General features: G+C 45.5%; 10 protein-coding genes and 3 long non-coding RNA genes across 23 annotated transcripts; 8 read left to right on the plus strand and 5 right to left on the minus strand.

Moving 5' to 3' along the window:
* Positions 1-10093: 10093 nt before the first annotated feature.
* Positions 10094-13714, plus strand: LOC310834306. 2 transcript variants are annotated; one of them, XR_014559171.1, is made up of 2 exons: positions 10094-11059; positions 12692-13714. It is a non-coding gene; the product is annotated as an uncharacterized lncRNA (long non-coding RNA). The 2 variants fall into 2 exon arrangements; XR_014559172.1 differs by having other exon boundaries at positions 12695-13714.
* On the minus strand, positions 13239-62346 carry IQGAP3 (IQ motif containing GTPase activating protein 3). 4 transcript variants are annotated; one of them, XM_083716823.1, is made up of 38 exons: positions 61895-62346; positions 58242-58329; positions 57730-57886; positions 51683-51760; positions 49985-50061; positions 49690-49757; positions 49388-49501; positions 48050-48228; positions 47564-47651; positions 46300-46463; positions 45505-45592; positions 41840-42003; positions 40344-40504; positions 38826-38950; positions 37707-37870; positions 36708-36798; positions 35616-35783; positions 35317-35459; positions 34578-34748; positions 32619-32702; positions 32299-32370; positions 31630-31699; positions 29867-30075; positions 27636-27788; positions 26421-26584; positions 25453-25677; positions 24655-24795; positions 24152-24236; positions 23394-23626; positions 22474-22606; positions 20775-20877; positions 19887-20037; positions 19419-19506; positions 18834-19046; positions 17595-17761; positions 16452-16544; positions 15931-16039; positions 13239-15542 (listed from the first exon to the last, which is right to left on the minus strand). In XM_083716823.1, the coding sequence occupies exons 1-38, from the start codon at positions 61944-61946 to the stop codon at positions 15429-15431; spliced, it is 4947 nt and encodes a 1648-aa protein (XP_083572949.1). In that variant the 5' UTR covers positions 61947-62346; the 3' UTR covers positions 13239-15428. The 4 variants fall into 4 exon arrangements, with proteins under 4 accessions (XP_083572949.1, XP_083572948.1, XP_083572950.1 ...); XM_083716822.1 differs by lacking the exon at positions 61895-62346 and adding an exon at positions 60599-61318; XM_083716824.1 differs by lacking the exons at positions 51683-51760; positions 57730-57886; positions 58242-58329; positions 61895-62346 and adding an exon at positions 51171-51228.
* On the plus strand, positions 59492-79749 carry TTC24 (tetratricopeptide repeat domain 24). 3 transcript variants are annotated; one of them, XM_083717233.1, is made up of 13 exons: positions 63241-63922; positions 64010-65143; positions 66063-66278; positions 67329-67457; positions 68910-69031; positions 70539-70658; positions 71393-71496; positions 72729-72877; positions 73974-74115; positions 74632-74711; positions 75654-75705; positions 76911-77019; positions 79275-79749. In XM_083717233.1, the coding sequence occupies exons 2-12, from the start codon at positions 64372-64374 to the stop codon at positions 77014-77016; spliced, it is 1992 nt and encodes a 663-aa protein (XP_083573359.1). In that variant the 5' UTR covers positions 63241-63922; positions 64010-64371; the 3' UTR covers positions 77017-77019; positions 79275-79749. The 3 variants fall into 3 exon arrangements, with proteins under 3 accessions (XP_083573358.1, XP_083573359.1, XP_083573357.1); XM_083717232.1 differs by lacking the exons at positions 63241-63922; positions 79275-79749 and adding an exon at positions 59492-59585 and having other exon boundaries at positions 64338-65143; positions 76911-77994; XM_083717231.1 differs by lacking the exon at positions 79275-79749 and having other exon boundaries at positions 64338-65143; positions 76911-77994.
* On the minus strand, positions 63975-145054 carry LOC310834302. Its single transcript, XR_014559167.1, has 3 exons — positions 144936-145054; positions 127456-127724; positions 63975-64034 (listed from the first exon to the last, which is right to left on the minus strand). It is a non-coding gene; the product is annotated as an uncharacterized lncRNA (long non-coding RNA).
* Positions 94860-103673, plus strand: LOC310834124 (arylacetamide deacetylase-like 4). Its single transcript, XM_083717561.1, has 3 exons — positions 94860-95130; positions 96348-96411; positions 102872-103673. The coding sequence occupies exons 1-3, from the start codon at positions 94896-94898 to the stop codon at positions 103644-103646; spliced, it is 1074 nt and encodes a 357-aa protein (XP_083573687.1). The 5' UTR covers positions 94860-94895; the 3' UTR covers positions 103647-103673.
* Positions 107604-124169, plus strand: LOC310834076 (arylacetamide deacetylase-like 3). 2 transcript variants are annotated; one of them, XM_083717430.1, is made up of 4 exons: positions 107604-108830; positions 112110-112326; positions 113105-113168; positions 122903-124169. In XM_083717430.1, exons 1-4 carry the CDS (start codon positions 108543-108545, stop codon positions 123681-123683), a joined length of 1350 nt encoding a protein of 449 aa, XP_083573556.1. In that variant the 5' UTR covers positions 107604-108542; the 3' UTR covers positions 123684-124169. The 2 variants fall into 2 exon arrangements, with proteins under 2 accessions (XP_083573556.1, XP_083573557.1); XM_083717431.1 differs by lacking the exon at positions 107604-108830 and having other exon boundaries at positions 112077-112326.
* Positions 135325-141397, plus strand: LOC310834091 (arylacetamide deacetylase-like 4). The gene is made up of 4 exons (XM_083717461.1): positions 135325-136279; positions 137359-137575; positions 138261-138324; positions 140601-141397. Exons 1-4 carry the CDS (start codon positions 136103-136105, stop codon positions 141373-141375), a joined length of 1233 nt encoding a protein of 410 aa, XP_083573587.1. The 5' UTR covers positions 135325-136102; the 3' UTR covers positions 141376-141397.
* On the plus strand, positions 145017-155156 carry LOC310834122 (arylacetamide deacetylase-like 4). Its single transcript, XM_083717555.1, has 4 exons — positions 145017-146119; positions 146825-147041; positions 147715-147778; positions 153455-155156. The coding sequence occupies exons 1-4, from the start codon at positions 145943-145945 to the stop codon at positions 154233-154235; spliced, it is 1239 nt and encodes a 412-aa protein (XP_083573681.1). The 5' UTR covers positions 145017-145942; the 3' UTR covers positions 154236-155156.
* A 137-nt stretch (positions 155157-155293) lies between these two features.
* On the plus strand, positions 155294-160583 carry GPATCH4 (G-patch domain containing 4). Of its 2 annotated transcripts, none has more exons than XM_083717629.1 (8): positions 155294-155503; positions 156082-156201; positions 156646-156719; positions 157195-157287; positions 157699-157806; positions 158496-158602; positions 158786-158836; positions 159574-160583. In XM_083717629.1, exons 2-8 carry the CDS (start codon positions 156120-156122, stop codon positions 159959-159961), a joined length of 903 nt encoding a protein of 300 aa, XP_083573755.1. In that variant the 5' UTR covers positions 155294-155503; positions 156082-156119; the 3' UTR covers positions 159962-160583. The 2 variants fall into 2 exon arrangements, with proteins under 2 accessions (XP_083573755.1, XP_083573754.1); XM_083717628.1 differs by having other exon boundaries at positions 155302-155503; positions 156112-156201.
* A 751-nt stretch (positions 160584-161334) lies between these two features.
* Positions 161335-170905, minus strand: NAXE (NAD(P)HX epimerase). The gene is made up of 6 exons (XM_083717640.1): positions 170672-170905; positions 168774-168882; positions 167213-167320; positions 165834-165947; positions 164808-164955; positions 161335-162046 (listed from the first exon to the last, which is right to left on the minus strand). The coding sequence occupies exons 1-6, from the start codon at positions 170830-170832 to the stop codon at positions 161844-161846; spliced, it is 843 nt and encodes a 280-aa protein (XP_083573766.1). The 5' UTR covers positions 170833-170905; the 3' UTR covers positions 161335-161843.
* LOC310834311 lies at positions 170381-176617 on the plus strand. Its single transcript, XR_014559176.1, has 3 exons — positions 170381-170454; positions 172981-174391; positions 174809-176617. It is a non-coding gene; the product is annotated as an uncharacterized lncRNA (long non-coding RNA).
* An 11846-nt stretch (positions 176618-188463) lies between these two features.
* On the minus strand, positions 188464-213853 carry LOC310834088 (arylacetamide deacetylase-like 4). 3 transcript variants are annotated; one of them, XM_083717450.1, is made up of 4 exons: positions 213423-213783; positions 212092-212305; positions 193235-193298; positions 188464-189276 (listed from the first exon to the last, which is right to left on the minus strand). In XM_083717450.1, the coding sequence occupies exons 1-4, from the start codon at positions 213597-213599 to the stop codon at positions 188499-188501; spliced, it is 1233 nt and encodes a 410-aa protein (XP_083573576.1). In that variant the 5' UTR covers positions 213600-213783; the 3' UTR covers positions 188464-188498. The 3 variants fall into 3 exon arrangements, with proteins under 3 accessions (XP_083573576.1, XP_083573575.1, XP_083573577.1); XM_083717449.1 differs by lacking the exons at positions 212092-212305; positions 213423-213783 and adding exons at positions 194567-194783; positions 196442-196678; XM_083717451.1 differs by lacking the exons at positions 188464-189276; positions 193235-193298 and adding exons at positions 207376-208979; positions 210409-210472 and having other exon boundaries at positions 213423-213853.
* An 8758-nt stretch (positions 213854-222611) lies between these two features.
* On the minus strand, positions 222612-230241 carry LOC310834094 (arylacetamide deacetylase-like 4). The gene is made up of 4 exons (XM_083717466.1): positions 230018-230241; positions 225949-226165; positions 224867-224930; positions 222612-223413 (listed from the first exon to the last, which is right to left on the minus strand). The coding sequence occupies exons 1-4, from the start codon at positions 230192-230194 to the stop codon at positions 222639-222641; spliced, it is 1233 nt and encodes a 410-aa protein (XP_083573592.1). The 5' UTR covers positions 230195-230241; the 3' UTR covers positions 222612-222638.
* Positions 230242-236102: the final 5861 nt, after the last annotated feature.

Raw genomic sequence — 236102 nt, forward strand, 5'->3', positions numbered from 1 at the left:
TGCTCATTTGGCAATATGTGATTTTTCCTTCAGGCTACTCAAATTCTCCCCCAAGCATCTTTTGCAGAAATTTAATGCCAAACATGGGCTAGTGGCCAGTCTAGTCTTCATTAGGTTACGTAAAATTGCATTTAAGCTCTTTAACATTTGTGTTTTGGGGGGAGATAGTGGGCGGGGGGGGGGGCAGGTTCAGGCTCAGATAAGGGAGGGAACCCTCTCTTCCGATCAGTACTCTGTGGTATGGCCTATACATGAATCCACATCTCTCTGGTATTTGATGTGGCATTGTGGGCAAGGGATGTAGGATTAGCATGTCAACAGGAGGGTTTATGATATGCAGGTTCAAATCCCACCTCACCCATGAGGCCAGTTACCATCTCTCCGCTTTGCCTACCTCACAGGGTTGCTGTGAGGCTGAAGAACCATTTATGCCCCCCTGAAAATAAAACTGCTGACATCATAATGCCGTTGTACAAATATATGGTGTGACCACATTTGGAATATTGTGTACAGTTCCAATGGCCTGATCTCAAAAAGGATATTGCAGAGTTGGAAAAGGTTGGGAAAGGGCAAGCAAAATGGTCAAGAGGGTGGAACAACTCCCACTTAGGAGGAAAGGTTGCAGCGTTTGGGACATTTTACTTTAGGGAAAAGGCAAGTAAGAGGCAACATGATAGAAGTTTATAAAATTATGCCTGGCGTGGAGAAAGCAGATAGAGAAGTTTCCCTCCCTCTCTGATAATGCTAGAACCAGAGGACATCGAATGAAGCTGAATGTTGGAAGATTCGGGACAGATAAAAAGACTTCTTCATGCAGCACGTAGTTAAACGATGAAACTCGCTCCCACAGGATGCAGTAATGACCACCAACCTGGATAAATTCATGGAGGGTATAAGACTACTAGCCATGATGGCTGTGCTCTGCCTCCAAGGTTGGATGGAGGCAGCAATGCTTCTGAAAAACCGTTGCTTGGAGCCACAGGACGGAAGAGTGCTGCTGTGCTCAGGACGCCCTTCCCTCAGGCACCTGGTTGGCCACTGGGAGAAGGAGAGACGCTAGACTAAATGGGCCTGGCTTTGGCCTGATACAACAGGGTTCTTCCTATGTTCTTCAGTCTGTGGAGGAATGGCTGGATTTTAATTCATTCTTATTTATTTGTTAAATTTATACTCCGCCTCAGGGTGGCTGATAACCACAATACAAACAAAATAAAGCACAATAAACAACAACCAGGTATGTAAAGCATCAGTCAAATTTGTTAAAATAACCACTGAAAACCAATTACCAAATATTTACAACTCTGTTTAATAGGGAAGGGTGTCTCTGGGTGATCTAAGCCTGAGCAAGCTAACAAGACTTAGGCGCAAAAAAAAGTGGGCAAGTTGAAGTCAGGGAGGACCTAAACTTGCTTTGCAGCATAGGCAAAATAATAAAAAAAAATCAGAGAGGTATTTGCCTGTTCCAAAGAAGCTTTCAAGTATAATAAACCTCCAGAAGATCACATCTCCTTAGAGCCGGAATGTGTTGTAAGCTCCTTTGAACTGAAGGAGAGAGGTGAGGCGTGTGAATGTTTTAAATAAATGCAGCCTACATTTTGAGAGGGAGAGAGAAAATATCTGAATTGAGTGCTATTGCAAAGATTTCTGAATGGTTGGAAGGGCAATGTGAGGCGGGACAGGGTGAGGCGTGGGGAGACCTTCCAGAGGGGAGGCTAGGCCCAGGATAAAGTATTAGAACAGGCAAAGGCCTGAGAAAACACCACAAATGTTTAAAGTAAATGCTGTTACGTGCTCCCCGCTTCCCTGTCGTGAGTTCCTAGGGCAGCACCAAAGAGCCCAAGAACAGAAGAAGAGGCTGGCTGGATTAGGCCAAAGTCCTGTCTGGTCCAGCACCCAGATTTTCACAAGGACATCCTCTCTCTCTCTCTCTCTCTCTCTCTCTCTCTCTCTCTCTCTCTCACACACACACACACACACACACACACACTTCTCCAAGCACTTTAATGGGTATCTCACTCATGTTTTAATATCTCGGAAACGTTGAATTACGCACATTATGTTGCTGTATATTTCTGAGGCCAGAGATCTAAGAGTTCCCATGGCCTAGCCCTACAGCAGTCTGTTTTGAATTCCAGTATGGTGATACTGGATGTGGTTGGCACCGTGGTCTAAACCACAGAGCCTAGGGCTTGCCGATCAGAAGGTTGGCGGTTCGAATCCCTGCAACGGGGTGAGCTCCTGTTGCTCGGTCCCAGCTCCTGCCCACCTAGCAGTTCGAAAGCACATCAAAGTGCAAGTAGATAAATAGGTACCGCTCCAGTGGGAAGGTAAACGGCATTTCCGTGTGTTGCTCCGGTTCGCCAGAAGCGGCTTAGTCATGCTGGCCACATGACACGGAAGCTGTCTGCGGACAAACGCCGTCTCTCTCGGCCAGTAAAGCAAGATGAGCGCCGCAACCCCAGTCGTCTGTGACTGGACCTAACAGTCAGGGGTCTCTTTACCTTTATGGTGATGCTGACGTAGGCTGAGGAACTTTAGTCCAGACCAGCTGTGTTGGCGGGAGCTGATGGGAACTGTAGTCCCGCATCAGGATGGGGGAGGCTGGTCCATGGCATAGCAATGATGTGTAAGTCCTTTCAGCTGAAAGATGGTTCTGACTCATTAGTAGTAGGGAGTAAACAGACAAGGATGCTGCTCCCCAGAGAATGCTTCTTTCCCCTTAAATATCCTGCCCACATTTCATAGCTCTCTGTGTTATTTTTGGCTTCCTGTCTGCTTAATTATAGTGAAAGATCTGTCAGCAGCACCCAGGAGTGCTCCATCAGGACATCTGCCTTGACAACCTTCCCCTTCCACCAGAACAAGCTGCATGAGAGGCAGCTTATAGGCTTACAAGCTAACCGATCAGCAGCCATTGGTAGAGTAGCTGTGATGTCACAGAAGTTCAACAGACTGATCTTAAAAGTCATTGGCCATTATGCTTGAAAGTCTCTCTCTCTCTGACACACACACACACACACACACACTCACTCACTCACTCACTCCCTGCACCATTTTAATTGGGAAACTTTAGGTGAAGCCATTACAGAGGCATTCACCTTTCAAATGTTGCCATTGTGTGTTGTTTAGTTGTACCTGCTTTGTGTGGATGTTTTACTAAAAAGCAGGATAATCAAGTGGTATATCAATTATTAATTATTATTATTATTGAAATAAAATTATTACAGTTTACAGGCAAAATGGGGTCCACATATTTAGCATGCTGGAAAAAATGAATGGTCCCAGGGTAGGGCCTGAAGACATTCAAGGCCACCCACCCCATGTCCCATGCTGCCTTTGGTTCCATGATGGAAGGAAGATGGAATTATTAGAGTAAGGAAATAATGCCAGACAGACACTAGAGAAACATACTCTGAATAGGGTTTAAATAATCCTAAACCGATGCCTGCAGTTAGTATATTCTGAATCTTACTTCTTCTTTTTTTTAATGTGTAACATGCATTGTAACAAACAGTATTGATCTTTTTGTTTGTTCTTTTTTCCTTCCTTTTATTTTTTGGCGACGGGGGCTCAGTTGTTTGTGTGAAGGTTAAAAATTATAAAAAATCTTCACAGGCAAAAACATCTAAGTGTGATTTTCAAAACAACCTGTTTATGATAAGCAATCGTACACTTTGTACAACCCAAGCTGCCTGATAAGGGGTGAGGAACCCAGAATGGGTGGGGCCAAACATGCCCATGGGCAGGGCCATATTCTCTCACACCCTTTCCCCACTCCAGCTGTGACCCCCCAAAAAAGAAAATACACCCCCGCAGCTAGAGTTAGGCTTGGGGGAAAAGCCTTTTATTGATGTCAATACACAGGACTGTGCAGATGCAAAGTAATATTGAGCACTCAAATGAGGGGGGTGCTGCAGTTGTTTAGATAGACAGACTCCCCCAATATATACATGCACACCTTCCTCAGCTCACCTGCAAAGATACATAAGCACCACATTCACCAACCTGGTGTTCTCCAGATGTTTGGACTACAACGGAACTATAAATGGCCATAACCCTGCCAAAGGATCTGGCTGGTGAAGGGTGGGCAATAAATTTAATTAATGAATACATAACAATAATCAGTAATGATATGGCTGTGCTGGCTGTGGCTGATGGGAGTTTTAGCCCAAAACATCTGGGCACCAGGTTGGACAAGGCTACCTCTACCCACTGGTTGGCCCCAGAGGGAAGCTTGAATGTGGAGCAAGTCCCCCTGCTTAGTGCTTTCCCTGTGTCCTCCCCCAACTTCCCACCCTCACTGTGGCCAGAGGGCCAGCTTAAACGTAGGAGGCCACTGGAGAGTTACAGGCCTTGGGCCGGCTGCCGCTATCCCGTGGGTGAGGGCTGACTCCTTCTCTCCACGGCCTCCTCTTTCGTCCCCCCCTTTCAAAAAAATATTCTCGCTTCTCCCCGTGTTTGCTAACGTGACCCTTTATTAAACTCCGCCAGCTCTGCATCGCCGCGGTTGCCAAGGCGACATGTCGTCACCTTGGCAACCATGACAACCTTATGTTCATTAATTTTAAGAAGGTTCGCCATCTAACAAATGAAATTGTTCTAGGCACTGGTGTTGAGGGGCTGAAGGAGAAGCCAGACAGCCCCCGGTAATTATTGTGGGAGGGGAAGGGGTCTCACATGGCAGACACAACTTCTTCTTGCAGTCAGAATGATGCTCACCAAGTTCTTTTTCTTTCAGGCAATACAGAACTTGCATTGGTATCTATACATGCCAGGGATGTGGAACCTGTGGCCTTCCAGATGTTGTTAGGACTCCCATCAGCCCCGGCCAACATGGCCAATGGTCAGGCCCCAGCCATTGGCCGTGGAGGAAGAGGCTGATGGGAGTTGCAGTTCAGCAACATCTGCAGGGCCACAGGCATTGCAGCGTAAGAAGCTACCTTATTAAACCAAGTCAGACCATTGGCCCATCTGGTTCAGTATCGTCCACAGTGATTGGCTGCAGCTTTCTGGGGTTTTCAGCCAGGGGTGTGTGTGTGTCTCTCCCAGCCTTACCTGGAGAGGCCATTGGAGATCAAAGCAACATGCAACTGCAGCCTTACCCTCAGAGGACCTTGCTCTCCTTTGGGTCTAAATATGGGGAATGTCAACCCCATTTCACATTCATTTTAATATGAGTACTGATACTTAAGCTTGTTTTGAACCAGATTTAAAAACAATAGAGTAGAAGCTAAGAACAGAATTCTTGGGTCCTTCACAAAATAACGATCCCAAGATTTGGGAAGTCGGTTCTTTGGGGAAAGCTGTGACAGGTAAACAGGTATCGCTGAGGGATGGAGGAGATTTTCCTTTGGCTCACATTTTAAAGCCAACTCACCTGATCCACATCTCCTGGACTAACTGATGGGTCAGATCATAATAATCCTTCAGATTTTGCAATTCTCCAAATTTTGCAGTGCAGTTCCAGGTTCAAAAAACATACCAAAGCACATTAAAAGATATATATTATCCTAAAAATACATATTTAGAAATGCATGTCTTGAGATAAAATATGTATTTAAGTATATAATTTAAAGAGTATGTAAGGCCTGGTGGGAGCATAACGGCTCACTCAGCCCTCGGCTGATTTCTGGACAGCCAGGAAAGTAGTTGAATGCAGAGTCCAGTTTTAGCAAGACAGCAACATGGGGGGGTTACATACCACCCAAAATAGGACAAAAGATGTGAGTCCTGAGGGCTAGATAGAGAGGCCTTGGACCTGCGTTTCCCCTCCCTTGTTTATATTTTATATATAAATATCAATTTTAATATAAATATCAATAATCTTCCCTGCCCCAAAGCAGCTGACAGGGGCCCCAAAGGGTGTGGGAAGACTCATTCTTTCTCAGTTGACTCAACAAGACGGTGCTGCGTTAGTCTGGATTTAAAGCAATGCAAATGTGCTTTGAATCAGCTCATGCCCCAATTGCAACAGCGAAGCCAGAGAAAAAGGAAGGAAAAACTAGGCCAAGCTTAACATCTAACTGCTGGAGAAGAGAAGTTGGGGCGGGTGTGTATGTGTGTGCGGGTGGAAAGAGAGGATGGGAATCTGCAGCGCAGACTCAGACTGATCAGAGGACACATCTCCAAGGACTAGAGATCCGTGAAGGAGAAATGAAGGGCGAGGAGGCAGGAGGAGGGTATGAAGGGCAAAGAGGAAAGGCAGCCACCCTGGGCCCTGCCAGGCAGAGAAACAGCTCCCACGTTTGCCTCTGGCCAAGGAGTGCCTGAAACCATTTTAGACACCTCAAGGGAGGAAAATACCCCAGGAGGACTGTGGCCGAGACCTGGCTTCTGCCCTCTGCACGTTGATGGACGCTAAGTGTTTGGGCAGGACGGAGATCCTCTGTGCCCTTCAGGGTTCTGGTGACCTAAGCTAGAACGGCTCCATGGAGTCACAGAGGTGGAAGGTTTCTCCAAGGCCGTTAGTGCAACCCTTTGCTGATGCAGGAAGGCGCCTCCTACACCATCCCCAATAGGTGGCTATGAAGGCTTCAAGCTTAACAAAGGAGAGAGCAGCCTGCTTCTCTGTCCCAACTGCTCATATCATCAGGAGGTCCAGCCTAACATTTAGTGCAGAAACAGGCAGCCATTTTGAGCCTGAGGAGCACATTTCCTTTCAGGTGGCCTTCTGGGTTACATGGCCAAAGAGGCCAGAGGCAAAAGCGGGAGCAGCAGCAAATTTTTGACCTTGGTGCGATAAGCTAGTTTCCACACACACACACACACAACCCTCTCTGTCCGCCATCCAGGTAATCATGGGGCATCATCCGAATTCAGGGCACATTCTGGCCAGGCCAGCACATTCAAGGAGGTCAGGAAGTAGAGTTGGCATGGGATACGGCCTGTGCAGAGGGGCTGTGATGGAGGAGGAGGAGCTACCCATGGAGAATTCTGGGGGCCAGATTGAGAAGCCTGAAGGGCCACATTTACCACTCCCCCGGGCATGAGGTTCCTCATCCCTGGTGTATTTCCTACAAAGGGAGGCCCCTTGCTATAAGGGGGTGAAATCTATGTAATAAAGGCCTCCACATTGCTGTCCTATTTATTTTTCTATTTAGGTCCCCTTAATGACACATAATATGTTTTACCCCTCATGTCTTCCAAGGAGCACAGCGAGACAGCAATGATGTCCTCCTTTTGTCTCACAACAAGCATGTGAGGTAGGCTAGGCTGAATGGCGCATCCCCTTCATGGATGGACGGGGGATTTTATGTTAGGTAGTCCTGGTCTGACACCCCACCCACCATCTCTCATGAGAAACTTTCTCTCACACATGCGCATATGGATTTAAAAGCAGGGGTAGCCAACGTGTGGCCCCTTTGGCTATTATTGCTGGACTCCAGCTACCTTCATCCCTGACCATTGAACATGCTGGCTGGGGCTGATGGGAGTTGGAGTCCAATGACATCTGGAGGGCACTGCATTGTCTAGCCTTGGTTTAAAGCACAGTTACATATCCTTAATTCAAAACATCTATTTTAATCATCAGCTCCCTTTCCACCCATTACCTCTCCTCCCCCCTGCCTGCCTGCCCACCCGCCTGATCTCCTGGCTTGTCTCCCTTAGAATTTCCATAGCAACAGGAGAAAACACACAAACGCAACAGCAACAACACAGTGCAGACAGTTGGCAAAACATTCGATTCCCTGCTTTCATGCGAATCCGCTTCCCAAAAGGAGGCTGCCCCCGCCACCACAATCACCACCATCATGAGGAAACAGCATCACAAAGAAAACATCCCCATTGGATGTGATGATGGCCACCAACTTGGATGGCCTTAAAAGAGGGTTAGAGAAATTCACAGAGAAGGAGAAGGCTATCAATGGCTACTTGCCAGGTTGGGTGCCTTCAGTGGATTTCCCACCTGCATCCAGTTGGCCACTGTGGGAGGCTAGACAGGCCTAGCTTGTTCAGATACAACCAAAAATGATGTGGGGAAAGTGGATAGGCAAAAGATTCCACCCCTTGGACATCCAAGGAAGCAGAGTGTTGGAAGACTCAGGACAGATAAAAGGAAGGACTTCTTCACCCAGTGCATAGATGGAACTCCTTTCCACAGGAGGCAGTGATAGCCGCCAACATGGATGGCTTTAAAAGAGTATTGGACAAATTCATGGAGGACAGGGCTATCAGTGTTTACGGAGCCATGATGGCTATGCTTTGCCTCCATGGTCGGAAGCAGAATTATCATTGTTGTTGTAATTAAATGTGTTTATATACCGTTTTTCATTAGGAGTGACCCTCAAAGCAGATTACATTAAAAATATATACATTTTTTTACCAATGACAGAACATAATTACAATAGTAAACTTTCCATATTATCCATGAAATAATAAAAGCACAAAAACCAGCACTATAGGAAGACAGGGAGTTGCCATATACCAAGTCAAACCATCTAGCTCTGTATTGTATGGCTCTCTAGGATTTAAGGTAGAAGTTTCTCTCGGGCAAAAAGCCCCGAATAAAGTTTAAAATATTAACTGATGCGAAAGAAAGAGGGGGATTTGCCCTGCCAGACTTGAGGTTATATTATGAATCTGCAGCCTTCTGCTGGTTGAAAGATTGGATCTTACTGGAAAACACTGATGTCCTAGATCTGGAAGGGTTTGACAATGCTTTTGGGTGGCATGCATATTTGTGGTATGACAAGGTTAAAGTGCACAAATTGTTTAAAAACCACATTGTTAGGAGAGCAATTTTAATGGTCTGGACAAAATATAAAGACTTATTGGAGAGTAAGACTCCGAGGTGGCTCTCACCGGTGGAGGCCAAGGCACGTAAGAGACCTAACATGGAGGCCAATTGGCCTAAATATGGGGAAATTATTGAAAAGATTGGAGACAATTGGAGGTTGCAGAGCTTGGAAAAATTAAAAAACAAGGTGCGAGATTGGTTGCATTATGCACAAATTCAAGAGGTCTTTAAAGTAGACAAGAAGGTTGGATTCCAGGTGGAAAAATCGAAACTAGAGACAGAACTGTTAGAACCAAAAAGTAAACTACTTTCGAGAATGTATAACCTGCTGCTTAAATGGAATACTCAGGATGAGACAGTCAAATCCGCCATGATAAAGTGGGCGCAGGACTTGGGGCATAACATTATGTTTGAAGACTGGGAAAGGTTATGGAACACCGGAATGAAATTTACGGCATGTAGTGCCTTGAAGGAAAACATTATGAAAATGATATACCGGTGGTACATGACCCCAGTCAAGCTTGCTAAGATATATCACCTGTCTGATAATAAATGTTGGAAATGTAAAGAGGCGGAAGGGACATTCTTCCACCTCTGGTGGACCTGCCCGAAAGTGAAGGCCTTTTGGGAAATGATTCATAATGAACTAAAAAAGGTACTTAGATTTACCTTACCTAAGAAACCAGAGGCCTTCCTCCTGGGCATGGTGGACCAGAGAGTGCTTAAGAAGGACAGAACTTTTTTTATGTACGCCACTACAGCAGCAAGGATCCTGATTGCAAAATATTGGAAGACACAAGATTTACCCACACTGGAGGAATGGCACACGCAGTTGATGGACTACATGGAACTGGCCGAAATGACTGGCAGAATCCGAGACTTGGGAGAAGAAACAATCGAGGAGGACTGGAAAAAATTTAAGGACTATCTGGAAAAACACTATAAGTTGTATGAATGTTAAAAAAATGCACCTTTTAGGAAACTCTAGCTTCAGTAATATTAAACTAAAGAAATGGAAATTAAGGCACAGGAAGTCTGAGATAGAATAAGGAAATAACTTTATTGTGTTTAAATGAAAATGTACATGATTCGGGTTATAATACATTTGAAATTGGGTAACATGATAAAACGAAGGATACAATAAGTAATGAAATAAGTCAACAAATTGCTGATGTTATGTTCACAGAGAATGCAGGGTTGGGAGGATGTGGGGAAGTCCAGTAGATTTGGAAAAAAGAACAAGAAAATTTGTAATCTTCTTATTCTACTTTTATAACATGCTCTTTATTCTTTTTTCTGTACTTTACAAACTTAATAAAAAATATTATAAAAAAAAAAATAAGGTAGAAGTTTCTCTCAACCCTTCCCGGAGATGTCAGGGATTGAATGTGGAACGTTCACCACTGAGCTATGGCTCTTTCCCAAACAAAACCGTAAACCAAAACAGGTTCAAGGCTCCAAAACAGACTTTGAATGCCAGTCACTGAGAATCGCAAGTGAGGATAGTTGTTGTTGAGCTACAATTCCTATGAAGTTCCCCATGAAGAGAGATTGGACTGTTAAGCCACTCTGGGAATTGTAGTTCTGTGAGGGGAATAGGGGCCTCCTCTCAGTACCCTTAACAAATTACTGCTCCCCAAATTTTTTGGGGGGAGCCATGACTGTTTAAAATAGCATCATGGCACTTTATTGGTGGCCTTAGCCACGAAGAAACACCCGCCCTCTGGCACACCTTGAACTTTTGACAGCATTTCAAGGGGTCCCCAAATAACACAATATTGGTGGAACACAGTTTTCATTATTTATTTTAAATTAAAACTGCACTATTTCACTTGAAAATATGGATGGATTTAAACAATAAGCTCACACAAACTCGTTTCAAAACACCTCTTCATTCACCTGGCCATGTGGGTTGTCTCTCTCCTCCCCAACCCCATACTCCCCCCCCCCCCCCGCATATCCTATATTTCTGATTCCATTCCATCCCCAATCTGTCAGTTCACTTAACATACTTTATGCTCACACAGACAATTATGTTAAATAATGAGACAAGATGGGGGGGAGGGAGTCAGGCAGGGCAACCATGGAAGAGGAACACGGTTGCTAAGGGGTTGCATGGCAACTGGGGAAGTGTATGTCTCTCTTGTTTGGTGAGATATCTCTGGATGGGATGACTGGGAGGGTGGCGAAAGGGCCAGCTCAGGAGGGCAGGAAGCTGAGTTAGCAATCCAATCCAATTGGTGGTTTCTAAACATGGGACCACACCACTAATTTCAGACGTTTCCAAAAGTGCAAACTGGGGAGTGGACAGTGGTCAGGAAGGTAAGAAGTGGATCACAGCAGGAGCCATGGAAAACAACCACGGCATGTAGGAAGGAGCGTGACAGGGTACATGGTAGGGATAAAGCAGAGCTTAGCGCAGGAGGCACATCCAATCTGCCATCTTGCAAAATCCACAGGTGGGCAACACCTTTGTTTCAGGGATGGAGAACCTGGTGTCCTCCAGCTGTTGCTGGACTGCTGCTCCCATAACTCCTGACCACTTGCCATGCTAGCAGGAAACTGGAGTCCAAGAACATCTGGAGAACACGAGTGTGGCAAAAAACAGCACAAAATGCCAGCAGCAGAAGATTCAGCACTGTCTCTCCTCAGACCAGGAAGGGAGCCCTGATGTTGCTAGACTACAGCTCCCATAATTCCTGGCTGTTGGCCATTCTGGCTGAGGCTTATGGGAGCTGGAGTCCAACGAGGGCATCAGGTTTCCCCAACCCTGTAGCTGGGGAAGAAACTGCTTCCTAAGGATAATAAGTATGATTATTTACATTCGTATACTGCCCTTCTCTTCTGAAGATCACAAGACGGTTCACAACATAAAAATACAAAATGAAATAACAAAATACATAATAAAACAAAAGTGTAAGAAACCAATGACCTCCCTCATTTAAAAGGCCACAGAAGATTAATCAGCCACAGAACATTAATCAGCCCAACACCTGGTTGAAGAGGAACGTTTTCACCAGGTGCCTAAAGATATGTAATGAAGGCGCCAGGTGAGCCCCATCAGCACAGCTTCAATGCATCTTTTATCATGTGCAAACAAAAGCGTTATTCATACATACACACACACACACACACACACACCAAATGTTGTTTTGAAATAGTTTGGGAACAACATATACTAGTGTGGGAATCTGCAAGGCTTTAAAAGGTAAAGGTAAAGGTACCCCTGCCCGTACAGGCCAGTCTTGACAGACTCTGGGGTTGTGCGCCCATCTCACTTAAGAGGCCAGGGGCCAGCGCTGTCCGGAGACACTTCCGGGTCACGTGGCCAGCGTGACATCGCTGCTCTGGCGAGCCAGAGCCGCACACGGAAACGCCGTTTACCTTCCCGCTGGTAAGCGGTCCCTATTTATCTACTTGCACCCGGAGGTGCTTTCGAACTGCTAGGTTGGCAGGCGCTGGGACCGAGCAGCGGGAGCGCACCCCGCCGCTGCAAGGCTTTAGGTTACACCAAACTCTTCCTTTTGCCCAGCACAAAGTTCTGGGTACTTGCACTGTTGTATCCCAAGAGAGCTGATGGGAGCTGTGCTCCAAAACATTTGGAAGGTGCCAGGTTGATGAAGATTGCATTAAGACATCTTACCCAGTTTTGTTGGCTCTTGCTGCCTGCAGCTTTCTGGGGTCTCAGGGGAGAGTAGTTCCCAGCCCTGGCTGTTCATAACCTGGGAAATTCACTATGGACAACCGCTAAGTTACAGGCAAAACCAGCCTCCCCCCAGTGGGGTGCTGGCTGGGGCTGATGGGACCTGTCATCCAGAACATCTGGAAGGCACTCAGCTGGGGGAAGGCTGGACACAGGCTGTGCCTTGAAGCTGCCTTGCGATGCAAACTTTTTTCTAAAATAGGGGTTGAAAAATCCATCACTCACCATCCTCGCCTCTTTCCCGTTTGAAGCAGGGTGCCCTTTTGACCTCCAACATTAGCTGCCGACTGGGAGAAAACGGATGCCAACCCTGCCAGCGATTACCGGTCCCCTTTGCCTCTGGTTCCCTGGATAATGATGCCACCTAGTGGAGCAACCTTCTCTGCAACTCTTATTTGGAACGGGTGTTTTCCCATCTATCTCCTATATTTGTAATAGAGGCCACTTTTCTAAATTAGAGGTGAAACAGAACCAATATTCTGTTTTGGCATCGATGTGTTTCAACAAAACTGTGTAATTGCTCATAGGAAACACAGGAGTCAGACTTACACAGAGTCAGACTACTGGGTTCATCTAGCTCAGCATTGTCTGCACTGACTGGCAGCAGCTCTCCAGGGTTTCAAGCAGGGGACATCACCAGTAGGGATTGAGCCTGGGCCCTTCTGCACACAGAGCAGATGCTCTGACACTGAGCTATGGGCTAGGCAGGTCAGGTGGCCCACAAATGGTTACAGATGCTGCTTGTTTCTCTCCCTTTAAAAGGATTCAATCATTTTCTACACCAAATGACACTTTATCCCAAAGCAAATGCATTTATTTATTTAAGGCATTTATGTACCAGAACGATTAGCATATCTAAGTGGTGAATTTAGCATTAGGGGAGAAGTTAAGTGAGTTTTTAAAATGCAAATCTGCATTTCAATCACAGTTAACGAAAGTGGCGTTTGTTTGGGTCCCGTCCCCCCCATCTAACATCACAGGAATACAGAAGCAGTTGGAAAGCATGGGATAGAGGTGGGAGGAAAAAATGTTAATTGTCTTTAGATGGATATGAAGCAGTTAAGTCTTTGGTCTAAATTTATCTAGCTCAGTGGTTTCTCTGGGCCACATTTTCAGAATAAAAACTTGCTCATGCCACACCTATTTTTTTTATTCATAAGAACAACACTGGAAAACATAACTAGGATTGTCCTCAATATCACTTGATGCTCTTGCTCTCATTTTGAAGAGATGTCTATCCAGATTCTGCAAATTAAAAAATAAATAATTTTTTTTACACTATACTATACCGTATTGCACTGAAATGTCTTCATGTTTCTTTGGTTGTCCCTGAATCTTCACACCACACATGCCATCCTCTCCTGCTACACTGTTGTATTATGGTATTTTAATATTTTGTTGGAAGCCGCCCAGAGTGGCTGGGGAAGCCTAGCCAGATGGGCGGGGTATAAATAATAAATTATTATTAATGTTATTATTAACCACTGATCTAGCTCCATCACTGACTATAATTCTCATCAGCCCCAGCCAGCACAGCTGTAGCTTCTGATGGGCTTTGTAGTCTAAAGCACCTGGAATGAAGACACTTGGTGAAGGCTGAACTAAGTAACACTCAAGAGGCAGACTAAACCCTTCATATTCAGAAGGAACCTTTTCACTCTCTGGGGTAAATGCTACTATTAATAATTGTGGTCCAAAATGGCCATGCCAGCTGGGGTCAATGGGAGTTGTCGTCAGAAGCATCTGGAGGGAACCAGGTTGACAAAGGCTGTCCCAAGCACTCATCTTTGAAACTCTATTAAGAGTGAATTATGACCCACAAATTAAATACAATTCTATTTATTTATTATCAAATCCCTTGAATATATATATATTTTTAAAAGCCCACTAGACTTCCACTAGTTCAGCAATTACATAAACCAAATCTAAATGCTGCTGAATGGTGGAATATATCTTAAAGCAGCAATAATGATATAACCCAGCAGCTGACAGCATTAATGCAAACTAGATATCATAATTAAACATTTGCCGGTCAATACTTGGATTTCCAGAGATCAGGCAGGGGCCCTTAATTTTCAGTATTTTTGCAATAGCATTCCAAGCATTATTTTTAAAAATGCACTGATATAAATAACTTTTTTAAAAAAGCACACTGGAATTTAAAAAAACAACAGTTGAGGGTCTTTGGTATCTCTAATGTCAAGTCTATTGGAACTTATTTTCTGTTGTAGTTGCATCAAAGAAGGAAGTAACACAGACACATATGGAATCAGTAAAAATCAGAGACACAGAAAAACAAAGCAGAATAGGAGTGAAATTTTCCTGGTGTGTAAAATTTCCATCCATCACTAATTGGGGAGTGTATGGTTGACTCTTCATCAGAGACTGGCTGATGAAGGATTGAAGAGCATGGTTTTCTCCAATCTGGTACACTCCAGAAGTTTTGGACTATTGATCCCAGCATGCACTGGCTAGGGCCAATGGAAGTTGTAGACCAAAACATCTGGAGGGCATCAGGTTGAGGAAGGCTGGCACAGGGCCAGCATAAATATCCCCCTCTCCTCTCTGATAAATCCAGCCTTTGTGACTTTAAAAATACTTGCATCTAGTGACTCTACATGGGGGCCCACATTATTATGGAAGACCCCACTGTACAAGTAAATTCCCAGCACATTGTAAACGATCCCAGAGAGAACAGTTCTACCTTAGACTTCTCCCTGAGATGCAAGCATTCTACATGCCAGGATTTAAAAGAAAACAAAAATCTGTGCAGAGAAGCATCCAGTCCTGTCTTTCTGAAGTGGTCCAGCCTGGATGCAGGTTGACCACCACCCCAGTGAGAATTAAGCCAGAATCAGGAATTTTGAGTTGATTATCGTGGGCTTGCTTGCGGTTCAACACAAAAGCACTGTGAGCACCACTGTCTCTTTGGTACCACCGAGCTACGCCTAGAAGACATTGGTGCCCATTTGACCTTCAGGCCTTCAGTTATTTCTTGAAAAACTTCTTATTGAGGAGGAAGATCAGGAGGTTGACGTTGATTCTGGCTTTGTCAAACATTTTCATGATGGCGACACCCTCATACTGGAGCTGGAGGAGGTCCTGAGAAAGAGCAGGTATGGAGAGAGGAAAGTCAGCCGCATTTAAGTGTGGTAGCGTCTGCCCTATGGAACTCCCTGCCTATTGATACAAGGCAGGCTCCTTCACTGTACTCTTTGGCTCCTGCTAAAAAAAATGTTTGTTTCAACAAGCCTACCCAGATGTTGTTGTGTATTTTAGTCTGCTTTTTTGCTGATTTCAGTCTTTTAAAATGTTTTAAATTGCCTTCAGATTTAGAAGGCGATTAATAAATAAATTATAATAGCAATAAAGCACACTACCTTGAGCTCCTTGGAAATAAACATAAGAATGGAACTGTCCTCGTGAACCTAGAATTGCACACTGGCAATGTTATAATTTGAGCAAAAGGACAGCTCTGCCAGCTCCTTACCTGGTAGTGGAGCTGAAACTTCTCCATGTCAACTCCCATAAATTTTGCCTTCACCTGGAACTTGCCAGCTTCACCGCAAGGGATTATTTCAAATATCACATTCCTGAGTCTGGGAAAAGAGGGGGGAGGGGGAGGAAATGATGGCAATTTTAAAACCATAGAGGAGAAAGAGGGCAACTGGAGGTCAGGATCCTGGGATAATTCTTGGTACCAAGTGACAGCATGGAATAGTGGCTAGTGGTTTGGCTTTCAGCAGTGAACAAATCGAACTCAGCCACCAAATGCATGCTCCGCCACTGAGCTAAAGCCCTTCCTTATGGAACAGAAAGTCTGATTTCATGCAAGCTTGCTGGTTCGACCTTAGACGGCTCACACAAGCAGACCACGCAAACGAGCTGGCAGCCAAGTTCAAGAACCAACACTCTGGGGAGAGGCTGGTTACAAAAGCCTGAGAGCATGGAGAGAGGAGCTGTAGTTTCCATTGGATGGAACTGGAGAGGCCAGGAGGCGCCTGGACTTACTGGCTGGCTGGCAGGTCTTCAATCTCCAGCAAAACACCTTTCTCAAAGAGGCGGGCTGCTGTGTAATGTAAGGTTGCCTGTTTCTTGCTGGGCCTGTAAAAGAAAGGGATATGCATGGTGTTTGTAGACAGGGCCTTTTTAACAACCCTAATAGTCCCTTCCGACTCTGCCCATCTACTTGCCGCCTTTACTGAACACAAGCCCAGCCAGAGGATGCCTCAACTGCTGATGTAGCCCAGGGCTGGCTAGTCCTTTTAGGCCAGATGGCCACCCACACCCTTGGCCAACCCCTGGGGGGGAGGCTCATGCAGGCCATCCCCCCACCCTCACACACACTCTTTCTCACATACACAGGATTATAAAATTATAAAAACCATACAATAAAAGCAGTAGTAACAACATACAAAGAAAACTCTTTGGCAAGGATATACAGTCGGACCTTGGATTTCAAACACCTTGGCTCCCGAACAAATTGGCTGCTGAACGATTGAAATATGGAAGTGAGTGTTCTGGTTTTTGAACAATTTTTGGAAGCCACACCTTGGTTTTTGAATGGTTTCGGGGGTTGAACGGACTCCCAAAACGCATTTAGAGAACCAAGGTACGACTGTATACAGCAGGGGGAGGGGAAAAATAACTTCAGGCCCAAGTACCACAATTGGCCCTCCAAACAGCTCTATCCAGCCCTAAGGATTCTCTCCAGCCACTCCCCCACGCCAAACTCGCCCTGCTTTGTGCTCTCCCCTCAAGTGCTTTGGCCTGGCCAGAATGTATGAGTGTAGGTAGCATGAGCAACTGAATTCAGATGGAAGTGAGATTTATTCATTTCATTTTATTGATTAAATTTATATCGTGCCCTTCATCAGAAGATCTCGGGGACTTTCACAGAATTAAAAAAATAGATGATAGAAAATGAAGGTGCCAAGGACAGAGTGGCAATTACCTGAAAGCAAAATCCTTAAGGAAGCCCCATTGCAGTAATCCAACATGAAGGTTACCAGGGCATAGATACCCTTGGCCACATTACATTTTGCCAGGGACCTGATGCAAGCGGAGAACAAGCCCTGAGCTACAGCCTGCACACACACACAATTTCTGGCTCAGGTGCATCAGTTACAAGCCTGAGATTAATACCAGGCTTACTTGTTTCTAGCTGCCAGGTTGTCTAGGCACGTCCGGATGTACTGGTTGTAGTAGTCGACCTGCTCCTCAAAAAACATCCTCTTGGTGCTGAGGCTGTGCAGAGTCTGGCGCAGCTTGGCCAGCTCCGTCTTGCGCTGTTGTCGGTACTTCCTCTGGTTCCGGATGTCCTATGGGCGAGAAGGGCAGGGTATGTGCAAAGGAGATTTGGCCCAGCATAAGCTGAGACCGTTGGAAGCATACAAAGCAATTATTTCTCTCCTCCTTGTTACGCTGCATTCATTTTCCTCCCAGTTCTGTTCCTTAACCTTCTTTGCTATCCTCACTGGGGTTATTGTTATTTTATAGCTGCCTTTGATGTAGTCAGCCCATTGGCCCTTCTAGCTCAGTACTGTCTACACTGGCTGGCAGCAGCTCTCCAGGGTTTCAGGCAGGGAGTATTTCCAAGCAGTGTTAGAAACTGAGATATGAAATCTAGGAGCTAAGTGGCACCTTAAGCCTAGGTTATGGGCGCTGCAATGGAGTGCTTAGGTGCGCTTTTTTAAAAACAAGAATGCAAAGCTGAAAATGAACGAACTGCAGCTGAAATCTTATGTTCACTTTTCACATGGTCTATCTGAAGACTACAAAAAACAAAGCCATACTTCCCCTGCCTGCCCCCTAATATTCTTATGAAGGGCCCTCCTCTAGTCTTCAGAGAGTGGCTGGAAGTGGGAAGGCAGAAAAAGGTCCTCCTTTTCTTCCAGCAGTGACAAGTTTTAATCTGAAATCTTAGGCTCAGTACTGTGCCCAGAGCTCAGAAATGGCTTGTGCTAATAAAATTCCCTGTCACAAAACGTGCCTAGAACAATGGGAATTTCGAACACTGTTTCCAAGTCTCACTTGAAGATGCTGCCGGAAATTGAACCTGTCAGCAAGAAAAGTAAATGTTTGCCCACCAAGCCAAAGCCCTTCCCCAAAGTGGACTGTCCTGCTTTGTTGGCTAGAAAGAGATCTTATGAGCACCCTCCAGATGGTTTGGACTACAACTCCCATCAGCCACAGCATTATACAGCTGTGTCGACAGGGGCTGATGGGACTTGCAGTCCCAAACAACTTGAGGGTACCATGTAGGTGAAGGCAGATAGATAGCTACAGATCCATCCCAGCAATAAAAAATATTTTGCCCTTTGTAATGCATGGTACATCTTCTCCATTCGCTGTTCTTCCCTTGAGATTTCTCAGGCACAGAGCCCTGCATACCTTGGCCATCTCATTGATGATGTCCTGGTACTGGTCGGCAGAGTCCACCATGCCCAGGCTCTCAAGACGCCGCAGATTCTTGAGGACGATCCGCTGCTTCTCTGCTATTGAGAGGTGGCTGTTACTGACCAGAGTGTGGTTGCATCTCAACTTGTCTGGGGCTTGGGTGTTGCATAAGGCCCTTCTCTTCATAAGGTGGTGGTGGAGGGCTTCCTGGAGAGAAAGAGAAGACTGGCTCATGCTTTTCTATTTACGCTATATGAAAATATTTCACAGTAGGTGGGGAGGGAGAGTGGTGCCTTGCCGATGTCCTGCATGATGGGTTTTATTAGCTTTAAAGCTGCATCGATGGCCAATCATTACATGCTGAATTTCACTTACTAAGAGTGAGAAATGGTCTCATGATCATTCAGATAGCCTGGTACAAAAACAGTTTTTTCTCCCCAACTGCATACACTCAGGATTTACTTGCAAGTATTTATCCATCCAGAAATTGACTTTGTTTTTAACAACTTAAAAACCTTTCGGCTGTGCCTTCCATTTTCTGCAATACACACAGGCACCTATGTTGCAGAATGGACTTACCTGATCCTCTGATGCCTTCGTCTGCAGTATCTCCACAAGAGAATCGCCTGGTTGGAACTGGATGACATCGACCAGCATCTGCTTAGTGCTTTAAAAGATAGAAGAAGATAGTGATCCAGTTTGCTTGTAATTTTCTGCCAGTTACAGAAACGATAGTGATGCACTCTGCCCTGTCTCTGACATTATTTAATATTCGAAAGGTTTCAGGTCTTGAAATGTGGGAGTGTCCATTGTTTACTCGTGTCACTTTCTTCGTGGTTATTATTCATTGCAATTCTAACTATTCGTCCTGTATGAGCCCAGAATGGTTATGCACCATCATACTTTTCAAAAAGGCTTTTGCTATAATTGATACACCTAAAACTACATCTTTAAGATATAGAAACATCCTCATGTTGCTGAGTCCTCAGATAGCATTCGTATCCCAAAAGCCAGGGTAGGCCTGTTATGATGCAGTCATCCACCCACCTCAGCAACAAGCTTTCTGTATCCTTTCCCCCCTCAATATTGGCCTCCGCCACATCAAATTTGTTGCCAAGGATGAGTGAAATTTCCGTCTTGGCGAGCTGAGTCAGAGTTTGCTCCGAAGTCCCACTGGCTCCATTTCCCACACTGTCGCCTGCAGATAATAAAACAAACATCAATAATATAAAATAAGAAAAATTAGAAGCACCACCAGCTATCTCAGCTTCAGATTAAACCTCGGCATCTCCAAAACAATTCATAGCAATATAATCTAACTCTTTCCTTCTCATCTTTTTTTGCTGCCAGTGCAAAAAAGAGCCACTTTTTGTATCACGAAGCCACTCGTGTCACTCAAAAGAAATTTGATTTTTTCTACCAAGGCATTCCTGCTTCAGTTTGTCAGCAAAGGTTTCAGAAATCTCTCTTGGATTCCCATATAAAGGACAGATCAACAGACAGTGAATAGCATATTCACCTGATATTTGCCACAAATACTGCGAAAAAGAAATATTTTTACAAAAGAATAGACAGGGGCCTCAATGTTCAGCAAGGGTTGTGGGTAAGCCTGCAGAGGATTGAACTATACTTTATTCTGTTACTTCTCTACCCAGTCCTTATCAGTGATCTCTCCCCCTCCTATCACACGGACTGTGCAAGTAGCACTTCTATTGCCAATACCCCCACATTCTTAGGAGTGTTAACTGGGTTATCATTCTGGCAACATGCATCTGATGAAGTGGTCTATGATTCATGGAAGTTTATGCCACAATAAATGTGTTAGTCTTCAAGGTCCCACAAGTCACTCTCGTCGCTTTTCCTGCAAGAGAGACTAGCACAACTATCCCTCTGGAAAATGAAATTTGTCAAGTTGAAATTTGTGCTGTGCTTTACCCATTAGAGACTGGATGGTGGGCAAGCCTCCAAGGTCTTCTAGAAGTTCGTGTAGAGGGTCTCGAGGATCAGGAGCCACGGAACGCTGGTGCTCCAGCAGCAACTATCAAAATACCAAAGGCAGAAAGATGGGCAGAGAAAAAAGGCCATAAATGCATTGTTTGTTTATTTATGTGCATAAATATCTTAGGCTGCTTTTCTGCCAAAAAGGCATTCAAAGAAACATACAAGGACACCAGAATAAAATAAATGCATCAGAATACTGAAAGCACCAATCAACCAATATAAATATAAAATGCTATTTTAAAAACAGATGTAAAAATCCATTTTAAAAAGGGAACAGGAGTTTGAGCAAAAATGGAACAGGGGAAGTGAAAGAAAAATTAATCAAGAATAAGGTAGCCAACTGAACTCATTGCCACAAGAGGGTGCTATGACAGCAAATACAAAAGCATCAGTGGCACAGTTAATTACTAATATCCACAGAAAATGATAGCTTAGTGTGAAAAGTAAACCTGAAGTATCCCAGAGTGAAGACCACAGCCACATCATTCTTCCCCCAGTGCTGTTGCTACTGGGCTACCGGGCACTAAACCATGGTTTGGTTTAAGGTAACATCTGAACCCAGGATCATGGTTTATGAATGGCAAATCAAGAACAATAAAATTGTGGCTCAGTCGGGTAGCACAGTAGCATCAGAACCAGACAGGAGCACTGCTGCTGCGATCTTTACTCCAGAAACCCACAGGTTTGAATGTTCCTTCTAAAGTTCCAGCCCTTCTCAACCTTGGGTCCCCAGATGTTTTTGGCCTACAACTCTCATCATCCCTGACCACTGGTCCTGTCAGCTAGGAATCATGGGAGTTGTAGGCCAAAAACATCTGGGGACCCAAGGTTGATAACCACTGTTTGGCTTAGTGTTTTCTGTGAAGCATTTGTTAATAACTACATTGTGCATAGTTTGGATCAGTGGTTCCCAAAGTAGATAGACAGATAGATAGAGTGGTGAATGGCACTATTTAGCAGGAAGAAACTCCAATAAAAATCCTTGTTATTACCTATTTTTACATGGCTGTTTATTTGTATATCTTTTAAAGTTTTATATATATGGATGCTTTATGATGGCCTATATTTGTAATGCCTAATAAAGGTTTGGCTAAGTAAGTAAGTACCGTATTTTTCGCCCTATAAGACGCACTTTTTCCCCTCCAAAAATGAAGGGGAAATGTGTGTGCGTCTTATGGGGCGAATACAGGCTCCTTGGCTTCAGTGATAGCAGCGCTTCCCCCATTGCCAGCCCCAGAGGATGGGGGGCAGCGGGAAGGTGTGCGACGCCTTCCTGCTACTCTCCAACCCGGTTTGGAGGCTGGCGGTGGGGGAAAGCATGCTTTTCCGCAAGGAGGGAGAAGGGACGGACTGGCGGAGTCCGTCCCTTCTCCCTCCTGTGGGCTTTTTCGGGAGATGGGGGAATTCCCCCACCTCCCGCAAAAGCAGGAAGAAGGTCTTGGAGTAGCGCACAGGCTGCATGCAGCCTGTCCGCTGCTCCCAGAGCTGCGGGGGAAATCATATTTTTTTCCTTGATTCCCCCCCCCCCCCGAAACCTAGGTGCATCCTATGGGCCGGTGCGTCCTATAGGGAGAAAAATATGGTAAGTAAGTAAGAAGTAAGTAAGTAAGTAAGTATAATTTCACCCCCTCACCTTATGTGTGTTAATTAGCTCCCCAACTGTTATGTAGACAACTGGCTTTGTGATGGCCACCATCTCTGAATACTTGTCAATATTAAACCTCTCTTCTGGTTCAGGGACAGAACAGGCAGCACTGATGAATCTTCTAGAAGGTGCAGAATGAAAAACCAAATCAAACCATGAAGGGTGCCCCCCTCCCCACACACTCATGCTCAAGTCGGGTCGTTTACTTCAAGGCTAGGATATTTGGAGGCCTGACACTCTCCATGATGCCTTTAATTCAATGCAGTCATGCATAAAAGCCCATACATTTGATTCTTTACTAGTCTGACGTAACATATTAGTGGCTTAAGGTAAAGGTGGGAAGACTTCAGACTTGCAGGATCTAATCTTTTTCTCATCAATCAACCAACAAAACAAAAAGATCAAGCAGCAGAGCAGCACAGGGATCAGGTGCAATGTAACTGGCTGATACTCCCATTTTACAGATAGAAACATAAAGGCCAAGAGAAAAAAAATTAGTACAAAGCTAGCCAGTGAAGCTTTTGTATGTTCAATTTTAACTTCCAAATATCTTTAGGAAATTGATTAATAAGAACGCAGGAAGCTGCCTTACATTGAGTCAGACCATTGGGTCCATCTAGCAGAGTATTGTCTGAACTGACTGGCAGCAGCTCTCCAAGGTTTCAGGCAGGACTCTCTCTCAGGCCGACCACTGGGGGGCTGAATATGGGACCCCACTCCACACCCCTACAACTCTCTATCCTCCTTCCAGCCAAGCAAGAGATAGGATCACAGTTCAAGAGCACATTCTAGTCAGGCAAAAGCACCCAAGGAGGGTGTGGAACAAGGCCTGTGAGAGCCCCAAGGCCAAGCAGAGAGGCGCCCATTGTTTCCAGGCCTCATTCCACTCAGCAGTTCTTCAAACCAACCTGAATTTAAGGTGGGTTTCCTCTAGGTACTGGTTCACTACCCGCAAGTGGCTGTTTTCCCCTTCAAAGAGTTGGTTGGCAGCGGCGTGCTGCAAGACCTTTGCAATGGAGCCCAGGTTGCGCCTGTGGTCAGGGTGGAGCGCTACCCCAGCCGAGATGTCAACAGTATCAAAGCCATCAGGGGCCACCACAGCCGGGTTCATGAAACGATAGTAGAGCAGGTTCCCAACAACCTAGGGGAGGGGTTGGCCGACTGTGTTAAACATTTACAACTGAGCAGGGTCGCCTTCATTAGAGCCTAACATTTTAAAGCTTCCATCCCAAGAAGAATTGAATAACTGATAATATTTGTTTAACGTATTATACTATGGTGTGGGGAGGCCATTTTTTTTCTGCCAAAATGCCAGGACTACATCGATACATCTTCTTTCTCTCAGCCTCGTTGTCAAGTCCCCGATTCCCGCCATTTCTCCTTGCCCTTTTCAATTTCCCTCTGATTATTTTTAAAGGAATGATTAAAAACACAACAACAGGCAGTACTCATAATGTAGTACTATAAATCTTAGACTCAAGTCCTGCCTTCGAGAAGCCGAGGGTCAGAATACAAAATGGCTAGTGTGGCAGCCATCTTAAAAGTCACTTCCCGGCGCGGCTGCAGCAAGCATTTGGCCCACGCTAACGCACCCCAGGAACCGCAACTCGAACTCTTGTCCTGCTGATTACGGCCATCCGTCCCTCAAGGCCATAAATACACCCACCTTGTAGATCTCGTCCTCTGTAGAATTTGGAAACTTCTCTCGTAAGGACGTCTTCAAGACTTTGGCAATGTAGCGCATCCCATAACTAGAGGGGAGGGCAGAGGGAGAACAAAGTGCCCATTATAGTGAAAACTGTAGCTCATATTCATATTCGTCATTTTCATAGGGATACAAGACCCTGATTTATCTCCTCAGTACTTCTTCTGCACCTGGGGAGCTCAGATAAATTCTATGCTTTAAAGACAAATTCTAGCACTAGGTTTACAGAAAGCATAGGCATGGGATGTGGGGGGTTGTGAGGAGCGGAGAAGGGACAATCCCTGCAAGGTGAGGGGTGTAAGGCTGGTGGCTGGTATGATGCAGAAACTCAAGGAAGGGAAGCAGCGTAAGGCGGCTGGATTTCTAAGATGGAATGGAAAGCTGGGCGGCCCTCTTGTTTTCCCCTGTGATGACCGAGCAAAGTGAATCATAAAAACACACACAAAACAACAAGAAATTCATACGGAATTTGGTCCACAGAAGATGTAATGGCCGAGAGGAACTTGTCTGTCACCGCCAGGAGATTGCGGATGGAAATGTCCAACCTCCTCTGCACCTCAGGGTGACCCAGGGCTTGCTCAGGGCTGACATCGTACGGGAGATTGCTGTGGAAACACACAAATGCATTCCAGGCCTCATCCAAAACCAACCAAACAACAAGAAAGACATGAGTTGAAATGCCCCCCTTTTCAGGGTAGCAGATTAGACCTGGGAGCTCAAATCCCGCACTAGGCCACAAAGCTCACAGGGGACCTTGTAATTGTTGTAACCCATCCTCAATTCAACCACTTCCTTCCTCTGACCTCCCCCTCAGCCCAGGGAGGAGGAGAAGGAGAGAACCCCTCAACCCCTCCTTCCCAAAACATCATTTGACTTTCACAGGAAGATTTCCTTTATTTATTTAGAAAAGTTCATACACCTTTTAATCCAGGAGCTTTCTAAAGTGACGTAAACCATAAAATTATGGATAAAAATGAAGTTAAAATCCACAAAACCTACTGAAAAGCAAATATACATAAAGGATAACACAGATAAGAATCAGTCAAACTTCAAAACAAATTATATGCCTAGGCAGGCTTCTGAAATAAAACAGTTTTCGGCCTGCGAAACGCCTATGTTTGAAGAAATTTTAAGTTAGATCACGCCATATTACGCTTCTGTCAATATTTACCTGTTTGTGAAGAGTCACATAGCTCAATATTTTCTTTTTTAATGAAGCCGAATTAAAAGATACAAAAATACATACAGACGTTCCTCCTGACCTTTTCTGCCCACTCTGAGACTCCATCTGGTTGATCCACCCTCTGTAGATTTCCACAGGGCTGGTACGGATGCTCAGGGTCTTGTTCTGCAGGACCTCTTGCACGGGGCCCTCCAAGATCTGGCGCAAGGCATTCTGCCCACGGGCATTGCGGTAGAAGCTCACCACCAGGCGGATAACCGTCGGATTCCCCGTGAGGATGTCACGGATTTGATCGACTTTCGACCTGCAAGAATGCAGCATGACAGGAGCAGTTGAGCTGCAATGCAACATGAGCACAGTACTCAAAGCACAAGCTTTTTCTGTGGTGGCTCCCTGTTTGTGGAATGCTCTCCCCAGGGAGTTTGGGCTGGCACCTTCATTGTACACCTTTAGGCACCAGGAAAAAACATTCCTCTTTGGCCGATTGACGTCCAATGCCCTTTTTACACCTGGGAAAAAAGTCTACTTTTGGAGCTAGCAAGAGAAACAAATTAGTCCCCCTCTCTATATTCCTGCATACCAGTGATCTGGGTGGGTTCCCAGGTTCCACCAGAGCAATGACTCACTCGGAGACACACCAGGGAGCCTCCACAAAGGACATGTCATTCTACTGCATATTTAGAGCAACAATAAACTAAATCAGGCCACTGTGAATGATGTGGCGATGCGGCAGTGTGACAAGCCACTCGAAAATAACCAGTTAGAAGACAAAACCAGCACCTCATACAGAGTCCTCTTCATCATTGCTAGTTAAAAAGGGATGAGGTGATAGGATAGGACCCTTCTCTGCCTGGGATGCCAGACAGCCGCTGCCAGTGAGGGCAGGGAATACTAGGACTAGATGGATCTGTGGTCTGACTCAGTTCCTAGGAAAGGGAGGCTGACATCTTTACTAAGGCGAGAATGCTGTCAGCAACCAGGACAAGGAAGGCAGAAGCCTTAAGGGGAGAAGGGAGAAAATGTAGGATCAAGAAACAGGATACTCACTCAATCTCCTCTTGCAAGGCGCTCCTGAAGAGCTGGAGCAGGAGGTAGGCCTCTCTGGCATTGGAGGCATAATTGTACAGGGTGAAGACCACAGACTCCATGAACTTTGTGGACTTGTTCTGCGGCATCTGCATGATCAGCCGGGCCAAATAAACCGGGTGGGTCTGGAAGGAGAGACATTTTCATATGCAGAAATCTGTTTTAGCCTTATTCCCTCTGACTGTGGAAGCTGATTGTGGCTAGCAGCCATAGAGAGCCTTCCCCTGCATAAATTTGCTCAGTCCTCTTTGAAAGACTTCTAGGCTGCTGGCTATTGGTGCCTCCTGTGGGAGGGAGTTCCATAGTTCAACTATGAAGAAGTGTTTGGTGTAAGGTAATGTAATGGAGAAGGGCTTTTCTCTACCCCTTATTTTGGCAGTAGGGACCAAAATGTTGTCCCATGCAGGGCAAACATGTACAGAATAAGAGAGCTAAAGCTTAAAATAATGTCCAAGGAAAACCAACCCTGCTGGGTAGTGCTGCCGCCACCCCCTGCAGTCATTCAAATCCTGAGTCAGTGGCACGATGGCTCTTGTGTTTGTGAATCCCAACGATGCCCAGAAACAAGCCTAACAGTTCACTTCTTGTTGTTGGAGCCCCAAGCCCACAAATGGCTCAGTAGCAGATAACCAAGCAATGAGGTACCTGATTCAGGGCCAAAGCTCCCTTTTAATAGGCTGCACAAGGAAATAAATACAAATATTTTATTAAGGAGGCTGCAAAACAAAAACAAGAGCCTTTTTAACATAAAAATACAGTGAAGAAAGGCTAACAGTTTAAAGATAGCTTTGGGAATTTGAGTACAGTATAATCGCATCTTACGCAGGGTTTCAGTTCCAAGGGTTCTGTGTATATGCAAAAACATGAATATTCAGAGCCTTGGCACCACCCCCATGTGAGCATCCCAGGGCTTCTGGAGCTGGTGTGCAAGCAAGGCAGAGAGTGTAAAAGCTCTCTTTGCCCCTGGTTGAACTTCCACAAGTTAAATGGGCATATGATGCGATCGCCCTGTGCAGACCTAAAGCTAGCTTGCCTCACCCTATTAGTCACAGACCCCAATTGCTTTTGAGGTTGCTGGCTTTTTTATTATCACATGGTACATAAATTTTATGAAATAAAAAGAACAGACAATACTAATTTTTGCCTTGGGTATTGCTTAGGAAGTCGCCAGCTGACCTGCAGTTGGTAGAAGAGGTGCTGATATGCCTCCAGGATCTTCCGCTTCTCCCTGCTGAGGGACTTCAGCCCTTGCTCTTTGCTCCGGCCCATCAGATCAGAGAGTTGCTCCTTGTTCTTCTTTGTCAGCTTCTTGCAGTGAGAGACCACCTCCTGCCAAGGGGAAGAGTTGATGACTGATAGACACACAAAGCATTCTCCCCTTGTTTGCAGAGCACCAACAACAAGCGAACTCGCCCTTTTTTTGAACTCAAAGCTACATCCCCCTGGATGGCAGAGAGATCAGGCTGCAAACAGGTTGGTCAGCAAAATCATGGATTAAATGGCAACAGCTTCTTTGAGAGAGAAAAAGAACCAGAAGAGGCTGTACTATTAGCAGAACCTTAACTGGTCCACAGCACAAATTATCTGCCTGGAAACTAAACTGGCCACAGCAGAAGTGATATGTGGTTTCTCTAACATGGACTTTGCCAACCTGGTGCCCTCCAAAACACCTGGAGGGCAGCAGATTGGCAAAGGCTACTCTAGAGCATGTCCTTGGAGGTCACAAAAGCCACCCCCCAACAGAAAAGCAAGGGGCAGAAGGACTGAGCAAAGGAGGAAGCCCGGCTTTGGAGGAGCCCAGATGGCCCTTTAAGAGGTGGGCGGGTAGTGATGCTGCTTCTAGATGGGTGCCTAGCTTGGTTCCCATCCTTGATGGCCACTTGTTGGGAATCTGAATACTTGGCCGACAACCAAGGCAATGTGAAGGCGTAAGTCTGCCTGGTGATACAGAGGGATGGAGACAGCTCCATGATTGGTCAAGCTCTCTCACGGGAATGATGATTTATGGCCTACTAACTGTAATGTATGAGTTTGAGTTTGAGTTCAGAGTTGAGAGTTGTGAGTCGTGTAAGAGAGAGCTAATCAAAGATCTGTGTTCTGTTCTGTTCCTGTAAATAGTCCACTGTATATAATAAACACCTATAACTACAAGTTACTAGTTCCTGCTTCATCCATCCTGTTTGCAGCCAGTTGCCAATTGCTTTTGTGAACTCTGCGTTTACTCTGCTAGGTCTGGTTAAGGTCCTGCAACTAGTCAGAAAGTTGCGAAACACCAATAGGTTATGGCGATACCACTTGCCACTTTAAGTAAAGGTAAAGGTACCCCTGCCGGTACGGGCCACTCTTGCCAGACTCTAGGGTTGTGTGCTCATCTCACTCTATAGGCCGGGAGTCAGCGCTGTCCGCAGACACCTCCGGGTCACGTGGCCAGCGTGACAAGCTGCATCTGGCGAGCCAGAGCAGCACACGGAACACCGTTTACCTTCCCGCTGGTAAGCGGTCCCTATTTACCATATTTTTCGCCCTATAGGACGCACTTTTCCCCCTCCAAAAATGAAGGGGAAATCTGGGTGCGTCCTATGGGGTGAATGCAGGCTTTCGCTGAAGCTTGGAGAGCGAGAGGGGTCAGTGCGCACCGACCGCTCTCGCTCTCCAGGCTTCAGGAACACATCCGCAGCCTAGGCAGCCCTGCGGGAGTTTCCGCAGGGCTGTCTAGGCTGCGGATAATAGCCTGCTTCCCGGAGCGCAGGGCGCACTGAAAGCAGAGTGCCCGGCGCTTCGGGAACACATCCGCAGCCTAGGCAGCTCTGCGGCGTGTTAGATGCCCTGAGGCAGAGCGCCCGGCGTGTTAGATGCCCTGAGGCAGAGCGCCCCTCGCGCCGGGCAGACATCGGCCAGCCCCACAAGCTTGGGGGACAGCAGGGAGGCGCAGCGACGCCATCCCGCTGTTCCTCGACCTGGTTCGGTTTCCCCGAAAAGCTTTGGGGGGGGGGGAAATAAAGGGGAAAAAATTCCTTTATTTCCCCCCCAAAAAACTAGGTGCGTCCTATGGGACGAAAAATATGGTCTCTACTTGCACCCGGGGGTGCTTTCGAACTGCTAGGTTGGCAGGCGCTGGGACCGAACGATGGGAGCGCACCCCACCGCGGGGATTCGAACCGCCGACCATGCAATCGGCAAGTCCTAGGCACTGAGGTTTTACCCACAGCGCCACCCGCGTCCCTACTTGCCACTTTAGTTCACCATAAATAAAATGTCCCACTGGATCTAAAATGCCCCAGCGAGGAGGGGGATAAATGGTGTGGCTGCCACTCTCTGGCAGTAGTGGCTGCATGAAAAAAGGAAGGGGCAGCCCCATTGGGGTGGGGGCCCACTGGGGGCCCCGTGCCAAGGTGCTCCCTTCTGACCTGGAGGGTGATCCTGTTCTTGACCAGCAATCCAATCTTGATATCCATGAGGTTGAGGTCGCTCTCCAGCTGCTGGTTGAAGCGGATTCCCCTCACCACAGTCTCCTGGAGATCCAGCAGCTCCAGTTCCTCCCAGTAGTCCCGCTGGCTGCGTTCTAGCAGGTGGGCAAAACGCCGGACGATGCTGAGGGGTGGCTTCCCACTGTGTACTAGCAGGAGAGAGAGAGAAAGAGGCTTGTTGGTTTCAGAGTAAGACCTCTTGTCCAAGTACATCACATGAAAGCAGGTTCCCCACATCCTTGGTAAGACTCTTAGCTTAACAACAAAAATATTGAAATGTGAAGCTTCCTTAGATCCAGTACTGAAGCCGCTGAACTACACACATTGTTAATCTGCCGAGTTAAACCAACATCAACACACACCAAATCCTGGCCAATTGAATAATATTTATTGGACCTTAGTCAAGGCTCAGTATGGACATCCAAGGTTGTTTAGGAGCCAGGGAGAGGTTTGCTTGAAAATAACAACAACAACAACAACAACAACAACAACAACAACAACAACAACAACAACAACAGTAATAAATAACAAGATTGATATCCTATTTATAAGAAACCTCAAGCAGTTTTCACAAAGCTGTATGAAATAGTCATTGAAATATAGCAATAAAAATAATAAGTTATGAAGGTAAATATTTAAAAGTATCAATAGATTTTAAAAACATATGCCAAGAATAATATCACACGTCTGGGTAAGTAGAGAGTTTTGAAGCCATATATAAAGACTCCACCCTTTGGAGCAGAATCCTGTCAATTTCGAATTTTAAAGTTATTACCTAATTGCAGACACACTGGTCAAGCCTGTGCTAAGTTAGGATTTGTTAAATTATGGTTTATTTGATCACCCAAAACAGGAGTGGGGAACAGGATCCAGCCAGCAGGCCTGATCCTGCGCTTTACTACCTCCTCCATTTTGTCAAGCGGCTGAGTCCACCAATCTGCCAAAGGCTTGGTGTCACCATGAAGTCAGGGGACCCAACAAGCCCTGCTTTGTGCCAGGGTCAGATGTACTATGCAGTTCCCAGTGGGTTAACTCTGTAGTTCAACCAGTCTCAACGGAGCTTGCTGTAAGCTGACTGGTGGCCCCTGCAGAATCTTTTGAATAGCATAGGAGCATTTTTCCTTTGAATTTCTTAAATTCAAGCTGAAGGTTCAAAGGAAGAAATCATTTGCATCAAAAAGTTGATGCTTTTTTAATTCAAAAAAGGAATTAGGAGCAAACTACTTCTGCTTTCCCATGCCTGACATGTACCATCCGATATGGGACAGGTGGGCACAATTGGCCCCAAACAGCCTGATGGAGCTTACTAGGGCTTTGAGTCCAAAGTTCACCCCCCTGCTCAGTGGTTTTGCTATTGTTTGTTTGCTGCCAATAAACCATTACCTGAAGCCATAGTTTCTTGCTCTCTTACAAACCTTGATTTGCTTTAACTATGGCTTGGTATTACATGTGTACTCAGCACAGCTATGGTTTTGTTTGGCTGCCCCACCTCAGATGTTCACCAAGCTACAAAGGCACAAGGCAAGAGCAGCTGCTGAATAAGCCAAACCTTGGGGAAGAGGGAAAATCAAGCCATGGTACGTTCAATGGTCTGTTTGACAACTTGTGGCTAACTCATGGTTTGTTAAACAAACCTTGGCTTAGTGTTACATGCCAATCAGGCCAGTCTGCAAACTCAGGTTGCATGAAACCCAGGTACTTACCCAACATCCTGTAATCTTCTCGTGCCTTGTTAGCTCGTACAAATGCCTGGATTTTGATTACGGCCTTGACCTGTCGAGGGATGTCAAAAGAGGGAAAGTGGTTGGAATGCGGGAGCAGGGAAGGGATACAAAAACATCCTGGTGGCAAACAGCAGTTGCAAAATCACAGTGGGTATATTTATTATTTATTTAATGCATTTAGATCCCAACTTTTTCTCAAGTGGGGATTCAAGGCAGCTTTCAGCATTTAAAAACATTATTATAAAATACTCATCTAGCATCTTCGTTATGCACTTGTGGTGCCGGGTGAAAACATTCTTCTTCAACCAGGCCTTGGGCTGATGAATATTCCATGGCCTTTTAAATGTGTTTGTGGGAGGAGGGATTATTGGTTTGTTCTTGTTTTTAATGATGTATTTTGTGGCTTTATTCTGTATTTTTATGCTGTGAACCGCCCTGAAATCTTTGGATGAAGGGCAGTATACAAGATTTTAATAAAAATAAAACAACAACAACAACAACAACAACTATAATAACCACTATACCACCACTGACTATCTTGGAGCACCTGGCTGACTATGGCTAAAAATGGGTTTGGTGTGACCCAGCAAGGCAATTTTACAGTGCTGTTGTGCACAGATGTGTGTGTGGGAAACACAACCTACTCACATTCTTCCTGAAGTAGGCCAACCTCTGTCGATATCGTCTGCGTATTCGCCACATCCGTACCCAGGCTTGAATCTGAACACAACAGCAGGAACAGCACAGGTGTAAGAAGACCATTTCTGGATGACGAGTCAAAGAAAAAGAAAGGCAACACCCTCCCTCTCCAAAGTATCTCTCCCCTTAACCTAATTTATTTTGTTAACAAATAAACATGGACAGGCATGCAACTGATCTGGTGGTTTATCATTTGTTTCATGGCCCATAAAATACTGGTGCTGGTGACAGCGAAAGGTGGGCTTTAAAGATAGGAATAAAATAAATACCTTGATGACAGCACCTGTGTTCTTCTGGAAATGCCGGAGCCTTTCCAGGTAACGCCTCCGTTGCTGGTACCCCCGCCAGTAAGCCTGTGAGGAGACAGCATGGGAACTGGTTTAGGGCTGAAAAAGGCCCTGGATACAAACCTGGTCCCAGCCACTGCATGATGGCCTTAAGTCAAATTTGCTGCTCTAGCCCAATGCTACCTCCTTTAAGGGGCAGCAGGCTCTGGGGGCTTCCCCTAGCCCAGGAACCCAAACCCAGGATCCAAACTGGATATTGGAGCATCTAACCTAAGGACCCCACTCCACAAAGAGCAGATTCCTCCACCTCTGGGCTGGCAGCCTCCCCCATAATACCCAGGATTTATGCACCTGTTAAGAATGCTCAAAGGTGCTTCACGTAAATGTCACAACAAGACACTGTACAGTGGCAAACTTTTTCTGGTCTGAATGCCACCTGCAACCTGGTGGCTGCAGGTCATCTGCAGGTGTGGCCAACAGCAGGTGTGGCCACCCCACACTCTCCTCATACCCATAGGACAGTCTCACCCCCCCCCCCCGTTGATCTGTGCAGATCCACTGAGGAGGGGGGCGGCGGTTCCAAGATGGCGACAGCTTAGCAAGGAGGCTTCGGAGCACCGCAGATTGCAGGACTGTAATTAGCGTCAATTGCTACCCAGGGAAGTAAATTTTCCTTTTTTCCCCACTTTTCTACTTTTAAACTTACCAACCTACTGAGATTCTATCAGCACCTTCTTATCTATGCTACGAGAAACACCTTGGGCAAGTTCTGCGAAATATCCTGGGCAGGCCGCCAGCCGCTAGCTATTAACCGCCAGCTCCCTTTTATACTTTGCTCCTGGAATTCCTGGCAGTCACCACACAGAGAAACTCTTAAATTAAACCAACTGAACACTGAGGAGAGGACATGATCGCCCCCCTCCCCAAGCAACAGATGAATGCCCACTTCCCCGGTCGTCAGACCAATCTTGCATCACTTTGCCCTCGTCTAATTTTCATTTTGGCCCACCCAAACTAGTGGGGTATCGAGGCAGCAAATTTTGCTCAGAGATCCAGAGCAGGCCCCCAGACTGAAGGTCAGCCACCCTTGCACCTGTCAGTTAATTCCCATGTTCCTGAGTCAGACTTCTTGTCCATAGAGCCCAGTAATTGGCTGTGCTGACTGACAAAGACTCTCCAGTGCAGAGGAGGGCCTTCACAACCCCTCCGACCTGAACCTTTAAATAGTAACAATATTGATAAGCACTAGAAGTCGAGCCCAGGGCATTCTGCATGCCAAGCAGGTGCTCTGCTCCTGAGCCGTATCATTGCCCCCACAGCACAGGTGTGAACTCAAGGCAGAGATGAGATTCAAAGGTGGGGTTGCTAATTATTTGCTACACCCACATCAGCTGCCTCATAACAGGGGAAGAACAACTTTAAAGTATGATGTATGCCTGCAGCAAGAATTTCTTTGGTCAGGGAATGGAAGACATGATGGGGCTTCAACCTCCCGTTGGGGTGCAAGAATATGTGGGCTCTGGCTACTGCAGAGAAAATAATTTACAAATCATGCCTTTCTATGGGCAAGGAAAACCTGGAACATTTCTAGGCCATTTGGTGGGATTTCATTTCTTCTGTGTCAAATTCAGATACACAAAAACTCTTTTCTCCCACCAAATTGTGAAATTTGGCTTTTGTTGTATTTTGCTTCTTTTATTTTTCTGCATTATTTGCTCTCTGGGTTTTTTTGGAAATGCAAACTTCTGTACTGCTCCTATGCCTTGTGCATGGCTTTGATTATGCTTTTTTGTACTTTCGATTTAATATAAATTAAAATCTTAGCTGAAAAATATGCAACATAAAGCCATCAAAATTACAGATTTAAATTTTTTTGGGGGGAATCACAATGAAAAGGACAATTCTTAAAAGTCTAGGCTCAGGGCAGCGGCATCCTCCTACCTGGATCTTGAGAGCAGCTGGCACCTGCTTGCACCACAAGCTCCGCCGGGTTGCAAATTCCTGCCGGGCCAGGAAGCCCCTCATCCGGGCCTGCAGCTTCACAACCAGCGAGGTGCTCAATTCCCACAGACGCTCCCTATCGTGGGCAGCTGTGACCCGGGCAACAGTGGACTGTAGGCACAGAGAGATGCATGGGGTCAGAAGATCATTATAAGAGCTTGGTTGCTGGATCAGGCCAAAGGGGCCCCATCTGGTCGAGCCCTCTGCTCTGAATCAGATGCGCCCCAATGAGAAGCCTGCTCTCACCGAACTTGGTATTCAGAGCTAGACTGCCCCTGGACATGGAGGTTCTGCTATCCCTGTAGAGGCCAACTGGATTGGACCAAAGGCTCCTGCAGTTTATTTAGCATTTTACACACACACACTCTCTCTCTCTCTCTCTCACACACACAGCTTACTAGTAGGTCAAATCAGAACAGTCATTAAGCAACTCCCTTCAGAAGGTTGCTATGGGGCTGGAGGGTGGGGCAAGGCAGCTGAAACCAGCACCTCCTGATGGCAAACCCAGACACCCCCAAAACAGCTCTCATCCCTCACAGTTGTCCTTCTGGCAGCAGCTCCCTTTTGAGTTCGAGGGTGGGGTATGGAAGGTGGGAAAAGCTGCCCCACCCGAGTGGCCAATACAGAGCTTCTCATTCTTCCATTCTGCTTCCTAGCTCACAGGTACAAAGAGAGAGACCTGGATTTCCTCCCGGCTGAGATGCTCCGCATTGAGGGCACAGGGGCGAGGCTGGTCCCAGGAGCCTTCAAAGGTCTGAAGGCTGAAGTAATATTCTGTCCCATCCTTCAGCTTGTGCCGGACCCAAGGTAGTTTGGAGTTCCCTGCAGGTTACGTTTTTAAAAAATGAAAAGAAAGTTAGAATTAAACACTCCACAGACACACTGTTGTAAGAAAGTGCAAGCTTTCAAATCCTTGAATTTGAGCGTTAATGGTAAAAAAATGAGGGTGGGGGGAGTGACACACATATCTCGCTTTACCTGGGGCTTTTTTGGAAGCCATGAGAGCACTCAGCTGGGCCTGGTAGGAGGCAGCACACTCCATCGCCACACCACAGATAGAGACGTCTGGATTGCGCAGGACCCTGACTGTCTGTGCCGCGTTCCCTTCCTTGATGGCTTGATTGATGGCAGCGGTGCCAAGAGCCACTGTGAGACAGATGGCAAAGGCAAAAGATTTTAAAGCATTGGTCCAGATTCACCCCACAGGGACTAGAAACCTGACTACTTCAATGTACTTATTTAAAACATTTCTCAAAAATCACCCTTCATAAAAAGATCCAGGGTAATGTACAAGCAGGACCCAACTCTCCCCACCGGTGATTGCAAGAAACTGGTATTCTGAGGCGTCCAGCAGGTGTAGGGAACATTTTTTGCTCCAAGCGCCAGATCCTTTTCAGGATTGGCACCACAGGCCGAAAATGAAAGATGGGTGGGAGGTGCTAACCTGCCAGTCAGATGTTATTATAATGATATCGCACGACTGACACGTAAGCAAGGTTGTCCACCTGTCAAAATCATACCCACAGCTTTGCGAGCCTTCCCATTTAAACAAGTGTTTAAAAGAGGAGCCTGGGAAGACTTGCAAAAGCACCCATTGAAGCAGCCTCCACCTCCTCCTTCAAAGGGCACTTTTGCAAAGTCCTTGAAGCTGCCTTTGCTTGCAAAACACACCTCTTTTTCTCTCTTCCCCTTCACACGATCAAGTGGATGTGGTATGGGGAAAAACTTGTGGCAGACAGATTTAACCCACTGGCAGGCCAAGATTAGCTTGCAGACTGAAGGTTCCTCACCCCTGGGCATATGGCCCCTGACAAAGGAGGCTGAGCCTCGCCATCATGGCTAGTGGCTGCTTGAATGTGTCTTATCTTCTTTCAAGGCCATCCAACTTGGTGGCTGTCGTAACACCTTGTGGGAGCAAAATGCGAGTTTGCCCAGGCTTTCTTGTTCCTGAGCCTTCTCCCACCCCCTTTGCTCAGGCCTCCTCATGGCACCCTAAATGGTAGCAGACAGGACCATCCTTTAGGTCCTGCAGATCCAATTGAGCCAGGAAGACCCAGACGGCGCACATACTTCTCTTTGCAGCTTCAGTGTCATGGTTAGCTTTGGAGACGCCCTCCTGGATTTCTTCCCACCACAGCATAGCTCCGGTGTCCCCTGCCATCTAAGATAGGAAAGATAAAAATGATCACAGAATTGTCTCTCGGGGGAAACACGGATCAAATATGCACTTGACTCTGAAGTTCACTGGGTGTCTTTGAGTTACCCACTACTCTCTCTCAACCTAGTGTACCTCACAGGACTGTTGCAAGAATAAAATAGGAGAGGGAAGAACACAAGCACACACACACACTTCAGGAAGCCAAGCTCACTCCACCATGTCTGCTGTGACAGGCAGACCTCATCAGGCCTCCTCTCCCTTGACTGTTACCTGGAAGCAGTCATTCCATCAGTGGAAGAGATAGAAAACAGAGCTCATTCCATCACCTTTACTGAAAGCCCAGCCCAGCTGTATCAACCACCTCTCTGCCCCTGAACTATGCCAGCTGGTCATTATAAGATCAACTCTTTAAGAACTGGTGCCTGAGTTTGATTCCCCCCCCTTCCCTCTCTGTCATTTTCCATTGTGCATTGCTTTTTTTAGATTGTAAGCCTGCAGGGGCAGGGACCGTCTACTTTCAATTGATTGTTAAGTCAGCCATTCTGGAAGCCTTCTTGGTTGAAGAGAAGGATTACAGCCGCTCTAAATAAATAATAATTCAGAGATGCAAGTAGCAAGGCAAGACTTAGAGATGGAATTGCAAACATGCACAGCACCAGTCAAAACATACTGGAATAGAACAAAAAACTTCCTAACCCCCACCTCATGCCAGTTTATTCAGTCTAGTTTATGTGAATTCATAAACACACATTCTGAAGCCATAATAGTCTCCATCAGGCTTCCGGAAATGAACTTCTGCAATGAAGTCTCACAGTTCTGGAGAGCCAGAGAATTCTGTAAGAAGTTAGTGTGGTTGCCTACCCCACCACCCTGGAACCTGAACTTCATTCTCCTCTTCCTTCCTCTCCTACCTGGGCCTTCTGCTTCCGCATGCGGGTCAAAACATCATGGTAACGCTTAGCAATGGGGAGCGTCACATCGCAGAGGCCGGAAGAAGGAAGCAGCAGGGCTCTGAGGGTTTTCTCTGGGCTGCTCTGCTCCAGAGCCTCGTTGATCAGTCGAACAGCAAGGATTTCTGGGGACGAAAAGATTTCAGGAGAACCAGGAAAACGTCTTGACCAAGCTCAGTTCAAAGATGGAGTAGTCTATAGGCCTACATTTGACGTATTAAGCTCTGATCTTTGGGCTTTCAATGTGCTTTTTCCAAGCCCTTTAAACTTGTCCCAGAGGACTTCCACCAGCACCACCTATGGAATCTCTGGCTCTCCAGATGTTGCTAGACTGCAATCCTTTGGCTGTGTCTGAGTTGAGAGAAAGCAGCCAGTGTACATAATTTGGAGGTGGTGGCAGTGGGGAAACTGGGGTTAAGCTGGGTGCTGTATGGAAAGCCTCTGAGGGTCGGGTTTAGGAACACAGGAAGCTGCCTAATGCTTAGGCAGACCATCAGTTGTCCATACTGGGCTCACCTGCATGCCACTCTAAACCACTGGAACTATGGTTTGAATGTGAACACACAACATGCTGGTGTACACCGCTGAAATCATGGGTGCTGTGCTCTAAGCCTGCTCTTGCTGAGAAACAAGCCATGATTTGGTTTCGCATTACATCCAAAAGAGGGCTTGTGATTCAGAGAGAAACCATGGGGCCAGGTTCAGATGCTGTGCTAAGTCAGACCATGGCTTCGCTTTCGCTAGCAGCAGAGTGGTCGGGGTTTCAGCAGCGTGTACTACTTTGCTGTGCATTCTCATTTAAACCATAGGTTAGCTTGGCTACATTTTAGTCTAACTACGGTTTAGAGTGTCATGCAAAGCTGGTCACTGACTGTCAATGTCTTTCCATGGATTCAGGCAGGAGTCTTTTTCCAGCTAAACCTGAAGATACTGGGGACTGAACCTGGGACCGTCTGTACGCAAAGCAGATGCTTTACCACTGAGCTGCAGACCTTCCCTAAAGGGCCTCCAGTGCCTGTTTCACATTCACATCACTAAAATCAGAACTGAAAATGTTTTGAAAAGTGAAAGGTGACTTACTATTATTTTCTTCTTGGGCTGAGGCATTCACACTATTCACTGAAGCCTGGATGTCGTTCCAGCTCAGGAAGTCAAACTTTGTGTCCCGAGATCGGTGCTTCCATTGTGACAAGTCGTCAAAATAACTGAGAAATTAAAAACAAAAAAGCAAGACGTCGTCTTTGCATCACCCCTTTTAGAAAAAAAAGCAGCTATTCCCCAGGTTTGTGCACATGGCAGGTAGTTTATAGGATGCGATTCTTTGAAGGTGCCGAAAGGAATATTGGGCATATCACTTTCAAGCTGCCTTGTTGTTTTTAAGGACAAGTTTCTGGTTGTAAAATTACAGCTTACATAATTATAATGATGATATATATTAATACCCCAAGTCTCATGGCAACTTACAGATAAAATAACAACTAAATAACATGTACATTAAAGCCAGCATAAAACAGAGAAAAATCTATAACACATTCATATTTTTCAAAAGGCAGGATTAAAACATCCCACCCGCTCAAGGAGGCCACAGATAATTAAAAGCCAAAGGCCTGAGGGAAAGTAAATGTTTCTGCCTGCTGCATAAAGGTAAGTAAGTAATGATGGCACCAGGTAAGCCTCCCTGGGGAGAACATTCCACAAAAGGGGAGCCACCACTGAAAAGATCTGCTCTTGTTTTTCCACTCTCCTGACCTCCCATGGAGAGGGCACATGGAGAAGGGCCCCAGTTGATAGTGCTTGAGAGCAGAAGAATCAATTTATACGAATCAGAGTCACTGATTTAAACTCACCAAGATGAAAAAGCCAATTGAAATCAGTGACTTAAATAAGAATTTCCACATTCTGAAATTCAGAAAACATATGACACAAGCATTCGGACTAATATAGCAACTAGACAAAGTAGCAACAAGATGCAGCAGCGGGCAGCCAAACAGAATGTTTATAGACAAAACGTAGAAACTGAAACCCATATGCCTTCTGTTGCCTCTTACTGACCCGTTTCATATGCAGTACTAACCCACACCATGGTTTAGCATGAACACACAAGTTTCCAGAGAGGAGACTGAAGCCGTGTGCTACCTGGGGCTAAACCACGGTTTGGCTCAGTGTGTTCTCTGAACTGGGGCTCGTGGTTTGTTTCACTTCAGTCAAACCATGAGCTCAGTAAAGATGTGTTCTGATTTGGATAGTGGTTGATAGATCTATGCTAACCATGGCAGCTAAGAATAAAACCTCTATGCTCTAAGTAACTTTGAGTATCAGAGTCTTAGTGACAGATTGTGCTGGCTAAGATATTTAAAAGCCTGCAGATCTTCAGACCAGCCTGTGCCTCAAGACCTCCAGAGCTACAATTTCCAGAGTGGTTTAACAGTCAATCCCTCTTCCCAGGGAATTATGGGAATTGAAGCTCTGTGAGGGGAACTCTCAGCACCCTTAACAGACTAAGGCTCCCAGAATTCTTTGGGGGAAGCCAAGGCTGTTTATAGTGGTATCAGAGTACTAGGCATGACAGAGAAGAGATTTGGGGGGAAGTGGGTTTACCGCTGCGCATTGCTCTCTTCTATCTCTGACAGGCCCAAAGCAGGGCTGACCAAGCTCCTCCAGAAGCTGGAGGCGTCTCCGTCCTTCAGGGCCTGGTTGACCAGTGCCACTGCCGAAAGCATCTCCACAGCGACAAACAGCTCCTCTTGAACCAGCTCTCCCTGCAGAAAAAAAGGAGATTCACAAAGAATTAAATGCAATAGCTGTTGTGGGTGGTTTTTTTTAATGCTGTGTGTTTCCTGAAATTGTTTGGCGGGGGGATCCTTCAGAAAAGGGAGCTGCCTGGGAAACTCAGGGTCCGATGGTCTCAGGGCTCCTGGGCTTTAGGAAGTTAAGAGGGGTCCACCAGGGAAATGAGCAAGCTGCTTTGATCTTGGGTGGCAGAAGGCTAATGGAAGCTAGCCCTGCTTTACCCAGCAATTTGTGAGCAGGCTGGACTGCACAGTGAACTGGCTCAGCCTTTTAAAAAAAGTACCATATTTTCCCATACTCAGAAATCACGTCAAAAAACTGGGGTCGTCCAATACACGGATAGTAGCATTGGGGGGGGGGGGGGGGAGAGAAGCACCGCACCAGTCATTCAGTTGGTGGGAGCGTGGCTTCTCCAGATGCCGCAGTGAGTGATCTGGGGGGTGTTTCCTGCCCGCAGCTGCATGGGTGGGGTGGGGAAGCTGCGCACCGCCAGCCAGCTCTTTGGTGGGAGCGCAAATTCACCCGATGTCGCTGCATGCGGGAAATGATCTAGGGAGTGTTTCCTGCTTGCAGCTGCATGGGGTGAGAGGCTCAACAACTTTGGGCCATCTCCCCTCCTTTTCTTTAAATGTAGTCCCCGAATATGGGGTGCGTGTCTTATACAAGGGGGTGTCTTATAGACGGAAAAGTACAGTAATCACTTTGACACATGCCAGGGCTCTTTCCCATTTGGGCTGCAAGCATGAGTGGGAGGGTGGTAGCAGCCATTACTGGACAGCAAAACTCAACAGCAACAATAGCAGCAATAATAATAACAATGATAATAATAATACCTTTATTGTCATTGTACAACCTGTGTACAATGAAATTAAACGAGCCTCCCCCGCAAACACTCAATCTCTTATCGAACAACACACCACCTCGCAAGTCAATTTTGCTATCTAATTTTCCGTTCAACAGCCTAACAGCCCACGGACAGAAGCTATTTTTTAGCCTGTTGGTACAGCTGATTATACTTCTATATCTCCTGCCCAAGGGTAGAAGATTAAAGAGGTGATGGCCAGGGTGTGAGTCATCCCTGAGAAATTTTCTCGCTCTCCTAAGGCAACAATCCCTTGCAATGTCATCAAGGGACAGCCCATGATGTCATGTGCTGTATTCACCACCCTCAGTAGAGACTTTCTGTCAGTGGCTGTCAGGCCAGCATACCACGCTGTGATACAATATGAAAGGACACTTTCTATTGTAGACTAGCAGCACTGCAGGGCTGTTGCGCAAGGAAAGGCCCCTGGCATTGCACTCACCTGCGGGTGCTGCCGCTGAAGGGCAGACAGCTCTCGCTGATAGAGCCCCGCGGCAAAGAGGAAGACATCCGGCAGCTGAGCCTCGGGATCTGCCAGGGAGCGCACCGTCTCCTCCGCTACCCCTTTCCGAATGGAGGCGTTGATACGGCTCACGGCCTGTGTCACTGTGTGTTAGTAGGGTGAGATAAGAACATAAGAATGCCAGGACTGTTAAAACAGAAAGGGGTCAAACCATTGCAAGCCGTGTTGAAATTTTGGAAGGTTGGATAGTTGCAATGGAATGGTCTTGGGGATGGGATGCACATTTTTATTCTTATTTAAAGGTAAAGGGACCCCCAACCATTAGGTCCAGTCGTGGCCGATTCTGGGGTTGCGACGCTCATCTCACTTTATTGGCTGAGGGAGCCGGTGTATAGCTTCCGGGTCATGTGGCCAGCATGACCAAGCCGCTTCTGGCAAACCAGAGCAGCGCATGCAAGCGCTATTTACCTTCCCGCCGGAGCGGTACCTATATATCTACTTGCACTATGATGTGCTTTTGAACTGCTAGGTTGGCAGGAGCAGGAACCGAGCAACGGGAACTCACCCCGTCACGGGGATTCGAACTGACGACCTTCTGATCAGCAAGTCCTAGGCTCTGTGGTTTAACCCACAGCACCACCCGCATCCCTTTTTATGATTATTACTTTGTCATAATTAAAAAAACTTTTAAAACACAACTTAAATTGGGTACAACTGTATGAGTCTTGAAATGATCCTCGCTGAAATCTAAACATTGAAAATATATGGAGCAAATTTCTCTCTCTCTCTCTTTTTTTTTAAAGAACACAACAAATACATAGATTTTACTTTCTTAACCTCATTTTCATAAGCCTCTTTTCTCAGACTTCCCCATACCTTCCCTTTTTGCATCCTAATTTTACAAATTTTCCAGCAATCCTTTTAGTCAATTAAAATTTAACTTGTTCTCATTTCAAATTCGCTTTAAATCAAAAAAGAAAAAGATAAGCATAGCTGTAATTATACATCTTCCTTTCCCTTGACACTTTAACACTCCTCCAGTTTATAGCCATTTTTAAGATATACTTTAAATTTCTTCCAATCTTCCTCCACAGTCTCTTTCTCTTGGTCGCGAATTCTGCCAGTCAATTCTGCCAGTCCCATGTAGTCAATCACTTTAGCCTGCCACTCTTCCAGCGTGGGTAGCTCTTGTGTCTTCCAATATTTTGCTAGAAGAATCCTTGCTGCCGTTGTGGCGTACATAAAAAAGATCTTATCCCTCCTTGGCACCAATTGGCCGACCATGCCCAAAAGGAAAGCGTCCGGTTTCTTATGAAAAGTGCACTTAAGTACTTTCGTAATTTCGTTATAGATCATTTCCCAAAAGGCTTTAATCTTTGGGCAGTTCCACCAAAGGTGGAAGAAGGTACCTTCGGTCTCATTACATTTCCAAAATTTGTTATTGGGCAGATGGTAAATCTTCGCAAGCTTGACTGGGGTCATGTACCACCTGTAAATCATTTTCATAATATTTTCTCTTAAGGCATTACATGCCGTAAATTTAATACCTGTGGTCCGCAACTGTTCCCAGTCAGCAAACATAATATCATGACCTAAGTCCTGCGCCCATCTAACCATAGCTGACTTAACTGTCTCATCAATTGTATTCCACTTCAACAACAAGTTATACATTCTTGATAGGTTTTTAGTATTTGGTTCTAACAATTCAGTTCCTAATTTCGACTTTTCCACCTGGAATCCGAGTTTCCTGTCTTGTTTAAAGGCCTCCATTATTTGAAAATAATGGAGCCAATCTCGTACCTTGGACTTGATTTTCTCAAAACTCTGTAATTTAAATTCACCACTTTCGAATTCTAAAATCTCAGCGTATTTCGGCCAGTTAGTTCTCATATTGAGTTTCTTCACCTCTTTAGCCTCCATTGGTGATAGCCACCTGGGAGTTTTATTTTCCAGCAAATCCTTGTACCGAGTCCAAACATTATACAGTGCTTTCCTAACAATATGGTTTTTAAAGCCCTTGTGAACCTTAACCTTGTCATACCAAATATATGCATGCCAACCAAACATATTATTAAAACCTTCCAAATCCAAAATGTCTACATTTTCAAGTAGTAGCCAGTCTTTCAACCAGCAGAAGGCTGCCGATTCATAATACAGTCTTAAGTCCGGCAGGGCAAAACCCCCTCTTTCTTTTGAGTCAGCAAGTATCTTAAAGTTTATTCTGGGCTTTTTGCCCTGCCAGACAAATTTAGATATATCTTTCTGCCACTTCTTGAAACAGTTAAGTTTATCCACAATTTGTAATGTCTGAAACAGAAATAACATTCTAGGCAATACATTCATTTTAATCACAGCAATTCGGCCTAGCAAGGAAAGCTTCAAGTTCAACCATATTTCTAAATCTTTCCTTATCTCCGCCCAGCACTTATCATAATTGTCTTTAAATAAGTTCACATTTTTAGATGTCATATTAATTCCCAGATACTTCACTTTTTTTGCCATAATTAGACCAGTTACCTCTTGGAATCTTTCTCTTTCCACATTTGTTAATTTTTTTTCCACAACCTTAGTTTTTTGTTTATTCAATTTAAAACCTGCAACCTGACCAAAGGCTCGAATCAATTCTAAAGCTCTTTTTGTACTAGTGACTGGCTCTTGAAAAGTCAAAACTAGGTCATCTGCAAAGGCCTTCAATTTATATTCTCTGGCTCCGACCTGAAGCAAATTTCTCCCCCCTCTTCATATTCTTTCAGTAGAACTTTGCATCTTTTCTAACTGCAATTTCTAACATATTTTTCTGCCACTAACCTGGCACAGGTAAAGTAATGCCTTTGCAGGTCCTCTGTTAATGCACCCCTTGTGATCAAAAGTGCTTTGTGAAGAGACAGTTTCAAGCAGTTGTCAAAGGAGCCAAACAGATGGTATGGATAACCAAGAATTGCAATGATAGCAGAGAGATTATTCAAGCTGCACAGCCAATAATTCTGTCCACTTCCTGACATAATGAGTACAGTACTGGTCAGCTCCTGGGGGTATGTTGCAACTCTCTAGCACGCGTTCATGGTTACTTGTATTCTGGCAAATCTCTGCAGTACCCAATAAACTTTTAAGTAATTTTTAAAAAAGACCACCAGGAGAACCTACTCAATCAGGCCAGGGGCCCATCCTGCTCAGTACGTGACTCACAAAGGTGAGTTCAGATCTCTGGTAATGCATCTCAACCTGGTGCTTGAAGACAAAATCTGCTCCTAAGTGGGTAGCAAAACCAGGAGGGCTGATGAGCGCACAGCATCCCACAACTAGGCTGCCACCCATGGTATACACAGGGTATATTGGGTTCTTGAGCCATCCAGCAGCCACAGCTCAGCCACAGAGTATCCCCCTTCCATGCATAACAACCCCACAGGCCTAAGGTTCATCACCACCCCATCCCTAAACAAATGAATGCACTAATAATTATTCTGCATGTTACAAATAAAGTATAGGCCAGACAGCAAGTTCCCCCAGGAATGAATGGTTTCTGGCAATTTCCCAAGTGACACATATCAATCATTTGAGGCACAACACACCGAATAATTCTGAAATGCCTAAACCCCCAGGGTTCACTCACTAGCCCTCAGTCCTAAGGGCAGATCTTCACTCACCAGCACGTTCTTGATCTCCTCTCTCGTTGGCCACGTAAAGCCCAGCTTGGATTTCCTCTTGCTCAAGCAAGTCCGCATAGCCCAGCTCCTGAGAAAACAGGCAAAAGGATGGCTTAAATGCAAGCTAATAGGGAGCGTGATTGGCTGGAAAGAACAAGGTTGGCTGGGGAATCTCACTGCAACTGGGTAGTTTAAGGCATTGCACGGAAGCCCAACGGTAGCCTGGCCTCTGCAGCGGAGCCAGAATTGTAATGAGAAAAGGCTCTTCCAACAGCCTTTGCCAACCTGGTGCCCTCCAGAGGTTTCACACTACAACTCCCATCAGCCCCAGGTAGCCCAAAACCTCTGGAGGCCACCAGGTTGGCAAAGGCTACCTTAGCACAACATTTGAGCTAAAGTCCCCAGTTGTTTGTACTCCAGAAAGGGCTTTTTGCTTCAGTGTGGAGAAGGAGCCTGCAAGCATCTTTAGAGATGTGTCCAGAACAAGATTGCTTCTGTCCTTGGGAACTGTCAGTCAACTTCTTTGTACATAGCCAGAGGCCTTTACAAAATATCAGATACAGAATTTCCAAAGCGTTACATGAATTAAAGGAGAAACTTGTTATGGAAGGTCACAGGACCACTGTTAATAATCATGTATACCAGGGATAACAAAACACTGAATTAGAATCGATAATACTTTATAAATCCTGCCTTGGGAATTGTGGCCAATCAGCTGGGGGGGGGGGCAAATAGTTCCGATTCACAACTGCCCTTCTTCTCCTCCTCCTTTCCACCAAACCAAATGAGCCTTACCAGAGCCTTCTGCTCCCGGTCAGTGCTCAGCTGATCCAAGTACCAGTCCGCATTCTCTCGCCGCAGGTTCCTCAAAGCCAGGGCAGGATCCTGCAAAGCGCAGTACAACCCCTGGGGATCCTGTTCCTCAAGGGCATCGTCCACCAGCTCTAGAGCGCCTTTCGCTATATGTTTTCAGAAAATAAAAAGTAATCGTGAAGAGTGCTTATGTATCGAAAAGCAAATCGCTTCTCCCTCTTCTCAGGGCCATAGCGCAGTGGTACAGCACCTACCCTGCACTGATGCTTAATCCCCCCCCGGGGGGGCGGGGATCTCCTCTTTATAGGATCTTTGCAGTGCTAAAAAAAAAGACCCCTACAAGTGGCTGCCTCTCAGAATACAGGCAGTGGGTTACGTTCCAGGTCATCACACATGGAAGGCCATTTCCCCCTCTTCCGGTACTGAATATGGCTCATGTGTGTGGTCATGCGGGCATCAACTGCATGCAAATTGAGCTGCCTGTACAGGCCTTTGAGTACAATAAAACTTCACCTGTCATTACACAGATATGGGTCCAAATATGGGACATGGCAGAAGCTGGCAGAGAAAGTGGATAGAGAAAAAGGTTTTCTCCCTCTGTCATAACACTAGAACTCATGCACATCCAACAAAGCTGAATGCTGGAAGATTCAGGACAGACAAAGTTTTTCTTTTCTTCCCACGGTGCAGTTAATCTATGGAACTCACTCCTAGTGAGGCAGCGATGGTCACTAGCTTGGACAGCTTTAAAAGTGGATTAGTCAAATTCATGGAGAAGAAGGGTATCAATTGTGACTAGCCACAATGGCTCGGCCTCCATGATTTGGGCTCTCAACAATAGTTGGGGAAGGATGGGGAACCTGCAACCGCCCCAAGGTCAAGGCTGCTGGGGAATTGTGGTCCAAAAACACCCCAAAGGCAAGATATCAGAATCTTATCTTTAATTTCACTCCTTTATTGTGAATAGCATTTTATAGAGGTATAAATAACTGTAAATATGAAAAGAGGAAAAGTATTCTCTAATTTTTTCCCTTGGTTATATGTATTTTCTTTTGTTGTAAATATGTATGTTTTCTAATTTGTACTTAATAAAAAATTTAAAAAATTAAAAACAAAAACACCCCAAAGGCCACAGGTGAGCCAATGCTGCTTTAGGGCAAATCATGTAAGCGCCATATCTAGACTGAACTGCTGAACTCCAAAGAGGTCGCCCTGAGTAGGGCAGAGAGGCTGCCGTTCTGCTTACCATTTGCGTTGTTGATGCTGCTTTGTATCTCGGCCTGGGTCAGGCACCGATCATAAATATCTTCGCCATCGGGGATTTCTTGTAGACGCTGAGTGTGCGGAAGAAAAAGGCAACACTTTTGGTTTCAATCTGTTGCCCTCCAGACTGTGCTGGCTGGGGCTGATGGGAGTTGTAGTCCCAAACATCTGGAGAGCCCTAGATTGGCAAAGTCTGTTTTAAGAGCATCTCTTCTAGCCAAGCATTCTGTGGGGCTCTAAATTGTGGACGTTGATTGGAGATATATATATATATATATATATATATATATATATATAGTATATAGTATATAGAGATATTTTTATGATATTGTAAACAGCTCAGAGATTTCTTCAAAATATGGTGGGGTATACAAATGACCTAAATAAAACCACCACCACCACTTTCACCACTACATTTATCCGAAGTGCATCAGTGTGACCACCTCCACTTCAGACAACCTTTGCTTACCTGGTTCTTCCCATTCTTGGCTTTCTCTGCCTTGGCCAGGTAGAGAACTTCCTGGTAGATGGCCCCGAAGCCCTCCCGAAGGCTGGAGAGCATGGCACTGGGGTTGTGCAAGGCCAGGACGGTCTCCTCCACAACCCCCTTCTCCACTGCTTTGTTGATGGCCAGGACTGCGGCGTGGACTAGGGGGTGGGAATAAGAAAGGCAAAGTCCAGTGTTAGGCAGCAAAGACACAAACGCCAAACGCCCTCCGCCCCACAGTGACATAGCACAGTTTCCATCTTGGAACCTGCTTTAAAAACAACGAAGAACAAAGAAACAAAGTACAACGGCTGTGTGGAGCTCATTATTGCAGTTGGAATAGAACAATCAGGAGGTTCGGTGCACTTTTGCAGACACTCCCACAGGATGGGGGAAGCCATGTACCTTAAATGTGTGGTGTAGATGTGGCCTAATATGGTGACATGAGAGAGCCAGCAGTAAATCATACTGAGCAAGCTGGGGTTAACTCTTTATTGGCAAAACAGGATTTGCACAGGAGTGTCGGGTCTAATGAGCACAGCAACTCAGGTCTTGCTCCCATGAAGCAGTTGCCTAGGCCAAAGCTCCCCATCTCCCCACAGTTGGCTAATTCTTGTCTCCAGGGTGTTTCCCAAGCAACTGGGAGACTTTGTCTACATTCTTGCCTTTGCTTCTCCCACCGCATACCTCTCCTGGTTCTGGGAGATCAGAGGGAGGGGAGCTTGTTGCAGCAGGAGGGGGAGACACCCGTGCCTCTTCACCAGCCTGACCCACCTCTGCCTCTTAGCCTCTCTCCTCTCCAGCCTCCACTTTTGCCTCCAATTCTGGACTCCTCTCTGCCACAGCCTCTTCCTGCTCACTAAACCCTGTCACCTCTTCAGCTTCCGACACCTCCTTCCAGTCTTCTCCCTCTGATCACTTATCGCCGTCCCATCACCAATCCCTGAGCTCGGAGCCTTTTTCTTTTGGGGGTTCCCCAGCTGGTTCCTCCCACTATTCCTCTGCATCCAACCAGTCCATTATATCTGTCTATCCTTCTGTCCCACCTGTTCTTTTCTTGATTTCTCCCCTGCTGGTTCAGAGGAACAATTTGTTCCTTGCATTTTCTGGCACAGGGCAACAGGAACTCAGCTGGGTCAGACCAAAGGTTCACCTTGCCCAGTATCCTGTTTCCAACAGCGCTTGGCTGCTTGAATCTGAGAAGCCTGCAAGTAGGGCTTGAAGGCAGGAGCTCTTCCTGGCACTTGGTACAGTGCCTGAACATGGCGATTCCATTGGGTTCTCAAAAATGGCCTCTTCTCCTCCACAAATGTTATCTACCTGCAGCCTCGTCCACTGAGAGCTCGTTAGCAAGGATCCCACCAATCTTGCTGAAGGATGGAAGCTGCAGACCATATTTTTCTAGCTCACGTTTCATGTGGTTTATTTCCTCCTCTAGGACAGGGAAAGAGAAAAGGTTCAATACGTTGCACTCAATTAGCAGCAGCCACAAAGAGCACAATGCTTGGAATGGGATTTCCAGTTGAACAGAAAAGAAACACAGGGTCAGCAGCTGTCCTCCATCTGCTCCATAACACACAAACTAAGTGTCAACAAGGAAAACACCCAACTCTCCTCCTTACCTGTGAATTTGACTTTTCCATACAAATCCTGGATCTGGGGAGCCAGCCCAAGTTTAAAGAGGTATAAACTAGGAGGGAAGACACACAAAAAATCTGGATTTGCTTGTGAACACACAAAGGACCCAAGAGACTCCAAAACATGCTCACATCAAAAAAAGAAGGGGGGGAGAAGGGGGGGAGGAGAACCAACTTCCACTACTCTTGAGGAGCCACAAAAGACTTGCACTGCAATCCATGGTGTGGGAGGGAGAACAGTCAGAATTCCAGCCCTCGTACGAAGGTTGTCCCTCCTTACCTCAAAGCATGAATACAATATACCACACGAGGCATGTTCTTTTTGTCATAGATGTCTGTTGTTTCAGGGTGAAAGATCTGTTGAAAAACAGAAGTGGAATTTCAAAAGATTAACTTCAGAACACCCATCAAGGAAATGCCTTTTTTATTAGGGCAACCAATTCGCATACCGTGGAAGCTTGATTAAGAGCTCTGAAGGACTCAAGAGGCTGCACTTTATTTTTGCTAATATTTAGGTTGGCATTAATTGAAAAAAACACGGCGCTAGTATAAATTCTGGAATTATTTCATAGGGCCCAACACAGCTGCATTTACTATTCTCATGAGTAAGATGGGGGTGATGAACTGGTTCCAGCCAGCGAACCAAATCCTTATCTCTGCCAACCTCCCATGAGTCAAGTTTGACAGATGGGCTGGGTGCATCTTGACCTGCCCAACACCTGATGTCATATGTGTACAACAGGTGTAGCACAGGCAGGCATGACTTGGCCAAAATTGCCCACCTCTTGGGCCAAATGCGGAGACTAACCAGAATGTAAGAATTGGCTGAATTGGGCCAATGGCCCATTTAGTCCAGCATCCTATTCTCAAAGTGGCCAACCAGATGCCCCAATGGGACACCCATGCAAACGAACCCTCTCCCTTACAGTGGTTTCCTGAAACTGGTATTTGGAAGCATTTACAGCATCCAACTGCAAAGGCAGAGCATAGCCATCCTGGCTAGTAGCCATTGGGAGCTTTTCCTCCATGTACAGTGGTACCTCGGGTTACATATGCTTCAGGTTACATACGCTTTAGGTTATACACTCTGCTAGCCCAGAAATAGTGCTTCAGGTTAAGAACTTTGCTTCAGGATAAGAACAGAAATCGGGCTCCGGCAGCGTGGCAGCAGCAGGAGGCCCCATTAGCTAAAGTGGTGCTTCAGGTTAAGAACAGTTTCAGGTTAAGAACAGACCTCCGGAACGAATAAAGTACTTAACCCGAGGTACCACTGTATTTGTCTAATCCTCTTTTAAAGACATCTATGTTGATGGCCATCACTGTTGCACAACAGTAATCTTTATAAACAGAATAAAACTTTACTGAAGAAAATAAACTTGTTCAGAAACAGCATAGTTAAAGAGCATACACAGAGTGCTCATAGCAGCTATCTGACTCTTCACAAGGGCACAGTCTTAGTGATTTACTAGAGTCCTGGAGCCACTCTGTCTGCATTAGGTTTTCATAGCAACAACAGCACTATTCCACAGACCACTCTATACAGCTCTCTAGATTGCTCTCTGACTGAGGCCCATAGAGAGACTGGCTACTTTTATAGGGAGAATGAGTCATCACCCGAGTTACAGTGACTTGGCATTTTGCTGTTAGCAGGCTTAGGCTTGAATGACTGTGTAGGCCTTGTAGGCCTTACTGCTTCTTCTGCTCTCCACAACCTTTGTCTCATGACAATCCCTGCCTCCTGTGGGAGCGAGTTTCATAGAAGGAGGACTTTTACCTGCCTCGCATCTTCCAACATTCAGAGTCATTGGATGCCCATGAGGCCTAGTGTTACACGACAGAGGGACAAAACTTATCTCTATCCATGGCATGCGTAATTTTATTAACTTCTGTCATGTCGGGCTTGCGGGCTGGAGCTTCCCAGCTGCTGGATTAACGCAATATTTCTAGGTACCAAGAGACTAGAAGGTCAATCCATTACCGTGGGCAATCCTATGTGGCTCATGGCATCCCGCCAGCGGTTGATGTTGTCCGTGTGTCGGAAGTGCAGCCCGCAGGCCTAGAATGAAGGAAAGAAGAAGCACTTCATTCGGGGCAGCCTGAGAACCAAAACCCAGGGCCATCTCTCTGCACTTTACTGTGTGCAGTGTTAGATACTCAGCTATATAATCTAATTGCCAAATGGCGCCTTAAACCTAGGCTGTGGTCGCCACAATGGAATACCTAAGGACCATTCCCCTCCCCCTGACTTGTTATTATTAACATTCTTTATTATTATTTCAATTTCTATACCGCTTTATATTTTAAAGAACAAATCTCAAAGCTGTTTATAACACATTAAAGCATCAAATAAAACAATCCAGAATAAAACTAATTCAAGCTTCAAGGAAAATGTTCCAAATCTTTCTGTAAGTGGCATTTTGCTTTCCCCAGTTGCCAGCCTGGCATCCAGAGATCTCCACATGGTCGCAATTGGACCCGTGCGAGTCACGAAACACACCTGGCACCTGGCTAATTTTGATCACTGACTCTGTGGTATCTGATAGGACTGAAGACAGGATATTTACTGTGAGTTTGCTATTACTCACAGTTGCTGTGCGTTGCTCTGCCTCTGAAAGTTTGCCCACTATAAGGAAAAGTGAACTGTAGTAGAACCATCAGTCCCTATCAATGTATTTTACATGGAATGAGAGGTAAATAGCTACTTCCATGCCAAGTTCTTCCCTTATTATTTTGGTTACTGCAGCTTTTTGATGTTCAATTTTGATGCCTCTTCTTTGAAAGTATTTCAGATTTTATGCCTCTGAAATAGATCAGATTTGTATGTTTGCGGACCCACCTTGTATGCTGAATTTTTATTCTGTTCCATTAATAATGATTTTGTGTCTTTTGTAGCTGTAACTTTTAAAATAATTTTCTATCGTTGTAGCCTGCCCTGAGACCTTATGATGAAGGGTTGGGCAAAAGAAGAAGAAGAAGAAGAAGAAGAAGAAGAAGAAGAAGAAGAAGAAGAAGAAGAAGCAGCAACAGTAGCTTATAAAATAGAAATAAATAAAAAGAGGGTCTACATTTTCGCTCTCTGGGGCAAGGGGCACACTGCCCTCCATTAAGTATGACTGAGCCCAGCTTCGGTCTCAATCTTGGAGCTGCAGATGGGAGTGGAAGTCACAACCCCACCATTGCACACAGATAATTCCCTTCTTTGGGGGGGCGTGCGTGTGTGGTGTTGCAAAACCAAGGCAGCTGGAGAGCCTTGGACTGTGGAGCGGGGGTGGGGGGCAACAATAACCCAACAAGCCCCCTACCTTTTCCATCTCCAACTTTGGAGATGGGTGGTGGAGGAGGAACTGAAGATACTGGCAACTTCATGACCCAACAGAGCCAGTGAAAAAACTGCAGACTCCGGTCAGGTGGCAGGATTTAAACTGAATAAATTAAAAACAAAGGTATTGGAGAAAAATTTAACATCTTTTGAAAAAGAAAGGTTTCAGAATGAGACAGGGTTAATTGTGGTCAAGAAAGTGAAGTATCTGGGAATAAATATGACAACTAAAAATGTGAATTTATTCAAAGACAATTATGAGAAAATCTGGACAGAAGTGAAAAAAGATTTAGAAACTTGGTCAAATTTGAAGCTTTCCTTGTTGGGTCGAATTGCGGTTATAAAGATGAATGTATTGCCAAGAGTGCTGTTTTTGTTTCAAACACTGCAAATTATAGACAAGATGGACTGTTTCAAGAAGTGTCAGAAATATATATCTAAATTTGTCTGGCAGGGCAAAAAGCCCAGAATAAAATTTAAGATTTTAACTGATGCAAAGGAAAGGGGGGGATTTGCCCTGCCAGACTTTAAACTTTACTATGAAGCGGCAGCATTCTGCTGGCTGAAGGACTGGCTACTTCTTGAGAATACAGACATTTTGGATCTAGAAGGTTTCAATAATACTTTTGGATGGCATGCATATTTGTGGTACGACAAGGTTAAAGCTCATAAGGGTTTCAAAAATCATATTGTCAGGAAAGCACTATTTAATGTCTGGACTAGATATAAAGACTTGTTGGAAAATAAAACTCCAAGGTGGTTGTCGCCAATGGAAGCTAGAGCTGTTAAGAAGCTTAAAATGGAGTCTAAATGGCCGAGATATTGGGAAATTCTAGAATATGAAGGGGACAGACTGAAATTGCAGAGTTTTGATAAATTAAAAGGGAAAGTGAGAGATTGGCTTCATTATTATCAAATAATGGAGGTCTTTAAGATAGACAGGAAAATCGGCTTCCAGGTGGAAAAATCAAAATTGGAGAGTGAGTTGTTAGAAGCCAGTACTAAAAATTTGTCAAAAATGTATAACTTGCTGCTGAAATGGAATACACAGGATGAAACGGTTAAATCTGCAATGATTAAGTGGGCTCAGGACATTGGTCATAACATCATGTTTGCTGACTGGGAAAAATTGTGGACCACCGGGATGAAATTTACGGCATGTAATGCCTTAAGAGAAAATGTTATGAAAATGATTTACAGGTGGTACATGACCCCAGTCAAGCTTGCAAAAATCTATCATTTGCCGGACAATAAGTGTTGGAAATGTAAAGAAAACGAAGGCACTTTTTTTCACCTTTGGTGGACATGCCCAAAGATTAAGGCTTTCTGGGAAATGATATATAATGAATTGAAAAAGGTATTTAAATATACCTTCCTGAAGAAACCAGAGGCCTTTCTCTTGGGTATTGTGATGGGATAATGAGCTGCTTGTGCGTAAAAGCTTGATCCCTCTGGGGTTGGGCTGGTCACCCAAACCTAGGCACTAACAGAGCCCCCAAAGCATGACTCCGTCAGTCGCTGGTAGAATCTGACAGTGGGCGTCTACGGAACTTACTCCAACATAAAAGCTGTTTGACGGACATGCGCCTTCGTGACTCTCTGCGTGACAGTTTCCGGCGAAGGGTGGGAGTTCCTAACGGGGGTCTTGTTACCTCTTCACTATTCTCACTAGAAGTATCCCAGAGCCTCTCCCCCGACTCCCCTTCCGCTGGAACTCCTGCTCTCCCCCTACTGGTTCCTTCTTCTGCTGTAGAGTCTCTCCTATTCTCCTGGAGCCTCTCCACCACCTGTCCCTCCGATGGCAGTTCCCTGACATCCACCTCCCCCCCAGGGCCCCCTTCACCCCCCCGCCTCCTCTCCCACTGGCGGTGATGGCGGAAAGCCCCTGAAGGAACTCTCCTCGTCGTCCGAGGATTCAAACACTTCTAACCACGGCGTACCGTCTCTCTCCTCGTCTTCCTCTTCTTCGTCGGGAGTCGGCTTCCTCACCCACCCCTGACTCTGGGAACCCTTCAAACTCCCCTTCCTCATCGGTGGTCCCAAAGTGTTCCCTTCTAAATCATGCCACGGGTTGCGGTTTTTTTGGGAAACGCTGATGAAATGTTTCTATTAAAACCTCGTCCTTGACTAACTCTGCTGGTATCCAAGTGTTTTCCGACTGAACTTCCCCCTCCCATTCTACCAGATATTCCACCTGATTCCCCTTCCACCTGGAATCAATGATTCCTGCCACGTTCATGTCGCGTTCTCTCTCTTCTATCACGGGCGTTTGGGTGACCTCTCTCTCACGCTCCCCCCACTCACGTCCCTCTCGGTACGGCGACAGTAATGACCTGTGAAATACTGGGTGCAATTTCATGTGACTGGGCAGTCTGAGTTTGAATATTACTGGGTTGACCTGCTGTATGACCTCAAAGGGTCCCAATCTTTTGGGTCTCAATTTCTTACTCCCTCCCTTGAACGGTAGTCCTTGGGTGGATAGCCACACCCGGTTTCCCACCCTTATAGTTTCACCTTCCCTCCTATTTCTGTCTGCTTGTTTCTTATATTCTTCCTTGGCTTTTACTTGCTCCTTGATTTCTTCTTCCTCCTTTCCCCCAACAGTTCCCGCCATCCCTTGCCATTCCTTCCTTTGCGGACAGACTCTGGCAAAGTGACCTGGCTGTTGGCAGAGATAACATCTCTTGGCGCTCTTTCCCTCCTTCTTCCGCCCCTCACTGGTGTTTGAAACTGTGCGCGCGCTGTTCCAAGTTCCATCGGCTCTGCTGGCGGGAAAGGCTGCTCCGGAATCTCCGGAATGCGGAAGTCCTTCCAACGTTCCCCCTTTCCTTCCCGCTTTTCCAAAGCTCTGGCTTCCTGGCGCGCTCCTATGGACAGCGCAGATTTAGTCAGCTGGTCCATAGACTCCGCCCTAGGCGCCCAGGAAAGTTCATCTTTCACTGCCGGAGAGAGCCCTTCTTCAAACAGCATTTGAATAGGTTCACTCGCAAGGTCCCACCCCAGTCTATGAATCAGCATGGTGAACTCAGTCCGGTACTCACGTACAGATCGGCTCCCCTGTTTACACGCCATTAACTGCCTGCGCACCACCCCTTGCTCAATCTCGCTGGAAAACATCAAGTCCATGGCGCGAAAAAAAATCATTGTGTCCTTTAGGATTTCATTATTGGCTGCCATCAGGGGCCTAATCCAGTCCCTCGCCCCTCCCTCTAGATGGCCAATCACGTACGCCCCTCTAGAGTTCTCATCGGGGAAGTCATCAAACAGTAGATTGAGAGCATATTGCATCTCTGTCCTAAAGGCTTGATAGTTCCTGGGATCCCCCCCAAATTTCTGCACCAATCCAGGCACCTTTCTGGCAAGTGGGGTGGTTTTTCCCTTATCCGCATCTTGAGCCCTCCTCTCCTCGAGCCTCGCCGTTTGCAGCGCGAGCTGGACCTCCAACGCCCTGTACCTTTCTTCCAGGCTTGGACCTGCTCCAGCTCCAGCTCCTCCGGTTCCGGCTGGTTCGCTCATGATGCCCTCTGCTTGCACAAGCTGCTTTCAAAGACTGTCAGATTGCTGTGATGGGATAATGAGCTGCTTGTGCGTAAAAGCTTGATCCCTCTGGGGTTGGGCTGGTCACCCAAACCTAGGCACTAACAGAGCCCCCAAAGCATGACTCCGTCAGTCGCTGGTAGAATCTGACAGTGGGCGTCTACGGAACTTACTCCAACATAAAAGCTGTTTGACGGACATGCGCCTTCGTGACTCTCTGCGTGACAGTTTCCGGCGAAGGGTGGGAGTTCCTAACGGGGGTCTTGTTACCTCTTCACTATTCTCACTAGAAGTATCCCAGAGCCTCTCCCCCGACTCCCCTTCCGCTGGAACTCCTGCTCTCCCCCTACTGGTTCCTTCTTCTGCTGTAGAGTCTCTCCTATTCTCCTGGAGCCTCTCCACCACCTGTCCCTCCGATGGCAGTTCCCTGACAGGTATTGTCGACCAGGGGGTGTTAAATAAGGAAATAACTTTTTTTATGTATGCTACAACAGCAGCAAGAATACTCATCGCAAAGTACTGGAAGACACAAGATCTACCCACCTTGGAAGAATGGCAGATGAAGGTGATTTACTACATGGGACTGGCAGAAATGACAAGCAGAATCCAAAACCAGGGAAGAGAAACAGCGGAAGAAGATTGGAAAAAATTTAAGGACTATTTAAAGAACTACTGCAAAATTAATGAGTGTTAAAATGATGTTGGATTAGAAAATAAGCAGTTATTAGCTGTAAAGGATAAGTTAAAGAGAATAAGTAAGTTTAAACTTAAGATTAAAATAAGGGAAGGATTTGCTGAATAATTGATTAGAAATTGGAATACAGAAAGGGGAAGTATGAGGAAGTCGGGGAAGTAAACTATAAGAAAATAAGATTTTGAAATTGTACTTGTTTTTTCTTTGTTGTGTCTAATGTATTGTTTTGTTTTGTTTTTGTTGTTATAAAAATTATGGAAACTTTAATAAAAAATTTATTAAAAAAAAAGAAAAAACTGCAGACTCCTGATCAAAATCAAAGCTAAAGCTGCCTGACGCAGAGTTCCACCATGACTCAATCTAGCCCAGTCTTCACCAATTTAGTGCCCTGCAGATGTTTTGGACTACAGTTCCCACCAGCCCCAGTGAGGCAAAATGGTCGTGAGCTGAGCTTCAGCAAGGGGAAGACACTCACCTTGAAACGGGCCTGGTCAAGGTCATAAATCTTCCTCAAGGGACACACGTCAGGTGCAAAGAAATGACCCAGCTTGGCCAGAGTGACCCCATTCCGCAAACTCTCCTCCAGTTCAGTTGGTGAGGCCAGATCCTCCTTCAAGCAGCCCTCCATCCAGCTGAAATATGCAGAGAGCAATGCAAAGGATGCCTTTTGTTTCCTCGGCACACATGCCCAGAGGTGGCCAGATTTATTCAATGGCTGTCCCCTTGTGCCTTCAAAAGCCATTCCCGGGTCCTTCCAGACCCCACCCCATGCCCCCCAAGCAATAGTGGCAGAAGAACATAAGAAAGGCTCTTCTGGATTAGACCAATGCAGGCCCATCCAGTCTAGTGAGCCTTGTCCTACAGGGTACAGCAGTGTAGTAGTTAGAGACCTCAGACCTGGGTTCAAAACCCCACTTGACCACAAAGCTCCCTCAAGGACCTGATCTAGGCCCTCTTAGACCCTCACCCGACCACAAGCACCCTCACCGTTTGGCTTCTTCTAGATGACAGAGATACTGGTAGGCGATGTTCTGGTGCCTCTTCTCATCCATTTCATCCGCTGTAAGGCGCTCATCTGGGGAAAGCAAGCAAAACTGCTATTTGCACACTCAGTTCAAACTGAGGTTTTCAGAGATCTGACTGGCGTTGATTGGTGACGTATGATCAATCTCATAGCAGCCTCTGGTTGCTACTTTGCTCCTGGAATCAATTCAAGGAGCTGGTCTTGGCCATTTAAAGCTCTAAAGGGCCTAGAATATATCTCTATATATATGAATGAGATTCTTACATTTCATAACATCATACATGCATAAAGTAGAATATTCCACGCTGAATGTTTGTATAGGAGGCAATAAACAGTGTATGCTGCTAATCGCAAAGTTGTATACTGTGAAGGGACCTCTGTTTTCATTTTTAGCCATGTGAATAACGGAGCTGCACCAATCAGTTGTAAAACAGTTTTTTATGCTTCAAACCTTATGCCAATTTTATTTTAATAGTTTCAACAAGTGCTATTTGCCAGATTTTATTGTATTGTACCTATTTTTTTCAAAGAAGCACCCTTCAGGCTTTTCCAGCACCGTACCTCGTTATTACCAGCCAGACAGGGTAAAAGATAACTTACCAGGGGTTAGTATTATCTCCCATGAAAAGATTTGAGCCTAACCAGCTCTGGACATTTAGAGTTGTTTAGAGAATGTCTCAAGAAACAACTTCCTGCCCACCAACTTTGAGCCTAGCTGTGCTCTAACAGCAAGGCTATATACAGCCTCTGTCTTGTTGGCATTCAAAGCAAATGCAGTTCTGGAGAAGTAGGAAATCATTCCTCCAGAATGGAAAGGAGCCCATTTAAAGAAATAAAAAGAAAACAGAAGCATAGGTCAAACAGCTCCAGTCAATGTTATGACTCACTCACTTCAAACTCTATCCTTGCTGCCAAACTGGCAAGGCATTTCACAGGCACTCACTTCATTCCTAACGGTTCTTTTGAAAGCATGTAAACAGATATTTTGCATGGTAGGAGGGGTATGTGTGGTGTGTCTGTGTGCTTACGCTCTCTTTCACACACACACTGCTGCTTTAAGAGGAAAGTTAACAAAACATTGCTTCATAGGCAGTTGGGTGAGAGTGGATAAATATCAATGGAAGAATTGCCTGATAGGATCACATCCAACATCCATTTCGTACAGCATCCTTTCCTACAGTGGCCAAACCATGCACTGTATCTCCCCCACTCCCACAAAAAGAAAAGAGAGAGACCCCTGCCTGAACTGCTGCCAGTCAGGGTAGACAATACTAGCTAGATGGACCATTGGTCTGACTCAGTATAAGGTAGCTTCATATTATTTATTATGATAATTATGCTTGTCAATCCAATTAAGGTAAGCAACTAATTCCTCTGAGTACACAGCAAAGTTATTTGCTTTTCTGCTGGTCCACAGACAGAGATTTTGTGGTGGGGGTACCAAGGAGTCCATGGGTCAAAATCAACAGCCCAAAATTTCAATATGGGAAGCTAAACAGATTTTAACAGCTGCTTAATTTTATTAAGGGCTGATTTTACAATAAAAATAAACTTCCATTCTCATTCACCTTTTGTAAGTTACGATACATACCAAGAGAAATGAAGAAAAATCTGCAAATGGTAGAATGCAAAGTATTTTGAGATGCAGATGGCTGCACACACTAAACTGGCAGTAAGTCCCATTGAAAAAACAGAGCTTACTTCCAAGTAGATATGCCAGGATAGAATTACATGGTAAGTGAATATGTTGCACCTGGAACAGGGGCATATCCCTGTGGCTCCCCCAGGCACATTTACCGGTACTCAGAAGTAAAGCCTTACTAACTTCAACTGCACCGCCACCCTGTCACAGGGAGACTTTGAAGGAGACCTTTTTTAATTAGAGTGTTGCAGCCATGAGGTCAAACTTAGGGGCTCAGGTCCAAGATAGAGATTTCAGGTTAAATAATTCCCCCCGCCCTTGCTCTCCCCATTTTATATAATATTTCATCCGATAAATAGCTCTGGGCAGATTGAAAGCTCGCCACGTTTCGGTCGATCCCACCCACAAAGGTGTGGTCGAACTGTGGATCTCGTTTGCTTGTCTTCAGTTCATAGAATCATAGTTATTATTTCATAATGACTTCAAAGAGTGTATAGGATTGCACCTAAATCACTCACCAGGGATGCAAAAGAAAAAAGCGACATAATTTGAAATGCAGTCAGATAAACAGATAACTGTGCTACATTTCCCTCCCCGGGTCCCCCACCTTCGACTCTCTGGGCTTGTACGCCCGACCCCCACTAGCCCAGCCCAGCCCAACCCCGACGGGCAACTCACAGGTGGGTCGGGCCTGCCCGCCCCCCGCGCGCTGGTGGGTCTGCTCCATCTCCGGCGGCTCCGCTTCCTCTGGGGGAGCCAAGCAAGCTCCGCGCTGGAAGTTTGAATCTCCCGCCGCCTCCCTTCGTCCTCTTTCCAGCTGAGGCCGCCGCGGAGGATCCTGGGACCTGTAGTTTCCTTGGTGAGCCCAGCCAAAGCAGTTGCATTGCGGGATGCTTTGTACGCCTTCCCGGGCGGGGTTTGCAGGGAGAGCTCGGGAAGCGAGGAGGAGCAAAACGTGTTCGAGCTCCCCAGTTTCCAGAAACCAGGGACGGGGAAATCCGCTACGGGGCTGCAACAGCTGCTGGACTGCAACTCCCATCATCCCTAACCATTGGGCATGCTGGCTGGGGCTGATGGGAGCTGCAGTCCTCAAACTATCCGGAGGGCCACCTAAGGCGCAGCAAGACTCTTGTTGCTTGTTTGTCAGAGACAAACGGATTTATGAGCGTCCTTTTGCTACAGTCACGAGTATTTCTTCCAGTATTTTCAGTTCCTTTTTGCGCGCATAATCGTGCTTGGTGTCATTTTCCTTTTCAAATGGGCTGATTAAAAGAGAGAGGTTCTCCAACTAGTCAGGCCTGCTTGAGAAGAAGTAAAAACGGGAAAGAAGATCAGGCTAGTAAATTTATTGTCGAATAAGCTTTCGTGGTCTGAAGTCCCCATTTTCAGTCCTCGCTATCTTTATGTTGTTGTTGTTGTTTAGTCGTTTAGTCGTGTCCGACTCTTCGTGACCCCATGGACCAGAGAACGCCAGGCACCTCTGTCCTCCACTGCCTTCCGCAGTTTGGTCAAACTCATGCTGGTAACCTCGAAAACACTATCCAGCCATCTCGTCCTCTGCCGTCCCCTTCTCCTTGTGCCCTCCATCTTTCCCAACATCAGGGTCTTCTCCAGGGAGTCTTCTCTTCTCATGAGGTGGCCAAAGTATTGGAGCCTCAGCTTCACAATCTGTCCTTCCAGTGAGCACTCAGGGTTGATTTCCTTCAGTATGGAGAGGTTTGATCTTCTTGCAGTCCATGGGACTCTCAAGAGTCTCCTATCTTTATATGCATCTGTAAAGAAGAAAGCAAAGGAGGGACTGCTTGCTAAAATTCCAACACGAGGGGAAAAAAGGAAAAGGTGTCAATTACCAATCTAATCCCTACGTTCACCCCACAACTTTTTTTAAAAATAAGAACAACTCTGCATAACACTTGTGAAAACAGGAAACTCACTCACCTGTTTTTAAACCAAAATTAAGAAATGGCACTGTACCTGGAAACACTGCAATTCCCGGTTCAGCGCGTGGAGCAAGCCACAAATCCATCTCCTAGTTTCAAAAATATCTTTAATATCTGGTATATTCTCCAGGTGTGAACAAAATGTTAAACTGTAAAAAAAACAAAAACAACCCAGATACTTCACTTTGATCTCAGCCACGAGATCGAGAAGCGACACCCTCCTTAGAACAAATGCCCAGTGCATTCTAGCCTAGGTTTCTGAGGGCACGGCTGCAGGTTCAGGCGCTCGCCGCCACAGCCGGGACTGCCCTCTTTGCTATCCCTGCGCAAACGCAGCTCTTCCGTCCCCTCCGCATGAACAACCTTATGCTGGGTCATTTTAATCAAAAATTTAGGGACCCTCTGCGGCTCGTTCATTTCACAGAATCATAGAATTGTAGCGTTGGGAGGGACTTCGCAGATTGGTCTGTGGTTTGCACAAATCACATTTGCATAAACCTTACATGAATCACTTTTGACCAAACTGCGGGAGGCAGTGGAAGACAGGAGTGCCTGGCGTTCTCTGGTCCATGGGGTCACGAAGAGTCGGACACGACTAAACGACTAAACAACAACAACATACATGAATCACACAAAAACCCCTTTCCTAGAATACCGTGTCAAATCTTTTGAGCATCGCTGGTATGGGCGCTGGTATTGCGGGGGTGGGGGGAGGACTTTTGTTAGCGGGAGGGCAGAGCTATCTGCCACTCAATTGGTCAGTTAGTTGAGTATTTTTATTTAGTTACTTGATTTAGAGGGGGGCAACTGCTCCCCCTGGCTACACCCATGATTGCTGGTAGTTTTTGTTAGGAGGTGCTTTGCAAAAAGTTTACCTTCTAAGTCTAGATGGGAGCAAATGTGGGCACATTGCTATCCAGTTCCTCCTCCTGGGACTCCAAAATACAAACACCTGACCTCAGTCCCACGCCTGGGGGTACCAAGGCAGAGCACCACACACACACACACAGAGGGGGGGGAGCGGATGCTGTCAATAAAAGCCAGTAATAGGCTGCCACCACCACTGCTCTCTGCTTACGCAACCTGAGGCAGGAGAGCTCAGGCTGCACCCTGGATGTCCCCAAGATCCCAAATGTAAGAGCTAAAGTAGCATTCCCTGCATTTGGGTCCTCAGACAGAAGAAGCCAAATCATACAGCAGGAGATGTGACCAAAGAGGTATTATTATTATTATTATTATTATTATTATTATTATTATTATTATTATTATTTATTTGTACCCCACCCATCTGACCAGGTTGCCCCAGCCACTCTGGGTGAATTCCAACATATATAAAAACATAATGTTACACATTAAAAAGCTTCCCTATACAGTGCTGCCTTCAGATGTCTTCTTAAGGTCTAAGACACTGGTTTAAGAACCAAGGCTTAATCCAAATAAACACGCCAAAATGAATAGCTAGATTTCCACCCACCCCACCCCGGGTCTGGCTAATTCTCTGTTTACACTTGCATGCTTCTGCCAGGCACATAAGTCTGTGCATCTCATAAGAATGTACCTGTGTCTTTAAAAAGCAACAGGAGACTGGCTGCATGCAAATACCATCACAGGTAACCTTGGGAAGAGAGAGAGAGATGTGGGTCCTCAGTTGTTAGAGCTGGTTGTCATGGAGAGAGTCAGCATGTCTCAGGCATACTGAAAAGAAACTTGAATCCTCGCAAGCCATCATGGGAAGGAGGGAGGGAGGCCAGAGTTTGCTCTGCAGGGACTGGGAGATTGGCATGGTGACAATTTCTTACATTTTCCTACAAAAGGCCTCCATCAAATTGCACATCTGAAAGATATATATGTACATGATCTTGAAAAATGTTTGTTGTACTCTACGAAGAAAGCCTGCACATAAAAAAATCTTTTAAATAAGAAACCCTCGAAAATTTCACCAAATGAACTTTCCTGCGTGATGCTGACATTTGACAGCATTTGCAAAAGTGATCTGTAGCTCCACAAATCCTATCCCAGATCATCAGCGTTCACTAGAAAAATATTACTGACTTTCATCTCGGTGAGTCATAGACCTTTATTATTATTGTAGGCATGTGTTTAAGTAAATTAGTTACCAACTTTTCTTCTTCTTCTTCTTCTTGCACAGGGGCTCCTGTTTCTTTCTTTCACGGCTGCAAAACAGGAATAAATTCAACAGCTGAAGCCAACACTCACTCAATTTCCTGTTGTTATCTCTCCTCTCCCTTCTTCCCCATTGCTTTCTCACATCACGTTTTCCCTACACTTTGTTTTTGCATCCGTCCAGGTCTCCGGAAGACACTTTGCACCCTCTCTCTCTTTTTTTAAACCTCCTGAGCTGATTTTGAAACATGTGGTGTATTGCAAGTGCTGTTAACGACATGAAACGATGACAAGGTTTCTGCTTTATTGGATGTCCTCCCCAAGACGCTCTCTCTTGCTCCTGTTTCCCCTAGAAATGGACCCCCACCAGCTCAGCAGCAACCACTGATGGCTCTGGAGGAATCCTCTGTACTGGAGGCACAGCTCAGCCCAGAAGAAGGCGGACGGCAGGGCTCTAAGGTGCCCAACAAGAAAAAGAAAAAATGGAAAGAAAAGGCAGAGGCAGAGGCACCCAGGGAACCTGAGAAGGAAGGCGAGGTGCCCTTGAGGAAAGAAGCCAAGATTGAAGATCTCACCAAAGCTGGCCACCAGGCTCTGCAGCTTGGTGCCGTTGGAGAGGCCTTATCATGCTTCAAGAAGGCCTTTGCCCTCTCCTTGGAAACCTCAAGTGCTCAGGCCCGGAAGGTGTGCGCTTTCAACCTGGGCGCAGCCTACGTGGAGGCCGGGAAGCCGGAGAAGGGCCTGGAGTTCCTCCTCAAATCCCACTCTGAGGAAGGGGAAGCCGGGGAGCATCTCGGGGACCTTTTCTTCAACGTTGGGGCAGCCCACGAAGGCCTGCGGGATTTCCCCAAGGCCTTGGAGTCTTTCCGCAAGGCCCAGGATCACTACCACTCGGTCCAGGCTGGGAGCGAGGCCAGCACCTACATGAAGATGGGCTACTGCTACCTGGGCATGGAAGACCCTTCGCGGGCCGCCCAGTGCTTCCAGGAAGCCGGCCGGGCTTACGTGGAAGTCGAGAGCCTAGAAGCCGCTGCAGTGGCCCTCAGCAAAGCCGGCAACTATATGCTTCAGAGCGGAGAGTATGGCGCCAGTGACATCGTCAAGGTGTTGAATGAGTGTCGCTTGCTGTGTGAGCGTCTCTCAAACAAAGCTCTGCTGGGTATGTCTTAAGGGACCCTGAAAGGAAGAGTTTGGGTCAGCCACATGAAGCCTGTGTACCATAGGCAAAAACGTTCCTCTTTTAACCAAGCTTGTGGCCGATTGACATCCAATGCCCTTTTAAAATTTGTTGGGGAGCGGGGGATTATTGGGTTGTTGTTGTTGTTGTTTTTATTATGTATTTTATGTTTTTATATTGTGATTTGCGCTTGTATTGTAACTGCACTGGGACCTGCTGCTAAAGGCTGGTATACAAATTTAATAATAATAATAATAATAATAATAATAATAATAATAATAGGATTGTGTTTGCCTGGCCTCTTCCAGGTGGTGAGTCAAGGTTTTGAATCTGCAAGTGGTCAAGAGTGCCATACACTCTTGTGTGTGTGTAATGACTATGCATGCAGATTGCAAGCTCCAGAACGGCAGGAGCTGGCAGCAAATTATAGTATAGACCTTCTGAGTGGTCTGCCTTCCTCCACTCCCTCTCTACCAATTAACCTGCATCTCCAAGGTTAGCCTCTGTGACCTCACCAGGAACCTCCCCTAGGTCTCAGGTTTGGGCCCTGAAATATCTGGGGCTGAGATGCTCCTGACATGGCAACCTTAATGTATTACCTAGGAATCAGGTGAGGTGGGAAGAGGCCCACCCATTTGTCTCTATGACAACATGTCTTTGGACATGTAAATCATGACACTTAACTGACCAGCGAGGGCCATTACCTTAACAAAGGAATTAGTTGGACCTGTTCACCAGGTCTGCCCTCACAGATACAGGATCACTTTTTGAAAGGGACCCACTGGCATCATTCAGACGGAACCCCCCAAACCTATAAAACTATTTTAATATTGAATTGATTCATATATTTATCAATGTATACTGTTTTTCCTCTCTCTCCCTCCCTCTCTCCCCACCCCAGGAAAACTCTATAATGACATTGGGCTCTGCTTCTCCCAGCTCAAGATCTTCTCCTTGGCAGCGGAAAGCTTTGAGAGAGCTCTTCCACTCTGCCAAACTGATGCTGACGGCCGTTGTGAAGAAGCAGTCGTCCTTCAGAACCTTGGGGCTGCCCATAACACCCTTGGGAACTTCCGGAAGGCTCTGGGGTTTCACCGGAGGGCCGCCTCACTACACAGTAAGTTGCTGTAGAGGACACCAAACTGGCCCAGGTCGCTTGTCTGACAAGAAGCACACAAAGTGATGTAGAAAACAAGAGACAAAAAGGGGTATAGTGGTGAAATCTGAGATAAAGTAACACTTAATGTTTTTTAAAGAGCCTTGTAATCAGTAAAGATTTATTGCACCATGAACTTTGGGCATCAAATGCATGGAATGCTATCCTCAGTGGGGAGATCTGTTTACTGAAAGCAACAAAACAGCACTACAAAAACAAGGAGGCTCTGAATTCTAGAAGGACGTGAGCCAACTTTTAATCTCTTGGGCAAGTAGGGAGTGAATAAAAGATAGCATAAGTAAAAAGAAGAGAAATATATCTGTTCACCAGCCTTTGCCAACCTGGTGCCCACCAGATGTTTCTGTCTACAACTCCTATCAGCCCTAGCCAGCATGGGCATTTTGGACTACAACTCCCATTAGCCCAGTCAGCATGACTTTGCTGACTGCAGCTTATGGGAGTTGTAGTCCAAAACATATGGAGAGCACCAGGTTGGTGAGCGCTGTCCCCTCATATTTGCAGCATTATTATTTTTCAAGTAGATATCCTTCTCACTACTGCTGCTGTTTTCCCAGTTGTCTGTTTTAGATCGTAAGCTCCTTTGAAGCAGGGATTCGTTGATTTTTGCCAACAAATCTCTTTAAGGCCCTATGTACACTGGTGGAACTTAATATGATGGTGATGTCAGAAAACACGGCAGTTCTTTTGAAAACAAAAATGGCTTTACCTCAGAATTCAGTCCCTGTTCAGCAATCCTTTTATTAGCTGCCTAACTACACATCTTGCATTGAACATTACCACCTCCTGTGCATTTTACAACAGATTGACAGGCAAAAACCTACCAGGTAAAGCTTTTTCCTGGCCCAGATGTCAAGTGAAAGGGAACACTTGCTCCCCCTCCCCAATCTCCCTGTGTGAGGCTCAAGAGTGGCGCCTGTGAAAACAAAAAAATTGTTCAGCAACAGGTGGAACGCTTCATGGAACCCACAGTTTGTGGATATTTTTGTGCAGGTGCCCTGGGAAACAGGAGAGCTCAGGGACAGTGTTTTGGCAACTTGGCCTATGCGCTGAGCCAACTGGATGACCACGAAGCTGCTGGGGAACATTACCTTCATGCGCTCCAAGCCTTCAAGGACTCAGGTGAGAAACGAGGTGTGGAGACAGGAAGAGAGATCCAGGGAAAGTGTTTTCCCACCCTGCATCACCAAGGCCAAAGGGGGTTGTAACTGCTTTGTAGAAAGCAGTGAAGGCAGGTCCAAACTCATGTATTATTATTAGATTTATCACCACCCTTCAGCAGCAAATCCCAGGGCAGGTTACAACAATTTAAAATTCAGAATTAAAAACAATTGAAACATAATATATTCAGAAAAATAGGGAGCATCCTGAAGACACACATCTCAGGTGTCAAAGGCCAGCATAAAGAGGCCGGATAGTGAAGAGGCCAGACGCAACTGTGGAGAGTTCCACAATTTACAGGCTGCCGCAGAGAAGGCCTCTTCAGGGGCCACCCCCTAAACTTATCAGGGTGATGGAACTACTAAGAGGACCCTCTCTGTTGCTCTTAATACCTGGGAGGGTCTGTAGGGAAGGAGGCGGTCCTTCAGATATTTGGTGCCTAAGTCATTTAGGACTTTGATTAGTAATGTGAGCACCCTGAATTGGGCCCACCAATGAACTGGCAGCCAATAACAAGTGCCTCTGTCCATGGGGCACTTCCTTTCACTTTTGTGTTTCTGTTTACCTTACCTAAGGCCAACCTAAAGGGCCAAAGCCCCTAGGCTGCATTCTTCTTGGAAGTAGCTGGGGGAGCTGTTGACAGGGAATCTGGCTTCTGATAGTTTCTTAAACTTAAGATACATGTCGTGACTGGCAGCAGAACTCTGGTTAGGAACACAATACATAAGAGGAGTAACAATATCTATTACACTTTTGCCCTCCCACTGTGGCATTTGATAACCATGTGTTCACTTACTCTCATTCAAGTTTGAAAATCAGGCTACAAGGGATAGAAGGATCCACCAATTTCATTTCTTTGTTTCTCATTTGTCAAGTCTTAAATTCAGTCCTTCACATTGTTCAGCAATTTGCAATGGATATATATATATATATATATATATATATATCTCCTCATGAAAATTCACCAGCATTTTGGTGCAAATTTCTCTTAATAAACACCTATGTGCAGTTTTGACATGTACTCATTTTTGTGCGCAATCTTGCATTTGTGCGTAGTATTGTCACAAATATCCCAATTTTTATGCTTTCCCTTAAAACGTGGATTTTTTTTGGAACCACTTGTTTAGCAGGAGAGCTGCATCACAAAATTCAGATAAGGAAGAATTTCAAAGGCTAGCTGTGTTTCGGTTTGCATATTGTTTTGGGAAATGATAATTTGCTTTAAATGTGAACTGACTCACATTTCTCCCCCAACCCTACAGACAAAGAGCAGTATCAAAATATTACAAAGAGCAGTATCAAAATATTTTTTATAAGTAAAACAAAATAAATAATAGGGGGCTCATTTGTCTGTTCTTCAGACTGAACCCTGCTCTGTTTCCCTCCAACCCCATCTCCTCCTTTTCTGCACAGGTGACCTTCCAGGCCAATGGCAAGCTTACGAAGGGCTTGGGGCATCACACGCTCACCTGAGAGACCCTGGCAAAGCCATTTTGTATTACAAAGAGGCACTTACCTTGCTCTCTAAATGCCAGGTAAGGCTTGTTGCAGTAGCTGGTTTTGTGTTTAAAATTCAGCCTGTATTTTGATTATACAAAATGAACCTGTTGCTGACATGCTGTTTAGTGGACTTGATCAATGTGGATTCAGAATTTAGGAATTTGGACTAACTGATGGCATTTCCAGACTATTGCTCTTTTTTTGGGTGGGATTCAGTCACATACTGGTAAATTCAGGTTGTGCAATTATGGTTGACTTTTTGTTGTTGTTTAGTCGTGTCCGACTCTTTGTGACCCCATGGACCAGAGCACGCCAGGCACTCCTGTCTTCCACTGCCTCTCGCAGTTTGATCAGACTCATGTTTGTAGCTTCGAGAACACTGTCCAACCATCTCGTCCTCTGTCACCCCCTTCTCCTTGTGCCCTCAATCTTTCCCAACATCAGGGTCTTTTCCAGGGAGTCTTCTCTTCTCATAAGGTGGCCAAAGTATTGGAGCCTCAGCTTCAGGATCTGTCCTTCCAGTGAGCATGCAGGGCTGATTTCCTTAAGAATGGATAGGTTTGATCTTCTTGCAGTCCATGGGACTCTCAAGTGTCTCCTCCAACACCATAATTCAAAAGCATAAATTATTTGGCGATTAGTTCTCTTTATGGTCCAGCTCTCACTTCCATACATCACTACTGGGAAAACCATAGCTTTAACTATACGGACCTTTGTTGGCAAGGTGATGTCTCTGCTTTACAAGAAGCTGTCTAGGTTTGCCAACACCTTTCTCCCAAGGAGCAGGCGTCTTTTAATTTTGTGACTGCTGTCACGATCTGCATTGATCATGGAGCCCAAGCAAGTAAAATCTCTCACTGCCTCCATTTCTTCCCCTTCTATTTGCCAGGAGGTGATGGGCCCAGTGGCCATGATCTTGGTTTTTTTGATGTTGAGCTTCAGACCATATTTTCACTTTCCTCTTTCACCCTCATTAAAAGGTTCTTTAATTCCTCCTCACTTTCTGCCCTCAAGGTTGTGTCATCTGCATATCTGAGGTTGTTGATATTTCTTCTGGCAATCTTAATTCTGGCTTGGGATTCATCCAGTGATGAGGAAAGTGTTGGGGAAATTGGCTGGAAAGTGCGTAATATCACTTGCGTTGATGCAATTTCTTGTAACCTCTACACAAAGAAAATCAGGATAAATGATACACAGATCATCTGGGAGTGTCCTATGTCTGATGCAAATTTGCCTGAGGTGAACAATGGTTGTTGCCTGTTATTGACTTCGTTTCAAAGATCAGTAGACATGAGAACCAGATGGAAATCCTTGAGGTGGTATTTGCTTCTAATAACAAGCAGTTATAAACTTGTAAGCTTTCACCCCTTTTAGAGAAAACCGTGCCTTTTCATCTTAAAAACCTGGAAAGAACCACCGGTGAACCTACACCAAGGCTCCAAAACTCTAATACACTGGCTAGTTAGTTGATGAACTAAAGAAAATTGTGAATCCGCACTAACTTCACTGAACCTATTACATATATCTTTTCTTTAATGCCAGGATGTCTCAGGAACAGCCCAGGAGCGAATTGTGAACAAACTTACAGATGCCCTCCAGAACAAACTGTCTATGAACAGCAATTTCTTCCATGGTGGGGGGATTCTTCCATCTGCTTCCATGGTGAGGGCCCTGCCTGCCACCTTGTGCCATTTTGTTGGCATTAAACATGTGAGCCCCTGCCCTACCCACCATTGGTCAAGCATTTGCAAAGTCACGGAATGTTCACAAACATTATTAATTACTGGTGAGGAAAGGTGGTGGTGGTGGTGGTGGTGGTGGTGGTTGTTGTTGTTGTTGTTGTTATTATTATTATTTTATACCCCATCCCTCTGGCTGGGTTTCCCCAGCCACTCTGGGCGGCTTACAGCATGTCCAGAAACATAATATAAACATCAAGCATGATGAGCAAACCATGTCGGTTCTCTGAGGCAAGTTAATTTTTTTTTTGGGGGGGGGAAATCACATGGGACCCAGATACAGGCCAAAGTCTCCCACATGTTTATAGCAGTCCACATCTGTTTTAACAGCTGTGCTAGAATCTTCTAACATGTTACACAGAGGGAGAACAGCCAGGTAAGAAGGAAATAACAGCGCAAAACTATACTTCGGCTGTTTCACTTCCTCCTAGTGAGAAAAATAATTGAAACTTGTAGAAGTATTTTTTTAAGCCAGGGGGTTGGGCTAAATCAGCTTCCTCCCAACCTGGTGCCCTCCAAAGATGTTGGACTCTGACTACCATCTGGGTTAACCAGCATGGGATGATGTCTAAAACATCTGGTGGGTATGAAGTTAGGGAAGCCTGGGCTAGACTATCCATTAGGACTCTAGCTATGACCTTTTCTCTCTCTGCTCAGAAACAGCTTCCTACATCACAGACCTCAAGCCAGGTTCGATTTGCTATGTTGCCGCATCGTAAGAATGAGAGCCTTCCTCCCATGCTGTGCCACGCCAGCGAATCGTAAGTAAGGGAAATGTGCATGTTATGGTGTCTCTATCCAAGTTCTCGTCTCCTTACTGTTTCTCTCTCCCTAGACTGATTTCCAGAGATGAGAGAGAATATAAATCACTGAAATAATAAGTGGACTGAATAACTTGGCAAAATTTACAAGATAATAGGATCAGATTTATGATTTATAAATGTATGGAGAACAGCCCACGAGGTAGCAGTACTGAAGAGGGGAAAGAAACAGACACTTTCTATGCCACTAGGTGGCCATTTTTACACATATTAACATGTCCAGAATGGAGAACGCCATGGGTTTATTCACACATCCATTTGCCCCACCAGTACTGCCCTGGGAACGCCATGGTTTAGCACTGAATTGAGTTTTCCGCAGACTGCCATTGGTTCCAATTTAGCGCCAAAGAGCAGGTTGTCCGAGGGGAAGTGATGGGGCAAAGTCTGTCTGAGTTGAGGGGGGAGTGGCACTGCTTTGCAGTGGTTCCAGTACTCCTTGGAGAGAGATTTCCAGAGGATGCTTCTTGGGGACTGTTCTTTGGCCCCATGGAGCCTTTGGTGTGGTGTTCCTCAAGGTTCGCTTTTATTCCCTATGTTCTTGTTTCCATTATGTTTTTTGTGTTTTCCTCTGGTATTTTTATGTTGTAAACCACCCTGAGATCTGCGGGTGAAGGGCTGTATACAAATTTAATAAATTAAAATTAATTAATTAAAAAGTGCTTGATCCATGCCTAGAAAGCACAGGACAAGTGGGAGTGTGGTCGAGTCTCATGCCAATTGCTTCAGCACTTCCTGATAGCTTTCCCTTTGTTAAAACTACGTTCCTTTATGTGACATAGACTAGGGTGATATGATGTTCAAGCTCCCTGTAGAAGGGAAAACAATAATAGGCAAGTAAATGAGCATGACTGAAGATCTTCAAATAGAGTATGGACAAGAATACTTTCCTGGTTTCTGGCGAGAGAAGGGAGGATGTTTAACATTTTCTCATTATGTGGTGTTTATCTTTTTCATTTAATGTATATTATCTCAAAGTCAATCAAAAATACATTCCAAATATTATTATTAGAAATAACACATGAACACTGTTTGGTCACAGCTGATCTTTAGGAAATCCTGAGCTTACAACCCCCAGATTAAAAGAACATGGCCACACACAGGCACCATCAAAGGCTCAAAATAAACATTTGTATTGTCTGAATATCACACCTCTGTTTCATGACTCTTTGCAGCTCTGTCACACAACAATGCCACCAGGCGCAGCCCATAGAAGAGCAGTCTGCACTGGCCCCATGGAACCAGAGATCTTCTCAGTGGGGGGAAATGGTAGTCCCTCATAGCAGCCATCTGAAACCACAGCAGGCTGCCCATGGAGCATCAGGTAACCCCCTCTCTACTTCTGGTCCTGCAGTCTTCTCTGCATGGTGCCATTTTCCCCCTAGTACAGAGATGGAGGCTCAAGTCAGACATCAGGCCAAACCATGGTTATGAATAAGAAACCATGACTTGCTATGTGAGTCTTGCCAACCAAGGTTTGTGCCAACCGTGGTTTGGTGTGATGCAGATCCACACCACACAATCTAAAGCACATCAGATGCACATTTAAAGCACACAACCTCCCTCAAATAATCATGGGAAATGTACTTTGTTGAGGGTGCTGGGAGCCGTAGCTCTGTGAAGGGCAAACTACAGTTCCCAGGGTTCTTTGGGGGACATCACGTGCTTTAAATGTGCATTGGATGTGCTTTAAATGTATAGTGTAGATCTGTCTGGGACTGACAAACTTATAGTTTTGGGTCTTCCTCAACCTGCAGAGGTAACTGCAGCTCGAGATGGTTATGCTGAGGAGCTCTTAACCATGGTTGACCTGTGGTGAAGATGGAAGCTCAAACTGTGGTTAGCGCAAACCTTGACTTAGTGTGATGTGTGAAGACAAGAGCCAAATTTGGTGGTGAAATGGTGAACTTGCAGTTGAGGTGAAATAGGTAGATTGCAGGTCGTCAACCTTTTGAGGACAGTGGAATTTTGAGCAAGTGCTGTCACAAAATGTCTGCAGTGGTGGTGTGGCAAAACGCAAAATTACTGTCACATCTAAAAGAGCAGAAAGAGAGACAGCATCAAAAAATAGTGTGGGTATGTCCCCCCCATCAGCCTCCCCATCAATGGGAAAAGGCACCCGCATTAGCCATGCTACATGTGCTCACAGAGAGCAGCTCTTTGCACATACCCTCTGTTCAGATCAAATGGGAGGTCCTGGCTTCCAATGAAATGAGGGTATGTTTAAAGGGAGCTTGTTCAACATGGGATAGTCTGAGTCAACGCAAACAGGAACTGAGCAGGAAGAGAAAACAGTCCTACATGCATTGTGTTTTGAGGGGGTATTTACTGAGACCTTTCATGGGCACCATAACATTGGTGATGCATCGGCAGCTTTGCCTCTCAACCACTTTGCCTCTCAACGCTTTATCTTCCTGTAGTGTTGGTTGCTGCAACACATGGAGACAGGATCTCCACTCCTGGAATTCCGAACGGACGTGCCATGTTTGTCAGCAGTAGCACTGAAGACACCAAGCAGCCCATGGGGACTTCTGCCTGTCGCAATCAGACACAGGCTAACAGGTCAGCTCAGAAGCAATAGCTGCTCCCCAAAAGGTGCTGACACTGGGTATATCTGCACGTGCCCTTAATTTCGAAAAAGGAAGGTGTTCAAAACATCTTTTCCTTTAATAGTTTAGAACATTTGTTTACCTTTTTTGCAATAAATAAATAAATAGCAACCAATTCCCTTACTCTTCATCTGATCCGCCATCACCCTGACTCTGCACCAAACCATGGCTGAGTGTTAAGTCATACTCAGAGTAGACCTATTGAGCTCAATGGACAAGTTAGTTGGACCCATCAATTTTCATTGAGTCTGCTCTGAGTAAGTGGAGTCAACCCAAGGTAAGAATGATTTGGGGAAGGAGAAGGCCTGTTTTTCCATGAGCATTTCCACCCACAGTCTCCCTTCCAAATGTTGTGCGTTTGCAAAATTAAAAAAAAAACAGAGGAGGAAACAGAAAAAAGACATAGTTTAGACTTTAAGTTGTGAATCTGGAAATCAGATCTCAGTGACATCCTTTATTCTTTTTCTAGCAATCTCAATGCTTTTCTGCACCTGGATCCCTCCTGCCACAGCTGCTTACAGAACAGGAAGTCCCACAATTCACAACTAAGTAAGTACAGTGGTGTCTACAGGGCTCTTGATAAGAAGGGGCAAAACCAGGGCTTTTTTCAGCCGGAACTCGCCGGAACTCAGTTCTGGCACCTCTCAGGTGGGTGCCATTGTCATTATCAGAGAACAAAGGGAGGTGTTCATGGTGAGATCTGGCACCTCTTTTGCTAGAAAAAATAGCCCTGAGCCAAACCTTAACCAAGAGGGGTAAATTTTGAAGGAAAGCCTTTCTTTCATCTGTCCTGAAGCTCAATCCAGATAAGACCGAGCTACTGTTAGTAGGTGGTTCTGTAGACGGGATGGCTGGGAGATGGCTTGCTTGGGTCAGAAACTGAGGAGGCCTGTTGCAGAAAAATCTTGCCTTTCCAAAATGAATATTTCTAAGTAGGACAAACAGCATGGCCACTCATGGCTTTCCCCCAATTCAAAGGTTCTGAGACCTTCTGTCCCCAGGGCTCACTTGAGAGAGGGCTGGGAATTACTGTAGACCACGAGTCACAAAATGGTGGTGGAGGTAGAGTTTGGCATAACCAGCTTGCAATGTACTACCATAGGCCATATCACACCATACCTTTAAAGCACTAGGATGCCACTTTAAACAGCCATGGCTTCCCCTCAAATAATCCTGGGAGCTGTAGTTTGCTAAGGGTGGAGTTACCACCCATACCTGATATTCTCAGGGAACTCTGGGAATTGTAGCTCTGTGAGGGGGAATGTTGGCCTCTTAATAACTCTCAGCACCCTTAACAAAGTACAGCTCCCAGAATTCTTTGCAGGAAGCCACAGCTGTTGAAATTGGCATCATAGCGCTTTAAACATATGGTTTGGAAATTGCTGGAATATTTGCCACAGTACTTTGGTTGTGGCAAGGCCATTCCGCAGTCCATTTGAGAAACACTGCCCTAAACTCTGGTTTATTCTGCTGTTTTTATGTCACACCCAGCAGGCCCCCACGAGTGCGAGTCTGGTCAACTGAGAGCAAGGGTCTTAGAGAGGTAGGTCAGTTCACAGAATGTATAATAAGGATAATAATTTATTTATTTATATGCTGCCCATCTGGCCGGGTTGCCCCAGAAACGCTTGGCGGCTTCCAACAAATTATAAAATCACAGTAAAAAACTTCCCTGTGCAGGGCTGCTTCAGATGTCTTTTAAAAGTCAGATAGTTGTTTATTTCCTTGACATCTCATAGGAGGGCATTCCACAGGGTGGGCGCCACTACCAATAAGTCCCTCTGCTTGTTTCCTATAATCTCACTTCTCACAATGAGGGAACCGCCAGAAGGCCCTCAGAGCTGGGCCTGAGTGTCTGGGCTGAACGACTGGGATGGAGACGCTTCTTCTCATGTACAGGGCTGAAGCCCAAGGCACTGTCCACCCAGTGACCCACCTTACCAGCCAAACACATTTTGGCACCTAAGGCGAACTACAAAATGGTGCCTCCCCCCTCCCTCCCTCCGCCAGCCATGGAAGAAGGGGTGAGTGAAGCTCTACATCAGGAACAAAGGGGGAATAAAGATCTCCACTGGAAGCAAGGGTGGGAGGAGACCAGCAGTGGCTCCTATTTGCCATGATGCCACTGTGGCATAGCATGGGGGGGGGGGTTGCCAAGGAGAAGGCAGATCCAGCCTCCAAGGAGTGCATTGCAGCAGTTGCTGCCACTGTGGCAGCAGCAGCGGGTGATGCATTCCTTGGAGGTCGGATCTGCTGCCTCTGTGGATCCTGTCCACAGAGGCGGCCACCTCACCTCAGTGGTGGACTTACATTTTCTGGGCCTCTTCGCAATCAGCAACGACGTCTGCATAATCGCTCTTGTCTATTTCAATGGGGTTGTTTACAACCACCTTTACAATATTTGGGTTACTGGCTCTCAAACTTTGGGATTGGTGAAATACATACCAATTTATTTATTTATGAATCAATTTGAGTCATGTGGCAAAAATTGGCTCTACCAAACCCATTTTTTAAAAAAGCAGCATGGATTGAAGTTGCACTAACTGGCAGCAGTGGCTGTCCAGGGTTTCAGGCAAGAGCCTCTCCTATCCTAGTTTTCCTGGAGATGACAAGGATTGAACCTGTTACCTTCTGTATGCAAGGCAGAGACTCTACCACTGAGCTATGGCCCTTCCCTTCCCTTGAGGACCCCTGCTGTGGTGGTCCACAGAGAAGTTTTGGAACTCGCTTCTTCTCTTTTCTTTCCAGGGCTGCACCAACTCCTGCCAGACCCTTTGCCAGCCAAAGTTTGGAGCCTCGCCGCCAGCAAGGATGGGGGAATAGGTTCAAGTCCATAATATGTGCTCTGATGTGACAGGTGTGTCTTGCTGCTGAATTGACTGTCCGATGGGAGCTTTAGAAGGGTCTTGATGCTCTTCAGGTCCAAACCACCATTCGTAAACTGTGGCACACCGCTTTTCTGAGGAACATAAGTGCTCTTCCGGGCCCAGGCAAAGTGGAACCACCTAGTCCAGCATCCTGTTCTCAGCGCTGGCTGGCCGAGTGCTTGTGGGAAGTTCACGCACAAGGCATGAAGGCCACCCCAGGATTAATTGGGTCCCTCAAAATCATTGGTGCTCTGATAACACCAGTTTAGTCGCATTGGAAAGTGCCTTGTTAGACCACAGATCCAACTGGCTCACGGCTCACTACTAGATATGTGCACAAAATTTCTTATAAAGTATTGTGTGTTTAATGAGATGATCAAAATTACATATCAACACATCACAAACCCTCCAGAACTTGCATTACTGAATCTGTAATGCAACTGTGCTTCATGGATAAACCACTAATTGGATTTCTTTAAGGGGCCGCATCTATGGCTCTAGATAGACACATGATGGAAGGACTTGAAAGGCACAAGTGTGAAGGCTTGCTACAAGAGAGGATGGCATATTGCCCATACAGAAAAAAACTGACTCACCAGTTTAGACCAGCAAGGGGAACAAAACACAAAGTGTGATTGCTATTGTGTGCCTTCATAGAAGCAAGTGCACATTGGGTGAGATTCTGCGGGCGTTTGTGGAATTATGATGCCCTGGACCATATCATTTTCAAATCTTCTTTTTTTTTGTAATAATACATCCTGCTACACTAGTGTCACTTCACACAAGTAATCTCCTTTCCATATACATGTATCTCATGTGCCCATAAAAAAATTGCATAAGCCCAAATTTGTTACCAAACACCTGGCTGGAATGCATGTTACGAAACACACATCAAAGATGTCTGAAACAATGGGGTTGCTACTAATATTACCCAAGTATGGGCTATGGAGTAAATTAAATCTCTTGCAGATGCCTCCATCTCTGTCTAAATATGTGGCTTTGCAAAAGAGCAAAGAGCTCTGGTTGCTCTGTTTTGAAGAGTTGGGAAAACTGAAGTAAAGGAATAATGTTCAAACCAACCGGGGGGCTAGCACAATTTAAGGGCTTCAAATCCTCCACTAAGCTATGAAGCTCACTGGTCGTGATCTTTCAGGCCAGTCACTGCCTCTCAGCCTGGCCTACCTCACAGGGTGGTTGTGCAAATAGAGGTGGAGGGGAAAGAACCACGTAACCACCTTGAGCTCCCTGTAGAAAAGATGGGATATCATTGTGATAACATACAATAGCACTCAATCAGAGCTTTCCAAACCGCGTGTCATGACATGTTAGTGTGTTGGCTACAGTATGTAGGTATGTCACGTGAATGCCCCCCTTGCTTCTCCCAGGGCCGGAAAGGGATGAGTTTAACCTCTGGTTTGCTAGTAAAACTGAATTACAGTACCTGGGCATGAAATGATGCATCCCTAAAAAGTGTGTCGCCAACATGAAAAGTTTGGAAAGCTCTGCACTAAACACACAAGGCACAACAAAGCAGGAAGTTCTCCTGCAGAAGCCGCTTTCAATCCAGTGGGAACTCAAGCAACACCACTGCCCTGTGGGGCAAAGCTGACACACTCAACAAGACAGCCCCAGCCTGCCTTTCCCGAAATTAGAGTTCACACTGGGGTGAAGAGGGCAAAACAAGATTAAGAACAGAAGCAGAAATATTTTGCTATTGGGGGGTGGGAAAGAAAGCATGAAGCGCACAGCACAGGACACACCTGCAGACATTCTCCCTTCCCCATAAAGCTGGGTGACTGTTAAGGAGAAGGGGGATTGGTGCGGGGGGGGGGGTAGCAAAGAAGAGGAGGGAGGGATGTTAGGGTGGAAGAAAAGAAAAACACAGAAGACACTTTGCGATTTCAGGGTTTTTTTACATCCCTCCTTATAGAATTAGGAGACTCTCAAAAAAGAGGGAGGTTATTGATGCTGATGGGGATTTTTTTTGGGGAGGGGTGTTACAAAAAAAAGCAAAAACAGCAACACAGGAGAGGGCACACGCTTCTAGGCACACACACCTTCCAGCTATTTTGCTATTTTCTTGCATTTCTCAATCCCTCTCTGTAAAACAAAGGAGCTGTTAGACAGGGAGTATTATTGAAGGTGGGGAGTATTTTATATCCCCACCCTTGAGTTTCACTATAATCCCGTCTAATGTTGGTGTAATTAACTGAGTTCTTATTACCCGTTTTATCTTATTGCACAGGAGATCCTGCCCTATTGCTAAATAATTAATATTAATAATACATTGTGGAGCGGCAGTTGGAAGGAGCTAACTTGATGACCCAGTTCCCAGTTGGATGGTTTTAGAAGAGGATTAGGCAAATTCCTGGAGGAGGCTGTTCTCTCGCAACTATTGCAAGCTGTATGCCTCTGAACACCGGTTGCTAGCAATAACAAGTGGGAAGAGTTTTATTGCATCCAGGTACTGCTTACAGGCATTTCAAGAGGCCTCTCCTTGGTCACTGTGAGAATAGGATGCTGGATGAGGTGGGCCAATAGCCTGTTCCAGCAGGGCTTTGCTTATGTACTAACAAATGTTTTTAGTAAATTATATTAGGTCAGATTTTGGATCCATGTTTTTATTTTTACTGTATGGCTGAAGAGCAGGGACCAAAGGGGAAGACTGTTGTTGGAAGACAAAGATTGTCATTCATTTCTATAAATCTTATAAGAACTGTGTTACATGCTGCAAACATTTATTTGTGCTCGGAAATTCAATTGCCCACCAACCAGCCATGGCCATTATTCCATGGACACCATCTTGAACATGATACCATGTCACTCCATTGACCTCTAGCCACTTCTTGAACAACAGCCCATCGTCCTGGAGAAAATAATACTTGCAGCTTAAAATGAAAGTATCAGGGAGATAGATGTCCATCTGTCATTGATACGTTCCATGTGGGGAGGGGGATGCACTGGGACAACCAATCTCAGTGATCACTGTTAGGAGGAATTACGCTAAGACCAGATCATGTCATTACCGAGGAGGCAGGTTTAGTCGTTATTTGAGGACTATCCCTGCCTCCGGGTCTGGTCTTGTCCGGATGAATACTGGAATCAGCAAGGGATACCCACATGACCTGAAGGTGCTGCTGTGCAATGCCAGGTCAATGATTCATAAGACCACTGCCATCCACGACATGATTGTGGATGGAGGATTTGACCTGGCATGTGTGACAGAGACCTGGTTGGAGGAAGCAGATGGGCCTGTCCTTGCTGCTGCTTGCCCACCAGGTTTCTCTTACGCACAGCAACCCAGGTCATGTGGGCGGGGAGGGGGGGTTGCAGTGATTTTTAGGAAGTCATTAGCTTGCATCAGGCATCCTACTGGGAAGACCCAGTTTTCTGAGTGCATGTTCTGGAAGCTGGGCAATAGGGGCAGTACAGAATTCCTTTTGGTGTACTGACCACCCCGCTGCACCAAGGATTCCCTGTCCGAGCTGCTTCAGGTCGTGGCGGATGTTCTTCTGGAGACACCTAGTTTGGTTGTCTTAGGGGATTTTAACATCCACGCTGACACGACCTTACAAGGGGCCGCTCGGGTCTTCGTGGAAAGCATGGCCTCCATGGGGCTGTCCCTGAATAAGTCTGGCCCAACTCATAGCTGCAGACATGCCTTAGACCTGGTGTTCACCTCTATGGAAGTTGGTGATCTGACACTAAGTAAAAGTGAAACTAAAGAAGTGTCATGGTCAGATCACTTCCTTGTGCAACTGGACTTCTCCGCGACCCTTCCCCTCAGCAGGGAGGTGGGACCGATTCAGATGGTCCTCCCCCGCCACTTAATGGATCCAAATGGTTTCCAAAGACTGGTAGGGGATGCTTTGTCCCACGTTGATGGCCTTTCAGCTGATTCCCTGGTGGCCCGCTGGAATGTGGAGTTAACCAGGGCTATTGACTGTTTGGCTCTGAAGCATGGAGCCCGGACAGCCCTGTGGTTTTCCATGGATCTGAGGGCAATGAAACAATCGCTGAGATGGCTAGCGTGCTGGTGGCGGATAATTCATTCTGAAGCTGACCGGACACGGGTTAGAGCTCAATGTTGAGCCTACCAAGTGGCGATAGTGACGGCAAAGAAGACTTTATTCACCACCTCTATTGCATGGAGAAAGAAAACAGCAGCAGGATACTCTTTCAGGTGGTTCGCAATTTAGCAGAACCACCTGCTCCATCAGGGCCCATTACAGGCCACATGATCTCCTGCAATGCTTTTGCAAAGTTTTTTGCAGATAAAGTCGCTCAGATTCAGGAAGAGGTAGACTCCACCATGGGAGCAGGGCTGGGGCGGGAGAGTGCTAGTGTCCTGTCTAGTCAAGTTGCATGGGATCAATTCCAATCTGTTACCTCCGAAGATGTGAACAGGCTGTTTGGACGAGAGAAGAAACCAACCACCTGTCTCCTTGATCCTTGCCCATCCTGGCTTATAAAAGCTAGCCGGGAAGGGCTGGGTGATAGGCTTTGCGGGGTGTGTGTGTGTGTGTGTGTGTGTGTATGCTTCTCTCTGTGAAGGAGCCTTCCCAGATCTGCTGAAAGAGGGGGTCATTAAACTGCTTCTTAAAAAAAACATCTCTAGACCCAGCCAATATGGCCAACTATCGCCCAGTTTCAAATCTTCCATTCTTGGGCAAGGTGATTGAGTGAGTGGTTGCTGAACAACTCCAGGCACGCCAGCAAGAAGTGGAACATTTTGGATCCCTTCCAGTCAGGATTCAGGCCTCATCATGGGACTGAAACTGCCTTGGTCACGCTGGTCGATGATCTCTGGCAGGCTAGGAACAAAGGTGAGAGCTGTTTCCTAGTTCTGCTGGATCTCTCAGCGGCTTTTGATACCATCGACCATAAAATCTTTCTGGACAGTCTAGAGGGGCTGGGAGCTGGGGGCACTGTCATACAGTGGTTCTGCTCCTTCCTCCTGGGCCGTGTTCAGAAAGTGGTTGCGGCAGATGAGTGTTCAGACCCCTGGGCTCTCACTTGTGGGGTGCCTTAGGGTTCTGTCCTCTCCCCCATGCTTTTCCACATCTACATGCAGCCGCTGGGAGAGAACATCAGGGGGTTTGGGTTGGGTGTTCATCAATATGCGGATGATATCCAGCTCTACCTCTCTTTTAAATCAGAACCAGTGAAGGTGGTGAAGGTCCTGTGTGAGTGTCTGGAGGTGGTTGGAGGATGGATGGCAGCTAACAGATTGAGGCTGAATCCTGACAAGACAGAAGTACTGTTTTGGGGGGACAGGAGGCGGGCAGGTGTGGAGGATGCCCTGGTCCTGAATGGGGTAATTGTTCCCCTGAAGGACTAGGTGAGCAGCCTGGGAGTCATTTTGGACTCACAGCTGCCCATGGAGGTGAAGGTCAATTCTGTGTCCAGGGCAGCTGTTTACCAGCTCCATCTGGTACACAGGCTGAGACCCTATCTGCACCAGAGTGGTGCATGCTCTAGTTATATCTCGCTTGGATTACTGCAGTGCTCTCTATGTGGGGCTATATTTGAAGGTGACCCGGAAACTACAACTAATCCAGAATGCAGCAGCTAGACTGGTGACTGGGAGCGGCCGCCGAGACCACATAACACCGGTCTTGAAAGATCTATATTGGCTCCCAGTACGTTTCCGAGCACAATTCAAAGCGTTGGTGCTGACCTTTAAAGCCCTAAATGGCCTCGATCCAGAATACTTGAAGGAGCATCTCCAACCCCATCGTTCTGCCCGGACACTGAGGTCCAGCACCAAGGGCCTTCTGGCAATACCCTCACTGCGAAAAGCTAAGTCACAGGGAACCAGGCAGATGGCCTTCTCAGTAGTGGTACCCGCCCTGTGGAACACCCTCCCATCACATGTCAAAGAGAAGAACAACTACCAGACTTACAAGACATCTGAAGGCAGCCCTGTTTAGGGAAGCTTTTAATGTTTAACAGACCACTGTATTTTAATACTTTGTTGGAAGCCACCCAGAGTAGCTGGGGAAACCCAGCCAGATGGCCGGGGTATAAATAATAAATTATTATTATTATTATTATTATTATTATTATTATTATTATTATTTTATTACTATTTATTACCTCTTTTGTCACCACAATGTCCTGGCAAGTGCAGTGATACTGCTGTTGGCAGGAAATCAACACTGGCATGAATGTGCCATCCATGAGAACCTGGGCTCTCTGAATCATGAGGGATGTGGAGTTAACCAGGGCTATTGACTGTTTGGCTCCGAAGCGCCCTCTCCGATTGCATGGAGCCCGGAGAGCCCCGTGGTTTTCCACGGATCTGAGGGCAATGAAACAATCGTTGAGACGGCTAGAGCGCCAGTGGCGGATAACTCATTCCGAATCTGACCGGACACAGGTTAGAGCTCAACGTCGAGCCTACCAAGTGGCGATAGCGACGGCGAAGAAGACTTTCTTCACCGCCTCTATTGCATCTGCAGAAAACAGCAGCAGGAGACTCTTTCAGGTGGTTCACAATTTAGCGGAACCACCTGTAACATCGGGGCCCCGTACGGGCCACATGTTCTCCTGCAATGATTTTGCAAATTTTTTTGCAGATAAAATCGCTCAGATTCGGGAAGAAGTAGACTCCACCGTGGGAGCAGGGCCGGGGCGGGAGAGTGCTAGAGTCCTGTCTGGTCAAGTTGTGTGGGATCAATTCCAATCTGTTACCTCCGAGGATGTGGACAGGCTGCTTGGACGAGTGAAGCCAACCACCTGTCTCCTGGATCCTTGCCCATCCTGGCTTATAAAAGCTAGCCGGGAAGGACTGGGCGATGGGCTTCGTGGGGTGGTGAATGCTTCCCTCCGTGAGGGAGCCTTCCCAGACCCGCTGAAAGAGGCGGTCATTGAACCGCTTCTTAAAAAAACATCTTTAGATGCGGCCACGATGGCCAATTATTGCCCAGTCTCAAACCTTCCATTCTTGGGCAAGGTGATTGAGCGAGTGGTTGCTGAACAACTCCAGGCACGCCTGGAAGAAGCGGACCATTTGGATCCCTTCCAGTCGGGATTCAGGCCTCATCATGGGACTGAAACTGCCTTGGTCGCACTGGTTGATGATCTCCGGCGGGCTAGGGACAAAGGTGAGAGCTGTTTCCTAGTTCTGCTGGATCTCTCAGCGGCGTTTGATACCATCGACCATGACATCCTTCTGGACCGTCTTGAGGGGCTGGGAGCCGGGGGCACTGTCATACAGTGGTTCCGCTCCTTCCTCCTGGGCCGTGTTCAGAAAGTGGTGGTGGGGGATGAGTGTTCAGACCCCTGGGCTCTCACTTGTGGGGTGCCCCAGGGTTCTGTCCTCTCCCCCATGCTTTTCAACATTTACATGCAGCCGCTGGGAGAGATCATCAGGAGGTTTGGGCTGGGTGTTCATCAGTATGCAGATGATACCCAGCTCTACCTCTCTTTTAAATCAGAACCAGTGAAGGCGGTGAAGGTCCTGTGTGAGTGTCTGGAAGCGGTTGGAGGATGGATGGTGGCTAACAGATTGAGGTTGAATCCTGACAAGACAGAAGTACTGTTTTTGGGGGACAGGAGGTGGGCAGGTGTGGAGGATTCCCTGGTCCTGAATGGGGTAACTGTGCCCCTGAAGGACCAGGTGCGCAGCCTGGGAGTCATTTTGGACTCACAGCTGTCCATGGAGGCACAGGTCAAATCTGTATCCAGGGCAGCTGTTTACCAGCTCCATCTGGTACGTAGGCTGAGACCCTATCTGCCTGCAGACTGTCTCGCCAGAGTAGTACATGCTCTGGTTATCTCCCGCTTGGACTACTGCAATGCGCTCTACGTGGGGCTACCTTTGAAGGTGACCCGGAAACTACAACTAATCCAGAATGCGGCAGCTAGACTGGTGACTGGGAGCGGCCGCCGAGACCATATAACACCGGTCTTGAAAGACCTACATTGGCTCCCAGTACGTTTCCGAGCACAATTCAAAGTGTTGGTGCTGACCTTTAAAGCCCTAAACGGCCTCGGTCCAGTATACCTGAAGGAGCGTCTCCTCCCCCATCGTTCTGCCCGGACACTGAGGTCCAGCTCCGAGGGCCTTCTGGCAGTTCCCTCACTGCGAGAGGCCAAGTTACAGGGAACCAGGCAGAGGGCCTTCTCGGTAGTGGCGCCCGCCCTGTGGAATGCCCTCCCATCAGATGTCAAAGCGATAAACAACTACCTGACATTCAGAAGACATCTGAAGGCAGCCCTGCTCAGGGAAGTTTTTAATATGTGACATTTTAGTATATTTTTCATCTCTGTTGGAAGCCGCCCAGAGTGGCTGGGGAAACCCAGCCAGATGGGCGGGGTACAAATAATAAATTATTATTATTATTATTATTATTATTATTATTATTATTATTATTGAGGCCAAAGTATGAGAACGCTTTGTGAAGATGTGTTGAAGAACGTTTTAATGAGAACAATTTGTGAAGAACAATTTGTGAAGGCGTGTTGCAGGAAAAATATTTTAGATAAAAGAAGGATGCATGCCCTGATCTGATTGGCCTTCAGAGTATAGAAATCCCATGCACCTCTTCTTGGCCGAGGATGTTCTCTTGCATATGCTGGAGACTTGTATAAAAGCCACTTGGCATCGGTCAAAGGGGAGGTGCCTACCTCTGTGCTTCTGAGCTGCAGGGAAATGGCGTTTGGTGGAACTCTGTGGATGCTGCTATTCTATATGATCATTTTCATTCACTCTTTGCTGTTTGCACGGGCAGTTTATTATCATTTTACAAGGACCCACATTCCTCCAGGAATCACCCGCGGCAGAAAATTATATTTTTTATTTTTTGCATTGGAATATCTCCTTGAACTGGTAAGTTTGTTTTACATATATCACAATCAAGGGGTTGGGGTGATACTCCCCCCCCCATTAAAAAAGGCTGCAGTGTTTGGGATTTTTTAGTTTAGAGAAAGGCAAGCTGCAGGTGACATGATAGCAGTCTATAAAATTTGTGCATGTCATGGAGAAAGTGGATAGAGAAAAATGTTTCTCCCTGTCTCATGACACTAGAACTAAATGTTGGAAGATTCAGGAAAGCTATAAGAGGGGACCTGTTCGCACTGGACATTTTCAAACTATGGAAGTCTCTTTCACAGGGGGCAGTGATGCCCAGTGCTTTTTTCTATAAGAAAAAAAAATGTATAGACAACTCTCATTTTGACTCAAGAAAATCACCATGTAATAGTTCAAATCAGGAAAAATAAATACAGTAAATGGACAAAAGTACAATGATTCAGAAAATGTTTAGGGGTATGTGTACCCCTGTGTCCCCCGCCAGAAAAAAGCACTGTGAATCCAAAGGTAAATTAACGAAAGAGAGGGCTATGGATGGCTGCTAGCCAGCATGGCTATGCTCTGCCTCTACAGCTCAAGGCAGCAAAGCTTCTGTACACCAGATAGGGGAAGGGGAGAGGGCTCCTGTGCTCAGATCCTGCTGGAAGGTTTCCCACAGGCACTGTGAGAATAATCTGCTGGACGAGATGGGCCATTGGCCGGGACCAGCAGGCTCTTTTTACATTCTTATGGAGAGAGGGAGAGAAAGAGAGGGAGAGAGAGAGAGAGAGAGAGAGAGAGAGAGAGAGATTCATGCCAGCCCAAACTCCAAGAGGTGAGTGGTGAATGAAAGGATATGCAGTGGTATCTTGGTTTGCATACATATTGGTTTGCATATATTTTGGATTACAAACAAGTCAAACCTGGAAGTGCGTGTCCCGGTTTGCAACCTTTTTTTGGATTACAACCCACTTTTTTGGATTATGAAATTTTTTTTCAGGGAGGCCCCTGTGGCGAAAGCGCGCCTTGAATTACAACCTGTTTTGGTTTACAAACGGACCTTCAGAATGGATTTGGTTGTAAAGCAAGGTACCACTGTACAATGTAGTTGCCCCGCATATGAGAGGTTCATTCTACAGGCAGTGCATATATGCAAAATATGTTTTTTGAATGCAAAACTATCTAAGGCTGATCATAAATGCTGAATGTTTTGGTTTAAACAGGGAGCGTTTCTGGAAAAACTGGGCATTTGCCATAGATATGTCATCTGCAGGGCTGCGTACGATGCCATACCAACAAGGAAGGACTTAAACTTGATCAGAAAGGACCTGGTTTTTGATGGGGTGCCAGTGAGGGTGTACTGGCCCAAGACACCAGCTGCTGGGAACAGGAGAGGAATCATCTATCTTCATGGAGGCACTGGAATCCTTGGAAGCATCCGTAAGTTCTTTGAAAGAGTCTCAAAATGGTTCACTGTATTGTTTGAGGAGAATTTGGGCTGGCACATTAGTATAAAAGTCCAGAAATGCCAGCCCAAACTCCAAGAGGTGAGTGGTGAATGAAAGGATATACAGTGGTACCTTGCTTTGCATACATATTGGTTTGCATACATTTTGGATTACAAACAAGTCAAACCTGGAAGTGTGTGTCCCGGTTTGCAACCTTTTTTTGGATTACAACCCACTTTTTTAGATTATGAAAAAAAAATTGGGGAGGCCCCTGTGGTGAAAGCGCGCCTTGGTTACAACCCAAGGGACCGATTCGGATGGTCTGATTCGGATGGACCGATTCGGATGGTCCACCCCGCCACTTAATGGATCCAATTGGCTTCCAGAGAGTGGTAGGGGATGTTTTATCCCAAGTTGATGGCCTTTCAGCTGATTCCCTGGTGGCCCGCTGGAATGCGGAGTTAACCAGGGCAATTGACTGTCTGGCTCCGAAGTGCCCTCTCCGATTGCATGGAGCCCGGACAGCCCCGTGGTTTTTCCCGGAGCTGAGGGTGATGAAACAATCGTTGAGACGGCTAGAGCGCCGGTGGTGGAAAACTCATTCTGAATCAGACCGGACATGGGCTAGAGCTCAACGTCGAGCCTACCAAGTGGCAATGGCGACGGGGAAGAGGGCCTTCTTCGCTGCCTCCATTGCATCTGCAGAAAACAGCAGCAGCAGACTTTTTCAGGTGGTTCGCAATCTATCAGAACCACCTGTACCACCGGGGCCTGGTAGGGACCCCAAGATCTCCTGCAATGCTTTTGCAAAGTTTTTTGCAGTTAAAGTCGCTCAGATTCAGAGGGAGGTAGACTCCACCGTGGGAGCAGGGCCAGGGCAGAAGAGTGCTAAAGTTCTGTTTAGTCCTGTTACATGGAATCAATTCCAATCTGTTACCTCCGAGGATGTGGACAGGCTGCTTAGACAAGTGAAACCGACACCTGTCTCCCTGATCCTTGCCCATCCTGGCTGATAAAAGCGAGCCAGGAAGGGCTGGGCGATGGGCTCTGCGGGGTAGTGAATGCTTCCCTCTGTGAGGGAGCCTTCCCAGACCCGCTGAAAGAGGCGGTCATTAAACCGCTTCTTAAAAAAACATCTTTGGACCCAGCCAATATGGCCAATTATCGCCCGGTCTCAAATTTACCATTCTTGGGCAAGGTGATTGAGCGGGTGGTTGCCAAACAACTCCAAGCACGCCTGCAGGATGCGGACCATTTAGATCCCTTCCAATCAGGATTCAGGCCTCACCATGGGACTGAAACTGCCTTGGTCGCGCTTGCTGATGATCTCCAGCAGGCTAGGGACAAAGGTGAGAGCTGTTTCCTAGTTCTGCTGGATCTCTCAGCGGCCTTTGACACCATCGACCATAACATCCTTCTGGACCGTCTAGACGGGCTGGGAGCTGGGGGCACTGTTATACGGTGGTTCCACTCCTTTCCCCTGGGCTGTGTCAAGAAAGTGGTGGTGGGGGATGAATGTTCAGACCCCTAGGCTCTCACTTGTGGGATGCCTCAGGGTTCCGTCCTCTCCCCCATGCTTTTTAATATCTATATGAAGCCGCTGGGAGAGATCATCAGGGAGTTTGGCCTGGGTGTTCATCAGTATGCAGATGACACCCAGCTCTACCTCTCCTTTAAATCAGAACCAGTGAAGGCGGTGAAGGTCCTGTGTGAGTGCCTGGAGGCGGTTGGAGGATGGATGGCGGCTAACAGATTGAGGTTGAATCCTGACAAGACAGAAGTGCTGTTTTTGGGGGACAGGGGGCAGGCGGGTGTGGGGGATTCCCTGGTTCTTAATGGGGTAACTGTGCCCCTGAAGGACCAGGTGCGCAGCCTGGGAGTCATTTTGGACTCACAGCTGTCCATGGAGGCACAGGTTAATTCTGTGTCCAGGGCAGCTGTCTACCAGCTCCACCTGGTACGCAGGCTAAGACCCCACCTGCCCGCGGACTGTCTTGCCAGAGTGGTGCATGCTCTGGTTATCTCCCGCTTGGACTACTGCAACACACTCTACGTGGGGCTACCTTTGAAGGTGACCCGGAAACTGCAGTTAATCCAGAATGCGGCAGCTAGACTGGTGACTGGGAGTGGCCGCCGGGACCACATAACAGCGGTTCTGAGAGATCTGCATTGGCTCCCAGTACTTTCCAAGCACAATTCAAAGTGGTGGTGCTGACTTTAGAGCCCTAAACGGCCTCGGTCCTGTATACCTGAAGGAGCATCTCCACCCCCATCGTTCAGCCCGGACACTGAGATCCAGCGCCGAGGGCCTTCTGGCAGTTCTTTCATTACGAGAAGTAAGGTTACAGGGAACCAGGCAGAGGGCCTTCTCGGTAGTGTCGCCTGCTCTGTGGAACGCCCTCCCAGCAGATGTCAAAGCAATAAACAGCTATTTTACTTTTAAAAGACAACTGAAGGCAGCTCTCTTAAAGGGAGTTTTTAATGTCTGATGCTGTACTGTTTTTAATATTCAGTTGGACGCCGCCCAGAGTGGCTGGGGAAACCCAGCCAGATCGGCGGGGTATAAATAATAAATTATTATTATTATTATTATTATTATTATTATTATTATTATTATTATCAACCTGTTTTGGTTTACAAACGGATCTCCGGAATGGATTTGGTTGTAAAGCAAGGTACCACTGTACAATGTAGTTGCCCCACATATGAGAGGTTCATTCTGTTGGAGATAAGCAGTGTCCAGTGCACAGCGGAATGATGAAAAGTACGTGCCAACATGCTCTATATTACTTTATTTACACTTCAAAGCTGGTAATTTACAGAAAAACATTTTCCCTCTGCCGGAGCAGAGAAAGGCATCCTCTCTCCTCTAAAGCACGGAGAGAATCACACTGAACTGCAAAGAACAGTGAAAAACAGGAAACCAGTGTACGTCACATCCAGTCTCCTTTCCCGTGAGAAAACCCAACAGCACTTGACTGCGGAATGTAAACATTGTCTTGTGACAAGCACTTCGCTGCTCAGTGAAGGAAGCAGAAACCAACATCCTCCCCCTTTCTGTGAACATCACTGGGCAGCGTGTTCGTACAATATCAGTACAAACCCAACTTCTGCACATAGGTACAGTGTTGATCCCTTGATACAATCTTGGACAATACATCAGCAGGAATTTCATTACCTGGCATATAGGACACCGTTACGAGTCCCTTTTGAATACGTTCTCCAGCATGTTGCAACTTCAATTGCAAGTGCTTCGTGCTTTGCTTACAACCTTCAGAATTCAGCAAAGCCAAACATGCTTTGTTGTCCTGGTAAACCTGGATTGGACATTTGACAGGAATTTTCATGTCTTTGCACAATCGTAACAACCATTCACAATCCTTAAGTGAATAAGACAGTGCATTCAGTTCAGCTTCACAAGTACTTAAGCTAACTGTTGTTTGCTTCTTGCATGACCAATCAAATAGACCCTGATTGTACTTATAGCAAACTCCAGACGTACTTTTCCTGTCTGTAGTGTCACTTCCAAAACTTGCATCTGCAAATATCTCAAGACCACCAGACTTTTGATTGTTAAATCTCAGTCTGTAATGCATAGTGCCTTTCAAATACCGCGCTATGCGTTTCAGAGCTTTCCAATCCTTAACAGTAGGATTGTTGACTTGTCTGCTTAGCAAATTACAGCTAACAGCAATGTCTGGTCTTGAACATCTGGCAATGAAGTTTAGCTTGCCTAGCACACTTCTGTACAGTGTAGTATCAGAAAATGCTTCTCCAGTGTCATCTACCTGATAACCTGTTGTCATCGGTGTGTCCACAGGGTTAGCATCCATCAGGTTTAGTTTGCTTAACACATCAGCAATTTTACGTGACTGGTGTATTAGAATGTTACCATCTTGATCTCTCTCTATTTCCAGAGATAGGTAGTTGTTTACCTCACCAAGATCTTTCATGTCAAAGTGCTCTTTCAATTGAGCTAGGGCATTATTGTACATTGTGACATCCTTCCAAAAGAATAAAAGATCATCAACATAAAACAAACAATACAGTTTCTTTTGCCCCTCCTCTTTGACAAATACACATGGATCAGCTTTCCCTTGCTTAAAACCTAGAGAAAACAATACTTCAGTGAGTTTTGTGTGCCAACACCGTGCACTTTGTTTGAGACCATAAAGGGACTTCTTCAGAGCACAAACAAATCCCTGTTTTACCTGTACGCCATCAGGTGGAAGCATATAAAGTGATTCATCTAGAGATCCGTACAGAAAAGCTGTATTCACATCATGGTGACTAATGTGTAGATTCTCTTCTGCAGCTAGCTTGAGCATAAGCCTAATGCTCTCATACCTCACGGTGGGTGAGTAGGTCTCGTGATAGTCTTCACCTGGTACCTGTGCAAAACCTCTGGCTACCAATCTGGCTTTGTGTCTGACTATCTTGCCATTTTGATCTGTCTTCGCTTTGAAGACCCATTTGCTTCCAAGCAGTTTCATTCCTGGAACTACTGGAACAAGGTCCCATGTTTTGTTCCTTTCCAAGGAATCAAGCTCAGCCTTCATGGCATTTAACCATGGCTCAGCTTCCTTTGAATCCAAATCCTGGATTTCTTGGAAACTTGAAGGTTCAAATACCTTCTTGGAGCTTTTAACAGCTGTTACTGCTATCTTAGCAAACTCATCAGCAAATCTCTTTGGAGGTCTGCCTTTTGTTGCTCTCTGTGACCTGCGAATTAGCCTTAAGTCTTCAACACTCTCCTCTTCCTTCTTAGGAGAAAAGTGACCTATTGTGAACAACGGTTCCTCTAATTCTTGATCAGAGCTTTCAGAGGGTCGCATAGAGGCTTTCGCACTCTTGAAATCCTCTGAATCACCCGATTCAGTTTCAGACTCAGAATCAGAACCTTCATCAGTGGGTGTGGGTTGTTGTGGTTGCTTTTGATTATCCTCAGTCTCATCACTGTCATCAGGATAACATTGGAAAATTCCCACATTCTCCCCCCACTTGGCATTGTACTCAACACTTCTTGTGAGCTTAATTGCCTTAGAGTCAGTCATCATTATTCTGTAAGACCCTTTCTGATAACCTAGAAAGATACCATGCAATCCACGCTTGTCTAACTTGGAGCTTTGTGGTGAGTGAACCCACATGTCAGAACCAAAAATTTTCATGTGTTTGATGTATGGCTTCTTGCCAAACATCTTCTCATAGGGGGTACAACCAATCGCTGAAGATAACCTGCGATTATAACTGTAAGTGAAACATGAGAGAGCTTCGGCCCAATAACTCTCTGGAAGATTGGCATCATGCAGCAAGGTTTTTTAACCCTTGAAGCAATGTCTGATTTGCTCGTTCCGCAAGTCCATTCTGCCATGGCGAGCGAGGACTAGACAAATCGTGTTGAATTCCTTTCTCAGTCAGAAAAGCTTCAAACTGCTGAGAAGTGAATTCTCCCCCGCGATCACTGAAAAGAGTCTTTACCTTCTTACCATGCACATTTCCCAACCAAGCACAGAATTCCTTGAACCTAGGAAAAGCCTCTGATTTCTGCTTGAGATTGTACACATAAATATACCTGGAAAATGCATCAATGAGAACCATGAAGTACCTGTTTCCACCCAAAGAGGGCGCTAGTGGTCCAACCAAATCAGCATGAACAACCTGGTATGGTTCTGTAGCTTGCCTACTAGACACCTTACCTTTCGCAGCCATTTTTACCTTGTTTGCTGCGCATGCCTTGCACTTCATGTGGTACCTGCAGGGTTTAATAGTCATACCTTCAACCAAGGCAGGCATTTTAGATACTGCCTCAAAATGCAAATGACCAAATTTTCTATGAAAATCGTGAATACATTCTGCATGCAAACTTTTGTTAGAACCTGCAATGCAACAAGTGTCATCCTGCACAACATCATCAAAATACAAAACATACAAACGATCAACATATTCAGCATGCAATACATAATCATTTTTCTTTGTGATGATGCACCTTTTGTTCTTAAAGGAAACGTCAATTTTCCGCTCATTCAGCTGTCCAACGCTGAGCAGATTATGCTTGGCATCTGGCACATAAAGCACATCCTGTATCGATAAGTCCAAACTGTGAAGAACAACAGTTCCGTAGCCTTTACTGGGGATTGTGTGGTCATCCGCCTGGTGAATCGCACCTTCCTGCGGTGTAAAAGACACGAACAGTCGCTTATCGTTGCACATGTGATGCGTTGCAGCCGAATCAACAACGAAGAAAGATCTAGACGTCTTCTGGACCTCTGCAACCTTTGGAGTGAAGCGTGAGACCATTGCCTTGTGCTGCGTTGTCCTGGACACCGGACCTTTGCCTTTGCCTCGGCCTTTTCCACGCGATGAGCTTTCGCTGCGCTGCTCTGTCTTGGCCCTGGGATATCTGCATTCCCTCTTCATATGGCCTAGACGTCCACACGTGTAGCATTTCACTGCCTTCAAAGCTTTGGCGCCATCTGGTGGTTCCACTGCACTCTGGGATGACGTCTGTGAAGACTCCCCCTTGCCCATGCAGCTATCACCCTGGCGGTCTGCTTCATTCTGAATCATGGCAGTATCACAGGCTACTGTGAGTTGAGCATTTGGCTGATTGGCATCAAATTCCCCACTTGCATCAGCCAGCCTTCTGCAGCTAGCCATCATGACTTTGGCATTAGCCTTTAGCGTCATCTCTGCTGCTTTAAATCAGGCTGCTTCATACAAGCTGTGTCTGTGTACAGCTGCTTCAATCCATAAGCAAATTCAAAAACAGCCTCTGCTTTGTGAACCTGTGCCTTTCTGCTTAACTGCTTTGCTTATCTGCAGCTGCTTCAAACCGCATTCCAAAGGCAAGTTCAAAAGTGAAAGTTCTCTCTGCTGTCTTAAATTCATGCTGCGACACTGCTGCAGCTGCTTTACTTTCGATTTCCCCCAGCATAGGAAAAATTTATCCTTCTAGCCTTTTGCCTGTGCCACGGCAAAACCGGCTATAAAAGTTCAAAGTCCAGCCATAAAGCCATTAATTAGAAGCTGGCAGGCTGCCCGGAGCTGTAGCACATACCTCATCAAATCATCTTGACGCGCAGAGATATTGTCCGATCCGGCCCTCTGCATTCCGACCCTTTGCCGGCACTCCAATTCTTTGCTCCTTTGTTCCTTTGCCAGGAGCCCGACTTTTGGAGTCCATTCTCAAAACACTGCGTTTTCCTGGGCCCATAACCAAATGTTGGAGATAAGCAGTGTCCAGTGCACAGCGGAATGATGAAAAGTACGTGCCAACATGCTCTATATTACTTTATTTACACTTCAAAGCTGGTAATTTACAGAAAAACATTTTCCCTCTGCCGGAGCAGAGAAAGGCATCCTCTCTCCTCTAAAGCACGGAGAGAATCACACTGAACTGCAAAGAACAGTGAAAAACAGGAAACCAGTGTACGTCACATCCAGTCTCCTTTCCCGTGAGAAAACCCAACAGCACTTGACTGCGGAATGTAAACATTGTCTTGTGACAAGCACTTCGCTGCTCAGTGAAGGAAGCAGAAACCAACACATTCTACAGGCAATGCATATATGCAAAATATGATTTTTATATGCAAAGCTATCTGAGGCTGATCATAAATGCTGAATGTTTTGGTTTAAACAGGGAGTGTTTCTGGAAAAACTGGGCATTTGCCATAGATATGTCATCTGTAGGGCTGTGTACAATGCCATACCTACAAAGAAGGACTTAAACTTGATCAGAAAGGACCTGGTTTTTGATGGGGTGCCAGTGAGGGTGTACTGGCCCAAGACACCAGCTGCTGGGAACAGGAGAGGAATCATCTATCTTCATGGAGGCACTGGAATCCTTGGAAGCATCCGTAAGTTCTTTGAAAGAGTCTCAAAATGGTTCACGATATTGTTTGAGGAGAATTTGGGCTGGCACATTAGTATAAAAGTCCAGAAATGTTTGCTATGGAGGGCTTCGGGTGGTTTCTACTGCCCCCGTAGGTTGTTGAAGTTTAATGCAAGATGGGACCATGAGGCAAGAAAACGGGTCTGAGGCCCCCTGTTAAAAAGGTGTCCAGTTCTGTAGTAATTCCGTGAACGGCCTTGAAATTTTTTGAACCGCCCTGAGACCTCGGGGTATAGGGCGGTAGATAAATTAAATAAATAAGTAGAAATATATAAATTAAAATTAAAATTCCTAGTGTCACAGTCAATGAAAATAACAACAACAACAACAACAACAACAACAACAACAACAACAATAATAATAATTTATTTATTATTTGTACCCCGCCCATCTGGCTGCATTTCTCCAGCCACTCTGGGCGGCTTCCATAAAAACCAAAAGTACACTAAAATATCACACATTAAAAACTTCCCTGAACAGGGCTGCCTTAAGATGTCTTCTGAATGTCAGGTAGTTGTTTATCGCTTTGACATCTGATGGGAGGGCGTTCCACAGGGCGGGCGCCACTACTGAGAAGGCCCTCTGCCTGGTTCCCTGTAGCTTTGCTTCTCGAAATGAGGGAACCGCCAGAAGGCCCTCGGCGCTGGACCTCAGCGTCCGGGCAGAAGGATGGGGGTGGAGACGCTCCTTCAGGTATACTGGGCTGCAAAATCCTAAAAATGTCAAAGAAGGTGTTTCTGCTTCATGTACCAAGGGACTTTTATGAAAGGGCTTTAAGAGGTGATCAGAAATAACTGGAAAGAAGCCAAGAAATGTGGGTGGAATTTTGTTTTTGTTTTTTACCCACTGATACTGCTTGATCTCTGTTACAGATCAGGAGAGGGTAAAACCACAGAATGGTTTTTAGCTAGTGACGCCCCATTTACAAAGAGTTCAGTGCAACTGAGTTTTTCCCAGAGGAACTTCATTAAAAGTTGTTGTTTTCTACAGTCAAGTGGCACACAGTATACAATTTATGACATAAAAATAAATAAATAAGCTCATCTAAATTAGCTATATCTCTTGATTTCAACAGATTTACTTTTAGGAGGACTAAGCCCTGTGTCAGCTCACAATGATTTCAGTGTGAATGAGCAGGGGAAATTGTAATGGAGGGGCTGTGGGGCTTGTGTTTTCTTCCAGGAGCCTGTGAAAACGTCTGCTGTTCCATTGTCCACGAAAGTGATTCAGTGGTTGTGAATGTTGGGTAAGTGGTTTCACTCTCTTGGTATCCGAAACAATGCTTAATGCCTCTTAGCTTCCAACCTTTCCTGTGCCCAGAGGAATGCTGCTGCTGCTGGATAATAATAATAATAATAATAATAATAATAATAATAATAATTCTTTTTATGATGCCAATCTGACTGGGTTGCCCCAGCCACTCTGCGTGGCACCCAGTGAAAAAAATAGTAAAACACAATACACCAAACACTAAAAGCTTCCCTGGACAGGGCAGTCTTCAGATGTCTTTTAAAAACCACATAGATGTTTAACTCCTTGAAATCTGCTGGGGGGGCATTCCACAGGGCAGGTGCAACTACCAAAAAGGCCCTCTGCCTGGTTCCCTGTTACCTCACCTTTCACAATGAGGGAACCACAAGAAGACCCTCGGAGCTGGGTTGGACAGTGGAGATGGAAATGCTCCTTCAGGTATACAGGGTCATAGCTGTTTAGGGCTTTAAAGGTTAGCACCAACATTTTGAATTGTGCTCGGAAACCTACTGGAATCTGTGGTAAGAATTCAATTCAACACCACCTTGTTCGTTACCCAGGTGAGAAACCACCTTTTAAATCTATTTTCAGGTCCAGCATATTGGTTAGGCACCTGGTGTTTTTATTTCTCTATTGCAATAGAACAGAGTTCAATTCAATGTGCCCGTTAAGAAGGTCTGTCCGAGGCACATCAGATCAAAAGCTTATATAGTAACACAGCACACAAAGAGTCATAAAACTTCCCCTTTACATGCGTCAAGAAAGATCATAGGTCATTGGATAGAAAACAAGTATGGCGTCTTCCTGCTATCAACTCCCCCCCCTAACTTGGGACCTGTGCTCTTTAGGGGCACAGTTTCCCCATTCAGTTTCCCGCACACCTCCCCCCGCCTCCGTTCACCAGAAACAGTTGTTGTTGTTTAGTCATTTAGTCGTGTCCGACTCTTCGTGACTCCATGTACCAGAGCACGCCAGACACTTCTGTCTTCCACTGCCTCCCGCAGTTTGGTCAAACTCATGCTGGTAGCTTCGAAGACACTATCCAACCATCTCGTCCTCTGTTGTCCCCTTCTCCTTGTGCCCTCCATCTTTCCCAGCATCAGGGTCTTTTCCAGGGAGTCTTCTCTTCTTATGAGATGGCCAAAGTATTGGAGCCTCAGCTTCAGGATCTGTCCTTCCAGTGAGCACTTAGGGCTGATTTCCTTAAGAATGGATCGGTTTGATCTTCTTGCAGTCCATGGGAATCTCAAGAGTCTCCTCCAGCACCATAATTCAAAAGCATCAATTCTTCAGCGATCAGCCTTCTTTATGGTCCAGCTCTCACTTCCATACATCACTACTGGGAAAACCATAGCTTTTACTATACGGACCTTTGTTGGCAAGGTGATGTCTCTACTTTTTAAGATGCTGTCTAGGTTTGTCATTGCCTTTCTCCCAAGAAGTAGGCATCTCTTAATTTCGTGGCTGCTGTTGCCATCTGCAGTGATCATGGAGCCCAAGAAAGTAAAATCTCTCACTGCCTCCATTTCTTCTCCTTCTATTTGCCCGGAGGTGATGGGACCAGTGGGCATTATCTCCTTTTTTTTTCAAAACAAAAAGAATTCCTTCCAGTAGCACCTTAAAGACCAACTAAGTCAGTTCTTGGTATGAGCTTTCGTGTGCATGCACACTTCTTCAGATACACTGAAACAGAAGTTTCCAGACCCTTCTATATAGTGAGAAGGTGGGGAGGGGTATTACTCAGAAGGGTGGTGGGAATGGGTGATTGGCAGATAGCTGTGATGAGCCTGTTGACGACTCTTAACGACTGCAATAGGTCTTACAGGAAGAAGCAAGGGGTGAAAAGGTGAAAAATGGCTTTGTCATGTATAATGAGATAAGAATCCAAGGTCTTTGTTCAGGCCAGGTTTCTCCATGGTTTTAAGTTTGGTGATAAGTTGTAATTCAGCAGCTTCTCTTTCCAGTCTATTTCTGAAATTCCTTTGTAGTAAAACAGCTACTTTGAGATCTTGTATAGAATGTCCTGGGAGATTGAAGTGTTCTCCTACTGGTTTCTCTGTCTTGTGATTCCTGATGTCCGATTTATGTCCGTTTATTCTTTGGCGTAAGGTCTGGCCTGTTTGTCCAATATAGAGAGCTGAAGGACACTGTTGGCATTTGATGGCATACACAATGTTAGACGATGAGCAATTAAATAGTCCCAAGATGGTATGTGTGATGTTGTTGGGGCCAGTAATGGTGTTGTCCGGGTGTATGTGGCAGCAAAGTTGGCATCTGGGTTTATTGCAGGCTCTGGTGCCAGTGTCCGTGTTAGGTCTGGTTGTAGTATTATTGTGGGTTAGGAGTTGTTTAAGACTGGGTGGCTGTCTGTAGGCAATGAAAGGTCTTCCTCCCAGAGCTTGAGAAAGAGAACTGTCATTGTCCAGGAGAGGTTGTAGATCTCTGATGATGCGTTGTACTGTTTTAACTTGGGAGCTGTATGTGATGACTAGAGGTGTTCTGTTATTTTCTTTTTTGGGTCTGTCTTGCAGCAAGTTCTCTCTGGGTATCAGTCTGGCTCTGTTGATCTGTTGTCTAACTTCATGCACACGAAAGCTCATACCAAGAACTGACTTAGTTGGTCTTTAAGGTGCTACTGGAAGGAATTTTTTTTGTTTTGACTATGGCAGACCAACACGGCTACCTATCTGTAACTCCTTTTTTTTTATGTTGAGCTTCAGACCATATTTTGCGCTCTCCTCTTTCACCCTCAATAAAAGGTTCTTTAATTCCTCCTCACTTTCTGCCATCAAGTTTGTGTCATCTGCATATCTGAGGTTGTTGATATTTCTTCCGGCAATCTTAATTCCGGCTAGGGATCCATCCAGCCCAGCCTTTCACATGATGAATTCTGCATATAAGTTAAATAAGCAGGGAGACCATATACAGCCTTGTCATACTCCTTTCCCAATTTTGAACCAATCAGTTGTTCCATATCCAGTTCTAACTGTAGCTTCTTGTCCCACATAGAGATTTCTCAGGATGAGGTGATCAGGCACTCCCATTTCTTTAAGAACTTGCCATAGTTTGCTGTGGTTGACACAGTCAAAGCCTTTGCATAATCAATGAAGCAGAAGTAGATGTCTTTCTGGAACTCTCTAGCTTTGTCCATAATCCAGTGCATGTTTGCAATTTGGTCTCTGGTTCCTCTGCCTCTTCGAAATCCAGCTTGCACTTCTGGGAGTTCTTGGTCCACATACTGCTTGAGCCTTCCTTGTAGAATTTTAAGCATAACCTTACTAGTGTGTGAAATGAGTGCAATTGTGCGGTAGTTGGAGCATTCTTTGGCACTCCCCTTCTTTGGGATTGGGATGTAGACTGATCTTCTCCAATCCTCTGGCCACTTCTGAGTTTTCCAAACTTGCTGGCTTATTGAGTGTAGGGACATCATTGACCAAGACGTGGAAGGGAAATTTTGGTCAATGATGTCCCTCTCCTCATCAAGAAAAAGAGTGAGGAGAGTTACACAGTCCTCAGCTGTGCCGCGCTTGACCAGCTGTCCACAGAGAAAACTGAAAAGCTGGATGCTGCCTCTTTTTATAAAGAAATGAAATAAAGAAATGAAAAGTGGAATTGCATGTGCAGCAATCAAATCTGTGCAAGAGCAGGATTGGCTCCCATTGTGTGCATGGACAGTGCCAACCTCTTTGCTCACCACACTGTCCTGACAGGGGCAGTGATACTGCTGTTGGCAGGATATTAACGCTGACATTGATGGGCCGTCCCTGATAATGTGCGGTCTCTGAATTACGAGGGATGAAAGACGCCACAGTATTTTGTGTGGGAGGGCAGGTACCACAAAAATTAAGATGTGTTGAGAGAGCAGTCAGTGTCTCTTGTAAGGAAGGATGTTTGTCGTGACCTGCTTGGCTTTCAGAGGCTATGGAAATCACATGCACTTCTTCCCTCTGGAGGAGGGGTTGGGGAAATTTACACACCTCCACATACACTCCACCCTGTTTGAAGAACAACCACAGCAACCAGGAATGCAAGATAGCCTGCAATCTCTTAACAGATTACGAAATTGCTTTTTCCCCTTCTCAATTGAAAGCAATGTGGGTTGGCCGAGGATGTTCTCTTGCATCACTTCCACTGGCCTTGTTATTTCTTTCTAAGGCCCATTTGACTTCATTCTCCAGGATGTCTGGCTCAAGGTCAGCAACCACACTACCTGGGGCATACGAGACATTCATATCTTTCTGGTATAATTCCTCTGTGTATTCGTGCCACCTCTTCTTGATGTCTTCTGCTTCTGTTAGGTCCTTACCACTTTTGTCCTTTATTATGGTAATCTTTGAACGAAATGTTCCTTTCATATCTCCAGTTTTCTTGAACAGATCTCTGGTTCATCCCATCCTGTTGTTTTCCTCTATTTCTTTGCATTGCTCGTTTAAGAAGGCCTTCTTGTCTCTCCTTGCTATTTTTTGGAAATCTGCATTCAATTTCCTGTATCTTTCTCCATCTCCCTTGCATTTTGCTTGCCTTCTCTCCCCCGCTATTTGTAAGGCCTCATTGGACAGCCACTTTGCTTTCTTGCATTTCCTTTCCATTGGGATGGTTTTCGTTGCTGCCTCCTGTATAATGTTGCGAGCCTCCATCCATAGTTCTTCAGGCACTCTGTCCACCAAATCTAAACCCTTAAACCTGTTCTTCACTTCCACTGTGTATTCATAAGGAATTTGATTTAGATTGTATCTTACCGGCCCAGTGGTTTTTCCTACTTTCTTCAGTTTAAGCTTGAATTTTGCTATAAGAAGCTGATGATCTGAGCCACAGTCAGCTCCAGGTCTTGTTTTTGCTGACTGTATAGAGCTTCTCCATCTTTGGCTGCAGAGAATAATCAATCTGATTTCGATACTGCCCATCTGGTGATGTCCATGTGTAGAGTCGTCTCTTGTGTTGTTGGAAAAGCGTGTTTGTGATGACCAGCTTGTTCTCTTGACAGAACTCTATTAGCCTTTGCCCTGCTTCGTTTTGATCTCCAAGGCCAAACTTGCCAGTTGTTCCTTTTATCTCTTGATTCCCTACTTTAGCATTCCAATCCCCTATAATGAGAAGAACATCCTTCTTTGGTGTCACTTCTATAAGGTGTTGTAAGTCTTCATAGAATTGGTCAATTTCAGTTTCTTCAGCACCAGTAGTTGGTGCATAAACTTGGATTACAGTGATATTAAAAGGTCTGCCTTAGATTCGTATCGAGATCATTCTATCATTTTTGAGATTGCATCCCAGTACAGCTTTCACCAATCTTTTGTTGACTATGAGGGCCACTCCATTTCTTTTGCGGGTTTCTTGCCCACAGTAGTAGATATGATGGTCATCCAAGCTGAATTTGCCCATTCCTGTCCATTTTAGTTCACTGATGCCCAGGATGTCAATATTTATTCTTGCCATCTCATTTTTGACCACATCCAACTTACCCAGGTTCATGGTTATTACATTCCAGGTTCCTATGCAATATTTTTCTTTACAGCATTGGACTTTCCTTTCGCTTCCAAGCATATTCGCAGCTGAGCGTCCTTTTGGCTTTAGCCCAGCCGCTTCATCAGCTCTGGATCTACTTGTACTTGTCCTCCACTCTTACCCACTAGCATGTGGGGCTCATCTTCCAGCATCATAACTTTTATATGCCTGTTGTCTTTGTCCATGGAGTTTTCTTGGCAGGGATACTGGAGTGGCTTGCCAGTTCCTCCTCCAGGTGGATCACGTTTGGTCAAAACTCTCCACTATGACCTGTTCATCTTGGGTGCCCTGCTTGGCATAGTTCATAGCTTCTTTGAGTTATTCAAGCCCCTCACCACAGCAAGGCAGTGATCCATGAAGGGGACCAGAAACAGTACTTCAGTCTTATTGGGATTCAACTTCAATCCTTTAACTGCCATTCAGCCAGATAAAGTTTTAAATATAATGATTTTTACAGCAATTAGAATAGGTGTTTATTTTATTTTATTTTATATACATTTTTTATGTTTGGGGCGCATCTCCCTTTTACTTTGAGCATAGTAAGAACTCTGCTGGATCTGACCATCGTGTTCTCAGTGGCGGTAGCACATCCTGCTTGTGACTAGTACCCATTGGTATGAGTGATTGCTAGGAGTCCTGCCAACCAGATCAGGAGAGCTGCAGTAGAACCTGCTAATGGACAAGGGAAAGCAAGAAGGAAGGAGCTGGAGGGTGGAGAAAGGTGTGTTGTAATGAAACAGCTATTTGTCCAAAGGGAGAGTTTGCATTTGCTTTCTATTTTTGCCTCAGGTCCCCCTGTGGCTGCCAAGTGGCCCCCAGAAGGTTGCACAGAAAGGAATGCGGCCCTGGGGTGAAAGAGATTCCCAGCACTTGCAATATGTAATGCAGGAAAACAGTCCTTTTCTGTGAAGTGTATGATGTTGAGTGTGGGTGATATCTTGTTTTCTCTTTAGATTTCGTTTAGCACCTGAGCATCCCTATCCGGTCCCTGTGCTGGACAGTTTAACTGCTACAATACACTTTCTGAAGAATGCAGAGGAATACGGAGTGGACCCCAACTGCATTGCCATTGCTGGGGAGAGTAGCGGAGGCACATTTGCAACAGCTATTTGTCAAGAACTGGTGACCAGAGAGGACCTCCCAAGACTGCGAGCTCAGGTCCTCATCAACCCATTCCTACAACCAGGGGACTTTGATTTGCCATCCTATCAGCAAAACCAATCAGTTCCTCCCTTGTTCAGGAAACGAGTTATCAAATTTGGTTTGACATATCTCACTGGGAAGACAATGAATGTAGATGGAGTTCTGAAAGGCGCTCATGTCCCTCCAGATTTGAGAGCGAAATACCAAAAATTGATCAATGCTGATAACATTCCAGAAGAATTTAAAGCTAGGGGCTATGTTCCTGTAGAACCTGCTCCATTTTCAGAAGAACTTTATGAACAAGTTAAAAGAGGTTCTGAGACAATGTTTGCCCCCCTTCTAGCAGAGGATGACATAATCCGCCAGCTCCCAGAGACTTTCATTCTAACCTGTGAATATGATGGATTCCGGGATGATGGGCTGTTGTACAAGAAGCGGTTAGAGAACAATGGTGTGCCAGTGACATGGTATCATGCTCAAGATGGATTGCACGGAATAATGGCCTTTGCTGGTTGGGGGCCACTTGAATTCCCGAGCACACAGAAATGTTTGCAGAGTGTAATACAGTTCTTAAAAGGTTTATAGAAATGAATGACCTTCTTTGTCTTCCAATGGCAGCCTTCCCTTTCTGTGGGGGGAACAATCCCCCTTTCCTATTGTCCCAGTCTTAAAGTAAGAAGAAAAGGTCATGTCCACAATTCTACCCAGTCGGATTTATTAAAATCACCATGACATCTGTAAGTACATAAGCAGCATTCATTGCCATACAACCTATCATAATGCAAACGTACCTATAGCCTCCTCCATGAATTGGCCTGATCCTCTTTTAAAGCTACCCAACCAGGTCACCAAGTTAGCTCATTCCATTGATTAGCTGTCGCTCCATAATACCATATTGGTCCGAATATAAGCCACACCTTTAAAATTCAACAGGGGGGAAAAAAGACAATACCCGAACATAAGCCGCTCCCTTAAAATTCCACAGGCACTCACATACGTTCTGTTTTACCATGTCTGTTTGAGCAGCAATATCGTAAAAAAGCAAATTTTTGTAAGGTCGTGAATTTAAGCCGCACTTTAACTTTTCATGGTTGGAATTTGGGGGAAAAACTGTGGCTTATATTCAGACCAATACAGAATTTGGAAGATATTTAGCAATAAGAAAGGAGCTCCTGGGCAAGAAGCTAAATGGAGCTAAACCCTTGTGAATGATATGAACTCATTTAATTACACCAACATTAGACAGGATTAAAGTGAAACTGAAGGGTGGGAATATATTTACCCTTCAAAATTAGGGCCATGATACCTGAAGTATCTTTCTATATGTACCTCTTTCGACCAGATGTGTACACATGAAAGCAGACTGGGATCTACGAAAGAGGGTGAGGGACTGATGAGATATGGTTCTGCTGCACAGCCCCAAGCTATGTCCCCACAGCTATTGTCAGCACTAACCAAAGTTTCCAGAACATTTTGAAGGTCACCTTCATGTGGAACCCATTGCAGTAATCCAAATGGGAGGTCACTAGTGCTGATCTTGACAGGAAGATAATGCCACAGGGAGATGGTGGGGGTAAGGAGGAAAAGGACACAGAATAAGAGCTCCCTCGTAACTTGCAGACCTCATTTGAATCAGAGGGAATTATCAAACCCACTCTCTCCAATTTCAGTGTTTGGTGGAAGGAGAACCATACCTCTATGCAGAAGGAGGACACCAGGATGAGGTGGGTGCTAGAAGGTGGAGTGCAACTCAGCTTGCAGAAGAGGCATGGGGTTAAGGCAGAGTGAGGGGCCCCCAGACTCCCAGACTATCCCTGTGCCTTTAACCTCTCAGCTGACTTCTCCATCTCTTCCTTGATTAGTCTGCTTCATCTGAGGTTACAGCCTGTTTTCCTTTTCCTCCTCCTATTTCTCTCTTGGAGTCTAAGATGAGGGAGCACCTTCAAACTATCCCGAGACAACAAAAGAGCAGGCAGGGCTGCCTTTTTCTTCTCAAGTCTAGTTCATAAGACTAGAACCTGATATCTTTTCCTTCCAAATATTTCCTACAATCACCAGCTTTACTGTTTTCTTACGTACAAGCATCTGTCTGTGTGTGATTGTGACAGGTAAAGTCTGCTCTCTAAAGTCTATTCACAAGATCTATGCTGTTTACTGACTCAAGAGCTTCAGAAGGTAAAGGGGGTGAATAAAAGCAAGCTTTATTTCAACAAATTATTGGCCCATTTATCCCAATAGCGTGGGAGAAAGGAGATCTACCTTATAACTAGAGTGAATGATTTCAGCAAGAAAGCAAATACTTTTTCATTCCCTTCCCAACAAAAAAGGACAACTTTAAAGATTCTAAGCTGAAAAGCCCCCTGTGTCAGACATCAGAGTCAGACCCCAATCTGGTGATGCAGTTACTTAGAATTCCATGAGAATTTTCACCAGGGAAATGTTAGAGGGTATAAAAAAGGTAAAGGGACCCCTGACCATTAGGTCCAGTCGTGACCGACTCTTGGGTTGCGGCGCTCATCTCGCTTTATTGGCCGAGGGAGCCGGCGTACATCTTCCGGGTCATGTGGCCAGCATGACTAAGCCGCTTCTGGTAAACCAGAGCAGTGCACAGAAATGCCGTTTACCTTCCCATCGGAGCGGTACCTATTTATCTACTTGCATTTTGACGTGCTTTCGAACTGCTAGGTTGGCAGGAGCAGGGACTGAACAACGGGAGCTCACCCTGTTGCGGGGATTCGAACTGCCGACCTTCTGATCAGCAAGTCCTAGGCTCTGTAGTTTAACCCACAGCGGCACCCGCGTCCCGTTAGAGGGTATAGAGTTATGCAAAGCCCAAGCCAAGGAGTAACTACCGGTATATAGCCTTTAAAAGACATCTGAAGCCAGCAATGTATTGGTAAGTTTTGTAATGTTTTATGTTTTGTTATGTTTTTATATATGTTGGAAGCCACCTAGAGTGAATGAAGCCACCTGCCCCATGATATTCTTGTAAAGAAGCTGGTAAAATGCGGTCTTGACTATGCTACCACTCAGTGGATTTGTAACTGGCTGACTGACCGAACCCAAAGGGTGCTCATCAATGGTTCCTCTTCATCCTGGAGAAGAGTGACTAGTGGGGTGCCCCGGGGTCTTTCTTGGGCCCGGTCTTATTCAACATCTTTATCAACGACTTGGATGATGGACTCAAGGGCATCCTGATCAAATTTGCAGATGACACCAAACTGGGAGGGGTGGCTAACACCCCAGAGGACAGGATCACACTTCAAAACGACCTTGACAGATTAGAGAACTGGGCCAAAACAAACAAGATGAATTTTAACAGGGAGAAATGTAAAGTATTGCACTTGGGCAAAAAAAATGAGAGGCACAAATACAAGATGGGTGACACCTGGCTTGAGAGCAGTACATGTGAAAAGGATCTAGGAGTCTTGGTTGACGACAAACTTGACATGAGCCAACAGTGTGACGTGGCAGCTAAAAAAGCCAATGCAATTCTGGGCTGCATCAATAGGAGTATAGCATCTAGATCAAGGGAAGTAATAGTGCCACTGTATTCTGCTCTGGTCAGACCTCACCTGGAGTACTGTGTCCAGTTCTGGGCACCACAGTTCAAGAAGGATACTGACAAACTGGAATGTGTCCAGAGGAGGGCAACCAAAATGGTCAAAGGCCTGGAAACAATGCCTTATGAGGAACGGCTAAGGGAGCTGGGCATGTTTAGCCTGGAGAAGAGGAGGGTAAGGGGTGATATGATAGCCATGTTCAAATATATAAAAGGATGTCACATAGAGGAGGGAGAAAGGTTGTTTTCTGCTGCTCCAGAGAAACGGACACGGAGCAATGGATCCAAACTACAAGAAAGAAGATTCCACCTAAACATTAGGAAGAACTTCCTGACAGTAAGAGCTGTTCGACAGTGGAATATGCTGCCAAGGAGTGTGGTGGAGTCTCCTTCTTTGGAGGTCTTTAAGCAGAGGCTTGACAGCCATATGTCAGGAGTGCTCTGATGGTGTTTCCTGCTTGGCAGGGGGTTGGACTCGATGGCCCTTGTGGTCTCTTCCAACTCTATGATTCTATGATTCTATGATCAGGCACTCCCATTTCTTTAAGAACTTGCCATAGTTTGCTGTGGTTGACACAGTCAAAGCCTTTGCATAGTCAATGAAGCAGAAGTAGATGTCTTTCTGGAACTCTCTAGCTTTGTCCATAATCCAGCGCATGTTTGCAATTTGGTCTCTGGTTCCTCTGCCTCTTCTAAATCCAGCTTGCACTTCTGGGAGTTCTCGGTCCACATACTGCTTGAGCCTTCCTTGTAGAATTTTAAGCATAACCTTACTAGCATGTGAAATGAGTGCAATTGTGCGGTAGTTGGAGCATTCTTTGGCACTGCCCTTCTTTGGGATTGGGATGTAGACTGATCTTCTCCAATCCTCTGGCCACTTCTGAGTTTTCCAAACTTGCTGGCGTATTGAGTGTAGCACCTTAACAGCATCATCTTTTAAATTTTTAAATAGTTCAGCTGGAATACCATCACTTCCACTGGCTTGTTATTTCTTTCTAAGGCCCATTTGACTTCACTCTCCAGGATGTCTGGCTCAAGGTCAGCAACCACACTACCTGGGGTGTACGAGCCATCCATATCTTTCTGATATAATTCCTCTGTGTATTCTTGCCACCTCAAAAATAAAAGTGCCCATTTCTGAAGCAGGTGGCTTTCAGAAAAATCAAGAACGTCCTGCTGATTTCTACTTCTGGTGGCTGCTGGGAGGGCCCCTCCCTGCCCTTGGCAGAAGAGGGAGATTTCTTTGGAAATGTCTTACAGTGTGAGAACACCTAATCCTTCCTATTCAATGATGTCCCTCTCCTCATGAAGAAAAAGAGTGAGGAGAGTTACACAGTCCTCAGCTGTGCCGTGCTTGACCAGCTGTCCACGGAGAAAACTGAAAAGCTGGATGCTGCCTCCTTTTATAAAGAAATGAAATAAAGAAATGAAAAGTGGAATTGCATGTGCAGCAATCAAATCTGTGCAAGAGCAGGATTGGCTCCCATTCTGTGCATGGACAGTGCCAACCTCTTTGCTCACCACACTGTCCTGACAGGGGCAGTGATACTGCTGTTGGCAGGATATTAACGCTGACATTGATGTGCCGTCCCTGATAATGTGCGGTCTCTGAATTGCGAGGGATTAAAGATGCCACAGTATTTTGTGTGGGAGGGCAGGTACCACAAAAATGAAGATGTGTTGCGAGAGCAGTCAGTGTCTCTTGTAAGGAAGGATGCTTGTCGTGACCTGCTTGGCCTTCAGAGGCTATGGAAATCACATGCACCTCTTCCCTCTGGAGGAGGGGTTGGGGAAATTGACACATCTCCACATACACTCCACCCTGTTTGAAGAACAACCACAGCAACCAGGAATGCAAGAAAGCCTGCAATCTCTGAACAGATTACAAAATTACTTTTTTTACTTCTCAATTGAAAGCAATGTGGGTTGGCCGAGGATGTTCTCTTGCATATGCTGGAGACTTGTACAAAAGCCACTTGGCATCAGTCAAAGGGGAGGTGCCTACCTCTGTGCTTCTGAGCTGCAGGGAAATGGCATTTGGTGGAACTCTGTGGATGCTGCTATTATATATGATCATTTTCATTCACTCCTTGCTGTTTGCACGGGGAGTTTATTATCATTTTACAAGGACCCACATTCCTCCAGGAATCACCCACGGCAGAAAATTATATATTTTTTCTTTTGCATTGGGATATCTCCTTGAACTGGTAAGTTTGTTTTACATATATCACAATCAAGGGGTTGGGGTGATACTCCCCCCCCCCATTAAAAAAGGCTGCAGTGTTTGGGATTTTTTAGTTTAGAGAAAAGGCAAGCTGCAGGTGACATGATAGCAGTCTATAAAATTTGTGCATGTCATGGAGAAAGTGGATAGAGAAAAATGTTTCTCCCTGTCTCATGACACTAGAACTAAATGTTGGAAGATTCAGGAAAGATATAAGAAATGACTTCTTCACAATGGATATATTCAAACTATGGAAGTCTATTTCACAGGGGGCAGTGATGGCTGCCAAATTCACAAAGGAGAAGGCTATGGATGGCTGCTAGCCAGCATGGCTATGCTCTGCCTCTACAGCTCAAGGCAGCAAAGCTTCTGTACACCAGATAGGGGAAGGGGACAGGGCTCCTGTGCTCAGATCCTGCTGGAAGGTTTCCCACAGGCACCGTGAGAATAATCTGCTGGACTAGATGGGCCATTGGCCGGGACCAGCAGGCTCTTTTTACATTCTTATGGGGGGGGGCGCTTCATGCCAGCCCAAACTCCAAGAGGTGAGTGGTGAATGAAAGGATATACAGTGGTACCTTGCTTTGCATACATATTGGTTTGCATACATTTTGGATTACAAACAAGTCAAACCTGGAAGTGCGTGTCCCGGTTTGCAACCTTTTTTTGGATTACAACCCACTTTTTTAGATTATGAAAAAAAAATTGGGGAGGCCCCTGTGGTGAAAGCGCGCCTTGGTTACAACCCAAGGGACCGATTCGGATGGTCTGATTCGGATGGACCGATTCGGATGGTCCACCCCGCCACTTAATGGATCCAATTGGCTTCCAGAGAGTGGTAGGGGATGTTTTATCCCAAGTTGATGGCCTTTCAGCTGATTCCCTGGTGGCCCGCTGGAATGCGGAGTTAACCAGGGCAATTGACTGTCTGGCTCCGAAGTGCCCTCTCCGATTGCATGGAGCCCGGACAGCCCCGTGGTTTTTCCCGGAGCTGAGGGTGATGAAACAATCGTTGAGACGGCTAGAGCGCCAGTGGTGGAAAACTCATTCTGAATCAGACCGGACATGGGCTAGAGCTCAACGTCGAGCCTACCAAGTGGCAATGGCGACGGGGAAGAGGGCCTTCTTCGCTGCCTCCATTGCATCTGCAGAAAACAGCAGCAGCAGACTTTTTCAGGTGGTTCGCAATCTATCAGAACCACCTGTACCACCGGGGCCTGGTAAGGACCCCAAGATCTCCTGCAATGCTTTTGCAAAGTTTTTTGCAGTTAAAGTCGCTCAGATTCAGAGGGAGGTAGACTCCACCGTGGGAGCAGGGCCAGGGCAGAAGAGTGCTAAAGTTCTGTCTAGTCCTGTTACATGGAATCAATTCCAATCTGTTACCTCCGAGGATGTGGACAGGCTGCTTAGACAAGTGAAACCGACCACCTGTCTCCCTGATCCTTGCCCATCCTGGCTGATAAAAGCGAGCCAGGAAGGGCTGGGCGATGGGCTCTGCGGGGTAGTGAATGCTTCCCTCTGTGAGGGAGCCTTCCCAGATCCGCTGAAAGAGGCGGTCATTAAACCGCTTCTTAAAAAAACATCTTTGGACCCAGCCAATATGGCCAATTATCGCCCGGTCTCAAATTTACCATTCTTGGGCAAGGTGATTGAGCGGGTGGTTGCCAAACAACTCCAAGCACGCCTGCAGGATGCGGACCATTTAGATCCCTTCCAATCAGGATTCAGGCCTCACCATGGGACTGAAACTGCCTTGGTCGCGCTGGCTGATGATCTCCAGCAGGCTAGGGACAAAGGTGAGAGCTGTTTCCTAGTTCTGCTGGATCTCTCAGCGGCCTTTGACACCATCGACCATAACATCCTTCTGGACCGTCTAGACGGGCTGGGAGCTGGGGGCACTGTTATACGGTGGTTCCACTCCTTTCCCCTGGGCTGTGTCAAGAAAGTGGTGGTGGGGGATGAGTGTTCAGACCCCTAGGCTCTCACTTGTGGGATGCCTCAGGGTTCCGTCCTCTCCCCCATGCTTTTTAATATCTATATGAAGCCGCTGGGAGAGATCATCAGGGAGTTTGGCCTGGGTGTTCATCAGTATGCAGATGACACCCAGCTCTACCTCTCCTTTAAATCAGAACCAGTGAAGGCGGTGAAGGTCCTGTGTGAGTGCCTGGAGGCGGTTGGAGGATGGATGGCGGCTAACAGATTGAGGTTGAATCCTGACAAGACAGAAGTGCTGTTTTTGGGGGACAGGGGGCAGGCGGGTGTGGGGGATTCCCTGGTTCTTAATGGGGTAACTGTGCCCCTGAAGGACCAGGTGCGCAGCCTGGGAGTCATTTTGGACTCACAGCTGTCCATGGAGGCACAGGTTAATTCTGTGTCCAGGGCAGCTGTCTACCAGCTCCACCTGGTACGCAGGCTAAGACCCCACCTGCCCGCGGACTGTCTTGCCAGAGTGGTGCATGCTCTGGTTATCTCCCGCTTGGACTACTGCAACACACTCTACGTGGGGCTACCTTTGAAGGTGACCCGGAAACTGCAGTTAATCCAGAATGCGGCAGCTAGACTGGTGACTGGGAGTGGCCGCCGGGACCACATAACAGCGGTTCTGAGAGATCTGCATTGGCTCCCAGTACTTTCCAAGCACAGTTCAAAGTGGTGGTGCTGACTTTAGAGCCCTAAACGGCCTCGGTCCTGTATACCTGAAGGAGCATCTCCACCCCCATCGTTCAGCCCGGACACTGAGATCCAGCGCCGAGGGCCTTCTGGCAGTTCTTTCATTACGAGAAGTAAGGTTACAGGGAACCAGGCAGAGGGCCTTCTCGGTAGTGTCGCCTGCTCTGTGGAACGCCCTCCCAGCAGATGTCAAAGCAATAAACAGCTATTTTACTTTTAAAAGACAACTGAAGGCAGCTCTCTTAAAGGGAGTTTTTAATGTCTGATGCTGTGCTGTTTTTAATATTCAGTTGGACGCCGCCCAGAGTGGCTGGGGAAACCCAGCCAGATCGGCGGGGTATAAATAATAAATTATTATTATTATTATTATTATTATTATTATTATTATTATTATTATTATTATCAACCTGTTTTGGTTTACAAACGGATCTCCGGAATGGATTTGGTTGTAAAGCAAGGTACCACTGTACAATGTAGTTGCCCCACATATGAGAGGTTCATTCTACAGGCAATGCATATATGCAAAATATGATTTTTATATGCAAAGCTATCTGAGGCTGATCATAAATGCTGAATGTTTTGGTTTAAACAGGGAGTGTTTCTGGAAAAACTGGGCATTTGCCATAGATATGTCATCTGCAGGGCTGTGTACAATGCCATACCTACAAAGAAGGACTTAAACTTGATCAGAAAGGACCTGGTTTTTGATGGGGTGCCAGTGAGGGTGTACTGGCCCAAGACACCAGCTGCTGGGAACAGGAGAGGAATCATCTATCTTCATGGAGGCACTGGAATCCTTGGAAGCATCCGTAAGTTCTTTGAAAGAGTCTCAAAATGGTTCACGATATTGTTTGAGGAGAATTTGGGCTGGCACATTAGTATAAAAGTCCAGGAAATGTTTGCTATGGAGGGCTTCGGGTGGTTTCTACTGCCCCCGTAGGTTGTTGAAGTTTAATGCAAGATGGGACCATGAGGCAAGAAAACGGGTCTGAGGCCCCCTGTTAAAAAGGTGTCCAGTTCTGTAGTAATTTTGTGAATGGCCCTGAGACCTCCGGGTATAGGGCGGTAGATAAATTCAATGAATAAGTAGAAATGTATAAATTAAAATTCCTAGTGTCACAGTCAATGAAAAAGCCTAAAAATGTCAAAGAAGGTGTTTCTGCTTCATGTACCAAGGGACTTTTATGAAAGGGCTTTAAGAGGTGATCAGAAATAACTGGAAAGAAGCCAAGAAATGTGGGTGGAAGTTTGTTTTTGTTTTTTACCCACTGATACTGCTTGATCTCTGTTACAGATCAGGAGAGGGTAAAACCACAGAATGCCCCATTTACAAAGAGTTCAGTGCAACTGAGTTTTTCCCAGAGGAACTTCATTAAAAGTTGTTGTTTTCTACAATCAAGTGGCATACAGTATGCAATTTATGACATAAAAATAAATAAATAAGCTCATCTAAATCAGCTATATCTCTTGATTTCGACAGATTTACTTTTAGGAGGACTAAGCCCTGTGTCAACTCACAATGATTTCAGTGTGAATGAGCAGGGAAAATTGTAATGGAGGGGTTGTGGGGCTTGTGTTTTCTTCCAGGAGCCTGTGAAAACGTCTGCTGTTCCATTGTCCACGAAAGTGATTCAGTGGTTGTGAATGTTGGGTAAGTGGTTTCACTCTCTTGGTATCCGAAACAATGCTTAATGCCTCTCAGCTTCCAACCTTTCCTGAGTCCAGAGGAATGATGATGATGATAATAATAATTCTTTTTATGATGCCCATCTGACTGGGTTGCCATGCACACAATGAAAAAAATAGTAAAAAGACAATACAGCAAACACTAAAAACTTACCTGGACAGGGCCGTCTTCAGATGTCTTTTAAAAACCACATAGATGTTTAACTCCTTGAAATCTGCTGGGGGGGGGGCATTCCACAGAGCGGGTGCAGCTACCAAAAAGGCCCTCTGCCTGGTTCCCTGTTACCTCACCTTTCACAATGAGGGAACCACAAGAAGACCCTCAGAGCTGGGTTGGATGATGGGGATGGAAATGCTCCTTCAGGTATACAGGTCCACAGCTGTTTAGGGCTTTATAGGTTAGCACCAACATTTTGAATTGTGCTGGGAAACCTACTGGAATCTGTGGAAATCTGGAATCTGTGGAATCTGGAAACTATTTTCAGGTCCAGCATCTTGGTTAGGCACCTGGTGTTTTTATTTATCTATTGCAATAGGACAGAGCTCAATTCAATGTGCCCGTTAAGAAGGTCTGTCCGAGGCACATCAGCTCAAAAGCTTATATCAGTGGTCCGCAACGTGCAGCCCATGGGTCAGATGCGGCCCACAAAGACCATTTTACAGGCCCATGAGCCACCCCGGAACCGGGCCGCCCGCTGGTCAAGTCCCCCGCGTGCTGTGCTAAACCGACGCAGCGCAGTGCGGGGACTCACGAGCGGTGCTGGAAATCGCTTCTGCGCATGCCCAGACGCCGAAAACCGCTTTTGTGCAGGCACAATTTTCAGCATCTGGGCATGCGCAGACTCGTTTCTGGCACCATGGACTTGCGCAGACGTGATTTCCAGTGTCGCGCTGTGCCGGTCTGTCCCACGGACAATCTCCGTGGGAGTAGTTCAGCCCACGGCTGGTAAGCGTTGCCGACCCCTGGTTTATATAGTAACACAGCACACAAAACTTCCCCTTCACATGTGTCAAGAAAGGTCACAGTCTTCCTGCTATCAATCTCTCCCCCCCGCACTAGTACCTTGGGATGCCCACAAGTGACTAGGTCGTTGGACCATTCTAGGTATCGGATGTCCCATGTTGCCCTGGCAAGCTAGCCCATTATCACTCTTTATTGACATTCTTCCATCTATCTTTCAGGAAGCTTCCAAGGATTTCTGATAAACACCACTTTCAGAGTTAGATAAGGAAAGATGGAATGCAATGTAGGATGCAGAGACTCATAACTGCAGAACACACAAAGTCTTGCTCATTTTTAAAGGTTAAATGGAATAAGAAGTGAAACATTGAACATTATTAAAATAAAAATACAAGGCATGACCAGAAAGTTTGGTGAATGGTCAAAGAAATCGGACAGCGACAAATATTTGAACATACATACCTTGTTGTTGTTTAGTCGTGTCTGACTCTTCGTGACCCCATGGATCAGAGCATGCCAGGCACTTCTGTCTTCCACTGCCTCCCGCAGTTTGGTCAAACTCATGCTGGTAGCTTCGAGAACACTATCCAACCATCTCGTCCTCTGTTGTCCCCTAGGCATTGGCTCCTTTGTTTTCTGGCTAGAATGTGTCCTTGAACTTCAATAAATGCCTCTTGTTTGCTAGGAAAAGAGAAGGGCTTGTATCAAAACTCCATCACTATTTAGAAGACAAAATGTTGTTGTATTGTTGTTTAGTCGTGTCCGATTCTTCGTGACCCCACGGACCAGAGCATGCCAGGCACTCCTGTCTTCCACTGCCTCCCGCAGTTTGGTCAAACTCATGCTGGTAGCTTCGAAGACACTATCCAACCATCTCGTCCTCTGTCGTCCCCTTCTCCTTGTGCCCTCCATCTTTCCCAGCATCAGGGTCTTTTCCAGGGAGTCTTCTCTTCTCATGAGGTGACCAAAGTATTGGAGCCTCAGCTTCACGATCTGTCCTTCCAGTGAGCACTCAGGGCTGATTTCCTTTAGAATGGATAGGTTTGATCTTCTTGCAGTCCATGGGACTCTCAAGAGTCTCCTCCAGCACCATAATTCAAAAGCATCAATTCTTCGGCGATCAGCCTTCTTTATGGTCCATCTTTCACTTCCATACATCACTACTGGGAAAACCATAGCTTTTACTATACGGACCTTTGTTGGCAAGGTGATGTCTCTACTTTTTAAGATGCTGTCTAGGTTTTTCATTGCTTTTCTCCCAAGAAGTAGGCATCTCTTAATTTTGTGGCTGCTGTCGCCATCTGCAGTGATCATGGAGCCCAAGAAAGTAAAATCTCTCACTGCCTCCATTTCTTCCCCTTCTATTTGCCAGGAGGTGATGGGACCAGTGGGCATGATCTTCGTTTTTTTGATGTTGAGCTTCAGACCATATTTTGCGCTCTCCTCTTTCACCCTCAATAAAAGGTTCTTTAATTTCTCCTCACTTTCTGCCTTCAAGGTTGTGTCATCTGCATATCTGAGGTTGTTGATATTTCTTCCGGCAATCTTAATTCCGGCTAGGGATTCATCCATACCTTACAGGCCTTCAAAGTAGGCCCCCTCTGATACAATGCACCATTGACAACAGCTTTCCTCGTCACAGCAGCTTGGACGTGTGAAATGTTGGAAAATCCGTGCCCTTTCAGAGCAGATTTCAGTTTTGGAAAAAGAAAAAAATCAACTGGGGCTAGATTGGGAGAATATGGAGGGTGGGACAACCCAGTAATGATTTCATGCGGAATACACAATTCTTCTGCCATCATTCAGATGGACAAACGCCGATCCCGCATCAGTAATTCACAAACTCTGTTGACATTTGCCGCCATTCTGCTCATCGATGGTCTTCCAGACCGAGGGTCATTTTCAGTGGTTTGCCGCCTGTCAGGGAACTGCCATCGGAGCCAGAGGCGGAGGGAAGGCTCCGGAGGGATGCCGGAGAGGGTCCCAGTAGGGAGAGAGACAGCCCATCTGCTGGGGAAGGAAATCAGCATAACACCAGTGGAGAAGGGGGGCAGATGGGGGAATCGGAGAGGAGGCTCCAGGACTCCTCGCCGGAGACCAGCGGGGAGAGCACAGGTACTCCGCTGCCCACACCCTCCCTGCACAGAAGACTTCCGCACAGGGAGAGTAGGAGGAGACTTGGCGTCAAAGAACTTCTTTGCTGGAAGAAGTTCAAGAAATGCCCACTGACGGATTCTGCCAGCGATTGAGACAGCCACGGGTGAAAGGCTGTTCAGACAGAAAGGGTTCAACCAGGCAACCTAGCCAGGAGTGGCGGCTACTTACGCACAAGCAACCCCTAGAACCATTACAGCAATCCGTCAGTCACCGACGTTGCTTGTGCGCAGCCCCAGAGAGGCAGCACGATGAGCCAAACCAGGGCAGCCAGAGAGACGGAGCAAGCAGCTGCAGTGCAAAGTCTGGTAGAGAGGAACCGAGACTTGGAACAGCATGTAGCTCTCCTGACGGCGCGGCTGGACGAAAGACGGACTCAGGATGCACAGGTCATACCCACCCCCATCGCAAAGAAGGTACCAGGGCTGGTACACAAGTTTAGGGGGAAACTCCAGGGCTACAATGCGTTCCGAACGGAAATAGAGTACGCTTTGGAACTGCAGCATAATGACTTTGCTGATGACGGGGAGAGGGTAGCCTACATTGTGGGGCATCTGGAGGATGGGGCACGCGAATGGATCAGGCCCCTAATGGCGACGCAAAATGATGCCTTGAAGGACCTTAAGAAATTCTTCCAGGCAATGAACGTGATGTATTCCAGTGAAGTGGAGCAAAGTGTGACTCAGCGAGAACTGATGGGGTCGGATTTGGACTCTGAACCAATTCAAATGTTGTTTGAGGACGGGTTGTCCCCAACTGTAAAGGACGAGCTGTCCCGCACGCCCCGCCCACAGTCTATGGATCAGCTGACCAAGGCTGTGCTTGCGATTGGAGTGCGGCAGGAAGCGCGGGCTCAGGAGAAACACGAAGTGAGAGGGGAACGTTGCCATGACTACCGCATTCCTGAAATACCGAGACAGCTTTCCCAGGCGCGCGCGAGAGAGAGGTTTCAAACTCCAGTGAAGGTCGCAAGAGGGAGGGGAAGGATTGGAAAACCACCAAGAAGTGTTTCCTCTGCCAAGGGATAAGGCCTGGCAAGGGATGGTGGGGGCTGCTGGCTGCGAGGAGAAGGGGGAGGAAGGGCAGGCGCAGGGAAATGACAACGCCTGGCTGCCAACCAGCGGGGGCAGCAGCCAGGCCAACAACCAATAGAAGTGCCCAAGCCTGACCCTCCCAGGGCAGCTATAGCCATAGAAGTGGTGCTAGAACTCCCGAATGGACACCCAGTCAAAGTTGAGGGACTGCTGGATTTGGGCAGCTCCTGCAATTTCTTCAGCAGGGACTTTGCTCTGGAGCACCAACTCCACCTGCTGCCCCTGGATTTTCCCTTGCAAGTGACCACCATCGATGGCAGGGAACTTCTGGGAGGGGAAGTGACCCACCAGACCCCGCCAATGCGAATGAGGGTTTCCAGGCACACAGAGACCATTGCCTTTCACGTGGCCACACTGGCAGGACCCTCAATAATACTGGGGATGAGCTGGCTGGCACTGCATGATCCAGTAGTGTCATGGAATCAGCGGTCAGTCACCTTTGGGTCAGCTTACTGCTTGGAACACTGTCGGGGGGGGGAGAACCCAAGAATGACAGTGGCCAGGGTGGCTGGGCTGGCGGTGGAAACAAAAGGGGAGGTGCCACCACAATATGCTGACCTGAAGGAAGTCTTCAGCGAGAAGGAGGCAGATAGACTACCCCCCATAGGCCCTTTGACTGCCAAATCAACTTACTCCCAGGGGCTCAGCTGCCGGTGGGTAAGCTGTATGCCATGTCTGACCGGGAGATGCAGGAGTTGTGGCAGTTTATTGACAAGAATCTGAAGAGGGGGTTCATAAGGGAATCAAAGGCGGTGGGGGACAGTCCAGTGTTCTTTGTGGACAAAAAGGAGACTAATCAGCCCAGATTAGTCGTAGACTACCGGGCCTTGAACCTGGTATCAGAACCCGTGACCTTCCCAATGCCCAGGATTGACAACATTTTAACGTGGCTGAGGCAGGGGAAAAAATTTACCAAGCTGGACCTCAGGGGAGCGTACAATTTGATTAGGATAAGGGAGGGGGATGAATGGAAAACCACCATGTGCACCCCCCCGGGGGCTTTTGAGTACTTAGTCATGCCATTTGGATTACAATCGGGCTCTGCCTGCTTTCAAGCATTCATGCACCACGTGTTGGGGTCCCTGCTGTACAAGAACTGCGTAGCCTTTTTGGATGACGTCTTAATCTATTCAGACAATGAGAAGCAACACATCAGAGACGTCAGGGAAGTGCTAAAGAGACTGCAGAAGCACCAGTTGTGGGTCAAGCTGGAAAAATGCCAATTTCACACCAGAGAGGTCGAGTTTCTGGGGTACAAGTTGTCAGACAAGGGCCTAGCTATGGACCAAAGCAAGGTGCAGGCAGTGCTGGAATGGAAGGCCCCCAAAACCCGGAAGGATGTGCAGAGGTTCCTAGGGTTCAGCAACTTCTACAGGAAGTTCATCAAGAACTTTGCCCACTAGACAGCGCCCATCACAGATTGTCTCAGTAGCAAAAAGAAGTTTGCCTGGACAGAAAGTGCCCAGCAATCCTTTGAAAGACTGAAGAAGGCGTTCGCTTCGGAAGAGCAGCTCCTGCACGTTGATCTGGAGAAGCCCATGAGGCTGGAGACCGACGTGTCCGACCGAGCCATTGGAGCGGTACTTTTGCAGCCAGGGGCCCAGAAGGGCTAGAGGCCATGTGCCTTTTTCTCGAGGAAGCTGAGCAAGTCGGAGCAAAATTATACGGTGTATGACCGCGAACTGCTTGTGATCTATGCGGCGTTTCGCCAGTGGAGACATCTGTTAATAGGGGCGCAGCACAAGATCCAGGTTTGTACTGACCACAAGAACTTGGAATACTGGAGGACTGCACGAGTACTCAACCAGAGACAGATTCGATGGGCACAGGAGTTCTCCAAGTTTTCCTTCGAGATCCGATACATGCCGGGAGAGGAAAACGTAAGAGCAGATGCTCTCTCACGGAAGCCAGAGTACATGGAAGGAGAGGGACCGCCGGAGATCTGACACGTGTTCCCCGAGAACCGATGGGTGTGTGTGGGAGCATTGGTTGGGAAACGAGAACTGGCTGGGCTAACAAGAAACGACGAGTTCGCTCAAACGAAAATCAGGGAACTCCGGGACGGAAGGGAAATCCATGGAGGGTTTGAGGAAAAGGAAGAGCTACTGTACTATAAGGGGGCGCTGTATGTACCGGGGGAGACCTTGAGGGGGAACGTACTCAAACAACTCCACGACAACCCAACAGCTGGGCACTTTGGACAGCACAAAACCATGCTGCTTGTCACCAGGCAGTTCTGGTGGCCAAGGGTGAGGGAAGATGTACGGGAATATGTACGGGGGTGCGACCGCTGCCAGAGGGCAAAGGGGGAGAGGGCTGCCCCCGCAGGGTTACTGGAACCCTTACCCACGCCGGGAAGACCCTGGGAGGTGGTGTCCATTGATTTTATGACAGATTTGCCCAAGTCAAGGGGGAAGACAGCAGTCATGGTAGTAGTCGATCTATTGATGAAGATGTGCCATTTCATAGCTTGCTCACATGCAGTGATGGCAGAGGAGACAGCCAGGTTGTTTGTGGATCACATCTTCAGGCTGCATGGGGTTCCCTCGAGGGTAATCTCAGATCACGGGAAACAATTTACTTCCCGGTTCTGGAGGAAGCTCATGAGCTTGCTGCAGGTCAAAGTGGGCTTCTCGACGGCGAGACACCCGGAAACCAACGGGCAAGCAGAAAGAGCGAACAGTATATTCCATCAATACCTATGCTGCTACGTCAGCGAGAGACAGAACGATTGGGTAGAGAAACTAGCGCTGGCTGAATTTGCGTACAATAACGCTGAACATGTGTCCACGGGAATGAGCCCATTCATGGCCAATTATGGGTGTCACCCCAGGGCCTTCCTGGGGAGGGGGGAGGAAGGATGGAGTGTACCTGCCGCAGAGCAGTTTGTGGAAGAAATGGAGGCCTTGCACCAGCAACTCAAGATGAACTTGGAGCGGGCCAAGGAAGTTTACAAGAGGCAGGCAGACAAGCACCGTTGGGAGGGGGAGGCCATACGGGTGGGAGACCGGGTGTGGTTGTCAACCCAAGGGTTACCACTGAAGGGAGGGTGCAAGAAGTTGCAGCCAAGGCGGCTGGGACCTTTTGAGGTAACACAGCAGGTGAACCCTGTGGCATTCAAGCTCAAGTTGCCTGACAGCATGAAGATACATCCGGTGTTCCATAGGTCCCTACTCTCACCGTACAGGGAGGGGCGGGAAGTTACGGGGTGGGAGGGAGGAGTCACCACCCACCCGCAGGTAGAGGAGAGAGAACACCACAACCAAGCCACGGAAATACTCGATTCAAGGTGGTGAGGGCACCAGGTGGAGTACTTGGTAGCTTGGGAGGGAGAACCCAGGTCAGAAAACACGTGGGTCCCCGCTGAGGCGATCAATGACGGGTATCTGGTGGAAGAATTCCACAGCCTGTTCCCAGATAAACCAAAACCACTAGCTAGATTCTGGGAGGAAGAATTTGGAACCACAGACGACAAAGAGGACTTTGTGGGTTTTCCTGCCTCCGAAGAGGAGGGAGGGGAGGTGTCAGAGGGAGAAGAATCAGACTGGGAGGCCCACCCCGCGGGAAGAGATTGGAGTGGGTGGGAAGCGGGTTTTGAATCCTCTGTGCTCGTCCCGGGGGGAAGGTACTGTTACCGTAGTCAGAGTTCACAAGATGTGAGGCGAGGTCCGAAACAGGGAGCCGGGCAGGGAACAGGTACACTGGAAGGTCCGAAGCTGGGAGCCGGGCGGGAACAGGAACACTGGAAGGTCAGAAGCAGGAAGCCGGGCGAGGAACAGGAACACTGGCAGTTCAGGTCTAGGTCCGGGTAAGAGCAGATACTCCACAACGACGTTGCTCCCGCAACCTGGGACCGGGCTGACTGACCTTTATCTTCTCTAAGGCCAGGGGCGGTCCCGGCCCCCAGGAGCCCCGCCTCCCCTGGCCTTAAGGCGAGCACTCCTCCTGGGAGCAACCAGTTCCCTTCGCCTCTCTGCCCTAAGCCTCTGCAGTTCAGGAGAGGCCGAAGGGTTACTGGGCCCCGGGGGAGGCTCACCTGTAGACACTGAGTCCTCAAGCACCTCTGGGGCCAGAATGGTTTCACCTGGTGCCTGCTCCTGAGGATCTGACACAGGTGCAGGCTCCTCAGAATCTAGGCCTTGCCCCAGTTCAGCCGGCCCTGGAGGCGGGGACTCCTGTGCAGGCTGGGATTCCTCTGGTTCAGCCTCTGAATCGGAATCCCAGGCTATCACATCCTCAGAGGATGGCGACAGCTCCTTCAGGGGATTCCCCGCATCATCGGCCGAGGAATGGACGAGGTTGGATCAGAAGGTCGGGCCGGGGGTGGAGGGGATCCTGGGGGGGGGGGAGGTGGATGTCAGGGAACTGCCATCGAAGCCAGAGGCAGAGGGAAGGCTCCGGAGGGATGCCGGAGAGGGTCCCAGTAGGGAGAGAGGCAGCCCATCTGCTGGGGAAGGAAATCAGCGTAACACCAGTGGAGAAGGGGGGCAGATGGGGGAATCGGAGAGGAGGCTCCAGGACTCCTCGCCGGAGACCAGCGGGGAAAACACGGGTACTCCGCTGCCCACACCCTCCCTGCGCAGAAGACTTCCATGCAGAGAGAGTAGGAGGAGACTTGGCGTCAAAGAACTTCTTTGCTGGAAGAAGTTCCAAGAAACGCCCACTTATGGATTCTGCCAGCGATTGAGACAGCCACGGGTGAAAGGCTGTCCAGACAGAAAGGGTTCAACCAGGCAACCTAGCCAGGAGTGGCGGCTACTTACGCACGAGCAACCCCTAGAACCATTACACCGCCCTTCACGGAAACACTTAAACCACACATACAGTGTCTTTCGAGTTACAGCTTCATCTCCGTACACAATTATGAGTATTTCATGGGTTTCCAATGCCAATTGTATGCTTGAATATTTCTCACTGTCCCATTTTTGTGACCATTCACCAAACTTTCCAGTCACACCTTGTATATACAACTTGGATCTCTAATTTTTATATCAGATCCAATATATTTATTTTAAGACTGGTGTCATAAAGCAGGACCTGAGCAGAAGAGCTTTCTCCCCAGCTGCAATTTCCAGCAGCTGGTATTCAGAAGCATTACTGCCTCTGATAGTGGTGGCAGCACACCATCCTTGTGACTAGTACCGATTGGTATGAGTGATTGCTAGGAGTCTTGCTAACTTGATCAGGAGAGCTGCAGTGGAGCCTGCTAATGGACAAGGGAAAGCAAGAAGGAAGCTGCTGGAGGGTGGAGAAAGGTGTGTTGTAATGAAACTGCCTATTTGTCCAAAGGGAAGATTTGCATTTGCTTTCCATTTTTGTCTCAGGTCCCACCCACAGCTGCCATGTGGCCCCCACAAGGTTGCACAGAAACGAATGTGGCCCTATGGGTGAAAAATATTCCCAGCACTTGCAATATGTAATGCAGGCAAACGGTCCTTTTCTGTGAAGTGTATGATGTTGAGTGTGGGTGATATCTTGTTTTCTCTTTAGATTTCGTTTAGCACCTGAGCATCCCTATCCAGTCCCTGTGCTGGACTGTTTAACTGCTACAATACACTTTCTGAAGAATGCAAAGGAATACGGAGTGGACCCCAACTGCATTGCCATTGCTGGGGAGAGTAGCGGAGGCACATTTGCAACAGCTATTTGTCAAGAACTGGTGACCAGAGAGGACCTCCCAAGGCTGCGAGCTCAGGTCCTCATCAACCCATTCCTACAACCAGGGGACTTTAATTTGCCATCCTATCAGCAAAACCAATCAGTTCCTCCCTTGTTCAGGAAACGAGTTATCAAATTTGGTTTAAGATATCTCACTGGGAAGGACATGAACGTGGACCCATTTATAAAAGGTGCCCATCTCCCTCCTGATTTGCAGGAGAAATTCAAAAAATGGATAAGTGCTGATAACATTCCAGAAGAATTTAAAGCTAGGGGCTATGTTCCTGTAGAACCTGCTCCACTTTCAAAAGAACTTTATGAACAAGTTAAAAGAGGTTCTGAGACAATGTTTGCCCCCCTTTTAGCAGAGGATGACATAATCCGCCAGCTCCCGGAGACTTTCCTTCTAACTTGCGAGTATGATGTTCTCCGGGATGATGGGCTGTTGTACAAGAAGCGGTTATTGGACAACGGTGTGCCAGTGACACATCATCATCTTACAGATGCATGCCATTCAACAATTTGCTATTTGGGTTGGGGGCCACTTGAATTTCCGAGCTCAAAGAAATGTTTGCAGCATGTGGTACAGTTCTTGAAAGGTTTATATAGATGAATGACCTTCTTTGTCTTCCAATGGCAGCCTTCCATTTCTGCGGGGGGACAATCCCCCTTTCCTAGTGTCCCAATCCTAAAGAAAGAAGAAAAGGTCAGATACAAAATTCTATCCAGTCAGATTTATTAAAATCACCATGACATCTGTAAGTACCTAAGCAAAGCCCTGCTGGATTGGCCCACTTCATCCAGCATCCTGTTCTCACAGTGACCAAGCAGAGGCCTCTTGAGATGCCTGCAAGCAGTACCTGGGTGCAAGAAAATTATTCCTACTTGTGATTCCTAGCAAGCAGCATGCAGTGGCTTACAGCCTACAATTGTGCAAACGTACCTATAGCCTCCTCCATGAATTGGCCTGATCCTCTTTTAAAGCTATCCAACTGGGTCACCAAGTTAGCTCATTCCATTGACTAACTGTTGCTTCAAAATATTTGAAAGATTTAGCAGTAACAGAGGAGCTCCTGTGCAATAAACTAGACCGATCTAAGCCCTTGTGAATGATATGAACTCATTTAATTACACCAACATTAGACAGGATTATAGCGAAACTGAAGGGTGGGAATATATTTACCCTTCAAAATTAGGGCCATGATACCTGAAGTATCTTTCTATATGTACCTCTTCCGACCAGATATGTACACCTGAAAGCAGACTGGGATCTACGAAAGAGGGTGAGGGACTGATGAGATATGGTTCTGCTGCACAGCCCCAAGCTATGTCCCCACAGCTATTGTCAGCACTAACCAAAGTTTCCAGAACATTTTGAAGGTCACCTTCATGTGGAACCCATTGCAGTAATCCAAATGGGAGGTCACTAGTGCTGATCTTGACAGGAAGATAATGCCACAGGCCAGCATGGGGAGATGATAGGTAAGGAGGAATAGGACGCAGACTTCCGGTCCACTGCAAAGGGAAATGGTGGCGAGCTCCGTGTTGTCCTATTAAGGAAGGACACGGTCCAGGCTGTCAGGGCTTTGAGGGTGAGCACCAGGGCTAGGTGCCCCCTGAAAAATCCCCACGGAAGCGTGGGGACTTCAGGGGTCCAGCGGAGCATTGGTAACTCGTCATAGTCCGACCCCCCGGCTGCTGGCGCTGCATCAGGGAAGAAGGAGGCTTGAGTCCGCTCCTGCAGCCAAAGCCACACACCGCCACCATAAGCAGTGGATTTTCCAATTTTCGTATTTTTCGCTGTATAAGACATACCAGACCACAAGACGCACCTAGTTTTTGGAGGAGGAAAGCAAGAAAACAAATATTCTGAATCTCAGAAGCCAGAACAGCAAGAGGGATTGCTGGGCAGTGAAAGCAGCAATCCCTCTTGCTTTTCTGGCTTCTGGGATAGCTGCACAGCCTGCATTCGCTCCATAAGATGCACACACAATTCCCCCTACTTTTTAGGAGGGAAAAAGTGAGTCTTATAGAGCAAAAAATACGGTACAAACCAAATAAAGCTTTTAGAGAAGAAATTAGGTTTAAATTGACTGATTTGGTTAAAAAGGAAGTAAAAAAGGAAGACAGCTTCCAATTTCTGCAGGTAAGCTCTGCAAGGGGACTTTTTGTGAATGGGAGCAGAGAGTAATTGCAGCTAATGGAGACTTTGTAGTATTCTGACTTTTGAGGGGCTCTCTTTCTATTAGACACATATTAGTTCCAGTTGTGTCAAGTTGTCTTTTGGATACTCGTGGGATACAATTTGACAGCTGGACAGAGTTTGACAGATTGGTACTTTGGCAGAGTAGAAAGCAAAAAGACTTGTATAAAAGAGTTGTGGAAATACAAGCTTTAATTTTAAGCCCTGGAACTTGGTGGTACAAAACCGAGGCTAAGCAGCAGAACTCTATTATATTGGGGAAGAAATTCCCCAAGAAGGGAAGAGAACCTGGAATAGCTGGAGTTATATTCAGTACCTACTGTAGACCAGGGGAATTTATGCAATACTACCTGCCAACAATTTTGGATATTCTTGGACGCATATCTCTCAAACCTTAAAATTGGAAGACTTGGATTACAATATATTGGAGAACAATACATTTGGATTTATATTTTAGATTACAATTATAAATTTGGATCACCTCTTATTTGCCGCCACCTCTTTGAAAAGGACAAGAACTACTGAAGAGAAGTACACAACTCTATATTAATAGTTTCTGTTGGTTTTTGTTTAATTCTAGGCTTTGGTCTGGGTAAGAAATGTCCTATTTGATATAGGGTATATAATTTTGAACATAGAAAGATTTGGCTGGGGTGCAAGGGGTCTGAGAGCAACAACAGTCATTTTCTGTTTTTTATGGGTTTATTGGACTTTTTAAAATTTATTTTTATTAATTTTCATTAACCAAACAAAAACAAAAACAAAAAAACAGAACAAAAAAAACCCACAGACAAACAAAAACAACACTAAATACTAACATAATGATAATTGACTTCCCTCCATCTTGATTTTGGACTATATAACATAATAATTCCTTTCTGCAGTTTTCATTTTACAACATCTACACATCGCAAGAATTATGTTAAGCCCACTGTGGTTTTTAGGTCTCTTGAATCTGCTTCAATGTATGTTATAAATTTGGTCCAATCATTAATAAACTTTGTACCTTTTTGTTGTCTGATGTTCTGCGTCATTTTTGCCAATTCTATATATTCAAATAGTTTAATTTGCCAATCTTTCTTTTTTGTTTTTCTTTTTTCTTTTTAGTATTGTATCTTCTTTATAGTTTTGAAGTATTGTAATTCCCCCCCCCCCTTATTATAATTTGCCAATCTTTAATGGTTGGGATATTTGGGGTCTTCCAGTTTTGTGCTATCAGGATCCTGGCAGCTACAGTTGCATATTGGAACATTGTCTGATCTTCTTTCTTGATCTCTTCTCCAATCATTCCCAAAAGGAAGACTTCGGGTTTTTTTTAGCAAAAGTGTATTTAAATATTTTTTTCAGTTCATTATATATAAGTTCCCCAAAAAATTTTAATCTGGAAATGTAAGATCAAGGAGGGAAATTTCTACCATATGTGGTGGACATGCGATAAAAAAATAAATTGGTTTATTGGACTTTTTACTCTCTCCCATCTTTTTGTTTTTTTCATTGTATGGCAGGGACTGGTCGGGAGGGGGAAAACGTTTAAAGGGTAAAGGAAAACTTTATGGTTTAGCCTCTGCTTAAAGACCTCCAAAGAAGGAGACTCTCTGGGTTATTTGTGGGACATAGGAATTACTTCACCCCCCCAAAAAAAATATAGTCCGGCCCACCACATGGTCTGAGGGACAGTGGACTGGCCCACGGCTTTAAAAGGTTGCTGACCCCTGGTGTGGAGTGTCCTGTGAGATTATTAAGGCAGGAGTTAGTTGGAGGGCTGAGTTTGAGCCAGGAGAAGTAGAAGTAGAAGGAGAAGGAGAAGGAGAAGGAGAAGGAGAAGGAGAAGGAGAAGGAGAAGTAGAAGGTAACAGTCTACTGAAGTCTCATTCCAGTCAGGAGGGGAGAGATCTTCTAGAAAGAGAAGACTCCCAAACCATTTAAGAGGGGTGTTCTGATCCCCTGTGTCTGTTGTCCATTTGGAGTACCTCAGGAATGGGATGGTCAAAAGGTTGGGGAACTGACAGAAACAACCACCTTGTTTGAAAACCAATGTATTAAGCTGTGACAACAACTGTGTTAAGAAACTGAAGTAACTGAAAATAAGCTGAGCATTTACCATCGAGTCTATAAACCTGTAACATCAAACTGACAATAAGCAACTGAAGTTTAAAAGAAGCTGGTGGGAGGTTTTGTTTACCTGATGCTTAAAGTCTTTATCCAAGCAGTCTGGTAAGTCAGTGGTTTGAAAGCTTGTTATTCTGGAATGAGACGAGAGACACTGTTCACAGTGCCACCCCCAAAGGGGAAGTCCAGAGGTTCCATTATTGGGCATCATGACTACCAGTAATTGTCAGTGACTGGCTGGACACTGAGGAGGGGTGGCTAGATTTTGATGAGTGAGCACCAGGAGAAGGGGGGTGGCAGGTTGGAGACTGACTTGGAAGAGAATCAGTAAACTGCAGGGACCTGTAACAGCCAGGAAATGAGGAAAGAATGTATATAATAATAATAATTTAATTAATTTAATTTAATTTAATTTAATTTAATTTAATTATTATATACTTATATTATTTATACCCCGCCCATCTGGCTGAGTCGCCCCAGCCACTCTGGGCGGCTCCCAATCAAATGTTAAAAACAATACAGCATTAGATATTAAAAACTTCCCTAAACAGGAGGGAAGGGAGAGATAAGTCATGCTGGTGTAGTCAAGGGCTTCCACACCTCTTCCTCCTGCCCCCGCCTGGTTATGTTTTCTCTTCACTATTGCAGGCTGTATGCTTCTGAATGCCACTTGCTAGGAATCACAAGTGGGAACGCACCATGTCATTAGCACACCACCATCCTCTGGCCGCTTCTTGAACAATAGCCCGTCGTCTCGGGGAACATCATACTCACAGGTTAAAATGAAAATCTCAGGGAGCTGGTGGATAGGATAATGGTATCCTCCACTAACAGGGGGGCAAACATTGCTTCCCCAGCTGATTTACAAATTTCATAAAGTATTTATGAAAATGTAGCAGGTGCTGTAGAGTCAAAGCCCCTAGCTTTAAATCATTTTGGAATGTTATTGGCTGATCCATTTTCTGGTATTTCCCTTTTCTGGGAAAAGGGTGCTTTTCATAATTCCATCCAGATTGACCATCTGTTCAGTGAGACATCTTACGCCAAGTTTGACAGTGTCAGATGGCAAGGGTGGTTGCTCACGAGTAACCAGGCAGGACGCCAACCTGTCTTTTTCCAGTTTTATTTTGGTGCAAAACTATTTACAGTGCAGAACCCCAAAGTTCATGTCTGCCTCAATCACTAGCAGAATCCGGGAGTGCTTGTTTCCTGGACCTCCCCCAACATAAAAGTCTCGTTACTCCCAGCCTTTTCCTTCCCTCTTTGTGCTTTAGACTTCTGCGCAGGGTGGGCAACGGATGGGGTGTGCTTCCCTCCTATCCAGCTTGGCCAGGAGCGGTGCTGAGGCTCCCACCAGCATCCTCTGGTCCTTTTCCTGCTTCCCCACTGGAGGTGGGGCTTTCCTCATCGCCGGAAGAGGAACTGCTTCACAAGATTTTCGGAGGCTCCCTGTAACACAACTGCCCCTCTGTTTCCCACCCCTGTTTCAATGGCAGTTTCCTGACAGACAGCTTGTTTCTTCAACAAGGGAGGAACTGAATGGTTTTGCTGACAGGTTGGCAAACTGAAGTCCAGTACTTGTAGGAATGGGTAGATGAGGATCAGTCTTGGGAGGTCCTGCCTGGCCAGTAGTTCTTGACAATTAGTCATCTCTAGTCACTTAAATGGGCCTACTTTGAGTAGAACAAACATTGGATGCAGTTCTATAGGGGTTTGTTCTTTCATCTTGAAGAATACTCAGATCAATGTGAAATCAGATCTGTCCCTTGCCTCTCCCTCCGGTCTGCACACCCTTTCACCTGGCCACAAGGGCCATACTTCAAATCCTTGTTGAATACTTTTTCCTGGCAGGGGCACCAGCTTGAATAAAATATTGTGGGGCAAGTAAGCTCCAACCCACATAATCGGGCACATGATGAAGTGGATGCACACAATCAGACCCTCCAAGCACACCTATTTTACAGGGACAGTCCTGCATTTATAAAAGCTGTCCTGGTTTCTGATTTGATTCTGGAATGTCCCACTTTTCCTTAGGAAGTTCCTATTTTCACCAGGGAAATGTTGGAGGGTATAGAGTTATGCAAACCCCAAGCCCAAGGAGTAACTACCGGTATATAGCCTTTAAAAGACATCTGAAGCAAGCAATGTATTGGGAAGTTTTGTAATGTTTTATGTTTTGTTATGTTTTTATTTATGTTGGAAGCCACCTAGATTGGCTGAGGCACCCCAGTCAGATGGCTGGCGTATAAATAAAATAATAATAATAATAATAATATAATAATAATAATAATAATAATAATAAAAAAAAAAAATTGGACACCCCAATTTTCATCAGAGAAATGTTTGAAGATATACACCATTTGAATGGCAATGCCTGTTGACTTTGGGGGAGGGAGGCCCCCTCAAATATTTTTCCAATGGGGGAACACCCCTTGGCCCCTAGGAGTTGGCTCCTTTGTTTCTGGCTAAAATGTTTCCTTGAACTTCATAACACCTCTTGTCTGCCAGGAAAGAGAAGGACTTGTATCAAAACCCCCAAACTATTTAGAAGACAGTATAAAGGTGCCCATTTCTGATGCAGGTGGATTTCAGAAAAATAAAAAAAGTCTTCTATGCTCCAAGGACTGTCCTGGCAAGGGCAGTGACACCGCTGTTGGCAGGATGCCAACGCTGGCATTGATGTCGCAACCTTGATAACTTGGGCTCTCTGAATCACGAGGGATTAAAGACGCCAAAGTATTTTGTGTGGGAGGGCGAGCACCACAAAAATGAAGACTTGTCTGTTATAAAATTGTTGTTGTTGATGATGATGAACAGGACATCCCAATTTTCATCAGAGAAATGTTTGAAGATATACACCATTTGAATGGCAATGCCTGTCAAGTTTGAGGGAGGGAGGCCACCTCAAATATTTTCCCGGTGGGGGAACACCCCTTGGCCCCTAGGCATTGGCTCCTTTGTTTGTAAAATGCAAAAAAAAAAAAAAAGAAGAAGGAGGAGGAGGAGGAGGAGGAGGAGGAGGAGGAAAGGGTTCTGACCTCCCTTTGTCTCTTCAGTCTGGTCCTCGGACCCTTGTCTCCATAAAAGAGTCCACGAGAATATCCTTGCAGAGTTTTATTCTTAAAAGTCTTTGTGCAAAAGCGATTGACACACAACAACACTACCAGCATTCACTAACTAACCAACCAACCTCAGCCTCAGCACAAACTAACATTTCTCACTTTATATATACAACCTGCTGCAGGCTGCCGACTCATGCTGACCCAGCTTTATTCGCATTAAAGAAACAGCGGCCATTTTAGCCCATTCTGTACACAATCTCTCACATTCGCATGATGGATAGCAATATGTTTTGATGCGGATTTCATTATTTCCGAGCCCGCTAATGCAATACACGATTGGCTATCTTCATACACTTGGATAGGCAAATCTACTTTACAATCTAGATCTTTTAGTATCTGTATAAACCACATGATTTCACTGCATGCTAGCAACAGGCTCCCATATTCTGCCTCACAGGATGAGGTCGCAACAAATCCTTGTTTCTTTGACCTCCATCTAATTATGGAATTGGCAAACATCATAACCATTCCACTTGTAGATTTTCTAGTAGCTACACAGCTTCCCCAGTCCGCATCAACAAATACTTCTAGCTTTTCATCTTGTGTACTAGATATCTTTAAACATACACTTAATGTCCCCTTTAGATATCTGATAAGCCTTTTCAAAGCACACCAATTGGCAGTACTGGGTTTAGATACACGTTGGCTCAGAACATTTGTAGCACATTCAATGTCTGGCCTTGACCACTGGCTTAAATACAACAGTGATCCTATTTTTGAGTGATACAACTCAGGCTGATCAATTCATCATCACATACTGTCTTTGGGAAATCTGGTGTCATGGGAGTCTGAACTGGCTTGCAGTTTTCCATGCCAAACTGCTCTATCAAATGAAGAATTTTCTCTTTCTGGCTCAATAGGAAGCTTCCATCTGCTTCCTGCCTTACTTCTACTCCCAAGTAATTGCTTACAGGCCCTAAGGCTTTAAGCTTAAACCTCTTTTCTAGTTGACCTGTGAGCTTCTGGATCTCATCTGTGGAACTCCCTGCTACAAGCAAATCATCAACGAAGTCTAAGAGCATTAGATATTTGTTGCCTGTCTCCTTGGTGTACAGGCATGGATCAGCCACACTCCTTTTAAAACCAGGTTTTACAAGGGCTTCATTTAAACACTGGTTCCAACACCTTCCACTTTGTTTGAGACCATAAACTGCCTTTTTCAAACGCCAGACTGCACCATTCTCCTCTTCAAACCCAGGGGGTTGTCTCATTAATACTTCATGGTCTAAATTTGCATACAGATATGCAGCATCAACATCAAAATGGTGCACTGCTAGTTGTCTTACAGCAGCAATCGAAAGCATTAAACGAAAAGTTTCACTCTTTACAGTGGGAGAAAACACTTCATCATAACTCTCCCCTTTAATCTGAGTGAACCCTCTGGCTACTAATCTGGCTCGAAAACGTGGTTCCCCAGATGCAAGGGTTTTCCTTTTGTAAACCCACTTGCATGACACCACTCTGCCACCAGGTGGCGGCATTATGACCTCAAACACTTTGTTACATTTAAAAGAGTCCATTTCTTCTTTCATGGCTTGTTCCCACAAAGCACGTTCCCCAGGGGGTAAGTCTAAGACTTCATTATAACTTTGTGGTTCCACACAACTCACATTGCATACTCTCACTCCTCCTAGGGTCAAACGCTGAGGAGGTACACCCTTGTTTGAACGCTGAGAGCGTCTAGGCACAACTACTTCTTCTTCCCCCTTTATCTCTGGCTCTTCTTCCTCTTTCTCTAGAGAAGTAGTATCTATTGCCATGTCTTTTGGGGAAATATGTGCCTCCTCCTCCTCCTGTGTTGCCAATGGCTGAGAAGAAGCCTCTTCTCTTACTTGCAGGGGCAGTAGGCAATCTGGGTTGGCATGGATCGCAGTCCATCTGTCCTGGTCAGCAAAGTCTGCGCTTCGTGACAGAACCATGTGTCCTGGGCATAAATTGAAACGCCACCCTTTGCCATAAGATTGATATCCCACAAACCACAGTTTCTGCACTCTAGTGCCCCCTTTCTGGCGCTGAGCTTTGGGGATATTTACATGTGCCCAAGAACCCCAATTATGGAGCATTGTCCACTCTGGTTCTTTCCCAAACAATACACGATAAGGAATATCTTTTATAGAGCTAGACCAGGTTCTATTAATCAAAAAGCTCGCTGTAAGGAGAGCCTCGCCCCACAGCCTATGGTTGTGGCCCAATCCTGCATCCACAAGCAGGCAGTCCTTTACTGACTGTATTACAGCCCCACGTCTTTCACACAGACCATTTTCAGCAGGGCTATAAGGGTTAGTCAAGCGGTGAGTGATCCCCTTACGTCGCAACCATGCCCCAAATTGTTTGTTCAGAAATTCTCTGCCCCATCTGTTTGCAACTGCACAAGAGGGCGAGCGAAGAGCTTTTCAGCTTGGGCAACCCATTCTCTGAATGTGGGAAAACACTCAGATTTCTGCTTTAACAAAAACAACCAACTAAAACATGATTTATCATCTATTACCAGAAAAGCATATCTGGTGCCCCCTTCAGTCCTCTGTGGAAAAGGGCCTATCACATCACAATGGACAAGTTCTAAAACCTCTGTAGATACTCTGTCACTCTTAGAAGCCACAGGCTTCCTCTTAGATGTGGCCATTTTACATACATTGCAATCTAGGAAACAGTTACAGCTATTTACTTTTAGGTTCTTGCACACCTTTTGCATTTCTGAAAGCACGTGGAAATTGCCGTGACCCAGTTTTCTGTGCAGTTCATGTACACACCCCTTATGAACTGGCAAATTATCCTGAACCACCTGGGCTGCTTTAACAGGCTTGTCCTGCATTACATATAACCCATTTTCCAACTTTGCATGGCCACATACCTGAGTTCCATTCTTTATCAGACAACCATCCTGCATGAACTTAACACTATACCCTGCATTAATCAAACAGCTTACAGACAGTAAACAATAGTCCAAACTGCTGACAAACAGTCTCTGGTAGAGTAGTGTTCAAGCACTGCAGGAAACATGTTCCCTGGCCATCAATCTTGCTTCTACGACCATCAGCAAGATAGATTGAGTCTTTTCCATCAGCTGGCTTCCCCAGGGTCTTAAAGTCCTCCCGACTGTTGCAGATAATCCTGCTGCTCCCAGAGTCCAGCAACCATGTTCCTCGAGGTATCTTCCTCTCCTCCCGAGAAAATGCAGACACAAACTGAGCAGAACGCGTGTTCTTCTTCCCTGAAGAGAACCCCTTCTGCTTATGTTTCTGCGTCAATTGCTGTCTCTGTTCCACGTCGTCTCCTGGAAGTCTAGCCCTGCATTGACATTGGAGAAGCCCGGGTTGGTTGCATCTGTAGCACCTCCTCACCACCATGGCCAAGTCCAAACCTTGGCGTTGCTCCATTGGCAGATTCTGCTGTTGGCCCCCTCAGCTGTAACTCCTCCGTTCTTGGAGTTCAGCCTGTCTATCTGACCTTCTTTCTGCTTCTTAGGTCAATCTGCCAACCACATACTCAAGGGTCAGATCTCGGGGATGCATACTCTCCATGCTGTTAATCACAGGCAACCAGCTTTCAGGCAAACTTGAAAGGATAATGTAGGTTTGGTCAGTCTCATCATAACGCTTACCCCTCTGCTGTAGTTGAAGAAACAGAGATTTCAGCATTTGAAGATGAGTTGCCAAACTCTCACCTTCTTTCATAACAGTCCTGAACAGCCTTCTGGTCAGAGAAATTATAGTTCCAGCAGTTTCTCTGACATGCATTGCCCTTAATAAATTCCAGCACTCAAACGCTGTGCTAGCATTTGCTACATGCAATAACTGAGAGTTGCTCAAACACAGCATAATTTGGGCACGAGCCCTTTCATCCAGCAGTTTTTTCTCAGCAGAGTCCCATCTCAAAACCTCAGTTTCAACACAGTCCCATAGTCCATCTCTCCTTAGCAACTGCTGCATTTTATTGACCAACTCAGCCAGTTGCTTTCTGAGAGAAGTTCAAAAGGGATGCCTCCCCCAATATTTACAACTTGGGAAGACTGGAAATCTACCATCTCTGCTGGTGCTTGCTGAGCCCCTTCTGTGGGGCCTGCAGCAATCTCTCCTGACTCTCTCTTTAGAGTCCAACTGGACAGTCCTGGCTGGCACTCACCGGCTTCTAGCTGCTGCCTCTGTTGACCCTCAGGTCCCGCCTGGCTCTGCAACTGGTGTAGCCACTATGTGAGTCGCCTACTGTGGTCCTCTAGCAGTTCAAACTGTTCCAGTAGCTGACGCTGAGTGCTTTCCTGATCCTCAGATCCTAGCCGCTCCAGCGTCGCTGCAGACAGTTACAGCTTGCCACCAACTGCTCCAATGCACAGCCACTGGCTCCATACACCACCAGGACTCACCAGCTCCCTGCTGAGATGCTGTCAGTCGTTTTGCACTCTGCACATGCTCAGAAACACTGGGCCAATAACCTGTCAGTGTTTGTAAAAAGCAAAAAAAGAAGGAAAGGGTTCTGATCTCCCTTTGTCTCTTCAGCCTGGTCCTCAGACCCTTGTCTGCATAAAAGAGTCCACGAGAATATCCTTGCAGAGTTTTATTCTTAAAAGTCTTTGTGCAAAAGTGAGTGACACACAACAGCACTACCAGCATTCATGCATGCATTCATGCATGCATTCATTCATTCATTCATTCACTCACTCACTCACTCACTCACTCACCAACCAACCTCAGCCTCAGCACAAACTAACATTTCTCACTTTATATATACAACCTGCTGCAGGCCACTGACTCATGCTGACCCAGCTTTATTCACATTAAAGAAACAGCGGCCATTTTAGCCATGACAATTTAGAAGACAAAATAAATGTGCCCATTTCTGAAGCAGGTGGCTTTCAGAAAAATCAAGAATGTCCTGCTAATTTCTACTTCTGGTGGCTGCTGGGAGGGAGATTTCTTTGGAAATGTCTTACAGTGTGAGAACACCTAATCCTTCCCATTCAACGATTTCCTGCTCCTCATCAAGAGAAAGAGTGAGGAGAGTTACAGAGTCCTCAGCTGTGCCGTGCCTGACCAGCTGTCCACAGAGAAAACTGAAAAGCTGGATGCTACCTCTTTTTATAAATAAATGAAATAAATAAATGAAAGTGGAGTTGCATGTGCAGCAATCAAATCTGTGCAAGAGCAGGATTGGCTCCCATTGTGTGCATGCACAGTGCCAACCTCTTTGATCACCACACTGTCCTGACAGGGGCAGTGATACTGCTGTTGGCAGGAGGTTAACGCTGACATTGATGTGCCATCCCTGATAACGTGCGCTCTCTCAATTACAAGGGATTAAAGACTCCAAAGTATTTAGTGTGGGAGGGCAAGCACCACAAAAATGAAGATGTGTTGCATAGGCAACACCTGACTTAAGAGAAGGGTGCTTGCCCATCTGATTATCCTTCAGAGTCTATGAAAATTCAGAGGCTATGGATAGCCTGCAAATTCTGAACTGATTAGTAAACTGTTTGTTTTCTTCCCAACTGTGTGGGTTGGCCACAAGATGTTCTCTTGCATGCTGTAGACTGTTCTTGTACAAAAGCCACTTAGCAATTGCTAAGACGAAGTCTCTACCTCTGTGCTTCTAAGTTGAAGGGAAATGGCATTTGGTGGAACCCTGTGGATGCTGATATTATATATGACCATTTTCATTCACTTCATGCTGCTTGCATGGGGAGTTTATTATCGTCTTACCAGGCCCTACCTGCCTCAAGGAATAAGCGGTCGTGCAAATTTAATATTTGTTGATTTCGTAGTGGAATATGGATTTGTACTGGTAAGTTTATTTTATATATGTCGCAGGAATGAGGTGGCCCCTCTACTAGAAGGGCTATAACCTTTCAAATATTTTAGTTTAGAGAAAAGGCGAGTAATATGCGACATGATAGAAGTTTATAAAATTTAGCATAACATGGAAAGTGGATAGAGAAAGTTTTTCTCCCTCTCTCATGAATTTGTGGACAATTGAATGAAGCTCAGTGTTGGAAGATTCAGGACAGATGGAAGAAAGTACTTCTTCACACCGAACATATTCAAATTATGGAAGTCACTCCCACAAGGGGCAGTGATGGCTGCCAAATTGAATACCTATCCAAAGGTACGGTAAATTCACAAAGGAGAAGGCTATGGGTTGCTACTAGCCTCCATGCCTATGCTCTTCCTCTAGAGCTGGAGGCAGCAATGCTTCTGAACACCAGATATGGAAAGGGGAAAGGGCTCCTGTGTTCAGATCTTGCTTGAAGGTTTCCCACAGGCGCTGGGAACAGGCTTCTGGACTAGATGTGCCATTGGCCAGGTCCAACAGACTCTTTTTACGTTCTTATGTGTATATATTTTATATATGTGTACAGTGGTGCCTCGCAAGATGAAATTAATTCGTTCCGCAAGTCTCTTCGTCTTGCGGTTTTTTCGTCTTGCGAAGCACCCCTATTAGCGGCTTAGTGGATTAGCGCTATTAGCGGCTTAGCGGCTATTAAAGGCTTAGTGGTTTAGCGGCTTAGAAAAAGGGGGAAAACTCGCAAGACTCGCAAGACGTTTTCGTCTTGCGAAGCAAGCCCATAGGGAAATTCGTCTTGCGAAGTGCCTCGAAAAACGGAAAACCCTTTCGTCTAGCGAGTTTTTTGTCTTGCGAGGCATTTGTCTTGCGGGGCACCACTGTACATATATCTATATCTATAGATAGATACCTTCACAACATCCCAATCTCTAAGTGGAGAGTGGTGAGTGAAAGGATATACAGTGTAGGTACCTCACAAGTGAGGGGTTTGTTCCATAGGCAGTGCATGTATGCACTTTTTTTTAAATGCAAAATTATCTAAGACTGATCATAAACGCTGAATGTTTTTGTTTCAACAGGGAGCGTTTCTGGAAAAACTGGGCATTTGCCGTAAGCATATCTTCCTCAGGGTTATGTACGATGCCATACCAACAAGGAAGGACTCAAAGTTGATCAGAAAGGACCTGGTTTTTGATGGGGTGCCTGTGAGGGTGTACTGGCCCAAGACACCAGCTGCTGGGAACAGGAGAGGAATCATCTATCTTCATGGAGGCGCTGGACTCATCGGAAGCATCCGTAAGCTCTTTGGAATGTTTTTGAAAAGGATAATTTGAGGAGGTACTTTAATGTAAAGGTCTTGAAATGCTTGCTATGTGAGGTGTGGAAGTGGTTACTACTACTCCTGTAGGCAGCTTAAGTTTTGTGTAGGATTGGATTGTGTGGTCAGAAAACAGGCGGAGACCTCTTGTTACAAAGGTGACCAGTTCTGTATTAATTCCTAGTATCACAGTCAATGAAAAATCCTTAAAATGTCAAAGAAGGTGTTTCTGCTTCAAGCCCGAAAGGACTTTTTTGTAAGTGCTTCCAGAAGTGATCAGAAATAACTGGAAAGAAGCCAAGAAATGCGGGAGGAAGCTTGTTTTTGTTTTTTATCCTTTGAAACTGCTTGATCTCTGTTACAGATCAGGAGAGGGTAAAACTCACAGAATGGTTTTTAGCTAGCGATGCCCCATTTACAAAGAGTTCAATGCAACTGAGTTTTTCCCAGAGGAAATTCATTAAAAGTTGTTGTTTTATACAGTCAAGAAGCGGATCCAATTTATAACATATAAATAAATAAGCAGATATATCCATCTATCTTTATATTTCAACAGTTTTACCATCAATAGAACTAACATTGGATTCAACTCGCAATGATATCAGTGTTCTTGACCAGGAAAAATTTTAATGGAGGGGTTGTGGGGCTTGTGCTTTCTTCCAGAAGTCTATGAAAAGGTCTGCCGTTTCATTGCACACCAAAGTGATTCAGTGGTTATGAGTGTTGGGTAAGTGGCTTCACTCTCATTGTATCAAAAAGGACATGGAATGCCTCTCAGTTTCTAACCTTTCCTAGGGAATATTAATTATATATATATAACAATTTATATGGTACGCATCTGGCAAGCCCCGGCTCCTGACAAAAAAATAGTAAAAACACAATAAATCATCAAAGACTAAAAACTTCCCTGATCAGGGGTGTCTTTTAAATTTACATGGGTGCTTATCTCCTTGACATCTGCTGGGAGGACATTCTACAGGGTGGGTGCAACTACGGAAAAGGTCCTCTGCCTGGTTCCCTGTAACCTCACCTCTGGCAGTGAGGGAACCACTAGAAGTCCATTGGAGATGGATCTCAGAGTCTGGGTTGGACAATGGGGGTGGTGACACTCCTTCAGGTATACTGGGCCCAAGTCGTTTAGGGATTCAAAGGTCAGCACTAACATTTTGAAACTGTGCACAGAAACATATTGAGAACCAATCAGTGGCATAGCTAGACAGAAGTGTGCGGGAAGCACTTACCTTTGGGGGGTGGTACACCAGCGTCCCAAGAGCCCAGCGCACCTCTAGGAAAGTCAGTGCGGCCAGGGGCTTGGCCCACAGCACACCAGAGCTGCTGAACCCCCCCCCCCAGTCACCCTCTGGTGGCTGAGAAAGAAACAATGGGGACGTGTTGGCCACACAAGGAGGGCCCCTGGAAGGGACACGTCTTCGGTGCCCAGCAGGCCCAGTGGTGCCCCAAAAAGCAGCATGGGGGCAGCACACTCCCACCATGTCCCCCTCAGCCGGTGGGTGCCCAGGAGGGATGCGCCACCTTGGGCACCCTGCAGGCCCGGCACTTCCCGAAAAAGTGCAACCTGTATGCCCCATGAAGCTCACTATGGCGTTGGAGCCAATGTAGTTCTCTTAGGACTAGTGTTATGTGGTCCTGGCTGCTTCTCCCATTCACCAGTCTAGCTGCTACCTTTCTGGATTAGTTGTACTTTCCAAGTCACCTTCAAAAGTAGCTCCACATCGAATGCATTGCAATAGTCAAAGCCAGAGATGACCAGAGCATGTACCACCCTGGTGAGACAATGTGCAGGCAGGTAGGTTCTCAGCCAGGATACTAGATGGAGTTGGTAGGCAGCTTCCCTGGACACAGACCTGACCTGTGCTCCCATGGACACCTGTTAGTCCAGAATGACTCCCAGGCTGAGCACCTGGTCCTTTAGGGGCACAGTTGCCCCACTCAGGACCAGGGAGTCCCCACATCCACCCAGCCCCTGTTCCCCAGAAACAGTACTTCTGTCTTGTTGGGACTCAAGTTCAATCGGTGAAATGCCATCCAGCCTTATAAAGTTGTAAACATAGTGATTTTGCCAACATTTAGAATGGGTGTTCATTTTTGTATTTAGATTTCTAGCTCAAATCCCTTTGACTTTGAACATAGTAAGAAATCTGCTGGATCAGGCCAAAGGGGACTCATCTAGTCCAGCATCCTGTTCTCACAGTGGCAAACCAGATGCCCGAATGGGAAACGGACAAGCAGGACCTGAGCAAAAGAGCTCTCTCCCCAGTTCGTTTCCAGCAACTGGTATTCAGAAGCATTACTGCCTCTCATAGTGGCACATCATCCTTGTGACTAGTATCCATTGCTATTAGCAATTGCTAGGAGTCTTGCCAACCTGATCAGGTGAGCTGTGGATGGAGGACAGGTAGATACCAAGTAGTGGGATTATAACTTCACTGATGCACAGGATGTTGGACAGTGCTACAGGAACCTGCTAATGGACTCATTTACAGTTGTGGTTTTTAACACTCAAAATGAGTTTTAAACGGGTTAGGCTATCCAGTTGAAGAACTTAAACAATGTGCCATTGAAACATGACACCAGAGGACAGTGCAGAGTCATCCCTGTCAAATAACTGGGTATATGTTGTAGAAAAGGATGCGGAGAAACCAAATGCCTTTACATTTTAGAATGATATTAAAATATCTTTCTAAGAACATTTAAAAAGTGAGTGTAGATCCAGATATGGAGAGGGGAAAACAAGAAGGAAGCAGCAGCTGGAGGGGAGAGAATGGTGTGTGGCTATGTGTAGGAAGAAGTGTAGATTTCCAAAGGGAAAGTTTGCATTTGCTTTCTATTTTTGTCTCAGGCCCCCATAGGGTTGCAGAGAAAGGAATGTGGGCCTAGGAGTGAAAAAGATTCCCAACACTTGCAATATGTAATGCAGGCAAACAGTCCTTTTCTGTGAAGTGTATGATGTTGAGTGTGGGTGATATCTTGTTTTCTTTTTAGATTTCGTTTAGCTCCTGAGCATCTCTATCCGGTCCCTGTGCTGGACTGTTTAACTGCTGCAATACACTTTCTGAAGAATGCAGAGGAATACGGAGTGGACCCCAACTGCATTGCCATTGCTGGGGACAGTAGTGGAGGCACATATGCTGCAGCTATTTGTCAAGAACTGGTGACCAGAGAGGACCTCCCAAGACTGCGAGCTCAGGTCCTGATCTACCCATTTCTACAAGCAGTGGACTTTGATTTGCCATCCTATCAGCAAAACCAATCAGTTCCTCCCTTGTTCAGGAAACGGGTTGTTAAATTTGGTTCGACATATATTACTGGGAAGGAGATCAATGTGGACCCAGTTATAAAAGGTGCCCACATCCCTCCTGATTTGAGGGAGAAATACCGAAAATGGATCAGTGCTGATAACATTCCAGAAGAATTTAAGGCCAGGGGCTATGTCCCTAATGCTCCTGCCCCATTTTCAGAAGAAATTTATGAACAACATAAAAGAGGTTTTGAGGCAATGTTTGCCCCCCTTCTAGCAGAGGATGACATAATCCGCCAGCTCCCAAAGACTTTCCTTCTAACCTGTGAATATGATGTTCTCCGGGATGATGGGCTGTTGTACAAGAAGCGGTTAGAGGACAACGGTGTGCTAGTGACACATCATCATCTTCCAGATGCAGGCCATGCAGGACTTAGCATTTTTGGTTGGGGGCCATTTGAATTTCCGAGCTCAAAGAAATGTTTGCAGCATATGGTACAGTTCTTAAAAGTTTTATAGAAATAAATGACTGTCTTTGTCATTTCCTGGATCAGATCATTGGCCCACTTCATCCGGCATCCTGTTCTCACAGTGACCAAACAGAGGCCTCTTGAGATGCCAGCAAACAGTACCTGGGTGCAAGAAAAGTCTTCCTATTTTGTGAGTCCTAGCAAGCAGTATTCAGCGGCATACAACCCACAATAGTGCAAACATACCTATAGCCTCCTCCATGAATTGGCCTAATCTATGATTAGATGGGCTCAAGATCTTGGCCATAATACAGAGATGTCCCAGTGGGAAAACTTTTGGAGAGTTGAGGCATTCACAAACTAAAGGAAGGATTGAACTCTGATTAATAAGAATACACACAGAGGCTTGAACCAGCAAGACTCTGGGAAGGGTGCGTATAATAATCTCTGTCTCTCTGTGTCTCCAGCCCCCTCGGCCCCAGGTCGTTTTATTCACAAAAGAGATTTTTACAGAGTGTTTGTAAGAACCAATCAGATTTCTTCTGAGCATTTCAACAAACCCACATGGGGACAAGTTAAACTACCAAAACTAATTAACAGAACTACAAAGGAGGACATTTGGCAACCCCCCCCCCCCCGGAACAATCAATACATAGGATAAGAAGGATGGCCAGGAGGACAATGATCATTATCACCTTCATGTGAGATCTGTTTCCTGGCCCTAAGATTAACATTCTACATCAAAGAAACTTGCCCTCTGTCTTTGATGACCCAGAAGCCTGCCTGTCTAAGCAACTGGGCTGTGTCCGTGACTTGTGAAGAAAGAGAAATGGGCAGTAGAGAAAATGGCCAGAGATGCAGAGGGTTGTGGGATTTGATCAGAAATTATTGTCAATGAATCAAACCCAGTCAACACAATGCATTCATCGTGGACACAATGGCTTGATGCATATTTTATAACTCCTCATAGTAATCCCACGTGACCCCACACTCTGGATATTTGCACTCCTGCAGAGGGTTAATTGGAAGTTTACTATAAGGGTTGCACTATAAGGGAAAACCTCCAAAAAGTTTTCTATCGCTGGCACTTGACACCCTGTAAACTTGCTAAGATGTATAGAAACCTCTATAAGAATTGTTGGAGATGCGGAGAACCTGGTGAGACTACATTACATATGTGGTGGGCATGCAAAGGGATTAAACCATTTTGGAATGACATCTCTCTCAAACTTAATTTTTTTAAAAAAGTAAATATTTTGAAAAAACCAGAATCATTCTTATTGGGCATTACCGGTCTGGATATCCCTAAAAAAACAAGGAAAATCTTTTTGTATGCCACCACAGCTGTGAGGGTTATAATAGCTACACATTAAAAAAGTGAATATATACCTACTAGATCGGGCTGGATACTAAAACTGGCAGAATATGTGGAGCTAGACTATTTATCAGAAAGAATTAAAGATAAATCCAAACAGGAGTTTATCTCAAATTAGAATTGTTTTAAGGAATATTTAAAAAGTAATTGTTGCAATCTGAAAACGGTAACAGCCTTTGAGTAATTTCTGTAGACACTGAATATAAAAGGAAAATTGATAGAAAAGACAATACTGTTAATAAAAAGACAATAGACAATATAGGCAACAAGTTTATTAGTACAAAATGGAAGAGATGGCCATTTATTTATGAAAAATATTATGATTTTAAAATTACATCTTCTTTTCTTTTTCTATTTGTGTTTAGTAATAGGTTGACTTAAGAATGATGACAATAATAGTCACCAAATACATTTTGAAAACAAAAACATGTTTAATGGTAAGATGTAAAGTTATGATTTAAAGATTTTCTGGTTTACTTAACATTGTGAGCATAAGCACTTAAAACATTTCCCCCCTAAATTTGTTCTCTGCAAATTTTGAATTACATCATCAAAATCAATTCCTTTTGCTTTCGGTGGAAAGAAACACCCACTCCCCTTCCTTATTCATACGCTCTCCACTACATCGAGTTCAGCCGCGTTTCGGTGCGTTTGTTGACTGATCTAAAAGGTTTCAATGACTTGTTGAGGTTAATTAATTGTCAGACAAAGTTATTAAACTCATTTTAAATAAAATTACTTTTTCAAAAAACGTTGTGAGCCCAAATTTTTAAATTTTATTTTAAAAACACATATTTTTGGCATTTTGTCACCCCCCCAGTGATGACACCTGAGGAGACCCGCACCCCCCTTCCTGCGCCGCTGGCGAGAGTATGACTTCATTACTAAAAGGTCTTTTTTCTAGGTGCTTTTGGAAGAAACTGATTTTCTGGATCCATTTCTATTGGGGTTTAGGGCTGGTTTTGGCGCAGAAACTGCTTTGGTCGCCCTGTATGATGACCTCTGTTGAGAAAGAGACAAGGGAAACATGTCTGGGAGGGGTGGATGAGGCGTCCTGAAACAGATTGACTTCCTTAAAATTAGTTTTTCAGCTAGTTCATTGCTTTTTTTCTGTATTCTCTACAAAAGTCATCAGAATAAATCCAATCAGGCTTTATTTATAACAGCTAGTGTCTGTCTTTAGATCTGTCTGCATGTGGACGATTCCATAAGAAGGGAATCCGGTAGTGCATTGGCACCCCTGAACCCCAGATCATAAACAAACAAGTCTTTTCCAACTTAACACAGGTAATGCTCTACACTTACGCACAGTTACTAATGCGTGTAAATCCATTAAAATATAGGGACTCCTAAATAAATATGAATAGGCCCAGGCTGCCCCCAAACTGGTATTTAGTACTTCTTCAGCCCACATCTCAGAATAAGAAAGGCACCATACTGAGAAGCTTTTAATGTTTGATGTTTCATTGGTTTTTTAAAAATATTCTGTGGGGAGTTGCCCAAGTTGTTGTTAAATTATTATTACACTTCATTGAATAGCAGTTGCCAGGAGCCGCTGGAGGGGAGATGCCTTTGGGCTCCAATCCTCCTTGCAGGCTTGGCCACCGCGAGGAGACGATACAGTAGAGATTCCTGCATTGCAGTGGGTTGGACTAGATGACTCTCAGGGTGCGGGACTAGATGGGCCGTTGGCCTGATCAAACTACAGGGCTCTTCACGTGATCTGTGTGTTCACGCAGACGCGCACACGTGTGTGTGTGTGAGAGAGAGAGAGAGAGTGTGAGAGTGTGTGTGTGTGTGAGAGAGAGAGAGAGAGAGAGAGAGCGTACCTTCAGAGAGAAGCCCGTCTCTTCTTTGCAACGAGGATGAATAATAATAATAATAATGATAATAATTTATTATTTGTACCCAGCCCATCTGGCTGGGCTTCCCCAGCCACTCTGGGCGGCTTCCAAAAAAATAATAAAAATTAAAATACTCTAATACATCAAGCATTAAAAGCTTCCCTAAACAGGGCTGCCTTCAGAGGTCTTCGAAAAGTCTGATAGTTGTTGTTCTCTTTGACATCAGCTGCAACCCCCCTCCCCACCTGACCCACAGCTTCCCTGCCTGCTCTCTCTCCACCCCTAACCCCAATTCCACGGGCATTGCATTGCATTGCATTGCATTGCACAAAGACCGAAACACACCCACACACCCAAAGCTTGCTGCAACCCAAGGTGCTTTGCACTCACCCGACTCGTTGCAGTACCCGACGGCAGACGGGACGGGTCAGCTGTTCTTCTGAGGCCGCGCCCCCTTTCCCAAGTCAGTATCCAGCATCTCTCTCTAGCAGCTCGCACTCTCTAGCTTTAACCCTTAAAGCAACGAGGCCGGCAACTTCGCCCCCGAGGGAGGGTGTGTGGATGTATGGAAAGTCCCCCGAGGTTGGCAGAAAGCTCCTCTCTCCGTTTGCAAGGCTAGTCTGCGGCCCGCCACCTGCCTGTCTATAAAAGGAAACAAGATGGAAGGCCTGCGCTGCTTTCCCTTTCATGCGCGCGGATGCACGGTGAAAGCAAAAGCAGGGGAGTCGGGTAGGAACTGCGTGCTGGGCGGGCGCAGGAGGGAGAGGAAGGACTAGGCAAGGCGGGAGCGGTGGGCGGGCGAGCGGGAAGGCGGGGGAAAGAGCCACGGCGGAATACTTTTTGTGCCGTTTTGTCACCCCCCTCAGTCTTGACACCCGGGCGGTCTGCCCCCGCCGCAGCCCCTTCCTCCGCATCTGCGCCCATGGCCACACCTGCATAGATGTGTCATCCCTGATCACCTGAGCTGCCCAATTCATGGGGGATGAAAGATGCTGAAGTATTTTGTGTGGGAGAGGAAGCATCAAAATGAAGATGTGTTGCAAGGGTGGTGCCCGTCATAAGAGAAGGGTGCCTGGCCTGATCTGCTTGGCCTTCAGAGTCTATGGAAATCCCATGCACCTCTTCTCTCTGGAGGAGGAATGGGAAGATACAGCCACACCTGTGTGATGAACAATGTGTGAGGAACAATCGCAGCAGTCAGTAATCCAGGCTAGACTGGAATCTGAACAGATTAATAAAATATTTTCTCAATTGAAAACTATGTGGGTTGGCAGAGGATGTTCTCTTGCACATGGAGAAGACTAGTCTCATACAATTAGCATTGTCCCAGACAAAGTCCTTAGAAAAGCATCGGCTCAGGCGAAGTCCCTACCTCTGCACTTCTGAGTTTAAGGGAAATGGCATTTGGTGGAACTCTGTGGATGCTGATATTATATACATTTTCATTCATTCATTCCTTGCTGCTTGCATGGGGAGTCTATTATCATTTTAAAAGGACCCACATTCCTCCAGGAATCAGCCAGGGCATAAAATTACGAGCTTTCAGTTTTGCAATGGAATATACACTTGGACTGGTAAGTTTGTTTTGAATATATCACAATCGAAGGGATGGAGTGACCCACCCTCCTTATCAATAAGGCTACAATGTTCAGGATTTTTTAGTTCAGAGAATAGGCAAGCAACTGGCGACATGATGGAGGTCTGTAAAATTATGGATGACGTGGAGAAAGTGGATAGAGAAAAGCTTTTCTCCTTCTCTCATGACACTAGATCCAATGAAGCTGAATGTTGGAAGATTCAGGACAGATAGAAGAAAGGACTTCTTGACACCAAACATATTCAAACTATGGAAGTCTCTTTCACAGGGGGCAGTGATGGCTACCAAGTTAATAATAATATTAATAATTTATTATTTATACCCTGCCCATCTGGCTGGGCTCCCCCAGCCACTCTGGGTGGCTTCCAAAAATATTAAAATACTGTAATACATCAAACAAAGTTGAATAGCTTCCAAAGAGGAATAGATAAATTCAGTGAGGAGGAGGTTTGGGGTGGCTGCTAGTCTCCATGCCTATGCTCTGCTTCTAAAGCTAGAGGCAGCAAAGCTTCTGAATACCTTTTGCTGGGAGAGGGTTCCTGTGCACAGATCCTGCTTGAAGGTTTCCCACAGGTACTGTGAGAAGATGCTGCTGGACTAGATGGGCCATTGGCCAGGTCCAAGAGGCTCTTTTTACATTCTTATGTACATATATGTATGCTGAATGTTTTGATTTAAACAGGGATTGTTTCTGGAAAAACTGGGCATTTGCCATAGATACATCATCTGGAGGATTGCGTTCAATGCCATACTAACAGGGAAGGACTCAAAGTTGATCAGTAAGGACCTGGTTTTTGATGGGGTGCCGGTGAGGGTGTACTGGCCCAAGACACCAGCTGCTGGGAACAGGAGAGGAATCATCTATCTTCATGGAGGTGCTGCACTCACTGGAAGCTTCCGTAAGTTCTTTGAAAGAGTCTCACAAAGGTTTACCAAATGGTTTGTGGAGAATTCGGGGTGATACTTTAATGTAAAGTTCCCGAAATGTTTGCTACATAGAGTTGGGGTGCTTTGTACTGCTGCTGTTGACAGTTTAAGATTAATGTAGGATGTCATCGTGTGGTAAGAAATTGGGGCTGAGAGGCCCCTGTTACAAAGGTGACCAGTTCTGTATCACACTCAATGAAATATCCTTACAGTGTCAAAGAAGATGTTTCTTCTTCATGCCCCAAAGTACTTCTATGAAATGGCTTCCAGAGATGATCAGAAATAACTGGAAAGAAGCCCAGAAATGTGGGTGGAAGTTTTGTTTTGTTTTCTACCCATTGACACTGCTTGTTCTGTTACTGATCAGGACAGAGTAAAACCCACAGAATGGTTTTTAGCTAGTGATTTACAAAGAGTTCAACTGAGTTTTTCCCAACTGAGCTCTATTAAAGGTTGTTGTTGTTTTCTGTAATCAAGTGGCATCTACATTTTATGACATAAAAATGAATAAATAAGCAGATCTCTTGATTTCAACAGATTTACTTTTAGTAGGATTGACACAGACTTCAGCTCACAATGATATCAGTGTTCTTGACCAGGAAAAATTGTAATGGAGGTTTTTGGGGGGCTTTTGCTTTCTTCCAGGAGCCTCTGAAAAGATCTGCCGTTTCATGGCCAACCAAAGTGATTCAGTGGTTGTGAGTGTTGGGTAAGTGGTTTCACTCTCTTGGTAGCCGTGTAATGCCCATCAGCTTCTAACCTTTCCTAAGACCTGATCCCAGAGGAATTATTTTATTATTTTATTTTATTATGTTATTTTATTTATTTGTACCCCACCCAGCCACTCTGGGTGGCTTCCAACATATATAAAAACGTAATAAAACATTGCACATTAAAAAGCTTTCCTTAACAGGTCTGCCTTCAAATATCTTCTAAAGGTTACATAGTTACTCATCTCATTGACATCTGACATTGTTGTTGTTGTTGTTTAGTCGTTTAGTCGTGTCCGACTCTTCGTGACCCCATGGACCAGAGAACGCCAGGCACCTCTGTCCTCCACTGCCTCCCGCAGTTTGCTCAAACTCATGCTGGTAACCTCGAAAACACTATCCAACCATCTCGTCCTCTGCCGTCCCCTTCTCCTTGTGCCCTCCATCTTTCCCAACATCAGGGTCTTCTCCAGGGAGTCTTCTCTTCTCATGAGGTGGCCAAAGTACTGGAGCCTCAGCTTCACAATCTGTCCTTCCAGTGAGCACTCAGGGTTGATTTCCTTCAGTATGGAGAGGTTTGATCTTCTTGCAGTCCATGGGACTCTCAAGAGTCTCCTCCAGCACCATAATTCAAAAGCATCAATTCTTCGGCGATCAGCCTTCTTTATGGTCCAGCTCTCACTTCCATACATCACTACTGGGAAAACCATAGCTTTAACTATACGAACCTTTGTTGGCAAGGTGATGTCTCTACTTCTCAAGATGCTGTCTAGGCCTGTCATTGCCCTTCTCCCAAGAAGCAGGCGTCTTTTAATTTCGTGGCTGCTGTCACCATCTGCAGTGATCATTGAGCCCAAGAAAGTAAAATCTCTCACTACCTCCATTTTTTCCCCTTCTATTTGCCAGGAGGTGATGGGACCAGTGGCCATGATCTTCGTTTTTTTGATGTTGAGCTTCAGGCCATATTTTGCGCTCTCCTCTTTCACCCTCATTAAAAGGTTCTTTAATTCCTCCTCACTTTCTGCCATCAAGGTTGTGTCATCTGCATATCTGAGGTTGTTGATATTTCTTCCGGCAATCTTAATTCCGGCTAGGGATTCATCCAGCCCAGCCTTTCGCATGATGAATTCTGCATATAAGTTAAATAAGCAGGGAGACAAAATACAGCCTTGTCGTACTCCTTTCCCAATTTTGAACCAATCAGTTGTTCCATATCCAGTTCTAACTGTAGCTTCTTGTCCCACATAGAGATTTCTCAGGAGACAGATGAGGTGATCTGGCACTCCCATTTCTTTAAGAACTTGCCATAGTTTGCCGTGGTCGACACAGTCAAAAGCTTTTGCATAGTCAATGAAGCAGAAGTAGATGTCTTTCTGGAACTCTCTAGCTTTCTCCATAATCCAGCGCATGTTTGCAATTTGGTCTCTGGTTCCTCTGCCTCTTCTAAATCCAGCTTGCACTTCTGGGAGTTCTCGGTCCACATACTGCTTGAGCCTTCCTTGTAGAATTTTAAGCATAACCTTGCTAGCGTGTGAAATGAGTGCAATTGTGCGGTAGTTGGAGCATTCTTTGGCACTGCCCTTCTTTGGGATTGGGATGTAGACTGATCTTCTCCAATCCTCTGGCCACTGCTGAGTTTTCCAAACTTGCTGGCATATTGAGTGTAGCACCTTAACAGCATCATCTTTTAAAATTTTAAATAGTTCAGCTGGAATGCCATCACTTCCACTGGCCTTGTTATTTGCAGTGCTTTCTAAGGCCCATTTGACTTCACTTTCCAGGATGTCTGGCTCAAGGTCAGCAACCACACTACCTGGGGTATACGAGACATCCATTTCTTTCTGGTATAATTCCTCTGTGTATTCTTGCCACCTCTTCTTGATGTCTTCTGCTTCTGTTAGGTCCTTTCCACTTTTGTCCTTTATTGTGGAAATCTTTGCACGAAATGTTCCTTTCATATCTCCAATTTTCTTGAACAGATCTCTGGTTCTTCCCATTCTATTGCTTTCCTCTATTTCTTTGCATTGCTCGTTTAAGAAGGTCTTCTTGTCTCTCCTTGCTATTCTTTGGAAATCTGCATTCAATTTCCTGTATCTTTCACCATCTCCCTCGCATTTTGCTTGCCTTCTCTCCCCCGCTATTTGTAAGGCCTCATTGGACAGCCACTTTGCTTTCTTGCATTTCCTTTTCATTGGGATGGTTTTCGTTGCTGCCTCCTGTATAATGTTACGAGCCTCCATCCATAGTTCTTCAGGCATTCTGTCCACCAAATCTAAATCCTTAAACCTGTTCCTCACTTCCACTGTGTATTCATAAGGGATTTGACTTAGATTGTATCTTACCGGCCCAGTGGTTTTTCCTACTTTCTTCAGTTTAAGCTTGAATTTTGCTATAAGAAGCTGATGATCTGAGCCACAGTCAGCTCCAGGTCTTGTTTTTGCTGACTGTATAGAGCTTCTCCATCTTTGGCTGCAGAGAATATAATCAATCTGATTTCGATGCTGCCCATCTGGTGATGTCCATGTGTAGAGTCGTCTCTTGTGTTGCTGGAAAAGCGTGTTTGTGATGACCAGCTTGTTCTCTTGACAGAACTCTATTAGCCTTTGCCCTGCTTCGTTTTGATCTCCAAGGCCAAACTTGCCAGTTGTTCCTTTTATCTCTTGACTCCCTACTTTAGCATTCCAATCCCCTATAATGAGAAGAACATCCTTCTTTGGTGTCACTTCTATAAGGTCTTGTAAGTCTTCATAGAATTGGTCAATTTCAGTTTCTTCAGCACAAGTAGTTGGTGCATAAACTTGGATTACTGTGATGTTAAAAGGTCTGCCTTGGATTCGTATCGAGATCATTCTATCATTTTTGAGATTGCATCCCAGTACAGCTTTCACCACTCTTTTGTTGACTATGAGGGCCACTCCATTTCTTTTATGGGTTTCTTGCCCACAGTAGTAGATATGATGGTCATCCGAACTGAATTCACCCATTCCCGTCCATTTTAGTTCACTGATGCCCAGGATGTCAATATTTATTCTTGCCATCTCATTTTTGACCACCTCCAACTTACCCAGGTTCATGGTTCTTACATTCCAGGTTCCTATGCAATATTTTTCTTTACAGCATTGGACTTTCCTTTCGCTTCCAGGCATATCCGCAACTGAGCGTCCTTTCGGCTTTGGCCCAGCCGCTTCATCAGCTCTGGATCTACTTGTACTTGCCCTCCGCTCTTCCCCAGTAGCATGTTGGACGCCTTCCGACCTGAGGGGCTCATCTTCCAGCGTCATATCTTTTATATGCCTGTTGTCTTTGTCCATGGAGTTTTCTTGGCAGGGATACTGGAGTGGCTTGCCGGTTCCTCCTCCAGGTGGATCACGTTTGGTCAAAACTCTCCACTATGACCTGTTCATCTTGGGTGCCCTGCTCGGCATAGTTCATAGCTTCTCTGAGTTCTTCAAGCCCCTTCGCCACGGCAAGGCAGTGATCCATGAAGGGGGACATCTGACATACCCAGCAACAATTCTCCGATGAAAATAGGGATCTCCTACCATAGCATCCAATGTTTCTCCGATGAAAATACTGATGTCTTACCATACTCTTCAACATTTATCGGATTAAAATAGGGACATCATAAGGAAAAGTGGGCCATTCCAGGATCAAATCAGAAACTGGGACATCTTCTGTAAATCCGGGACTGTCCCTAGAAAATAGACTCACTTGGAGGGTCTGAGGAGGGTGTTCCATGGGGCGGACACCACTAACCAAGCCATCTGTTTGGTTCCCCGTAGCTTTACTTCTAGCAGTAAGAGAACATCCAGAAGGCCCTCAAAGCTGGATCTCTTATGTCCTGGCTTGGATGATGGGGGTTGAGATGCTCCTTCAGGTATACAGAGCTGAAGCCATTTAGGGCTTTAAAGGTCAGCACTAACACTTTGATTTGTACTCTGAAATGTACTGGGAGCCAATGTAGTTCTTTTAGGCTCAGAGTTATATGGTCCCGACAGCTGCTCCAAGTCACCAGTCTAGCTGCTACATTCTGGATTAGTTGTACTTTCCAACTCACCTTCAAAAGTAGCCCCACATCGAGCGCATTGCAATAGTCAAAGCCAGAGATGACCAGAGCATGTACCACCCTGGTGAGACAATGTGCAGGCAGGCAGGGTCTCAGCCAGTCTACTAGATGGAGTTGGTAGACAGACAGCTTCCCTGGATACAGACCTGACCTGTGCCCCCATGGACACCTGTTAGTCCAGAATGACTCCCAGGCTGCACACCTGGTCCTTTAGGGGCACAGTTGCCCCACTCAGGACCAGGGGGTCCCCCACACCCACCCAGCCTTTACCCCCCAGAAACAGTACTTCTCTTGTTGGGACTCAAGTTCAATCGGTGAAATGCCATCCAGCTTTATAAAGTTGTAAACATAGTGATTTTGCCAACATTTAGAATGGGTGTTCATTTTTGTATTTAGATTTCTAGCTCAAATCCCTTTGACTTTGAACATAGTAAGAAATCTGCTGGATCAGGCCAAAGGGGACTCATCTAGTCCAGCATCCTGTTCTCACAGTGGCAAACCAGATGCCCGAATCGGAAATGCACAAGCAGGACCTGAGCAGAAGAGCTCTCTTCCCAGGTCCAGTTTCCTGCAACTGGTATTCAGAAGCATTACTGCCTCTCATAGTGGCACATCATCCTTGTGACTAGTATCCATTGCTATTAGTAATTGCTAGGAGTCTTGCCAACCTGATCAGGTGAGCTGTGGATGGAGGACAGGACCTAGTAGTGGGATTATAACTTCACTGATGCACAGGATGCTACAGGAACCTGCTAACGGACAGAGGAAAACAAGAATAGACCCTCCAGGTGCCCCTATTTGCAGTGACTGTCCCAGATTTTCAGAAGCCATCCCGGTTTCTGATTTGATCCCAGAATGTCCCACTTTTCCTTAGGACATCCCTATTTTCATTTAGAAATGTTGGGAGTGTTTGGAATTATGCAACCCCTGAGCCAAAGAAATAAGTAACTATATGACATCTGAAGGCAGCCCTATATAGGGAAGTGTTTTAATGTTTAATGCTTTATTACGTTGTTATATATGTTAGAAGCTGCCCAGAGGGTCAGCAGTTCGAATCCCCGCGACGGGGTGAGCTTCCGTTGCTCGGTCCCAGCTCCTGCCAACCTAGCAGTTCGAAAGCACGTCAGAGTGCAAGTAGATAAATAGGTACCGCTGCGGCGGGAAGGTAAACGACGTTTCCGTGTGCTGCTCTGGTTTGCCAGAAGTGGCTTAGTCATGCAGGCCACATGACCCAGAAGCTGTACGCCAGCTCCCTCGGCCAATAAAGCAAGATGAGCGCTGCAACTCCAGAGTCGGTCACGACTGGACCTAATGGTCAGGGGTCCCTTTACCTTTACCTTTACGCAAGAAGGAAGGAGCTGGAGGGTAGAGAAAGGTGTGTTGTAATGAAACAGCCTATTCGTCCAAAGGGAAAGTTTGCATTTGCTTTCCATTTTTGCCTCAGGTCCACTTGTAGCTGGCATGAGGCCCCCACAAGGTTGCATGGAAAGGAATGTGGCCCTAGGGGTGGAAAAGATTCTCAGCACTTGCAGTATGCCATTACAGAAAATGGTCCTTTTCCATGAAGTGTATGGTGTTGAATGTGGGCGATATCTTGTTTTCTCTTTAGGTTTCGTTTAGCTCCTGAGCATCCCTATCCAGTCCCTGTGCTGGACTGTTTAACTGCTACAATACACTTTCTGAAGAATGCAGAGGAATACGGAGTGGACCCCAACTGCATTGCCATTGTTGGGGACAGTAATGGAGGCACATTTGCAACAGCTATTTGTCAAGAACTGGTGACCAGAGAGGACCTCCCAAGACTGCGAGCTCAGGTCCTGATCTACCCATTTCTACAATCAGGGGACTTTGATTTGCCATCCTATCAGCAAAACCAATCAATTCCTCTCTTGTACAGAAAACGAGCTATCAAACTTGGTTTGACACATCTCACTGGGAAGGAGATCAATGTGGACCCTGTTATAAAAGGTGCCCACATCCCTCCTGATTTGAGGGAGAAATACCGAAAATGGATCAGTGCTGATAACATTCCAGAAGAATTTAAGGCCAGGGGCTATGTCCCTAATGCTCCTGCCCCATTTTCAAAAGAACTTTATGAACAAGTTAAAAGAGCTGGTGAGACAATGTTTGCCCCCATTTTAGCGGAGGATGACATAATCCGCCAGCTCCCGGAGACTTTCCTTCTAACTTGCGAGTATGATATTCTCCGGGATGATGGGCTGTTGTACAAGAAGCGGTTAGAGGACAATGGTGTGCTAGTGACACATCATCATCTTCCAGATGGATTCCATGCAACAATTAGCTTTTTTGGTTTATGGCCACTTGAATTTCCGAGCTCAAGGAAATGTATGGAGCATGTGGTACAGTTCTTAAAAAGTTTATATAAATGAATGACCTTCTTTGTCTTCCATTGGCAGCCTTCCCCTGTTGTGGCTGAACATTCCCCTCTCCCTGTTGTCCCAATCCTAAAGACGAGAAACTCATATCCAAAATTCTACTTAGTCTGATTGATTAAAATCACCATGACATTTGTAAGTTCATAAGCAAAGCGCTGCTGGATCAGGCCATTGGTCCACCTCATCCAGCATCCTGTTCTCAGAGTGGCCAAGCAGAGGCCTCTTGTGATGCCAGCAAGCAGTACCTGGGTGCAAGAAATCTTTTGCAGCATTCAGCAGCATACAGCTTGCAATAGTGGAGGAAGAACATAGCTATTGCCTCCTCCATGAATTGGGCCTAATCCTCTTAAAGCCATCCTACCGAGTCACCAGGTTAGCCTATTCCATTAACTGTTGCTCCATAATATTTGAATATATTTAGCAATAAAGAAGGCGCTTCTGTGTATTAAGCCAAACTGAGCTAAGCTTGTGGGAGTGATATAAACACATTTAATTACACACATTTAATTAGACAGGATTATAGCAAAACACTCATTTCCTAACACTCATTCCGCATTCGTAAGAAATTGAACTTTTAGTGTGGCAGGACACACATTTTGGAAGTCCCTGCCTATTGATAGCAAACAGGGCCCCTCACCACACTATTTTTGGTGCCTGATAAAATTGTTGTTAATGCCAGTCTATCCAGACATAAAATTGTTGTTAATGCCAGCCTATCCAGATATGAATAATGTTGATATATGTTTTAAACTCGTTGTTGATTTCATTACTCTTTTCTGAATCTTTTAAACAGCTGTTGTTACTGATAATTTTGTTGTTTTGTTCCTCTTGCAAATTGTTTTGAGGGCCCCCCCTTACAATCAAGGTGTATATAGATTTCATGAAACAATAAAAAATAAAGGTGTTAAAAAGCAACGCTTGTGTTTGCAACTGTCACCGAACAGGTGTATATTTGCAGAGGTTGGGCTGCTGAAAAGCCAGTAGCAAAAATCATTTATTTAAAAAACCTTTTAAACGCGCAGCAATCCAGCGCTAAATACAACACGGCACCTAAACAAGCAGCTTTAACCCTCCGCGCTGGTCCCTTTGGTCCCCTCCCTTCAATTCACCCACAATCCTTTGCAGCCAGGGCGTGGGTGGGGAAGGATCTTAGTTCCGCTCAAGATGGCCGCGCCCGTGTTGATCACGTGTCTGCGTCAAAAGTGAAGCGCCGCAATTCCGAGTGATCGGAAATTGGAGCTTTTTCGTTTTCTGGAGGACTGGTGAGCTGGGTGCTTTTTATTGTGGGCGGGGGTTTCTGGAGAGATGCGGAAATGCCGTCCGAGGCTATTCCGCCTTTGGGCAGAGTGGAGGGTCGCTGGTGAGAGCGTTTGAGTTTCCTTCTGCAGGATTAAGGTCGTTGAGAGCTAAGTAATCCTTCTTGTGTAGGGCTATGGTAGAGCAACTGGTTTGCGTGCAGAAGGTCCCAAGTTGGCTGCTCCAGGCAGGACTGGGGGGGGGGGGAATTCCCTGCCTGAAATCCTGGAGAGCAGCTGCCAGTCAGTGTAGGTAATACTGAGATAGGGGGGCCAAGAGTATAAGGCAGCTTCCTCGGCTTCTATTTAAGTCAGTCCTTTATTCAGAACCGTGAGGGCTGTAATTTTTCTTTTTCTTCTGGGGAAAGGCTCAGTAGCACAGTATCTGCCTTGCATGCAGAAGGCTCAATCCCTGGCATGCCCAGTAGGCCTGGGGTAGGACTCCCTGCCCAAAATCCTGGAGAGGGACAGCCAGTCAGGCCTCATTCAGACTTCCTTTTGTGCCGTGTTTCTCGGCACAGGTCTGCCACTCTTTTATTTTGCAGCCTCTTTATGTTCCATATGTGTCTATCCAGCTTCTATCATGAATGACAGTGCTCAGGAGAATAAAAGCAAAGGGCTGAAATTTGCAGAGAAGCAACTGAAGAAGCATGGCTGGAAGAAAGGTAAGTGGGTGGGGCTTGTTCATGGGGATCTTTTGGATACATTCAGCCCCCCCCCCCCATTAATGTATATGTATAGAACTGGAGCAACATTAGATTCATCACAGCATGGGGCAAAAGGATGGAGTGGGATGCGGAGAAATACTAGTCAAAATCTGTGTTTCAACTTCACACACACTAGCAGGGTGAGAAGCAGGAAAGTGTTTATCTAAAGACCTTAAAGCTTTTGTCGGTCCAGTGTCATATTCTTTTTCTGTGTGTGTAGTGTTATGGCATGTACTCAGCTCTCATTATGGTCAGACCACATGTGCCAGTTAAATACTAACCACTGTTCTAGCTGCTTGCTTTTTTGGAATGATAATTGGAACTCATTGGCTGCAAAGAACTCTGCCTCCTGTTTGTTCTTTCTCCTAACCGTGACTCCACTTTTTGCAAACTTTATTTTAGGCAAAGGACTTGGGAAGCGAGAAAATGGGATCTCTGAAGCCATAAAGGTCAAAGTCAAGTGTGACTCAGCTGGGGTAAGGAAGGTTATGATCTTGAGCCTGTGGGTTTAGAAAAGATTAGGGAGGCTGAATCTTTGATCAGCAAGTTCAGTGGAGAAGGAAGGAGCTGGAAAAAGGGTCTTTAAAAGTGCTCCCTGTTGATTAACATATTATGGGTGTGAAGTACTCTTCATGAGAGGCAACAGACACTTTAATGATATTAGGAGCTTGATCATAGAATAGATTTCGTTTTAGCTAAAATCGGTTGAGAAGCGTCTATAGTTGTAGAATTCCTGGCCAAAACAAGAATAAAATTTTAAAAAATACAGATAGCTTCAAAATGCAGGAGAGGGAGTCATAAGAGGGAGGCAGTGGGCTACCGTGTAATCGTCTCTTTGGTTTGGGATATGGTATTGGCAGCCTTTGGAGCCCTTCAAACTTGTGGGCAAAAGTGACTATCACTACTTTGGGAGAGTCTACAGCCCATAACTTCTGTTTCATTCCAACACAGGTGGGCCACAACCCAGCTGAGCAATTCACTTTCCATTGGTGGGACCACCTCTTCAATTCATCTGCTGCTAACATTGCTGTGGAGACTGGGCAGGTAAAAAGGACATACAACTTTGGGCTTTGGCATTGGTGGAAGGCCCAGGGTTTTGTCATGGTGTGGAAACTTATACAGTAGGCCAGAGGTTTTCATCTTTTTTGAATACACTGCTCCCTTGTCCAACTACATTCTTTCTGCATCACCCCTGTGGGGCTCAGGAGCCCAGTTATGCCACCCCTTTCCTGCAGAGCTGGCAGCCTCTCACCCTTTTTCGATCAGCCTCCTCTCCCCTCTCCCCTGGCCAGCCACTGCTGCCGCCCCTGGTTTCTGAGTTGCCCCCCTGCCCCAAAGAGAGGTGCCTCCTTACACTGCCTATTCCCAACAGCAAGGGCTTGCCATGTGGTGATTGTTCTTTTTCAGGCTTTGAGTTCTGAATGCAGCTGCCCCTCTCTTCTTCCTCCCCTCTAGGATGGTGTCAAAGTGAAAAAGGTATCTGAGCAAGATGGAGTGATAACGAATAAAAAGCCCCGTAAAGCGCATGGGGAGAAGAACTTGGTCTATGGGCGCTTTGTGAAGGTAGTGAGATGTTAAAGATTCAAACTTGTAGTGTTGATGGTGGGGCTTGGCGTGTTTGGAATGGTTTGTAGCTCACTGGAAGAGCCCCTGCACTGCATGCAGGAAGTTTTGGGCTCAGACACCCCCAGTTTAAAGGGATCTCCTATGGAAGGGCCATTTCCAGTCAGAATGTGGCTTAACAGTGAGTAAAGATACATTTTTGCCCACCTTATACCCATCTCCCAATATGCCCCACAGAGAGCCTCAAGGTCCATAAATAGCAACACCCTAGTGGTCCCGGGCCCTAAGGAAGTTAGATTAGCTTCAGCCAGAGCCAGGGCCTTTTCAACACTGGCTCTGGCCTGGTGGAAAGCTCTGCCTCATGAGACCATGGCCCTGCAGGATCTGATTTCTTTCCGCAGGGCCTGTAAGACAGAGTTGTTCCACCTGGCCTTTGGCTTGGAGCCAGTTTGATTCCCTACCCCTCTTTCTTTTTTCTTTTTCCTCCTGTGATGAGGCTGCATTTTAATATTTTAATGTTTCAATATTTTAATGTTGTATTTTAATCTTGTTTTTAAGTTGTATTCATTCAACTTGTTTTTATTATTGCTTGTTAGCTGCCCTGAGCCCGGCCTTGGCTGGGGAGGGCGGGGTATAAATAAAAATTATTATTATTATCATCATCATCATCATCTATGCCCCACTTCCAGGCAGCTACATTGACATCTGGTGGAGAAGAGCCTGCATATGTCGTCTCCTCTTCAGATAGCGACAAAGAGGATGAAGATGAGCAACTGGACCTATCTACAGCCAGGAGGTAACCAGGGGTGGGGTTGGCCTAGATCCACTTGGTTGGCAAAGAGGTCTAACCACACTTCCCCCTTTTTTTTGCCTCGAGGGGCTGAATTGGGAGCAAGAAAATGGTGTGTGTGTGTGTGTATATATATTCTCCTTAGCTGCAGGCTGGTCACTCCTTAACACAAGCTTTTCTCTTTCCCAGGCTGACTGATGAAGAGCTGGTCCAGGCCTGTGGAGGAAGAACAGCCCATAAGTGAGTATGGTATGAGAGTTGGCTGATACACCCCCAATTTTATGGGGAGGGTTGAGTTTTAATAACTTGGGCCAGTTTACCTGTAAGATCGCCATACCTCATATATGCCCACTTGACCACCACTTTGATCTGCGGAACTGGCAGAGTTACAGGTTTCACGTTAATGCCCATTCTGCATTTGTAAGAAATCAATTTTTTTAGTGTGGCAGCACCTACACTTTGGTTTTACCTACACCGCTGGTTTTAATTATTTGCATGTTTTAAATGGCTGGCTCTACTCATAATTTTATTGTTTTATTCTGTTTGTAAATCACTTTGAGGTTTTGTTTTTACTGTCAAGTGGTATACAAATATTATGAAATAAATAACGTGTTTAGAACAGCCTTCGCCAACCCCGTGGCCTTCAGATATTTTCTACTACACCCTCTTCTTCCCCCCTCCCTTTGTTGATGGGAGTTGTAGTTCAGATTATCTGTGTGGCACCAGGTTGATGAAGGCCTCTCTGCAGCTAGATGTGCAGTGGGTGGTATTAAGTGCATGGGGGTAGATGAAGCTCTTCTATTTTCTTACACTGGCCACTGGTGGATTAAGTGACCCTTTTCCGCAAGCCAGATTTGGCCCAGGTCTACCAGTTGGAGAACCTGGAGAAGTCCTGAGCAAAGTTCAGAAGCTTAAGAAAGTTTTGGTGGCTGGAGTTGCTACTGCCATTCCCAATGTCTGTTCTGTGCTCTCTCCAGAGGGGCTCGGCATGGCTTAACCATGACAGCAAAGCTGGCACGGCTGGAGGAACAGGAAAAAGCTTTCTTGGCTCGCTACGTCCAGCAAAAGGGAGGAAAGCAGGAGGCAACTGAGGCTGCCTTGAATGGCAGCAGCCCACAGCAAAAGAAAGCCAAGAAACGCAAAGAACGAGAAGGCGAGGCTGCGATTCATGAGAGCTTGGAAGTGACAGTAGATGAGGATCCCCGGGAAGAGCAAGAGGAGGAGAAACGCAACAAGAAGAATAAGAAGAAGAAAAGGAAGCACCGGGAGGATGGAGAAAGCAAGAAAGGACCGTTGGTAGAAATGGCAGAGAAATGGACAGAAATGGACAGTCACAGAGGGAAGCCAAAAAGGAAATCAAAATGAAAGTGGGATGATAGCAAAGGGAATTGTGGTGGTGGTCTTCTGCTCGCTGAAATTCTTAGAGCCCAGTTCCTGCTGGATCCCATCGCTGCTGTCCCACATTAGAAACTTGCTGTGTCAACAGCACCCTCTGGCCCAGGGCTAGGCAACCTAAGGCCCATGGGCCGGATGTGGCTCATTTGCCTTCTCAATCCGGCCCTCGGATGGTCCGGGAATCAGCATGTTTTTACATGCGTAGAATGTGTGCTTTTACTTAAAATGCATCTCTGGGTTATTTCTGGGACAAAGGAATTCATTCATTCCCCCCCCCCCCCCCAAAATATAGTCTGGCCCACCACATGGTCTGAGGGACGGTGGACTGGCCCATGACTGAAAAAGGTTGCTGAACCCTGCTCTAGCCTAAGCTCATTTGCACACTTTGTGTCGTGGAGGCTGGCTGCTTAATTTTTTTTCTTGTAAAGAATCGGCAGCTGGAACAGTAAGGTGGCAAAAACACAGAGAGAAGCAGGGGGTTGTATCCAGTGAATCCCTTTTGCAAAGGGAACAGACTCCCCTGGGTCTGGTCAAAACCTGTTCTAGGAGGTTAGGTAAATGGGTATTAAAAATGTAACAGTGCATGGCTCAATTTTGCTTGAAGGTGAAGAAACAGCACTGCTACATCACACCAAAAGTCCCAACATGGGTCCCATTCACACCATACAGTTAAAAGCCCCACAATACCATTATAAACAGTCCTGCTGGCTCCCCACAAATAATCATGGACCTTGTAGTTTTTTTTATGGGTGCTGGGTGTTGTTAGGAGACACCAATTCCCTTCCCTGAGCTACAGTTCCCAGAGCAGTTTAACAATCAATCCCTCTTCCATGGGAACTCTGGTAGGGGAATGGTGGTTTCTTAACAATGCGCAGTACCTTTGACAACCTACTACTCCCAGAATTCTTTGAGGGAAGCCATGACTGTTTAAAGTGCTTTAAACGTGTGAATACGGGTTCCATCCAGCGTTAATCCTAGTGAGATGAACAGACACAACAGTCTACTAATTTAATTGAATCTGCTCCGAATGGGACAAATGTTGGCTACAACCCCCATTTTTCATAATGACCATCTATTGGCTGCTAAGAAGCCCAGAAGTAGGTTATCAGGGCATTAGCCCAACAGGGACATTTGGTGTAGCCAATATCCAGCAGAGGCACTTTCCTCCACATACAAGTCCAGTGTTTCTGCTCTCCCATTTCTTGTGTGCAGCAAGTGTAGAATTCTGCCATGGAGCTGCCCCAACCTAAGGAGCTGGGCTGGATTGGTCCATGCACGGTTGGCTGCCCAGCTCTGCCCTAAAGGATGTCCACAAGTACAACAACAACAGTTGGTGGTGTGTGTTTTTAAGCAAAGTTATTTTTAAATCACACCATTTTTATTGAAGGAAAATGAAAGTTCTCTCAGTTCGTTACAGTCTATAAAACAGTCTCTTCCTTGCACAAAGGAAAAGAATGAGATTCTCCTAAGGGGCCTTCCAGATGTTGCTGAACTACAACTCCCATCAGCCACAGCCAGCATGGCCGACGGCCAGGGAAGGTGGTAGTGGTAGTTCTAGTTCAGCAACATCTGGAAGGCCAAAGGCTCCCCACATCTGCACTGTTGTTCCTTTTCCCAGACACTAATCATACTTTACAATGTGATGGAAGGCAGCCTTTTTTGGTTTGTTTGGTCGCAAAAGTCTTCTGATCTCTTCCCATATTGCTCTCAATTGCTGTGTGTCCACTTACGATCCAAGGCTACTTCTTAAGGCCTAACTTGTAACTCCAAATAATGAACCACCCAACCTTAACCCAACCTAATTTCAATTCCTCCTCTGATCCAGATGTCTCCCCAGCTTGGGGTGCAGTGGCTAGGAGAGCCGTAGGACGCAGTCTGTCTCTGGGTACTCCGGGAGGTTAAGGGAGTACTTCTTCTGCAGCGCTGCAGGCACGAATCTGCCGCCTAGGAAGTGGTAGCGTCCAGTGAACTGCTTTGCGGCCTTCTTGGGCGCAGTGAGAGAGATCAGCATGTCTGGCTGCAGCCCATCGGGGTTCCCTTTCTCCACGTCCCAGCCTGAAATCAAAGAAGGACAAGTGCTTGAGAAATAAGTTCACAGCCACTTTCCCTAACCTGCCGTGCCCTCCAGCTGCTTTGGACTACAACTCCCATCAGCCCCCACTCCAGGGGTGTGCTGGCTGGAACCGATGGAAGTTGCAGTCCAAAACGTCTAGGAAGAATCAGGTTAAGGAAGGTTGGTTTTCATAGAGACATGTGGTTTATCAATGTGCTACAACGCAGCAGCCAATATCAAACTTCTTTGTAACTCCCTTGGTGTGCAAGTAGTCCTTTATTCCGTAGAAGAGGCATGGCCAAACTTGGCCCTCCAGATGTTTTGGGACTGCAACTCCCATCATCCCTAGCTAACAGGACCAGTGGTCAGGGATGATGGGAATTGTAGTCCCAAAACACATGGAGGGCAAAGTTTGGCCATGCCTGCCGTAGAAGGAAGATGCTTACCACCTGTCAGGTTGCCAGAATAGCCTTGCCGACCAGGCTGCAAATCAGGAAGAGGCACGTGGCTTGAAGGCAAAGAACTTTATTGCTTCGCAACCAGAGATACCCTACACCGAGGCTATCAAGGTATGAAAGTTGCAGAAGCTGGAAACCCCTCCCGTCCTTTAAGTGTTTCTCTGTACATTCTTCTGGCATCGTTCAGCTTTTCTTATCTGCCTTTTCTGCTTTTTAGCTCTCCTTTCTTGAGCTGGGGGGGGGGGGAGAAAAGGGGCCGGAAGAGGACTGTCCTACAACACGGAAGATGTATCTTCTGTTCTCTCCCTATCAGGGTCTGTGCCCACACTGTGCCTCTCCCCTTCGCCCCTACTCTCTGGCTCCAAGACTTTCCTGATGGTTCCCTCTGTGGACCAGTCTGAGTCAAACTCAAAATCTCCCTCCTCCCCAGTGGTACTTCCTGGACAAATGGTAGCCACCACTCCTCTTGTCTAGCCAGTCTCTGACACCACCTCAGCATTCATAGAGTGGCTTTTTGAATGTTTTAAGGTGCTCCCATGTACATTCTCTTACAACAACCTTGTAAGGTAGGTCAGAATTATCTCCGTATTGTAGGGAGGGAAAGGATGTGCTTGGCTGAGTGAGTGGGATCTCAACAGAAGGGTAAAAAATGTTCTTTAACAAGAACTGAAACTGAAACAACAAATAATGGGGCTGGAGTCGTCAAATGTTTAAAATGAGGATCTAATGCAGGCATAGGCGAACTCCGGCCCTCCGGATGTTTGGGACTACAATTCCCATCATCCCTAACAACTGGTCCTGTTAGCTAGGGATGATGGGAATTGTAGTCCCAAACATCTGGAGGGCCGGAGTTTGCCTATGCCTGATCTAATGCGTAGGGAGTTTTGATACAAAGTCACAATGTCTAAATGAAAACCCTGGTTAATTCAGTATGTTCCAAATTACAAATCCAACAGCTGACTGTTAAGTGGCTGCCAAATTGATCCACGGCTGGCTGGGCCCATTTCTGCAAAACCAGTATCATGAGGCAGAATTCAAAATTCTGGTCTCTAAAAGATTCCTGCATTACAGGGGGTTGGACTAGATGATCCTCGTGGTCCTTTCCAACTCTATATGAATCTATGATTACTGACTGCACAGCAACATACAAACATTTTAATAAAGCCCCAAAGCCTGATTTTACTCTGAAGTTGCAGCTGGTGCTTCCATGAGCCAGCCTAATGGCAGTAGCATGTTCTCCAAATTTTGCAGAAACATTTATTCCTTACTACCTCTTAGCACCCTGAAATCAGCAATACAAGAACTATCTCTCTGAGGTTCTCCACCCCAGTTTTGGAATGTGAAATGGAAGGGCAGATAACTAGGTCCCACCCAGGAAGCTGGGGAACAACATTCAGATGGGGGGGGGGCTCAAACCAAGGTTCCATGTGGGTGTGTCATGAAATTGCACACCGTTCTGCAATTGCTGTATTGAATTAAAATATTCATACTCTAAAATGCCCTAAGGCATCTAAACAAAACAAATCTGGAATAAAACCAAAAAGTCCCCAAGCCGTACTATTCAGATTCGATATACAATCAAAGAATACAGCTACCTAAAATAAAAGTACTAACTTAGATCCATTAATTGTCAACAACCCTCAAGCAACAAACGGCCATCCTCCAAATTGGAGACCCCAAACAAAATTGGTTTCATTTGCCATCAAACCCAGAGCAGACTGGAAGCTTTAATTCCCTCCCCCCTAATTTATTTTGTAAATAAATGTTTCCAAATGGTGGCAGGGGGATGAAAGTGCTGCAGCCCGAGGGCTAAGGAAACCTTCTCTGATGACTGAGAATTCAAAACATGGTTGCATAATCTTTATAAAAGCCAGGTAACTCATCCACAAAGAGTGGTGCAAAGTGCCATAAGCAGCCCTGAATATATGCACAAGGCACAGAATATGGGACTGGGAGAGAGTTAAGAACTGTTTTTAAAAAAAGTAAAACAAAACTTGCTGGTGGCTTCTAGTCCCCAAGGCTGCGAATTACTCCTTGCTTCTATCTGTGTAACTAGATATACATTATGCAAAGTATCATTATTATTTCTATTTACAAAATGAGTTACTGCAAAACACAAAGCTCAAATCTTCCTAAACTTGTGCAGGTTAAGAATTCAGCTTCCTTTGGGCTCAGTCTTGGCTACAGAGTTTGAAGGGGGGGCTGGAGATGGAGCATGCAAAAAAGAAATCCATGTGCTACATTACACGGAAGCTGAAATAATATTTGGGTACCCAGCTGAGAGAGCATCCTTGGCCCAACATACCAGAAGGGATATCAATGCTCACAATGGGGACAGTGACCTTCTCCAGAGTGCTCAGGATGCTGCCGAAGGGCTCTCGCACAGCCCCTTGGAAGCTGAACCCAAAAATGGCATCCACCACCAGGCCGTAGAGCTCGTCAATGAATGCAGCCTGCCAACAAAACAAGAGGCAACAGGTTAGTGTAACACATGGGCTGTGACCGATGGCCTCAAAGGCCAATTCTCATTCAGATAACAGGGAGGGTGTGTGTGTGTGTGTGTGTGTGACGAGACAAAACACAAAAGTGGGCCAAAAAGTCAATGCAAATTTAGCTTTTGGAGAGTAGTCTAGTTTCTGTGCAACTCCCCCAAACCTCTCTATCCTCCAGAATACCAGGTGGCACTAACAAGAGTTCACGGAAACATTCCAGACAGAGAAAAAAATCACAGGAACATGGGAAGTAGGGCTGCAAAGGAGCCGATAGGTGTGTGAAATGTGGCTAGAATCAAGGAGGTTATACAGGTGCCTTAATGCAGATTTTGCCAAATCGTAAATATTTCAACTCGACCGTCACGTTCTGTGACACCCACCCCAGGCGCAGATCAGAGCCAGCCCCTCCTGCCAAACCCAACCAATTTTGACAGTAGCAGGAAAAAAGGAATGAAAAGTTAAGACACACATTGGTGTAGGCAGACCTTCTTCCCCACCTGTGAGGTTGAAAACCTAGTCACTCCTCAGCTGACCTGCACAGAGTCACAAATTACCAACAGCACACAGAAATCATTTCTTGCATGTATCTGGCACTATTAGTTGAGCCAGCAGTATATCATACCAAACAAGTTGAAGTTTCATTCCCCGTAATTTCCGTATGGGCCCACAAAGGTAGTCTTGGGGTTCCCCACCTCAAGTTTACATTGCAATCCAATTTATTTCCCCTGTTTGCTGACCTTAATATTTTTGCTACTGCCCATAAAGATGTGGGTTCATAGTGTTTCTTAACCTGATCCAACACCCATTCTTCTGGGTTTTAGAGGTGGTGGTCTACCTACTTCTGATGGGAACTCCGAAAGGAACGGGATGTCCATTTTCTTGCACTGCGTGGTTAAACCTTCAAAAAGTGGCTTGTTGGGGCGTTTAGGGTAAAACAGCGTTGGCTCATAGCCCTGCAAGAGAGACATGCTATTCATTTATTTATCTGGAACACTTATACAGTGGTACCTCGGGTTACAGACGCTTCATGTTACAGACTCCGCTAACCCAGAAATAGTACCTCAGGTTAAGAACTTTGCTTCAGGATGAGAACAGAAATTGCGCGGCAGTGGCAGCGGGAGGCACCATTAGCTAAAGTGTTACCTCAGGTTAAGAACAGTTTCAGGTTAAGAACGGACCTCCAGAACAAAGTAAGTTCTTAACCCGAGGTACCATTGTATCCTGGGTTATAACCTGAAGAGGGCCTCAATGCAAATTACGAAGATTTGCACAACTGTATTGATTTACAAAGCCCCAAACAACTTAGGTCCAAGCTACCTCAGGAGCCATCTGACACCTGGTATTGCAGCTTGATCACTGAGAGCATCTGCAGGAACATCGCTGGTCACTTCCCCAAGGTGGTGATGCTTAATGCACAACAAACCATTGGATTTGAACAGGCCATACTTTGGCCACATCCACACAATGCATATTAAGCACTATGATACTTTACATAGTCATGGCTTCCCCAAAAGAATTCTGGGATGTGTAGTTCATTAAGGGAAATGAGTTGTTAGGAGACCCCTTTCCACCCTCAGAGAGCAACAGTTCTTAAGAGTTCCTGTGAAGATGGATTGAGAATTGTAGCTCTCTGTGGGGAATAGCAATCTCCTAATTCTCACTCTCTTAACAAACTACAGCTCCCAGAATTCTCTGGGGGAAGGATTAGTGTTACAGTCAACTGGCTTGATTCTTGACCTCCACTTCATGGCTGCCTGTAGAACACTGGTACCATGGCAAGAAAATGTGATTTGTAGGGCTGTAGAAGGTTGACTGACTTATCACTAGATCATCTAAGAGAGCTATGTTTCTAAAGCACTGACATGTCCTTTAAGGTTATCAATGGCTACTAGCCACGAAGGCTACGCTCTGTTTCCATGGTCAGAAGCATGAATACCAGTTGCTGGAAACCACAGAAAGGGAGAGTGCTCTTGTGCTTGGGTCCTGCTTGTGGGTTTCCTACAGGCCACTGTGAGAACAGGATACTGCAGCAGGTGGCCATTTTCCTGATCTAGCAAGGTTTTCTTATCTCCATTGAAAACAGTCAGTTCCTACATTACATGCCACATTAACCACATCCACAAGCTCAACCCCCAACCCAATTCTACGCAAGAATGAAGCACCGTTTGCAAACGTGCTCCTAGATTTCTACTGAAGGATAAAGGAGAAGGACACTCACAAACATTTTCAGGTGCCGGGCACAAACCAGGCCATCTCCTCCGTTGTTTCCAGGGCCACACACAATCAGGACGGTTGGCTGGTTAATGGTAGAGCCGACTGGGTAGGCCTTGTGGGAAAAGAAGACAAACATAAGTGTTTTCTGTGAATAGATGAATTCTGTGATGATGCAAATAACCCGTGGATTGAAGTATCAATTGAAGTATTATTCTCATTTGACTTTTTCATTGTTGCTTTGTTTAATAACAACAACAGGCCACCCATCTGGCTAGGTTTTCCCCATCACTCTGGGCGGCTTCCAACATAACACAGCTTTAACATCAAGCATCAAAAACTTCCCAATACAGTTACAGATAGGTAGCCGTGTTGGTCTGCCATACTCAAAACAAAAAAAAATTCCTTCCATTAGCACCTTAAAGACCAACTAAGTTAGTTCTTGGTATGAGCTTTCGTGTGCATGCACACTTCTTCAGATACCTTCTTCAGATACCTATCTGAAGAAGTGTGCATGCACACGAAAGCTCATACCAAGAACTAACTTAGTTGGTCTTTAAGGTGCTACTGGAAGGATTTTTTTTTGTTTTCCCAATACAGGTCTGCCTTCAGATGTCTTTGGAAAGTCATGTAATTGGTTATCTCTTTGACATCTGATGGGAGTGCATTCTACAGGGTGGGTGCCACTAGCCCCTCTGGCTGGTCCCCTGTAACCTCACTTCTTGCAGTGAAGGAACTGCGAGAAGGCCCTCAGACCAGGACCTCAGTATCCAGGCTGAATGATGGGGGTGGAGACGCTCCTTCAGGTATACAGGGCAAAGGCCGTTTAGGACTTTAAAGGTTAGCACAAATTTAATTTGTATTTTTGTTGGAAGCTACCCAGAGTGACTGGGGCGCCCCAGTCAGATGGGTGTGATGTAAGAAATCAATTATTATTATTATCATCATCTGATGGAGAATTCAGTATCTCAAGCACCTCACTTTTATTTTTTAAGTGCATTCTTTTCTAGTCCTTATGAGTTCACAAAGATGCATCAGGAATCTCTGTGGAGGAAGTGTGGGATAAACTGGGAAGGGCAATGGGGCTGGTGGGGTGGAAGCCAAGGAACCCAACAGCAGTCAGAACCAGAGCCAAAGGCGCATGGAGCCAGCTGATTCCACTTCCGTCTCCATCCACCTCACAGTTGAATTCTACAAAAGCAGCACTGGGACACAGAGGAGAAAGGTGACAGCCACGGCTTCCCCTGGGACCACTGTAACTAAGAAGGCAGGCAAATGGGGGCTGGCAGAGCGCAGGCTGAGGTTGGTGGTGCTGTGACCCTTTCACCCTAATGTGGCCCTCCACAGGTTTTTTGAGTCCAACTCCCATCAGCTCCATCCTGAAAGCCCAATGGCCAGGGATTGTGGGAGTTGTAGGCTGAGAACACGCAGAGGATCATAGGTTTCCCCATCCCTGCTCTGCAGCATCCTGCAGCAAGTAGTTCCACAGGTCATTCTCAGGCACGGCCATCACTTCAGCCCCAGCTTTCGGCACCATTTGACTTGTTCTTTATGCATGCAACCCCTACCTTTGCAATGGCTGTGGCGCAGCTCAACCCAGCCAGCTCCATCAGCTGATCGACGCTGAATTTGTACTCATCAAACAGTTCTTGGTCTATGGCTTGAGCTTCCTTCTGGCTGGCCAGGAGAAGACAGAATCTCTTAGCACAACATTATCCTTGTATTTTCATTGCCTGAGATACGTTTAAGTCTTGTAGCCCCACTTTCATCCTTTATCCACACACCTTTCCTGTACACAACAGCTTTACGAGGAAGGTCAGGCAGAGGCAGAGGGAAGGGGTAGGTCCCATCTGCACTATACATTTAAAGCAGAATCGTACCACTTTAAACAGTCATGGCCTCCCGCTAAGAAACCTGGGAAGTGTAGTTTGTTATGGGTGCTGAGAGTTGCTGGCAGACCCCCTGTTCCCCTCACAGAACAGGTCTGTTTAACCTCCCATTTCTCTTCCCAGGGAAGTCTGGGAACAGCAGAGCTCGGAAGGGAATAACTGTATCCTAACAACTCCCAAGGTTCTTTGGGGAAAGCCATGACGGTTTAAAGTGGGATCCTAAACCCCCTTGGCGACACATCACACATCACAACTTTTAGGCAGGTGCTGGCGACATGGCATCTATGGGCACAACAGTGCCTCTAGTTCTTGCCCACTCTCTGCCCCCTGGGCCATGAGGGAGGGAGGGTGGTTATTTCCCCACCTGCTTGAAAAGCAAATAGAGCCAAAGGAGGAAGTTGGAAGAGTGACCGCCTTTCCCGTGTCCTTTTTCAGCTCTCTCTGTGTTTTCAAAGGCTCAGATCTCATGGACTGGAGTTTTACCCAGATTGCTTGGGAAAGTGAAGTTTGTGTGACTGTGCTTTCTTGATGTGGGGAGCAGAATTGACTAGAGTGTGTGGCACCCACAGCAGGGAACAGGCACTCTCTGGCCCTCCAGATGTTGCTGGACTACAAATCCCATCAAAACCAGGCCACTGGCCAGGAGTCAAGAGTCCAACAGCAACATCTGCAGTACTAAAGGTCCCCCCACCCCGATGGATCAATATCTATCTATACAAACATATAAAGCCCTACCCTATTCTGCTTGCTAACATATGCTTGCTTATTTATTTTTTGTGGCATTTGTACCCCACTCTTCTTTTTAAATATTGATTTTTTATAGATTTTCAAAGGTTTTAACAAATTTAATTCACATACAATATATCATTCACCCCTCCCTCCCTGATGTTTTTATTCTTATCCTTACTTGCTGCATTATATTGGTTGCTAACCTCCCCCCCCAACTCCGCCTTATCTCCCCCCCCCCAATATCTCGAATCCTGCTCGCGATTTCATATCGCTACAATACTTTGCAAGATCTTACCCCACTCTTCAGCCAACCCCCCCCCAAAAAAACACACACGTTTTAACCGATTTTAATCTTGTGTTTTCATGTCGTTGTAACCCACTCACCCTGGGAAAGCAGAATAAGAAATCAATTATTTAGTCTAAATATACAACAACAACAACGCAGGACGCCTTGATGTCACAGTCTCGCTAATGGGATGAGCGAGGCTGCAGCCAAGAATTGCAATCTGTGCATGCTCGAGGGCACTGCCAGTCCTTTACAAGTTGCACACCGGAATCCTGAAGCTGAGCACAGGTGGCGGCGGCGGCGGGTGGGGCTCAACCTGGGCCTCCTTCCGTGTCCACTGACCAGGTCTCTGCAAATCACCCCCAGGCCTTCATCCCCGCTGGAGGTTGCAAGAGCAGCGCGTGCTGCTGCTTCTCCTGCTAGCTCTCCCTTCCCTCCCCGGGCTTTTTTCCAGGACGGTCCTCCCAACCAGTCCGAGAGGTACGCGGGGCCGCGGCTCGGACCCGGCCCTCCAGGAAAAAGCGGCAGGGCGCCGGCTCTCCTCTCCTCCCTCCAGTCTCACCCGAGGTACTTGAGTCCCTGCGCGGCTCCAGACGCCGCCGCGCTCTGCATGGCTGCGGGCGAAGGCGGCCAACGCGGGGCCGGGCAGCGCCCCGCTCGAGCCGCTCTGCAGAGGAGCAGGCCGAATCCCAGCAGGGCCGCCCGCCGCAGCCCGGAGGACATTCGCCCCGACAGAGAGGGAAGCCTAACCGCGCTCGCTGGGCCGCTCCGGCTTGCCGCTGCCAAGCGCCGCCCTCTCTCGGGCCCTGTTGCTGCTGCTGCTCCTCCTGCTGGATTGAATAAGTCTCGGTCCCCCAGCAGAGTCCGAGCCGGAATGGGCCAATTCAGTCTAGCTTCTTTTTTTATTTATTTATCTCTCCACCTTTTTCTCCAAAAAGCTCATGTTGGTGTATATACAAGGCCAGAGTGAGAACTTCGTTTGATAAAATTTAAACACCGCTTCATTGGTGTTTTCTTTAACCCTCAAAGTGGTTTACAGATAAAGATGGGACAATGAAATTATCAATAATAAAAATACTGCTACTAATAATTTTAAGACTTTGGAGAAGCTGAAATAGCCACAGGTTGAATCTCACACCAAATTTCTTAACACCTAGGCAGTCTTGCCTAAACAAAACTCTTTTCTAGCAGGCGCCAAAAAGAGTACTGTACAGGGAAGTGAAGGTGATGTCAATAGGCAGGGAGCTTACAAAGAAAGGCGGAATGGGTATTGGGTGGTATCTGCAACAGCGCCATTTTCGCCAATCCAAGTGGTTAAGTGGGTGCATATGGAGTAAGACCCTAATCACAGAAAAGATTAGGGTGACCCCCAGTATACTAGGTTTGCAACCCTACCATGTACTAAATGGTAAAATAATAATAATCCCAAAAATATTTTTTCTACCTATATCAGTAGCATGCCCCTTTCTTTAGGTGGGTATAAGTAACTAAAAGAACAGGAAATGGGGAAAGAGTGTGCAGCAGAGGATAAGGAAATCTAACAAAGTTCTGGTTTTCCACATAATGGCTGATTTGATACTTTAAAAAAAATGTACTCATTTTTGGAGGGTGGCCTTAACTTTTCTGATGCCCTAAGCACTTCATTGGTCTGCCTATTGAGTCATTCAGCACTGAGTAGACATGGTCCGTCCCCCCTCAATTTTTTAATTTTTTTTGTAAATAATTTTTATTACATTTTCCTTCCCCCCAAATTACATTATAACATATATCATAAATTCACCAATCCCAAATTGTCCCTCCCCTCCCCTCCTCCCCCAGACTTCCCTCAACCTCCTTTTCTTGTTTATTTTAACACAGTATCAAATCCTGCTTATTTCCTTTCGATTCTTTTTTTATATTTAATCTTATAATTTATATAAATTTTCTTATTTGTAAATGTTTACTCAAAACCTGCTAATGAGTCCAATTCATTGGTCTCCCCCCCCCCACCCGCCCTCAGTTAATCCCCTCAACAACCCTGTAAGGTAGGTTGTACTGAGAGGCAATGACTGGCCCAAGGTCACCCAGGGAGCTCTATGGCCAAGTGAGGATTTGAACACTTGTTTCCCAGGTCCTAGTCCGACATTCTAACTGAGGGGTCAGCAAACTTTTTCAGCAGGGGCCCGGTCCACTGTCCCTCAGACCTTGTGGGGAGACGGACTATATTTTGGAGGGGGAAATTGAACAAATTCCTATGCCCCACAAATACAGTGGTACCTCAGGTTAAAAACTTAATTCGTTCTGGAGGTCCGTTCTTAACCTGAAACTGTTCTTAACCTGAAGACCACTTTAGCTAATGGGGCCTTCCGCTGCCGCTGTTACACAATTTCTGTTCTCATCCTGAAGCAAAGTTCTTAACCCGAGGTACTATTTCTGGGCTAGTGGAGTCTGTAGCCTGAAGCGTCTGTAACCTGAGGTACCACTGTAACCCAGAGATGCATTTTAAATAAAAGCACACATTCTACTCATGTAAAAACACCAAGCAAGCCCCACAAATAACCCAGAGAGGCATTTTAAATAACACATTCTACTTATGTAAAAACACACTGATTCCCGGACCATCCACGGGCCAGATTTAGAAGCCGATTGGGCCAGATCCAGCCCCCGGGCCTTAGTTTGCCTACCTATGCCTTGCCACTGCTTGAAATGGGATGCTGGATAAAACAGGCCTTTGCTCTAGACCCATGACCCCGCCCCCCTCAGCGGGGTAGTTCTCCCATGCTGCTGTATTTGCGCATGTCCCCACCCCACCCCTCCTCCTCCCTGCATTTGCTCTCTCTTGGCTGACCATATTTTTACTTCCCTAATCAATCGGTTCTTTTGCCCAAGTAGGCACACCACAGAGGGAGATGCAGAACCATCTCAAGGAGAAAAAGGAACTGCGGAGAGCAGCCCAGCCAGTGCCTTCTTTCCCTCCAGTGAGGCAGCCGTCTGGATACAGCAGCGCCTCTTTCTATGACTACACAAGTCTCTCACCTTCCACGGAATCAGCCAGTTCTCCTGGCTTTCAGTACAACAGTTCTTCAGAATCAGAATCCACCACCACCTCAGACAGCACCAGTCCATCGCGCTCTGGACACGGGAGCACCTCCTCAGCTTCTCTGGTGGCGAAAGGTTCATTGGAGCACCCTGAGCCCTCAGCCTTTAGGCACATCAGCTCCTTAAGCGAATGCTCCTTAGGTTTTGAAAGTGGTCCCTCAAGATTGGAGAGGGATGCCGCCAGTTCCCCTGACGACAGCTCAGCACTTGAAGGATGGGTTGGTGGCTCTGGTTCTTCAAGTCTTGCTGGGAATGGGGACTCTCCTGAGATCAGGCCTTCTGGTCCTCCTGCAAGCCCAGAAGAGTGGTCCGGCCCCACAACGAGCTCTCCTGAATGTGGGCCTTCAAAGCCTCCAACCAGAGAGGGCCACCAAGGGAATACATGCGGTGAAGCCTCGGAGAGTGAAAGTGACCCCGAAGGCCCCATCAGGCTCGCAGCATTTTCTCCTCATAAAATGCTCAAGCACCTGAGAGGGAATTGCAGCTGCTGGCAAAAGAGACAAACCTGCAAGAAAGACTATTGAGGCAGCAACAACGCACTCACTGATGGCAAAAAAGACCCTTCAGCTCACTAAGGACCACTCCTGCTGGGGCTAGTGGCTTGGGGAGGGCACTTGCCCAGGCCTAACTAGGTCCTCCAGGCCTCCGATTTGCCTATGGCCCCAGGCTGTTTTGGCCGAGCCATGACCAACTGCCCTACATCTGATGACATAGAAGCCATCGGGTGTGAAGTAGGTAAAGGTGGGGCTTGGATGAAAAGGGGCTTTGCAGGCACTGATGACCTGCTGATAAATAGATTCAGGTATGTAGCCATGTTGGTCTGACGTGGTCAAAATAAAAAATAAAATAAAAAAATTAATTGTCCAGTAGCACCTTATAGACTAACTAAGTTTGTTCTCCCCTTCATGGATCACTGCCTTGTCGTGGCGAAGGGGCTTGAATAACTCAGAGAAGCTATGAGCTATGCCATGCAGGGCCACCCAAGATGGACAGGTCATAGCTGAGAGTTTAGACTAAATGTGATCCACCTGGAGAAGGAACTTGCAAACCACTTCAGTATTCTGCCAAGAAAACTCCATGGACATAAAAAAGGAAAAGCTTTGAAAGGAAAGTGAGTTTCTCCAAGGCATGCTCTGGTTCATGGGGTCACTGAGAGTCGAACACGACTAAGACGACTAAACAACAACAAAGTTTGTTCTGGTATGTCAGGGATCTGACATCAGAGCGAGAGGCGGAGGCAGGGCTCCAGAGCGATGCCGGAGAGGGGACCAGCAGGGCGGAAGGAATTCAGCGTAACACCAGTAGAGAAGAGAGGGAGATGGAGGAATTGGAGACAGGTCTCCAAGACCCTTCACCAGAGACTAGTGGAGAGAGCGCTGATACGCCTCTGCCGTCCCCTTACTTGTGCAGACGAGTTCCGCGCAGGGAAAGTAGGAGGACACTTGGCGTCAAACAGCTCTTATGCTGGAAGAGGTTCAAGAAACCCCCACTGACGGATTCTGCAAGTGACTGACCGGTCACGGAGTGTGAGCTGTCAGCCAAAGTATGGTTGGCCAGGCAATATAACTAAAACTGAAGGCAACTTACGCACAAGTAACCCCCTTACAACCATTACAGGTAGAAGCTTTTGTGTGCATGCACACTTTTTCAGATAAGCAGTATCTGTATTTATGTGCTGATAAACAGTGCCTGCAAAGCCCCTTTTTGGAAGTGTTGCAGGCGAGGCTTCCCAGGCACTGAAAATCAGCCAACCCAAATCATGTTTTGTAAACCTTAGTCTGCCAATCTCGGTGTGCCACACTATAGTCAGCATGGACCATGGTTTAGAAATGTGCTTCACACCATGGTTTCTGAATTGCCAACTGATTATAGAGCATGGCACCAATTCCTGCTTTTGCTGCCCAGACTTTGTGCCAAACCACAGTTAAGTTTCCTCGTTTGAATATTAAAAACGCAGTTGACTTTCATGTCCTCATAAGTATATTTGTGGACAGGGATTAATATCACTATATGCTGTTTTCACGCATAGAACCTATGAGAGTTTTATTACAAGCGAAGACTGCTAATAAATCTCTGTGCCCACACGCTTCCTCAGCATGAGCCTAGCAGAGTGCGCAAATCGTGGAAGCCGTTTGAAGACTGGACATTGTCTTCTGGACAATGAAGGAAAACAACATGAATACTACAACTTGTGTTTATTATAATAAGCAGTAATAAACACATAGAACTGTACACTCTCTTTACAAAGCCATTAATCAAATCTCTCTCACTATTCCTACAGAGCCTGCCAGCAAGTAACAGAGACACAGACAAGTAAATACTATAGTATGTAGTAGAGCTCGGCCAATCCACATACAACTTGCTGAAATGTGTGTATTTTCCTAGGTTACCCCATTGCTGGAGACTTAGATACTAAGTCTGTTGCTGTTATAAACAGCAGGTGCACTGAGGTGAGTTCCACTGATACAGTGGAGGAGATACGCCAGATGCACAGATCAGGAGGAGCTACGAAGGGTGAGAAGCCCACCAGGTATGCTCAGGAGTTTGCTAACACAGCTGTTGCAGATTTAGCTGTGGTTAGTGGTTCGACACAGGTCTTGAAACCCGGAGTCTTGAAAGGGGTACAGAGTTTGTCCTCGAGGGACGGAAAACCACGCCCAAAGGCTATAAGGTTAGACACTGTTTCCTTGGAGAAGGAAGCTGGACCACGTCCAGAGGCTGTGTGTGCCAACACTGATTCCTCAGAGAGGAACGAGGCTAGGGTTTGAATCCCAACAAAGCCAGGCTTCCTGATAGTCAGAAGGGCAATGACACCAAGACTAATCAGCAGTGCAAGATGGTAAGACCCAAAGCCAATCCAGTTGCAGGTAGTTCCAAGGGTGGAACGGGTGATACAGGGGTATACTGTGTGTATGACATCTGTATGGTTGTTGCAGTTACATTGATGACTGCAACACAGTGCATGAAATGGGGGAGGATGTTAGAATTCCTGCTCCATGATTGCAGTCATGGGATTTTTGTCTATCACATGACGGTGTATGTTTTGACTCCACAGAGTGGGAAGTGACGGAGACAGGATGTTTGTGTTACTGTGTTCCGTGAAGTGGAACTATTGTCCTTTGTTCTTTCTCTTTGCTGTCTGATGCTAGGGAGAGAGGGAGCCATGTTGCAGTGCTCTGCGTATGTTTATATGTAAATAAACGTAGATTAGCAAAAATGCTGAGTTCTGTTAAGCAAGCTGCGAAGACTCTGCAGATCCCTAAGTGTGCCAATGTCTGTTGGCATCGGTCGCTGTGATGTTCGGGCAGAAGAAAGCTTTTGAAGCTTCCGAACAAATGACCAGGAGGGAGAGCATGTGTCTCTGCCAGGGTCCTACTCAAGTGTAGGACCAGCTCCTGACAATCAGTACATGGTTTTGGGCTGGGGTATTTTAACTGCTCTTATATCCCCCCCTTTTTTATTTTTACATACAGAGAATATCCCCCAAATGAATAATACACATGCAGTGGAAGAGAGAGATCGCTAAGAATGGCTTGGAGTTGAAATAAATGTGAACTGATAAATTCATTTCCCCACATCGAGTGTTTTTTTTTAATGGAGGCACTCAAGAGTATGCAGTACTGGCACCTCCCCCAGTATTAAAAGTTTGGCATTTACTGTAAGAACTTCATGGTGAGTGCCAGCACCATTTTTCCCTTTAAAAAAAGCACTCCCCACATCCACTTTCGGTTATGCATAACACCCATATGATTAAGTGCACTCTTGAGGAGTTAAGCTATTGCTTTGTGGAGAAAGATGACTGAGTAAAACTTTGGATCAGGGTTTTACCTTTAACCAGGATTGGCACAATTGGGGGGGGGGATTCCCCCACATAAGGGGAACACTGCCATAAGAAGACAAAAAAAGTAATCCATTTCTATAAACACTTTAAGAACTATATTACAATCTGCAAACATTTCTGTGTGTTCATAAATTCAAGTGGCCAACAACAAACAATGCCCATTATTCCATGGAATCCATCTTGAACATGAAACCATGTCACTGGCACACCATTGTCCTCTAGCTGCTTCTTGTACAACAGCCCATTGTCCCAGAGACCATCATATTCACAGGTTAGAATGAAAGTCTCCGGGAGCTGGCAGCATATGTCATCCTCTGCTAGAAGGGGGGCAAACATTGCCCCAGTACCTCTTTTAACTTGTTCATAAAGGTCTTTTGAAAATGGAGCAGGAGCTATAGGAACCCAATCGGTCATGTCTGAGTTGGACTAACATTGGATACATCTCAACGGATGTGGAACACATTCTCTGATTCTCTCTCTCAATGTGAATTACAATAATAGTTGCAGCGTAACTCCAGGCAGACGTTGTTGCATGATATCTGCTTGAGTTCGAATATTTAGCAATGAGGAGCATGTGTGCAAAAAGCTAAACCAAGCCCTTTGGATTTCCATAAACAATTACATTTGACAGAATGGGATCTACTGAAGAGGTTGGGAGATGGATTAGATATTGTTATGTTGTCAAGTGCCAATCTATGTCCCAACAGTCATTGCTGGTACTAATTGACCTTTCCAGACATTTCCAAATTCAACTCCATGCATAACATGTTGCAGTAATCCAAATAAAAGGTTGCAAGTGTTGATTTGTCCTCAAGATAATGCTGCAGGCCACCACCTAATGCCATGACACCATAGGGTGGAGGTGATGAGGGCAAGGAAGGAAAGCCAACATTGCTGTGGGGGAAAGGGCACAGAAGAAGAGCTCACTTGTGATGGGCCTTGCTTGAATCAGAGAGGATTGTTTTACTAGCACTCTTCAATTTCAGTGTTTGGGGGAAGGAGAACTTTTGGCCCCTCGGTGTTCTTTGGGTCTCAACCTTGGGTACCTAGATGTTCTTGAACTACAACTCCCATCATCCTTGAGCACTGGTCATTCTGGGTAGTCATGATCTTCTCATATGCCTTCTGGATGATGCCAACTCTTTCCCATATGAAGAGGACATCCCCCTTTTGTCTTTACTATGGGAGTGAGTCCTTTACCTCTTTGTAAATGCTGGCTTTACCCATGAGAAGAAAAAACAACTCAGTTGACACAGAAAGAAGCATTCCTTATTCACGTGTAGCATAAGTGGGTGAATGAGAAGTCCTTGGCTCAAAACCCTGGGCCCTGTCAGAGAAGAAGCCATTGGGGTCTGACCTGTCCCCTCCTGGGCGGCCATCTTGTCCTGAGGTGGCAGAAGTAGCACCTTAGGCCCAATAAACATGCCAGTTTACTGCCATCATAGGCAGGGGATCTCCTTGGTCAGCAAACTTTTTCAGCAGGGGGCAGGTCCCCTGTCCCTCAGACCTTGTGAGGGGCTGGACTATATTATGAAGGGGGGGAAATGAATGAATTCCTATGCCTCACAAATGAATGAATTCCCATGCCTCACAAATCACCCTGCATTTTAAATAAAAGCACACATTCTACTCATGTAAAAACATGCTGATTCCCGGACCGTCCGTGGGCCGGATTTAGAAGGCGATTGGGCCAGATCTGGCCCCCAGGGCTTAGTTTGCCTACCCATGCCTTGGCAGCTCTGACTAGGTCCTTCAGCACCTGTGAATAGTCTGCTAAAGTTACTGTACACAGGTTTCAATAACAAGCAGATGCTGCAATAAAAAGAAATCCCAGTTTGAGTAGGCAGGAACTGATATTGTACAATTATAGGTTTCCTTGTTGTGACCTGCCCGATAATCTTATGAAGGGCAGCTAAGAAATCTAATAAATGTTTTGCTGAGAGCTGCTCCTTCTGAGTTTATTTTATTGTTGAGCTTTTTTAAAAAAACAAAAACTTGCCTAGGATACAAGACAAAGCAGCACATTTCAGACCCCCCCCCCGACATCATTTCTGCCTTTGAAATCCCAGTAATGTCGGGAAATTCAGACGTATGGCAGCCCTCATAAACTGCCTCACATGGAGCATGACACATCCCCACCAGAGGTACTAACCCTCCCCTAACACCACATACACCCAATCTTTAGTACTTTATACATATTTCAAATGAATAAATAAATGACAACTGTTATTGTCCTACCAAGGGCCAAAGGGGGGGGGGATCCTCTGGGAACCCCCACCCCCACTCCGTGTTTGAGGTTTCTGCTTTTTCAATTGGTTTTATTTATTTTTTTGCAAGAAAAATAAGATAGGTAGCTCTGTTGTTGATTGGATTATACTATGACTTGGAATTCCATCAAATTTGCAGAATTATTTCATCTTGACTGCAGAGCTACTGTGGGTGTTTCTGGCACCCAGTTGCCATGGAAAGAATATGGCGTGTTTGCCTGTAGAGATGGAATGCAAAATGGGAAGAGGTCCCAGATTCATCCTGCAAAATGCTGTAGACAGTTTCTCACGCCTCCAGTTACAGGTCTCCTCACTATCCCCTACGTCACATAATGAAACTCCTTGGGTGAAGCATTTCCAGTGATTTTGCAACTATACCTCTTTTTGGCAACATATGCTGTAAATTAATTGTTTGACAAATTTGCCCCTTCGGATCTTTTCCCAGATGGATTCTGTGAAAAGATGGAGCCAAACACCACTTGCCAGGCAAAACGAAGCTTCTTTATTTCACAGACAGTGCTGTATGGGCACCTCTCCTCAGCATATGCTGCAAAGTAGGAGAGAGCCCCGATTGACATGACTGCCACATCTTTATACATTTTGCTAAGCACGCCTCAGCTCTTAGCTTACCCACCCCTTTACTTCTATTGGTTAATTGTTTTTGCACCTATAGCCTATTAGATGCAATAGTTAAGCATATTAGCAATTAGCCCGCCTTTGTTGATATCTCCCCTCACCATCATTTTGCAGACCTTTACCCACTATTTACTTTAAACCTTATATGGTATGTCACCCCATTAGGTTTGGTAGTTGTGTGTATATAGTAAAGGTAAAGGGACCCCTGACCATTAGGTCCAGTCATGACCAACTCTGGGGTTGCGGCGCTCATCTCGCTTTATTGGCCGAGGGAGCCGGTGTACGGCTTCCGGGTCATGTGGCCAGCATGACTAAGCCGCTTTTGACGAACCAGAGCAGCGCACGGAAACGCCGTTTACCTTCCTGCTGGAGTGGTACCTATTTATCTACTTGCACTTGGACGTGCTTTCGAACTGCTAGGTGGGCAGGAGAGTTGTGAGTATTGTTGTGTATTGAGTCAAAGGATTTTATATCTGTATTTGCATTAGGGTAAAGTAACTGCCTTTTGGTTCCAGAGGGTACAGCTACTATTGGTTCATTTAAGCTGCTGTATTTGGATCCTCTGTCTTATTGGTTACCTCCAAAAGGCAGGACTGTGATTGCCTGATATTGTTCCCTCCAAAATGTATCCTTTCTAGCTAGTTCCCTGTCCCTATAAATGTAGCTCTCCCCTCCTCAGGTCTCAGTCTTGTTGCTTTAATAAAGAAGTGTTGCTAGAGAACTGTCTCCAGCATATTATGTCAAGAGAGCTGAAATCACAAACCCCATGTCACAACAACTGGTGACGAAGGTGGGATCCAGAATGCTGAGGAGCGGTTAAATGCAGCCCTGCCTCAGAGTCTGGATTGTAGCTAAGAACAAGACTCACTGGCCAGCTGAGAAGACGACCCTGCCCACAGGACAATGGAGAGTCCAAGGGTATTGGAGCCCTTCCAGCCATCAGAGCCCCACACGTGGGAAGACTACGTCGAACGCTTCGAGTTCTTCGCAGTGGCTCAAGGGATTACCGATGCCAGCAAAAGAAGGGCCACATTCCTGAGCTACTGTGGGCCTGAGATCTTCAAGCTAGCCAAGGCATTGCTTCCCCAGCGAAGCTAAGTGAGACATCTCTCAAAGATATTCTTGCCTGCCTAACAAGCCATTTAGCGCCTACTGAGACCAAGATGGCCCTGCGGATGGAGTTTCATAAGAGGCAGCAGCGTGCTGGGGAGTCTGTATCTGCATTTCTAGCTGAACTGCAGAAGCTCGCTCAGCACTGCGACTTCCAAGATCTGGAAGAGACTCTCCTGGATCGGTTTATCGGTGGTCTGAGCAGCAAGAAAGCCAGAAGACGCATCGTGGCTAAGAAGAGGTTACCCTTGCTTCAGCCTTGAAGGAGGCCACCGCCACGGAGAATTATGAAAGAGAGGAGCTTGATGCCAGTCGCAGGGCCCCTAAGCCACAGATAGAAGTTGCGCATGCCATGGACGAGCTAGAGGCTACTCCGAGCCAGAGCCCAGTCCGTGGGGTTGAGTCAGTGCGTCAGGCCTGCACAATGCACAAAGATCACCGAGGCAGGTGCCCTGGTTGTGGCGGAAACCATGAGCGGAAGAGTTGTCGTTTCCGGGATGCTATGTGCCGGACGTGCGGAAAGACAGGTCACATCGCCAGGGTCTGTAGATCGGCGGCATTGAGAGCGACAGGAGCACCTAGACTGGAGCATCGCAGATCGCCCACAGCAAACCATGTTCTAAAGGACTGCCACTACGTAACGGAGATCAACGGGAGGGTCGTGCAGTTTCCAGCGCAAGGCAAGGCACACGTCAAGGTGAAGATTGAGGGTCAGCTGTGCGACATGGAGGTGGACTCCGGATCTGGATTCACTATCGTGTCGGACCAGACCGCGAGGACATTCTTCCCCCGGGGTAAGTTGCCCCCTCTGGAGCCCTTCCCGGCAACTTTGCAGTCATACTCAGCGGGCCACATCCATGTCATGGGAATGTGTGCCGTGAGAGTACAGTTCCGGGACAAACAGGCGGTACTCAAACTGGTGATGGCGAAGGGCAGTCGCCCCAGTCTCCTGGGCACTGACTGGTTCCCCGCCCTGGGACTGAGTATATCAGGGCTTAATTCAATCCAAACCTGCCCTGAGATGAGCGAGGCATTATGCAAAGAATTTGCTGGTCTCTTTAATGGAAAACTGGGTTGTTATAAAGGGCCCCCAGTTGACTTCGAATTGGACCCTGGGGTGGCCCCAATCCGACTCAAACCAAGGCGAGTGCCATTTGCACTGCAACCCAAGATCGAAGCAGAGCTGGATAAATTGGTCAAGCAGGGAGTTCTCTCACCGGTGGACTCCGCTAAGTGGGAGACTCCAATCATCACGCCCCTTAAAGCAAATGGGGAAGTCAGGATCTGTGCTGATTACAAATGTACTATCAATAAGGCACTCAGGGGAAACTCATACCCCATTCCAGTCGTATCACATCTGTTGGCTAAACTGGCTGGGGGCAAGGTGTTCGCCAAAATTGACCTGGCACAAGCTTACCAACAGCTGCCAGTAACCCCACAATCAGTGGAAGCACAGACTATTGTCACACATAAAGGGGCATTCAGAGTTAACAGATTACAATTTGGAGTTTGTGTGGCCCCAGGGATTTTTCAAGGGCTCATGGAACGCCTGTTAAGAGGTCTGCCGGGGGTCTTGCCATTTTTTGATGACGTTTTGATTGCTGGAAAAGACCCACAGGAACTGGTTGCGCGTGTCCGTGCAGTGTTGCTCAAGTTCAAGGAGGTGGGGTTGCAACTAAAAAAGGAAAAATGCAGTTTTGGGGTGCCAACTGTGGAATTCTTGGGGTTTAAAATTGATGCATCAGGCATCCACCCCACAGATGCTAAGGTTAAGGCCATCATCGAGGCACCACGACCACAGAACAAGACGGAGTTGCAGTCATTCCTGGGACTTATTAACTTTTATCATTCGTTCTTACCCCAGAAAGCTTCGGTAGCTGAACCATTACATAGACTGTTGCAGAAAAAGAATGTGTGGCGATGGGGGCAGGGGCAGCAGAAGGCTTTTGACTCCTTGCGAGGAATGCTGAGTAGCAAGAGCGTCCTTGCTCATTATGATGAATCGAAGCCGCTGGTCCTGGCATGTGATGCCTCTCAATACGGCCTGGGGGCGGTGCTGAGTCATAGGGAACCGGATGGGTCAGAAAAGCCCATCTCTTTCTATTCCCATACGTTGTCGCCCACGGAGCGCAACTATGCTCAAATTGACAAAGAGGCGCTTGCAATTGTGGCAGGAATCAAAAAGTTCCATGATTATGTGTACGGTCGTCATTTCTCCATTGAAACGGACCACAAACCACTGTTGGGGTTGTTCAACCCGAACAAACAAACGCCACAAATTCTCTCCCCCAGAATGTTGCGTTGGTCTATATTCCTGAACGGGTTCCAGTACACCTTGACCCATGTGTCGGGGAAACAGTTGTGCCACGCTGATGCACTGAGTCGATTGCCCCTTCCTGGCGGGAGCAATGAGGATCCTGCTCCAGCGGAGCACATAATGATGCTGGAAACACTTCCGGGGGCTCCTGTAACGGCTACTGATATTGCTGAGAAAACGAGGAAAGATGCTGTTCTCTCCCGTGTGCTCACTTGGGTGGGGAGGGGGTGGCCAGGTGGTCTGCATGAAGACAAATTCAGGCTTTATGCGACAAGGCAGCACGAGTTATCCATGCATAAGGGTTGTCTCCTGTGGGGAGATAGGGTGATCATCCCAGCACCACTGAGAAACAGGGTTCTTGAGATGCTTCACATGGGACACCCGGGAATGGTCAGGATGAAGTCGCTAGCCTGATGTTATGTGTGGTGGCCTGGAATGGACCAGAACATAGAACAATGGGTACAAACATGCAAGGCATGCCAAGAGATGCAGCCAGAAGTGGCCAGATCACCAGTTCACTGGTGGGAGCAGTCCAGATCTCCCTGGAGCCGGCTGCACTTAGATTTTGCTGGGCCATTCCAGGGGAAGGTCTTTTTGGTTATCGTTGATGCATATTCCAAATGGTTAGAAGTGGCGATGGTCCCTAGCATGGCATCAGCTGCCGTAATCAAGGTGTTGAGGCAGCTGTTTGCAACCCACGGGTTACCTGAGACCATTGTATCAGATAATGGGGGAGCTTTTGTATCCCAAGAATTCAGGGCATTCTTGGCTGATAACTTCATAAGAGGGGTCACATCTGCGCCCTTTCACCCATCCTCCAATGGGCAGGCAGAGCGCATGGTAAGAAGAGCCAAAGAATCCATTGCGCGCTTAATGGAGGGTAACTGGTCAGCTTGCATCGCGCGAATGTTATTTTTGCAGCATGCGATGCCGTGTACTGCAACGGGCAAGTCGACAGCTGAGCTGCTCTTGGGTAGAAGATTGGTAACGGTGCTGGATTATGTCCACCCGGATAAAATGCCAAACCGTAATTCAAGAGCAAACCCCCAGCCTGAGACTGACACAACAAGGTATTTCGCCCCTGAAGACCTGGTCTGGGTGAGGAACTATTCACGAGGTTCGCGGTGGGTGGCTGGTGCGGTCACCTGGACTAGTGGACCTGTGTCCTATTATGTGACCTTGGAAAATGGGCAAGTTTGGAAGAGACATATAGATCAGCTGAGGCGCCGGGCGCTCAGCAGGGAAGAGTCTGATAATTCATCCCTGGCTAACGACGCAGAGCTGCAAGACCAGAGTGAAAATGGCCCAGAGGTGCAATCACCAGGGGCTTCAGCAAATGAACCAGGGTCTGCTAGTCCTCAGGATGACGAGGTACAGGTAGGGGACCCTGAGATGTCTGGGACTCCATCTGTTCCTGACGAAACCCCTATAGCAGCCCCCCTACCACAGGTGACACCCAATCCAGAACCGGCAACACCTGTTGTCAGGAGATCAAGTAGAAGTTGTAGGACCCCACAGTACCTGAGAGATTACGTCTGCTGTGCTCACTAGGGGGGGAGGGGTGTTGTGTATTGAGTCAAAGGATTTTATATCTGTATTATTATTGTCTGTATTTGCATTAGGGTAAAGTAACTGCCTTTTGGTTCCAGAGGGTACAGCTACTATTGGTTCATTTAAGCTGCTGTATTTGGATCCTCTGTCTTATTGGTTTCCTCCAAAAGGCAGGACTGTGATTGCCTGATATTGTTCCCTCCAAAATGTATCCTTTCTAGCTAGTTCCCTGTCCCTATAAATGTAGCTCTCCCCTCCTCAGGTCTCAGTCTTGTTGCTTTAATAAAGAAGTGTTACTAGAGAACTGTCTCCAGCATATTATGTCAAGAGAGCTGAAATCACAAACCCCACGTCACAACAAGTATATGCAAATCCACAAAAACCACTAAATGTTCTGGTTTGTTTTTCTGGGTCATGATGACCCATGGGTGTTTTTGAGATCACACTTACTTTATCACACTTGCATGTAACAATCTATTACACTGTCAAACATTCTAACCACTCTATAAACTTCTGTTGACTTTAAGCGCCCCACCTGCTTTTAGCCAACAGCCTACTTTGTGCAAGTGAAGCTTGCAGTTACAGAAGCAGATGAGCAGATAAGCAGAGAGCTTGCTCATTTCTTACTTTTTATTGACCCACATTGTTATATGATTTATTATTTGTCAACTTTGGCTATTGGCTTTCTGCTAGCCCTGCTATTATGGTCATATCACATTTTTCCTACATTAATGATATGGTTTGTTAAAGTCCAAATCCCCTTCTTCTGCTCTATCATTTACATTGGGTGACCTGTTTTAGCATGATGAAAGAAGTATTCCTCTCTCTCCTGTCATCAGCTCATTTAAACTCTTACCACCTCCTCAGATATATTTTGCTCTAATCTAAAAAGCCACTTGGCATGTTCGGTTGTCTCACTCCTACAGAAATGCTTGTGACGGATGCAGCAAATGAGGCCTGTGGTACAAGCTGCAAGGGAATCCTGCCCACAAATCCCAACACAGCACTTGGGCTCAAATGGGCTCCCAGCCTTTCTAACACTGTAGGCCCCTCCAACCCGCGATATCAAAGCAGGGGCCTCTCAAGGATTGTTGCTGCTACGCCCTGCAACAGCTATTGCTGAATTTAAAAACAAAAAGACCTCGTATAAGATTCAAACTCCTTACAGATGGAGGGTGGGAGTGGCCTCCCTGATTTGAAGATCTACTTTGAGGTCTCCTGCCTCTGTTGGATTAGGAAGTGGATTCGGCTTGAGAATACCGAAATATTATACCTTGAGGGGCATGACATAAGATATGGATGGCACACTTACTTATTGGAAGACAAGATAAAAGTACATCAGGGTTTTATTAACCGTATTATCAGGAATCCATTAATTAAGGTCTGGAGGAAGGTTTCTGGAACTCAAAACCCCATGGTGGGCTGCCCCATTTGATATACTTTCATTCAAAAAGAAAAATATGGGTAAAATTGGAGCAACATATAGACAATTGATAATAGAGGAAGAAGGAGGACAGTTAAAACTTAAACCGTATGAAGAATTAAAAGTATACTGCACTAGCTGGCTTCAGTACTACCAACTAAACAATAAATTTGTTCATGATAAGAAAATTGGCTTCTTGAAGGAAGAGTCTAAATTCCAATCAGAAATTCTACAAAACACAAAGAAAAACCTTTCTAAAATGTATAATTTGTTACTTGAGTGGGAATTAAAAGATGAACAAACAAAAGAATTTATGATAAAATGGGGACAAGATTTGGGCTATGCAATTTGGTTTGAGAGGTGGGAAAAATTATGAAAAAATTATACAAATTTTTCTGCATGTGCTATTATTAAAGAAATATCATGGAGATGTGTTATAGGTAGTACACAACCCCGGTTAAATTGGCAAAAATTTATAAATTGCCTTCAAATCTATGCTGAAGATGTAAATCAGGTCATCCCTTAAAGAGGGCACGTGTTGCAGTGGGACCTGGCAACCAAACCCTGTGTTGTGGGTGGGTAAGATTGGATAGCCACAACACCCAGTTCATAGGTCCCTTGATGCAGGGTTCAATCAGGCCAATGGGATCAAGGGACCTCCCTCCTTTGGAATGTAAGCTGCCTCCTTGATGAATCCAAAAATATGATCTGCTATTTTTCTCCACTTTCCTCTCCCCGGCCGCAACTCCTAGCACTTGCTGTTGGTCCTCCAGTCAAATGTGCTTTGATGCAGCAGACTTTGATTGAGTGGTCTGTGTGTTGCCTGCTCCTCGAAAGAGCAAGAGGAAAGATGGAAGGATGGGGAATCATTTCCCCTCGATAAGATTTTATTGAGACCTTTATTAATACATTACAATAAAAAACAGACTAAACAAAAGAAAAAAAGTTATGGCAGGGGACATGGAGGTGTGTTGTTTTCCTGGGTTGGCATGACATCAAATTGGCCTTGCACCTGCCTGGGAAGTGGCCATATCTGGGGCAGTGGAAGTTTATGGCCTCACTGGGCTTTCATACCAATACTGGGTCTGCATGTCTGGGTGTGTGTGTGTGCATGCCATTTGGGTATTTGACTCAGGGGAAATAAAGCTTTGTTTTGACATTGCTGGACATGGATGTTCTATATTTTAAGCCGTTAAATAAAAATCACTGCTGTGTCTTGTAAGATTACACACCAAGTGGTTCACTGCTGTATCTGACAGTACCCTGAGTGTATACCACCGAGGTGCCCTCCAGGCTAACCGCCTCCTTTGATGTAACTAAGGGCGGATCTACACACACAGTTTTTAACGTAAAGGAAGGGTTAAGAAATGGTTTTGATAATTATAGATGGACACACAACTTTTTACATTCATAATGTGTTACTACTTTAGTTTTTAATCACTTATTTTTTAATTGTTTTATGCTGATATGTTTGTGAAATACTGCTCACATGTCCCTATGTAATGTTTTACTTTTCTTTTTTTTCTGCTTCCAAACTCTGTTCCCCACCCACAATGATGTTCAAGGGGGAGTAACAAAGGACACAGAGGGAGGGAGGAGAGAGAATTAAAATGTGACACCAGGGGGTGGAACACAGCAACCAGCAACCATCATCAGAGAAAGAAACAGCATTTTGGAAAATGGTGTGGCCAAGTACAGTGGTACTTCTGGCAACGAACCTACGGTAATTTGTTCTGGAGGTACGTTCTTAACCTGAAACTGTTCTTAACCTGAAGCACCAGTATAGCTAATGGGGCCTCCCGCTGCCGCCGCACGATTTCTGTTCTCATCCTGAGGTAAAGTTCTTAACCCGAGGTATTGCTTCTGGGTTAGCAGAGTCTGTAACCCAAAGTGTTTGTAACCCGAGGTGTTTGTAACTCGAGGGACCACTGTATTACTAACATTTGATGAAAAAAACCAAGGTAAAAAACCAAGGTATGACCCACAATATTTTATAATGACATATCAAATATCATTTGATATTTATTCAAGTGAATGAGGGAGAAATGAGGATATGATTCTTCCTCTTTTGTGGGAGGATATTTTTTCCTCATTGTAACAATCCTGAAGTAAAAAAAACTCTGATCCAAAGTTTTACTCAGTCTAATTTATTAAAATCATTCATTTCTATAAACCTTTTAAGAACTGTATTACACTCTGCAAACATTTCTGTGTGCTCGGATATTCAAGGATCCGCCCACAACCAGCAAAGACCATTATTCCGTGGAATCCATCTTGAACATGATACCATGTCACTGGCACACCATTGTCCTCTAACCGCTTCTTGTACAACAGCCCATCGTCCCGGAGAACATCATATTCACAGGTTAGAATGAAAGTCTCTGGGAGCTGGCAGATTATGTCATCCTCTGCTAAAAGGGGGGCAAACATTGTCTCACCAGCTCTTTTAACTTGTTCATAAAGTTCTTCTGAAAATGGAGCAGGTTCTACAGGAACATAGCCCCTAGCTTTAAATTCTTCTGGAATGTTATCAGCATTGATCCATTTTTGGTATTTCTCTCTCAAATCAGGAGGGACATGGGCGCCTTTCAGAATTCCATCTACATTCATTGTCTTCCCAGTGAGATATGTCAAACCAAGACTGACAGCTCTTTTCCAGAACAAGGGAGGAACTGAATGGTTTTGTTGATAGGATGGCAAATTGAAGTCCATTCCTTGGAGGAATGGGTAAATGAGGACCTGAGCTCGCACTCTTGGGAGGTCCTCTCTGGTCACCAGTTCTTGACAAATGGCTGTAGCATATGTGCCTCCACTACTCTCCCCAGCAAAGGCAATGCGGCTGGGGTCCACTCCGTATTCCTTTGCATTCTTCAGAAAGTGTATTGCAGCAGTACAGCAGTCCTGTACTGCGGTTGGAAATGGATACTCAGGACCTAAACGAAATCTAAAGAGAAAGCAAGATATCTTCAATATTCAGCAACACAAGCAAGGAATATTTTCCTGCATGACATATTGCAAGGGTTGGGAATCTTTCTCACCCTGAAGGCCACTTTCCATTCTATGTAACCTTCCAGGGGGCAACATGCCAACTATGGATGGGACAAGAGGCAAAAATGGAAAGCAAATGTGAACTTTCCCATTTAAGAAGTGGGTTGGTTCCCTATCCTCCACCCATTCCCAATCCTCCACCCAAGCAAGCAAGGCAGGCAGATGCCACTCAAGGATGGTGCAAAAGAGGGGCAATGGTGTGTGGCGGGGGGTTGGGGTGAGTTCACTGGGAGAAATGGAGAGGCCTGGAGTGCAGCATCCAGCCAATGTGCTTGAGGTTCTGAACCCAGATAAAATGCTAGTTGAGCATCCCGTTCTCAGTGGCCACTGGTCAATCATTGGAGAAACTCACAATCAGGACATGAGTACAGTGGTACTTTTCCCTCCCGCAATTTCCAGCAACTGTTCTTCAGAAGGACACTGCCTCCAACTGCAGAGGCAGACTATCGCCATCATGGCTAGTAGCCACTCGTAGCCTTATACTGTGTGCATTTGTTTAACCCTCTTTTAAAGCCATACTTTCTTTTATCTGAATTTTCCAGCATTCAGCTTCATTGAATGTCCACATGTTCTAGAGTTAAGAGAGAGGGATAAAAACTTTCCCCTGGCCGCTTTCTCCGTGCCATTAAAACGCTTCTCTATTTTGGATGCTTCCTTGATTTCATTTTCCATCTCAGGATCTCCCTGAGCGTTTTGATCAGGAGTGTGGCGTTTGCCTCCTAGGTGGATCATAAGGAAAGGGTTAAATGTGTGTGAAGTGATTGGCCAGTGGGAACCCGAGGGGAGGAGTAAAAGTTAGAGTCGGAGGTGTGTGGAAGTCAGTTGGTTGTTGAGAGTTGCGAGTTGGTGGAGGCCAAATGGCCGAAATATTGGGAGATATTAGAACAAGAAGGAGATAAATTGAAACTGCAGAGCTTTGAGAAATTAAAAGATAAAGTGCGAGATTGGCTTCATTACTATCAAATAAGAGAGGCCTATAATTTGGACAAGAAATTGGGCTTCCAGGTGGAAAAATCGAAATTGGAAACAGAATTGTTAGAACCTAAAACTAAGATTCTTTCAAGAATGTATAACTTGCTGTTAAAGTGGAATACACAGGATGAAACAGTTAAATCAGCTATGATTAAATGGGCACAGGACATCGGTCATAACATTATGTTTGCTGACTGGGAAAAGTTGTGGACCACCGGTATGAAGTTTACGGCATGCAATGCCTTAAGAGAGAATATTATGAAAATGATTTATAGGTGGTACATGACCCCAGTCAAGCTTCCTAAAATTTATCACTTGCCTGATAATAAATGTTCTTTCACCTCTGGTGGACGTGCCCAAGGATTAAGGCTTTCTGGGAGATGATATATAATGAAATGAAAAAGGTATTTAAATATACCTTCCTTAAGAAACCAGAGGCCTTTCTCCTGGGCATAGTCGGCCAATTGGTGTTAAAGAAAGATAGAACGTTTTTTATGTACGCAACAACAGCAGCAAGAATACTTATCGCAAAGTATTGGAAGACACAAGATTTGCCCACCTAATAGACTACATGGAGATGGCAGAAATGACAGGCAGAATCCGAGATCTGGGAGAAGAAGCGGTGGAAGAGAACTGGAAGAAGTTTAAAGAATCTGCAGAAACACTGCAAAATTTATGAATGCTAAAATGTTGCTGGAGATTAAAACAATATGGCATTAGTGATATAGGTTCAAAACTATGTAAAATTGTAACAGAAAAAGGGCGAAAGATTGAAATAATATTATGTCAAAAGTAAATAATATGTTAAAGGCGTTTAAACATAAGGAGGAAAGATTGGAGACATAATAGAATGACTTTAATAATTAGAAATGAGTTATGAAAGAGGGTAAGGATTTGCTATATTTGATTGGGTAAAGAGGAACACAAAAAAGGGAGGTGTGAGGAAGTCAAGAAAGAAAGTTCTGAAATTATGAATTTAAAGGTTGGAGTTTTTATTTTAATTTTTTTTCTTTTTGATGGATGGAATTTACCTTTTTCTACCTTTTGGTTTTTTTATCTGTTTTACATGTATTTTTGATTGTCTTTGTTTTTCTTTATTTCTGTGGTTGTTATGTGCTTCTTTTTTCTGTAAAACCTAATAAATATATTATATTAAAAAAAAAAGAGTTGGGAGTTGGAGAAGGAAGAGGGAGGATAAGTCTGTGGGTTGGTCGAGTTGTGTTGTGAGAGAGTGAGAGGAACTGTTAGTGGAATCAGATAGTGGGATAATCAGTTTGAAGTTGTTAGTTGTTCATGCCTATAAAATAAACTCGACTATTTGTTAATGTTAACAACCGTCTGGACTCCGTGTGTACCCGAGAGAAACGGGTTGGTGGCAGCAAAGAGGCAATCACAGTGGTGGCACAGGGATCAATAGACCGTCAAACATCCGGGGACCCTGTGTGATCGCCACAAGGAGGATGGGAACACAACCCCAGTACGAAATCCCTCTTGGGACCCAGTATGACCACCCACAATGATTATGTGGAGAAGTCTGCCTCTTCTGGGATTTCTTGCTTCCTGGACTCAATGCCCTTTTTTCACATGCAGGGTGACACCATCCCCAGAAAGTCCCACCTTGCCTTCCTGAGATAACTGTGTGTCACTGGTTCTCTCCGTTCCACCAGGCTTCTCTTTCTGCCCACTGTATCCCTTGTGGCCTCTAAAACCAACAAGTCGAGTTCACCCATCTTGACCAGGAGGCTTCAGATCATGCACCAACGGCATTAAGGCAGCAAGGGCAGAGAGATGGTGGCCATTACTGTGGGGAAGGCTTGCGTTGTTAAGGGCTCTGAAGTTCTGGCAAATGACACTTCTCCCAATTTACCACTGCTGTCTTGGGAAGGTAAGTGTGTCTGATGTGCTGGTTTCTGCAAATGAAGTTTAATGTTTGTTGTGTGCTGCCTTGGAAGGAGTTGTGTCCTGAAAGGCAGGATATAGAGAATTGTGATAGATAAAATTGTGATGGATTTAGAAGCAATACCATCCTCTCATGGAGGATAAGGTTTTCCAAGGGTACTGCAACACTACAGAGCTGCCGGAACACACCAAAAAGGTGCCAGAACGCAACAAAGAAGTGAGTTCTGGTGAGTTCCGGCTGAAAATACCCCCCCTGCTAGTCACAAGGGGGGTGCCCCCTCCACTATCACAGGCAGTAATGCTTCTGAATACCAGTTGATGTAAATTGCAACTGGGGGTGGTGGTCTAGTGCTCGGGTCCTGTTTGTGTGCTTCTCATTGGCCACCTGGCTAGCCATCATGACAATCGCATGTTGAGCCCTTTGGGCCTGCTCCAGAAAAGATGCTAAAAGCCAGAGGGATTGGGGCCCAAGGTATGAAAATCTAAATGCAAAGGTATTATAACTGTTGGTTTCTATTTCCCTCACTGAGCAGCAACTGCAGTCACAAGACATTGTTTTGCATTCCACAGTCCAAGTTACTGTTGGATTCCCACGGGAAATGGGAGACTGGATGTGATGTACACTGGTTTCCTGTTTTTCAGTGTTCTCTTGGTTTCTTTGTTAGAGAGACAGTTGCTTCTCTGCTCTCACAGAGGCAAGATGCATGTTTGTATTCTCTCAGCATAGAGTGGAAATAAAGTTAAGAATGTGGCACATACTGCTTATCCTTCTGCTGTGTGGACTACTCTGCTTGGGCTCAAGATAAGACGAGCCTGTATCAGCTTCAGATGGGCCGAAGCTGGTCAAAATCTCACAATAACGGTTGGCAAAATCACTATGTTAAAACTTTATCAGGCTTTCTCTGAGCTCAGGTGTTAGGAAGAGTTAGAAGCTGAGGAGAATTACTCTTTTTTTCTGCTACAACAAGAGTGAAGATACTTACTCAGGACACATAACCACTGAGTCAGTTTGGTGGGCGATGGCACGGCAGATCCTTTCAGTGGTTCCTGGAAAAAAGAACAGAATACACACAGAGACACTATCAGAGATTATTTGATAGGCTCCATTACAAAACCTCTTAGCCATGGGTAGGCAAACTAAGGCCCAGGGGCTGGATCTGGCCCAATCACTTTCTAAATCTGGCCCGCAGATGGTTTGGGAATCAGCATGTTTTTACATGAGTAGAATGTGTGCTTTTATTTAAAATGCATCTCTGGGTTATTTGTGGGGCATAGGAATTCATTCATATTTCCCCCCCAAAATATAGTCTGGCCCCCCACAAGGTCTGAGGGACAGTGGACCGGTCCCCTGCTGAAAAGGTTTGCTGACCCATGCTCTTAGCAATTGACATTGAATTCACTATGAGTTGGATCCAGTGTTAGTCCTACTAAAAGTAAACTTGGTGAAATTAACAGCTATGATTAATTCTGGTCTGCTATTTTTTTATTAGAAAACAACAAGCACCTTTAATAGGTTTCCTCTGAGAAAAACTAAGTTGGACTGAACCATTGATAAATGGGGCATTGCCAGCTGAAAACCATTATGTGGATTTTGATCAGTAGCTCAGATCAAGCAGTGTCAATGGGTAAAAATTAGAACAGAACCAAACAGACCTCAACCCACATTCCTGAGCTTCTTTCTGCATTATTTCTGACCTTCTCTGGAAGACTTTTCATAGAAGTCCCTTGGCGCATGAAGCAAAAACGCCTTCTATGAAAATTTAAAGGTTTTTCATGGGCCACGATGCTAGGATTACCACAGAACTGGTCACCCATACAACGGGAAGCCTCAGCCTCAGCCTCAGCCTCAGCCTCAGCCTCATTTTTAATTTTTATTTTTTACAATCCCATCCTGCCAAGTTCATTGAACTTACACTACCTACTGTTCAGAAACTGCAGCTGATGCAGAATTCAGCAGCCAGCTTGCTCACGGCGGCAAGACAGTTTGAGCATATAATGAAAATGCCTGCCCAACACCTAAGGGCTGTGATCCCTTCGGTCCCCCCAATAAAAATATTTTAGGGGAGCCAGTCCCCCCAAAATTGATGGGTATTGCCATTTCAATAGTGTGTGTGTATTGATCATGTGATCAATATGCAGGGCAGGGCTTACTTGACCCCCCCCCCCACAATATTTTATTCAAATGATACGAGGGCAGCACAAACCACCTCCACCCCTCCATAGCAAACATTTCAGGAACTTTACATTATAGTAGCGCCCCAAATTCTCCTCAAAGAACATAGTGAACCGTTTCAAAAACAATTCACAGAACTTACGGATGCTTCCAAATAGTCCACAACCTCCATGAAAAAAGATGATTCCTCTTCTTTTCCCAGCAGGTGATGTTTTAGGCCAGTACACCCTCCCTGGCACTCCATCAAAATCCAGATCCTTTATGATCAGCTTTGGGTCCCTCATTACTGGAATGAACATGCACGCAGCCCTGAGTAAGGCAAATCTATGGCAGATGCCCAGTTTTTCCAGAATTCCTGCCTGATTGAACCAAAAAAATTACCATTGATAATTAGCATCAAATCTTTCTCATATATATAGAGGGGGGAGGGGAGTATTTGATCCCCCTGCTAAATTTGCTCATTTGCCCTCTGATGAAGAAATGACAAGTCCATAATCTCTGACTTTTGTCGCCTGGGTTTCTGGGGGCTTTCCTGTTGTTATTCTGACTCTCACAGCTACAATAAACCTACGATTAAAATTATGGACTGGTCATTTCTTCGTCAAAGGGCAAACGGGAAAATTTAGCAGGGGATCAAATACTTTCCCCCCTCACTCTGTGTGTGTGTGTGTGTGTGTGTGCGCATGCATGTGTGTGTGTGTATGAAACATATGTCTATTACCTGTGGAATGGAATGCCCACATGTGAGGTGACTACCCTGCATACACTGCATACTGTTTTTTGTTGCATCAATTAAGTGTTTTAAATTTGTTGTTAGCTGCCCTGAGCCCAGTTTTCTGAACAGGGAAGGGCGGTGTTTAAATAAAAATTATTATTATTATTATTATTATTATTATTATTATTATTATTATTATATCTTTTCCTTCCTCTTTGGATGGAGAGTGATTCTTCCTGAGCAGCACAGAAGTGAAGCCCCCGACCATTCCACTTCCTTGTATGCTTCTTCTTGATGGACACCATGAGAAACCACGCTAAGTGGGTGGTGTTCGGTGCTAGTCCTCCTCAGAATAAATCCACCTAAGTGGATATGAATAGCGCCTGCTGGATTAGGGCAATGTCCTATCTAGTCCAGCATCTCACAGTGGCCAACCAGGTGCCCCAATGGGAAACCCGCAAGCAGAAGCTGAACACAAGAGCCCTCTCCCTTTCTATGTTTTCCAGGTTCAGAGCCTAGCCATGGAGGCTAGTAGCCACCCAAAACCTTCTCTTCCATGAATTTATCTAATCCTTTTTGGAAGCTATTCAGTTTGGCAGCCATCACTGCCTCCTGTGTGACAGAGCTCCATAGTTTGAATATGTCAGGTGTGAAGAAGTACTTCCTTCTATCTGTCCTGAATCTTCCAACATTCAACTCCAGTGGATTCTCACAACTTCTAGTGTCAAGAGAGGAAGGGGGGGGGGGACTTTTCTCTATCCAGTTTCTCCCTGTCTTGCACAATATTATCATGTCACCTCTTAATTGCCCATCTGAAGAATATTCGAGAAATATTACAAACATTGCAGCCCTTTTTATAGGGGTGTAACTTCATCAGCGGTTGGCGCTGTGGTTTAAACCACTGTGCCGCTTGGACTTGTTAATCGGAAGGTCGGCGGTTCGAGGCCCCGCGACGGGGTGAGCTCCTGTTGTTTGGACCCAGCTCCTGCCAACCTAGCAGTTCTCAAAAGCATGTCAAAGTGCAAGTAGATAAATAGGTACCGCTCCGACGGGAAGGTAAATGGCATTTCTGTGCACTGCCTTGGCTTTGCCAGAAGTGGCTTAGTCATGCTGGCCACATGACCCAGAAAAACTGTCTGTGGACAAATGCTGGCTCCCTCGGCCTGTAAAGTGAGATGAGCGCCACAGCCCCAGAGTTGTTTGCGACTTAACTGTCCTGACAGTTAACTGACTTAACTGTTAGGGATCCCTTAACCTTTACCTAACTTCATCCCTGTGATATATGTAAAAAAAAAAACTTACCAGTATAAGTCCATATCCTGTAGAGAAATCAAAAAGTAGTAACTTTCCACGACAGCTGATTCCTCGAGGCAGCTGCATCCTGATAAGACGATAATAAGCTCCCCATGCAAACAGCAAGAAATGAATGAAAATGGTCATGTATAATATCAGTGTCCACAGACTTCCACCAAATGCCATTTCTCTCAGAGGCACAGACATAAGGACGTCGCCTTAGCTAATGCCGCTGGCTTTTGTCAGCCAACCCACTTAAATCCTAACTGAGAATAGTTAAGAACTGAATATCACTGGTTGTGGGTGTATGTTAATTGGTGTGAATTTGCCCAACCTCTCCTCTTGAGGGAGCTGCTTTGCTTCAATGCAATACTGTTGGCATCCTGCATTCACAGCAGTGCAGCATCTTGTTTAAAAGATCAGAGTACAGTATTGTGCCGCAGTGACTTATATAAACGAGACAAACATTTTATCATGCTTGGTGGACATGTAAAAAAGTTAATAAAAAAAATGGATACAAATGCATGCATTGATGTGGAGAATTATGAAGATTAAGTTCCAGTTGAAAGCAGAACTCTTCCTGCTTGGACTTATGGATATACAATTAGAAAATAACTATTTTTTCAATATATGATTATGGCAGGAGACGACTGTATGCACAAATATGGAATGACACATGACTGAGTCTTCTCATGGAAGAATGGTTGTTAAAATTAACAGACTTAGCCGAGATGGCAAAACTGACATGTTTAATCAGAGAGAGGTCATTGTTAACATTTACTAAAGATCAGAATGCTCTCATAGACTTTTTGCATGAAAAAGAAAATGAAATAATGACATATGGATTTGGAGATTGAAGGTAATACTTGGTTATAGAACGTGGTTTTGTTGGGTGACATATTGCCATGAATGAAGTACCTATAGTTTATATAGTGGACAGATGAAGACTTGGAAGTTTTTAAATTTCTGTATTTTATCTTTTCTGTTTTCTCTTTTAATTTCTTTTCTATCTCTTTCTTCTTATCGTTTTCTCTCATTCTCCCCCTTCCTTTCTTTTCTCCTCCTTTCCTTTTCCGTTTCCTATTTTTCTCTCTTTTTATTTTATTTAGGTTAATGTTGGATAAAAAAGATATTTGGTCTTAAGTTTTGTATCTCTTTTTATAAACTCTAATAAAATTTATTCTTAAAAAAGTGAGCTCTCTGCTGTCTGTGACAGAACCACTGACCAAGGGCTCAGAATGCTTGTTTCCCCTTCATCTCTCAACCACCTCCTGGTTAACATCTTGAGCATCTATGCTCCCACTATGTGCTCTGACATATGGACCAAGGACCAGTTTTGTGAGGTGCTAGACCACGCTATCAGGATGTTCCCAGCCTGCAAACACCTATTCCTGCTGGGAGATTTCAGTGCTGGAGTTTGGGGTGATCATCACACATGGGGCAATTGCATAGGTGACTTTGGTATAGGTAGCATGAATGAGAATGGACCAAAGCTGCTTGAGGTGTGCTTGCATCACAGCCCCTGCATCACAAACACCCCCCTGGACAGGACAGAATCCCAACAAAAATGTTGAAAATACGCCTCAACTCCTCTCTCATGACGCACCTCCATGGCCTTCTCTTGCAGTGTTGGGAAACAGGATCTGTGCCACAAGACATACACAATTCCAGCATTGTGACCCTCTACAACAGTGATGGCCAAACTTGGCCCTCCAGCTGTTTTGGGACTACAGTTCCCATTATCCCTGACCACTGGTCCTGTTACCTAGGGGTGATGAGAGTTGTAGTCCCAAAACAGCTGGAGGGCCAAGTTTGGCCATCACAGCTCTACAAGATCAAAGGTGACCACCTGTCAGGGACCGTGTTGAGGAGGGCTGCACGGAGGAAGAATGGTGGGAGCCACCCCCTCCCCCTGATCCTGAATCTTTCCAGGAGCAGGAGGACAGTATAGATTTGGAACAGTGGTTTGCAGAGGGACATAGTTCAGAAAGCAGAAGCTGGGAAATACTGAATGGGGAACAGCTAGGAGAAGAAACACTGTAAGATTAATAGAGATGGAAGCGGTTAACAGATTCACAGACGTTGGACAGCATTCCTCCGCCCAGCCCAAGGTCAATAAAAGCTCAGAAAGTCTCAGAACAGAAAGCACAACAGGTACAAGAGCAGATTATAAGATGCAGGAGTGACACAGAATATTACTTCCGGCTTGGTTCTATGGAAGACGGCTAGAAATTTCATCACAGCCGTACACACAAGATATCAGAGGCTGAGATGGGAGTAATCAGCCTCCCTACTCCCCCAGGGTCAGGGGTGGCAGTCTCATCCACCGTTTGTCCAACACCTGGCTCCAAGTTTGGAACGAATGAGGGGGCATGGGGCACTGGATGGAAAGCACTGTGCGTTTCTTGACAACTCTCCAAAGTCATCTCTTAAAATGAAAAATTGGATTTAAGTTTTGGACATGCTCTGAGTGAGGAGGGAGAAAGAGTGATTCATGTGACGGTCACCTCCAGGTTTGACTACTGTAATTCGCTCTACGCAGGGCTGCCCTTGAAGCTGTCCCAGAAACTCCAGAGGGTGCAGAATGCTGCAGCAAGGCTCCTCATGGGGTCTCTGCCATGGGAGCATATTCACCCAGTGCTTTTCCAGCTGCACTGGCTCCCGGTGGAGTACAGGGGCAGATTTAAGGTGCTGGTTTTGACCTTTAAAGCCCTTCATGGCTTAGAACCCTCATACCTACGGGACCGCCTCTCCCGGTATGCCCCATGGAGGACCTTAAGGTCCATAAATAGCAACACCCTAGAGGTCCCAGGCCCTAAGGAAGTCAGATTAGCCTCAACCAGAGCCAGGGCCTTTTCAACACTGGCTCCGGCCTGGTGGAACGCTCTGTCTCATGAGACCAGGGCCCTGCAGGATCTCATTTTTTCCACAGGGCCTGTAAGACAGAGTTGTTCTGCCTGGCCTTTGCCTTGGAATCAATTTGATTCCCTCCCCCTCTTTCTTTTTTCCTTTCTCCTCCTGTGATGAGGTTGCATTTTGATCTTTTAATGTTGTACTTTAATCTTGTTTTTTAAGTTGTATTTCAATCAACTTGTTTTTATTATAGGTTGTTAGCCACCCTGAGCCCGGTCTTGGCTGAGGAGGAGGGCGCAGTATAAATAATAATAATAATAATAATAATAATAATAATTATTATTATTATTACTCTGCTAATTAATTCAGCCACTGAGGTGCTAAAAAGGATTCGAGTGGAAGAAGGATTATCATGTGTGTGGAGCGGGTTTGTCAGAATGGAAAGGGGGGCAAGGCTTTTTTGTTTCACTTTCAAATTTTGCTTTCTATATTACTTGGTAAAATACCCTCTGGAAAGACCAACTACCGTATTTTTCGCCCTATAGGACGCACCGGCCCATAGGACGCACCTAGTTTTTTGGGGGGAAATCAAGGAAAAATTTTTTATTTCCCCCCAGGTTTGCGCAGCCACCCCCAAGCTAGAAGAGGGAGACGGAGCGCTCCCTCTCCCTCTTCTGCCTTCAGGGACAGCCTCCCTAGCCTCTGTGGGGCAGCGCACTCCGCTGCCCTGCAGAGGCTTTGCACAGCCACCCCCAAGCTAAAAGAGGGAGACGGAGCGCTCCCTCTCCCTCTTCTGCCTTCAGGGACAGCCTCCCTAGCCTCCGTGGGGCAGCGGCTTGCCCCGCTGTCCCCCGAGTTTGTGGGGCTGGGGAGAAGCAAGCTTGCTTCTGTTGGCTATTTGCAGTATGGTTGTGCTGCAGAGAGCTTGCTGGGGAGACCATGCATTAAAAAGGGACTCAAAAATAACTCAAACAAGGTTTTAATAACAAAAACAAAAACTCCATTTACACTAAATACATCAACAACAAACCAGACCCAACCACCAACCCATCCCCCAGGGTAATGGGAGAGCTAGGCGCTGCTCCTTATATACTACACCCAATTGCTGACACAGCTTAATCAATACAACTCAGCAGCACCTGCTATGTTTCACAGCTGTAAAGCTGGGTCTCGTTATCTTGCTCTGACCCTTGCTCTGGCCCCTTGAAGACATACACATTGGGTGGAACAATGATGAACCTTTACATTTAAAGAAACCATTCAACATTTCCCCTGCGGTTCATCATTGTGGAACAAAAACATAAAGCATACTTTGTACATGTTTTTCATGTGTAACCTTTGGAAGTGCTTTAGTAAAAATGTCTGCAATTTGATTGTCATCTAGAACATATTTAAATACAATCATTTCATCAGCAATTAGTTTCTTTACAAACTGTAAACGTAATCTTAAGACTCTAGTGCGCTGCGTATTGGTTTCTGAACACAGGATAGCGAGTCCACTCTGGGAATCAAAGTAAACTTTTACTGGTAGTGTTACTTGCATTTGTAGGTCTGCAAATACTTGCAGATACCATTCCACATCACGAGTGGCCTGAACGCATGCACATAATTCACTCTCTGTTGTGGAGAGACAAATAATGGTTTGTGTCTGGGACTTCCATTCAAATGGACAACCGTTATAACAAAACACCATACCAGACATACCCCTGCAATTATTTTGTTCCACTGCATGAGATGCATCGCAGAAAATTTCAAAACCTTTGTCAATGCTTGTTGTAAACTGCAACCTATAATGTTTGGTATGTTTAAGGTACATTACCACTTCCTTAAGAGCAGAGAAACATTGTCTAGTAGGCTTTTCCACAAATTTTGCCAGAAAGTGAAAAGCATAAGTTATATCTGGTCTTGAGATTCTTTGAATGAAATTTAGCTTGCCTATAGCAGAATGATACAAAGTTTTGTTAGGAAATGGCTTATCTTTACCTGTAAAGGTGAAACCAAACGCCATAGGCGTTTCCTTCCCCTTTGCATTTTCTAAATGTAGCATTTCAAAAAGATCATCAATTTTTGCAGTTTGATGAACCAGAAAAGATCCATTTTTGCCTTTCTCAATTTGCATGGATAAGTAATTTTTAGCTATGCCACCACATCAAATTTCTTCTGTAACTGTGAAACTACCTCTTCATATTCATGTTTAGTTTTTGTAGAAATTAACACGTCATCTACATAGACACATATTTTTGTTACAGAGTTTGCCCTTTCCTTTATAAACACACAATTGTCTGCCTTTCCTTGTGAAAAACCAATATCCAGCAATTCTTTTGCTAAAGTTTGGTGCCAATTCCTTCCACTTTGGTGCAGACCATAAAGGGATTTATTTAATTTGCATACCAAATCTTCAGTGGCATCTATGCCTTCAGGAACACGCATAAAAATTTGTTCTTTTAAATCTGCAAACAAATATGCAGTTTTTATATCTAGGTGATAAACAGAATGTCCACGTTGTGATGCATCTTTTAACAAAAGCTTAACTGTTTCATATTTTACACTTGGTGAATAACACAAATCATAATCTTCACCTGGAATTTGTTGAAAACCCCTAGCAACCAATCTAGCCTTGTACCTTAGAACTTCATTTTTGTCATTCATTTTAACTCTATAAACCCATTTTGAATCAATAAGTCTCATATCTGGGGTTTGTGGTACAAGAGACCAAGTGTTATGCTCTTTTAAAGAAGCTATCTCAGAGTTCATAGCTTTATACCAATTTACAGCTTGGTGCTTAGGTAAATTCTGAACATCATTGTAGCTTTTTGGCTCAAAAACCGCCTTATTGGCATATTCAGTATTAAAATGTTCATCTGCAAAACGTTGTGGCTTCTGTCTCTTTCTATCTGAACGTCTCAGTCCGGAAGGAGAGTCAGACTCCTCAGACTTAATGGGACTAAGTGAACCACTAGTTTCAGGTTATAAATCATCATTGTCAGATTGAAGAGATGCCTGTAGGCTAAGCTCACGGTCAGAAAACTCAAGAGAATCTAACCTCCCCTCGGGTGCCTGTGACTTTAAATCATCAAGCAAATTATCAGATTCAACAGGCTTTTCATCTTGTTCCATTAATTCAGAAGCACCATTTCCTGCTGCTGCTGCTGCTGCTGCTTCTTCCTCCTCAGTACTATCTATACCGTCAGTATCTTGGAAAACAGCAACTCCATTCCAATTTACAGTTTGTATCATGCTTCTGGTAATATGAAATTTGCCAGTTGCTGGTATGTAAATTCTGTATGCCCCCTGCTGGCAGCCCATTAATTTCCCCTGAACACTACTCTCACCCAATTTCTTCTTAGCGGGATAATGCACAATTACATCTGAACCCCAAATGCGTAGGTATTTCAGATTAGGGTGTTTTTTAAACAGCTTCTCATAGGGGGTGACATCTAAACCAGAATGATAACTGCGATTTCTAACATAACAAAACGCATTAAGCGCTTCAGCCCAAAAGTCTTTGGGCAGATTAGCATCGTGCAGATACGTTTTAACCCCTGCCTGTAGGTCACGCTGCACAACTTCAACAAGCCCATTTTGCCAGGGACTTCGGGGGCAAGATAACTCATGAGTAGTCCCCTGCGCTTCCAGGAATTTCTCAAAATCCTCAGAAACAAATTCCCCGCCCTGGTCAGAAAACAGTTTCTTAATTGGTTTGTTAAAGTGTGTTTTTACCCAGTTGCAAAAAACTTTGTACTTCTCAAATGCTTGTGACTTTTCAGCTATTGCATAAGTCCAACAATATCTACTATACTGGTCTATCAGGGTAAGCCAGTACTTAGAACCTCCTAATGATGGTGGGAGTGGCCCAACTAAATCACAATGTACACGCTCAAATGGCTCAGTTACTTTCGTATCTGAGTACCTACCCTTGCGTGCAACCTTAATCTTATTCTTGCAACAGGATAGACATTGCATAAAGAATTTACATGGTTTTAAGTTGAGGCCATTAACAATATTCTTTGTCTTAATTACATCAGGAAAATTCAGGTGTCCAAGAAGTCTGTGCGCCTCATGGACACACCCAGAATGTGGCCTTACATTCCTCAACCCCTGGCTTGACTGTGCTGCTCTGCAATTTATAGGCGATTGTGAGTAGGTGCAAAAATACAGTCTATATAAACCATCAGATTCCCAGGCATACAATAGACGTTTGTTCCCCTCAAAAAACTCACACCTTGAATTTAAGAAACGCACAGTTATGCCTTGATGAGCAAAACACCTTACTGACAATAAATTGTCCACTGACGGGCAGTAAATGCAGTTCGCTATGGTAATGTTTAAAGAGTCAAGTTTAACAGTACCCCTGCCAAGCGACTGCAAGACTTGTGAATTAGCTAAATGTACATTACCAATTTCCTCTTCAAAAGAAATAAACAAGCTTCGATCATTGCAAACGTGCTGAGATGCTCCTGAGTCCACAATAAAAGAATTCCACTTGGCAGCTTTAAATCTTTTACGATCTGTAGTCCGAGCGTGAAAAGCTCGCGGCTCATTTCTGTCTCTACGGTACGATGTCGGCTGCTGGGCTGACAACCGTGATTGACGAACAGAAACAGACTTGGGAGTACTTTGCTTTCTTTTGGATCTGCAGTCCTTTGCAAAATGTCCTTGCTTATTGCAGAACCAACAACGCTTGGCAGCTTTAAATGCAGTTGTATCACCACAAGTTTGCATATGGCGTTCCTCATTCTTTCTGGAAATAGGAGTGCTTATGGCACAAGCCTCCCTTCTGTCCAACTCGCCCATTAATCTTGCCGTTACCCCTTTCACAGTTAATTGTGCTGGTGGAACGGCAGATATCTGGCTAGCTATACCATCAAAGTCCTCGTTAAGGGAACAAAGAATGATAAAAACATACTGAATATCAGGTATGTCCATGTCCCTTCGAATTACGGTAATTTGCCGCGTATTGCCTCCAGACGTCTCAAGTGTGCTGCCAAATCACCACCAGGCTGCAACTTCGTCTGGTACAACTGCTTGAAAAACGTTAATGCAGATGCTGACTCTTTTCTAATATACACTGCTGCAAGACTGTCCCACATTTCTTTGGCAGTTTTCTTATTCCTTATATAGACTACTTGCTGGTTGCTGACTGCCAAATTAATTATCGCACTGGCTTTTGCATCTCCTTTCGACCAAGCATTAGTTACAGGGTTAGGAGGGTCATCAGTTACATGGGTCCATACTTCTCTAGAGGTCAAAAGCGCCTCCACCCGAAAAGACCATACACTATAGTTCTCATCTGTCAGCTGTGGGAAGACCAGAGCCTTCTCAGCTTCAGGAACCCGGTCAACCATTCTGGAACTCTTCCAGACCCACAGAACTACGCCAACAGGAGAAGGGGTTTTCAAACCTTTCTCAGAGTCCAAAAATACGCAGTCATCCACTCAGCAGCTGGGCCCATAACCAAAGATGTTGGCTATTTGCAGTATGGTAGCGCTGCAGAGAGCTTGCTGGGGAGACCATGCATTAAAAAGGGACTCAAAAATAACTCAAACAAGGTTTTAATAACAAAAACAAAAACTCCTTATACACTAAATACATCAACAACAAACCAGACCCAACCACCAACCCATCCCCCAGGGTAATGGGAGAGCTAGGCGCTGCTCCTTATATACTACACCCAATTGCTGACACAGCTTAATCAATACAACTCAGCAGCACCTGCTATGTTTCACAGCTGTAAAGCTGGGTCTCGTTATCTTTCTCTGGCCCCTTAAAGACATACACATCAGGTGGAACAATGATGAAGCTTTACATTTAAAGAAACCATTCAACAGCTTTTCCCACCCACCAGCCTCCAGATCAGGTCGGGGAATTATGGGGTGGCGGCGCTCCGCCTCCTCGCTATCCCGCAAGCTTGTGGGGCTGGCAGGGGGGGAAAGCAAGCTTGCTTCTCCCCCCCGCCAGCCTCCAGACCAGGTCGAGGAATAGCGGGGTGGCGGCGCTGCGCCTCCCCGCTGTCCCCCAGCTTTTGGGCTGCAGGCTCTCGCTCTCCAGGCTTCAGCGAAAGCCTGCATTCGCCCCATAGGACGCACACACATTTCCCCTTCATTTTTGTAGGGGGAAAAGTGCGTCCTATAGGGCGAAAAATACGGTACCTGATTATTATGTGTTATGGAAATTACGGGCGGGGGGGTACATCTTTAAAGTTAAATATTACAAATATTATGCCTGAATATATCCTTCCAACTTGACAGCTCAGGGAAGTCACCTAGCTTTAAAAAATAATATCCTTTCCCAGTTCCCCCCATTCCAAAGCTATTTTCCCCTTGCAAAAGGACTCCAGGAAGTTCTCAGAGGTGACAATTGCTGGGCTCAGTGTTAGCCAAAGGAAGCCAAATCTCATCACCTGACTCGCCACAGGCTCCAAACATGCAAAGGAACTTCTATTGTACTTTTGGGTGGTGGGTACTTAAGACATATTTGTCTACGCTAATCTTATACCTGAGTCTTGCCCTGCCATGTCTGCTTATGCTAATCTTGTACCAAGGACTTGTCTGACATGTTTGCCAAGGTTAACCCCTCCCCTTCGAACTGTATTCTGGGATGTGGTTGGAAAGTTTTAAAAGTCTTTGTCAACCCATCCTCGGGGTTCAAAATTTGCTCTTTGAACCTATTGCGCAATAAACTTTGGTCTACAGCTATTTGCTCCGGTTGACTGGACTCCTTCTGCAGGGACCCACGGGCTCTGCCCGACGAGCTGGATAACTGAGCAGCCTCACACCCAGATTTTTCCTTAACATTATGTAAGCAAATGAGACTGGGAAAGTTTGGCATTTGTCAATATAATATGGTTCTAATAATTATTAATTGTGTGGAAATGGTTTTACAATGAAAATTAAGACTTCTGGCTTGCTTGGAAGAGGATGAAATATTCCTCGGTTTGATTTACTTATCACCACAGAAGCAACATCTCATTAACAACTGGAGAGACGTCAAAGAATGCTGCATGTTTGCCCAGGATTTATGGCTGAGAGATGCGATGCAGTTCTAAATCAGCAAGCGGCCACGAACAGAGGTTGGGTCTGACCAGCTTGTTGAATCAAATTAGATAGCCATAGGGGAAGGTAAGACTTTAATATTCTATTTCTTGATATACTTCCAGGTTTACCTGGTGATACCTTCCCTGGAAAGGCTAAATGTTTGAATGACATCTGGTCTGGGAGAAGTGCTGAACAGAAGCCTTGATATGATTTTATCTGGACTGAGTGGATTCGGCAGCTGCCTGTAGTGGGAAGATTTTTGGACTGACATGGCAGAAACACCAGTTTGTGAAGAGATGCTCCTTATTGTCCTTAGGAAGACTTCCAGTACTGATATGAATAATAGTGGTGATAATGGACACTCCTGTCTTGTACCTTTCGTAATCTCAATATTTTCTGTTATTATATTATTTACTATAAGTTTTGCTCTTTCTTCAAAGTATATCGCTTTAATTCCTTTTTTTAAAAAACTGTTCAATGTCCATTAACTCCAAATTCTTTAATATAAATTCCCAAGATATATTATCAAAGGCCTTTTCTGTGTCCACAAAAAATAACATCGCCTGTTTTTCATTTCTGGCAGTCAGATACTAAATTATATTTACGAGATTCCGTATATTGTCTTTCATCTGTTTGCCATGTAGAAAACCTGCTTGATCCTTATGAATTATTTCATTCAATATTTTTTTCAATCTATTTGCCAATATACTTGCAAACAATTTGTAATCATTGTTTAATAGCGAAATCGGCCTGTAATTCTTTACTTGTGTTAAGCCCGAATCCTGTTTTGGTATTAATGTATATGCTTCTTTCCATGTTTCTGGTAGTTCTCCTTTTCTTAATATATTATTCATCACTTTTTTCAAGGGTACAAGTAGGGTGTACTTCATTTCTTTATAATATTGTGATGGCCTGGGAATCGGATTCAGAGGCTGAACCTGAGGAATCCCGCCTCCAGGACCAGCTGAGCCGGGGCTGGGGCTTGAACCTGAAGGGCCCTCACCTGTGCCAGATCCTCAGGAGCAGACACCAGCTGAATATGCTCTGGCTCTGGAGGTGATCGAAGATCCATTGCCTGCAGGTGCTCCACTATCAGCCCTGTCAGGGGATGGTGAGGTTGCCTCTGGGTCCAGTAACCCTCCAGCCTCTCCTGAGCTGCAGAGGCTCAGGGCAGAGAGGCGGAGGGAACTAAGTTCTCGCGGGAGGAATGCTCGCCTCCAGGCCAGGAGAGGCAAGTCACCTGTGGACCAGGACCGCCCTATGCCTCGGGGCAGATAAAAGCTGGCCAGCCCCAGTTCCAGGTTGCGGGAGCAATGTTGTTGCTAGCCTGTTCCTGCCTGCACCCTGTCCTGCTCTTCTGCCAGAGTTCCTGACCACACCCGGCTCCTTGCCTTGGACCCCGCTTCAGCCTTGATGGACAGCCTCCATACCACACCCTCGACCTCGGACTGGACTCGGACCACGCCACATGGTAACCCCCTGGGACCAGCACAAATATTTTGCTGTAAATCCATCCGGTCCTGGTGCCTTTCCACTTTTCAATTCTTTTATTGCAGCTTTAATTTCTTCTGTTTCATTTAGGTCATTCATTCAGTCTTTCTTTTCTGTCAGTATTTGTTGCACCCCTTTTCGTCTCAAGAAATCTTCTATCTTCTTTACATCATCTTTTCCAGCTTACTTATATAATTGTCTATAAAAATTCACAAATCCTTTCCTAATTTCTTTCGGATTATCTATTTCTTTTCCTTCCACGATAATTTTGTTAATAGTGTTCTGTTCTAACAAATTAGAAAGTAAAACTTTGGAACTAAGTTTTTCTTTTTACTTTAGGATTGGCACAATGAGGAACAAAAATTTCCTCCACAGAAGTGGAAGACTGCCATTTCTATAAACATTTTAAGAACTCTACTACATGCAGCATACATTTCTGTGTGCTCGGGAATTCAAGTGGCCCCCAACCAACAAGGCCCAATATTCCATGTAATCCATCTGGAAGATGGTGATATGTCACTGGCACACCATTGTCCTCTAGGCGCTTCTTGTACAACAGCCCATCATCCCGGAGAACATCATATTCACAGGTTAGAATGAAAGTCTCTGGGAGCTGGCGGATTATGTCATCCTCTGCTACAAGGGGGCAAAACATTGTCTCATTACCTCTTTTAACTTGTTCATAAAGTTCTTCTGAAAATGGAGCAGGTTCTACAGGAACATAGCCCCTAGCTTTAAATTCTTCCGGAATGTTATCAGCATTTATCCATTTTTTGTATTTCTCTCTCAAATCAGGAGGGACATGGGCGCCTTTCAGAATTCCATCTACATTCATTGTCTTCCCAGTGAGATATGTCAAACCAAGACTGACAGCTCTTTTCCGGAACAAGGGAGGAACTGAATGGTTTTGTTGATAGGATGGCAAATTGAAGTCCATTCCTTGGAGGAATGGGTAAATGAGGACCTGAGCTCGCAGTCTTGGGAGGTCCTCTCTGGTCACCAGTTCTTGGCAAATGGCTGCAGCATATGTGCCTCCACTACTCTCCCCAACAATGGCAATGCAGTTGGGGTCCACTCCGTATTCCTTTGCATTCTTCAGAAAGTGTATTGTAGCAGTTAAACAGTCCAGTACAGGGACCGGATAGGGATGCTCAGGAGCTAAACGAAACCTAAAGAGAAAATAAGGTGGTATCAACATTCGACATTTTCCTGGATCGCATTTGGCATTTCCCCTTGAATTGGAAATCCTTTTCACCTCTAGTGCCACATTCCTTTCTGTGAAACATTCTGGGCCCCAGAGACCAAAATGGAAAGCAAATGCAAACTTTCCCACTGGACAAGTAGACTGGCTCCTGCACACAGCCACACATTCCAGCCAGGCCGATGCCACTCAAGGAGGGTGCAAAAGAGGGGCAATGGTGGGGGGTCTGGGGTGAGTTCAGAGAGGGAAATGGAGAGGCCTGGAGTGCAGCATTCAGCCTCTGTGCCGGAAGTTTTCCACCTGAATATGCTAGTTCAGCATCCCATTCTCAGTGGCCAGGGGTCAATCATTGGAGAAACTCCCCAAGCAGGACATGAGTACAAGAGCCCTCTTCCCTCCTGCAATTTCCAGCAAGTCTTATTCTGACCATACAGACAGACTATAGCCATCATGGCTAGAAGCCACTGGTAGCCTTAAACTCTTAAATTTGCTTAAACCTTTCTGAAAGTCATCCAAGTGGGAGGTCATCCCTGCCTCCTGTAAGAGTGAGTTCTATAGCTTAACTTTGAACTCTTTGAAGGAGTACTTTCTTTTATCTGAAACTTCCAGCTTTCCACATGTTCCAGTGTTATGAGAGAGCAATAAAAAAACTTTGCCGTAGCCCAGCCATAGGCAAACTGGGCCCTCCAGATGTTTTGGGACTACAATTCCCATCATCCCTGACCACTGGTCCTGCTAGCTAGGTATCATGGGAGACAATATATGGAATCTTGTAGTCCCAAAACATCTGGAGGGCCGAGTTTCCCTATGCCTGCCCTAGCCACTTCTTCCATGCCATTATAAACTTCTATCTTCTGAATCTTCCTAGATTTCATTTTTCATCTCAGGATCTCCCTGAGTGTCTTGGTCAGGGGGATGAGAAATTGGGTCCATTTCCTGGTGGGGCCAGGTTGCGGTCCAGCTGCCTAACCACTCACCTCAGCGTTGGGGCGGGACAACATCCCGCATCCCACTGGGGGAGACCCCGGCCACGTCAGTTTGCCAGGTGGCCAATCAGGTCACTTGGGGGCGTGGCCGGGGACGATTTAAACCATGACGTGATTCAGTGGCTTCCTCTTTCAGCCTCCCGCCTTTCTTCTAGGCTTCACATCGGGGCATCTGGTTGGCCACTGTGAGAACAGGATGCTGGGCCAGCAGCAGAGCGCTCATGCTCAGAGGGAGTGGGCCCCAAGGCATAAAAATCTAAATACAAAAATGAACACCCATTCCACAGGTTGTCAAAAATCACTATGTTTAAAGCTTTGTCAGGTTTTCTCTGGGCTCATGTGCGAGGAAGGGTTGCAAACTATGGGGAATTTCTCTTTTTTCCCTGATAGAATGAGCATGAAGATACTTACTCAACACTTACAACCACTGAATCAGATTGTTTGGCAAAGGAACGGCAGGCCCTTTCAGAGACTCCTGGAAAAAAGCACACATCACACACGGCCTGCTGTGAGCAATTATTTGTTACACTGCATTACAAAATTCCTTGATCATTCACATTGAAATCACTGTGAGTTGAATCCAATATTACTTCTGCTGAAAGTAAACCTGCTGAAATTAACAGATATGATTAATTCTGGCATGGTAATTAATTTTTTATGTCACAAAATGTATATAACACTTTGTTATGTACTGAAGTTCTCACCCTGGGCCAGCAGGGGGGTACTGTAGATAGTTATGCAAATGAAGGATCGAAAGTGACGTTCAGTGATTGGATAGTTTGTATGCAAATGAAGGATCGAAAGTGACGTTCAGTGATTGGATAGTTTTAGAAAGTTGCTACAGTTACGTTGTTCTGGAGCTCTATATAAGCAGGCTGACTGAGTTCTTCAGTTCAGTTCTGTTCTGGCCTCTGAACAAACAAGAGCTGTTTGAAGAATCGCTGTGTCATCTGATATGTTCGCCCACAACTTAACACACTTGATTGTGGATCTCCGCTGGAAAATCTACATTAGATTGAACCCTTTATAAATGGGGCGTCACTAGCTGAAAACAAGGATGTGGATTTTGTTTTGCCCTGTTATTTCTGATAATCTCTGGAAGTCCTTTCATAGAAGTCCCTTGAGGCATAGAGAAACCCCTTTGACATTATAAGGATTTATCACTGACCAAGATGTGAAGAATTACAACAGAATTCAGCACCATTTCCTGCAATTCTATCTTGCCATGTTCATTGAACTTAAATTGCCTACAGTTTGGAAACTGCAGCTGCTGGAGAATTCAGCAGCCCATTTGCTCAAGGCCACAAGACGGGTTGAGCATATAACGCCAATCCTGGCCCGACTGCATTGGCTGCCAATTGGTTTCCAGGCCCAATCCAAAGTGCTGCTTTTGACCTATAAAGATTTAAATGGCTCAATACCACAGTACCTCAAGGACCACCTCACCCCATATAAACCAGTCTTGACCCTGCAATCATCATCTGAGGCCCTTCTTCATGTGTCTCCTCTGTGAGAGGCCCAGAGGGCAGCAACAGGAGAAGGGGCCTTTTCTGTGGTGGCTCCGAATTTGTGGAATGCTGTCCCCAGGGAGACTCACTTGGCATTTTTATTACATATGTTTAGGTGCCAGGCAAAAGCATTCCTCTTCTCTCAAACCTTTGGCTAATTAAACAATCTACATCCTTGTAAACTGTCTGTTGGGAAGGGTTTGTTATTGTTTCTTATTATGGCATGCAAGGCAGTATAGAAAAAGAAATATAATCAGTGCTCTTTTCTGGGGGTACACAGGGGTACGCATATCCCTAAACATTTTTGTGAATCTTTATACTTTTATCCATTTGCTGCATTCATTTTCCCTGCTTTGAACTATAAAATGGTGATTTTCTTGAGTCAAATGAGAGTACCCCTAAGCATTTTTCAGAAAAAGCACTGATTATTATTATTATTATTAATAATAATAATAACAATGGGGTAGCAGAAACCAGCCTCCACCCCTCCATAGCAAACATTTCAGGAACTTTACATTACAGTAGCACCCCAGATTCTCCACAAAGAACATCATGAACCATTTCAAAAACAATTCACAGAACTTACGGACGCTTCCAAATAGTCCAACACCTGGATGAATGAAGATGATTCCTTTCCTGTTCCCAGCAAGTGTCCTGGGCCAGAACACCCTCACCGGCACCCCATCGAAAACCAGGTCTTTTATTATCAAGTTTGAGTCCTTCATTAATGGTGTTAACCGGCCCATGGACCTCATAATGGAATATCTATGGCAGATGCCCAGTTTTTCCACAAGTTTGACCTGTTTAATCCAAAACATTTAGCATTTATAATCAGCATTACATAATTTCTATCTCTTTCTCTCTGGCATATGTCTGTTGCCTGTGGGATGGAACCCAGGCATATGAGGCGACTAAACTGTATATCCTTTCCTTCCTCTTTGGATGGAAAATGGTTCACCCTGAGCAGCACAGAAGTGAAGACCCTGCCCACTCCCCTTTCCTTGTATGCTTCTTGTTGAAGTCCTTAAGAATCACATGGAATGGGTGGTATTCAGTGCGAGTATTACTCAGAATAAATACATTGGAATGGATAATCATAGAATAATAGAATCATAGAGTTGGAAGAGACCACAAGGGCCATCGAGTCCAACCCCCTGCCAAGCAGGAAACACCATCAGAGCACTCCTGACATATGGTTGTCAAGCCTCTGCTTAAAGACCTCCAAAGAAGGAGACTCCACCACACTCCTTGGCAGCAAATTCCACTGTCGAACAGCTCTTACTGTCAGGAAGTTCTTCCTAATGTTTAGGTGGAATCTTCTTTCTTGTAGTTTGGATCCATTGCTCCGTGTCCGCTTCTCTGGAGCAGCAGAAAACAACCTTTCTCCCTCCTCTATGTGACATCCTTTTATATATTTGAACATGGCTTCATATCACCCCTTAACCTCCTCTTCTCCAGGCTAAAGCAGAGCCCGGTGGATTAGGACAATGGCCAATCTAGTCCAGCATCTCACAGTGGCCAACCAGGTGCCCCATTGGGAAACCCACAAACATGACCCAAGCACAGGAGCCTTCTCCCTTTCTATGTTTTCCAGGAACTTGTGTTCAGAAGCATTGCTATCTCCATCTCTAGAGCCAGAACATAGCGATGACCAGCCATGGCCTAATCTTCTTTGGAAGCTATTCAACTTGGCAGCCATCACTGCCTCTTCCATAGCTTCAATATGTTCATGAGAGTGTCATAAGAGAGGAAGGAAAATGTTTCTCTATCCACGTCCTCCATGTTATGTAAAATTTAATAAATTTCTATCATGTTGCCTCTTACTCGCCTTTCCTCTAAACTAAAATATTTCAAACGTTGCAGCCCCTTTTAGAGAGGTGTCCCTTCATCCCCGTGAAATATGTAAAATAAACTTACCAGTATCATGAGATATCCCAGTGAGAAATCACCGAGTAGTACTAATGCACGGCAGTTCATTCCTCGAGGCAGGTGGGTCCTAGTAAGACGATAATAAGCTCCCCATGCAAACAGCAAGGAGTGAATGAAAATGGTCATATATAATATCAGCATCCACAGAGTTTCACCAAATGCCATTTCCCTCACTCAGAGGCACAGAGACAAGGACTTCGCCTTAGCCAATGTTGGTGGGTTCTATAAGAGAATCACCTATGCCATGTGGGGGAAAAACATCCTAGGCCAACCCACATACCGTAGTTCTCAGTTGAGAAGGAAACAAATAGTTTAGTAATTTAGTAAAACATTGCAGCTCTCCTGGATTCCTGGAAGACACTGTTGTGTTGTTCCTCACACAGGGTGTGGGTACACGTTGGTGGGTGTGTATTTGCCTATTTTCTCCTCTCAAGGGAAGTCGTGAATAGGAGTTCGCCTGCCCTCCCACACAAAATTATTGTGCCTCTTCCCTCCCTGAGGAGTTTATCAGGGGTAATTAAAGTGCAGGTGGGGCTGGCTGGCACGACACTGCAATGGCATCCTCCCAACAGGAGGGTCACTGCAACTTTCCAGAACAGTGTGGTGAGGAAAGAGGTTTGGCGCTGTGCAGGCTGACCAATGGGAGCCAATCCCACCCAGTCTATAGTTCTTGCATAAATCAGTTTGCTGCTCATACAGCTCCACTTTCCATTTATATAGTTCATTCATTCATTCGTTTGTTTGTTTGTTTATTTATTTATTTATTTAAGCTACCTCTGCTTATACAGGTGAAACTCAGAAAATTAGAATATCGTGGAAAAGTTCATTTATTTCAGTAATTCAACTTAAAAGGTGAAACTAATATATGAGATAGCCTCATGACATGCAAAGCGAGATATGTCAAGCCTTTATTTGTTATAATTGTGATGATCACTGTGTACAGCTGATGAAAACCCCAAATTAACAATCTCAGAAAATTAGAATATTAAATGAAATCAGCAAAACAAGGACAGCAAATAGAACAATATTGGACCTCTGAGAAGTAGAAGCATGCATATGTACTCAGTACTTGGTTTGGGCCCCTTTTACATCAATTACTGCCTCAATGTGGCGTGGCATGGATGCTATCAGCCTGTGGAACTGCTGAGGTGTTATGGAAGACCAGGAAGCTAAAATAGCAGCCTTCAGCTCTTCTGCATTGCTCGGTCTCATGTCTCTCATCTTTCTCTTTGGCAATGCCCCATAGATTCTCTATGCGGTTCAGGTCAGGCAAGTTTGCTGGCCAATCAAGAACATGGCTTCCCAAATCTCTTTTCTGATGAGAGAAGCTTTTGGAAAACAAGGACCCAGAGTCTGGAGGAAGAATGGGGAGGGACATAATGCCAGATGCTTGAAGTCCAGTGTGAAGTTTCCACAGTCTGTGTTGATTTGGGGAGCCATGTCATCAGCTGGTGTTGGTCCCCTGTGCTTCATTGAGTCCAGGGTCAACGCAGCCGTCTACCAGGAGATTTTGGAGCACTTCATGCTTCTTTCCGCAGACGAGCTTTATAGGGATGCTGACTTCATTTTCCAGCAGGACTTTGGCACCTGCCCACACTGCCAAAAGTACCAAAACCTGGTTCAGTGCCCATGGGATTACTGTGCTTGAAAAGGGGCCCAAACCAAGTACTGAGTACATATGCATGCTTCTACTTCTCAGAGGTCCAATATTGCTCTATTTGCTGTCCTTGTTTTGCTGATTTCATTTAATATTCTAATTTTCTGAGATTGTTAATTTGGGGTTTTCATCAGCTGTACGCAGTGATCATCACAATTATAACAAATAAAGGCTTGACATATCTCGCTTTGCATGTCATGAGGCTATCTCATATATTAGTTTCACCTTTTAAGTTGAATTACTGAAATAAATGAACTTTTCCACGATATTCTAATTTTCTGAGTTTCACCTGTATATGGACCTGAGTTAGCCATGCCCATTCTCGTCTGAACTGGATACAGCTCAACAGATGTGGAGCACATTCTCAGGTTCTATATATCTCTCTCTCTCTCCTTCTCTGTCCCAACAGTTGTTATTGGTACTAACTGAAGTTTCCAGACCATTTCCCAATTCAACTGCATGCATAACATGTTGCAGTAATCCAAATGAAAGGTTGCAATTGTTGATTTGTCCTCAAGATAATGCTGCAGGCCACCACCTAATGCTATGATACCATAGGGTGGAGGTGATGAGGGCAAGGAAGGAAAGCCAACATTGCTGTGGGGGAAAGGGCACAGAAGAAGAGCTCCCTTGTGACAGGCCTTGCTTGAATCAGAGGGGATTATTTTACTAGCATTCTTCAATTTCAGTGTTTGGGGGAAGGAGAACTTTTGGCTCCTCAGTGTTCTTTGGGTCTCAACCATGGGTCCCTAGATGTTTCTGAACTACAACTCCCATCATCTTTGAGCACTGGCCATGCTGGGTAGCCATGATCTCCTTCTCGTACATCTCCTGGATGGTGCCAACTCTTTCTCTTATGGGCTTTCTGTGAAGAGGAAATCCTCCTTCTGACTTTACTATGAGGGAAGGAGTCCCTTGCCTCTTTGTAAATGCTCAATTTACCCATGAGAAGAAGGAAAAACTCAGTTGACACAGAAAGGAGCATTACTCATCCACATAAATAAATGTAAATAAATGTAAATAAATGACACCCACCAAAGGCCAAAGGAAAAAGCCCAAAGTCTTCCAGGAATCCCACTCCCCACCCCATATTTGAAGTTTCTGTTTCTCAATGTATTTATTTTGCAAAAATAAAATTTAAAAACTTGGTGGCTCTGTTGTTGATTAGATTAGGATATGCCTTGGAATGTCATCAAATTCACAGATTTATTTCATTTTGACTTCAGAGCCACCATGGGCGTTTCTGGCTCCCAGTTGCCATGGAAAGAATATGGCATGTCTTCCTGTGGAGATGAAATGCAAAATGTGAAGATGCCCCCAGATTTATCCTGCAAAATGCTGTAGACAGTCTCTGGCACCTCCAGTTACAGATCTCCTCACTATGTCACTATGTCACATAATGCAACTCCTTACGTTGAAGCAACTTCAGTGATTTGTCAACTCACGCTCCCCTCGAACAAAACAGACCTTAAGACACGTGAAGAGACTACAGCCCACTTGTTCAGCACCTGTCATCTCCTCCTCCACATCCTTAGTCAATCCTCCTTTTGGCAATGAAATAATTACTTTCCATGCCCTGAATACTTGGCCTGTGGGACAAGTTGCAAGGGAACCCTTCCCACAAATCCCATCACAGCAACATGGTGGACCCTCCATGCTGTGCCACTGAGCTACTTCCCAGCTCATCTTGACATTCCACAAGCAAAAAAGCAGAAAGGCAAAACTATTCAGGTTTGAGAGGCTGGAGTCGCTGTGCAAAGGGACCACTCCTTTTTGCTATCTACTGGCATTTTCCGTGTAAGCTGACAAGGAACAAGTGTCCTGGCCAAACCCCTCAACTGCAACCCCTGTCGTTGTGCACCCATGGCTTCCGGCAGCACTAGAGTGACTTCCCGGGAGCGCAAGCCTAGGCAGTGTGTATGGAGGTCCTGGGCTGCCCAGAAAACAAGATCCACCTCTCAGCCTTGCTCATACGGTCCAAAGGAAAGCAGAGCAATATGTTTTGCACCAGCATAGCAGCAGGAGTGGCTGGAAGGAGGCATACAAGATGCACAAAACACTGCAACCTGCTTTGCATTATTGCTGTAACCTCTCTCTAGCACCAGCAAGGCTGGAAGGGAATGTTTCTGACTCTGCTGCCAACCTAGAATTAGCTTTGTTATATCATATACATGCTGCAGAGGGAAGTGAGAGGCCCATGGGGCTCATCGACCTCGGAAGATAGCCCATCTCAGAGAAGGAAAACTCTGATCTCTCTCCCTTGGCAGATGCAAAGTCCAGATCTACCAGCAGCAGCTGGAGTAACTCAATGCAATGGGCTTCATCAACTGCGAGGTGAACCTTCAGATGCTCATTGCCACTGAGGAAGACATTTTTGGTGAATTTTTTACCTCATGTCATCTGATTTTCTTGAAATTTTGTACACTTGTTGAACGATCAGAACTAAGTTTAAACCTTAAAAAGTTACTTTTTTTAAATTCCATCCCATTTTTTTTAGTTTATGAGGGTTTGAAATTGATAATTTGCACTTTGCCAGACTACACGAAACGTCAAAAGCTCAGCAAGCTACCAGTGCTTTGGAACACATTTTTAAAAGAAAAGCCTAACTAGTTTTTCAGATACCTTTTAAATGAATAACTTTTTAAAGAAATGCCTGAAGTGGCTCGAAGTCTTGTTTATTCTGTTATATTTTACTCCAGGAAGACCCATTTATCCTAAACAGAACCCAATAAGGCCGACATGTATGTACAATATATAGATATAGATATATAGATATAGATATATTTAATGTGATCCCATTGAGATGGGATGAAATTTTGCAAGAAGCTCTTAGAAATATGAAATAATCAATAAATAAAAAATGGAATTTTTAAAATTATCTTAATTTCTTTAAATCACTTTTTAAAATGTTAAAATATGTAACTTAACTTTCAAATTTGGACCAAGTCCATCATGTGCCATGTCATATTAATGCCCATGAGCTTCTGAAGAGATTGGTATTTTTAGTTTTGAAATATCTCAATTATGGGCTGAGCTTTTAAGGTTTTTGTGTAGTCTGGCAAGGACAAAACTGTCAGGTTTTTTTAAATCCAAACCATCGTAACTCAAAAAACGAGCTGACATTTAAAATAAAAACCGATATCTGGGACCTTCTCTTATTCTACTTTTAGAAAACTGAAACTGAAAGCAATGTAAAAGGGTAAGTTAAAAGTCTCTGGATCACTGGACATGGAATGGACCAACTGCATTGCAGGGGGTTGGGCTAAATGACCCTCAGGATCCCTTCCAATTCTACAATCCATGATCTTATGCTCAAGATCAACCAGGGTGCAGTGGCGGAGCAAGCCAATCAGGCGACTGGGTTGGCACATGTGCCCTGCGCCCAGGAGCAGGACCAGCTGCCCGTGGGGCAGGGTGGGGCGAACCGGGGCAGGACGCTCTGTGGGGCCTCCAAGGAGTCTGCCTGCCTCCTCCCACTCAGCCGCCCTACAGGGGCAGAGCGGAGCCTGCGGGCGCCCAAGCCACCGCGTCACTCCCAGGAGAGACGTGTGGCTCAGGTGCACTGCCGCCCAGCATTTTGTCACCACCCTCAGTGGTGACCCCGGGGCGGCCCGCCCCCACCTCACCCCCTTTCCTCCGCCCCTGGCAGGGTGTCTGTCAGAACCCTGAAACGGACCCCCTTTCCTCCCAAGAGGCAGAGCAGACCCCAGGCCGCCTGGGTTGTGAGGAGAGCCAGTGACACCAAGACATCATCATAGGTGAGAATTGAGTGCCAGCAGTGGGCAGGGTGGGGAGAGAAGATGGGAAGGGAGGCTGCAGGCTGGGGAGGTGGCCGTCCATCCCTTGCCTTTGACACGTGACAGGGTTGGTTTTGGGGGGATTCTGGGGGGTGGGGTGGCGCTGCGGCTCCTCAATGTGGAGTGTGGGAAGCGGGTAGACCAAGTGAAGGGGGTCTGTGTTGAGGAAGGATGCCAGCCTCTCTTGACATGCAAAAGGGAGGGTGGGGGAGGGAGGGAGGTTCTGTCCCTTTTGGGAATATTCATCCAAGCGTGGGGGACATGTGAAAATAATAATAATAATAATAATAATAATAATAATAATAATAATAATAATAATAATTGTTGTGTATTGAGTCAAAGGATTTTATATCTGCATTATTATTGTCTGCATTTGCATTAGGGTAAAGTAACTGCCTTTTGGTTCCAGAGGGTACAGCTACTATTGGTTCATTTAAGCTGCTGTATTTGGATCCTCTGTCTTATTGGTTGCCTCCAAAAGGCAGGACTGTGATTGCCTGATATTGTTCCCTCCAAAATGTATCCTTTCTAGTTTGTTCCCTGTCCCTATAAATGTAGCTCTCCCCTCCTCAGTCTTCAGTCTTGTTGCTTTAATAAAGAAGTGTTACTAGAGAACTGTCTCCAGCATATTATGTCAAGACAGCTGAAATCACAAACCCCACGTCACAACAACAACAACAACAACAACAACAATAATATTTTTTATTTATACCCCGCCCTCCCCAGCCAAGGCCGGGCTCAGAGCGGCTTACAAGCAATAATAAAAACAAGTTGAATGATTACAACTTAAAAACAAAATTAAAATACAACATTAAAATAATTGAAACATTAAAATATTAAAATATAGCCTCATCGCAGGAGGAGAAGAAAGGAAAAAAGAAAGAAAGGGAGGGAATCAAATTGGCTCCTAGCCAAAGGCCAGGCGGAACAACTCTGTCTTACAGGCCCCGCGGAAAGAAATCAGATCCTGCAGGGCCCTGGTCTCATGAGGCAGAGCGTTCCACCAGGCCGGAGCCAGAGTTGAAAAGGCCCTGGCTCTGGTTGAGGCTAATCTAACTTCCTTAGGGCCCGGGACCACTAGGGTGTTGCTATTTATGGGCCTTGAGGCTCTCCGTGGGGCATACCGGGAGAGGCGGTCCCGTAGGTACGAGCGTCCTAGGCCGTGAAGGGCTTTAAAGGTCAAAAGCAGCACCTTAAATCTGACCCTGTACTCTACTGGGAGCTAGTGCAGTTTGAAAAGCACTGGGTGAATATGCTCTCATGGCAGAGACCCCGTGAGGAGCCTTGCTGCAGCATTCTGCACCCTCTGGAGTTTCTGGGTCAGCTTCAAGGGCAGCCCCGCATAGAGCGAATTACAGTAGTCAAGCCTGGAGATGACCGTTGCATGGATCACTGTGGCCAGGTTGGGGCGGGAAAGGTAAGGGACCAACTGCTTGATGCGGCGAAGGTGGAAAAATGTTGCCTTGGCTGTTGCTGTAACTTGCGCCTCCATGGAAAGGGAGGCGTCAAGGATTACACCCAAACTCTTAACGGAAGGCAATGGCACTAATTCGGCCCCCGCAAGAGAAGGGAGTTGGTCCCTCATCCCCATGCCATCCCGACCCAGCCATAGGACCTCTGTCTTCGAAGGATTTAGTTTCAATCGGCTCCCACGAAACCATCCAGCCACAGCTTCCAAGCATCTGGTCAATGCGTTCGGGGCCGAGTCGGTGTGGCCATCCTTCAGCAGACAGAGCTGAGTGTCATCAGCATATTGGTGACAGCCCAGCCCAAAGCCCCGGATAATCTGGGCAAGGGGGTGCATAAAGATGTTAAAAAGCATCGGGGAGAGAATTGCGCCCTGCGGCACTCCACACACCAAGGAATGGCGCGACGACATTTCCCTCCCTAGTGCCACCCTCTGTCCCCAACCAGAGATAAAAGAGCACAGCCAGTTACGGGCTATGCCCTGTATCCCCATGTCTGCGAGGCGGTGGTCCAGAAGATCATGATCAACCATGTCAAAGGCTACTGACAAATCAGAAACGATGATAAAGTTTTGGGATCTAATATATAATGAACTGAATAAACTTTTAAAGTATACATTCCCTAAAAAACCAGAGGCTTTTTTATTAGGGATAATAGGGGAGGAGATGAAAAAAGAGGATCGTAAACTATTTCAATATGCCACGGCTGCAGCCAGGATTCTTGTGGCTCAAAAGTGGAAATCACAGGAGATCCCAATGGCAATGGAGTGGCAGACCAAAGCTTTTGAGTATACAGAATTGGCTAAAATGACTTAGAAAATTCGAGACCAAAAAGGGACAAAGTTTGAAGAAGAGTGGAGTAAATTTGTTGCATACATAAGAATTAACTCTAGAAGTTTAAAAACTATAGCAGGGTTAACATAAATCCTGTGATGTGTATAGAGGGTAAATAAGAATCTGCAAGAGAAGATATAAATTAAGAAAACCGAAGCAGGGACGGAAGGAAGTCTGGGCGTGAAATTACGCAGTGTAAATAAGACGACACAAAGTGTTGATTGTAAAAAATTAAGTTTTATTTGTTTGTGAAAAAATCAATAAAAAGCATTTGAAAAAAGGGAATATTCATCTAAGCTACCCTTTAACAGAATTTTGTGGGGGGGGGTTAACCTCTGAAATTGTTCGTCTGACCCATCTTTTAGCTCATAGGAGCAACTCTCGGGTATCAGGTTTGTTAGTAGTTTGGATGAGATCTTCTTGCAGTAAAGTAAGTTGCCGGACCCACCACTTAAAACACTGTTGGGAGATACATGAGTGGCCTGGTTAAAAATAATAATAATAATGCAGTGCCCTGCTAGGTTGGAGAATGGATAGTTCCATGGAGTGTCATCAATGCTTTTCTTCAAGAAAAAAATGTGCAGGTAATGTGTACACCCTTAAGTACTCCCAGGAAAAAAGCACTGATTGTCATGAAGTAACTTTGCACAGATAGATATGGTGTTCTGTTTTGACATCAGTCTGTTATTTTGTGTGTTTTTAAAATACAGTGGTACCTCAGGTTACATACGCTTCAGGTTACACACTTCGCTAACCCAGAAATAGTGCTTCAGGTTAAGAACTTTGCTTCAGGATAAGAACAGAAATCAGGCTCCGGCGGCGCAGCAGCAGCAGCAGCAGGAGGCCTCATTAGCTAAAGTGGTGCTTCAGGTTAAGAACAGTTTCAGGTTAAGAACGGACCTCCGGAACGAATTAAGTACTTAACCTGAGGTACCACTGTATAAGATAAATTAGATGTCACAAGCATGATGTCTCCTCAGTCTCTAAAATGTTCCAATTATTTTGGCACTACAGTTATTCATTGGAATTAGCAAACACAATAGGCAATGTTGGTGACCCATTTGGACGGTTTTAACGGAGGATTGGGCCAATTCATAGAGGAGGCCATGGGTATGTTTCCCCTCCACTACTGCATGCAGTATTAATGCTATTTGCTAGGAATTACAAGCAGGGAAACTTCTCTTGCACCCAGGTCCTATTTGTGGGCATCTCAGGAGGCACCTGCTTGGTCTCTGTGAGAGTAGGATTATGGACAAAGTGGGGCAATGGCCTGGTCCAACAGAGCTTTGCTTATGTACTTACAAACACAATGGTGATTTTAATAAATTAGCCTGACAAAACCTTGGACCTGAGTTTTTCTTTTAACTTAAGGATTCACGCAATGAGGAACAAAATTTCCCTCCACAGAAGCAGAAGACAGCCATTGGAAGACAAAGAAGGTCATTCATTTCTATAAACCTTTTAAGAACTGTATTACACTCTGCAAACATTTCTGTGTGCTCGGGAATTCAAGTGGCCCCCAACCAGCAAAGGCCATTATTGCGTGGAATCCATCTTGAACATGATACCATGTCACTGGCACACCATTGTCCTCTAGCCGCTTCTTGTACAACAGCCCATCATCCCGGAGAACATCATATTCACAGGTTAGAATGAAAGCCTCTGGGAGCTGGCAGATTATGTCATCCTCTGCTAGAAGGGGGGCAAACATTGTCTCAGTACCTCTTTTAACTTGTTCATAAAGTTCTTCTGAAAATGGAGCAGGTTCTACAGGAATATAGCCCCTAGCTTTAAATTCGTCTGGAATGTTACCAGCATTGATCCATTTTTGGTATTTCTCTCTCAAATCAGGAGGGACATGGGCGCCTTTCAGAACTCCATCTACATTCATTGTCTTCCCAGTGAGATATGTCAAACCAAGACTGACAGCTCTTTTCCGGAACATAGGAGGAACTGAATGGTTTTGCTGATAGGATGGCAAATTGAAGTCAATTCCTTGGAGGAATGGGTAAATGAGGACCTGAGCTCGCACTCTTGGGAGGTCCTTTCTGGTCACCAGTTCTTGGCAAATGGCTGCAGCATATGTGCCTCCAATACTCTCCCCAGCAATGGCAATGCGGCTGGCGTCCACTCCATATTCCTTTGCATTCTTCAGAAAGTATATTACAGCAGTTAAACTGTCCAGTACAGGAACTGGATACGGATGCTCAGGAGCTAAACGAAACCTAAAGAGAAGGCAAGATGTCATCAGCATTCATCATACACTTTGCAGCATTTTCCTGCAATGGCATATATATCAAGGGTGGTACCCCTAGGGCCACATTCCTTTCTATGCAACCTTCCTAGGGGCCACATGTCAGCTGTGGGTGGGACCAGAGAGCAAAATGGAACTTTCCCACTGGACAAGTAGGTTGGTTCCTACACACAGCCACACAACTTTCTCTACCCTCCAACCAAGCAAGCAAGACACATTCACACCAGTCAGATGCCACTCAAGGATGGTGCAAAAGAGGGGCAATGGTGCAGGGGTGGGGTCTGGGGTCAGACGGGAAATGAAGTGGCCCAGAGTGCAGCATTCAACCCCTGTACCTGATGCTCTGCACCCAAATATAATGCTAGTTCGGCATCCCATTCTCAGTGGCCGCTGGTCAAATCTGATTCCGACCATAGAGGCAGACTATAGCCAGCATAGCTAGGAGCCACTGGTAGCCTTATACTCTGCCCAATTATTTAATCCCTTTTCAAAGCCATCCACATTGGAAGCTATCTCTGCTTTCTGTGGGAATTAGTTCCATAATTTAACTTTGCACTGTATGGATAAGTACTTTCTTTTATCTGAATCTTCTAGCATTCAGCTTCATTGAATGTCCACATGTTCTAGAGTTCAGAGAGAGCGACAAACACAGTTCCCTAGGCCACATTCCACATGACATGCCTAATATGACCAAGTTCTATATTTTGAATGTTTCCTTGATTTCATTTTCCATCTAAGGAAAACAACCCCAATTCTGAATCACCTCCAGTATGTCCCACCATGCCTTCCTGAGACCAGTGCTTCCCACTCTTTCTCCCCACTTTAAACCATATGGCCTTAAAGCCAAGAACTCCAGTTCACCCACCTTAGCCAGCAGGCTTCAATCATGCACCAAAGGTGCATTTTGGCAGTGAGGGCAGCCATTGGGAGAGATGATGTCCATTATTGTCGGGAAGGCTTGCCTTGTAAAGGGCTCTGAAGTCCTGGCAAATGACACTTCTCCCATTGCCCAATGTACCACTGTTCTCACTGGATGGTAAGTGTGGCTGACGGGACAGTTGGGAACAGCTTGAGCTTATTTGCCGGAGAGAAGATCACCTTCACTCCAGCTGCACTTTCCCTCTCAACCACAGGGCCATTTTGCCTTAGGAGAAGAATCCTAATGGCTTTTTATGGGTTGATGTGGTGGTTTTCTGTAAAAGTAGTTTAATGGCCTGATCCAGAAGAGCTCTTCTTATCATTAAAGCCAGAGGGATTGGGTCCAAAGGCATAAAAATCAAAATACAAAGGTGAACACCCATTCTAAAGGTTGGCAAATCCACTCTGTTGGCAAAATCAGCTTTTTTCTGGGCTCATGTGGAAGGGTTAGAAACTGAGGGGAAATACTCTTTTTTCTCTGCTACAACAAGCAAGAAGATACTTACTCAGCACACATAACCACTGAGTCAGTTTGGTGGGCAATGGAACGGCAGATCATTTCAGAGGTTCCTACGGGGGAGGAAACACATCACACACTGCCTGCTGTGAGCAATTATTTGTTACTCTCCATTACAAATTTCCTTGGTCGTTCACATTGAAAGCACTGTGAGTTGAATCCACTGTGAGTTAGTCCTACTGAAAGTAAACCTGTTGAAATTAACAGATATGACCAATGCTTTTCCCCCCAGCGGGTACACAAGGGTATGCAGGACCGGCACCTCTTTAACAATTTCATGGTGAGTACTGGCACCTCTCTTTCTAGAAAAAAAGGACTGGATATGACTAATATTGCTGTGTCATAAATGTCTGTTTTTAATGTCCATGGAGGCACTGGTCAATTCTGCGTCCAGGGCAACTGTTTACCAGCTCCATCTGGAATGCAGGCTGAGACCCTACCTGCCTGCAGACTGTCTCGCCAGAGTGGTGCATGCTCTAGTTATCTCCTGCTTGGACTACGGCAATGCGCTCTACGTGGGGCTACCTTTCAAGGTGACCCGGAAACTACAACTAATCCAGAATGCGGCAGCCACCAAGGCCACATAGCACCGGTCTTGAAAGACCTACATTGGCTCCCAGTACGTTTCCGAGCACAATTCAAAGTGTTGGTGTTGACCTTTAAAGCCCTTAACGGCCTCCGTCCGGTATACTTGAAGGAGCGTCTCCCCCCCTGTAGTTCTGCCTGGACACTGAGGTCCAGCGCCGAGGGCCTTCTTGCAGTTCCCTCACTGCAAGAAGTGAAGTTACAGGGAACCAGGCAGAGGGCCTTCTCTGTAGTAGTGCCCACCCTGTGGAATGCCCTCCCACCAGATGTTAAAGGAAAAAAAACACCTACCATATTTTTGGGGGGCATCTGAAGGCAGCCCTGTTTAGGGAAGCTTTTAATATCTGAAGGACTATTGTATTTTAATATTTTATTGGAAGCTTCCCAGAGTAGCTAAGGAAACCAGAACGTCCGCGAGTGGTGGCGGTTGTAAATAGAGGTTCTACTGTACAGTTAACCATTTCAAACACATTTCACAGAACTTACGGATGCTTCCAAACACCCCAGCACCTCCATGAAGAAAGATGAATCCTTTCCTGTTCCCAGCAGGTGATGTCTTGGGCCAGTACACCCTCACAGGCACCCCATCAAAAACCAGGTCCTTTATGATCAGTTTGGAGTCCTTCATTATCGGAATGAATAGGCACATGGCCCTGATTATGGAATATCTATGGCAGATGCCCATTTTTTCCAGAATTCCTACCTGTTTAAAACAAAACATTTAGCATGCATAATTAGCATTAGATATTTTTCTACTTACAATTTTTTAATACTTAAGAAAGTATTTTGGGACCGTCTAATCCAGCCTTCAGAAATGATCATGACCAGTACTTTGACACAGGATGAGATACCTGATACTTGGAAGACCATTCCCTGCTGAAAGGCCCATTTCCCCTTGGCCTAGGGGGCAGGGCCCAGACTCACCTTGAACAGCTAAAAGGGGGTGCTGGGAGGCCAGAGGGGCATTGCTGGAACAACTCTTGGGATGTGGCAACTGCCTAAAAAGTTTTAAAATCTTTAATTTTAGTTCCCTGTTTTGTTTTTGTTGGGTTGGGGTTGGTTAAATGTCTTGCTGGGATTGGCAGCTATTTTAATTTGGGTATTATTATTATTATTATTATTATTATTATTATTTTATATTGATTTATATAGGTTTATTTTAGTCTGTATAAGATACGGTTTTCTTTTTCTTAATGTTTGATGTTTTATTATGCTTATATATGCTGTAAGCCGCCCAGAGGGGCTGGGTAAACCCAACCAGATGGGCGGGATACAAATAATAAAATTGGTATTATTATTAGTATGCCAATATCACATTGATAGCAAAACAAGATCATGACCCAGCTCAAGTCAATAATTATAGACCTATTACTTTGCTTAATTGTAATTATAAATGGATTGCGGCAATATTAGCAAGAAGACTCAAACAAGTGTTAGGAAACTTAATACACGAAGACCAGACAGCATTTGTGCCGATGAGGCAGTTAAAGGATAATGTTACAATTGTATTAAATGCTACTGAATATTTTGAAAAAAGAAATGATTAGCAATTACCCATGATTTTTCTAGATGCAAAGAAAGTGTTTGATAATTCACTGGGCAACAATTTTTTACTTTTTGAATGTTGTCTAGATTTCTACAACTGATTTAGGGTATTTTTGCACTGCTGAATCAGGAAATGGCATCCGTTTCTCTCCATCAGGTCAGGTTTACTGTAAACTGAATGGTGGACATTGATAAAGGTAAGTACCCGTAAATTGCATGTTGCTTCACCATTTTTCAAACTTCAGGGCTTGAACTTCCGTTTCTTGGAACTCCAGGAATGCTCAGCGGCAGGGAGGTCTCTCTTCAGAGTCCAACAGTAGTCAGCCATCATGACTGCGTCCCAGCAACCCTGATACCTGGTCTCCATCTCTTTCATGTCCTGATGGAATCTCTCCCCCTGCTCGTCACTCATTGAACCCAGTTTCTGAGGAAACCGGTCCATATGTGAAAATAGGTAGTGCATCTTGACGCTCATGTTGCAGCCCAGGTTTCTGAAAGCAGTCAGCATGTTGTTGACAAGTTCTGCGTGGTTTCTGGCCTTATTGTTGCCAAGAAAGATCTTCACTACCAGAACAAATGTCTTCCACCCTTCCAGTTCCACTTCGTTCATTGACTTTCCGAACTCTGAATCTCTGATGAGCTGTCGGATTTGAGGACCGTCAAAGATGCCAGCTTTCAACTTCTCCATGGTCAATCCTGGAAAAGCCTGGCACAAGTAAGTGAAGCAGTCACCATCCTTGTCCAGAGCCTTGGTGAACTGCTTGATTAAGCCGAGCTTGATGTACAGCGGTATTCTGTCTCTGTCCACCAGAGAATCATTGATGACGTTCCTTTTTTTGCAAGGCACCAATTCCTCCCGCACAGGCCAGTCCTTCTTTGTGTAATGCTGAGCACGCTCCCTACTATCCCACATGCACAGAAAACATGGGTACTTGGTGAAGCCAGACTGTTGTCCCAACAAAAAGTTCACCATCTTTAGGTCAACACAAATAAATCACTTATGCTGATCATAACCAATTTTCTCCAGCACATACTTCACCGCTTCATAGTTCTCCTTCAGTGTACTTGAGTGAGCCAGGGGTATAGAGGCAAACTGGTTGCCGTTTTGTAGCAGAACACATTTCAGTGATCGCTTGCTGCTGTCAATGAACAGTCTCCAATCTTTGGGTTCATACTGTGGCACTCCAAGCTTGAGCAGAAGCTGCACAATATCTGCACAGTACACCAAGTCCTTCTCTTCCGAGAAAAAGCGGAGGTACTCTTGATGCCTGTTGCGGAAGAAGCTGATGCAAGCACTGTCAGAGAGGAGGTTTTTTTCCTTCAATCTGGATGCCAAAAGTTCGGCAGAGTCCTTTACAAGCTGAGGTCGTGAACTAGATCATTCAACTCCTTTTGGGAAAATGGATGTGGAGCATCATCTTCAAGAACCACTTCTTCTTCATGTCCTTCAACACTGGAGGCATCTTCGTCACTAATGTCAGGAAGTTCTCCGAAGATAGGCACTGGAATTTCATCACAATGAGCTACAGGATGACGTGCTGATTGAAGATCAGGATACTTGAGGCTGCTCCGGTTCTTTCTGTTGATCCCAGCCGCACCAATTTATGGAAGATTTTGAGGTTTTATGACTTCAAACTGATCCCTTTTCGACATAATTGTTGTGTATTGAGTCAAAGGATTTTATATCTGTATTATTATTGTCTGTATTGCATTAGGGTAAAGTAACTGCCTTTTGGCTCCAGAGGGTACAGCTACTATTGGTTCATTTAAGCTGCTATATTTGGATCCTCTGTCTTATTGGTTTCCTCCAAAAGGCAGGACTGTGATTGCCTGATATTGTTCCCTCCAAAATGTATCCTTTCTAGCTTGTTCCCTGTCCCTATAAATGTAGCTCTCCCCTCCTCAAGTCTCAGTCTTGTTTGCTTTAATAAAGAAGTGTTACTAGAGAACTGTCTCCAGCATATTATGTCAAGAGAGCTGAAATCACAAACCCCACGTCACAACAACAATCACCCAGAACTATTGGACCTGAATACTTCTTGTCATTAACAGAATCATTTCCAATCAAAACAATTATTCGACATGGCATTTCACCCCCACCAACTTCTTCTAAAATGCTCCACACAAGCGTACATGTGAACAAAAAGGTAAAAAAAAACATGTGGCCATAGCTCAAAAACTTGACCTGATTGAGCAAAACCAATGTGATTTTTGGATTCAGCGCATCAGATTTGTCCTAAATCAACTGAAAAAATGCAGACAACCAATTTGTTGTTACCCAGTGTAATGCTTCTTGGAGTTGGGGGTGGGAATTACTAGATAAAATGGGGTTCAGGGAGAAATTTTGAGAGGAATCAATACATTATATACAGAGCGATTTGCAAACAGTAAACAGAATTTTATAAGAAAAATGCATTATTGGCAAGGAAACAAGAGAAGGTTGTCTACTTTCACCATTTATTGTTTATTTTGGTTTTAGAAGTGTTGTGTGGGGATATTAGCGAAAATGATATACGAAGCCTCCAAGTGAGTCTTCAAACTTACAAACTGAGGGCATTTGCAGATGATGTGGTATTGTTCATGGAAAACCTGATGAAAATGTGATTAAGGTACTGGAAGCAATAAAGCAGCTTGGTGATTTTCTTTTATAAGAGAAAGAAAGTAGTGGGCAGCAGAGGGCGGAAGATGAAAATTTTTGACCAGATATCAAAATTTACTTGAACGGAAATAACTTTTATAATGATCTCCTATTGAAGCCAGTGCACTAAGGAAATTAAACATCCAAGAGAATTGGGGTACTTGTAGAGACATACTGTGTTTTTCTGGTAATGCATGTAAAATGAAAAAGTTAGAAGAAATTCAAGAATAGGTATCAGATTGGTTTCAATATTTTCAAATTAATTAGCATTTTTAAAAAGAATTATTCTAAATCATTTTATTGACTCTAAAGGGTTGCAGCCCCTTTTATAGAGGTGTCTTCATCCCCATGATATATGTAAAATAAACTTACTAGTGCCAATCCATATCCCATTGCGAAATCGTAAAGCAGTATTATTGGGCGATAGGACAGTCCTCGAGGCAGGTGGGTCCTGGTAAGACGATAAGAAACTCCCCACACTAACAGCAAGAAATGAATGAAAATAGTTGTATATAATATCAGCATCCACAGAGTTTCACCAAACGCCATTTCGCTTAAACTCAGAGGCACAGAGACAAGGACTTCGCTTTGGCCAACGCTGGTGGCTTTTATAGGAGAACAATCTATGCCATGTGGAGAAGAACACCATAGGCCAACCCATATAATTCTCGGTTGAGAAGAAAAGAAATAGCTTAATAATCCAGTAAGGCATTGTAGCTATCCTGGATTCCTGAAAGACACTGCTGTTCCTCAGACAGGGTGTGGATACACATTGGTGGGTGTGAATTTGCCTATCTTCTCCTCCCAAGGGAAGGCATGCATAGGAGTTTGCCTGCCCTCCCACACAAAATCATTGTGCCTCTTCCCTCCCTGAGGAGTTTATTGGGGATAATTAAAAGGGGCGGTACAACGATGCAGGAGGGGCTGGCTGGCACGACACTGCAATGGCATCCTCCCAACCGGAGGGTCACTGCAACTTTCCAGAACTGTGTGGTGAGGAAAGAGGTTTGGCGCTGTGCAGGCTGACCAATGGGAGCCAATCCCACCCAGTTTATTGCTCCACTTTTCATTTATAAAGTCCATTTATTTATTTATAAAAGCTTCCTCTGCTTCCTCTACTCTTGGACCCATTGATGGCCTCTTGCTGAACTGATACAAAGAGGGGACTTGGATTTAGTTCATTCATTTATTTATAAAAGCTTCCTCTGCTGTTGGACCCATTGGTCATTTGTGGCAATGATACAAAATGGAAGCATCCTGACTTTCTTGGTTGAAGGAATGGAGAACATTAGAGAATTCACATATTCTAGACTTAGAAGGCCATGATAATATTTTTGGTTGGTACGCTTCATTATGGTATGAAAAGGTGAAAGTACATAAAGGATTTATAAATCATATAATTAGGGGGGGATTGTATAGAATATGGGATAAATAGAAGCATTTATTAGAGGGGAACCTCTTTGGCTCTCAATGTTGGAAATTATAGAGGTAAAGAAAAAGAATATTATTATTATAAATAATAATTGAATTTATATACCACCCTATACCCAGAGGTCTCAGGGCGGTTCACATAAAAGGATTACAATATGATAGAATGGTGGACAGCTTACAAAAAATTATTAAAACAAGTGGGAGGAAAGTATAAATTTATAAAAAAATAAGGAATTATCAGGAAAACTAACAACATGGATACAATATCATCATTTGAATGGAGTATTTCAGAAAGATAGGCTACAAGGGTCTGGGGAACAAGTATCACAACTGGAGAGAGACCTGCTGGAAGGGAATGTAAAAGTGCTGTCTATAATGTATAAAATATTATTGGAATGGGAGACAAAGGATGAGGAAGTAAAATCCCCAATGATACATAGTGCAATAGAAATTGGTCATAATACAGACATGGAAGCATGGGGACGATTGTGGAATGTGGATGTAAAATTTACAGCATGTTATGGTTTAAGAGAAAACTATATGAAAATTAACTATCAATGGTATCTAACCATTGGCAAAAATGGCAAAAATGTATAAATCTAAATCAAATAAATGTTGGAAATGTAAAGAGGAAGAAGGTTCTTTTTATCATGTGGTGGTCTTGTAGTAAGGTTAAAGCTTACTGGGAAATGATACATCATGAATAGAAAATATGTTTAAAATAATGTTTATAAAAGCCCAGAAGCTTTTCTTTTGGGAATTATAGGGACAGAACTACATAAACTGTATAGAAACTTGTTTGTGTGTGCTACTACAGCAACAATAAAGCTACTTGCCCCAAAATGGAAAGAAGTAGAAGTCCCAGCAAAGGAAGAATGGATACAGAAAACTTAAGGAATATGCAGAAATGGCAAAACTTACCAGAAAAATAAAAAACCCAGATAACAAACTTTTTATAAAAGAATGAAAATGGTTTATTGAATATTTACAGATACATTGTAAACAGAAAAGAACATTGGCAGGATTATTGTTACAACCTGCAGTTTCAAAAGAGTATATATTTAAAGTAAAAGAATAAATTAAGTTAATTTGAATATGCAGAAGATATTAAAAATAAATATCCCTTCCTCTCTCTCTCTCTCTCTCAATGTGAAGTCCCAAAATTGTCACATCATAACTCCAGGCAGATGTTACTACATAATATCTGCTTGAGTTTGAAGATTTAGCAACGAGAAACATCTGTGCAAAAAGCTAAGCCAAGTCCTTTGGAGTGCAATGGGTCCATTTCATTATACCCACATTAGACAGAATTGCAGTCAAACCCAGATCCCCAGACACACAAAAGGCAAGACATTATGCTGCTCTCTCCGTATCAGGCCAACAAGCAAGAAGATGTCGTTGGATCTCACCATCCTCTGGTCACTTGACTTCAAACTTTGAGCTGCCAAGGAGAACCTTGAAATGTCATCCAGGCCAATAAGTCAGTGAACAAACAGTTGCAAGCAGTATATCAAGAGCAGGTGTTAAGAAGTGGGTGGTCAGGGCAGCCCTCTGCTGCACCCTATCTGCAGGGGGCTCTCAGAGAAGGACCCACCATCCTAAGGTCCAGCTGGGAAGGTCAAGGGTGTCTATAAAAAAGGTAAAGGGACCCCTGACCATGAGGTCCAGTTGTGGCCGACTCTGGGGTTGCGGCGCTCATCTCGCTTTACTGGTCGAGGGAGTCGGCGTACAGCTTCCGGGTCATGTGGCCAGCATGACTAAGCCGCTTCTGGCGAACCAGAGCAGCACACGGAAACGCCGTTTACCTTCCCGCCAGAGCGGTCCCTATTTATCTATTTGCACTTTGATGTGTTTTCGAACTGCTAGGTTGGCAGGAGCTGGGACCGAGCAACTGGAGCTCACCCCGTCGCGGGGATTCGAACCGCCGACCTCCTGATCGGCTCTGTGGACAGTGCCACCCGCGTCTCAAGGGTATCTATACCCTTCACAAATTAGGGCCATGATACCTGAAGGAATTCCGCACGTGGGCCTATTCAGATCAGACGTGCACACCTGAAAACAGACTGGGATCTATCCAGGCCCAGATGAGATATGGATCTGTTGCCAAGTGCCAATCTATTTCCCAAGAGTCACTATTGGTACTAACTGAAGTTTCAGAATTCAACTCCTTGCATAACACATTGCAGAAATCCAAATGGAAGGTTGCCAGTGTTAATTCTGAGATCAAGATAAAGCTGCAGGCCAGCATTTATTCGTCCTCCCCGCAACCCCACCCCGCTCCTCTTTCTCCATTTGCTCTCCTTTCCCCCTGCTTCCTCAGCACTTCCCTCCATCTGAAGCAGGCTGCTTCTTTCTGTCCCCCTCCGTCTTTCTATCCAGTGGCAGCAGGATGCCTGGAGCTGAGAAGGAAGGTGAGGAGCCGCCCCGAGTGTCACCACTGAGGGGGTGACAAAATACCGGGCGGCACTCATCGTGGCACCTGCAGTGCGCCCAAGTCATGCGTCTCGTTTGCGCTTCCCAAAGGTTCGCCCGCTGCCTCTCCCCCAGATGTAGGGTGGTTGAGTGGGAGGAAACAGGCTCCTGAACACGCCACCCCAGGTGCCCGAGCGGCTTCCTCCGCCGCTGCAGACAAGTACGCCCAAAGGGAGAGGGGAGTCCCAGAAGCAGCAGAGCTGTATGGCCCCTAGAGGTGCATAGATAATAAGGCAGAAAGTCAAATATTTTTTTAAAAAATATATACTTTTTATTAGTTTTTTTAACATATCATTTTCAACAGTAATTAAACATACTTTTACATCTTATTCAAATTTTTGACTTCCATCAATCCTGTCTGAAAATTTTCCAAACTAATCTCCCAGTATGTATTTCTTATCTTCCCTATTACATTTCAAACTCATAACCAATATCTCTATCTTTTTCTACTTTGTAACACTTAATATATTTCTCCTTACAAAACTTCTTGTAGTCCTACTAGCGTAATTTGTTGATTACAGTTGCTCTTCAAATAATTCATATACGTCTTCCAATCTTCTGTAAATCTCTGGTCCCACAGGTTTCGAATCCTTCCTGTCATTTTGCCCAATTCTGCATAGTCCATTAATTTCGGCTGCCATTCTTCTTTTGTCAGAATTTCTTCTTGTTTCCATTTCTGGGCTAACAATACTCTTGCCGCAGTTGTTGCATATAAAAACAATTTAGCAGAAAGTCAAATTAATGAGATGTTGAAAGGAAGCCTGGTACAAAGTAATTAGCTTTCTAGCAACATATATTTACCAGAATAAAATTGTCCTCGCCATTGTATATAACTCCACAATTAAAACAAAAACACGGATTAATTGCTGGGATTATAGCCACCTTACCTTCTTATTTTTGTTTTGATTATGACTAGCAGTAATGTAGCAAAAGGCTGGTAAAGTATAACTCAGACAAACTGGGCACTCCAGGTGTTTTGAGACTACAGTTCCCATCATCCCTGACCACAGGTCCTGTTAGCTAGGGATGATGGGAGTTGTACTCCCAAAACAGCTGGAAAGCCAAGTTTGCCTATGCCTGGCATAATTAATTGCATGTGAGCTGCGACCCTTTCACCTTACTTGTGAGTAAACTCTAAAACCAATGGGATACATTTCTGAGTAAGTGTACTGGGTAGGACAACTCGATATTTAGGATTCAACCCACCCGGGGATTTGGAGATAGAGAGTGGGGGGAGAGGCCTCTTGAAGAGAGGATAATAAATCAAACAGCAGCATTTCAGAGCATTTTTACACCGACCTGGAAACTCGCCCGTTGCTTTGGGACAATTTCAGTCAGTGGTGGAGTTAGCTGAACAGACGCCCGGAGCAGCAGCCATACCGTGCACCTGGGGGGGCAGGGCGACCTGGGGGGCGCGCTGTAATCTGCTGTGCGCAGCGGTGGCAACTCGAGCCGCTGCACATGGGGCAGCAGGGCGAGCCCCCTGCAGTGTGCCTTTTTGTCACCCCACCTCAGGGATGACACCCAGGGTGGGCTTCCGCCACCGCACCCCCCCTTCCTACGCCCCGGATGCCTCCTAATAATAAAAATTAAGCCTCGTGTCTGTGTTTAGGTGCTTCCACTCCCACCCCCTTTCCTTGCCTTCCGGGTGCAGGTGGACTCTTCTTCAAACTGGCTTTGCCCAAGGAAAGTTCCCCGTTTCCCCTCCCCACCTCCTCTCAGCCTTCCCCAGGACCAATAACAAGCTGCTCTAAGGGACAGCAGAATCGCGTTTTCAGATTTGGGCCAGCCTCCCACCCTCTATAAGGGACACGGGTGGCGCTGTGGGTTAAACCATAGAGCCTAGGACTTGCCAATCAGAAGGTGGGTGGTTCGAATCCCCGCGACGGGGTGAGCTCCCGTTGCTCGGTCCCTGCTCCTGCCAACCTAGCAATTCGAAAGCACGCCAAAGTGCAAGTAGATAAATAGGTACCACTCCAGCAGGAAGGTAAACAGTATTTCCGTGTGCTGCTCTGGTTCGCCAGAAGCGGCTTAGTCATGCTGGCCACATGACCTGGAAGCTGTACTCTGGCTCCCTCAGCCAATAAAGTGAGTTGAGCGCCGCAACCCCAGAGTCGGCCACGACTCGACCTAATGGTCAGGGGTCCCTTTACCTTTTACCCACCCCCTACCCTGCTTTTCCCAACCTGTAGCCTTCTATATATTTTTTAAAAAAATATATAATTTTTATTAGTTTTTTTTAACATATCATTTTCAACAGTAAATAAACATACTTTTACATCTTATTCAAATTATTGACTTCCATCAATACTGTCTGAAAATTTTCCAAACTAATCTCCAGACTCCAGTTTCTCACCTCTTGATCCCTCCGCAAAGCTTTTTCCCCACCCTCCCCTCTCCCCCACTGAAGTTTTCTAAATCCGGCCCGCAGACGGTCTGGGAACCAGCATGTTTTTACATGAGTAGAATGTGTCCTTTTATTTAAATTGCATCTCTGGGTTATTTGTGGGGCATAGGAATTTGTTCATCCCCCCCCCTCAAAATATAGTCCGGC

This window comes from Podarcis gaigeae (genome assembly GCF_964106915.1).
Source record: "Podarcis gaigeae genome assembly, chromosome: 16".
In the NCBI taxonomy this organism is placed as follows: domain Eukaryota; kingdom Metazoa; phylum Chordata; class Lepidosauria; order Squamata; family Lacertidae; genus Podarcis; species Podarcis gaigeae.

Excerpts from the sequence above, each read along its gene's own strand:
- IQGAP3 (XM_083716822.1), bottom strand. The coding sequence starts at position 60,962 with ATGATGGGAGTTGCAGTCCAGCAGCTGTTGCAGCCCCGTAGCGGATTT. Across the intron at positions 31,700-32,298 it reads TGGCCTACTTCAGGAAGAAT|GTCAAGGCCGTAATCAAAAT; the intron begins GTGAGTAGGTTG and ends ATCCCTCGACAG. Across the intron at positions 24,237-24,654 it reads TCTTCTGTGGACCAAATTCC|TTATGGGATGCGCTACATTG; the intron begins GTATGAATTTCT and ends CCTCCCCTCTAG.
- TTC24 (XM_083717232.1), top strand. The coding sequence starts at position 64,372 with ATGGCTCTGGAGGAATCCTCTGTACTGGAGGCACAGCTCAGCCCAGAA. Across the intron at positions 71,497-72,728 it reads CTGTGCCACGCCAGCGAATC|CTCTGTCACACAACAATGCC; the intron begins GTAAGTAAGGGA and ends GACTCTTTGCAG. Across the intron at positions 72,878-73,973 it reads GGCTGCCCATGGAGCATCAG|TGTTGGTTGCTGCAACACAT; the intron begins GTAACCCCCTCT and ends ATCTTCCTGTAG.
- LOC310834124 (XM_083717561.1), top strand. The coding sequence starts at position 94,896 with ATGTTTTGGTTTAAACAGGGAGTGTTTCTGGAAAAACTGGGCATTTGC. Across the intron at positions 95,131-96,347 it reads TGGAATCCTTGGAAGCATCC|GAGCCTGTGAAAACGTCTGC; the intron begins GTAAGTTCTTTG and ends GTTTTCTTCCAG. Across the intron at positions 96,412-102,871 it reads TCAGTGGTTGTGAATGTTGG|ATTTCGTTTAGCACCTGAGC; the intron begins GTAAGTGGTTTC and ends TTTTCTCTTTAG.
- LOC310834076 (XM_083717430.1), top strand. The coding sequence starts at position 108,543 with ATGTGGGTTGGCCGAGGATGTTCTCTTGCATATGCTGGAGACTTGTAC. Across the intron at positions 112,327-113,104 it reads TGGAATCCTTGGAAGCATCC|GAGCCTGTGAAAACGTCTGC; the intron begins GTAAGTTCTTTG and ends GTTTTCTTCCAG. Across the intron at positions 113,169-122,902 it reads TCAGTGGTTGTGAATGTTGG|ATTTCGTTTAGCACCTGAGC; the intron begins GTAAGTGGTTTC and ends TTTTCTCTTTAG.
- LOC310834091 (XM_083717461.1), top strand. The coding sequence starts at position 136,103 with ATGGCATTTGGTGGAACCCTGTGGATGCTGATATTATATATGACCATT. Across the intron at positions 136,280-137,358 it reads TGGAATATGGATTTGTACTG|GGAGCGTTTCTGGAAAAACT; the intron begins GTAAGTTTATTT and ends TTGTTTCAACAG. Across the intron at positions 138,325-140,600 it reads TCAGTGGTTATGAGTGTTGG|ATTTCGTTTAGCTCCTGAGC; the intron begins GTAAGTGGCTTC and ends TTTTCTTTTTAG.
- LOC310834122 (XM_083717555.1), top strand. The coding sequence starts at position 145,943 with ATGGCATTTGGTGGAACTCTGTGGATGCTGATATTATATACATTTTCA. Across the intron at positions 146,120-146,824 it reads TGGAATATACACTTGGACTG|GGATTGTTTCTGGAAAAACT; the intron begins GTAAGTTTGTTT and ends TGATTTAAACAG. Across the intron at positions 147,042-147,714 it reads TGCACTCACTGGAAGCTTCC|GAGCCTCTGAAAAGATCTGC; the intron begins GTAAGTTCTTTG and ends GCTTTCTTCCAG.
- GPATCH4 (XM_083717629.1), top strand. The coding sequence starts at position 156,120 with ATGAATGACAGTGCTCAGGAGAATAAAAGCAAAGGGCTGAAATTTGCA. Across the intron at positions 157,288-157,698 it reads TTGCTGTGGAGACTGGGCAG|GATGGTGTCAAAGTGAAAAA; the intron begins GTAAAAAGGACA and ends CCTCCCCTCTAG. Across the intron at positions 158,603-158,785 it reads GACCTATCTACAGCCAGGAG|GCTGACTGATGAAGAGCTGG; the intron begins GTAACCAGGGGT and ends TCTCTTTCCCAG.
- NAXE (XM_083717640.1), bottom strand. The coding sequence starts at position 170,832 with ATGTCCTCCGGGCTGCGGCGGGCGGCCCTGCTGGGATTCGGCCTGCTC. Across the intron at positions 165,948-167,212 it reads CCCGGCACCTGAAAATGTTT|GGCTATGAGCCAACGCTGTT; the intron begins GTGAGTGTCCTT and ends TCTCTCTTGCAG. Across the intron at positions 162,047-164,807 it reads GAGCATTGATATCCCTTCTG|GCTGGGACGTGGAGAAAGGG; the intron begins GTATGTTGGGCC and ends CTTTGATTTCAG.
- LOC310834088 (XM_083717449.1), bottom strand. The coding sequence starts at position 196,639 with ATGTCTGTGCCTCTGAGAGAAATGGCATTTGGTGGAAGTCTGTGGACA. Across the intron at positions 194,784-196,441 it reads CAGGATATGGACTTATACTG|GCAGGAATTCTGGAAAAACT; the intron begins GTAAGTTTTTTT and ends TGGTTCAATCAG. Across the intron at positions 189,277-193,234 it reads TCAGTGGTTATGTGTCCTGA|ATTTCGTTTAGGTCCTGAGT; the intron begins GTAAGTATCTTC and ends CTTTCTCTTTAG.
- LOC310834094 (XM_083717466.1), bottom strand. The coding sequence starts at position 230,194 with ATGGCGTTTGGTGAAACTCTGTGGATGCTGATATTATATACAACTATT. Across the intron at positions 226,166-230,017 it reads TGGGATATGGATTGGCACTA|GTAGGAATTCTGGAAAAAAT; the intron begins GTAAGTTTATTT and ends TGTTTTAAACAG. Across the intron at positions 224,931-225,948 it reads TGGGGTGTTTGGAAGCATCC|GAACCTCTGAAATGATCTGC; the intron begins GTAAGTTCTGTG and ends CCTCCCCCGTAG.